Source organism: Prionailurus bengalensis, chromosome B2, assembly GCF_016509475.1.
Source record: "Prionailurus bengalensis isolate Pbe53 chromosome B2, Fcat_Pben_1.1_paternal_pri, whole genome shotgun sequence".
Classification (NCBI taxonomy): Eukaryota; Metazoa; Chordata; class Mammalia; order Carnivora; family Felidae; genus Prionailurus; species Prionailurus bengalensis.
This window is the reverse complement of record NC_057349.1, coordinates 49,579,672-49,868,029: the sequence shown is the minus strand read 5'-3', so window position 1 is coordinate 49,868,029 and position 288,358 is coordinate 49,579,672. Positions and strand designations below refer to the sequence as shown.

Genomic DNA, 288,358 nt, shown 5'->3' with positions numbered 1-288,358 from the left:
CATGGAAGGGACTTAACAGATGTTCATTGAATAAACACAATGGATGGATGAATGAATGAATGAATGAATGCATGAGTGAACAAATCAAAGTCATATGATTTACTTAAAAATAGCACAGAAATCCTCATGTTTCCAATGACAAATCTCTGATATCTACGCCATGGTCAGTTTTCCTTTATTCTCTTCCTGGAAGAGTATGCAATCCTGTGCAGAGAGGATCTAAACTAAATAATAAAAAAAATGTTTTCTTGTTTAATCTTTAAATCAATTAACTATTTCAAAAACCTAAAGTTTCTATGTCTCTGGAAAGGCTTTGGATTGTATAAGTTGAATGTACTTTCTTAAACCTTGTTCCTCCCTTGCCTGTTCTAGGATTAAAGTGAAATAAGACAAAACTGGGAAAGCACTTCCTTCAGTGGCACATATTTACAGTCTAGCTACCACCCAAACAGGCCGAACTGTATGTTTAAAAAGAACAGTGCAGAGCTCTGTTGTTCATTCATCTCCTTCTAAATAGTCCGCATGTAAATTATGGGATCCATTTACAATCAGAATGCTAGAAACCTCCAAGTATTTGAATAGCAGGCTCTTTAATCTTAAGCTGCTGTGACCCTTGCCTGTGACAGAACTCAGCTGATGAGTCCAACATGAAATCAACTCCAGCTCATCTTTTCCATTCTTGAATTTGGCTTTGACAGGGACCACAGGAGTCAATGGGACCTCTGTGTGTGGATGGGATTCCCAGGAGAGTCAGGAAGGGACTGATGATTCATGATATAAAACATCCCAAAGGGACTCTGCCTCCCTTTTAATTTTGTGTCAGTGTGAGGAATTTTGAAAACTGATGCTGACAGGGACAAAATTCCCATCGTGAGCTAAACAGGATCCCTGACAGAAAAGAAATACAAGCTTCTGAGAACCAGGATCCAATTCTCTTAACAGAGGCCACACCATGGAGAAGGGCAGCTAGCCAAGCGGGATGCATGCTCTTTTAAATGTATCAGGGACTTGGCCCCCTTCTGCAGAACGTTTTTTTCACTGATTCCGTAAAAACGAATCAGTTACCTGCTCTGAGTTATTGAATGCCATTTCTCTCTGCATCTGCTTTTTCTCTGCTTCCTTTTTGTTCCCTCTGGGTGCTTTGACTTTTTGAATGCTTTTTTTCTGTCCTGGTTTATCACTGGTATGAATTGCATCCATATCAGGAGGTCTCTCTTATGGCAGATTTGGCATCGAATGGACAAGTTAAAACCTTCCAAATAAAATCTTTAAAAAAAAAAAAAGTGGTGGGGGCGGGAATTCCTGGCTGGCTCAGTCAGTAGACCTGAGACTCTTGATCTTGGGGTTGTGAGTTTGAGTCCTACATTAGGAGTAGAGACTACTTAAAAATAATACCTTAAAAAAAACTTTCATAAGTCAAATCCAGTTCCAAGGGCCTCCAGGGAATTATTCATATTCTTTTGACAGTGTTGGTTTTGGTTTTGTATGAGCTTTGTATTATTTACTGCAACCTGGAACATCTTTGGTTGTACAAGAATTTTTGTTGACATGGGACTAGTTTAGCCACAGAATCCATTCCTTGCCCCCACCAGCACAGTCCCAGAGGACCAGTAACCTGCTGTGGTATATCCTCCAAGTCAGCTATGATTCTTAGGTAGCTCCTTGAGAAGGACTCCTATCTATGGGTGTACTTTTGTCCTCTAAAGACCTGGCCTCCTGTGGGGGACCTCCTTGCCTCCACTCCTTTATGGTTTTTATGTATGGATTTAGCTAATAGAAAGGAGAATAAAACTATCCATTTGGGTTTTTTTTTCTTCCTTTATTCCTCCTCTCCTCCCAAATGCAGAGAAATGCAGATTAGAATCATAAATGCATCTTTCCCACAAGTATTGTGAGTCTCCAAATTTTGTTTCATTTTAGAGGATTCCCCACTTGTAAAACTGCTCAAGTAAATCGTGTTTGTCAGAGAAAAACTAGAAGAGATCAGTTTAAAAAAAAGAAACATCCAAAAATACCTTCGCAATAAAGAAATCAGGCTTCTCAATTACTTTGCTCTTTTCAGTCTTTCTGAGACTCAGTTCCTGCTAATTTTCATCAAGTATTGTTCTTCCCTTGCACCCAGACAGTGCCACTAGCCACCAGCATTCCCTCCACCCCACCACTTTAACTAAGTTGCTTTGAAGAAAGTGTTCTCTCAAAGTGCATGAGGAACATGTGTCCATAAGAGAACAAAATATTTCAATGGGCAATTTAAACAGCTCTCTTACAAGGAAGCTTTGCCTTGATACCGCTTTTTAGGTGGGCTTCCTCTGACCAGCCTCAGTCCTTATGCTTCTTGACCCTGGACAATTTGGCTGTTGTAGGCGACTTTCAGAGTTCTCTTCTTAGAGTCTCTGAATGGCAGTTTCTTGCCAGGCCTGACCAGTCTGTCCCAGCTCTCAGCCTTGTAAGGGACTTATTTCCTTGCATGGTCTTAACTCCATGCCTCTGCAAATTCCTTTTCCCATTTTGGGGGCAAGTATAGTATATATAAACATCAATCTGCAAATTCAGGAATGCAAAATACTTAATTTTTTTTTTTTTGTAAGCCACTTATTTTCTACTTCAAACCTCCATCTCATCTGATCCCACTTGTCAGTGTGGGATTTATACACACACGCAACACGCACCCCTAGTCTAGGTCACTATCTATCCTTGCTGGCATCCCCTGAACTTCACCTGCTCCTGCTTGTCTTTTGGACTATGTGGGTCACTGCTAAGTCATCCTTGACCCAAGTCCTCCAGCTCCAGCTTGCTCTCAGCTCAATTCTTTACTACTTTGAGGTACAAAGGATGGGTCTTCTCTTCCCACACAATGCTAGGGGAAGTAAGTGAAAACCTCCATGGGGCTATCGATGGCCTTCATCACATCTCAAATATTCTGGGGTCCAAAGATGTCTGGGGCCTATTTCAAAGCCCATGCGCTGGCTGCCTACATCATTTGCTGGACCCAATGCAAGATAAAAACATAAAGCTGGGTGGGCGTGGGGAAAGTAAACCTCCCCCTCCCATGGGCCCACAGCACTAACCCACAGCAGACAGATGATCCCAAAGGAATTGCAATCCTTATGCCACACATACGTGCCATACACACATACATACATATGCCCCCATGCCTGGTCTGGGGGTGGACCAGAAACCACACTGAATTGCCCACCCAGTGGCTGTGGAACCCACCACTTGAGACCAAATGCATCTGCCTTGATTCTCACTTTCAGATGCCATGAGATGTGTGCACCAGGGCCTGATACTCTCTCCTCCTCTCTGCACCTGTACTCAGGCCCATGCCAGGTATGGAAGGAAACCAAGCAGGGCCAGCTATGGTACCAGGGGACCAGGGAGTGAGTGGTGGGGAACTCAACCTAGGAGACAGCTGGAAGCAGGATTACAGGTGAGCCAAGGCTCCAAACCCCAGGTGCATGCTCCATTGCCCTGTAGCACCCATCTTTATGAATCATTCATCCAAAGTTAAAGCTGTTAAGAATTACAAAACAGCCACTGCAGAGCATTAAACCCAAGTGCCAGGCCATTCTGAGCACCGTGTCCTGTGCACCTGCACTGGCTTGCTTATGTACCTAGATACACAAAAGCCAGGAAACAGACTTCTTCTTTCTTGTATTACATCATTCCTTGGGGGCAATGAGAGTAGAACACTTCTAACTTGTTGCCTAGAACAGGGGGGTGGGAGTGGGGTGAGAAGACTAGGGAGGGGAAGTTCCTGGGAGTAATAGAAATTATCAGAACAGGAAAACAAAACACCCAAATTCATATTTCAAAACTGTTTTCCTGCTACATAAGCATTTGCTGATCCTAGCTCTCATGAACTTGTGGCTGTAGTCCTGTACCTGATTCACCAGTGCACTCACCTGTGGGACAGCAGGGGCCTCCCCCTCCTACCATTGCCCAGGTTGCACTTCAAACTGTAGCCTGTATCTCTGCTGTGGTGGGAAGGGGACTTAATTTCTAGGACTAGGGCAGAGTGCTACCAAGGTTTTATGTCACCTGGCCAAGCTCTCTCGGAGCTGTATTTTAAAATCTAAATATGTTCTTCAAAGTATGATGCCTCCCAGACCTGCAGCATCAGCTTCACTTGGGAACTTGTTAGAAAATGCAAATCGTCAGGCCTGCCCCACACCCTCTGAAACTGGAATTCTAGGGGTGGGGCTCACAGAATGTTTTAACAAGTCTCCAGGGACTTAATGCACAGTGAAGTTTGAGAACCACTGCTCTAAACATGTTACATGGGGAGATGTTTTTCAGAGTTCTTTAGTAAGTTTTCATTTACAATCCTATAAAATAAATATTGGACCTACTGCTCAGAGCTGACAGTTCAGAAAATTGTAAGATGGTTCAGCAACTCCAAAATATGTCCTGTAACCACATACTATGATATTTGGAATTCCTGCATTAGAAATGTATTCCTCTGAGTTCTTTTTACTGTTCTCTTTAAAAGGTAAAGGTTCTGTCTGGTAAGTTCACATAAAAGTATCAGTGATATCTGTCTTATTCTGCTTACCATCACTAGGAAGGGAGAGAAAGAACATTATAGACAGGGGAATTCACTGAACAAAGGGAAGCATTACTTAGGGGTGGCTTATTGCATAGGGCTGATGTTTTTAGAGCTTATGAAATCACATGAGTAAAGACATTTATTGGAAATGGTCCCTATAGCTTAATTTTAAAATAAAATAAGGGGGAGAGAATGAACGAGTGTGTTCATTGGGGTACATGATGAATAAAACCTCATTTCATATGTTGCCACTAATTAGCTAAATTCATAGATAAGTTAAACTCAGTTTTTGTAGAATGTGATGATACATGGTCTCCGAGACATTATATCACTAGGATGTGGATGCAAGTGACAGAAAATCTAACTCAAATGGTTTTAAACTTTTAAAGAAAAAGGTAATCTATTAGCTTTTGAAAAAAAAAAAAAAAAAGCTCTAGAAATAGTTCTGACTCTAGAACAGCTTGATCAGTGTCCAAAACAGGCCACAAGAACCCAGTTGTTCTTCATTTTACTCTCTGCTGCTGTGTGTGTTGGCTTCATTTTCAGACTGTATAAGTTGGCAAGATGGCAGCCGCAGCTCCAGCCAACATGGCTCCATGGTTCAAGTCTGGATCTGAAGGCAAACCCAGGAGCCCAGAGAAAAACCCCAAATGAGACCGATTGGCTCTGATTTACCTCCCTGGAATGATGTGCCTGTCCTTGAACCAATCACTGACCACAGAAGAAACTGATGCTCTGGACCATATGCCAAGCCTGGGTCATACACTGTCCCTGGCGTGGTGAGGAGGTACTGTCACTGCCACAAAAACCACGAGGACTGAAAGTGGGAAAGGGTGGCTCCCCCACAAATATTGGAGGCTTTTACTGGAAAAGGGTAAATGGATAGGGGTTGGCCAGGAAACCACACACGTCCACTATGGGGATCTCAGTTCCAACATTCTGTAATTCTGTGAGGTCCTCCTGTGGCCCACAGTGCTGGCATAGAAATCGTATTCACCCCCTGCCCTCCCGGTGGAGCAGAACTAAGCTTGGGAGGAAGGAATCCTGTTTCTATTTAGCATGACTAAACTCATACCCTCCAACAGCCCTGACTGGGAAGGCTGTCCCTCCTGGCAAATCAGTCGGCTTCTCATTTCTCCACAAGAATGTGCCTGGCTGTGTCCCTCTGCTCACCGCCCTCTTCTTGTTCACCTCCATCTGTCTTCTGTGCTCCTCTCTCTCAGGATGCCTGTCTCTTTCTTCCTTTATCTCTGCACCTCTCACCATCTCTGTCTCCTGTCTGGTTTTCTCTGTTGCCTCTCTCTGTTTCTCTCTTTCCATTACTGACTGCCCGTCTGTCTCTCTCTCTGTTTCTGTCTAACTCTCCCCGAATTTCCATCTTGGCTTCTTTGTGTTCTCTCTTTCTGAGGTTTCCCTGTCTCTGTCTCATTCACCCTCTGTCTCATATTGTCTGTTCTTTTCTATCTCTGACTATTTAAGTAAGTACCTGCCTGTCATGTCCTCTACCTGCCAATTTAATTCTTTGTGTCTACTTTCCTTTCCTGTGTGCCTTTGTCTTTATTTTTCTTTGTTCTGAAATAGACCGTTTTCACTGCTTCAGACAGGACTCTAAAATGTTCACAAAATACTGCTTATTCCGTATGTTTTTCAGCCAGTAGACAGTTTAGAGGGATGGAGGGGAGACCTTGAAGGGAGGGAAATTTAGAAAGAAAAAGGAAGCATTGATGAGACACCTGAGGTCTGTCACTGTGAATAAGGGATTGTTCAAACCAAAAGATACGTAAGTAGCACACGTGTGTGTGTGTGTGTGTGTGTGTGTGTGTGTGTGTGTGTGTATGCTCTCACACATACACACATAGTAAAGTCACACACTACCTTCAAGCAGGCACTCAGCTTCTCCATCATAATTACAGTTGGGTTTGGTTGAAGTTTTGTTTTTCTTAGTTTAACCAAATAGCTGTTCCCTGGATTTCTAAGCAGTTTGGATATCTGTAACTAAGACACAATCTCAGCACTTTAGCCAGCTACTTTATAACAGAGACAGTGAAAGGCACTGTCATAGTGTGCCTTTGTGAGTCCTACTCTGTGCACGGCTCAGCCCCTGTTTTCTTCCTTGTAGCCACACAGGTCCTCCTTCTCAATGACTGAATAGTCTCTAATACCCAAATCAGTAAGGACTAACATCAGACCCTTACCATCAGTCTGCAATTTCCAACTCAATAGGAAACATTGCCGGGTTTTGAACAATAGACTGTGGAATTATAAGGAAATATCTATCCAACAGGTTATGCACCCAGATTTTATTTCACATAGCTTAAAAACTTGCTTCACATAGCATCCCAAGGACTGTCCTTTTCATCTTCAACAGAGTTAGTCTTCACTTAATCATGCCTTCATTTCAAAGGTCAATACATTGGCTTCTGTAGACACTAGCATATTCTTTATTACAATGTAAATGGCAAAAAAAGTATGAGGTCATAGGACCTTTTTTCGTTCCAACTTTAACACTTAACTTCTCTATGATGCCAAGCACATAATCTCTCTGAATCCTAATTTCCATATTAGTAAAATAAAGGATAACAGGTGCCTAGCACTTAGTAGGTGCTGATTAAGTGTGTTCATTCGTTTAGGACAATGATGCTCAGCTTTTGCTGTGTGTTAGAACTTCCTAGGAAGCTTTTAAAAACTCTGAAGCACAGGCTATAGATTACCAATTACATTTCTGAGTCTGGCAGCAATATTTTAAAAAATCTTACCACACATTCCACCCCACATGCTTTCAGTGTGCAGCCAAGCCTCATATCATCGATTTAAGAAGAGGTTTACATTAGCTATGTGATTGCTTTGTACTTAAGAAAGGGTCGAAGGCCCTGATTTTTAAAGTGTGCTTAAGGACCCAGAATTTAAACTTGGACCACAGTTCTCATGAATTAATTTCCCAATTTCCAAAGATTACCTATTCCTATAACCTCATCCAAAATGAAAAGTGACCCATAAAATATTCTTTATTTGGCTAAGGGGAAGTACATGTTAAACATTCAGTTCAATAGCATGTACTGAATATTTTCCAGTTTCTAAGAACTAAGCTAAACCAAAAGTCTCTATCTTCAGAAAATAATCCATAACTTCAGATGGCACACCACAAGTAAAAAGCAGTTCTGTATAAAACAAAACAAAACAAAAACTTCCTCCCCTTCCAAGTTGAGCACACACTCCGCCAGATTAATTTTCTGCTGAACATCAGCTCTCCTACTGCTTGTAATGATGGACCTAAGAAGAGGAACAGGAAGTTTGCAATGATGTGGGAGGTTTACTGGAAAATTCTCTTCTAAGAAAATAATTTCAGTGGTCAACATTGCTAACAAAAATACATGGGACTGACCAAAAAAAAAAAAAAAAAAAAAAAGTAAAACAAGCTTTGTTCATGATGGGATACAGTGGTTTTAATCTAACAAAAGTATGTAGTGTCCTATGTGTACATTCATCAATATCTTTCTCATTTGGATGATACTCTTGACACACTCTGGAAATGATACGGGTTTCTATTGTCCTTTGTTCTTCCCTCTGCATTGGTTGTTCCCAATCTGGAGCAAAGATGTAATCTCAGAAAGGGGATGTATGGGGCACCTGGGTGGTTCAGTTGGTTAAGTGCCTGACGCTTGATCTCAGCTTAGGTCGTGATCTCATGGTTTGTGAGTTTGAGCCCCACGTTGGGCTCTGCACTGACAGTGTGGAGCATGCTTGAGATTCTCTCTCTCTTCCTCTCTCTCTGCACCCCCATGAGCATGTGTGTGTGTGTGCGTGTGCATGCATGTGTGCTCTCTCCCTCTCACTCTCAAAAATAAATAAATAAACCTAAAAAAAAAAAGAAAGGGTATGTGTGGAAGGGGATCCCACTCAAGAGAGTCTATCAGGGGCACCTCTTTTTTTCTTTTTTTTTTTTTTTTTTTTAATTTTTTTTTTCAACGTTTATTTATTTTTGGAACAGAGAGAGACAGAGCATGAACGGGGGAGGGGCAGAGAGAGAGGGAGACACAGAATCGGAAACAGGCTCCAGGCTCTGAGCCATCAGCCCAGAGCCTGACGCGGGGCTCGAACTCACGGACCGCGAGATCGTGACCTGGCTGAAGTCGGACGCTTAACCGACTGCGCCACCCAGGCGCCCCGATCAGGGGCACCTCTTAACTCAGCCCTGCAAGCGATTGCTGTGATGATGGTCATCTGCCATATCTCATGTTCACCTCCTACACCTCCAGTCTCCCTCCTCGTTCTCTGGATCTCCACTGTCACAGTCTGTGCTTCAGAAGACATTGCCCCAAAGTTTTGTTTTCTGCTGGCCACATCAACTTTTAATACTACTTTCAGAAGACTTGAAACTAGTATCCAGCCTGGACAGCCCATCTAATGGGAAAGACTTGGAACTAGAAGGCCAGGATTCAGGACCCAGTTTTATTCCTTACCATCTATATGTTCATATCAAGCAAGCATATAACCTCTTTAAGCCTTTCTTTCCTCATTTATAAAATGAAGAATACTAATATTACCTATCTGGTAAAGATTTGTCAACTTACAGGCACATCTTAGAGATATTGCAGGTTCAATTCCAGACCACTGAAATAAGGTGAATATTGCCATAGAATCCATTGACTTTTTTGGTTTCCCAGTGCATATAAAAGTTATGTTTACACTATATGGCAACCTACTAAGTATGTGGCAGTATTATGTCTAAAAAAGCAATGTACATACCTTAGTTAAAAATACTTTCTTGCTAAAAAATGCTAACCATCATCTAAGCTTTCACTGAGTCATAATCTTTTTGCTGTGGGGGGGGGTGGGTCTTGCCTCAATGCCGATGGCTGCTGACGGGTAGTTGCTAAAGTTCGGGCAACTGCAGCAATTTCTTTTTTTTTTTTTTTTAATTTTTTTTTTTTTGCAACATTTATTTATTTTTGGGACAGAGAGAGACAGAGCATGAATGGGGGAGGGGCAGAGAGAGAGGGAGACACAGAATCGGAAACAGGCTCCAGGCTCCGAGCCATCAACCCAGAGCCTGACGCGGGGCTCGAACTCATGGACCGCGAGATCGTGACCTGGCTGAAGTCAGACGCTTACCCGACTGCGCCACCCAGGCGCCCCAAGCAATTTCTTTTTTTTTTTTTTTTTTTTTTTTTTTCTGAAATTTATTGACAAATTGGTTTCCATACAACACCCAGTGCTCATCCCAAAAGGTGCCCTCCTCAATACCCATCACCCACCCTCTCCTCCCTCCCACCCCCCATCAACCCTCAGTTTGTTCTCAGTTTTTAACAGTCTCTTATGCTTTGGCTCTCTCCCATTCTAACCTCTTTTTTTTTTTTTTCCTTCCCCTCCCCCATGGGTTCCTGTTAAGTTTCTCAGGATCCACATAAGAGTGAGACCATATGGTATGTGTCTTTCTCTGTATGGCTTATTTCACTTAGCATCACACTCTCCAGTTCCATCCACGTTGCTACAAAAGGCCATATTTCATTTTTTCTCATTGCCATGTAATATTCCATTGTGTATATAAACCACAATTTCTTTATCCATTCATCAGTTGATGGACATTTAGGCTCTTTCCATAATTTGGCTATTGTTGAGAGTGCTGCTATGAACATTGGGGTACAAGTGGCCCTATGCATCAGTGCTCCTGTATCCCTTGGATAAATTCCTAGCAGTGCTATTGCTGGGTCATAGGGTAGGTCTATTTTTAATTTTCTATGGAACCTCCACACTGCTTTCCAGAGCGGCTGCACCAATTTGCATTCCCACCAACAGTGCAAGAGGGTTCCCGTTTCTCCACATCCTCTCCAGCATCTATAGTCTCCTGATTTGTTCATTTTGGCCACTCTGACTGGCGTGAGGTGATACCTGAGTGTGGTTTTGATTTGTATTTCCCTGATAAGGAGCGATGCTGAACATCTTTTCATGTGCCTGTTGGCCATCCGGATGTCTTCTTTAGAGAAGTGTCTATTCATGTTTTCTGCCCATTTCTTCACTGGGTTATTTGTTTTTTGGGTGTGGAGTTTGGTGAGCTCTTTATAGATTTTGGATACTAGCCCTTTGTCCGATATGTCATTTGCAAATATCTTTTCCCATTCCGTTGGTTGCCTTTTAGTTTTGTTGGTTGTTTCCTTTGCTGTGCAGAAGCTTTTTATCTTCATAAGGTCCCAGTAATTCACTTTTGCTTTTAATTCCCTTGCCTTTGGGGATGTGTCGAGTAAGAGATTGCTACGGCTGAGGTCAGAGAGGTCTTTTCCTGCTTTCTCCTCTAAGGTTTTGATGGTTTCCTGTCTCACATTTAGGTCCTTTATCCATTTTGAGTTTATTTTTGTGAATGGTGTGAGAAAGTGGTCTAGTTTCAACCTTCTGCATGTTGCTGTCCAGTTCTCCCAGCACCATTTGTGAAAGAGGCTGTCTTTTTTCCATTGGATGTTCTTTCCTGCTTTGTCAAAGATGAGTTGGCCATACGTTTGTGGGTCTAGTTCTGGGGTTTCTATTCTATTCCATTGGTCTATGTGTCTGTTTTGGTGCCAATACCATGCTGTCTTGATGATGACAGCTTTGTAGTAGAGGCTAAAGTCTGGGATTGTGATGCCTCCTGCTTTGGTCTTCTTCTTCAAAATTCCTTTGGCTATTCGGGGCCTTTTGTGGTTCCATATGAATTTTAGGATGGCTTGTTCTAGTTTCGAGAAGAATGCTGGTGCAATTTTGATTGGGATTGCATTGAATGTGTAGATAGCTTTGGGTAGTATTGACATTTTGACAATATTTATTTTTCCAATCCATGAGCAGGGAATGTCTTTCCATTTCTTTAAATCTTCTTCAATTTCCTTCATAAGCTTTCTATAGTTTTCAGCATACAGATCCTTTACATCTTTGGTTAGATTTATTCCTAGGTATTTTATGCTTCTTGGTGCAATTGTGAATGGGATCAGTTTCTTTATTTGTCTTTCTGTTGCTTCATTGTTAGTGTATAAGAATGCAACTGATTTCTGTACATTGATTTTGTATCCTGCAACTTTGCTGAATTCCTGTATCAGTTCTAGCAGACTTTTGGTGGAGTCTATCGGATTTTCCATGTATAATATCATGTCATCTGCAAAAAGCGAAAGCTTGACTTCATCTTTGCCAATTTTGATGCCTTTGATTTCCTTTTGTTGTCTGATTGCTGATGCTAGAACTTCCAGCACTATGTTAAACAGCAGCGGTGAGAGTGGGCATCCTTGTCGTGTTCCTGATCTCAGGGAAAAAGCTTTCAGTTTTTCCCCGTTGAGGATGATGTTAGCTGTGGGCTTTTCATAAATGGCTTTTATGATCTTTAAGTATGTTCCTTCTATCCCGACTTTCTCAAGGGTTTTTATTAAGAAAGGGTGCTGGATTTTGTCGAAGGCCTTTTCTGCATCGATTGACAGGATCATATGGTTCTTCTCTCTTTTTTTGTTAATGTGATGTATCACGTTGATTGATTTGCGAATGTTGAACCAGCCCTGCATCCCAGGAATGAATCCCACTTGATCATGGTGAATAATTCTTTTTATATGCCGTTGAATTCGATTTGCTAGTATCTTATTGAGAATTTTTGCATCCATATTCATCAGGGATATTGGCCTGTAGTTCTCTTTTTTTACTGGGTCTCTGTCTGGTTTAGGAATCAAAGTAATACTGGCTTCATAGAATGAGTCTGGAAGTTTTCCTTCCCTTTCTATTTCTTGGAATAGCTTGAGAAGGATAGGTATTATGTCTGCTTTAAACGTCTGGTAGAACTCCCCTGGGAAGCCATCTGGTCCTGGACTCTTATTTGTTGGGAGATTTTTGATAACCGATTCAATTTCTTCGCTGGTTATGGGTCTGTTCAAGCTTTCTATTTCCTCCTGATTGAGTTTTGGAAGCGTGTGGGTGTTCAGGAATTCGTCCATTTCTTCCAGGTTGTCCAATTTGTTGGCATATAAGTTTTCATAGTATTCCCTGATAATTGTTTGTATCTCTGAGGGATTGGTTGTAATAATTCCATTTTCATTCATGATTTTATCTATTTGGGTCATCTCCCTTTTCTTTTTGAGAAGCCTGGCTAGAGGTTTGTCAATTTTGTTTATTTTTTCAAAAAACCAACTCTTGGTTTCGTTGATCTGCTCTACAGTTTTTTTAGTTTCTATATTGTTTATTTCTGCTCTGATCTTTATTATTTCTCTTCTTCTGCTGGGCTTAGGCTGCCTTTGCTGTTCTGCTTCTAGTTCCTTTAGGTGTGCTGTTAGATTTTGTATTTGGGATTTTTCTTGTTTCTTGAGATAGGCCTGGATTGCAATGTATTTTCCTCTCAGGACTGCCTTTGCTGCGTCCCAAAGCGTTTGGATTGTTGTATTTTCATTTTCGTTTGTTTCCATATATTTTTTAATTTCTTCTCTAATTGCCTGGTTGACCCACTCATTCGTTAGTAGGGTGTTCTTTAACCTCCATGCTTTTGGAGGTTTTCCAGACTTTTTCCTGTGGTTGATTTCAAGCTTCATGGCATTGTGGTCTGAAAGTAAGCATGGTATAATTTCAATTCTTGTAAACTTATGAAGGGCTGTTTTGTGACCCAGTATATGATCTATCTTGGAGAATGTTCCATGTGCACTCGAGAAGAAAGTATATTCTGTTGCTTTGGGATGCAGAGTTCTAAATATATCTGTCAAGTCCATCTCATCCAATGTCTCATTCAGGGCCCTTGTTTCTTTATTGACCGTGTGTCTAGATGATCTATCCATTTCTGTAAGTGGTGTATTAAAGTCCCCTGCAATTACCACATTCTTATCAATAAGGTTGCTTATGTTTATGAGTAATTGTTTTATATATTTGGGGGCTCCGGTATTCGGTGCATAGACATTGATAATTGTTAGCTCTTCCTGATGGATAGACCCTGTAACTATTATATAATGTCCTTCTTCATCTCTTGTTACAGCCTTTAATTTAAAGTCTAGTTTGTCTGCTATAAGTATGGCTACTCCAGCTTTCTTTTGGCTTCCAGTCGCATGATAAATAGTTCTCCATCCCCTCACTCTCAATCTAAAGGTGTCCTCAGGTCTAAAATGAGTCTCTTGTAGACAGCAAATAGATGGGTCTTGTTTTTTTATCCATTCTGATACCCTATGTCTTTTGGTTGGCGCATTTAATCCATTTACATTCAGTGTTATTATAGAAAGATACGGGTTTAGAGTCATTGTGATGTCTGTATGTTTTATGCTTATAGTGATGTCTCTGGGACTTTGTCTCACAGGGTCCCCCTTAGGATCTCTTGTAGGGCTGGTTTAGTGGTGACAAATTCCTTCAGTTTTTGTTTGTTTGGGAAGACCTTTATCTCTCCTTCTATTCTAAATGACAGACTTGCTGGATAAAGGATTCTTGGCTGCATATTTTTTCTGTCTAGCACCCTGAAAATCTCGTGCCAATTCTTTCTGGCCTGCCAAGTTTCAAAAGAGAGATCAGTCACGAGTCTTATAGGTCTCCCTTTATATGTGAGGGCACGTTTACCCCTTGCTGCTTTCAGAATTTTCTCTTTATCCTTGTATTTTGCCAGTTTCACTATGATATGTCGTGCAGAAGATCGATTCAAGTTACGTCTGAAGGGAGTTCTCTGTGCCTCTTGGATTTCAATGCCTTTTTCCTTCCCCAGTTCAGGGAAGTTCTCAGCTATGATTTCTTCAAGTACCCCTTCAGCACCTTTCCCTCTCTCTTCCTCCTCTGGGATACCAATTATGCGTATATTATTTCTTTTTAGTGTATCACTTAGTTCTCTAATTTTCCCCTCATACTCCTGGATTTTTTTATCTCTCTTTTTCTCAGCTTCCTCTTTTTCCATAACTTTATCTTCTAGTTCACCTATTCTCTCCTCTGCCTCTTCAAGCCGAGCTGTGGTGGTTTCCATTTTGTTATGCATTTCATTTAAAGCGTTTTTCAGCTCCTCGTGACTGTTCCTTAGTCCCTTGATCTCTGTAGCAAGAGATTCTCTGCTGTCCTGTATACTGTTTTCAAGCCCAGCGATTAATTTTATGACTATTATTCTAAATTCACTTTCTGTTATATTATTTAAATCCTTTTTGATCAGCTCATTAGCTGTTGTTATTTCCTGGAGATTCTTCTGAGGGGAGTTCTTCCGCTTGGTCATTTTGGATAGTCCCTGGCGTGGTGAGGACCTGCAGGGCACTTCCCCTGTGCTGTGGTGTATACCTGGAGTTGGTGGGCGGGGCCGCAGTCAGACCTGATGTCTGCCCCCAGCCCACCGCTGGGGCCACAGTCAGACTGGTGTGTGCCTTCTCTTCCCCTCTCCTAGGGGCGGGATTCACTGTGGGGTGGTGTGGCTCGTCTGGGCTACTTGCACCCTGCCAGGCTTGTGATGCTGGGGATCTGGCGTATTAGCTGGGGTGGGTAGGCAAGGTGCTCGGGGGCAGGAGGGGCAGGCTTAGATCGCTTCTCCTTAGGTGATCCACTTCAGGAGGGGCCCTGTGGCAGCGGGAGGGAGTCAGATCCGCTGCCGGAGGTTTGGCTCCGCAGAAGCGCAGAGTTGGGTGTTTGCACGGAGCGAGCAAGTTCCCTGGCAGGAACCGGTTCCCTTTGGGATTTCGGCTGGGGGATGGGCGGGGGAAATGGCGCTGGCGAGCGCCTTTGTTCCCCACCAAACTGAGCTCTGTTGTCAGGGGGCTCAGCAGCTCTCCCTCCCTTTGTCCTCCAGCCTTCCCGCTTTCCGAGCAGAGCTGTTAATTTCTGACCTCCCAGACGCTAAGTCGCGCTTGCTGTCGGAACACAGTCCGCCCGGCCCCTCCGCTTTTGCAAGCCCGACTCGGGGGCTCTGCTTGGCCGGCGAGCCGCCCCTCCGCCCCTGCTCCCTCCCGCCAGTCCGTGGAGCGCGCACCGCCTCGCCGCCCTTCCTACCCTCTTCCGTGGGCCTCTCGTCTGCGTTTGGCTCCGGCGACTCTGTTCTGCTAATCCTCTGGCGGTTTTCTGGGTTATTTAGGCAGGTGTAGATGGAATCTAAGTGATCAGCAGGACGTGCAGTGAGCCCAGCGTCCTCCTAAGCCGCCATCTTGCCGCAACTCCTAGACATCTCCCAAGCAATTTCTTAAAATAAGACAACAATGAAGTTTGCCTCATCAATTGGCTCTTCCTTTCATGAATGATTCTCTGTAGCATGCAAGGTGCTTTGATAGCATTTTACCCAGAATAGAACTTCTTTCAAAATTGGAGTCCATCCTCTCAAATACTGTTGCTACTTTATCAACAAAGTTTATATAATATTCTAAATCCTTTGCCGTCATTTCAACAGTCTTCCCAGCATCTTCACCTGGAGTATATTCCATATCGTAAAACCACTTTCTGTGCTCATTCATAAGAAGCAGCTCCTCATTCATCCAAGTTTGATCACGAGATTGCAGCAATTCAGTCACATCTTCAGGCTCCACTTCTAATCCTCGTTCTCTCACTGTTTGCACCACATCTGCACTTGCTTCCTCCACGGAAGTCTTGAACCCCTCAATGTCTTCACTGAGGGTTGAAATCCACTTCTCCCAAAGTCCTATTAATGTTGGTATTTTGACCTCTGCCCATGAATGTTCTTAATGACATCTAGAGTCATGAATTCTTTCCAGGAGGTTTTCAGTTTACTTTGCCTAGAGCCATCAGAGGAATCATTGTCTATGGCAGCTATAGCCTTATGAAATGTGAATTAAGTAACATTTGATTTAATTTATATTATAATATTTTTAAGTTTATTTATTTATTTTGAGAAAGGGACAGAAAGAGAAAGAGCGTGAACAGGGAAGGGGCAGAGAGAAAGGGAGAGAGAGAATCCCAGGCAGGCTCTGTGTCAGCGTGGAGCACGATATGAGGCTTGATCTCACAAACCATGGGATCCGGACCTGAGCTGAAACCAAGAGTTGGATGCTTAACCAGCTGGGCCACCCAGGTGCCCTGATTTAATTTATATTATACATCCTATAATTTATGGAATTTAAATATGAATTAAATAATAAGACTTGAGAGTTGAAATTACTGCTTGATCCATGGGCTGCAGAAAGGATGTTGGGTTAGCAGGCACGAGAACAACATTAACCTTATTGTACATCTCCATCAGAGCTCCCAGCTGACCAGGTGCGTTGTCAGTGAGCAATAATATTTTGAAAAGAATCTTTTTTCCTGAAAAGTAGGTCTCAACATTGGGCTTAAAATATTTAGTAATCATGTTATAAATAGATGTGCTGTCATCCAGGCTTTGTGTTCCATGTGTAGAGCACAGGGAAAGTAGCTTGAGAGTATTTCTTTATATATATATATATATATATATATATATATATATATATATATATATATTAATGTTTATATTTGAGAAAGAGAGAGAGAGAGAGAGAGAGAGAGAGGAAGCAGGGGAGGGGCAGAGAGAGAGGGAGACAGAATCCAAAGCAGGCTTAAGACTCTGAGCTGTTAGCACAGAGCCCAACATGGGGCTCGAACTCACAAATCACGAGATCATGACCTGAGCCAAAGTCGGATGCTTAACCAACTGAGCCACCCAGGTGCCCCAAGAGTAATTCTTAAGAGCCCTAGGATTTTCAGAAAGTCAATGAGCACTGGCTTCAATTTAAGTCACCAGCTGCATTAGCCCCTTACAGGAGAGTCAGCCTGTCCTTGGAAGCTTTGAAGCCAGGCAGTGACTTCTCTGTAGCTATACATCCTAGATGGCTTTTCCTTCCAATAGAAGGCTGTTTTCATCTACAATGAAAATTTGTTATTTAGTGTAGCCACCTCCATGAATTCTCTTAGCTAGATCCCTCTGCACTTTTATGTTACAGAGATGACTTCTTGCCTTAAACGTTATGAACCAACCTCTGTTTGCTAGCTTCAAAATTTTTCTTCTGCAACTTCCTCACCTCTCTCAGCCTTCATAGAATTGAGGAAAATTAGGGCCTTGCTCTGGATTAGACTTTGGCTTAAGGGAGTGTTGTGGCTGGTTTGATCTTCAATCCGGACTGTTAAAACTGTCTTCATATCAGCAATAAGGCCATTTCGCTTTCTTATCATTCATGTGTTCACTGGGGTAGCACTTTTGATTTCCTTCAAGAACTTTTCCTTTGCGTTTATAACTTAGCTAATTGGTGCAAGAGGCCTAGCTTTTGGCCTGTCTGGGGTTTTGCCATGCCTTCCTCACTAAGCTTAATCATTTCTAGTGTTTGATTTAAAATGAGAGACAGTAGCTCTTCCTTTCACTTGAACACTTAGAGGCCATTGTAGGGTTATCAACTGGCCTAATTTCAATATTGTGTCTGAGGGAATAGGGAGGCCTAAGGAGAGGGAAGGAGATGGAGGAAACTCTGATCACTGGAGCAGTCAGCCACCTATAACATTTATCTGTTAAGCTCACTGTCTTATACAGGCATGGTTCACGGTGCCCCAAAACAATCATGATAGTAACATCAAAGATCACTGATCACAGACCACCATAACATATATGAATAATAATGAAAAAGTTTGAAATATTGTGAGAATTCACAAAAATGTGCTCACAGAGACACAAGTGAGCAAATGTGGGGGTAATGGTGCCTATAGATTGGTGGATGCAGGGTGGCCACAGGCCTTCAATTTGTAACAAATGCAGTATCTGCAAAGTGTAATACAGTGAGGTACATAAAATGAGGCTCGCCTGTATAGGCTGACATCATGGTATATAACTATTTTATATGCGCTATTTTGTAATACTCTGAATCTATTTTCTTTTATTTAAGTTTGGAAACATTTCACCCTTAATATGGAAAACTTGTAATAATGACTTGAATGAACCAATCAAACTTTTTCTACAAACTTTAGCCTGCAAACCACCTAGCACACACCTTAGTGCAATCCTGTTCCTTCTGAATAGATAATCCTGAATACTCCAGGAAGAAAGTCAGATTTCAGAACACTTCACCTTGTTCTTTTCTCTTTTTTCAGCTGTGGCTTCCCAGGTAATTTATTACAGAGATCTGGCTGAGCTTCACAGTGGAGTCTGGAGGCCTTGTGGGGGGATGACAAAGGAGGAAACGGATCTTGTCTTTAAACAAAGCTGAAGGAAGGGCAGAGAGCCGGTGTTTGGCTATGTGAGAGGCCTCCATATGCTGGCCCTCCCTGCCCACACACTGGGGACCATTGTTCAGAGTTTGAGAATCATCACTGCAGCCTGCACTGATCAGTGAAGGAAAAAAAAACCAACAACAACCCCCACCACACAACAAGAAATTGCCTTCCAAATACTCTTTCATAGAGAGAAATAGAAACTGCAAACAATAAGCAGTATTTCATCACTAGTTATTATAAAATGTTGAGGGGCGCCTGGGTGGCGCAGTCGGTTAAGCGTCAGACTTCAGCCAGGTCACGATCTCGCGGTCCGTGAGTTCGAGCCCCGCGTCAGGCTCTGGGCTGATGGCTCAGAGCCTGGAGCCTGTTTCCGATTCTGTGTCTCCCTCTCTCTCTGCCCCTCCCCCGTTCATGCTCTGTCTCTCTGTCCCAAAAATAAAATAAACGTTGAAAAAAAAAATTAAAAAAAAAAAATGTTGCCTATGTTCTTAGAGATAAAAGGCGAAGATCTCTCAGCCTTCCCACCCCTGCCCACCTCGATCCACCCATCCCCACCTCACTTGAAAAATACTTCAAATTAGACTTGTGTAAGTTACCCAAAGAATGTCCAGATACCTGTAAAATATGAAGGAAAAAATGCTCTTCTATCTTGTCTTCCATTAAGGAGTTCAGGGAAGGCAGTAATATTTAGTGAGCTCCTGGCATATGTCAAGACATTTCACAGATGGTATTTAATTTCCATTATGATACTTTGAGATAGAGATTCTCATGCATGTTGATGTGGAAACTGAGGGTCAGAACAATTAAGAGATGTATTCAAGATCACATAGCAAATAATTAGTAAGCACAGCATTGTAATGTAAATTTACCTCCTTCCTTCCTTCCATTGATTCCCCTTCCAAAACATGAATGGAGAGAAGTATAGCCCAAACTATCACTATAGTTCCTTAGCTGGCAAAATGGAAAAAATATTGAGCTTATTTTAAAATCAATCAATCAATCATGGTTGTTTTCCTCCTAAGAGGCAACACAGACTGGTAAAAAGTCCTTAAAAAATGAAGCCTTCCTGGTATTTGAAAATGACCACATGTTTTCAGTAGGTCTCTGTGGATCAAATTTTGGTTTTCCATCAAAATCCCTGGGAAGGTAGAAGATACTACCATCTCTCAAACCATGAGATCTGTCAAACAAACAAACAAACAAACAAACAAACAAAACCTCCCTTTCATTAGAAAGTAAACACAATTATTCTTGGCTCACAAGCGTATAGGGATCAGTTGTGATATGCATCTTAAGCAATTTTTTGCCAGTACTTGAAGTTAACAAATGACTGCTCAAATACGATGGAGTGTACATTCTACTTTTCTTGTGTGTTTAAAATTTTACATTAACGGAAAGATTTATTTTAAATTTTTCTCATTTTTGTTGAAGTATAATTTATATACAGTGAAATGACAGATCTTAAGTATATAGCTTGACGAGCTTCAACAGTTGCATTCATCTGTGTAAACCATACCCTTTAACAGTACAGAATATTGCATGACCTGCAAAATATCCCTTAAGCCCCACCACGGTCGGTCCTCACATGCTCCCACCTCCACAGACACTGTGGTCCGTCCCCACGTGCTCCCACCTCAGACACCACTGTCCTGATTTCTTTTCCCATAGATTGGTCTTGCCTGTTTCAGAAACGCATACTAATGGAATCATACACTGTGCACCCTTTTGTCTCTGTCTTCTCTTACTCAGTATAATGATATCGAGGCCCACTCACGTATTGTATCAGAAGCGTTTTAATTTTTGTTTTTTATTGCTGAGCAGTATTCCATTGTATGGATACACCGATTTTATTTATTCATTCTTCTACTGATGGACATTTGGGTTGTTTCTGGTTTGTTCCTAGTCTAGTTGTTAAGGCCAAGGCTGGGAAAAGAGAAAACAAGGTAAAATACTTTGAAATCTGATTTTCTTCCTGAAATGTTCAGGATTAAGAGGAAAACTACTATGATCATCCATGCATGAGTCTGTTCTGTGTTCAGTGTTTTTTTTTTCCTTCTAGAAGTGTATTAGCTGAGTCATAGAGTAGATGTGTGTTTAACTTAGAAGAAACTGCCAAACCAATTTTCAAAGCGGCTGTACACTTTTACATTCCCATTAGTAAAGTGTGAGAATTCTGTTGCTCTACATTCTTGACAACATTTGGTGCTATCAGTAGCGGTATCTCATTGCAGCTTTCATTTTCATTTCCTTGATGACTAAGGATGTTGAGCAGTTTTTTCATGTTTTTTGGCATATCTGTTTTCGTGAAGTGCCTGTTCCAGTCTTTTGCCCACTGAATTTGATTTTTAACTTAAAAATCATGTAGTCTCAACACCTAGATATAACAACCATCATTAACATTTGGGACTTTTTTGTATGCATTTACTTATTTGCACACATATATTCTTTACAAAAAATGGGTTCATGTTTATAAACTGTTCTGTAAACAATTTTTTTTTTCATTTAGCGTTTGTCCATAAACATCTTTCCCTATCAGTAAATATACTTCTATGCCATCATTATTTACCCAGGAATGTTCACTGTAGCTTCGTGCGCAATAGCCCAAACAGGAAACAACCTTTCATCTGGTGAGTATGTAAACAAAGTGTGGTGTTTATCTATGCAATGGAATACTACTCAGCAATAAAAAGGAACAGACTACAGATAAATGCAACCTACATGCAAAACTATTATGCTGAATGAAAGAAGCCAGATGTAAAAAGTGTGAATATAAATTGGGGTGCCTGGGTGACTCAGTGGGTTGAGTGTCCAACTTTGGTTCAAGTCATGATCTCGCAGTCTGTGAGTTCAAGCCCTTGTCCGGCTCTGTGCTGACAGCTCAGAGCCTGGAGCCTGTTTCAGATTCTGTGTCTCCCTCTCTCTCTGTACCTCCCCTGCTCATGCTCTCTCTCTGTCTCAAAAGTAAATGAACGTCAAAAAAAAAAAAAAACCAAACAAACAAAACCCGCGTGAGCGGGGGAGGAACAGAGAGAGAGAGGGAGACACAGAATCTGAAACAGGCTTCAGGCTCTGAGCTGTCAGCCCGACTTGAGGCTTGAACTCACGAGCTGTGAGACCATGACCTGAACTGTGAAGTTGGCCGCTTAACCAACTGAGCCACCTAGATGCCTCATGTTAAAAAAATTTTTAAGTGTAAATATAAACTATAGTGAAAATGCAAGTATAGTGACTCCACAAACTTGGGGCTGAGGAATGGACTGCCAAGAGGCAATATGAAAGTTTTGAGAATGGTAAAAATCTTCTCAATATTGATTGTAGCTGTACTTTCACTGGTATGTGGATGCATCAGAAGTCACCTAAGAGTACATTTTAGGTGAACGCCTATTGCAGGCAAATTATAGCTCAATAAAATTGATTTCAACAAAAAGCATTCTTGAGGAGATGCATTATAGGATACAGGCTGGGCACTGAAGGAAGTAGGACAAACATGGCCAACACAATGAAAGAAAAGAAATTAAGTAGTAAGAAGCCTGAAATGTTAGGAAGTTGAGGTAAGAGATTATATAGCAGAGGTTAGGTTGCAGAAAAAATAGTTTTAAGTTGAATTAGGTTTCTTATTTAAACTGTTCAGCTTAAGCCGAAAAAATAATTCATTGTCTCATAGCATACAAAAAAAATAAATAAATAAGCAAAACTGGAATCAGAGACTCAGTCAAAGCCAGGACTTAATGTTCAGCTCCATGATCTCTGACACTACCTTACTGGGAGGGTAGGGGAGAGATTTGGGGTACTTCTTTATGACCTCACAAGGATGGAGGTCTAGGCTCCCTGCTTGGCCTCACTGGTGAGGATGGGGGTTGGGTTGCAATTTTATCTCGGGTATTTGGCTGGAGTAGAGTAGTTATTGTCCAACAGATTTCTGTCTTCTAGGCTGCCCCTTTTTGGTCCTTCGACTAGAGCCAGCAGGATTTTCTGGGGTGGAGGGTGAACACGTGCACTCATTGGCATTTTCAGGTTGCTGGCTTCTCTACCATCTAGTGTGGGTATGAGACAAAAAGAAAACCCAGGAACTCACTACCTTGTTCCTCATTTCTGAGGTCTACTGCTGATCTGCCTTCTCTCCACCTTTCAGCCCTTTGTTTTATGTAGAATGCCCAGAGTTTTTAGCTGTACTTAGGAGAAGTAAGGGAAAAATGTGTTTACTCCATCTTTCTGAAGGAGAAGTCTTCCTGACTACTTTTTAAAAATGGAGTTGTTCGTCTTCTTATTATTGAGTCATAGGAGTTGTTCATATATTCTAAATACAGGCCCTTTGTCAGATATAGGTCTTTTTTCCTATATGTAGCTTGCTAATTCAATGTATTAACAAAGACTTTTGATGAACAGAAGTTTAAAAGTTTGATTAAGTCCATTATGTTCCTTTTATGATTAGTGTTTTGTGGGTCCTTAATAAAGAAGTATTTACCTATCTGTAATTGCAAAAATAACCCCCATTTGTTAGCTTTATGATTTCAGCTTTTACATTAAGAGCCATGATCCATCTCAAATTAATTTTTGTCTTTTAGTGTATCAGTTGCAACTGATTTTTTTCTGCATACATAGCCAGTTGTTTCAGCACTATTTGATGCAAGTACTTTGCCCATTTAGTTTCTTTGGTACCTTGGTGAAATAAATATATGTGGGTCTACTTTTGTGCTATATTCTAATCCAGTGACCTATTTGTCTGCCTTTATGCCAATAGCCCATTGTCTTGATTACCATAGCATTATAACAATCTTGAAATCAGAGAGTATACATCCTCCAACTTTTTTTTTTCTTCAGAATTGCTCTATCTCTGTTAGGCTCTTCATATTTCTATGAAAATTTCATAGTCCACTTGTCAATTTTTTCAAAAAAGTCTTCTGGGATCCTGATTGGGTTTGTGTTGAATCTTTAGATCAATTCTTGAGGAATTGACACCTTAACAAGAAATAATATGTCTTTCCATTTGTCTACTTTGATTCTCTTAGCAATATTAAAGGTTTTCAGGGTATAATCCATATATTTTATTATGTGCATACCTAAGCTTTTTGGGTTTTTAATATTATTCTAAATGGTATTCTAAGTTTATACTTTTTCAAATGTTCACTTGCTAATATATAGAAATACAGCTGAGTTTTGTATATTGGCCTTGTATCCTGAAATTGCTCTAAATTCACTTAATAGCCCTAGTAGCTTTTGTTAAGTTGTTTAAGATTTTCTATGTACGTGACCATGTCATCTGCAAATAAGGACAATGTTACTCATTCCTTTACAGTTTTGTGCCTTTTAATTCTTTTTCTTGTCTCATCACACTGTTGAAGACCTCTGATAAAAGTGTCTCAGACCACTACCAACAGTGGTGGGAGTGGACATACTTGCCCTGATCTTCATCTTAGGGTGAAAATGTTTTGATTTTTCTCCATTAAGTAGTTAATAGCTGTGGATTTTTTAATAGAAGTCCTTTATGAGGCTGATGAAGTTTCCTTTTATTCTGTGTTTGCTTAGAGGTTTTATTAGGAATGAGTGTTGAATTTTGTTGAATGCTTTTCCTGCATCTATGGAGATGATTGTGTGATTTTTCTTCTTTATTCTTTGAATTGCATCTGTTTATATTCAAATATTAGACGAACATTGCATTCTTGTAATAAATCCCATTCTGTCATGATGATTATTCTTTGTCTATGTTTCTGGGCTCCATTTGCTAAAATTTCATTAAGGACTTCATATCTATGACAGCATTGGTCAGTTGTTTTCCTTTTTGTAATGTCTTTGTCTAGCTTTGACATCGGAGTAACTCTGGTCTCAAAAACAGGTTTGTAAGTGTTCCCGTCCTCTATTTTCTAAAAAGAGTTGTATAGGATTAGTACTGTTTCTTCCTTAGATGTTTGAGATAATTCATCAGTGAAGTCTCTTTTGTGTGTATGTAAATTGTTTTCTTTCTTTCAGCAGACATGATGGCTGTCCAGTATCTGAAAATAGCTATTTTATGTATTTTATCTACTTTTGTGTGGTTTATAGTGGAAGGGCTTTGTGGTACCAGTTACTTAATCATGGCTAGAATAAGAGTATCTAGTAAGAAGTTTGTTTTATTTGATGATATTATTAAGATAATTCAAAATTTGGGGTGCCTGGGTGGCTCAGGAAGTTGAGCATCTGACTTTGGCTTAAGTCATGATCTCGCAGTTTGTGAATTCGAGCCCTGTGTCGGGCTGTGTGTTGACAGCTCAGAGCCTGGAGCCTGCTTCGGATTCTGTGTCTCCATCTCTCTCTCTGCCCCACCCCCTCACTTATGTTCTGTCTCTCTGTCTCAAAAATAAACATTAAAAAAAATTTTTTTAAAAAGATCATTCTAAATTCAATAGACTTAATGTTACCCCAATATTGAAGCTACCTCAATAGATTGTATTAATCTCATTTCTGTTGAATTTACCCCAAAATTAAGTATTAGTATAATTCAATATTAGCAAAGACTAGTACATTGAACAACAGACTTACCACGTAGATTCAATAATTAACATTATTTTTGCTTACTTCAATTTTAATATGCTTCCTTGTATGGAATAAAAAGTAGTAAAGTTACAGGTAGAGTTATTTTGCATTACTCTAATATGCTCCATGAGTGTGTTTTGCATTTCATCCATTATGCTTAGTAATATGAGATTAAAAGTTTGAAACTCATTATTTAGAGACTTACATGTTTTGGAAATGTTACTGCTTAAATGTGCAAACCTTTTCTTTTTTTTTTAAATTATTTATTTGTTTGTTTATTTTGAGGGAGAGAGAGAGAGAGAGAGAGACAAAGACAGAGACAGAGCAAGCAGTGAAGGCAGAAAGAGAGGGAGATAGAATCCCAGGCAGGCTCTGTGCTATCAGCAACAGAGCCTGATGCAGGAGTTGAACTCACCAACTGTGAGATCATGACCTGAACTAAAACCAAGAGTTAGACACTTAACTGACTGAGCCACCCAGGTGCCCCTGTGCAAACCTTTTCTAATAAAATAAACGTGTATATGATTCTGGTATCTCAGCAGAAATGAGGTGTTTCCCAGTAGAATGTACAAGAACTTTGCCGTTAAATCTGCATCTTCTGCATGGCTTTGTCTCTGCTGCTTCTCACCCTACAATTAGACTATGAGGAAAGCAGTCATTTTCCAAAATTATACATAATATCCAGGTTAATACCCATAAAGAATCATGCTAGAAACCTAATCCTTTGCTTATCAGGCCTGCTCCACCTAAATCTACTTTCTTAGACAATCGAATTACTTCAATTTCCTTTTGGAAATTAAGTGGGAATAGTAAACAAATGATAAAATTAAAAACCACTGGGCAGTTGTGATTCTAGCCTTCACTCAGGGTAGGTGAAATTGTTTAGCCTATCCTGACTTAAAGCACTCACACCCAACCCTTTGGACTACCCAAGATCTGAAGGCTATATCCCACTCCTGGGTCCAAAGGGAAAAATCCTCAGAGCTAGGGCTTACCATGGCTATTATTACACCGTGAACTTTAAAGCAGGAGTTGATTAAACACAAAAACAACCAGGAGTGGCTGAGTCAGTTGAGCCGTTGACTTCAGCTCAGGTCATGATCTGGTGGTTTGTGAGTTTGAGCCCTGCATCGGGCTCTGTGCTGACAGCTCGGTGCCTGGAGCCTGCGTTGGTTTCTATGTCTCCCTCTCTCTCTCTGCACCTCCCCTGCTCTCTCTCTCTCTCACTCTCAAAAATAAATAAACATTGAAAAAAAGCAACCAACAACCCTCCAGCATTACAGATTATTATATTGACACTGTAATAAGGGTAATGCTACATCCTGTGAAAAATCTTAAATGATATTACAATGCAGAGAATATGAATAGTATGCAGATTAGCAATGGGGAAAACTTTTTTAAAAAGCATATTATAATGTAATGAAACAATATGTTTCTTTGTTGATAGCACTGGTGAATAATTCTAGCACTGGTGAATTTTAGCAATCATTACTCTAGACCTTGTCCCACCAGTGTTCTCCTCAAAATTAACCATTAGAACAACGATGAGGGTGGAAGGCAGCATCAAAAAAAAATCTTAATTTCTGCCAACAAATTTATAATAAAAATTTTGATGGTTTATTTAATGTAGTGGATTAGATCACAAGCCCCAGGTGCTTCAAAATCACCAGGAGCCTTAATTCAAAGGTCAGGCTGCATCCCCAGATATTTCTGTCTCTATGACTTACCTATTCTGGGCCATTTTATAAAAGTGGAATCACAATTTTGTGGCTGACTTCTTTCACTTAGCATAATGTTTTCAAGGTCATATACTATAGCATGAATCAGTACATCGTTCCTTTTTATGACTGCATAATACTCCTTCCATGATATAGATATACCATATTTTGTTTATCCATTCATCAGTTGGTGGACATTTGGATTGTTTCCATTTTGGCTATTATAAATACCACTCTATTTATCTATCAGCAGGGTGCCTGGCTGGTTCAGCCAGAGGAGTGTGCAGCTTTTGATCTCAGGGTCATGAATTTGAGCCCCACGTTGAGTGTAGAAATTACTAAATAAATAAGTAAATACTGCTATGAACATCTATGTTCAAGTCTTTGTGTGGGTATATATTTTAAGTTCTTTTGGGCATATATTTAGGGGTCAAATTATTGGGTCATATGGTAATTTTATGTTTAACTTTTTGAGGAACTGCATCATTTTATATTTCCACCAACAATGTATGAGGGTTCCAATTTTCCCCACTTTCCCCAATAACACTTGATCTCTCTCTCTCTCTCTCTCTCTCTCTCTCTCTTTAGAGAGCAGGGGAGAGCGGCAAAGGGAGAGAGAAAGAATCTTAAGCAGGCTCCATGCTCAGCATGAAGCCTGATGTGGGGCTCGATCCCACAGCCCTGGGATCATGACCTGAGCTGAAATCAGGAGTCACATGCTCAACTGAATGAGCCACCCAGGCACCCCTATCTGTCTTTTTGATTATAACTATCCTAGTGGTTATGAAGAAGCAATATCTTATAGTTTTTTTTAATTTTAATTATTATTTTAAAATTTTAATTCTAGTATAGTTAACATACAATGTTATATTAGTTTCAGGTGTACAAAATAGTGATTCAACAATTCCATACATTACTCAGTGCTCATGAAGGTAAGTGTGCTCTTAACCTGTTTCATCCAATTCCCCACCGCCACCTCTCCTCTGATAACCATTAGTTTATTTTCTACAGTTAAGAGTCAGTTTTTTTGGTTTGTCTCTTTTTTGTTTGTTTATTATGAGTGAAATCATATGGTATTTGTCTTTCTCTGACTGACTTATTTCACTTTGCATTATACTCTCTAGCTCTATCCATGTTGTTGCAAATGACATGACTTTATTTTTTATGGCTGAATAATATTACATTGTATATATACCATTTCTTCTTTATCCATTTATCAGTGGACACTTGGGCTGCCTCCATAATTTGGCTATTCTAAATAATGCTGCAATAAACATAGGGGTGCACTTATTCCCTCGAATTAATGTTTTCATATTCTTTGGGTAAATATCCAGTAGTGCAATTACTGGATCACAGGACAGTTGTATTTTTAATTTTTTGAGGAACCTCCATACTGTCTTCCACACTGGCTACCCCAGTTTGCATTCCTACCAACAATGCGTGAGAGTTACTTTTTCTCCACATCTTAATCAACACTTGTTGTTTCCTGACATTTTGTTTTTAGCTATTCTGACAGGTGTGAGGTGATATCTCATTGTGATTTTTATTTGCATTTCTCTGATGATGAATGATACTGAGCATCTTTTCATGTGTCTATTGTCCATGTGTATGTCTTCTTTGGAGAAATGTCTGTTCTTGTCTTCTCCCCATTTTTAATTGGATTATTTGGTTTTTTGATTTTGAGTTGTATGAGTTCTTTATATATTTTAGATACAAGCCCTTTATCAGATACATCATTTACAAATATCTTTTCCCATTCGGTAGGGTGTCTTTTAGTTTTGTTGGTTGTTTCCTTTGCTACGTAGAAGTTTTTTTTTATTTTGATGTAGTCCCAATAGTTTATTTTTGCTTTTGTTTGCCTTGCCACAGGAGACATATCTAGAAAAATACTGCTATGACCATTGTCAGAGAAATTACTGCCTAAACTCTCTTCTAGGATTTTTATGGTTTCTGGTCTCACATTTAGGTTCTTAATTCGTTTTGAGTTGATTTTTGTTTTTGGTGCAACAAAGTGGTTCAGTTTCATTCTTTTGCATTTAGCTTTCCAGTTTTCCCAAAATCATTTGTTGCATATTCTTTCCTCCTTTGTTGAAGATTAATTTACCAAATGATTATGGGTTTATTTCTGGGATTTCTATTCTGTTCTACTGATCTGTGTGTCTGTTTTTGTGCCAGTATCATACTATTTTGATTACTACAGCTTTGTGATATAACTTGAAGTCTGGGATTGTGGTGCCTCCAGTTTTGTTTTTCTTTTCCAAGATTGCTTTGGCTATTTGAGGTCTTTTGTGGTTCTATTAGCAATAATCGCGCCTCGGATAAACCTCATTGGCTACGATACTGCCACTGCGCAAAGCTCTTTTGTGGTTCTATACAAATTTTAGGATTTTGTTCTAGTTCTGTGAAAAATACTGTTGGTATTTTTATAGGGATTGCATTAAATCTGTAGATTGGTTTGACATTTTAACAATATTTATTCTTCCAATCCATGGAATGTCTTTCCATTTGTTTGTGTTGTCAGTATCTTTTATTATGTTTTACAGTTTTCAGAGTCCAGCTCTTTCGCCTCTTTGGTTAAGTTTATTCCTAGGTATTTTATTATTTTTGATACAATTTTAAATGGGATTGTTCTCTTAATTTCTCTTTCTGCTGACTCATTATTAGTGTATAGAAATGCAACAGATTACTGTACATTGATTTTGTATCCTGAGACTTTACCGAATTCATTTATCAGTTCTATCAGTATGTTTTGGTGGAATCTTTAGGGTCTTCTATAAATAGTATCATGTCATCCCAAATAGTGATAGTTTTACTTCTTCCTTACTAATTTGGATGCCTTTTTATTTCATTTTCTTCTCTGATTGATGTGGCTAGGATTTCCAGTACTACGTTGAGTAAGAGTGAGACGTTGTCTTGTTCCTTACCTTAAGGGAAAAGCTCTCAGTTCTTCCCCATTAAGTATGATGTTAGCTGTGGGTTTTTCATATGTAGCCTTTCTTATGTTGAGGTAAATCTCCTAAATCTCCTTTGTTAAAGGTTTTTATCATAAATGGATGTTGCACTTTGTCAGATGCTTTTACTGCATCTATTGAAATGATCATACGGTTTTTATCCTTTCTCTTGTTGATATGATATATCCTGTTGATTGATTTGTAAATATGGAATGACACTTGCATTCTGGGAATAAATCCCACTTGATCATAGTAAATGATTTTTTTCAGTGTATTGTTGTATTGGGTTTGCTGGTCTTTTGTTGAGGATTTTGCATCTATGCTCATCAGAGATGTTGGCCTCTAGTCCTTTTTGTGTGTGTGGTGTCTTTATCTGGCTTTGGTTTTGGGATAATCCTGGCCTCATACAATGAATTTGGAAAGTTTTCCATCCTCTTTTAATTTTTGGAAAAGTTTGAAAAGAATAGGTATTAACTCTTCTTTAAATGTTTGGTAGAATTCATCTATGAAGCCATCTGGTCCTGGACTTTTGTTTTTTGGGAGTTAATTGATTATTGATTCAATTTCATGGCTGGTAATCAGTCTGTTCAGATTTTCTATTTCTTCTTGCTTCATTTTTGGCAGTTTACATGTTTTTAGGAATATTATATTTTGGTTTGCATTTCCCTCATGACTAATAATGTTGACAGTCCTTTCATGTATTTATCACTCATTTATATATCTCCTTTGAAGAATGTTTATTTAAGTTCTTTTAAATTGGGTTATTTGTCTTTTTATTGTTGAGTTGTAAAAGTCTTTATATATTTTGGATGCTGGAGTATAGATAGATATCAATAGACATGTTGATATATAATATCTAATATATGATTTGCAGATATACGACTTACAAATAATTTTTTTTATTTCATGGGTTGCTTTTTACTTCCTTCTAATACTTTTTGATACACAAACATTTTTCATTTTGGTAAACTCCAGTTTTATTTCTTTCTTATTACGTGTGCTTTTGGTATCAAATCCAAGAAACCATTGCCTACTCCAATGTCATGAAGATTTACATCTATGTTTGCTTCTATGGTTTTATAATTTTACCTCTAAAACTTATGTTTTGCTGCATTTTAGGTTAATTCTTGCATATAGAATGAAGTAGGAATCCAACTTGTTCTTTTGCATGTGGATATCCAGTCATTCCAACGTTTAAAAACGTTGTTCTTTCCCCACCAAATGTCTTGACACTCTTGCCAAAAACAGTTAACTATAGACACATGGGTTTATTTCTGGACTCTCAATTCTGTTTTATTGATCTATACATCTATCCTTATGCCAGTACCAAGCAATCTTGAAGGGTGAGTCTTACAACTTTGTTTTGGTTTTGTTGTGGTATTTTTGGAGATTGTTTTGGCTATTCTGAGTCCCTTACATTTCCATATGAATGTTAGGATCAGCTTGTCAATTTCTACCAAAAAGAGAGCCTGGATTTTGATAGGAATTACACTGAATCTATATATCAGTATGAAGAATATTGTATGTTAACAATATTGAGCCTTCCAATCTATTGACCTGAGATATTTTCATTAACTTACATCTTTTTAAATTGCTTTCAGTGATGTTTTACAAAAAATTTTCAGGGTACAGTATTGCAGCATTGATATTTTTTAAGGTTTTTCAGATAATTATAATGTGCAGCCAGTGTTGAGAATGGTTGCTTAATGTCCATAAGATTGTCCCCCAAATCACAAATCTTAGGTTCTCTGCCCATGTGTGGCCCTGCTAGGGACAGGGAGGTGAAATTTACCTTGATTAAGATGTCCCACTTCGGAGGGATGTCCATTTCATGACATGTCATAGGAAAATCTAGTAATAAAATGTAATTGTACCCTACACATAATCCTAGAGTTTCAAAATCTTGAGAATCCTGAGAATTAATTTGTGTTGGCCCAGAGGGGTGAGAGTCTATCTGATTTTAATGTCTACTAAGAGTGAATGTATGTTGAACAACCTTCATCAATAACCCAACCCCCTATTAACTCTCCCCTCTGAAAAGATCCTCACCCACTACCTCTGCTTTCCTATTTATAACTAGATTTTTAAACCCCTGGGCTCTCTGTCCCAGTACATGTACATGTCCCATGTCCCATGTACATGTCCCATGTCCCCAAATTTTGATGTGTCTAAATTCTGATTATTTTAACTTAAGGCCATATCTGTGGATTTGAGGAACATCTGTTCACCATTTCTAGTACAAAGACTAGAAAGCCTTTGTTGTTTGTTTTTGTTTTTTGGTTGGCTTCTTTTGGGTTCATTTGTTTTTTTTTTCCTTTTGGCTCTTGATTTTTATCCTTCTCATAGGCAACGCCTTCAAGGCTTGACAAAATCACTGTGAGATCTAAAGAGAATGAGGGGCTCCCGGCTGGCTCAGTTGGAAGAGCGTGCAACTCTTGATCTTTGGGTCATGAGTTTGAGCCGCGTGTTGGGTGTAGAGATTACTTAAATAAATAAAAAACTTTAAACAAAAATAAAGGGAATGAAATGACCTCTCACATTAATATTACATTTTGTGACCATGGCTAAGTGAAGCTGTGGGTAGCTGGAGGCGTTGACTTAGGATGCTATCCTGACAAGTGGTCAGATTATCTCTGAGGAAACTTTGGAATAAATAACACATTGATCCACTTGTGGCAGTAATCAGTCCCTGATTGCTCATCTTCCCCTTCCTATTGCTAGACCTCAGGGCGTCTCTAGGTCCTGATACCATCTACACCTCTGCAATTCTAGTTCACATGAACTACCTGAAGTTTGAGGAGCATTATGGATTTTCTGGAATACCAATGAAGAAGTGATCTCTTCAGATGGGACTGAAATATAGGCCCAAGGCCCTCATCTTTTTCCCACTTCAACATGAATGATAGATGATGCTCACTACCATGCCTTTCCTTCCTGCTCTATCCAGACATTGAAAAAAATCTGGAAATACTTTATAGCAAAGATAAGAAAATAGTAGTAAGACCTCTTTCTTTCTGGGTTTGATATCAATACATCATTTTATCCATCTAATAAACCAGTCATTAAGAATTTCAAAAATTATAATAAAACATGGAAAAGCACAGTCTTAATTTTTAAATTTTATTTAAAATGCAAGACAAGTTGTTTTTCAGCACATTTTTCCACAGGTATATTAACAGATCAAATAAGTATTACAAATGAAGAGTAAGCTTAGATAAAACTTGCTTGATCATTTTAATGTTCCATCTGTTGAATTTCTTAAAAGTTTGCATTAATATCAATAACATTAATGCAAACATTCACATCATTGCTTTGGTTTGGTAATAATATTTTATCATGTCATTATAATAGAAATGTTCATAATACCATTCTTGTTTATAAACTATATATATACACTGTGTCTATCCTTTGTATTCTACTATGTATCTATCCATGCTTCTCATTTAAAAGAAAGTGAGGGGGTGCCTAGGTGACTCAGTTGGTTAAGTGTCCAGTTCTTGATTTCCGCTCAGGTCATGATCTCATGGTTTGTTGGATCAAGCTCCACATCGGGCTCTGCACTGACTGGTGCAGAGCCTGCTTGGGATTCTCTCTCTGCTTCTCTCTCTGCCCTTCCTCTGCTTACTCACATGTGCATGTGCATGCTCTCTCTCTTTCAAAACAAGTAAATAAGCATTAAGAAAAAAGTGAGAAATTTTCTCATGAAAAAATGAGAAAACAATCCATTACAATGATTTTCAATTTTCCTAATTATTAATAGTATGTCATTAGTAAAGACTGATTTGGGCCTTCGGAGAAAATGAGTCAAGCTGTATGACTATCTTTTCCCCTGGAAAAAAAGCACACCCAACATTGAAGGCACAATCCATGAGACAAATAATTGGTAAGACGGACTTCATTAAAATTAAAAAATATCTACTTTGCAAAAGACAATGTAAGAGAATGAGAAGGCCAGCCACAGACTGGGAGAAAATATTTGCAAAAGTACCGTTATTCAAAATATACATAGCCCTCTTAAAACTCAACACTTAGCAATCAGACAACCTGATTAAACAGTGGGCCAAAGATCTTAACAGGCACCTAACCAAAAAAGATGTGCAGATGGTAAATGAGCATATGAAAAGCTTTCCACATTATATGTCATTATGGAAATGCAAATTAAAACAACACTGAAATGCCACTACATATCTATCAGAATGGCCAGATGCAGAACACAGACAACAAATCCTGGTGAAGATGTAGGAACCCTCATTCATTTCTGGCAGAAATGCAAAATGGTACACCTACTTCCAGACATTGGAAGACAGTTTGGCAGCTTCTTAGAAAAGTAAACATACTCTTACCACATGATCTAGCAATCAAGTTCCTTGGTACTTACCCAAAGGAATTGAAAACTTACAACCAACACCAAACCTGCACACATATTTTTAGCAGCTCTATTCATAATTGCCAAAATGCGGAAGCAACCAAGATGTTCTTCAGGAGGTGAATGAATTAATAAACTGTAGTACATCCAGACATTTCTTTTCAGTGCTCACTGGAATATTACTCAGCATTAAAAAGAAATGAGCAGGGCGCCTGGGTGGCACAGTCAGTTGAGTGTCTGACTCTTGATCTTGGCTCATGTCCTAATCTCATGGTTAGTGGGTTGTGCTCTGTGTTGATGGTGTGGAGCCTGCTTGGGGTTCTGTCTCTCCTCTCTGTCCCCCCTCACTTGTATGTGTGTGCTCTCTCTCTCTCTCTCAAATAAATAAAACTTAAAAAATTTTTTTAAAATGAGCTATCAAGCTATGAGGAGACATAGGGGAAACTTAAATGCTTGTTAATAAGTAAAGCAAATCTGAAAAGGCTACATACTATTTGATTTCAACCATATGACATCCTGGGAAAGGCAAAATTATAGACAGTAAAGATCAGTGGTTGCAGGGGCTGGAAGGTGGAAGGACAGATGAACAGGCAGACCACAGAGGATTATTAGGGTAGTGAAAATATTCTGTATGATACTGTAGTAATGGATACATGTCATTATACAAACCCATAGAACATAAAACACCAAGGGTGGACCCTAATGTAAACTATAGACTTTGGTTGATTATCATGTGTCAACGTAGGTAACAAACGTACCTCTCTGGTGGGTCAGTGTTGACAATAAGGGAGGCTATGTATAAGTGGGGCAGGAAGTGTATGGCAAATCTCTGCCCCTTCCTCTTAATTTTGCTGTGAACCTACACCTGCTGTAAAATATAAACTGTTTAAAATTTTTAAAAAAATTTAAATCATACTACCTATGAAAAAACTGAGAGTGGTAATTTTGAATCTGCTCTGACTTTTTTAAAATCCCAAACTATTATAGTATTTCAATGTTATCAGTAAACATTAATTGCAACATGCTTCACAGTTAACTGAGGCTAAGTTCCTCTGGTCTGGACTAATGGTCTCCAGTTTTTTTGTTTTTGTTTTTTTGTTTTTGTTTTTGTTTTTTGCATGTACACCTGCCACTAAAAAATGTAAGTGTGAACATTCCAATATATGTATGCATATTTATTTAAAAATTATGTGCATGTAGCACTATGCTTATATACTCTGTACCCAGAGAGAATAGGAAATTTCAGTGTTTTATTTATTTATGTATTTATGTATTTATGTATTTATGTATTTATTTAGAGAGAATCCCAAGCAGGTTCCACCCTGTCAGCACAGAGCCTGATGTGGGGCTCAATCTCACAAACCATGAAATCATAAACTGAGCCAAAATCAAGAGTTGACTGCTTAACTGACTGAGCTACCTAGGCACCTCAAGAATAGGAAGTTTTAAAAGGTGACATGAAAATAACTATAAATTAAAACTCTAATATCTTTTTCCTCCATCCATATGGATTGTGTTGCACAGAACTTGGCAAGTTTATTTTTCCCTCCAACTTCTAGAAAAAATAAAGCAGGGAGCTATTTGAGGATCCACCAAGAAATACAATTTCTGGCCTTAAATTTTTCTCTTTGGTACAGAACCATAAACCTACTAAAGAGTAGGTCAGATGTTTGCTTATGCATGTCATCTGTGTTATGTGGGTATTAGGGCTTTGGGTTCCCTCCAGAAGCTTCCAGATTGGATTGATTTTGACCTGTCTTATGAACTCTGGAAAGGAGATGAAAATGAGTCATTATAGAGGCTTGAGCTTTTTCTGTTATTTCCCCCTTTCCTCCCATTGAAGGAATAGCACAGAATTGTATGCAGCTTTCGCAGCCTCTTCCTTTTGACAAAACATTGAAATGATGAACCTTTATCAATTGTCTTAACACAAGGTATGTCATGAGATTCTTCATAGAAGTGTCCATTTTGACTTTTGATCCATTCTGTGTTTTGTGTTTTCATTATTTAAGTCTCCAGTATAAGTTGTATGGAAATCACAGTCAACCATGGGAAGGCTTTTATTTTACCCCAAAGAAACTGAACCAATGGTGGTTTATTTACTTTCTTTGGTTGCTTTTCAAAATAAGGTTTTCTTCTAATTACAAAATAAATACACGTGATTATAAAAAGTTTGGAAAATACAAAAAGCAAAAGAACAGAATTAAAATTTCCTATATTCATATTAACTAATGATTTTTAAAATTAAGATCATATTGAATTTCTCATTTTATTTCATCCATATAAATCAATACCTGATCATAGTATTTTTTCACGTCAAAAATTTTTCAAAAACCTAATTCTTAATGACTGTAAACTATTTTATTAAGTGGATATGTTATCTAACCATTCTTACTATGGATATTTAGGCTATTTCTAATGTTTTTATGTGTCCTTTATTTCTTCCCCAAACCTTATTGAGCAATCATTGACAAATATAACTATAGATTTAAAGCATACAAGGTGATAATTTGACATACATATACATTTTGGCATGATTACCATTATCGAGATAATAAGCACATCCATCCCCTCACATATTTAGCTTTATTTATTTATTTTTTTTGTAGTGAAAATGCTTAAGATTGCTTCCAACAACCTCCAAGGATACAATACTGTATTATTTACCATAGTCACCATGCTGTATATTGGGTCCTCTGAACTTCTTTAATTGAAAGTTTGTATCCTTTGACCTACATCTCCCCAATTTCTAATTTTTTGATATCATTTTTGCAGTGACGAGCATCCTTATATGTATATGATTAGTTACGTTTCATGTTATTTGCTTAGGATAGATTCCAAGAAGCTCAATTCCTTCCTTAGAAATAATTTAAGCATTAATAATACTTTTGGTAATATTACAAAATTGCTTTATATAAAGCATCCACTAATTACACTCCTATTAATGATGTATGGAAGTGGAGGTCACACAATGTAATCTAATTACCTCCAAAACATTCTCTAGAGGGTTTGACTGGGAAGGGCATGAGAGAGTCTTCTGTAGTTTTGGAAGTGTTCTGTGTCTTGATTTGTGCAGTTTCACAAAGTGAAGGGTGTGTGTGTGTGTGCGCGCACATTCCTGTGCATCAGAAGTCATTGAATATTACCTTTAAAATTTTTGTCCTTTACGTACGTATGTTATTTCTCAATATGTTTTTTTACATTGTATTTATGTTTTATATTTGCCAACTTAACAGATGGGAATGGTATATATTTTTTTCATCTTTCCAAGTGCATCATTATACCTGAGCGAGGGATCACCAAATTCCTTTGTTCAACCATCAATACACTTTTAACAATGGAATTTTCCACTGTGGTCAATGAGTGAAAGCCTTATTTGCATTGTATCTGTAAATCAACATTAAATCTCCTCCATGGATGTTCCTTTGGAAAGTTGTAATTCATCTCTTTTCAGTTTATTCATTGCTTTGTTCAAATGTTGTTTTAGTATATTTTCCAAACAACGTCTATAAAATATCTTTTAAGAATATTAAAGCTTTAAAAGTCTAGATACAATACCAGGGTTTTTAGTATCTAGAATAGCGCATCTCAGACTTAAATCCACCTGGGATCTACCTGGGATTCTTTGTGTGTGTGTTTTTAAACACATAGCATAAAATTTACCGTCTTACCATTCTAAGTGTGCAGTTCAGTAATGTCAGGTATGTGCACATTGCTGTATAGCAGATCCCAAGAATTTTTCAATCTTGTACAACTGTAACTACTGAACAACAACTCCCCGTGTCCCCCCCCCACCCCCCCAGCATCTGACAACCAGCATTCTTTCTGATTCTGTGAGTTTGACTATTCTAGATACCTCATGTAAGCGGAGTATATGTATTTGTGTATTTGTCTTTTTAGAGTACCTTATTTCATCTAGCATCATGTCAAGATTCACCCATGTCATAGAATGTGACAGGACTTCTTTTTTAAAAGCTGAATAATATTCCATTATATGTATATAGCACATCTTTTTTTTAATATGAAATTTATTGTCAAATTGGTTTCCATACAACACCCAATGCTCATCCCAAAAGGTGCCCTCCTCAATACCCATCACCCACCCTCCTCTCCCTCCCACCCCCCATCAACCCTCAGTTTGTTCTCAGTTTTTAACAGTCTCTTATGCTTTGGCTCTTTCCCACTCTAACCTCTTTTTTTTTTTTTCCTTCCCCTCCCCCATGGGTTCCCGTTAAGTTTCTCAGGATCCACATAAGAGTGAAACCATATGGTATCTGTCTTTCTCTGTATGGCTTATTTCACTTAGCATCACACTCTCCAGTTCCATCCACGTTGCTACAAAAGGCCATATTTCATTTTTTCTCATTGCCACGTAGTATTCCACTGTGTATATAAACCACAATTTCTTTATCCATTCATCAGTTGATGGACATTTAGGCTCTTTCCATAATTTGGCTATTGTTGAGAGTGCTGCTATGAACATTGGGGTACAAGTGCCCCTATGCATCAGTACTCCTGTATCCCTTGGATAAATTCCTAGCAGTGCTATTGCTGGTCATAGGGTAGGTCTATTTTTAATTTTCTGAAGAACCTCCACACTGCTTTCCAGAGCGGCTGCACCAATTTGCATTCCCACCAACAGTGCAAGAGGGTTCCCGTTTCTCCACATCCTCGCCAGCATCTATAGTCTCCTGATTTGTTCATTTTGGCCACTCTGACTGGCGTGAGGTGATACCTGAGTGTGGTTTTGATTTGTATTTCCCTGATAAGGAGCGACGCTGAACATCTTTTCATGTGCCTGTTGGCCATCCGGATGTCTTCTTTAGAGAAGTGTCTATTCATGTTTTCTGCCCATTTCTTCACTGGGTTATTTGTTTTTCGGGTGTGGAGTTTGGTGAGCTCTTTATAGATTTTGGATACTAGCCCTTTGTCCGATACGTTATTTGCAAATATCTTTTCCCATTCCGTTGGTTGCCTTTTAGTTTTGTTGGTTGTTTCCTTTGCTGTGCAGAAGCTTTTTATCTTCATAAGGTCCCAGTAATTCACTTTTGCTTTTAATTCCCTTGCCTTTGGGGATGTGTCGAGTAAGAGATTGCTACGGCTGAGGTCAGAGAGGTCTTTTCCTGCTTTCTCCTCTAAGGTTTTGATGGTTTCCTGTCTCACATTCAGGTTCTTTATCCATTTTGAGTTTATTTTTGTGAATGGTGTGAGAAAGTGGTCTAGTTTCAACCTTCTGCATGTTGCTGTCCAGTTCTCCCAGCACCATTTGTTAAAGAGGCTGTCTTTTTTCCATTGGATGTTCTTTCCTGCTTTGTCAAAGATGAGTTGGCCATACGTTTGTGGGTCTAGTTCTGGGGTTTCCATTCTATTCCATTGGTCTATGTGTCTGTTTTTGTGCTATATAGCACATCTTTTGATGATCAGTTGGGTTGCTTCCACCTCTAATGGAATAATTCACAATATTCTATTGTGAATAATGCTGTAATAAACATGGGTGTGCAAATATCTCTCTTAGATCCTGCCTTTATTTTTATTTTTAGATATATACTCAGAAATGGGATTGCTGGATCGTATGGTAATTCTATTTTAATTTTTTGAGTAAACTCTATACTATTTTCCAAAACAACTGCACCATTTCATATTCCCACCAACAGTGGGCAAAGATTCCAATATCTCCACATCCTCACCAACACTTGCTATTTTCTGTTTTTTGATAGTCACCATCCTAATGGGTGTGAGGTGGGGTTTTGACTGGCATTTCTCTAATGATTAGTGATATTAAGCATCTTTTAAATATACTTCTTGGCCATTTGTCTTTGGAGAAATGTCTATTCAACTGTTTTACATATTTTTTTAAGTTTATTTATTTTTAGAGAGACAGAGAAAGTGTGAGTGGGGGAGGGGCAGAGAGAGAGGGAGAGAAGGAGAATCCCAAGCAGGCTCTTCACAGTCAGTGCAGAGCCCAATGTGGGGCTCGAACTCATGAACCATGAGGCCATGACCTGAGCCGAAGTCAGATTTTTAACCAACTGAGCCGCCCAAGCACCCCTACCTATTTTTTAATTGGGTTATTTATTTGTTGTTCAGTTGTAGAAGTTCTTTATATGTACTGGATATCAACTCCATCAGATCTATGATTTGCAAATATTTTCTCCCATTCCATAAGTTGCTTTTTCATTACATGGATTGCATATTTTGTTGTTGTTTGATGTGCAGAAGTTTTTAACTTTGATGTTGTCTTGTTTGTCTATTTTTGCTTTTGTTGCCTGTGCTTTTGGAGTCATATATAAGAAATCATTGCTAATTCCAATATCATGAAGTTTTCCCCTGTGTTTTCTTCTCAGAGTCTTATAATTGTAGGTCTTCAATTTATGTCTTTGATCCATTGGAGTTGATTTTTGTATATGGCTTAAGGTAAGGATATAACTTTATTACTTCGAATATGGATATCTGGTTTCCCCAACCTTTGTTGAACATCCTTTCCTCATTGAATGATCTTGGCACCCTTGTTGAAAAATTCTTTGACTTGTATTCTTTGACCCATGTATGTCAGGGTTTATTTTCAGGCTCTCTATTCTATTTCGTTGATCTACATTTATGTCTTTATGCCAGTACCACATTGTTTTAATTAACATAGCTTTGTAGTAAGTTGTAAAATCATGAAATATGAGGGGCGTCTGGGTGGCTGGGTCAGTTAAGCATCCAACTTTGGCTCAGATCATGATCTCACAGCTTGTGAGTTCCAGCCTGTGTTGGGCTCTGTGCTGACAGCTCAGAGCCTAGAGCCTGCTTCGGGTTCTGTGTCTCCCTCTCTCTCTGCCCCTCCCTCACTTGTGCGCTGTCTCTCTCAAAGATAAACATTAAAAATTAAAAAAAAAATAATTAAAACCATAAAATCATAAAATATAAGACTTCCAACTTTGTTTTTTTATCAATATTTTTTTACTATTCCAGATCTCTTGAGATTCTATATGAATTTTAGGATGGGTTTTTTTTTTTTTTAATTTCTGCAAAATACACCATTGAGATCTTGATAGTAATTACACTAAATCTGTATATTACTTTGGACAGTACTGACATGTTAACAATTTTAAGTCTTCCAATCCATGAACACAGATGTCTTTCTAAGCTTTCTCTCTATTAGGAATAATTTTACATATCTTTTACCATTCCTAGGTCATATTAATATCTTTAATTTTTGTGTTTATTAACTCCTTATATATTAAGGATATTAATGTTTTGTCATTATTGTGGCAAGTATTTCCCCAGCAATATACCATCATTTTATAGAGTATTTTTGGATTATAAATGAAGTCAAACCCTTTTTAAAATGTATTGGACAATTGTATCCCCTTTTTTGAAAATTATCTATTCATACCTTTTCCATTAAGTGTTTTTAATGTTTATTTATTTTTGAGAGAGAGAGAGCACGAGGGGGAGAGGGAGAGAGAGAGAGGGAGATACAGAATCCAAAGCAGACTCCAGGCTCTGAGCTGTCAGCACCGAACCCGACCTTTTCCATTTTAAATCAGGGATTGGCATTTTTTATAATTTATCTGAGAGTTAATTTTATGTTATAGTAGATACCTATTGGTTCAACTGCTTGACACCCTTGTTAGGAATTGTCCTTTCCTCTATCCATATGGTTGCAATAGGGTAGCATTATTTCACAGTGAACTTCTGACCCTCACCTCCACCCTGGCCACAGTCACTTGGTCCCTGGATAGACATCAGTCCAGACCAAGTTATTCACAGCCGTCCCCAGGAATTTGGAATAGAACCCACCAAGTCAGGTCATACTGTTTCCAAGTAGCTAAACAACCTACAGTAAAACTTGGGTGCTCCTGGGGACCATTTGATCACCATGTGCTCTGGGAAACAGAGATGGGGATCTGTGAGGAAAGATAAGTATGAAGTAGAGTAGCTGGGGAATGGGGGACAATATTAGATCCTAATGATGTTCTGGTGCTGATTCTAGTAACTGAGGGCCAGCTGCCTCCCCACACTTAATCAGTTGTAATTCAAGTTAGCTTCAATGGTTCTCTGGCAATTATATTAAAAAGTACCAATTAATAAATATATTTATTCAGTTATTTAACAAATAAATATTGAGTACTACCTGCAAGCACTGTTTTACATGCTAGAAATATACGAGTGGTCAAAGCAGACATAATCCTTGCCCTCCCTGAGCTTATATTCGAGAGGCAGGGAGACAGAAAACAGAGAAACAAGTAAATGTATAGAATGTTGGTGGGGATTGGTAGCATGGAGGAAAAAAAGCAACCCTTTGGGAAGGGGAAACCCTAATGAAAAAAATTGATAATAGAGAGCTGAAGAAAGTGAGGGAAAGAGCCTTGAGGCAGAGGGAAGAGCAAGAGTAAAAGCCTGGGAATGGAGGTGTGCCTCATGGGCTCAAGGTTCGAAGTGGCCAGTGTGGCTGGAGTAGAGTCACAGAAGGGAAGACCAGAAGGAGGCATGTCAGAGAGATGGCCAGAGGGCCTTGAGGCCACCGCAAAGACTTTGGCTTCGACTTGGAATGAGATGGAAGCCATTGCAAGGATTGAAAAGAAGAGAGAGGTGATCTGCCATGTTGCAAAAGGATCACTGTGTCTGAACTTCTTTGTCATATATGATGAAGTGCTTTTTAATTCCACCTTTATATAATGTGGATGATGGTGTTTTTTTTGATATACAGAAGCAAGACTCTGTGGGGCTGTGCAGGCTTCAGGAGTCACCATTCTTCTTCTGTAATTGTGTGACCCAGAAGCCCTGTAAGAGTTTTATTTTTTCTATATGCTCAAAGCATCATCTTTCCTTTTATGATCTCTTTCTTTATTTATGTTTAGAATGTCCTTCTCTTACAAATACCACTTATCTCTTAATCTGTGTTTTCAAGTAAAATCATATATTTTACGGTTATATGGAAATTTTGAACCCCAAACATTGGAATTAGCTGTGTTCTGTTTTTTTCATATAACCATTTTTTTTAAATATCATCTGTTGAACAATCCTTCCTTTCATCATTGGATTGTGATATTTATCACAAATACATATACTGATAGATCTCTTTCAGAACTATGTTCTATTCTGCTGTATTAGTTTTTCTTTTGATTCTTTTTAAACTTTTTTTAATGTTTATTTATTTTTGAGAGAGACAGAGACAGAGACAGAGACAGAGACAGAGCAGGAGTGGGGGAAGGCAGAGAGAGTGTGAGACACAGAATCTGAAGCAGGCTCCAGGCTCCAAGCTGTCAGCACAGAACCTGCTGTGGGGCTTGAACTCATGAACCATGAGATCATGACCTGAGCCAAAGTTGGATGCTTAACTGACTGAGCCACTGAGGCACCTCTTTTTGGATTTTTGTACCCATACCAGAACATCTTAAAAATTGAAGTTCTGTTATATTTTAATTTTTGTGGAACAAAAAAAATGTTGATTTTTCTCATCAGTCCATTCTTTTGTGTCCTCAAAGTCCAACAAGAAAACAAAATTCTGCTGGGATTTTTCAATGGGATTGCCTTAATCTTGTAAATTAATTTGATAAGGATTTGAAAAGCAGCCAGTTTTTTTTTTCACCCAGGAATGTAATCTACCTCTCCGCTTATTTTAATTTACTTATGTATATTTCCTAAAAAGTTTTGGTCATATAGTTCCTGTATATTCTAGGATATTCTATGCATTTCTGCTATTGTCAACATAATTTTTTCATTAGTGTCTTCCAATCAATAATTGCTCAAATATTGGAAAACTACATATAATTCTAAATACTTTATCCAATTTCACTTTATTGGGGGGATTTCCTTATAAACCTCCTAGGTTACTCCTTAAGTACATCTTGGTAATAAAGCTTTTCAGTAAGAAAGTCTTCACAGTTTCCTTTGGTTGTCTGTTTCATAGTCTCAAAATGCCAACTAATGGAAATTTCGGCTTCGTCATCTCAATATACTAACATGAAATTCTTGCTTAACAAGTCTCCATTTCTTTAAAAAATTTTTTTTGTTTTTCCTACATGAATTTGGTAGATATCTAAGTGGGATCCTCATATTAACAGTGCTAAAGCTTGTTTTTTTTCTTTTTTTTCTTTTTTTTTTTTAATTTTTTTTTTTCAACATTTATTTTATTTTTTGGGACAGAGAGAGACAGAGCATGAACGGGGGAGGGGCAGAGAGAGAGGGAGACACAGAATCGGAAACAGGCTCCAGGCTCCGAGCCATCAGCCCAGAGCCTGACGTGGGGCTCGAACTCACGGACCGCGAGATCGTGACCTGGCTGAAGTCGGACGCTTAACCGACTGCGCCACCCAGGCGCCCCGTTTTTTTTCTTTTAAAAAAAAAATACTTACTTTTAAGAGAGAGTGTGTGTGTGTGCATGTGCACGCAAGCAGGGGAGGGAGAGAGAGAGAGAGACGGAGACAGAAAATCAGAAGCAGGCTCTGCACTGACAGCAGAGAGCCCGATGGGGCTTCGAACTCATAAACCATAAAAGATCATGACCTGAGCCAAAGTCAGACACTCAGCCCACTGAGCCAACCAGGCGACCAAGCCTGTTCTTTTTCAAGCACTATACTATGATTTATTTGATAACTATTTCTAGTTTATAGTTATACAAAAAATGCAGAAATATACCTACTTACAAAAAATTAAATATTATAAATAGAACTGTGGTCCCTACTTTGTGCTTACCTTCTATCCTGTCTTCTCCAGAAGTAACCACTCTTACCAATTTGCTATGAATTTTTCTAGAACTTTTGTTAATACATTTACTGTTAGAAAAGATAGGGCTGCTCAAATTTAGTTTTGCTTTCTATTTTTTAATACATGAATATTGTCAAACTGTACATATTACTCAACTGGATGACAAGGAGAACCAGCCAGCTGAGTATTTATTAGTAACCGTTAGTGTATCCTTCTTCTGTGTTGAATGGTATTCCACAACATGGGTACACTGGTATGTTAGCCATCTCCAATTAATGAATATTTTCGTTGTTTTCTGTGGTTTTGCAATCATAAGAAACCTTATGATGAACATCTTGCTTGCTAGTAAGTGGTGGAATATCAGCTGAAATATTCTTATTTCTCATTGAGTTCATAACGTATTTTCAAGGTCTTAGATCATTTTCCATTATTAAATAATAAAACATGTTTGAGACCCAGAGTTATCCTCTCAGCCTTGAACTGGTTAACAAGCAGTTTGGGGCTGTTGTTTTCTTAATTGGTCAGGGTGATTCCTGGCAACCTCATGCAAGCAAGCTGCTGCTGTTTGTTTTTTACCCACTGCCGTTTGGCTTGGAACATTTCTGCATTCGTTCAGTTCCCGCACATCTAAATGAGTGACTGTTTCTGGGTACAGGTTGTTTGGTGGTTTTTAAAACCTGGACGTGGGCCTCTGTTTCTGGAGGACTCAGTTCTGTGTACTTGTGTTCGTCCTTACAAGGGAGCCTTATGTGAGGAACCATTCATTACACCGCTCAAATGGGCCATAGGAGAGAAGCAATTTCACTCCAACCCGCTAGTTATTACTACAAGGCATACGCCTGAATTGAAGTCTGTGAGGGGAACATTAATCCTACTCATTTTGCATAGTTTAAATTCTGTCCTCCCATATCTCATCAGTACAAATCACCCAAAAATACCCCTCATCCTGTTCCTTGGTGGATCTCTCTTTACTCCTCATTTCTCCATCCAATGCCATGTGTTTTTGTTATATTCCTACCGCTCTAGGCAAAACATAGAGTAGGCCTATACGCCTGGATTTATCAGAAGGATGATGGAAAGGAAATATTGTAACTATCTTTGATTAATACAGAGTAACTTTAAACTAAATGAATCTAAATTACTTGTAGTTTGGAGTTCTATTGTTTTGGGTTCAAATTCCAGGCTTATTTGTTCATATCTTAATAAGTAAATATTTACCATGAACCTAAGACCTTAAGCTAGATACTTAAACTGTTCGAGCCTCAGTTTTTGCATCTCTAAAATGGGTATAATATGTACCTCACACAAAGTGATGTGAGTATATGAGCTCGTAGTGAGTGCTCAACCAGTGGTAGCCATTACTTTATTGGCAAGAATTTGATTTGAAACACCACCAGGTGGTATACTTGTCTCTGTATTGATTTAGGCAGATCTCCCCTGCCATTCTTCTAATGCCCAGCAACAGCTCTTATTCTCTCAAAGAATGCTTCCGTTGGATTTCTCCTACTTTCAGGACTGATGCAGGGAAATGAATCAAACATCTTAATAAGATCATTAACAAGACTCCTGGAAAGCAAGGCCTTCCTTAATGCTCTCAAACACTTCATTCCTGATTTATGAGACCGGGGCATGGCATTCTCATGATAGCCAAATCTGGTCATGGCCTTTGCTGCTTCAAAGCCTGTCCAGCCTAAACCTGTTAGCCAGGTTTATGAGATCTCTGATCATCTGGACTTGCTTCCATCTTCAGCCTCTTGCCATGTGTAGTCCACATTCCAGTCTGATTCACATTCTCTCAGTTGCTCACACCATATATTCTTATCACCAGGCCACTGCTGTTTTCTGTCTGCTACACAGTTTCTTCAACTTCTTGCCTTTTACTCATTCTTTGTGTGTCACTGTAGGTGTCATTTTCTCTGAGTAATATGCTTTGACTTCTCCAAGGCTGGATACTGTGCGATTCTGTGCATTCCCATCACATTCAGTGCTTCATTATGTCCTGTGCTCTTCCTATCATGGCCGCAGCCAACTCATTGTCTGTATCCTTGAGCAAACAATGAGCTCTTTGAGCGTGGAAACTGTGCACCATCTCTTATCACAGACTGCCACACAGAAGGCACCCAATCCCTTCTTGAATATATGAATACATAGTGTTAAAGAACAAAAATTCAACTGAGTGAATTTGAAGATCTAATTGGCTTTATTAAGCAGCTCTTGAATGGGCAGCATCCCTTCTAGCGAGTAGCATGGAGGGTATAAAATGGAGGGTTTTTATGGGAAGGAGGGTGGAGCAAAGAAGTTATTAGGAAAAGAAAAGGATTGTTTCAGGCAAGGTCACTTTCCCTTAGGGGAAGAGAAAGAGGTCTTATCATGCAAATTACCTCATCTTCCTTTGAGGGTTAGAGACAGCCCTGTAACAGATTACCTCAATGATGCTTATCAGAAAATTCCTGAGTGATGAAGACTACATTTCTGGGGAAGGTTGAAACTACAATTAGGTTAGGTATTAAGCCCTAGTTTAGTGACTTAGCCTAAGTGACACCATTTTGGGTCTGTGGTTTTCTTTTTAGCAATAGATTGGAGTGGGGAAAGGATATATATACTTTTAGTATAATAATCTGACCAATTTGTCCAAGCAGAAAATTTATAATGGGTAGTTGTAGGAAGTGAGATCAGGAAATAAGTTCGTTCCAGATTTTAGAGGCTCTAACACTTAAAAGTTAAGAGTTTGATCTGGGGCACCTGGGTGGCTCAATCAGTTAGTTAAGCATCCGACTTCAGCTCAGGTCATGATCTCGTGTTTGTGGGTTTGAGCCCCGGGTCAGGCTCTGTGCTGGCCGCTCAGAGCCTGGAGCCTGCTTTGGATTCTGTGTCTCCTCTCTCTGCCCCTCCCCATCTCGTACTCTGTCTCTCTCTTTCTCTCTCAAAAATAAATGTTAAAAAATTTTTTTAAGAAACAGTTTTATCTTTATCCTGTGAGCAGTGAAGAGCTATTAAAAATTTTACCTCCAAGGGGTGCCTGGGTGGCTCATACAGTTGGGTGTCCGACTCTTGATCTCAGCTCAGGTCATGATCTCACTCACAATTCGTGGATTTGAGCCCCACATCAGGCTCTGAGCTGACAGAGAATCCCTGCTTAGGATTCTCAGTCTCTCTCTGCCCCTCCCATTCTCTCTCTCTCTCTCTCAAAAAAATATTTTTTTATCTCCATGAAATGACATGATTATAATGTTTATTTAGAAATAATAATTTGTCATTGAAGTGCTTTATAGAGAAAATAAGTAAGAGATTGCAGATGGGAGATTAGACTTGGAACTTCAACTTCTCACATATAAGTAAAAAACACAGAAACAGTTGGTAACTGTGACCCTTAAAAAGCTTTGTAGGCTTCTTAATGGTGAGAACCAAGTCTTATTTCTTATTTCTATCCATTTCTTAGTCTTATACTTGTTTCTATCAATTGCAACTAATACAATGGCATGCATTTCACTGATGGTCAGTAATAGTCACTAAGTGAATGAATGAGGTATACAAAAAGGACAGATGCATAGGTTTTGGCAAGGAAGACTTGCTAAAACTTAACTGGTTGCCTCTGGAAAGGTGTTAAGTAGTTAATAGTCCTCTTGCTAGAAATAGGGGAAATAGGAACAGGATCCAATTTATGGAAAAGGTGAGTCCAGAAGTTCACACTTTTTGTGTATCTTTTTCCTAGAAGGGATGGACAAAAAGCGATTCATTCTCATAATACCCTTAAACCTAAGAAGTAATTCATAATATCCCTACTCTGTTTCTCACCTTTTTAGTGGCAGGAAGAAAGTTGCCAGAAGGTTGAGTGAGTCACCCACAGTCATAAAGCCAGGAGGGCCTGTCCAAAGAATGGAAGACTAACCCCCTTCTGACATGGTTATCCATGGCTCAGAACATGAAGTCTCATACAAAGCGAATCCTGATTTGAATAAGAGCTTCACGACACTCTGGTTATATTACCTCCTCTTCAACGTTTCACATTAAGTTGAAGGAGATGAAATTCGAATTGCCTGTAGTCTAACTAAACAGCAAAAGTTAAAAGGAAATAAAAACCATGCTGCTTTTAGTAGAATCCTCTGGTTGGTTGTTTTCAGGGAATGTGCTCTTGTGTAAAGTGAAATGTTGCAAAAATGGTTAAATTACAACTAAGGTAAGGGTGCAAGTGAAGCCTGGTGATATGTAGTCCAGGTTGGGGTTAAGTAAATGATAATCACCCTCCATGCAGGTTTAATCAGTGACCTTTTCCCCCAAGGCATAAAGATGTTGACTTTCACACATACTTGGCCAGGGGTCTGTGAATGTTGCCTGCCAGCTGTGAACCATATGCTGCCCACCCAGACTGCCTCCAGAACTTGTGTCCCTCACAAATGCCCCAGCTAGGTCACCTTCAAGTCAATGAGACTAGCTGTATAATACATGGGGTGGCCCATGGTTATTCATTCACATACAAATATTTATAGAGTGCCTATTTGTATGACACAGTGCTAAGTCGACTGGAGGCGGGAAAGGACCATAAATACCAACATGACTAAAGCATTCCCTGAGCCTGGAAGGAGTTTAAGATTTACTCAGGTAAACCACATCACTTGAGAAGAAAAATTTTAATAAAAATTTTAATAAAACATTTTAAGAAGTGTAGGTATCCCAAAATACTGTTCCAGTATTCTGCAATAGGTCAGAAAATCAAGAGGTGATCTCAGTTTGTAGGACAGAGATAGAGCTTACTTTTTGTTTGGAGGGAAGATCTTCTGGAGGAAGAGAAAGTTGAGCTGGATCCTTCTGCTGTTTTTATTAAAACCTGGCCTGAGTCTAAACTAAAACATGCCAAATGAGTCACGCAGAGATAAAACAATTAAACAACAGACTGCTTGGCTTGCACAACCCAACATCCGGGCTTGTTGTTCTGATGTTGCATAGCCTTGGCCTACCATTGCACCTTTTACTGTTTTAAGACTTTGAATTTTTTGAATTTACTGTTTCAGGACTGGTATGAGCTTTTAGTTGTTAATTATGAAGGATTAGTCAAATCCCTGGTAATCAACCAGCAAATGGAAACCATCTCACCCTAGAATTCTGGATTGTTGAGGCATATTGGGCAGGATCCCAGAGACCAACAGAACATGCTAGACCTGATGGCTGACTCAAGTCTAAGACTCTGAAATCAGATCGGAGGTCAAAGGCTGCTGCCGCATTTTCTGTGCAGAGCCTTGGTAGGGAGGAAACACGCTGAGATAGGATACAAAGAGTGTTCTCTGCTCAGATCCTCCTTCTATAAGTGGGGACAGACAATTTGAGGTATAGAGGGAAGAGATGTCTTAATCACCTTCTGTTCTACGTGCCTACTACATGTCTAACATGTTGCAAGGATTCCAATAAAAATTTATTGACAGAAAGGGTCCTTGGGAATAATAGTTGACAAAGTTGGGGCCCTGGTGCATGTTTCCCAAACTGGAGTCCTGTAACTCCAGACAGGTGTCTTGGGGACCCCCATGGAGATGTGAGGGAGAGCATTCCCAAGTGCCCTTCCTCCTCCTATAACTGTCTTTGATCCGAGTGGTTCTGCTTTTGTCTGTTTTATATAATAAGAGTTTACCATGGTTTTGTTTGAAAACAGTTTGAAAATTGCCAGAAAAATCCTGGAGGTGGAAAGAAGAAGAGCCTTTGGGACTATATGATACAATCTTAGCAGGATATTGTTACAGGATAAAGGGGAGTCAGGCCACTTAGTAGTGTCACGGAGCATGGTCGTAGCCACAAGACTGACCCTAGGCCAGTAGAGAGAAGACCTGCAGAAGAAGGAGAAAGGTGGGCAAAGAGATCTTATGAATCACTTCTCAAGGGCTTCCCTTTGGTCATTGACTATGAACCAACCTCCTGAATATAGCAGACAAGACCCTACTTCGTCCTCTTACTCTTCCCACTGTCTCTGTCTCTATATTCCAGCTACTCTTCCTCAAATCTTGCCTGAAGATCTTTGCAAAGGCCGTTCCCTCTGCCTGGGAAATGTCCTTCCTCCTTTTCTGGGTGAGTCCTTCTTTGAGTTTCCATTGAAATGTTTCTTTCTGACATCCTATCTCCCTCAACCTAGACCAGGATGGCTCCTTTGTTTCCTGTATTTCTAATTTAGTGGGCTTATCACAATTGCAATAATCTATTCAAGGACTGCTCCTTTTCCCCCAGATAGATTGTGAGTTCTAATTTTTTTTTAATGTGTATTTATTTTTGAGAGAAAAGGTGTGCCAGAGGAGGAGGGACACAGAGAGGGGAAGACAGAGAATCCAAAACAATCAGTGCAAAGCCTGACATGGGGCTTGAACCCAGGAACCATGAGTCATGACCTGAGCAGAAGTCAGATGCTCAACCAACTGAGCCACCCAGTGCCCTTGATAGGTTATGAGTTCTGATGAGAGAAGGAAGTTCTCCACTGTATTCTCTGCACCTAGCACAGTGTCAGGCACCTAAGAAGTGCTCAAAAAATTCTTCATAAATGTGATTGGCAACTTTTAAAATGTCCCCAATTTTCCCCACCTGCTAGTATTCACAGCCTACATTACCTGGAGTAACTTGCTTCTAACCAATAGAATTCAGCCACGTTGAGGGTATGTCATTTCCATTATTAGGTTACATAAGACTGCAACTTCCATCTTGCTGATCACCTTCTCACCTTATATGCTTTGACGAAGCAAGCTCACATGTTGGAAAAGCTCAAGGAATTGAATCCTGGCAACAACCACATGAGTCTGGGAGTGGATGCTTCACCCAGTCAACCTTCAGATGAGATCCCTGCCCTGGCCAACACCTTGATTACAGCCTTGTGAGAGACCCTGAAGCTGAGTACTTAGCTAAGCATGCCTCAACTCCTAACCCTCAGAAACTAAGAGATAATAAATGTGTGTAGTGTTAAGCCACTAAGTCTTGGGGATAATTTCTTACATAGCAATAGGTAGCTAATAAGACAAATAAGTGAATAAGTCAGTAAGTGAATGGATTTGAAGTGAAGTGAAGTGAAGTGAAGTGAATGAAACTGAAGACCTCACTAAAGGAAGGGGAAACTAAGACCTGGTGGAGGTGAGGGGGTAGTGTAGAGAGAGTGGACTGATATGCTCAAAGACAATTGTCCATGCTTCCTGTTTGATTTTGTTTCTCTCAACCATAGAATCTAAAGGAGGCATTTTGGGGAAAACTCTTCCAAAGTTTTTAGAATCAGAAATTCAACACGTGAGTGGACATTTTATATGCCCAGGCACTATCTGATATCATTCATAAGTATTTGTGTTTGTAGATGAATAGCAAAGATACATCCTCAGTGATACCAATTCAGATGCAGTTTATATCAAAACATACAGTCTAGCTTGGGAAGCCTTTATTTTAAGTAGCTGTATTTTAAATCTTGATCCAAGTGACCCATTCAGATCATCTTTGTCTCATGTGTAGTTGACACTGAACATGGAAACAGCATTAGTAAGTTGGAATAGATTAGTGGGCTTTGATTGAGTCTGCAATCCAGATGTAAACAATATAAAATCCTCGATAGAGCTATAAATACCAGCTTTATCAATAGCTCTCATAATTTACAATTTTCCAATGCATTTCAAAATGCTGACTCTCACCTTTTTCCTAGATTGGTTTCTTCACTTCAGAGTGATAAAAGAGTGCAAAAAATAATGATATACTTTGGAGTGCATTCGTGTTCCAACATCCAGTTTTAATGGAGGCCTACAAATAAGTTCCTTTTCTGCCTTCTTAAATGTCGTATTTTCCTGCCCAGTTACACATGGGAAATATAATTGGTTATGGAATTTCCCTTGGATTATGCTTGTTTCAATAGGAACTACTATCACTGTGGCATTGTAATCTGCCCTAACATTTAAAGTTTATTTGCTCTCAAATAAAGGGCATTTGGTCTTCCTATTTATAATCATTTTCGTAATTTTCTCCTAGAAGCCAAATCCCATTACAGTTGCTCATTATAAGAAGCTCATGTTTGCTCTGTGGAAATGCATAAATGCATCTAATGGCACCATGTACCTTCAAGTGTATCCAAAAGAAAGGGAGAAATTTGAAGAAATCTGAATGATAAAATCTTGAACTTAAAGATGAGCTGTGGAGTGCTTATCTGAGTTACAAACTTTTAAAAATTTATTTATGTTGAGAGAGAGAAAGAGAGAGTGTGAGCACATGCATGCACATGTGAGTGGGAGAAGGGCAGAGAGAGGGGGAGGGAGAGAATCCCAAGCAAGCTGATAGTGCAGAGCCTGACTCAGGGCTCCATCTCATGAACCATGAAATCATAACCTGAGCCGAAATCAAAAGTCTGATGCTCCGCCAACTGAGTCACTCAGGCATCCCCCTGAGTTACAAACTTAAAAAAAAAAATCATTATTTACAGAGGGATGCATTTCACTATTCCTTAAAATGTCCAGCTTATGTAGAACTTGTAAGACCAAGATTCTATTTTTAAACATTTTTGAAAGTCCAGTATTATATTTTGAAAGACTTATATTTTGAAAGTCCAGTGTTATATTAGTTTCAGGTGTGCAATAATAGTGATTCAGTAATTTTGTACATTATTCAGTGCTCATTACCATAAATATACTTTTAATCCCCATTACCTATTTCACCCATCCCTTCACTCACCTCCCCTCTAGAAACCATCATGTTGTTCTCTATAGTTAAGAGTCTTCTTCTTTTTTTTTTAATATTTATTTATTTTGGAGAGAGAGCAAGTGCATGAGCAGGGAAGGGGCAGAGAGAGAGGGAGACAGAGGATCTAAAGCAGGTTCTGTGCACAGAGTCCAACATGGGGCTCAAATTCATGAACCGCAAGATTATGACCTGAACTGAAGTTGGATGCTTAATCAACTGAGCCACCCAGGTGACCCAAGAGTCTACATTTTGACTTATCTCTTTTTTCCTTTGTTCATTTGTTCATTTGTTTCTTTTTTTTTTTTTAATTTTTTTTTCAACGTTTATTTATTTTTGGGACAGAGAGAGACAGAGCATGAACGGGGGAGGGGCAGAGAGAGAGGGAGACACAGAATCGGAAACAGGCTCCAGGCTCTGAGCCATCAGCCCAGAGCCCGATGCGGGGCTCGAACTCACGGACCGCGAGATCGTGACCTGGCTGAAGTCGGACGCTTAACCGACTGCGCCACCCAGGCGCCCCTGTTCATTTGTTTCTTAAATTCCATGTATGAGTGAAATCATATAGTATTTGCCTTTCTCTGACTGACTTATTTCACTTAGCATTATACTTTTTTTGTTGCAAATAGCAAGATTTCATTGTTTTTTTTTAATGGTTGACTAACATTCCAAGACCAAGATTCTTTTTTTTTAAGTTTATTTATTTATTTTGAGAGAAAGAGAGAGAGTGCACGTGCTTGAGTGTGCAAGTGGGGGTGTGGCAGAGAGAGAGAGAGAGAGAGAGAGAGAGAGAGAGAGAATCCCAAGCAGAGTCCATGCTGTCAGCATGGAGCCTGACTTGGGCTATATCCCATGAAGCATGAGATTATGACCTGAGCCAAAATCAAGAGTTGGATGCTTAACCAACTGAGCCACCCAGGCACCCCACAAGACCAAGATTCTTAAAGCTGCAGTCTCAGGGGCCACTTCCAAGAGGTAATAGATGAGAAATGAGGATAAAGTAGCTGTGAAAGTGTGATGGGAGTGTACTGGGGCTGGAGAGTCACACGCCTTACACTCAAGTGGGCTGGGACAACAGGTTGTGACTTTCTCACAAGCCCTGGCCCACTGGGTCACCTTAGTCTGCTACAACAGTTCAAACAGTACTTGAGGAGAAAGGCATGGTCTTGTCAGTGTCCTTGCCCTCTCCTGTGCTTCCATAAGATGGGATTGCGGCGAGGGGTGTATTACCTGAATTATCATGGGACTAGAACAGAGAGGTTTAGAATCCAAGAAGTGTCCCTGAATGCTCAGATCCCCACCATTGCCTACTGCCTTCCCTCCTGACTTTGCCTACAGCTAAATTGACTATAGGCGTGCTTCAACATCTGGCTTCTTGGCCAGGGTGTAGGGGTAATTCCTGGATACTTTGGTTTGCCAGGCTCTTGTTAGTGAGCCCCTCCAAAACTGTCCTGTATCTAGTTCTTGGTCTAGGTGATTAGCCCATGTTGTCTGCTGTAGGGTCATTTCCCTCTGTCACAGTGGGCCATTCTCCAGTTAGCTACTTTCTTTCCTCTCACTTCGTGGGGGAGCTTCAGGAGCCCCTCCATACCATCTGGGAACCAAGATGGTCATTATGCCACCAAGTTTACTTAGGAGTGGCCAACTCCTAGGCTTTGTGCAGGACAGGTTGCAAGGCAAACTCATTCCAGAGTCCAAGTCATAGATTGAAAAAACAAGCAAACAAACAAACAAACAAACAAACAAAATGCCCCTGTCCTTGGCATTACTCTCTACAACTCCCCAGACTTCCCCTAAAATGGAGAGATGGAGAACCATATAATTCACTTCCTGCCTCAAGTGACTCTATCTCCGTTTTATTTTGCTTTTCTGAATACCTGAGATCTCCTTTATGTCATATCCTGCTCCTTGCCAACTCCAGCCTCAAGGTTGAGATGTAATGACTGATGAGATAGCATATGAGAAAGATCCACTTACCCATAAAGGAACTAATTCAGGAGGCATTGAAAAATAATATACCTCTTCTATAAGTCAACAGGAAATATATCATCTGATTTGGAATGAAAATTGTAACTTGATTCTTTAATATACTTAGAAATTCATTGGATGTCACATATGTCAGCCTTTAAAAATGATGAGTTTTCTGCTATTTATTGTATGACATTCAGGAAAAGGTAAAACTATAGGGACAGAAAACAGATCAGTAGTTGTCTAAGGCTAGGGTTGAGGAGAGGGGTCGATGAAAAAGGGGCACCAAGGAACTTTTTGGGGTGATGTATCTTGATTGTGGTGGTGGTTACATGATTGTATAAGTTTATTAAAACTTACAGAAATGTACACCAAAAGGAGTGAATTTCATTATACATAAATTACATCTAAGTAAACCTGACTTTTACTGAAAAATGATGACCTTTCATATTCCCAAGATGATAGCTGAGCACTTACTAATAATGCACTGTTGTACCACTTAGATTACATGAGCTCATTCAGTCTTAATAGTAGCTCTATTTGGAAGGTACTGTTTCATTATCATCACCTCGATCTTACTATCAGGGAGGTGAGGCCTAGAAAAATTAAGTAACTTGCCCAAGACCACACAGTGAGTATAGCTGGAATTCAAACCCAGATCCATTAGGTGCCAAAGACTGTGGGTTTCACCACTGTGTTATATGGCCTCTCAAGATAAGTAACTTTAGGCTGATAAATATTTAAGAGGTAAACTGGTAACATTTATGTGTGCCTGTAACTTACACATCTGAGACCCTTTTTTGGTTCAGTCATATTTACTCTCAGATCAGAAAGTAAATGGTATCTCCCACCCCAAACAGACACACATCCCAGTTGCCCCGATCAAGCATCCTCGGGAAGAGTGAGAGACCCATTCTTGTCAGTAGCCTTCAGTAAGCTAAGGATGAGTCAGATCTTGGTGACTATTTGTTAGGAGGATCCCCTGGAAAGTTCTAGAGGTTATGTGGCCTGCCATAACTCAAACTGCTGACCAGCCCCCAACCTATACTCTCAACTGGGGGCCTTGCAGTGCCAGCCCAGACACCACTGCAGCCTGGTATGACAAAGATGGAAGACTTCTCTCCTGCTTGCAGAGAGTTACCTTCTCAAGGTCATTATCTTTGTGACCTGGGTCTGAGAACTCCACCTCATGCTGCCTCCAACAGCAAATGAATAAAACACTGTTTTCATTAGCTGCTGGTGCTAACACACCCCAGAAGTCAGGGTGTCTGAGAATCTTCCCAGCCGCTTTTCTCTACAATAGACTGCTTTCCATAATTAATTACAGAGGTTGGTGTAGGATAGTGGTAAGATATGGCAAACTTGTGGGGACTTAGGTTTGGCTTTTGCCCAGGAAAAGGGGTGCTGAGCCCCGCATCTAGTCTCTTGGTTCTTCCAACGTGATATGTATGTTTCAAGGCCCACTTACCATTAGCAAGGCAGTCAGGGAGTACGCTTCAGTACAGCAGAAGCACTGGACATCTGCTGAATCCCCTGCAGTGGAAATTTAATTGGTCTTGTATCAATTTGCTCAGCCAGGGACCTTTGATCAAAAGTAGACAATGCAAACACACTGAATGGGCAAAGATCCACCCCAGCAAATACCACTCTGTGTTTTCATCTTATCTGCTTTACTTAGGGAGCAATTTGGTCCTCCCAGACTGCTGGTGAGTCACTGATGCCCATAGGGCCAGAGGATGGTGTTTTGGAATTGAGACCGGACCACCTAGGCCACAGCTTAACTCATCAAGCTTTACTGGGCCCCTGGACCAAAGAGCAGAGCATCTCAAAAATGCACTTGTCCCCAGTTCTCACTATTAAGGGGACCTACTGGTATATTTGGTCAATGTATGATGAAGACAAGGAAGGCTGAGATAGGTTGGGTAAGTTTTGGTGGGATGGTGAGAAGGAGAGAAGTATAGGAGTCAGGCACGGTTGAAGATAGGGAGCCTTTCCTGAGCTGATAGAGAGCCTCAGAAAGACGTTCTTGAAGCCAGGGTCATCTTCACACTGAAAACAGAGGATCAAAAATAAGCAAGCAGATCCTTAGGAACAAATTTTGTCTGTTCTTGATTTGGCCTGGAAAAGAACCTATCTGTGCTGCTCTAAATTGTTATCAGTTGTTTGTACCTCTGTATAAAAGAGTTTTCCCTTTTTTCTAGAGAAGCCATGAAAATACTGGACACCTGATGGAAAGGGTCATGGTCAAGGGAATAAAGGACCTAGAGGAATAAGGACTGAAGACAAAAGAGCAAAATGTTGCATATGATTACCTTTGCAGCCCAAGCATGAAGAGTAAAGAATATTCAAAACTGAATGAGACTAGCAAAAAGCACCCAAGAGATCAGCTGAGATGCTAACAGAAGGTCAGTCTTCGTTCCCAAACAGTGGATGGAGAGACCGAGGCATGGGCCCTCCTGGAATTTTATTTCCTCAAACATTAGAAATCACATACTTGAAACCTATAAAGCCATCCTATATGTTTAAATAGAAAAGAAGGGGCGCCTGGGAGGCTCAGTCAGTTAAGCGTCTGACTTCGGCTCAGATCATGATCCAACAGTTTGTGGGTGCAAGTCCCGTGTTGAGCTCTGTGCTGACAGCTCAGAACTTTGAGCCTGCTTCAGATTCTGTGTCTCCTTCTCTCTCTGCCTCTACCCTGCTCATGCTATGTCTCTCTCTCTCAAAAATAAATGAACATTAAAAAAAAAAAGAATATTGCTACATTTATTGCTGTCCCTTTTCCCATATCTTAGTACCCTGTTTTGGTATTTCAGTCCTCTTAAATAATAAAAACACGTCCTCTTGTGCTTCAATAATCTTTTATTCCATTTAACAGATAGGTTTGGGGTGACTGCCTGTGTAAACCTCTTTGCAAAGCTTATTGCTACCAGTGGGAAAAGATGACCATTTCCTAAAATTGCTCTGTGCTCTATGCTCAGACCATTATGAAAGAAACATTGGTGTATTTAAAACCCGAGTACCCATGGTATACAAAGCACTGTGCTGATTAAGGAGGACTGTGTTATCTAAAGTTATGCTGCCCTAGCAATTGTGAAGATTGGGAATCCTGATTTAAAGGAAATGCCATGGGATGGGAAACTGAGTTATGAAGGTTCCATTTCCATGATTACTTCTATCCTCTGCAACCTTCATCTGCCCAACTTGCTTCTTCTCATCTTATAAAATGTACCAGATCACAGTTCATTGATTTAGGTAGTCTGTTCATTGATTTGTAAACATGGATCAAGAGGCAGACCATCATTTATGCAAATTGTCCTTGCTTAAAGCTATAGAAACTAAAATAAATCAGACCTTGGGCCAGCAAGCGGTCGGCGTGACCTCAGGAGGCAGAGACTGGGTGCTCCTCATAAGCCTTCTCTGTGGTTCTTTCCATGCTGCGTAGTGGTTCAGTGACGACCTGACCTGGTCGCGTGGTCTCCTAAACACCAGAAGATTCTTCTCCTCACCCATCCCAAAGTTTTAGTTATCTGCAGAGTGTACCTGTATATACAATATCAGATTCCATTCTAGTTCCTAGCGCCAGGGAAAAGGCCTATAAACTTTGACAGTACAGGATGTTTCAAGTTTAGCCTTCAAAAAAGAAGCAACATGGGGGCACCTGAGTGTCGAACTTCAGCTCAGGTTATGATCTTGCAGTTTGTGAGTTCGAGCCCTGCATCGGGCTCTCTGCTGTCAACACAGAGCCTGATTTGGATCTTCTGTCTCTCTTGCTCTCTGCCCTTCCCCCTCTCACACTCTGTCTCTCAAAAATGAATAAACATTTATAAAATGTATTAGAAAAAAGAAGCAATATAAGTTGGTTTGTAGAAAATTTGGGAAATATAGAAAAATACAAAGCACAAATAAAATTTGCCTTTGATTATGTTTTCTAGTATTTTTAGTATATATATATTATAGTATATATATACTAGTATTTCTAGTATTTTTGTGTGTATCAGTCAAAGCCACCTTTAAGAATGTATTTTAGAGCAAAAACAATAGTTATAATACTGTTGTTTCTTCTTGTTCTCTGAGACTGCTCAATATTTTACGGAACCTTCTTCATCCTTTGCTCGACCATCTGACCTGATCAAGAATAAACCCATTCTTGGGGCACCTGGGTGGCTCAGTCGGTTAAGTGGCTGACTTCAGCTCAGGTCATGATCTCACGGTTTGTGGGTTTGCACCCCATATCAGGCTTCATGCTAACAGCTCAGAGCCTGGAGCCTGCTTTGGATTCTGTGTCTCCCTCTCTCTCTGCCCCTCCCCAGCTTGCAGTCTGTCTCTCTCTCAAAGCAATAAACATTAAAAAATTAAAAAAAAAAAAAAAAGAATAAACCCATTCTTGTCCAGAGAGGGAGCAGATTGAAATTCTAAATATCATATGGCAGTCCCTTCCCAAATATTTGGGATTATGTAAGACACTTCTAGGCCATGCTGTTTCCCTGTTTGTTTTGTTTTGTTTTGTTTTTGATTAGGGGAGGTGTGTGTGAAGGAGAATGCCAAGAAAAGTGCTGGAATTATTTCTTAGCCAGTGATCCTCTGACCAACAACAGCATGTCAGACTCTCAGGCCCCAGCCCAGACCTACTGATTGAAAATCTGCATTTTCACACGATCCCCAGGCACTTCTGAGCTGTGCACCTTACATTTGAGCACTGACCTGTGGGCCCCTTTCTGGCCTTCCTCAGGTGGTATTGATTGTCAGGATTTGTACATAACTTTCACACCTCCTTGATGTTGAAACTAGCAATAAAAATCCCACCTCCATGGGAGTAAACACCTTTTCCTCAGGCCACAATTCACATTCCTTTGGGAAAACGCTAAGTGTGTTACTTTCTAAATTCCCTGAGAGTTGTGGGGTGCTCCAAATGGAAGTTGAGGGAAGAGGCCAGTTCTCTACTTTGCTTCCCCTTCAAAGTCCATTCCAGGGTCAGAGCTGTTGTGTTTGTGGCTCCTTAAGTCGCAGCAAATCATTCATCCAGTGGAGGACAAGAAAGAGAGTCACAACAGAGTTCTTTAAATTCTGTTGGGGAAAAATCCACAATGATTTTTTTTTCCTCCTCTTCTCTCCCCTTTCTCCACAACCACACCTGTCTTATTTTATGACTCAAATGATTCATTTAACCTTTGCTCCTCCACCAGGGGGCCCCAGGAGGCACAGACTGGGTGCTCGGTCCGAGGACCCTAATCAGGCGAGCTGGGATCAAGGACTCTGAGTACAGTGCTGCCGATAGAGGGAAAAAAAAAAGAAATGACAGAAGCCAAAACAGTTGTGTCTGGCTGGCTGGCCAGCCACAACCATGTGTGGGCATCGAGATGGATGTGGGACCAGCCTGAGCAGAGCCCTCCAAAGAACTGCCTTGATTAGGCCTTTGCTTGAAATCCCAAAGCAGGCAGGTGTTCCTACATGGCCATCTGAAGCCATCCGTGAAGAGCAGTACTCCCCCTTCTAGGATGAGATGCAGCCGTGTGAAGTCATTCCCCTCTCTCTTCACAGATTTGAGAGGTGTCACAAAATCTTTGTGCCTGGGCACCACGGCTCCCTCTGGGTTCTGGCACTGGGATCTCCTCTGTTTCTTTGGCAGCGTCTGACAATCCCTCCGGCCTGGCTAATCGAGCACTTATCTGGTGCCTCTCCACTCCCAGGCCTGGTTCCCCAAGCTCCTGGGGACCCATCTGCAAACTTTTCCATGGGAGCATCTGGGACACTTACTGGGGTATAGTGCCTGAAGCAGCAGGGAGAAGGGGGAAGGATGGTTAAGAATGGCTCTTTATTCTGCTTTTTTAAAGTTTATTTTTATTTATTTTGAGAAAGATACAGAGAGCTAGCAGAGGAAGGGCAGAGAGAGAAGGAGACAGAATCTCAAGCAGGCTCCAAGTGGTCAGTGCAGAGCCTGATGCGGGGCTTGAACTCTCGAACCATGAGGTCATGACCTGAGCTGAAATCAAGAGTCGGATGCTGAACCAACTGAGCCACCCTGGCGCCCCTAGATTGGCTTCTTCTTGACCCTTCGGGAACTTACAAACATCACCCCATCCATCCTGGCAGCCCTTAGTTGTGTGTAAAGTAACTATGCTGGTTTTCTTTCCAGAGGTTTTGGAGTGTAAGTGGTTGAAAACTCAGGCCCTGGCATTGCAGAGACTGGCCTCCAAATCCCGGCTCTTCATCACCAGCTGGGTGATCCAACTTGGCCTCCTGAAATTTCAGGCCTTAATTTACACCTTTCTAAAACAGGGACAATATCTGCCTCATAGGTTATTATGAGGAATAAACGAGATGCTATATGTAAAGCACTTAGGACCGTGCCTGGTGCTTAGTAAGTGCCCAGTAAAAGGTAGCTGTGATTGTTGTTACTCTTACCTAAAAATGGACGACAGCAAGTCATGCTGGATAACCTAACAAGTCAGTGCTAAATCCCAGAGGCCCGAGTTTCAGTTCTGGATCTGCTTTGAATTAGCCTTGTGTGCCCCAGTTTCTTCCTCTGTAAGATGTAGGCGATGCTACCTGGCTTTTCGTTCTGGCAGCTAACATTTATCAGTGCTATCTGTGCACCTGGCGTGCTTGAAGGGCTTATGTTAATTCACTTGATTCTTGCCACATCCCTATTTGACAGATGAGAAAACTGAGGCACAGAGGCAATGTGGCCAGGGTCAAGCAGCTAATAGCAAATGGAGCTGAGGTTCCAACCCAAGCAGTCTAGCCCCAGAGCCTGCATTTCTGCCTTTCTAACTGTGAAAAATCAAAGGTTTAATCATGAAAGGGCTTTGGGAGTGGGAGGCACTATACAAACTGGAGATTATCACAATTTATCCAAGTCTCTTGGTGTTTGGTCTTCAGTTGGGATCCTTAACCTTTCCTGGTGGGATGTGGAGTCAGGGGGCTCCCTTAGGGTTTCCTGAAGCCTTTTAATCACTGGCTTTTATGAGTTGAATAATTCCCCCCCCCAAAAAAAAAAAACAGATGTTGAAGTCCTAGCCCCCAATACCTCAGAAAGCGACTTTATTTGGAAATAGGTCATCTTTACAGAGGTCATCAGGTTAAAATGAGGTCATTTAGGTGGGCCCTAACCCAATACGACTGGTGTCACACACGCAGACACAGACAAGCACAGAGGGAAGATCTCATGAGGGAAGTCACAGGAGAACGCCACCTGAACACAGTGGCTCCACACTACATTTGTGAGGTTTGTCTGTGTTTTGCATTCTCCAAGCCAAAGAACGCCTGAGGCTGTCAGAAGCCAGGAGAGAGACATGGAAAAGATCCTTCCGAGGCAGCATGGCGCTGCTAACACCTTGAATGCTGAGAGGGGCTGAATACCGCCAGGGGGGCAGATGTGTGTGTGCACATTTTGACAGTGTAAGAATCGGTCTGTGAGCCTGAAGACTGTTCCTTCATAAGATCACATGAGAGGCAAAGTGAACATTAAATCATATTCCAGCTCCATTGGAACAGGTAAGGAAGAGGAATCTTGTCTCTGACATTATGTAACTGATTCCATCCCATTTGTTCTGCAGCAGAGAGTGTGAGACACAGGGGAGCTAGGTTTCTTAGAGCTTTCCAGCAGCAGATAACAGTGCAACTGGAGATCAAGTTTTCTGTCACACGGACCCTCAGAGGCTTATTTCTGGGTCGGCGCGCAGAAGTTTACTCTCCTGTCACCACTTCTTTCAAAGATTACATTCTGGTTCCTTTTTTTGTTTGTTTGTTTGAGGAAACTTGATTGAAATGTAGCCTACATTCAGAAATATGTCCATAAGTGGACAGCTCAGTGCGTCTATATCCATGTAAACAGCATCCAGACAAAGAATTAGTACATCACTAGCACCCCTGAAGCCCTCCTGCCCCTCCCAGTTGCTAAGGCCAACAAAGGAACCACTATCCTGACTTCTAACATCACAGATTGGTTTTGCCTGTTTCTGAGCTTGATATAAATGGGATTTCACAGTACGCTTTTGTGTCTGCCTTCTTTCACTCCACTCTATGTTTGTGAGATTTGTCTGCGTTTTGCATATGGAGTAGTGCATTCTCACAGCGATAGAGTATTTCATGGTGCTGGTCTTTTTGAACAAAATCAGGGGGTACACAGAAAGAGAAGTGCCATGAAATAATTCAGGCTGGTCCTTAAAAAAAAAGTTACAGCAAAGAGACTAAGGAAACAACAACAAAAAAGTTGGTTACTCTTTACAAATTGGATGCAATTTATTGGCCATTCATTAAAAGCCACTTTCCCAGATCACTTCCCAACCTCCCTCTCCTCTCCTGTGTCCCTGGATTCCCACAGCCTTGCTGTGTCACACTGGGCTGACCCAGTCTGGATGGGTGGGATGGGAGCTGGAAGTTAATAAGCTGTGTTCTACCTGGGTGAACCCATTCTGACTTCAGAATTTCTCAGAGCCTAGACTGTCACTTGACCAGCAGGGTTCCTGTACATTCAGCAGCATCGGGGCCACCTTCACCCCCCACAGGGAAGCCATCTCTCACATCTGGAATTTTGGAATTATTTCCCTGTCTGAATCGGCCTCAGGATAAAGCTCCTGCAGCCCTGGGCCAGCCAGAGGCCGGAATGAAGGGAGTCTGCAGGAGTGGGCTGGTCCTCTGCCCAATCCTTCCCCTTGCAACCATGTCTAAGAGTCACTCCCACTGCTTTCTCAGGCTCTGGTCTTCATTCCCAAGAGCTGTGTGGCTGGATGGGGCTGCCCCTCTTCTCATCTTTCTCTTGGCAGACCACAATTGGCTCCGGTTTCTTCATGCTGACCAACCTTTCTGGGGTCTCCCTTTTGCTGGTAACAGTGACCTAATCCCAAAATGCAATTTAAAGGGAGCCCTAATGCAAATCAGTGGGACTGCCTTCTCGAGCCAGAGTCCTTATATGGTACAGTCCCTGAGCCAGGACAGGGAGAGTGGGGAGTGTAAGGCAGCACAGCTGATTCACCAGCTGTCTCTCTCCCTCCCTAAGCTGAGCCTGCCCACTCCAGTTTCCAGTGACGTCAGCACTGCACCCTAGACAAAAGGTTAAGATGGAGAAATGCAAAACTTCTTGGGAGGCTGCAATGTAGTTTTTACTTCTTTCCAGACTCCCTAGTTCCTGGGAGCCTGTCCTCTCTCCAGTGTAACCAAATGTTAATTTGACTAGTGAGTTTTCTTCAGCACTTCTCCTGTGGTGGACATGGGCAGGGGGAGGTGAAGACAGGAGACAGTTCTAGCTCAGAGGCTTGCTTGAGCCCGATCAACAAAGCAGACCCTTTGGAACTGGAAGCAGTCATGGGGCCCCACCCTGACACTAGGTGTCCACAGCCCTTAGTTCGAGCCTTGGCTATTCTTTGGTCTCTACTCTCAGCTAGTTTTTATTTGTTTGGCTTTCGGTGAAGTCTGAGCAATGGAACTAAGGAATTCTCAAACATAGGAAAGAATATTGAGTCTGGGTTACTAGACTCTATTTAAAACTCATTAACCGATAATCATGTTCTTTTTATTAGCATCCTCACCTGCCATTCCAGTGCCTGTTAAAAGCAAATCCTTGTGCTAGAGACTCTGGCAGTGGTATGCCGGAGCCAGCCCAAACCAGTCGTGAACCTAATTGTTAAGTTTTCAGGAAACTTGCAAGCCGATCATGAAACACAATGATTGAAGGTTAAGTCACATAGATCAAAATAAAAATAGGATAGAATAAATCAAAATTTAAATAGCTTTAAAACAAAGGTAATAACAAGCAAAACCCATTCACTTCCTAATTATTTTACTACATTTCACTATGATCTGGGCTCTTGAGGTAATTCACATCTATGGAATCTGTGTGGTGGAAATATCATATAAAGGTGTGCTTCTACATCTCTCTTAACTCGTTGTTCAGTAATGTCACATCGGGAGCTTGAAATCAGCTGTGATGGGAGAATTCACCTCATGGAAAACAGTACAAATCAGGTGGCTTCCCCCAACCGCTTCCCAGTGCCAGCTGGTAACATTGACCAACATGCCACTGACTCTGGGGTCACTAAAGAATGATTCACTCCCTGGCACTCAAGACGCTTGTGATGTAGTGAGGGAGACAAGTCCTTCAAGACTTCAGTTGGGCAGTGTCTCCTCTAAAATGCCAAAAGACGAAGTGAGCAAAAGGACCTGGGCTTTGAAGTCAGAGAGACCTACTGTAGCATCCCAGTTCTGCCATTTACTGGCAAGGTCATCTTAAATAAGTTACCTGATGTTTTTGAATCATTTGCCACCTGGGAATCATAGCATCTCATAAGACACAAGGATTTATGGTAAAGGTATAAGGAGATTGAAAGGGGATTTCTGATTGAGGGAATAGCATGAGGAATAATAGCACAGAGGCATAAAGGTGAAAGCACTTGCCAGGGAATGGCCAGAAGCCTAGTTTGTCTGGATATTAAGATACACCAGAAACACCAAGAGATGCAGAGTGTAGGTGTGGTGTGACCCTGGAAATGGAGGGTTACCAGGGAGGGAAAAGCCAAGCCTGGGTGGTATAGACTGGGAGACGGAGCCAGCATGAGGGCAGCCAGCAAGCCTAGACATCAAGTTTGGAGGGCACCACAAGTTCAGGCAAATTAAGACAATAATCTCAACCCGGAGGTACCACCTGGAAGGCAGCGTTATGGACTATGGGAGATCTATTCATCCAAGACTAATCCCCAGCCATAATCAGAAATATAGGAGCCTTGCCCAGCCCCCAAAGAGGGATCAGCAGGAGCAAGGCAGGAGATCTAGGTTGTTTCGGTGGCTCAACATCATCATCGAAAGGCCAAGCTTTTTCTTTTCACTCTGAAATTCTCATTGCTACTCTCAGTGTTTCAGCTTTTATCCTAGGTGTGGATGCCTCATGCTGGCAAGATAGCAGCCACAGCTCATATCACCTCAAACATAGTAGGTAGGAGCAGGGCAAGCCTCCTCAAAGTCTGTCTTTTTGTCAGGGAGCAAAATATTTTCCCCAAAGCCCAGCAGATACTCCCTTTATAGCTCATCAGCCAGAGTGGGTCACATGCTGTAGCAGGCAGAACAGTGGCCTGCAAAGATGCCCACACGCTTGTCCCCTGGACCCTGTGACTCCGTTATCTTACCTGGCAACAGGGACTTTGCAGATGTGATTAAGGGCAGAAGCTGGAGATGAGGAGGCTCTCTTGGATTATGTGGGATGCCCAATCTAATCACATAAGCCCAGTGAGGTGACAGAGATGGCAGTGTGAAGAGGATGTGTCACTGGTCCTGAGGTGGAGGAGACTATGTGTAAGAACTGGAAAGAGGGCTCTCGATGCTAATAGAGGAACCCAGCTGGCAGTCAGGGACCTGAGTCACAGAGCTTCAGGGAACTAAATTCTGCCAATACCTGAAAGAGCAAGGAAACCAATTTTCCCTGAGAGTCTGCAGAAGAGAACTCAACCCTGCAGACACCTTGATTGTTAGTCCAGGGAGACCTGTGCCCAACCTGTTTTAAGCTAGAGTTGTAGTCGTTTGCTATGGCAACAATAGTACATTAATACACATGCCCTCTCCTGTAGACAATGAAAGTAAAGGAGACAGGGACAACCATGCCCGACTTAGTCCAGTTAGGGATTGTCCCCTGGGATTGGGTGACAGGCCAAGTTCCCTGAGTGTGCTGGCAAGTATCCAAAACATTAGGAAGGAAGGAACATGGCTGTGGGTTTGGAGCCAACAATGCAGGGTACTAGAGCCAGGGAGGGGATCTGGTAAGCTCCGGGTCAGACATGCCAGTTGTTTCCAGCTGTCTTCTGGCTGACTGCACTGGCCATGAAACGGTTTACATATCACCCATGGCTACAACCAGAGGGCCCTATCAGCCCTAAGAGATCACCTCCATTTTACCAGACCCAGTCCTGATCTGGAGGAAAAGATTCAGAGAACAGGCACACAGCCTGCCAGCCTCTCTGACTGAGCTTCTAGAGCTCAGATCTGGAAACTGCTGTTTACCATACTTCATCAAAGCTAAGTGGCCCTCACTTGTAAGGTACACCATTATTTCATGAGCCTCCGTGAAAGAAAAAGTGCTACCAAATAAGCGATACTGTGCCATCGATTTTAAGATCAATGGTAAATGAATAAGATGCTAAAATGAGGAAAAGGGTGCATCTTCAAATCGAATATGGTGCTGCGAATCTTCCGCCAGTGGTAAGGATGAGCTCTTACCATGCTGTCAGCTCAGTCAAACCCGGCAGGAGAGGTGCTCCTGAGCCTCCAGGGAAGACAAGAAGCCAAGGTGGGAAGGTGAGAGTGTGCCCGTGCAGTTCCCAGAAGCCAGGCTGACGAGTGCAGGCTTCGCCCTTGGCCACGAAGGGCAGTGGCCAAGGGGATCCTGGGTGGGGTGCAGGACAGCTCCGATCCTATGGCCCCTGCTCTCTGAAACAGTATTTATGACTCCATCTCGTATCGAAGCATGAAGGATCATCCCCTCTTGCCCAAGAGAGTTGGAGTGGGACTAGACTAGCTACCTACCACTGGTCAGTGCGTTTGTCGTGTTACAGATGGCAACGCATTCAATGGCTACTTTGTCCCTTTATCTGGGGCTGGCCTTGAGTCCAGGAAATTTGGGGATCTTTCTGAGTGGCTTTATAATGAGGGGGAAAAATCAGCGTCACCTTATGGAAGTACCCCCAGGAAATCACCTCATTCCCATAATTTTTCTCATCAGGTAAAGGAGACTTGGAAAATGAGTGTCGCTGACCCGAAGTGACCCACCTAAGGAGTGGCAGAAGGAAGCTGGGATCCAAGTCTGCTGCTACCCCCCCCCCTCACCCAGGGCATGAGCACAGAAACACCATCCCCCAGGCACACCCAGGGTCTGCCTCTTGCTAGCCTCACGTCCCATCTCTTTCCTCCTCTGTAAAGCAGGGCTAGTAACAGTACCTGCTGCAGAGGGTTGTTGAGAAGATTAAATTAAGAAGTCCGTGAGAGGTGTAGACAATTGCCTGCCAGCTAGTCATTGCCCCACGAAGAGTGACTGTTACCGTTGTTAGCGCTCAGTCTTGGGCTGCCTGCATCACCTCACTCCTGCTATCAAGCCGTAGGTCTGAACTTTGAGACTTAGGGACAGAGGCATCTGTGGAATTTGCTCCCTTTGCTAATCTGGTAAAGTCAACAAATCATTTCTGTCCAACCCTACAGGAGCCTCTGGAGAGGATAGGACGTGGCATGGCACAGTTTCGTGTGAAGGCGCAGTGTTGGATGGACGAAGACCGGGCAGCCCAGCCGGGGAACGGAGGAGGCTGTGCAAAGGCTGGGAAAGCCAGCTGAGCGTGGAGGGGCACAGGAGCCAGGAGGCGCCGGGGCGGGGGCACTTGGCATGTGGATGGAGCGTCGAAGGCCAGGAAGGGGGATGTGATGTGGGCCTTTACGCTAGAAAGGAAGGGGACTCAGTCTATGAAAAGAACCATTTTCTCTGGCGCTCAGGAAGGGCCTCTCACTGGGGATTTCCTACCCAGGGCTCCAGGCCTTGGCTGCCTTCCCAGGGAAAGGTGGTGTTTGTCGCGGGGAACTTGCACACTGCGAGGCTTTAGTTCAGTGACGAATGGTGCCCACTCCCGTCTCTGGCACTGCCGGTCTCCCCGAGCCTTGTTCAGCTGGGAACAAAATACTCTTTGCTTGAAACACCCACTTCAGATGTCTTAAGGCAAGACAGGGACACGGAGGTCAAGGCAGAAGTGGGGTAGACGAAAGGAGAAGTTGTGAATAATGCTGGACTAAGGGGAGGTGAGCGCCATGAAGGGTGCGCCCTGCAGACTGTACGGAGGGGGCTATTTCAAAGGAATGGGCCCTTGGCACAGGGCTTTAGTGTGGCCAGCCCCAGACCACTGGTCATGCTGGCGTGGCTAGCCAAAGGAACTCAGTGTGGTCTAAGGAAAAGCCTCCCTGGAGAGAAGAATTTCAAAATTAAAAAAAAAAAAAAAAAAAGGTCCAACCAACTCCCTTTTCCTCTCTTCTCCAACCTCAATCAAAAAGTACAGTATGCGCTATTGAAAAATCACATCTCAGAAGCAGTGTGCACTTTCTGACAGCATCTGCCAAGATTTCCGATGAGGCCGATAGAAACAAACGTGTTCCATTTTCATGTTGTATAATGAGATGGACTCCTTGCACATCTGTTTAGGCAAGACAATGATGGTGTTATTACTGGAGGCATTGTGCTGCAAATACCATTTTCTCTCTGTCCTACTCCAGCCCGTAGCCCACCTCACTCGGAGCTTTCCCCCCTCCTCTCTTCACTGTCCTGTGTCTCCCTTCCTCTCATGTCTCCTTCCTTGCTCTCACTTTCCTCTTCTCTCATCTCTGTCCTCAGCACCCTGCCCACCTTGCACAAACCTGTGGGACACAGTGAGGAATTCCTATCTTATCAAGAGGAGGGGCTACCTGCCAGGAATCAGGAGAGAGGAGAGACTTTGGGTCACTCATCACAGCCCTGGGACTTCCAACTGTAAAGGGGCCACTCGCACTTGTCAGTAAGAATCATTGAGCCCAGTCAGAGAAACCTCTGGACCTGCCCCACACCCAATCTTATCAGCAAAGAATCAAGAGGGACAGCAGTGTGACCAGCTAATTCCTGCCAAGGAGACAGCAAGTGGAAAGAGCTTGTTTCTCAAACCATTCATTCATTCATTCATTCATTCTTGGCAACAAATATTCATGTAGTACCTACTGTGTGGCAGGAAATGAACTGGTTTTTAAGGCATATAGATGGAAAGCTATAATTCCTGCCTCTCAGGGCCTAAAAATCTATACCAAGGCTAAATTCTACCCAATCAAAACCTAGCTTTGGTCTCAAACGTATCTCCTATGTGGAAGAATTCCCTTGGGGCCCCTTCAATATGGAATTGCCTTGGGTGCCAATATAAAAATAGAATGGTATGGATTCCTATATATTGATCAATTCATCCATCCATCCATCCACTCTTCCACATATCCAACCATTCACCTTTCCAGTCTTCCATTCACCCATCTATCCATCTACCTACCCGTAAATCTACCTATCCATCTATTCATCTGTCTACCTACCTCTACACCCATCTACCCTTCCGCTCATCCATCCATCCATCCATCCACCCAACCATCATCTCCCCAAGCATGCGGTAGGAAGTCCATTATTAGCTCAGTGGGTATCAGTGAACACCTAAACAATTATTGTGGTAGGAAGCTGTGCAAAGACAGATCCCAATTGTTGTATGTAGCATCCGTGCCTGACAAGTCACAAGTGAATGATTACTGAACCCTGGGCTGTGATCTGGGAGGGAGAGAGGAGATGAATTTCAAAGACTGGCGGCAAAGGTTCACAGGGAGGTGCTTAGGTTTAATCAGGATAGTGTCTACCTTTCTAGCAGTCTAGAAAAGTGTAGGAAAGAGTGGCTCAGGGAAGGCAGTGATTCATGTACACCTTTCCATGGAGTTCTTGCTATTGAGCTTTTCCTCAATGTGATGACCTCCTACATCACAATGGTCACTCTAGTAATTATTGCTTTCTCCCTAAACATGAAAAAACCAAGGATAAGAATTTCTGTGCATCATTTAAGTTCCCAATATACTTTCCAATGAACAATACCCGCCCCCCAAGTTGGAGAATTGAGTGGAAATAAAGTTCTGAAATCATTCCCTTACTTCCCAAACTGTTTTTCTGCTTGCGGGAATTCTGACTGAAATCTACTCTTTTCTAATGTCAATCTGAGTTGTGACTCTTTAAAAAAAAAAATGCTCCCCTCTTCCCATACATCAGGTGGCACATTCTTCAGTCGTCTGGAATTAATCTGTCTGTCGCTGAATGAGAGCTGGAAAGAGGAAATAGGGGGCAGTGGTTAGAGCCCTGAATGGTCAGGAGTCCTGGTTTCCATGTCTTGCTCTGCCACTGAGTCACTAGCTGACACTGGACTAGTGACTCGGTTTTTCTAAGTTATGCCTGTCTGCAAAGGAAGAGCGGGTATGGACTACAGAGACCGTGCTGGGGATGCTGGCCAGGAGGGGAGAGGCCCTTGTCCTTGCCCCAACTCACCAAATCCTTATTAACCTCAGCATCTTTCTGGGCCTTCAAACTTTCATGGTCTCTAAACGGAAGGGAGTGGCAATATGATTTTTAAGGTAGTTTCTAACACCTAGGATCTTAATTCCACTCACTTTCATATTTAGCATATTTTTAAAAAATGTTTATTTATTTCTGAGAGAGAGAGAGAGAGAGAGAGAGAGAGCGCTAGTGGGGGAGGGGCAGAGAGAGTGGGAGACACAGAATCCAAAGCAGGCTCCAGGCTCTGAGCTGTCAGCACAGAGCCTGATACGGGTCTCGAACTCACAAACTGTGAGATCATGCCCTGAGCTGAAGTCAGGAGCTTAACCCCGACTGAGCCACCCAGGTGCCCTGTTATATTTAGCATATTTAATACCTGATCATTTTTAAATATCTGCTCCTCGACATGAAAAAATTTTTCAGAAATAATCATGACACATGACACGAAACAAATAATAATAATGGTATTTTGCATTCTGTTTTAAATTTTAAACACACATAAAAGCTGCTAGTGGCCACACAGAGTGACAGAATGGAAGCAACACATTGCTTTTCATCTCTAAAAGCACTGCGCTATAATTGTTTCCGATTTGTGGTTCAAACACAAGCTTCTGAGGTACCATCGGGCTCGAAACAAGCTCAGATGATTCCAGTTGGATATGTACCTGAACCACATGTGTGCATCTGAGACTCCATACTAGGCATGGGCTGTATGTATGAGAGCTACTAGGATTAACCTGCATGTAGAATGGAGTGCTTACTAAAAGATAAGTAATAAAAATGGGTTAAGTTGGAACTTACATATGTATTATTAAGACTCAACAACAATGACAACAGTAGCCTACAACTTAGACCAAAAGACTTGGTTGAGGGGGAAGTATTTTTACCACTAACATTGTTTAGAGTTGCTATGGTGATAATAAAACAAGCATACCTGATTTTGAGGTACTTTTGTCATTTAGATTTTTTTAATTTTAAAACAATTTTAGATTTACGGGAGAGTTGCAAAGACAGTATAGAGAGTTCTCACAACTCTTTCACCCAGCTTATATAACCATGGTACATTTATCAAAACACAGAAATTAACACTGGTACAATGTTATTTTATTTTAAGTTTATTTTTTTTTGAGAGAACAAGAGAGACCAGGGGAGGGGGGGGGGGCAGAGAGAGAAGGGGAGACAATGTAGGGCTTGAACCATAAGATAATGACCTGAGCCAAAATCAGATACTTAACTGCCTGAGCCACCCAGGCACACCAACACTGGTACAATGCTATTAGCAAAGTACAGACTATTTGGATATCAGCAGTTTTTACTAATGTCCTTTTTCTGTTTCAGGGTTCAATCTAGTATATCACATTGCATTTAGAGGCTTATCATTGTTTTAAAATTCTTCATAGATCATGCAACTCCTTAGTGCTTGCCACCAGGGATGACCCCATCGAATGTCACAGATTCCAATAAACTGCTATGATCTTGGTGGCAAGAAGATCTGATGGCTGAGACGCCCCATTCTTTGGTGAAAGGTGGTATTGAGTCTGACATCTCATGCTGGACTACCAGAACACAGACAGTCCACTTTGTGAAGCTGGAGATCCTTCAGCTGAACACTTCCACAGTGACTGTTAAGCGTATGACATTTGCAAGGTTCATGTTCCTACTGTAAGAAACCAGAAAGCAAGGGTTGTTTAGGGCAAAAGTGCTGTGTGTCCTATGAGGCAAAGATGTAAAAATATATAGAGTAAAAAACCCTGAAAAAAGATCACTGTGCGGATCTTTCTGGATGACTGCTCCATACCAATTCTCCCCTTTTTCCTTGCAATCAGAATTTTAATTTTATTTAGGTGAGGGGGTAGCCAGAATCTTCAAAGGAGTTGAGAAATCTCTTCAAGCCCTCTGAGGATGCTTCCCTGGTGAGGTGAATCCAATTATGTTAGTTCTATTCGCCTTGCCCATGACTTGGTTTAGGAATGGGCATGTGATGTAATTCTAGCCAGTGAGGCAGTAGGAAAAAGTCTGGGGTTTCTGGGAAAGTTTTCTTTACTCTTCAAAATGCCCTCTCCTTCTTGTCTGATTTTTAGGTCTTATTGTATGAAGGATAGAAGGCCTGGAGCTGTTGCAGCTACTCTGTAGCCATGAGGGACAAGTTCAAGTCAAAAGCAAACACAGAGTGGCAAAGTGGAAAAATAGTGAGATCCTAGTTTTCGATGAATCGTTTACCCCTGGGAATGAACGAACTTAAGACTTCTTATTATGTGGGAAAATACATTTTCCATTTTTGGGGGATAATGATTGTATATATACCAGCCAAGGTAACAACATCTCTCATTCAATCATTCATTCAACCAACACTTGATGAAAATATACCATGTGGGATTCCTATGCTTGGTGCTGTTGAAATATGAGAGCAAATGATTAGTTTCCTGCCCTCAACGGTGACACAATCTAAAAGGGGGCAAAATTTACAGAAAAATACACTGACTCCAGAAGAATGCGCTGCTACCTGAGAGGTATGCACAAGGTACAGTATGCATGCCTCCAGCCTAGTACCCCGAAGACAGCTTTGTGAAGGAAGAGATACATGCTCTTTATCTTGAAGGATGGTTACTTCTTTGGCAAAGGGACATGGAACAAAGGTCTTGTGAGGGGAGCAAAGACATTGGGAACCACAGGGTCTGTTCTGGAAAGAGGGGCTATTCCAGTTTAGTTAAGAGTTGGTGTGGCAGAATTATCAGCAGCCATAACAGGACAGGTGGAGAGAGGCAGGTGGTATCCACCTGATCAGTGCCACGCTTTATGAAGCCTGAAATGCTACAGGAGGGTCCAGCAAAGGGAACTCTGTGCTGACCAGCTGCTCTGAGTCCTGGTTAGCCACCCACTAGTTATGTGGCCCTTGGTCATTTATGTGTCTCAAAACAGCTATAACGGGTTGGTAATAACTGTCTTGCCTCCCTCACAAGGCTACTGTCAAGTGCAATAGAAACACAAGAGGTTATTATTTCCTCCACCTCCAGATGTAACTATATATTCACCCATTCTTCATCTTTGCTCCAGCAAAGACAACCACTAGAGGAGTTCTCCCTCTTCCTCCTATGGTTGGGGCTGTTTTCTAAGTCTCCTCCTTTGTTTCATCAATGATCTCTAGTATTAATAGTTTGAGTATTTTCAGTATTTCCTTCTCTCTCTCCTGTTTCTTCTCTTGCTCCAATCTCAAAAAATATATACAATTTAAAGATCCATCCTTCAATTCTCTATATCCGCCAAGACACCATCCATTTCCCTTTTTCTCACCAAACTTCTCAAAAGAATAGACTACTTTCTCACCTCCTTTTCTCATCTTCTATCCACCAGTAAGCCCTCTCCAATGTTAAAAATGGGCTCTCAAAAGCCAGAATGGCTGCATGAAGGGCCTTCCTTTTATTCTCATCCTGCCTCCCCTAGCCTCTCCTTGTGAAATGCCTAGGCTGTGGCTTCCTCCATCCCTACACTTTCCTTTTCCTCCTCCTCCTCCCTCAGTGTTTGGGGTTCCCTAGGATTCTGCCGACCTCAGGCTTTTCCTCACTCAGCACACTCTCCTTGGACCGCTTACTTAACCCCATGATTTCAACAGCCCCATTGCAGATGAGCCACAAACACCTTTAATTCTGATTTTCCTTCCCTAACTCCAGTCTAACAGCTTCCATCTGAGCTGTCAAAGTGGCAACTGGGATGTCTCGTGACTCCTCAAGCCCAGCTTGTCCAAAGGTGAGGCCATCTTCAGCTCTCTTATGCCCACTCCTTCCTTCTCTGTTGTTCCACATAGAGTTTTTAATGGTCCCCCTATCACTATGTCATCCCAGCCTAGATTTTTGACTCCTTTAACTCCTGCACATCTTATATTAAAGCAGTCACCAAACCCAGTCAAGAGGTCAGCGGGGGCTGTGGTCATCATCTGAAGGCTTCACTGGGACTAAAGGATCTGCTTCCAAGGTGGCAAGCCAGGCAAACTAGTGCTGGCTGTTGGCAGGAGGCCTCGGTTCCTTGCCATGTGGGCCTCTCCATAAAGCTGCTTGCGTATGTTTACAACATGGCAGCCAGCTTCCCCCAGAACTAGTGACCTAAGACAAGACAGAAAGGGGAAAGGCAAAATGTGTTTTATGACCTACTCTTGGGAGCCTTACACCATCACTTATGCCATAGCCATTTGTTAGAAGTGAGCCACTAAGTCCAGCCCACACTCCAGAGAGGGTATGGATTGAGAGAGACACAGAATCCGAAGTAGGCTCCAGGTTCTGAGGTGTCAGCACAGAGCCTGATGCGGTCCTCAAACTCACCGACCACAAGATCACGACCTGAGTCGAAGTGGAACACTTAACACTGAGCCACCCAGGAGCCCCTTGAGGACATATTTGAAAACCACCACACATGGATTATCTTATCTTTCTGTCTCTGGTAACAAGCAGTGTTTGCCACTCAGTACGTGCTCAGTAGATGTTTCTAATGGAATGATGTATTAAAGGGGGAGATACTGGAGGCAGGGTATCCAAGGTAACTAGTGTGGGCCAGGTGAAGAATGGTGGAAGTGGGGGCTGTTGGGAGAGATCCTGAGGTTCTGAGATTCATAGGGTCTATGAGTGACTGGATAGGAGGGGCTGAGAAGGGGTCCATTTGGGGTTGAAGATGGTTTTGAAACTAGGACTTTGGGATGGCTGACACAGGCATCTAGTACTTCCCCTGGGGGGTTGCAAGGTAATAAAATGCTAAAACATGTGTAGAAGAACCCTTTGTCAGGGTTCCTGGATGGCTCAGTCAGTTAAGCATCTGACTCTTGAAATCAGCTCAGGTCTTGATCCCAGGGTCGTGAGTTTGAGTCCTGAATTGCGCTCTATGCTCAGCGTGGAGCCTGCCTCAGATTCTCTCTCTCTCTGCTTTCTCCCCCACTCATGCTCTCTCTCTCTCTTTAAAATAATTTTTTTTTTTTAAAGAACACTTTGATTACATTTGAAAGGACTCAGGGCTCATCAGTATGAGCACTAAGCCATCCCCTTTACTTCAGGTTTCTCATTTATAAACGTAGAGGTTATAATACCTATACCCAGGACTTTCAGCCTGAACACAGTGTTAAGAGGTTAGTAATATCCCACCTTTTGCAAGAAATTCCCACCACGATATCCTCTACAAATGGTCATAGGGAACCAGGAGGAAAGAATTAGGTTGAACCGTGTGAAATGCTGGTATTTCAGTTTTGACCTAGAAAGAAACCGACTGGATGGAGGTTGACCTAATAGTTGTGGCAGCAGTTTGAAAATTTGAACACCTTTTCACAGGTGTGATGCTCTGGAGTTCTTAATCTTTTTATTCCTTACATGTGTCAGGTCCAACTTTAAGAAAGTTCAGCCTTGGAGCACATGGGTGGCTCAGTCAGTGGAGGAACTGGCTCTTGATTTCAGCTCCTGAGTTCCAGCCCCACAGTGTGCTTGGCAACGACAGCGTGGAGCCTGCTTGGGAATCTCTTTCCCTCTCCCCCACTCCCTGCTCGTTCTCTTTCTCACAAAAATTAACATTAAAAAATAAAAAGGTCAGCCTTGAAGTTAGATGAAGTTTAGTCCTATATAGCCATTACTTTCCCATTTCCTGAAGTCAGATAAAGAAACTAAAGACCAAAGACTGTGTGCTAAATACTGAGTGAAGAAACTACAGATGTAAAATTTATCTAGGAAGTCAAGACAAGCCTAGTCTCAATCACATTTCATACATTGTGCCATATTTAAGAAACCCTATTTACTTAGTGAAATAACTGTGGACCTCATGAAAAAGAGAATGGGAATTAAATAGTTCTTTGCTCATTTTATATTTTTGCACATCTAGAAAGTGATTAGTTGACTCCTTCATCACTGGCAGGAATAAATCCAATATTTGCCTATATAAATTAACTTATTAAAAATACCTTTTGTCCTTTCCAGGAGTACTTTTTAATATTAAATAAAAATTTTCCATGAAAAGGTGACTTCTTTCTTTCTTCTTCAGTGTTTATTCTTCAGGTCAATTAATATTGAAGGTAGACTTTGGGTAAGACGTGTAAAACTAATTTATAATAGCACAAACGTCTCAGAGAAGTTAGCAAAACTGCACCCATCCATCCACTCCCCTCATTGGAATCCAAGCTTCCCAGGGCCAGGTCTTTTTTTGTTTGCTGCATATTCCCAGCGATCTGAAACGTGCTTAAGCCACTGCGAGCTCTCAATAAATACTTGGTTGACCGTCCATTCATTGATCATCCGTGCAGGCGCTGCGGCCAGCAAGAAGGCCGGCCTGCAGTTCCCCTCCCTCCACCGGACCTGAGCCGCTCTCAGCCCTGCAACCCCGGGAGTATCCGGCAGCCTGGCCCACCCCTCGGCCCGGCCGCGGCCTCCCTGGCCCTTCCCCTCCCGCGGAGGAAGGAGCGGGCGCCGAGAAGTGGGAAACCCGGGCCCACTTCCTGTCCCGGCAAGGCCGGGCGTCAGCGCCCCCCGCGGCCTGCTCCCTGGGCGCGGGAGGCGGCCGGGCGGCAGCAGAGAGCATGCACTGGGGCGCCGCAGCGGCGGGCCGGGACGAGGGCGCGGGGCCAGGGGGACCTGGCCGAGCTGGTCGCCCCGCGCGCCGGGCCGGCCCCACCCCGCCCCGCGCGTCCCGGCGGCGAGAGGGTTAAGCGCGCGGGGGGCGGGGCCGCAGCGAGCCCTGAGCGCCGAGTGCGGGCCGCGGGTGGGGAGGGGGCTGCGGCCGGGGGCGGTTCCGGGCGGAGGGGGCGGGGGCGGGGGCGGGCGGAGGAAGGGGGCGGGCCCCAGAAGTTGTTCGGCGCTAGGCCGGCGGGCGGGAGGGCGAGCGGGCAGCGGGCCGGCGGGCGGACCGGGCCGGGGCTGGAGAAGTTTGCGCGGCGGCTCGAGAGCGCAGGGTGCGGGCCCCGCCGGCCGCTGCGCGCCCGCTGCCATGGCTTTCCGCAGGAGGACGAAAAGTTACCCGCTCTTCAGCCAGGAGTTCGTCATCCACAACCATGCGGACATCGGCTTCTGCCTGGTGCTCTGCGTCCTCATCGGGCTTATGTTCGAGGTGAGCGAGACTGGGGAGGGGGTGCCCCCTCTCGTGCGTCGGCCGGCGTAGCCCTGCAGGTTCCGCGGGTACTCGTCTGAGCTGGGGAACCTGGCTGCCATGTATGCTCTCTGCGCCCCGGCTTTGTGCACTCTACGCCCCTTGGCCTCCGGGTCAGCCCGGACGCCACCCTCAGCAATGCGCCGTGGCAGCCGTGCCCTGCTCTGCCGCCCCCTGGAGCACCCACCCTATCTTGCAGCGCTCTCTGCAGCCCTGGATCCTAAGCCTGGCTTCGAACCAACCGCAGCGCTGCCACCCTGGCCCGACCAGTGGGGTTTCCTTTCTGGTGTCCGGGAGCCAAGCCCGGAGACTCCCAGACCCGCAGTCATTGCACAACTCTCCCCCTCCCGAGCGGTGGCTGCCAGCTTCTCTGGGCTTTTCCAGTGGGAGGGACCCTGACTCTTTTCCACCCTCCCATCTGATTTTCCGGGTCTTTTGCATCTTCACCTCTGAAACGTGCTCAGGGTGTTCACGTGTGGCCCTGGCCCCATCCCAGCAGTGCCCTTCTGCCATCCTCCCCCCCCCCACCCCCCGCCTTCTTTTGCCCTTGCCTAAAAGGCCAGGTTCCATATACCCTTTATGACCCTGTGGACTGTTCCTTTAGAGCCATCTGTAGTGGACCCAGAGCTTCTCACCCGTTACAGGGGCAGGGAGAGAGATGGAAATACTCTCTGCTTTAGGGGAAAGGTGCTTCTCTCAGAGCTGTGGGGGTGGGGGACGAGGATGGGGTCCTACCAGGGACAGCAGTGCACTGGTGCAGGCCTCACCAAGCAGAGAGTGTTAGTGTGTTAGGGAGCCTCCTGGGGGTCAGAATCCAAGGGGGTCCAGGGAACGACTGACTGTGCTCCGGAGAGGGAGACAAATGTTATATTCAAAGTGGGAGGAACTGGAGGAAAGTGAGTCTAGGGCTTGCTGTGGTGTATCTTGTCTCAGGAGTGAGATTATGTGTGAGTGACACTCCCCTCACTCTCACCGGGTCCTTCCTGCTGGGTAGGATTGCTTATCTGCGTTCTCAGGGATGGGATAGGAAGCTGTAATCATTTATGAACTGCTTCGGAGATGAAGGGTTCCTAGTGTGGCTGATTTCTCCCTCTGTGTCCCTCTGTCTCCTCTCTAAGGATGGCAAGGGTTCTCCTTGGCCGGTGAAGCTGCCCTCAGGCTGGGGACATTCTTGTGGTGGTGAGTCAGGGTTGGATGTGTGAATGTGTCCTTGGCTGGGCTTCAGGGTCTGTAGAAGATAAACCTGGGATCAGGATTGGGGTCTGTACTCCAGCTTTTGGTAGTGCTTCTCCATTTCAGCTCCTCCCTCCCTCCCTCCCTCCCTCCCTTCTTCCTCTCCTACCCCCTACCCCCCACCCCCCAGCTCTCATGGTATATTGACCCTGACTTTGTCAAGCCAGGGTCATCCCCGGGTCCCAGTCTCTGCTCTGTCACTAGTCAGACTGAAAAATTGACTGCAGCCTCAGTTTCCTCATCATTAAAGAGGTTAGTAAAACCTGTCTTCCTCACAAGGTTAGTTATTGTAACGTTTAACTGAGATCATATAAACGATAAAAGCCAGAAGAGATTCTACAAATGTGACAAATCGCTTGTTCCTGAAGGCCTGTTGTTATTGATCATACTACTAGCTTAATGAAATAAGAGAGAATTTTGTTTTGTCCAGCCAATACCCTCAGTATCTATTTGCTGTCCTCCATTCTAAGAGGCCTCCGAGTGTGCAGTGTCACCAGTCTTGGAGGGTGTGGTTGGAAAGACACATGTGACAGCTGGAGACCTCAGAGCCACATGCTATACAGCCAGCAGAGCCTCTTGCATAGCCTTATGGCCCTCTTTGCTGTGTTTCAGGCATTTGCTAAGGTTTGTGGCTCTGTGGGTTTTATCTTTGCTTGAAAGAGCTGCTTAGGGTTTGAGTTTGGTATCTCCTTCCCTCTCCTGCCTTTAGTCTTCTGGAAAGTCCTACGCATTAAACCTGGAGTTTTGTGGGAGTTGAAAAGTGCGAGGAGCCCTTAATCCCACTACCTGACAGAAGAGAAAGGTCCAGGGTAGAGGAAATAACAACAAAAATGCCTTCCCTGATTTCCCCTCTTGGGACTGGACTGGGGAGCATGGAGAAGGCCCTGGCTGTGAAATGCCTGCGGACTCCCTCTTGCCACCACCCTCTCCCTACAGAAGCTTAGACCTACAGCGGTTGGGCTTATAGGGCATCGGAGGTACCTTGTGATATTGGTGATGTATGCTGGTATGTGAGAGGGTCATGCCCAAACTTCCCTTGTGAAGGACATATGTTCTGCTGTGTTAGGCACAAAGGTTCTTGTTGTCTATACCTAACAACTGACTCCACAGAGATAGGAGAGACAGTCAGATTTTTGGAGCTCTGCTCTCCCTACTGAATGAGAGCAGAAAGAGCTCAGTTACTCCCAAAGGACCTCAGAGGAACACCTGTGGGCATCTTCACATTTGGAGTAAAGCCATAACCCAGCATAGGACTTACTAGATATTACTTAGGATTCTGGGTTCTCCCCTGGAGGACTGGTGTATATGTAGGGTACATATGAGCGGGGCAGTCCAGCACTTAACACGCTTTTTCGTAGAAGTGAGGACAGAAGGAGGGGGAAGGGAAAGGGGGACACAGGGAGAGAGGATGTCAGGCTCTTGGGTTTCTGACTTGGGGCAGGGCTAGGATTCCTTCATTCAGAAGCTGAGTCAGGAAAACGCAGTTATGATTCTTCCCACAAAGAGTGACTCTCCTGGCCACTCCTCCCTCTGGGGTCCCCTGCCCAGCTTCTGCCAATGAGCTGGACCCCACTGCCCCCACCCCAGGCAGCCACAGCCCCTCGCATCCCAACAGGCCTCCATCTCACCTTGCCCCTTCCCCAACTCACCCTCAGCTCGCCAGCATTTAGAGGGGCTTTCATTTCCCCCTCAGGGATCCTAGGACTTGAGTTCTGTTTCCTGGGAGATGATGACTCCAAATTTCCTCCCTCGGGGGATCCCTTCCTTTGGGAACACACATGAAGAGGTGCCCCTCCCTCCTCCTTTTGGTTTAGTTTTGGGCCGTCCTAAAATTCCTTCTCCCATTTCCAAGGCAGGGGTGGATTCTTTGCCCTGAACCCAGGTTTCCTTTCCATTCTGCAATGCTGTTTGGAATAGAGCTGTTCTGTGCAGCCACAGCACTTGGCTAAAAAATGTCAGGAATGTGGAGCTTTATTTTCCCCCTCCTTCCCTTCCAGCTCTCTCTTTCTTAACTCTGGCTTTTGGGGGAGTTGGTGCAAGTGGGAGTTTTCTACCCCACGGTTTGGTCCTGCAGTCCTGTCTTTGGTGGAGTCCAGTCTGACTCCCCTTCAGGGTGTGGGCGGCCAGTGGGGGGTGTGTGTGTGTGCGTCAGATTTGAAAGCTGCCTGCCCCTCCCCTTTCCCTTTGCTTTCCAGTGTCCCGTTCAGTGCCACGTTTCAAACTGAAACAGGCAGGGGAAGAGGAAAAGTCTCTCATTAGTGAATGGAGAATGAGAAAAAGTGGAGGGTGGGGGGGGAGCATCGAACAGAGAGGAAGCAATTATACATTACCTCTAAAATGTCATTTTGAAACAGAAACTTTTTTGTTGGTTTTAAAGCTCATTCGCAGGCCCTGCGGGCTCTGTAGCATGGAAATGTTTCTAGAACTCTAGGCCTGTCATTTGTAGGTTCGGTTCCTGTTTGGTCTGTGATGACTTGAGGGTTTAGGACCCAGAGAACTTTTCTGGTAGCGGCTGGTTTTGCTTCTTTTGGAGGTAGATGTGGAAGAGCTGCCTTCTTCCCTGTTCCGGACACCGTGATTGACTTGTCAGAATGATGTGCCGCCTGCAGCACGTACAATGGCAGTCCTGTTAACACACGGGTTCCATGGCTCCAGCTCACACCCTCCCAGACGCACCTGTAGGCATTATGACCTGCGTGAGGCTGCTGGTCCTGTCTGATTATTAGCCTTGTGAAACAGTTTTGCTTCTGTCGTATTTCTGTGAAGAGGTATGTAAATGGCACAGGCATGCGTCTGTGGACAGATGTTGTTTCTTGGACTACCTTCAGGGTGCTTTTGAAGATGTCTCTTTGCCAGCTTTTATAGCTTTTGACTTTATACATCATCCTCACTGGCCTCTGACTTAGTCGTTTAGTGGTGTTCTAGAGAAATTAGTCAAGGGAAACTGAGAAGGGTCACTTATTCTCTTGGGTGCTCTCATTCTGTGGTTGGATTTCCACACACATTGCTCAGTGATCTGAGCAACAGAGCAGAAATTTGGAGCTAGTTTCTCTCCTGGTCAAGCCTCAAGTGTAACTGTATCCTATGGGACTTAATGGTGAATCAGCTATCCCTGTTTCTTCCCTTGGCAAAAATGTGCTCTCTGGAAAGGGGGTGTTGATCAGTGAGTTTTTAACCCTTATCTCAGGATGAAGACTGATACCTGTAAAAATGCCCGGCACTCTGCCTGGCACATGGGCACTTAGTCGATGGTCTCAACAAACACACCCATCACTGCTGCTCTTGGCTTCATTGTTCGGTCTGTGAGTACATCTTCCACCATCAGACTGGCTTGTTGGGCACGGGGGCTGCATTTCATTTTAGATCTGACATGTTTTGCGATGAGACCTTGCCCCCAAGTTTTCCAGTGCTGGTCATTTGCTCACCAAAGGGGATGATTGCTCTACCCTGGGTCCCTCGTTTTCCCCAGGGAGCCTGTGGTACGGCGTTCTTTGGAGAACATCTGTTTTCTCTCTGACATCTGTCTCGTTAGAACACGGGCTGTGGGGTCTCTGTGCGGCCACTGTCAGCCGGTGGAGGAGTAAAAACCATGAGGAGACTGCCCCGTGAGCTAAATAGGTGCCCCTTTCCTCTTGCTCACTCCGTTTTCTGAGCCCTCAGTTGCTCGTTTCTCGGGGGCACTGTCCAGACCAGTCACAACAGAGCGCCTCAGTCCTGACTGTTTGTAGAGCACACGTGTTGCTATGGTGAAAACTTCACTCTGGCAGGCATGAGCTCCCTTTTGATCTGCTTTGTCGTGGGTAGGGGCCCCAGAAATCACTCTGTGGCATAGCTGATGTACCTCCCGTTCCCACCCTGATAAATGACGAAGCCAGAGGGTTGATAAGACCGGATTAGAGTTCCCAAACTCCAGAAGTGCTTTCTAATCAGCGAGAGCACTATTAGCAGGCTTTGGTGGGAAATTGCACTGATACTATCTCTTAACCTTTTCATCCAACACTGTGTATCTGGTATCCATTGGTACCTAATGGTTAAAGAAAGGGGGAAAAAAAAGAGGAAAAGAAAACAGTAAAACTACTAACATGGCTCCTGACACAGCCCTTCTTATTTCACGAGCAGACCTTTATCTTTTACACAGTCTATTGCTTTGCCTTGATTTACCTCCGCTGTCTCAAATGGCCCACGGTAGAGGAGAACCCAACTCAACCTAGTCACAGCTGGTTGACGGTGCAAGTTCACTGTGTGGTTTAAAGAGCTTTGCAGGCAGCTCTTCTGGCCAGTGCAGGTTCACACAGCTTTCTTTGCTTTTCAACAGAGGAAGTGGAGCCAGATTGGAGGCGGGTGGGGGAGGGTGCTCTGAGGCCTCTGGAGCCCACTGGTGAGTTTGTGGGTGCTTAGGGTTAGGTGAGGCGCTGCTCTGTGGCTCTCCGCCTGAGCCACGTTGCCTCTTGATGGCTTCCCTCATTTGTCTGGATGGGTTGGCAACACTTGACATCTGCAAAATGCTTTACTAGCCTCACCCTGTAATCTGGATGGTTTATGGGGGTTGTCATACCCATCCAGAGCCTGGCTTCCAGAGGAGAGACTTGGCCAAGGACCATTCCCTCCTAGTCAGAGTTGGAGCCAAAATAAGAATTCAGCAACGTCTGGCTCACATTTAGAGCTCAGCCCTAATGCTTCCATGAACGAGGAGTCTATGGAATGTAGCCACAGGCTGCTTTATTTTTCTTTGTCTGAGTGGAATCTGTTTATTACCTGGAAGTAATGTCTGCAGGTCATTGTTCCACTTGGAGGCTTTTCTGCCTGGAACAGTCATTGAGATTTGCATCTCCCTGAAAGAGATGACAGAGGATGACCCAAATGTGTGTATCACATGGGAACATAGGTGAATGGGCAGGGGCTTTACCTACTGTGAAAGTTCCTGCCTGTTATTAGCCAGCATCTGTGGAAGAATAGTTTCCTCTGGCTGTTGTATTTTCATTGCCCTTATGGTCAAGTTAATATTGTGGCCATAGCTCAAGGGCATATCTTTTCTTCGCATTTCCCAAGATTAAGGATTAGAGGGAAACCTAGAAGTCATCTACTATGTCTATAGAAGAGGATAATAGACTCCCAGAGGTTGGGAGATTTGCCCAGGATAGTAGAGGGAAGTTTTGGCAAATGTGGGGCTTGAGCATACATCTTCTGACTCAAGTCTAGGGAATTTTCTATGTGTTTATTTGCCCCCTGGAATTCTCGATGCTGCCTTTGAGTGCCATGGTATGTGTAGAAGCCTTGCAATTGATACATCTTTCTTAAGTGTGCTATGTTCATTAGTTTGGCAACTGTTTATTGAGTTCCTGCTGTGTTCCTGTGTTGAGTTCTGGGAACGCAGATGAATAAGGTGGGGTCCTTGTCCTCAGAGAGGTCACTGTGTGGTAGCTTAAAGCTGGTAAGCTATTTGTGGAGGGGAGTCAGGCCTTGAACTTGATGTAAATGGCAGGTGCAGCTTATAGGCAGACTGTTGGGCCTCAACCTTAAGCCACTGCTGTTGGTGGAAGGGGGTGGTTTCTTAAATGTAGACTCGACACCCTGAGTGTGGAGTTGTCAGTAGTTAGGGGACAAGAGTGGTGGTCATTTCTAGATACCTTGTGAGGCACAGCTGGTGCTCTTAAATTTTACAGCTTTGTGAATAAGTGAACTGACCAAAGGCTTTGTGTGTGTGTGTGTGTGTGTGTGCGTGCGTGCGCGCGTGTATGCACATGTCCATGTGCACGTGCCACAGATGTGATTTCTAACACCAGGAGGTCTTTATTGATTGAGATTAGGAGAGCTCTTCCATATGATTTAAGATTTTTACCATAAAACTCCAACATGATCTGAAATGTACCTTTTGGGTTAGTGGAGGTGATGATCACACCTGGGGTGAAAAGGACTTATGACTCTGAGCCTCAGTTGCCCTGTCTTTGCAGTAGGGAGAAGATTTCTTAATAAAGCTCCTGAATTTTATAAGAGCAGAGTATTTCCTTTTTTACTTTATTTATTCATTTTATTTTTTTAAGTAGGTTCTATGCCCAACATGGGGCTTAAACTCATGACCTGGAGATCAGGAGTTGCGTTCTCCACTGACTGAGCCAGCCGGGCGCCCCAGGGCCGAGTATTATTATCAGTTTGTTGCTTCATTTTTATCATAAAGATGTAGAGAATCTCTGCAGAGAGTTTTTAAAAGAGACTTTGTAGTGACCCACCAGTATTCTGAAGATTTCTGTGGCTTTTGGGGAGACAGAAGGGTGTGTCCTACTTCAAGACGAAGGATAGAGAGGTGATTTTTACAGCCTACCTCTCCCCCAGCTGCTTGCTTTGAGGAATGCCCAGGATCACACTGGTTTGTCAACAAGTGTGTTTGTGCCTGGTATAGGGTGGGATCTGCCAAAAGGTAGTGTTGCGAGTCTGTGAGAATGTGGCTTTAGGTTTAAAGGTACCAGGGATGTATTATGGGCTCCTTTCCTGAACGTTAAAAGCAGGCTGGGGGTTCCTGACCTGAAGGAGCAATTCCAGGGTAAGCAGGACTCCCCTCCAGCAATGCCTGGAGCCCTGCAGGAAATCACCAGGCCCGCTTCACAATGCCTGGCTTCCTGCTGAGAATTCCTTGGAACTTGGAGCAGAATTGCACTTTTTAGACCCAACACTTCTGGAGTTGAGAGTGTGTTTAGTGTGTAGCATGACTTTGTACTGGATCAACTTTTGACCTCGTTGGGCAAGGACACACTTGTTTGTATGGATTTTGTGACTGTTGGCCTGGAAGGTGGAAAGGGATGGTTGATAGCTGCTTTCTTTTCCTTTTTTTTTTTTTTTTTTTTAATTGCAGTTTGCTCTCTGGTTTGGCATGAAGTGTGAACACATGTTCCTCTTCCAGAGTCCTCGAGGCTTGAGTTGTCCTCAGGCCTGGATTCTCCCTTGGGTCCTGCCACTAAATAGCTGCATGGCCCATGCAAGCTGCTCAGCTCTCTGGGCCCCATTGCTTCCCAGGCTGTCTCTTGTTCTGTGGCTCAGTCATGCCTGTTTAACGTGGTGATGTACAACAGGGCTGGGGATGTGTAGACAACTTAAGTTGTCAGTCAGAAATTGGGAGGGGAGGAAAGGGGGCACCTTCCTTCCCCCTCTTCTCCCCCAGCCATATAGATTTTGGGGTTAGTCAGAATAAAGTTGTGCCTCCATCGGGTTAAGTGGTCTCAACTTCTCATCTTAGTTTCATTTCTTCTTTGCGTCGAAATCAGGTTCTAGCCTAAATTTGGGTTTGATGCAGAGTCCAGCTTAGTGGAACCAGCTTTGGAAAAGGAGAAAATCCTTATATTAGAAAGGAACTAATATAGGAGTCAGGGGAGAGGCTAGGCTTCGTTTGTGACTTTCAAGCCAAAGGCCCTGTGGCCTCTCTAAGGCCGATCAGGGGGTTGAGGCAGAGCAAGAAGAATGGCCCGTGTCTTCTGCTCTGCTGTGCGCGTTTTATCATCTTGGTCTTCTGAGTGTGATCTGGGGCCCTGGGCTTGAGCAGATTTTCATATTCAGTGATGTGCTTGTCGTGTACACATTACACTCATCTGTGGCTTTTTTCTTTTCTTTTTTCAGATCAGTAGTGTCTGACCCATGATCTACCATTCATATCCCCTCTGCCCCCAAGAGTGTTCTCAGGGCTTTGCCTGACTGACTACAACCACTTCTTCTTCTTCTTTTTTTTTTAATGTTAATTTGCTTTTGAGAGAGAGAGAGAGAGAGAGAGAGAGAGAGAGACAGAGACAGAACACGAGCAGGGGAGGGGCAGAGGACAGGGAGACACAGAATCCCAAGCAGGCTCCAGGCTCTGAGCTGTCAGCACAGAGCCTGACGCGGGGCCTGAACTCCTGAACCGTGAGATCATGACCTGAGCCAAAGTTGGATGCTCAACCGACTGAGCCACCCAGGTGCCCCAACAACCACTACTTGTGAAGCATCTTCCATCACTCTGACCAAATAGCAGGCTTTCTTCCTCAAAATTATAAGAGTGAGGAAGAGGTAGAGAGGGACGAGGCAGTGCTTAATGACCTTGTTCTGACGCCTAGCTTCAAGTAGGAGTTACCCATCACATCTCATATTTGAAGTATCACAGTGTTTGGCTCACCAAAAGTAGTCCACACCTGTGGCATCCAGCAGGTGGCCACTAGCCACATTTGGCTTTTCTAGTGCAGTAGAAGAAGTGAAATTAAAAATTCGGTTCCTCAGGGCAATGAGAAAGAACGAAATATGGCCCTTTGTAGCAATGTGGATAGAACTGGAGAGTGTTATGCTAAGTGAAATAAGCCATACAGAGAAAGACAGATACCATATGTTTTCACTCTTATGTGGATCCTGAGAAACTCAACAGAAACCCATGGGGGAGAGGAAGGGGAAAAAAAAAAAGGTTAGAGTGGGAGACAGCCAAAGCATAAGAGACTCTTAAAAACTGAGAACAAACTGAGGGTTGATGGGGGGTGGGAGGGAGGGGAGGGGGGGTGATGGGTATTGAGGAGGGTACCTTTTGGGATGAGCACTGGGTGTTGTATGGAAACCAATTTGACAATAAATTTCATATATTGAAAAAAAAGAAAATTCGGTTCCTCAGTCACACTAGGCACGTTCGACGTCTCAGGAGCACAGCTATAGATAGAGTGTTGCCACCACCACAGAGAGTTCTGTTGGACCACGTAGGTGCACATGTTCCTTTCTGAGGGCTTTCATAGTAGTAAGCAGTGGTTCATGCTGTGGTTCTGTGGGGGAACCATTAGAGACCCTGGATCACGGTGGCTAAGGTCAGGGCCCTACTACCAGTCCACCTGACTTTGAACTCTGGTTCACCTTGTCATCTTGGTAAAGGATCTAACCTCTCTGTGCTGCCGTTTCCTCATCAGTAAAAGTATGCCGTAAAGTTGTTGGGAGGATTAGAAGCATTGATATAAAATATGTCCGAAAGGTTGACATAAATAGAGCACCTAGAAGAAGGTGTGGTACAGGAGCTCAATACCTGCTGCCTGTTGTCCTTCCTACACTTGAACAGCGCTGGAGTGACACCTTAACTCTGCAGAAACCCCCTTTGCAGCTGCCTCATCTGTTTGGAGCATAGCTGAGAAACAGGATGCAGAAACAGGATGAGAAACAGGGGAGGTCCCGGAGCAGCCCAGTGATGGCCCCAGACCTGTGTCCTGACACCACACCTAGGCTAGTTGCTCGGGCTTTGACCTCTACTCAAAGCCCACCAGCGCTTACTTTTCATACAGCTCTATGAAGCTTGGTTATCTCATTCCCAAGATTACAGAAGGAAGATTAAGTTAGAACGGGAGAAGTGTCTGGGGTAGCTGACGTTTGGGAGGACTACCCCATTCCTAAACACTTAAGAGTCATAAGAAATGGGGTGCCTGGATGGCTCAGCCAGTTAAGCGCCCAACTCTTGATTTCGACTCAGGTCATGATCTCACAGTTCGTGAGTTCAAGCCCCACATCGGGCTCTGCTGACAGTGTGGAGCCTGCTTCCGAGTCTCCGAGTCTCTCTCTTCCCCTCTCTCTGTCCCTCCCCTGCTTGCTTCTCTCTCTCTCTGTCTCAGAAAAAAAAAAACCCAAAACAACAACAACAACAAAACAAACTTAAAGTCGTAAGAAATGAAAAAAAAAAAAAGCCAACATGCGTACTTGGTGTCCCTTAGTATATGCACAGATGCACAGACAACTTGTATAGATTTTGAGGTTACCATGATAGACTAGCACCAGATGGTACTCGATCATAATTATCTGCAGGGAAAGTGAAAGGTATGTAGGATGCTCACGTGTTTAGGAACATTTCTGTCCACAGTGATTAATGTTGCAGTTTCAGTACCTAAATCTTCAGCAATATGGAAGCTTTGGATATCCAGAATGATTCAGCCCCAGACATTTCTGGCCAGTCACAGATTTTTTTGTAGCCCTGAAATAAAAGGCAAAGTCGGTCCATTGTACAGTGTACTTTCTTACCCAAGAAATGTGGAAGAAACTTTGCTGACATTCTTATCGTCTAGTCTGGGAAATCCCTTCATTCAACACTATTCAACCACCTGCCGTTCAATTTTCTTCTTTTTCTAATCATTCAGTAAATACATCTCTGCGCAAAATTCTGAAATGTGTAACGGAAGCCAGCTGACATAGTTGCTGGCATGACTTGCTCTACTGTGGTCCGTTTTGCAGCTTCCAAACGAAGAAAATGAGATGCTGCTCAGCCACTGTTCCTGGAGTCTCGTGGATCCAGCATATTCTAGGCCTGACAACTGTGCCTTGTCAGATTATCGGTGGCCACTTACACCACCTTTAGCGTATAGCTGTGGCCAGGTGTAACTTGACCAATGTTGCTGGCTTCTCAGTCTCACCATTTGGGTTGTTTGCTCACATGGCCCGATAGATGTGTGTCCAGACTGAGCTGATTCCGATCTCTTGCCTCCTCTTTCTACAAACCTTGATTAAAGAGCTTTTTTTGTCAGGCATTGTTCTAGATGCTGGCAATACAGGGGAAAGACATGCTGCCCAATTACAAGGAAGAACCTTACCATCTAATAAGGGAGACAGATGAAGGGAAACAAGTACAGTCTCTTGATGATGAGTATTCCAGTTGAGCCGCCATATTTGTCTTCTGTGTTTGGCACACAGTGGTGTTCACTAGGTAGTGGTCTGCTGGAGGGGATACTTTGGGAACATGGAGGAGGGGCTCCTTGCCCAGAATAGGGGTAAGTGCATGCTGGGTAAGGCCAGGGAGAGAAGAGGATGTGAGAGGACACTAGGCAAGGGGATCCGCTTGTCCCTGTGAATGCACAGCTGGGGCTGGCATGAAGCACTGGGGTACTCAGCAGGCTAGTGTGATAGGATGCTCTGGGTGAGACTGGAAATGAAGAGTCTGGTCAGGAGGCTGTGGCACTGATCCATGTGAGAACTGCTCCCTCCCCAAAACTTCAGTCTCCTTCCAACCTGGAGGAGGGACCAGGACCCCCACGCTGATGTCAATTCAGAGGCTGCTGGAACTGCAGGGTCTCTCCTCTCCCAGTTCTCTTTCCCCAGGCATGTTTTGTGACACAGGCAAGCTACAAGGCAGTTGTGGGGGGCAGGCAAGGACAGCTAAAGCTAGGAGAGAGGAACAGCTTTTCTTTAGACCTTATTGTAACCCTGAGGCATGCATTGATGTGATGTTGCTCTTGAATATGAATATCATTGTTTGTCTTGTGTTGCCTTTGCATTATCACTGACATGTCCTTTGAACTTATTTAAAAGGTATTTTTTTTGCATCTAATGTGATTTCCAATTTTTTAAAAAGTAGGGAGGGCCTCAGCTAGATGGAACATCTTTTTCTCCACCTTTTTTTCTTTCTTTTTTTTTTTTTTTTAGTTAAATAAGCCACAAAGAAGTTTGCACTCAAGTACTGTGGCCTTATCTAAGGAAGCTGGTGCTGTTCCTGTGTTCAGAGGAGATGGAGGGAGGGGGAGCATTTTTTTTTTTGTAGAGGCTTTTCTAGGGATAGGTGAGGTGGGGATGGACATGTAGGGGTTCACTGGTGGACAGAGGAAGGTAGGCATGGCTTGTAGGTAGCATTTCATTTGCTCTAAGTTATCGAGCACTCACTGTATACTAGAGTATACCCATATCGTGTCAAGGAGTACCCCACAGGGGTGTCAGTAAATAATTCTTTGAAATGTGCTTGGGAGAATGAGGAGTAGCTGATCTGTCACATGCCTTCCATCTCTAAACTTTTGCAGACCCTTAGAAACAGATGCATTGAGATTTGCCTTTGTGTGATTTCTAGCACGTTATTTGAACACCTGGGGGTTGTCTTCCCAAGACCTGTTGGTGATCATCCACTATTTTACGAAACACCCCGGACTCCCATGATTGGTTTACATTGTCTCCGGAGGAGAGAGAGAAAACAAGCATGTGTGTCGGGACAGAAACCCACAGGGGCCACTTCTCCCTTGCCTTTTCCCCATATCGAAGTCCCAGCAGTTTTACCCCTGCGTTTGCTCCCAAGTCCCCTCTCACACTTCACTGCTCTTTGGCCTTAGCTCAGACTCCTGAGTGGTTATACGGGTCCTAGCTTGGACCTCAGCCTCTTGTCTGGTCTCCTGTCCGCTCCCTTTCCTCAGAGCTACCACCGATTGTCATCTTCAGACACAGAGCTGACCATGGGCTCCCTTACTTAAAATCCTTCCATGGTGCCCACCTCAAGTCTAGGCTGCCTAGCATGGCATGCTGGGATCCCCCAAAGCCTGACCAGCCTTTGTCCTGGACCCCCTCTGTTCCTCGCTTGGGCCCTGCCCTGCCTACCCCCAACGCAAACCACCTACCTGAGGTTCCAGAACATCCTCTCTCTGTGCCTGCCTGCTTCCGTTCATGCTCCCGCCCACCTCCAGGTCTTCTCCTTCTCCCGTCTTGAACCCCTGCCTCGCATATCACACAGCCGCCACCTGCTCCAAACGTTGTCCTCAGCCCTTCTTCCTGCCTCCTTTCTGTCTACCTCTCTATTTCTCTTGTTTATTCATTCAACCAGACTCAGACCGAGCATTTGCTCCCTGCCAAGCACTGTTCTTGGAGATAGGTAGGATAAAAGATGAAAAGGTGAAGATTCTGCCATCGTGGAGCCAAGAGTCCTTAGGGAGGTGACAGTGTCACTGCCACTCCTGTGTGTAGGAGGTACACTTCGAGAGTCAGGGAGGGGAGCATAATTCTCCTGGGAGTATTAGGGACAGTTTATTTGAAAATGGAGAAGTTTGGGCTGGGCTCTGAGGTCTGAGGGGCATTGGCCAGGCAGAGAGGACATGTGTAAAGGACAGAGATGTGCAGGTGGGTGATGTGATAAGTGGCTCCATGTTACCAAAGTGGGGTGGGGGTGGGGAGTAAGGAAGGAAGTGAGGGAAGATGAGTCTGGACTGGCAGGCAGGGTTCGGCCCATTGGTGGCCCTTGTTCAAAAGGGATTTACTCCTCAGCTCAGGTAATAGGGAGCCATTGAAGTTTTCCCGAGTACAGGAGTTACTTCATCACATTTGTACTTGGAAGGTCACAGGCAGCAGGGCTGAAGCGTGTTCCTTGCACTTGCTGTGAGCTCCCTGAAAGGAACAGGTTGCTTTACATTTTCTCAGTATCCCCAGCACCTCTGTGCCTAATGTGTAGTTGGTGTGAATTGATTGAGGATGGGCTTGTGCACACACAGGATAGTGTGCATCTTGAGTTGCCTTTCTGCTGCTGGTGGTCATGTGCACCTTTTTCTATTCATGCTGTCTCTTCTGGGTTCTCAGGTACCCAGTAAGAGGTGCTCGTGAGCATATTCGGAATGCCTGCTACTTTAGCATGTGCACACAGGGAGGGAACCTATAATCCTAGCCATTTAAAGCTTTTAAACATTTTTTTTTGAATAGACAATATTTGGCAGTGCAGTCACATTATTCAAAAATCAAAAACATTTAAAAAAAAAGAATACATTGAAAGTGTCCCTCCCTGACCTCTTCTTATCTAGCTCCCCTCCCCTGCCCCTAGGTAGCACTTTCATTTATTTTTGTGTATCCTTGAGTTTATTTATGTAAATACAAGCAGCTATAAATTATATGATAGATTTTGGATATATAGAGAGTACATATACACATGTGATATGCACACACATATATATAACATATACATATGTACATATGTGTATATATGTATGTGTGTGTATTTCCTGTCCCCCTCTCTTGCACAGAACAAAGTGTATTATCTACACTGTTCTGCTCCTTGCTGTTTTTGGTTCACAAAATATCCTAGAGCTCTTTCCATGTCAGTATGCAGAGAATTTCCTCATCAGTGTGTAAGCTTGCATAGTCTCCCATCATGCAGGTACACTGGACTTCATTTAATCAGTCCCCTTTTGGTGGATACCTGGGTTGTTTCTAATCGTTTGCTCTTATAAACAATGCTGCAGTGAATATCTTGGTACATAGGTCATTTCATGTCTATACAGTCATATATCTCATAACATATTTTCCCAGAAGCAGGATGACTGGGTCCAAGCATAAGTGCATTTGCGTTTTTGACAGATATTGACAAATTGTCCTTGTCCTTTATTTTTTTAATGTTTTTATTTTATTTTTGAGAGAGAGAGAGACAGAGACAGAGACAGAGACAGAGCATGAACAGGGGAGGGGCAGAGAGAGAGGGAGACACAGAATCCAAAGCAGGCTCCAGGCTCTGAGCTGTCAGCACAGAACCTGATGCAGGGCTCGAACTCACGGACCGTGAGATCATGACCTGAGCTGAAGTCTGACGCTTAAGCAACTGAGCCACCCAGGCGCCCCTCCTTGTCCTTTTTAAATACCACATTGAAACCAAGAAATCAACCATAGACTCTTTATTTTGTGTCGTTGAAAATCTAATACCACTGCCTGCATTGATCTTGTTCATTGCTGTATTCTTAGCAACTAACATGGTGCCCGGCATGTAACGGGAGTCAAATACTTGGATTTCTAAATGACGTTGTTTGGCATGTTCGGATAATGGGGTTTTTCCCTATTGATTATCTTTCAGCTCTTCTGTGATGTTTCTTTTCTGTCCGGCCCTTTATACAAATTTTTCCCTCAGGACACCATCCTGCTTTCACTTGGCTATGGTTCCTCATTCCTGAGGCCACAACCCCCTTTTTTTGGAATGCCCTGCTTTGCCCTACTGGGCAGGGTGCTTCCTTCTGCCTCAGCAGTTCCCTGGGCCCTCCTAACACAGTTCTCATCATTGCCCCGCCTCCATGGTGTGTGGCCTTGTCTGTCTCCAGGGCTTAACTGGGAGCTCCGCCAGGACGGGAGAGGGTCTCGCTCACCATTGTGTCTCTAGGCCCCAGCATGATACTTGGCATTCTGGTGGTTCTCCTGTAATATTCTTGCAGCAGATAAGTGGTAACTTGGAATTATCAATTGATAACCAGTTTTCAAAGGATTTTTGCATATTTAATTGAGATATAATTCATATACTGTAAAATTCACCCATTAAAAGTGTACAGTTCAGTGTTTTTTTTGTATATTCACCATGTTTTGCAACTATCACAATTTTCTCATTCTAGAATATTTCCATCATTCCCCAAAGAGACCGGTTAGCAGTCATTTCCCATTGCTCCCCCACCCCCAACCACTAATCTGCTTTCTGTCCGGATTTGCCTGTTCTGGACACATCGTGTAAATGGGATCATAGAACATGTGGCCTTCTGTGACCGTGTTCTTTCACTTAGCATAATGTTGTCAAGGTTCGTCCATGTTGTAATGTGTGTCATTCCTCTTTATGACTAATATTCCACTGTATGCAAATACCACATTTCGTTTGTTCACTCGGCCGTTGATCGACATTTGGGTTGTTTCCACCATATTACATGAATGATGCTGCTGTGAACATTCATGTATGAGTTTTTGTGTGGACATAATATTTTCCGTTCTCTTGGGCATATACATAGGGGTAGAATTGCTGGGTCACCAGATAATTTTAATACAGGAAAGGAGCCAGGACTGAAACTATAATGTGAACAGTTTGTCTTTTGGATCTGAGAGTTGTATCTCAAGGGCCAGCGTTGCAAATATTGCTCATTCTTATCCAGGCTTCTCACAACAGTGCTGGCTTATTGAGAGTTGTATTTAATAGACTGTGGCTCAATAATCATCTGTGATTCTGAGGCAAATATTGTCAGAGTTTACACAACACAATTTACTGAATTCTTACCATGTGCACCATGCTAACTATATGGAGCTGCCAAAATACACAGGACACAGCTCTTGCCCTAAAGTCGTCATTCATTTGAAGCAACCTAAATATCCATCTGTAGTGAACCTATTAAGTAAATTACGGTAGAGTCATGCAGTGGAATCCTTTACAGCTGTTTAAAAGAGGATAAGGTCAATCCTTAGGTACTGACACGGACTGATGTGTGAGGGAAAAAATAGGTTAGAGATTAGTATGTCCAGGGTGAGCCCATTTTAATAAAAAACTTATGTTTATGTATACACAGTCAAAATCTGGAAGGATCACAGGAGACTGTCCACATTTATTATGTCACTAGGAGGTAGATTATGGAAGATGTTGGCTTTCAGTGTTCTGTGTTTCCCTTTAGAAATTTTTTTTTTAATGTTTGTTTACTTTTTGAGAGAGAGTGAGAGAGACAGAGAGCGAGCAGGGGAAGGGCAGAGAGAGAGAGGGAGACACAGAATCTGAAGCAGGCTCCAGGCTCTGCACTGTCATCACAGAGCCTGATGTGGGGCTTGAACCCACGAACCATGAGATCATGTCCTGAGCTGAAGTCAGAAGCTTAACCGACAGAGCCACCCATGCGTCCCTCCCTTTAGAAATTTTTTTACACTAGGTAGATAGAGCTTTTAAATTCAAACTTAATTAAACTCATTAAGTTCATGAAAAGAATTTCCCTGATTCTATTTTAGAAAAAGCTTGAGGTAAAAATTCTGTCAGAAAACACTAGATATCAATGTAGGATCTAATATGACATATCAGCACATGACTAAATGCTGACTAAATTAGTAGTAAATAGTCTTATAAGCAGTGTACCCAGGGATAGGAGGGCGTTGAGACTCTGGAAGTTAGGGAAGCTTCATGAAAGAAGGGTAGGACTTTGCTTGGTCCTTAAAGAATGGTGACATTTATATAGCACTTCCCAGTTTATTGAGCCAAAGAATAAATGCATACCAAGTGCTAACCTTGTGCTGAATACTGTAATAAGTCAGCACTTTAACTATCTTCTCATGAGCAGTCTGCACACTCACCCTGTGAGGGAGATACTATGATTACTCCCATTTTACAGATGAGAAAACTGAGGTTTAGAAAGACTGAGTAACCTGACCAGGTCCCCGTCAGTCATAATGTCAGAATCAAAATTCAAAGCCCCTTTGCTAACTTCAGAGCCTGTGTTCCATACTTCATTTAAAGGGCAGGAGACACTGAGGCCTAGAAAGTTTAAATAATTTTCCTGAGATCACACAGTTAGGAAACTGGGGAGCCAGGATCTGAACTCAGAAAATTCCATTGAGATCTCTGGGGGTGGTAATAGGAGGCTGGAAGGTTCTGGGTCGGAGCCGTGTGTGAAACTTCTGCGTATCATGCCCCCTTTGGAGATTCATGTATCATATAAACCTATTAAAGTAGCGTCCTACATTTCTGACCCACCTGACCATCTCTCTCAAGTACTGTTCAGTAACATCACATAGACCTCGCTTTGTGAAACGCCGCCCTCCTGTCCTGTGAGGCCGCACGCGGGAAGGGTGGTTCATGAGCAGCCTTCTCTCTCCTTTAATAAAGAGAAATGCCAGCTTTAGCGTCGAGGTTGGAAGCATATGAGGAAGAGTGTATTTGTCAGAACGAGTGGAGCAGAACTCCCTGGCTGGACGTGAGGCCACATCTCTACCCACCTATACAATTTATCGACTCCTCCTGCTTTAGAACACCTGGAAGAACCTACCGAGTGTCATATTTGCCATCTCTTTGTGACTTTTTGTTTCTTACAGAAACATGATCCACTGTCGATAACAGTTACCTCACTAAACCTTCCCCCATACTTCTTAAATTATTCAGCCCACACTCTCTCAGCTTTCATAAAGTATTAGAATTAATGCATGCTACCTCGTCCCCCACCCTGTACCATGTGTTACTGTTTTTTTTTTCCTAAAAATCATGGTCAAATACTCTCAAAATAAATACTCAAAATTAAATTTACTGGGGCGCCTGGGTGGCGCAGTCGGTTAAGCGTCCGACTTCAGCCAGGTCACGATCTCGCGGTCTGTGAGTTCGAGCCCCGCGTCAGGCTCTGGGCTGATGGCTCAGAGCCTGGAGCCTGTTTCCGATTCTGTGTCTCCCTCTCTCTCTGCCCCTCCCCCATTCATGCTCTGTCTCTCTCTGTCCCAAAAATAAATAAACATTGAAAAAAAAATTAAAAAAAAAAAAATTAAATTTACTCTCCTAACCATTTTTTAAGTGCACAGTTCAGTAGTGTTAAGTACACTCACATTGTTGTACAATCTCCAGAACTTTTAATTCATTCCACAAGTATTTATGGAGCTCCTTGAACTCCGGAGTGCCTGGGCCACCGGGATGGTTAAGACACACTTTCTGTTCCGTTTGATGAGGAAGACGGATGAGAAAACCAGTGCTTTCAGTTCAGTATGGCCAGAGTTGCGAGGTGCTCCTTATGGGATTGGATCCTTAGGGGGCTTCTGTGCTTTGGGCTGTGACCTCATTATCACCCAGTGGTTCAGGGCACCCCCTCTTCTGGCTTCTTGGTGGCTACTTGCTGGCTGCTTCTTGCCCCATCGCTCCCTGGAGCAATTTGCCACCTCTGCTCTCGGAGCCCGGGGAAGAGTTGTTACATGGTGCCTGTGTGAGGGCCAAGCTCTGTAGCTGAGCCCACGTGGCCCGGGGCGGGGGCAGGGTGGGAGAAGGGTGCTGTTGCCAAACCCAGAACTCAAATCAAATCAAACCTCAAATCAATGGTTTGCCCAAATATAGTAACCTAGACCTTCCACCCATTGGGTTTAACCTAAATGTGCTGTCCTTCAGCCTGGAAGCTCAGCATCCTCCAAGAATGACTTACATGATTCTTCTTAAGTGCTGTTAGTCCGTTTTCCTTCTGAAAACCAACCACAGTGACGTGGCTGAAATCCCAGACTAGGGGCATGTGAGAAACTAAACAGATTGGAGAGGACTGGCTCCAGGTCATGTTTGGTTTTGTGCATTTTCACGGAGACGTCTTGGAAGTGAAGGACAGTCATGGCATTCTTGTATAGTACATAGAGCTCCTTGTAGAGAAAGTTTATTATGATGATGAGCTCACAGGCTCCCCTCCTTCCCCTGAAAAATAGACTGCAGGTTTAAGGCTCATTTGCCTTAGCCATCTGGATATGTACCCTGATTCTCCATTGCATGGTGCCAGACTGTACTGGGTTTATAAATACCATGAAGTGTGCACAGGTTTGGAATGCAGGCTTTGAATTCACATTGCCTCATTTCTTACCAGCTCCCTCACTTCACTGGATAACTTGATTAACTTACTTAACCGTGCCCTAGTGTTTTTGCCAGTAAAATGGGAATGCAGATAATTGTGCTTACCTCATGAAGTTTTTGGAAGAATCAAGTAAGCTAATAATGCCTATATGACACTTTTACATAGCTTGATACCACGTAAGGACTCCATCGGTGTTAGTTACTCATGAATATTAATTAATCAATTCCATGACAATTACAGCTGTCATTCTGCAGCCATTTTTCTGTGCCTCTCGTTTTCTCATTCTGTATTAGTTATGTATAGTCTATACATTCTGGTGCATCCATTCTGCACCAGATACACCTTTCACACTCAAACACTGTTGTCTGGGCCACCACGACCGTTAAGAAGCGTGCAGGATGAGTCCATGTGAAGGCTTCTCCTTGATGGGCTCTGAGCCTGAGCCCCCAGTCCGCGGTTCTCCCTGTGAATGTCTTTCCTTTCCAGAATTACTTCTCCCCTTTTCCCTTTCTCAGAAATCATATAGCTTCAGTACTGCTGTCTTCCTTTCCCACTGGAAAGGTTATGAGGTTAAATAAGTGGAAATCAGCTGCTTGAAATATTTTACATTGAGGCATGACCTGTCATAGCATCTTTTTCAGTAATAGGGATTTTGCATTTTATGAATTACTTTGTTGAAGGGCTTTTTTTTTTTGCTGTTTGAACACCACCTTTATAAACAGATTTCCTCGAGCTCTTTCACTTAGCACAGTTGATTTAATTTCTATTTGTTCTTATGCCCAGACGCTATGGTTTTCATGCTTGTAATAAAAATCCACAGACCAAATCCTGATTTTTTTCCCACTTAATATTATGTCCAAATATTTTGAGATGTTAGCATTTTTAAAAGATGAGGTTGTTCCTAAATGCCTACCAGTAAGGAATTGGTTAAATTTCAAATGGTGACGTACATCAATATACAATGTCATTGAATAATGTCCAAGACATATGGCTGTGTTTTTTAAAAAGCAGATTACAGAATGCCATATTGTTGTAGGACTTTTTCTGTAAACATTTGGTTTTTTTATTTTTATAAAAAAATGTCTCTAAGAATAATCAGAGTGTAATCAGTGGTTTTCTCTGTGTAGTGAAATTTCATGTAATTTTTATTTTTTCTCTGTATATTTCAATAAAATCAGAAAAGTCACATTAAAGCTGTTCCATTTTAGAAAGAGAAAGATGGCAAGGTTGGATCAGTGACAGCCTGTTGCTTGGAGAGCAGGAAAGGTGAATGGAGCATAGAGGGAGAGAAGCTGGAGCCTGGATGGCAGGCTGGTGTGTGTGGGTGGGATAGGGCAAGCAGGGGGAGGGGCTTCAGCAAAGCAGTTAGGAGATGCCCCACAGAGAAGCCCTTGCCCTTGATCTTAGAGAGGTCATTCTCACCTACTATAAATAAAATCTTTACTTTTCAGAAGCCTTTTGAAGAATGGCTCAGAGGGTGAAATATGGATATTTTAAACCATTCCGAGAAGCCTATACAAAAGCACCAAGAAAAATGCAAGTCAGGATTGACTAGAAGTGGAAATGAAACTTCTCAGTTCCAGATATTAGCTAGAAAAGTCACATGAATGAAATAGCCTGTGTTGAAAATTTAAGCTTTTAAAAACAGCAATTGAAAATTTAAAGTTTCAATGCCAGCCCAGCAGCCCACTGTTGCCCAGTAGTGGGGCTGTGGCCACCCAGGCCACTTTTGGGTGAGACCTACTCACTTTGGTTTACAGAGCACCCCCCTCCTCCCCCCACCCCAGCCCTTCCAAGGGCATAATAAACAGGTGCTGAGGGCAGGGCAGGACAGTATGGTCCAGGAGATTTTGTGAAGTTAGAGGACTCAACTGCCTTGAAGAATCTCCAGACCGACAGCCTCTTGCTCAGTGCTGGTAGTCTAGGACTGGGGGCTCTATTTCCCTGCCCAGGGTCTACATTTACCTGCTGTCTGGGGGTGGGTGGTGGTGGTTGCCTTATCAGCACATATTTGTTAAACCCAATTTATATGTAGAGGGAAGGGTAGGGGATGGGACAGCACTTAGCCCTGAACTTCCAGTGACTTGCCATCTGATAGAAATGGTAAGTGACAGAAAATGGTAAGTGACAAAACCACGATAAAAAATGAGAAAAATGACTAGTTGTTACTTAAACTGAATACCATGATGTGCCAGGCCTTGTGCTAGACTTGACCTTCTCATCCCACTCATCCCCTCAACAGTTTCTTTAATAGATTCTATTATCTCTGTCTACACCAAACAAGCTAAACAACTCCATCTCAGAGTTAGTGAGGGCAGATTTGGGATTTTAACACTGGTCTTTCTGAATCCAAAACCCAGGCTCTTAACCATCGTGCACCCCTGCCTCTCAGCAAGGAGGTATAGAAAGTAGGTGCTTCAGATGGAAGGGAAGGAAGTAGCATGGGTGCTGGTGGTATGATGGGGGAGAAGGCTCCAGGGAGGTGAGCTCAGAGCTGGCCCTGAAAGGAAGTCAAAGCAGAGGCATAAATGGAAGGCAGAACAGAGGGCTGGTATTTCAGGCAAGAAAAAGGGTTCAGAGAAATGAAGAAAGCAGTTAATAGGTATAATGCTACAAAAAGTTCTTGGGCCACATAGGCTTGGGAAATGCTAGGCTAAACAGGTTTATTTACTGCAAGACTTGTCAGAGCCTTTAATGTAGTAATAATGAATATTGTATATCTGCACCAAACATATTTGTTGACCTTGGAGAGTATTTCATGGAATAATAATCTAGAATATCCTTTGGCACAGCCAGGGCTGTTGTACTGAGTTTGTTGGGGGAGTTGCAGTAATCAAAGGAGGAGAGGGAAGGAGGTTCAAGAATGTCAGATTAAAGAGATATATCCTCTAAGCAGTGGGGAGCCATGAAGGGGGTACCCATTGTTTATGTTATGTATAGCCTGGTTGTTCTGTTCAGGATGGTGGGGGTGGGTTGGGGTTGAGTACTGAGGCAGACCATCCAGTTAGAAGGCTCTTCTACAGGCTAGTATGAGAGGAGGGTGTGAGGCATTTTAGTAGCAGTGTGAGTGGAAATAATGGATTTAATAAAATAGTAAAGAGCCAGCAGGTGGCTGGCTGTAAGGGATGGTGGGCAGCCTAGGATATGGGCAAGTATAGGGATGTTTCCTGGGCACCAGCTTGTGGAATAAAGACATGAGGTTTGACTTGGGGTGTGCCCAGTGAGAGCTGGTGATGTGCTCTTTAGGTAGAGATGCAGGGATATCCTCCAGGAGAAAGATCTGAGTGGGGAAGGTAGATTTGAGAGTCACTGGAATCAAGGCAACCGCTGTGGCAGGGATTTCCAAGGGAACAAGAAGGGCTGGGCTTGAACTCTATATCTGGAGGTGAATCCCTGTCCTGGCAGCATGTGGGGAAAGATCAGTGGAAGTAGAGGAACTTCTGTGAACACGCTTTAAAAAATAAGAACCCTGAGGCCTAGCGAGGGGATGGGAGCAGCCTGAGGCCCTACATCTGGTTTGTGTCTGAGCTTCCCCAGCACCTCCCAGTGCTTTTTCTCATTTGCTCTTCAGGGCTGCTGACTTCCTCTCCTCAGTAACATATATAGCCATCTGGGGTTAGACATTTGCAGGTGCTCCAGGAAGGCTACAGGTGGCCTTCTGACCAGGTGTGGCCACAAAATGCCCACCAGGACTTTTGGCTTGTCTGTTCTTGTCCCCTAAGCCTTTCTGCAGGGTGGCAGAAGGGCCTGTGTGGCCTGGGGGTCTTGTTTGCTGGACTGTCTCCTATGAATCTTTCCCCCGCACCCACCCCCCCACCCCCTCCCACCCCCCCGGACTGGGGTAGGGGAGCCTGAAGTGTCTGTCTTTGAGGCTGGGGACCAGGATGTCTGCGTGGGACTGCTGGCTCTCTGTGCCCTCCACCTTGCCTGGCCTCCTCCGTCTGGGGCTGAATATGGCCCAGAGCCTGCTTGTCAGCACGTGGCTTGGGTTTCCGTGTTAGCGTTCCCAAATTGGGATCGAGGAGGATTGAGTGTCCGTGCTGTCTGATCATGCTGAGCCTTCTCCAGCAGGCAGCTGCGAACCTTTCAAAGGGCTGTGTGTAATTGGTTTGGGAGATGTTGGCGGGGGAGGGTGGGGACTGAGACGGGGACAAAGAAGTCAGTTTTTAAAAGAAAAAAAAAAAATAAATGAACTTAACAGCCTTGGGACATTTGGGTGGGGTGTGGCATTTGGGTACATTGAAACCCCTTTCCTCTTTACCTTCGTATTTTTTCCACTTCCAGAGCCCCATTTGGCCGGTGCCTTACTGACCCCTGCAGACCCCTTCCGTGTAAATACAGCCTCTGTCTCCCACCCCCTCGCTCATTATGCATTCCTTTAATCTGACCCGTCTCCAGGTCGCCAGCTGGCAGAGACTCAGCAGATTCCGAACCCCAGCTGGTGCCAGAGTGTTTACACGGGCGGGGAAGCTTGGCAGACAACTTGCCCCTGGGCTACTCAGCTGTAGGAAAAGGTAGAAAGACATCCTGGAGATGAGTGGCCCCGTTCATTCTCGTTCGTTCTCGTTCGTTCGTTCGCAGACTCACCCTCCTCCCTCATTCACCTTCCCCCTCCTGCCTCCCCTCACTCCAGTTCTTGCTCTATCCTGAAAAAATAGGAGGGAAAAGAATTTCTTTGTGTCAGAAGAGGTGCTGGGTTAGGGCTCCCTGGCTTATCCCTTCCATCTAATGTAGCACTTGGGGCACATAAGGCAAAGAACCTTTCACTTCCTGACAGGAGTTGGTCAGAGATGATTTAGAAGCCATTCTTTGTCAGTATAAAGTCAGTCCCCATTCATAGTGGGTGTGATCTTGCAGAATCAATACTAAAAGCTATGTCATTGAGTGTTCCTGATGCCAGACCTGGGATTTGTTAATGCAGCCTGAGGTCAGTGGTGTCCTCAGGGGCCTATGTTCTCCTGTGTCCTCGGTAAAGGACCCCTGGGACACTCAGACGGGTGATCACTGATCCCCGGTGAGGGTTGTTTTGATCAGATTTTGTGAGAAGTCAGTTCCAGGGTGTCCCGTACAACAAAAGCTAGTCATCGTCAGCACCACTGGGCATTCGGAACTCAGCTGGCCCAGAGAGAGGGATATTTCCAGCATGTATGTATGGGAGAGAGTTTTCCTGACGGGAAGTGCCCCATTGCCAGGGGTTGTATTGAGGTTAATTATCATCATGCGGTGTTAGTATTAAGTCTTTTATTTGAGGAGCAGAATTGCATCAGTCAGGGTCCCACAGGAAACAGATGGGGTGTTTAGAGCAAGGTATTGAAGGCACCATTAACAAGGGTACAGACAGGATCAGGGGAAACAGATAAGGGATGGTAAAGCACCCTGGAGTTTACAAAAGTGTGAGATAGCCCTAAGTCTGAGGGGACCAGGGATGGAGCACATACAGAACTTCTTCAGACATAAGGAGGAAAGGGAAGATGTGGGGGAGGTAATGCCGGGAGCTGTGGCTGAAGGAGGGGGGCTGGACCTTTGATGTAAATCCGGGTCACTGCCACATCTGCCCAGCAGGGAGGGAGCCAGGTGACAAGCTCCCTCCTTGAGCTCTCTCATCTCCTGCGGATTCATCTGAAGCCAGCGGTCCTGGAAGCCCACTGATGCCTGCTCCATAAAGGTCACCTGCTCTCTGCTCTGGGGCATAGGGACAGAGTGGAGAATGGACCCGGAGGGCCAAGTGGGGAATTGTCCAGCCCAGTAGCACTCACACAGTCTATTTCCTATTTGAATCCTGCCTCACTTACACCTACAGGCAATCGGAAAAGGTGGCAGGGCAAGACTGACACTCTTGAAATACTGCAGACTCTAACACAGGCTTTCTGGACAGATGTTTCCTGACTGCAATAAAGCCAAAGAGCGTAACGCATCCACCTTCAGCTACTTACTGCCTTGGTCTCTGGTGAGACCAGGATGGCCCTCGCTTCTTAAAAGTGGCACTACATCACATGCGTCCATTTCCATCTTTTGCGGCTAGCTCAGATGATACTCAAGTACCACTTAAACCCATTTCCTTCTCTTACCCTTACTCTACTCTTTGCACGCTCAGCCCTCAGGGACCAAGAGGAGTTTCCAGTGTAGCATTAATGGGATTCTAATCACCGTGTCCAGTTACTACCAGTCTTTGAATATTGGTATCCATCAGGAAATTACTTTTGTAACAGCTTCACGTGGAGGCGCTCGGGCTCACTTGTCCATTAAGTAACTGATAAAATTTAATTGGTAAATTATGAAATATGGGACCGCTTTTAGAGTTTTGTGGCTGGAAATAGAGCTTGAATCTTCATGTTACAGTGTTGTTTGCCTTGCTTTGAGGGAAGCAACTGTTTCTTTATCTGGGCTTGGATGGTTTGGGGAAGCAAGGTTTTGAAATGCACGTTGTGCTGGAATTGGCACGTCTCTATTGATGAACTAACTCAGAGGATGGAGACAGTTGACTTTGGGGCCCAGTAGCTCTTAGAATAAACGAGTGGATGGATGAATGGATAAAAGCTTTAAGGACTCTGAGGGCCAGATCTCCTTTCCTCTTTCCATTTTAGACTTGTTTGAAACAGATGAGGACACCTGAGATCGAAAGTTGGCCCGCACAGAGGATAGTCCCCCAAAGCCACCATGATGATATTAAGCTAGAAGGTGCTAATCTGGGTCCCCTTCGTGTGCTTTCTCAGCACAGTAATGACTCTTTTCTAACCCTGAGCCCCTTCCCCTCTTCTTATCCCCAATCTAGGTCTTTCTAGCTTAGCTCAGTGTCTCCCAGAAGCCTTCCCAGAGGAGATCCATAAATCTCCAAACCCAGAGAACTTAACTGATATTTACTGAGTCCCTCCTTAGTACCAAGGCCCCTGGGCATGCAAATATGAATATAGCCATGGTCTCTGCCTTGAGAAAGGAAAAGAGCCTTCATTTCTCCTTTGCCTAATTGTGTCCAGATCCATGACATCTTTTCCTGTCTTAAAACTAGCTCTTCACAGATCAAAGTCTTGCTTTGATCATTCGTTTTTAGATACATTACTCGGGTAGCATGGTGGTGAAGAATCCAGACGTCCTAGTCTGATGAATCTCGAGATCCAGTTCTCTCTTGGGACTTATTAGCCGTGTGCCTCTGAGCAAGTGTCTCAAGCTTTCTGAGCCTCACTTGTTCTGTACAGTATGGCCTCTGGGAGTATGAAAGGAGATAATTTCTGTCCTGGCACATGGTAGGAGCTCAGTAAATAATAGTAGTGCCAGTAGCAGAGGCAGCCGAAGTTTTTCTAGAGTTGGAGGTTAAATGAGGTAATCCTGTTTGGTGTTGAGCACAAGGCCTGGCATTTACTCAGATCTTACACGTTAGTTGTTGTTCTTTACAGGGTTCTTGAGGGTTACGTGAGGTAATCATAGAAAGTGCCTCAACCTTGCCTGGCTCGCAGTAAATGGTCAATAAAAGGCAGTTGGTTTTATCACTTCTGAAATAAGGGAGTTGGACTAGATTGATAACCTAGCTCCCGATTTTGGTCTCTGAGGGAAGAAAATGAGTCTTACAAGTTTTCAGATCTACTGTAGCCTTGGGCCTTGCCTGGATGATGCACTCAAATATTTTGTGATTGATTATATGTTTCTAACTCTGTTTTTCTAGAGGTGTTTCTAAGCAAATGCATGTTTCTGAAGTGTGAAAAAAATGTCTTACCAGCTAGCTTTGCTCATGTGTGCGCCGGTACATGTGCGTGCGTGCACGCGCGCGCGCACACACACACACACACACACACACACACACTGCTGTCCTTGACACATCTGTTTAGAAAACCTGGTGTGGCCATTGTGAGATGTGGGAAAAAAGCCCCAGAATCACCCCTGTGGCCATGGCGGCAGTCACAACAGGTCTCAGAACAGGGACCTTGGCCCATGGCCAGACACTTATCTGCGTGTCTGCGGGTTCTGATTCCGAACCCCGTCAGTCTGGCCAGAGACAGCACAGGCTGATGGAATGATAGGAAGCCAGAGCCTCCTCGTGGCCCTCTGACCAGCACCCCACCCCAGGAACCCAGAGAACAGCTATCCTTTTGCAAATCCATCCAGGTGACCCTGTCTCTCCCTCTTGGGAAATGAATGAAAGTAGAGTCATGGCCACCCAGAGTGATAGTGTAGCACTGGTTCAAAGGAATTGACTAAATAGAGGGCATAAACGTTTCCTAGTCTTGCTGTGAATATAGTTGGGGGGGGTGTTAATTTTGGTTTTGCGTCTCTCCCCAAACCCCCAAGTCCTTGGTAATCTTCTTTCACTTGTCTTTTCCTCCTCTGATTTATATCGATTCAAGGCACATTGATCGAGCTGCTTCTCTGTATCTGGTATTTGTATCTAGACACCGTCAGAGCTTCGGAGAGAGGGATCTTGGGGAACCAGGAGGTATGGGGCCTGACCAGGAAGCTGCCCAGGACTGGTGTTCTCCTAGGGCATCCCTCTCCTGCGGTTCTAGGTGCCGTTAAGAAAGAAGTTTCCTTTAGATGGATGTATTCCTCTCCAGCTCCCCCTACCCCTGTGCATATCCAACCACTCTTCTCTCATTGTCTTTCTCTCACGAATCGACTCGTAGGTTCAAGCTTCCCCCATCCCCTCCCTGACCCCCCTCCCCCCATCTAGCTCCCAGCCACCTGAACAAGCTTTATGGACCTTTGTCTCCACTCTTCCACTTCACATTCACCCACGTACACTGACTTCCCTCCTTCCTAGAACGTTTACCCTGCGAGGACCCAGGAACCTTCTGGTCCCCAAATCTAATGGAGTCTTTATGCATTCATTTATTCCTCAAATATTTTTGGAAATCTCACTGTGTGCTGAGCACCATTGGGACCCATCAGAGAGGAAAAAAATAAAATAAAATAAAATAAAATAAAATAAAATAAAATAAAATAAAATAAAATAAATAAATAAATAAGACTGATGCCCCTGTGCAGTCTGCATCTCAGTCCCCAGTTGACCTGTTCTCCCTGAAGGTCTCCTCGTGCTGAGCACGGGCTCCTCACTGCTCACCTCCCTTGGCTGCTGGGGCCCTTTGGCTTTCCTCTGGCCTCTGACTGGCCCTTCTCAAGTCTCCCCCTCCCAGCCCTGGACTTCCCTTGTGTCTCTGTTGATGTCGTCACCGTCTACAATGTTTTGAGTTAACTGTCATAACACCTAGCATATCTTATTTGAATTATATGTTTGTGCATCTGCTTCCTGAGCAAGCCCCGGGCACCCCTCTTGACTACTTTTCCACCTTAATTTATCGTGCCATTGAATCTTCTGAAAATCACCCATCACTGTCGTGCGTCTGTGCCGTTACCTGAATCCAGGCCTGCGTCATCCCTTGTTGCGGCAACCTCCTTCCTAACCTTTCCACGCTGCCCGGCTCACCTCCCCTTCCCCGGCCCACCCTCCACACACTGAGCAGAGTGCACTTTCTGCAGTGGAAATCTCACTGTATCTTCCCGTTAAAAATCGTAGGTGGCTACCTCCCACATGTAGGATAAAGTCCGCTTTTTACACCTGCCATAAAGGACCCTTCATAGACCTGCTTTCTGCCAGCCCTCCAGCCTCATCCCCATCTACATTCATTTTTCCTGGGAATTACATTTCTTCTACTTCTCGACCCTTAGTGCAGGCAGCCCCTTTCTGGCCTTCTTTTGGCTCATCCGTCCCTTAGAATACGGATGAGGCAGAACCTCATTGGTGATGTTCCCCATGGGACGGGGTGGTTAGGGGGCTCAGTGCCCATTTCAGTCAGGGGACCCCCACTGGTCTCTTGAATTGCTTGCGTGTGCTGTAGTCCCCCTCATCGGCGGTTTCCCTTTTCGCGGTTCCCGTTACCTGCGGTCAACTATGGTGCGGAAGCAGATGATCTTCAGATGGTCAGTAGCCTGATGCTACGTCACGAGGCCACGCCATTCACCTCACTTCGTCTCATTATGTAGGCCTTTTATCATCTCACGTTGTCACAAGAAGAAGGGCAAGTAGGGAACGGTGAGATATTTTGAGAGAGAGACCTCATTCACATAACTCTTATTGCATATTGTTATAATTATTCTGTTTTATTATTAGTTATTGTTGTTAATTCCTCACTGTGCCTAATTTACAAATTAAACTTGATCGTAGGTATGTGTGTTTGTATAGGAAAAAACATAGTATACGTAGGTTTCGGTACTGTCCACACTTGCTGGCATCCAGTTGGGGTCTCAGAACGTATCACTCACGGATAAGGGGGGACTACTGTACCTGCTAATAACGATGGTTTTGTTGTGTTATAAGTAAGCTTTTACAGACTGGTTTGTCTAACTGGGCTCTACATTTGGGTATTGCCTTTCCTGTCTGGGATGGTGTTTGGATTAGGAGGGGTAGGGGGGCATTCTTGTGTCTCGGATTTGAGGGGCCAAAGCTCGGAAATGTGAGGTGGGGTACCTGTGGAATCCTGTGATTCCAGCTGAGGATCTTGATTCTCTCCTAGGCACTAGGGAGTTATGGGGGACTGTAGAACAGGGCCTGTAGTGTTTTAGCAAGATGGATCTGTCATCTTTCTTGGTGTAGTTGGGAAATGGCAGAAAGAACAGCCAAGGATAGTCCTTCAATCTGCCCTCTGCAGGCCGTGGCCTTGGTTCCTGCCTCAGGGGGACAGAGCAGTGGCTAAAGAGTGAAAGGAGCAGACCCACATTCCCACACCCAAGGCCTTGGCAGGGGAGAGTCTTTTCTCTTTCCCTCCCACTCGGTGTGTGTCTGTGTGTGGCTCTGTCCTCCCCTCTGTCAGCTCTCACTGTGTGATTGTCTTGCATGGAGATTATCTGTGTTTCTTGGCCAAAGTTTAAGGTCACAGTTAAGTTAAGGCAGTTCCTGTTTCTTTTTGTATCCCCCTGAAATATAGTTACCCAGTGGGCCCAGGCGAAGGGACACCTGGCCTCCTGCCTCTTGCTCTAAGGCCGGGATTTATTATAAGCAGGTGGGGTGTTGCACATCAAGCCTGGGATGAGGGTGCCTGCAGCCTCCTGTCAGCCTCTAAGGACCAGCTGTGAGTTCAGATTGAGGTCCAGCCTCTCCCTCTGATGGTTGGTTTACTCCTCAGGCTGTCTTTACCCTGTGTGAGGTCACAGTCAGTCGCCTGGGGTGCTGAGAGGCTGGGCAGAGAAAAAGCACACCAATGTTTAGATGTTATTTAAAATACCACTTTCTGGGGTGCCTGGGTGGCTCAATCAGTTAAGTGTCTGACTTCGGCTCAGGCCATGATCTCGCAGTTCATGGGTTTGAGCCACACACCGGGCTGTGTGCTGACAGCTCAGAGCCTGGAGCCTGCTTCAAATTTTGTATCTCCCGCTCTCTCTGTCCCTCCCCTGCTTGAGTGTGCTGCCCCCACCCCCAACAATAAATAAAATAAAATAAATTACTACTTTCTATTAGTAAAATGAGTTCTGTGGTAACGTATATTGCCAGATCTGTGGGGTACGGGGAGAGGGAGATACCTTGGAATATGGCATTCTACCTAAATATTGACATTTGCCCAGACTTTGCTTATTAGATTTAGGGGTATGGAGAGATTGGTTTGTGGCACATTGTGGGTAGTGTTTACCTGCAGCCATGCCTTTGGGGTTAGATTTGTATTTTCTGTTTATCTGTAGCACATTTTGGGGGGATCTTTTGTCTTTTAAGTTGTTGTTTTTCTTCTCCACTTTGAAGATGATTCAGAATATCCCCTGTGAATATTATTTGCTGACAAATAAGGATATTTGAGTGCTAGATGTTTTTCATTAACCTTCTTGGCCTTGATTTAATTCACTTGAATCAAATCATCATCATTAAGTTCTGTTTATCAGGTGCCCCCATTCAGGTGGTCCTTGACGGGTCTTTGTAGACTCAGGTGTAACAGGCTGGATGCCAGCCCGGAATGGGGTTATAATGCATGTCCCGTAGGAGCGGGAGGCATTGTAACACAGAGAGTGGTAGGAAGTAAAGGTGATGCGGAATCAAGATGCACGTTTAAGAGCTCCCTTGCCTGACCTCAACTCCTTGCCCTGTGTGGAAGAGAATGGCTCTTACTGGTATTAGGATGGTACCATGGTGGCCCATTCACCGGGACTGTTCCTTAATCCCTTTCACCCCTCAGTGGAGTAGGGGTGTGAGAAACTGGGACAGCAGAGATCACACATCTCAAATTCCTACAGAGTGGCTTATTTGCAAAACTCACTTATTTGCCTTCTAGCCCTGGTTCTCAGTTTAAATATGGACAGAGGTGGACCCTCTGAGTCAGGATCTCTCTTTAGGTGCCCTGACACAGATAACTAGAGGAATCTGAAAGCTCCCTGTGTGAGTCAGCCATCAGCCCCCTGATGGGCCTGGTGTATGGCCCTTGGAGATGGCTTCACTTCACTCCATCCCTGTGAACTCACAGTTCATTTTTCTAGTAAGCTCTAATCCACGTGGCTGGCTCTTCAGACAAAACATGGGGATCAACATACTGCTGTTTTGAGTTGGATGCTTTCCAGATGGTAGAGACTAATTAAAGATGGTTGCAGGAGAGGGATCACTTTCTGCCTTCTCTTTCTTTCCTGAGTGTAAACAGATGAAGGCCAATACACCTGGGCCCCGCCTGGTCCAGCTACCCTGGGTTTTTGGAGCCCCTGAGTAATCCTTTCATTTCCTCAAGTACCAGGAAACGCCATAAGTTCCTCGAGGATGATTCTCTCTGGCACCCACTTATGATGATTGACGACGGTTAGCAACTTGCTGTCGCAGACAAATCTGTAACGATTCGAATTACCCCCTTTGTGCTTCCTGCTTTATGGAGCTAAAGCTTCTTTAAAAACCACAGCTGATCGACACTGTGGCACTGTGCAGTGGTCTTCTTCTGCAGTCTAGTCTAAAATGTTACCCAGTCTTTATTTATTTATTTTTTAATGCTTCTTTATTTTTGAGAGAGAGTGAGTGGGGTAGGGGCAGAGAGAGAGGAAGAGATAGAGAATTGAGAGTAGGCTCTGCACTGTCATCATAGAGCCCAACATGGGGCTCGATCTCACAAACCGTGAGATCATGACCTGAACTGAAATCAAGAGTTGCACGCTTAACCAACTGAGCCACCCAGGGGCCCCTAAAATGTTACCCAGTCTTAACTTGCAACCTGAAATGCCACACTCCAAGACTTTTTCATTTTCCTATTTCGATTTTTAATTTATTTTTAATTATATATTTACTGTTTATATTCTGTCTGAATAGGTGGCTTTTGGTCACATTGAGAAATATTTTGTTCAGACCAACAAAACATGTGTTTTGGGACTATCCACAGTGCAACCAGCCATCTGAACTCCACCATGCCGTGCAAGAGAGATACATCCGAAGAGTATTGACATTCTAAATTATCTTATGTGAATACTTCTTTATTTTTCTTTAGTTTTTAGCTCCCACAAGGAATGGTTTATGAGTATGCTGTGCTGTCCAAATGGCGGGATAGCTATTGGGATGTGCAGTTGGGAGAGTGCAGTATATAATCAACTAGAATGCTAGAAATATTGGTTAAGGGGTCTTTTTTTTGAGGGGGCAGATGGGGCCTTGAGAGAAGAAATACATTCATATGTTACCTAAGGCTATTTGTAGGGCACCAGTAGATCAAGTTCAATCTATGTAAACCGATTGCGTAAATATGTAGTCTTCCTGAAGTTGTCATTCAGTTGTGGATATAAAGGCAGTGGAGGGGAGCTGGCTTTAGGCTACCTCCTGTCTTTCAGTACATAATTAACTTCCCAAATTGGGGATGGATCACATGACAAATTCAATCTTCAGATGCATTTTTTTTTAAGCTCATCTTCAAAGATTTTTAAAACTCTGGAAGTGACCCTTTCTAAATTCCTGTTTATCCCAATATAAAATTGAGACCTTGGAACCGATGAGTATAACAAAGTAGGTAATAACACTTTGATCATGGCCGTTCTGATTATGGACTTTTCTCATAAATATGTATTGTCATTTTTAAGTCCAAAATAGAAAAGTGTGATCGTCGCTGTTCATGGTGAGTCCGTTCAACGTTGTGAACATGGGCTCGTGGCGAGTCCGTTGTGTGTGTGCTTGTATAGCTTTGCTAAATTCTTATATCAAGGCAGTTTTTCAAGTGAGAAAACCAGGATATCTAGGCGTTGCTGAAAAAATCACACAGAAAGGTACTGTCAGAACTCTGCCTCCTGGTTTCAGGCGCTCGGCCCTCCCAGCCAGCTTCTGGTCATCCAAAACGTAGAATTTCAGAACGCAGGAGTGAAAAGCATCTTTGTTTCAGCTGTATCTGCCTTTCATTGAGTGACAGAGGGGCTGCAAACCTGGTCCATTGAGTCCTGCTCATGTACTTGCAGGTGACCAGCCCGCCGCCCAGGGTTCTCCTGAAGCAGGAGCCCCGGGGAGCAAATGCTTGGGGCTAAAAGACTCTTTATTAAAAAAAAAAAAATCTTCCCCACCAATTGGGCGTAACTTTCAAATGTTTTCCTGTCTGACTGAAATTTTCCTATGCACTGCCTCAGCAGAAAGATGCAAAATCAATTTTGGGAAATTCTGAGCTGAGACTGTTTGGCTTCCAGAGAGCAGAGGCTGAGCTGGGGGACAAGGACGTTTCACTTGGCCGCCCCCTGTGCTTGTTGGGAGGAGGGGTGCCATGCTGGCTGTCCCTCATGGGGTCAGGGTCCCCCATGTGCTTCTCTTTGTGTCCTGGGCCCTAGGAGGGGGTGGTGGTCGTGCGCAGGACAATGGCGGCTGGAGCAGAGCTGTTTCTGTGAAACAGGCCACATACCCTCTCCTGTCCTCGGTGGCTGGTCCTCCACCCCAGCCCCCTTCCAAGGGCCCACGCGTGCTTGTGACTGCCAAGAAATAAAGAGAACTGGCCAGATCTGAGGGTGAAATACTACCGAAAAAGAAAGAGATGAGGCTGCTTTCATTGCATTTCTTCTCTCTTATCTTTGGTGCCCAGATATCAGCTTGCATTGAAAAGACAACAGTTTGGGGCATTTGGGAACCCTGGTGTGGCCGGAGGCTGTGGCTGGCAGGCTGGTCTATGGTGGGTTGGCTCAAGAGGCCTTGCTTTTCCTCGCCCTGTCAGATACAGGTGATACCCAGGCCCTGTCTCCACAAGGTGGAGAAACAGTAATATGGTTCAGACTTGGGATGACCTCCCAGCGAGCTGTCAGCATGAGGCTGTGCTTTTGGGGGTTGATGACAAATGGAATCCTGAAATGATAGCCTTTTGGAGCGGAGGGTGGAGAGGATCTTTAAGGACATCCCTTCTGACCACCTTAGTTGGCTTTATCCTTTCCACCTTATCTGTAAAATGGGGATATTATTAGTACCTACCCTTAGGGTTGTTGTGAGCATTACATGAAATAATTTATGTCAAGCACTTGGAACTGTGCAAGGTGAAGACTAAGCACTTGATAACACTAACTGTCCTTTTTGTTGTTGTTGTTAATGGATGAGAAACCTGGGATCCAGAGAGGTAAAATACCTTGCCTGTGGTCACCCAGCTGCCCAGGAGCAGAACTGGGACTGGAATCCAAGCCCAGTGTGCTTTGCCAAAAGCAGCTATTTCACCGGCATCTTTGGTCTCATTGCAGCCAAGAGCTCAGATTCATGTGCCCCTAATAGAACACGGCATGCGGAATGATTTTAGTTTTGTTATGGCTACACAAGCATGCTCAACATCACTGTGTTTGTGCTTGATGCCCTGTTTTAGTTAAAAGTTCAGTGAAGCTGTGTGTGTGTGTGTGTGTGTGTGTGTGTGTGTGTGTGTATGTTTGAGAGACAGAGAGAGAGGGAGAAAGGAGGGAACGAGGGAGATGTGGCTCCCCCTCCATAATTTAGTGTACCCCTTTAGTGTATTAGCACATTTTCACTTTTAACCTTTCACCCACTGACCCTGGCATTTAAAATGCTATTAAACTCAATAATGTTTCCTATAAACAGCCTTAAAGGGATGGGAGATAATTGGAATGACATTTTTAATAGGCTCCTGTTTCTCAGCCCTGTGTGCTCTGCAAACCCAGTGAGAACTTGCAGAGAGCAGCTTGTTAGCTGTTTTGTCCTTGCTCTGAGGTTGGCAGAGGGTTATGGGGTGAGGTTTTGGGGTGCCTTTTAAAGAACAAAGTGGCTTTTATGCTGGAGAAGTAGAATTGCTTTTTTCGAGTAGTCTTTTTTTTTTTTTTTTTTTTAATTAATGAACATGGTGAATGCAGGAGCCAGTCACTCCTTCCTCCTTCAGATGCCTTCAAGAAAGCACGGAGCAAATTTCTGGCCACCTTAGCTTATGAGAAGGACTTCCTGGACTGCATTTTTGTGGATCAGTCTCATTCCTCACTCTTCCTCTTTGCTTCCAGTAGATAATTTTTGTTCCTTTCCTGCTTCTGTTTTATGTCACCATTCTATTTTATGTGCCATATTGTGAATATCCTAAATGTTTTTGGGGAACACATTTTTAAAAAATCACATTGAAGGGCACCTGCGTGGTTCAGTTAGTTGAGTGTCTGACTCTTGGTTTTAGCTCAGGCCATGATCTCGTGATTTGTGGGTTTGAGCCCCACATCAGGCTCTGTGCCGACAGTGCAGAGCCTGCTTAGGATTTGCTTTCTCTCCCTCTCTTTACTCCCCTCCCCCACCACCTCTTTCTCTCAAAATTATAAATAAATAAACTTACAAAAATAAAAATCAGATTGAATGTGCCTTTTCTGCTTATACAATTGTGAGGTCTCAGGAGACCATTGTACCCCTCTGGGCCTCACGTTTATCTTCTTCATCTGTGAAACAGAGGTACTGATGTCACCTTACTGAGACAGACTAAAATGGGGGTGGGGGGGGGTAAGCATGGCCGCCTATAGAGAAAGATGCAGGGCCTCGAATGGTTTCTGCTGCTATGACCCAGCGGTTAGGGATGGAAAAACACTGGAATTTGGTGTTTTTGCCTTAATCAGAGTCCCAGATCCTATTCTCTCAGAATCATGTCCAGAAAACCTCTGTTAAGCAACCATCTGTGGTTAGTAACTATGGCTGCTTGCACCATTAGTTCATCAACTAGGTATGTATGAGATACCTACTACGTGCCTCGCACTGGGCTGGACCCCAGGGAGAGGGAGAGGACATGCAGATGATGGGCCGAGGGGCAGCCAGCTGAGCACAGCACTGGCTCCCCTACCTCATCGCTGTATTCATTTAACAAGAGCTCCCTGAGTGCTAGCTGTGTCCTCGGCAGCATTGGAGGTGATGGTTTGGAGATAATCGAGACGAGTAAGATCCACACTTTCCTGGAACTTGTATTCCAGTGAATGGAGAGTGTAAAAACAAGTAAAGATAAACCCTATAAAGCTATATACTTACAGTAGGTAAACTTTATAGTGTGTAAATTATACCTCAAAGAGGTGTTACAAAAAATCTTGGCCCTCATGGAGTTGGCAGTCAGGTTTGTCCCAACAGTTGATCCTTGTCCTTCACACATTTTGTGCGTGCCGATGCTCCTCCTCGCTAAAATTTATTTGTGACTCTGAACATCAACACTGGGCAATTGTGTGGTCATTTGTGAACATACACACAGCAATGGAAAATTTGAGTCACCCAATGAGCACATTCCCAGCTGACATCAAACAAGACCATGCTTTGCCTTCTAGTTTCAGCTCTCCTGTTGTAAGCAAATGTCTATCAGTGGTCTATCCAGTGCCACATTTTTTTTTTCATTTTTGTGCTTTTTGTTGGTGATTTTGCTGTTTAAAATGGCCCTCACCCCTGGTGCTGAAGTGCCATCTGTCGTTCCTAAGCATGAGAAGGCCCTGATATGCCTCGCAGAGGATGCACGTGTGTTAGATAAGCTTCTTCAGGCATGAATTATAATGCTGCTGGCCATGAGTTTGGTGTTCATGCTTTAGCAATATATTATAAATACAGCATCCTTACACAAAAACACACATAGTGATTGGTTGATGGAAATGTTGTGACCAGAGTGTTGGTACCTAACTCTATTTCTCCTGGGAGCAGTGGTCCAGTGTTTGCTAACTCAGTGTCCACAGTGACTTCATTGAACAGAACTACCATGAATAACAAGAATTGACTGTATATTCAGGACCAGGGAAAGAATATATATATGTACAGCCCATATAGCAAATGTCTGTCTTCTTCAAAGAAAAAAAAAAGTGAGATGATTCTTCAGTAGGTGGAGTAGTGGACTCTATACATTTATATCTCCTGTCAGAGCTCATTTTATTCTGCTAAGCTTTTTGGTGTCGAATATCATTTGACCTTGTGGGAAATATTAGTGAAAAACACTAGAATGTATAAGGAAATTTTTATTAAATAGCCAGTTATTTATATGTTGACATTAGTAAAGAAAAGTTGACCTGCACATTCTCCATGTAACTAACCATACTTCAGATACTTTGATGTACATTGAATAGATTTGTATCTTGGCCCATATGATACTGAGCTTAAGATGTGATTTAAGCATTATTTATAGGCTGTAGCTTTTTAAATTTTTTCATTCTTTCATCCCTTGCGTCAAGTTATATAAACACAATTCAAGTTGTAATGTCAAAATAAAAGGTAATAAATTCCAAATAAGATACATGCAGAGGAAAAGCTCTCACAGAATTGGCATCGAACATACAGAGGGAGACATGAATATGGGCTGCAGAAGGTAGGAAAGCAAAGAACACAGAGAGGGTGGTAGGTTTTTACTTTACATATTTCTGAATTGTTCCTTTTTTTTTTTTTTTTAAAGTTTATTTGTTTTGAGAGAGATAGAGGTCAGGGGAGGGGCAGAAAGAGAGGGAGAGAGAATCCCAAGCAGGCCCCATACTGCCAGCGTGGAGCCCCACGCAGGGCTCGAGCCCACAAATCGTGAGATTGTGACCTGAGCTGAAATCAAGAGTCGGATGCTTAACTGACTGTGCTACCTAGGTGCCCCTGAATTGTTCAGCTTTTTAAAGTATGTATGTTTCTTTAGAAGTTAAAATAAAAATGTACTTAAGACATAAATTAATTAAATTCTGTGAAGGGCACAGGAAAAGTTCCTAGATAGAGAACCTGACAGCCTTGCTTAGACAAGGTGGTGAAGGCGAGTCTCTGTGTGAGTGGCCTTGCAGACTTGGCTGCATGTGGGAGCGCTCTGGGGAGCTTAGCGACATGCTGATGCCACGAAGGATGAGGTTTAATGGATTGGGGGCGGCCCAGGCATAGACATTTTAAAAACTTACCTAGGAATTCAAATGTGTGAGCTAGAGTTGAACACCAGTACTCGATACATGGAACTATAATGTGTCTTAGGAATGGACTCTGGCCAACTTAAGGAGGCTCTCTGGGGGTTCATGCAGTTGATGAGGGTCTGGGGCACTCCAGGGCAGGGCGGTGGGAGCTGCAGAGGAAGAATCTGGTTAGGCACCCGGCACTGACCAGCAATTCCTACATTCCTGCCCAAGTTTCTGAGTCCAGGAGAAGGTATCTGATTGGCTGGTCTTCTGTCCAGGGGAGAGGGCCTGGCCTTGTCATCCCTCCAGGAGGAAGGTGGTCATCAGGGTAATCTCCAAACATGCATGTGTGCGTGTACACACATAAAACACACACAGCTGGGGACAGGTGATGCCCTCAGGGAGCAGGGAGTGGATCCTGGTCAGCCAAAACCTCATGGAGGTCCACTCCACTCCATGAAGTTAAAAGATGGGTGTGTTTCCTGGATGAAACTGAATGGAGGTTTGTGCCTAGAACATATGTAGTTTGGTAAATATACATATTTACCTAGAACATATGTAGCGTGTGCCTAGAACATATGTAGTTTGGTTTTGTGCCTGTCTGCCTGCCTTTCTCCTCTGTCTTCCCTTCTGCTTCCTCTGGCTTCCTCATCTTCCCTTGGGGGGATTTCAGCCTGAGAAGACAAAGCTTACTCGCAAAAGAAGTCATGGCGGACAGTATAGAGTCAGGCAGTTGGGTCACGGATGACCAGTGTGAGTAGAGTCAGGTACACGACCAACACATCATACACCGATGCCTGAGCCCTACTAATAACTCTCATTGCCACATCCCTAACAGCTGCCTGCAGTGAGACACCACCGTGGCTGGAGTGGTGTGGGGCTTCATGACATCATGTGTTCAGCTGGTGTAGCAGCCAGATGGTGTCAAGGAAAAGCTGTGGGCGACAGAGAGGTGACAGAGGACCACCAATGTGACAGCACTGGGGCAGCTCCTGCTAAAGAGTGGGAACAGAACAGTTGAGTGAAGCAGGCCAGCGCAGACTCAGCTTTTGATTTTCCATCTTGTCCAGTGAGCAGTTACTGAGGCCTTCCTTGTGCATCTGGGTTAGTCCCTGTGTGCAGGGAGTGGCACCTCACAGGTAAAGGCATAGACAGAAAAGGTGGTGTGGTGGGGGGCACAGCGGAAGAAAGCATTCCACTCTGAGCAGCTGGGGGGGGGGCTTGGTGGAGAGCTATAGTTGAGCTGGACAATGATGGATAAATGAGATTCTGATCAATAGAATTTGGGGAGGGGGGATGTAACAGAAGTAGGATACAAAATGAGAGGGGCTAAAACCCCCAAAAGGAAAAGTAATGGGTACCACATTTTGGCTAAACCAGTGTCCCTCTGTTCTAAAGAAATACAGGCAATTGGGGGCACCTGGGTGGCTCAGTCTCTTGAGCTTCTGATTTAGGCTCAGGTCACAATCTCACAGTTTGTGAGTTTGAGCCCCGTGTCTAGCTCTGGGCTGTCAGCCAGCAGCCTGCTTCGGGTCCTCAGTCCTCTCCTCTCTCTGCCCCTCCCCTCCTCATGCTGTCTCTCTCTCAAAAATAAATAATGAAAACATTTTTTACAAAAAGAAATATAGGCCATTGGACTAGAAGGGACGTTGGGAACATCCTGAAAAAGGTTTTGTGGACCACAGTAATAAGATAGATTTGGGGATGGAGGTGGGCAAAGACCTGCGGATTTGGATAGGGCTTTGTGTTTTCCAGAGCGCCTTCTTATCCCTAGTCTCATTTGACTTTTTCCCTGTGAGCATGACAGAACATGTCCAAGACAACAGCACAAATACATGAGAAGGCTTGTGCATTGCTGTGTGCAAAGAGCAAATGACACCCCGCTGCAGAGGAGTGGGTCTCGGTGATGGGGAGAGTGGCCACGGACAGTCACCTCCCTCTGGGTGTGTTGGGAGTCCACCTGGGGAGGGTCTTGGTTCCACGGTACTTTCTGCCACGCCCAGTGTGTTTCCCCCACACCCATGGTGCAGCCTTCAAACCTTTCTATTTAGAGGAGAACCAGCAAGTCTTTATTGCTGAGGCGTATCCAGGGCCCCCCTCCTCACCCGGCCTCCTCCCCTGCTCCACAACAGTGTGGATGGTACTTCTGAGCCCCAGCTGCACATCAGAAACATCTGGGGAGCCTTCAACCACACCCACAGTTGGGCCAGCGCTACCCAGATATTACAAGCTGGGATATTACAAATGTCCCTGATTTTTGTGGACAGGGAAACTGAGGCTCGGGTGTATGGTTACACCTAGCAAATGGCCGAGGCAGCATTTGAACCCAGGTTGTTGATCCTTAAAGTCCAAGCTTTGAATCCCCACATTTTGTCATCTCTTCCCTGCAGGCTGAATTGCCAGGGTACTGATTTGGTTATTAATAACCAGGTGACAACCATAGATTTTTCACAACACAAGATTTTATTTAAAGGCAGCTTTCGAAATAAACAAGCCAGCAGTGGGGGGCATTATGTCTTGTCCCGTGTCCCGCAACACACTGGATGTGAAATTAGCAGCTGGAGTTCTCTGTTTCTGAAGCTCAGGTGTAGACTTTTGGGGCTGCTGTCCAGTGTGCCGTTAGCCTGTGCGCTGGGGGGAACCCCAGCTAGGTCTGAAGCTTCTTGAAGTCCGTGTCCTCATTTCCTGTTAGTTTCTGCAATCCAAAACGCCGGGTACCTAGAATGAACTTAATACATACTTGAATGAATGGCAGGCAGATTTGTACAGCCCTCGGCTGCCAAGCACAGCTTGTTTCGTTTCCACCCTCAGTGGGTCCAAGTCTAGATACTGTGCAGGGCCCCACGCTGTTTTGTTGGGTTTTAGTGCAGGTATTGGGAGGCTTGTCATTAAAGGTAAACGGGGAAACAAACAGTGCAAACTCCTCCTTCATTGGACAGGTCTGTGGGTCCGAGATGCAAAAGGGGTGGGCCCTGGGGGCTGGTAGCAGGATCCACTTGTTTCTTTTGATGTGACCAAGAAACTAAATTGGAACATTTTCCCTTTATTTTACAGGTCACCGCCAAGACTGCCTTCCTATTTATTTTACCTCAGTATAACATTAGCGTGCCTACAGCAGGTAAGGAAAGCACTAGTCTCTGTCTCTCCCTGGCCCTGTTAACTCTGAAGGACTTGGACTTTTCAGATATTGAAGCTCAGCATCCACCACTGTAGGACCGTTAAGATGCAGCTGCAGGCCATGCACAGCCCTTGGCCTGTGGCTCTGCAATCTTGGGGTTCTCAGGTCCCCCACCACCAGGAAGCAGGCATTGCACCTCCCTTTCAGTTGCAAAGCCCTGGGTGTCCTCTCGGTGAAGAAAGGGGAAATTTTTGTTTGCTGAACCTACTTCTTTCTTCAGTAATACAGAGGTGAATTGACTTGACTTTAAGGTGAGATTCTCTTCTTTGCCTAGCTGAAGGACTCTGGGGGCAAATCCCTTAACCCGTGGCATACAGAGGATATAGTTTCTGTAGCCAGACTCTGGGGAAATCACGCTTCGGGGGCAGCCAAATCAATTCCTTCACCTGAGGATCAAAGTGAGAGACACTAGCAGGAGAGCAGGAAAACCCAATGCTGGTGAAAGAAGAGATAGGAAACACCGTGGCCAGCAGACATGGCAAACGCTCGCTGGTCCCAAAGCACACCCCAGCCCTGGTGGGCACACTGGATTGTCTTGCTCAGTGCCACGTGGTCCAAGGTCAGGTTCCGCCTTCTCTACTCCTGTCCCTCACGCTTTTTTTTTTTTTTAATTGAAGTATAGTTGAGACACCATGTTACACTACCTACTCCTGTCTCTTGAAAATCCTAATAACTAACACACCGCTAGATCCAGTGGTACTTACCATTTACTAATTTAAAATTTTTTAGCTTTTTTTCTGTTTTTAAAAACGTTGTGCTAAATTTAACATAACATACAATTTACCATCTTAACCCTGTTTAAGTGTACAGTTCAGGGGCACTAAGCACATTCATACTGTTGTGCAACCATCACCACCACCCATCTTGCAAAACTGAAACTCTGTACCCATTAAACAGTAACTCCACACTCCACCCCCCACCCCTTCCCTCCAACCCCTGGCAACTCCCATGCTACTTCCTGTCTCTGTGAAGTTGACTATCCTAGGTACCTTATGTAGGTGGAATCATATAGTTTTTGTCTTTTTGTGACTGGTTAAAATTCCTTGTATGGAAACATATTTTCAAAATGACTCCCAGAGGAAATTTATAAAATGCGGATAAACACAGGAAGGTAAAAATCACCTTGGAAAGCAGCACAGGGCTTGATCCCATGACCCTGGGATCATGACCTGAGCCAAAATCAAAAGTCGGACGCTCAATCAACTGAGCCCCACCTAGGCGCCCTCGCAGATTATTCTTAGTAGGGATTACCACAAATTATCCATTCAACCCCGTATGATTGAATATTTAAGCTTCCAGTTTCTGTTGTAAACAGAGCTACAGTAAACATTCTTGGGACTAAATTTTTACATGCATTTGTGATTATTTTCTCAGGATGAATTCCTATTACTGGAATTTCTGGGTCAAGTGCTATGTACATTTTAAAGGTTGTAGGTTGTGTATTTGCATTGCCAAAATGCCCTCGGTCATCTAATTCTAATGACCCATAAGTCCTATTTTTTGGTTTTTTTTTTTCCAAATATAAAATGGACAGCCTTTTTCTTTTTTGTTAATGTCAGAATGCCAATTTATTAATTTATAAAGAGAGATCCAGCTATCAAATGTTATGTTGGTATTTTCACCACATTTCTCCCTGAAGTCCATTTATATGGGCTGCCAGATCACAACCCAACACTGCTTTATTAATTTACCATGAGAAAGTATTGTCCTGGGGACTACAACAGCTGATGTGCATGTGACCAGGGTATGCTTTTATTATAGAAAAGACCTCGGAGATATTGCGGGTTCAGTTCCAGACCACTGTCATAAAAAGAGTATCACAGTAAAGCAAATCAGATGAATTTTTTGGTTTCCTGGTGCATATAATCGTTGTGTTTCCACTATACTGTAGCCTGTTAAGTGTGCAGTAGCATTATGTCTAAAAAGCAGCGTACCTACTTTAAGTAAAAAATAGTGTATTGCTGCAAAATGCTAACCATCATCTGAGCTTTCAGCGACTTACAATCACTGATCATGGGTGACAGTAGCAAACATAATAATGAAAACCTTTGAAGTATTTTGAGAATTGCCAAAATGTGATACACAAACCAGTGAACAAATGCTGTTGGAAAAATGGAGCCAGTTCACTTGCTGGACCCAGGACTTCCATAAGCCTTCAATTTGTAAAAAATGCAGTGTCTGCAAAGTGCAATAAAATGAGATATGCCTGTGTTTATAAAGCTAGAGCATGATCAGAGGGTTGATTTTTGAGTTTGAAACTTTCCCAGAGAAATTAGCAGACAAGTGATATCCTAAAAGAATCCATCTCCAGCTGGGATGAGAAAGTAGACTGCATGCTCCAGGGCTGAACTTGGAGCCTCTGAGCATACAGAACTTCCTGGCAGGATTTGGAAGTATGCCGCTATTGATCATAGCATGCTTTCATTCATTTGTTTTAAATAATTAATTAATTGATCAATCCCCACAAATGTTTGTGTGCCTCCTGAGCTCCAAGCCCTGGGTGTTAAGTAGTTTCTAAAACATGTCTGATTTCTTTCTTTCTTTTAAGAAATGGCTATTTTAAATTTTTATTAAGAAACAGTCTGGGAGGGGTACGACTTCTTTATAGATGAACATAGAGGTAAGAATTACATCTGAGTTCTCAGAAACAATGAACAAGCAAGAAGACAGTGAAGTAAAGGTTGTAGTTTTTACTTTTATTTTTAATTTTTCAATTTTTTAATTTGAGTATAGTTGACACACAATGTTACGTTAGTTTCAGGTGTACAACTTTGTGATTCCACAAGTTTATATATTATGCTATGCCCATCACAAGTGTAGCTATCATCTGTCACCGTACAACGTTATTACAGTACCATTGACTGACTGTATTTTCTGTGCTGTACCTTTTACTCCTGTGACTTATTCATTAAATAACTGGAAGCCTTTATCTCCCACTTCCCTTCACCCATTCTGCCCATACTCTTCCCTTCTCCACTCTGGTGACCATCATATGAAATTTGTCTCTCTCTGACTTATTTCACTTTGCATAGTACCCTCTAGGTCTGTCCTTATTGTCATAAATGGCAAGATCTCATCCTTTTAAAAAAAAAAAGTTTATTTTGAGAGAGAGTGAGTGAGCACAGGCAGGGGAGGGGCAGAGAGAGAGGAAGAGAGAGAATCCCAAGCAGCCTCCATGCTCAGTGCGGAGCCTGATGCGAGGCTTGATCCCACAACTGTGAGATCATGACCCGAGCCAACATCAAGAGTTGGACACTCGACTGACTTAGCCACCCAGGCACCCCTGAGATCTCATCCTTTTTTTTTTTTTTATGGCTGTGTAATATTCTGTTCTCTCTGTATATTGGTTATATACATATACGTATGTTTATATATGACATCTTCCTTGTCTGTTCATCTATTGATGACCACTTTGGTTGCTCCCATGTTTTGGCTATTGTACATAATGCTGTAATAAACATAGGGATGCATATATCTTTTTGAATGAGTGTTTTCACTTTCTTTGGGCAAATATCGAGTAGAATTACTGGACCATATAGTATTTCTATTTTTAATTTTTTGAGGAACCTCCATGCTGTTTTCCACAGTGGTTGCATCAATTTACATTCCCACCAATAAGGCACAAGTGTTCCCTTATTCACCATATTCTCACCAACACTTGGTATTGTTTTATCTGATTCTAGCCATTCTGACAAGTGTGAGGTATTCTCTCATTGTTTTGATTTGCATTTCTCTGATAATTAGTGATGTTGACCTACTTTTTACATGTCTGGTGTGCATCTGTCTATATTCTTTGAAAACATGTCTATTCAGGTTCTCTACCGATTTTTAATTGGATTATTTGGTTTTTTGGCATGGAGGTGTAGGAGTTCTTTATACATTTTGGATATTAATCCCTTACAAGATTTATTACTCGCAAATACCTTTCCCCATTCTGTAGGTTGCCTTTTCATTTTGTTGACTGTTTCCTTTGGTGTGCAGAAGCTTTTTATTTTGGTATAGTCCCAATAGTTTGCTTTTGCTTTTGTTTGCCTTGCCTTAGGAGACATATCTAGAAAAATACTGCTATAGCTGATGGCGGAGAAATTACTGCCTGTGTTCTCTTCTAGGATTTTTATGGCTTTGGGTGTCACCTTTAAGTCTTTAATCCATTTTAAGTTTATTTTTGTGTGTGGTGTAAGAAAGTGGTCCAATTTCATTCTTTTGCATGTAGCTGTCCAGTTTTCCCAACACCATTTATTGAAGAGACTGTCTTTCCCCCAATTGTATATTCTTGCCTCCTTTGTCATAGATGAATTGGCCATGTAAGTGTGGGTTTATTTCTGGGTTCTCTATTCTGTTCCATTGATCTTTGTGTCTATTTTTGTGCACAAAACATGTCTGATTTCTGACTCATGGAGCTCACCATTTATTAGGGAGGGATAGATAATAAACAAGTAAACAATAAAAAATTATGGTTGTGGTAGGGGTGGTGAAGGGAATAGACAGGCTTATGTGATAAAGAAAAATGAAAAGGTAAGGACAGAAGATGCTGCTGAGAAGCTGATGTTAGAGCCGAGTATGTGTGGCCAGTTGTGTTGGGACACAGGGAGAGGGTCCAGGCAGAAGAAAGAACATTCCAGGCATAGGGATTAGCATGTGCAGAGGCCTCAAGTGAGAAACAAGTATCTTGGCCCATTCTGGTGACTGAGCGAAGGCCAGAGTGGCAGGAGCCAGCTGGGTTTGGCATTTTTCTTGGGTGCGGTTATTGAATTCTGCTCCTGGCCTGCCCCTCCGGGCCACAACGAGGCCTGGGTAAAGGTGAAGGTCCATTAGAATCCATTCTGAATTGAGGAGGTTTCAGTTACTTTGGAAAGAGAGGATAAAGTATTGTTAAATAGCGTATCTTTTGTTTAAATCTTGCCATTTGGGGTTATACGAAATATGACAAGCAAATAATCAAGAGAGGCAATGAAATCAGAATAGCCTGCTTAATTTTGCATTGGCCTCCTTAGTCACCAGCTCGGTGTGGTCATGTTTGGTTTGTAAGTACAGGAGGAAAGCAGACTTCTCATGGGAAAACAGCGGTTCACAATAACGGGTCTGTTGAGGTTGCAAGTTTTAGAACCCTCCTCCCAAATGTCTTTAAGACTGAGGGTGCTTGGGAGCGTATCCTTTTTGTGTAACCTGGGTAAGGGTTTCTTATTTCTAAGGTTTCTTCTTTAAATCGTGTGTAACTTGCTCAATTCGACATTTAAGTTTGAATTTTAGTAGGGCAGTGGCTGTGTTCACACAAAGCAGCCTACTATTTCTGAATCCCAGTGTCTTCCCTCAGCTGAAGTTTTCAAGTTTGACAGAAAATAGCTAATGGTAATGTTGATGGGTTTCTCGTCTCTGTCCTCTCTTCCCTTCCTCCCAGCTGCCAGCATCTGCTCATGGGGCCGAGGTCACAAAAGTGCCACAAATTGAGTGGCTTAACAACAGAAATTTATTGTCTCACAGTTCTGGAGGCAAGAAGTCGAAGATCAAGGCATCAGGAGGGCCACGCTCCCTCTGCAGGCTCTGGGGCAAGGTCTGCTCCAGCCCTCGGTCCTGAAGCTCGTGGCATCAGAACGCCAGTCTTCATATGGCATCTGCTCTGCGTGCATGTCAGTCTCTGCATCCGCATTTCCCCCTTTTATAAGGACATCAGTCATATTAGATTAAGGGCATTCTACTCCACTATGACCTCATCTTAACTAATTGCAGCTGCTACTGATTCTATTTCCAAATAAGGTCACATTCTGAAGTGCTGGGGTTAGGACTTCCAACATAGGAGTTTGCGGGGATGCAATTCAACTAATAATACCAGCCCTCCATGTATGATTTTGTCACATTGTAATGAGCTGGTTGAGAAGATTAAGCCGTGTTCAGAGAGATGAACTAAAGAGGAGATGGGCATTCTTGTTGCCGTAGTAAGTTGTGCATCCTGGTGAAACGCCTGCCATGCTGGCTTCCTTGTGTTTTTCTTTAACGTCGACAGCAGTGAAGCAGAGCAGCATGCCCCTTGTTACCAAATCCCTACTGTCCTTATTCCCATTTTGCTACCCTGTTAGGGTTGCCAGACTTAGCAAACAAAAATCCAGGACCGCCAGTTAAATTTGAGTTTCAGATAAACAGTGAATACTTTCTTTTTCAGTATGAGTATATCCCAGATTGTGTATGGGACATAATTATACTAGAAAATTATTCTTTATCTGTCTGAAATTTAAGTTGAACTGGTCGTCTTGTATTTTATCTGGCAACTACGTGCCGGTGCCACGTGGCAAGGAAGAAGATGTCTGGTTTCTGGTCGTACCATTAGACACTGAGTCTTCTTTCTCATTAAAATACCACAGAGCGTAACATTATGGCCAGAAATATACAGAACATAAAGGCTCAGGAAAAGATGTTTGATTCTTTACGCAGACCCAAGGCCTGCTGGCTTTCCGTCTGATCTAGAACAGGTGACCCCAAACAGGCTGAGCATTTACAAGGTTGTTTTGGGCTGTGCCACTGATTTGCTGAATGACCCAAGGCCTGCTGGCTTTCCGTCTGATCTAGAACAGGTGACCCCAAATGGGCTGAGCATTTATAAGGTTGTCTTGGGTTGTGCCACTGAACTGCTGAATTATCTTGGGTGGATCATGTAACATTTGTTGTCTCCATCCTTGATCTGCAAAATTGAGAGCTATGGTCATGCTCTCAATCTCAAGTGTTTCCTGAATACAGGAAGCCCTGAGAGTCCTCTTAAGTGCTTGCCACTCAAATGATCCACGGACCCACACCGTTCACATCACTTGAGAACTTGTTAGACATGCAGGCTCCCCGGGCCCTGCCACACACCTGCATCAGATCTTGCTTTTTAAGGAGATCCACAGGTGATTCCTGTGAAGACTAAAAGCGCTGTTCTAAGTGCCCTGCGTAAAAAGCACCAGGCAGACTTTCACACGACCCTTTGCTTCCATCCTTGAAGGTAAGACAGGGAAACTTGCTAAATCCTGTGAATCATTTGCATTTTTCTGTTCTCTTCCAATTTTGGTTTTTCTAGAACTCTTTGGTCTGAGGAGTGGAGGGGGGTGAACAGTATCATGGGCTGGATTTGGTTTCAAGTTGGGCTGTAGCTCCCTGAGAAGTCATGGCCATGTTTGGGGTGCCCCCTGCGTGGGCAGGGGTCGCGGTAGCTCTGACGTTCCTGAGGCTGTTGCTGTGCCCCTAGGACTAAATCGCCGAGGGTGAGGGCTTCTTTGAGAGAAAGGTTTGTTTTGTGGTCCTCAAAGGTGATAAGGACACATCCCTGGCTTTCTTGTCCTAGCTGCTTTATTGCCACCAGTTGCTGTGCAGCTTTTTGCAGGGAGAGATGCAAAGGCCAGGGACCTCCCATAAGATAGCCTGGCCGTGTTCTCCTAACCCCTGGTAGGATGAGACACTCTGCCCCATCAAAACAACCTCAGACAGATGGTTTGCAAGCTTCATTCAGCTGAAGGCCTTTGTCCAGGGCTCGGAGTGGGGTTTGTTCCCTGGGCTGCCTGGCAGGAATTAGTCTTGTCTTCTGCTTGTTCCATGGACTTGAAACTGGCATCACATATCAGACTGAGTGCCTCTTTGTAAGATAATCTTGTGGGAGACAAAAGGGAAGAGATGGGTGGAAGCAGTGGCTCTGGGCAAAGAAAGCTGCCCAACGTAGCTGGAGGGTACTGGAGGCTCGCCTGGCCTGGCCCCATCCTTTTCCTACTGAGGGAGCTGAGACACACAGACATTCCCAAGGGCACACCAAGGCTGGGCTGCTCACACCCCATGCAGCACTGGGGCCCAGACAAGCCAGAGGAAGGCTGGGTTTACCAAATGGGGCAGCTGAGAGAGGGCAAACCCAACCAGGGAGGCAGAGACCTAGCTCTGTCCTGGCCCCATGGTCCAAGCAGCTGCCAAGGTTCCCTTTGGCCCTGAGGTCTTGTCTGTATGAATAAGAGAAAATAAACCACAGCGCCCAGTGTCCCTGGCCTTATTGGTCAGCCATCTGAAAGACAGTGAGGGGCCTCTGACCCAGGACTGATAGCCAGCCCCAAACCTGTTTTTTGTTTTTTGTTTTTGTTTTTTTTTTCCCCAGTGAACAGAAACATGTTAAACTTGCTGCCTCACTCTGTTTGGTCTGTTCAAACAGAATAGCATAGAAGGTGGCCTCTAAACAAGAGAAACTTATTTCTCCCAGGTCTGGAGCCTAGAAGCCTGAGATCTGAGTGCCAGCATGTTCGGGTGAGGGCCCTCTTCCAGTCACAAACGTCTTGTTGTGTCCTGATAGGGGGTGGGGGGCAGGGAGCTATGTGAGTTCCCTTCTAAGGCCCCAGTCCCATACATGAAGGCTTCGCCTCATTCCCTAATAATAAGCGACTCCCAAAGGCCCCCACCTGTAACACCTTCACCTTGGCGTTAGGACCCCAACGTGTGAATTTGGGGCTGATCCATTCAGAACAGGACAGGTATTATCTCAGCATAACAGTTGTGTAGAAAAGTGGACACACCGTAAGTGGTCAGCTCAGTGAATTTTCACAAAGTGGAAACAGCATCTCAGAGGTGACCCCCTTCCAGCCTAGACTTGATTTTCTCCAATTCCCTGCCACAGCCCAGAGGATTCCTCCCCTTCCGGGTACGGTTCCAGAGGTTTAAGTAAGTGGAGCCCGAGTTGCTGTGGCTAATTGTTCACCAGCCAGAAGCCTGGCAATGGCGTCTTTGACCTGCAGCCTCCCACTGTCTTTTCTCCCATCCTCCTAGTTTCTTCTCCTCGTAAGTTGTCTTGTTCTTTCGCTTCCCTCCAACACACCCTCTGATCCAGACCCTGCCCCGCGTTTTCACTTCTGCACATTCCTGGCCTTCCCAATCAAATCCCTCCTTCTGTCTAGCTAGGATAATTGTTTTCTTATTCAGTTCTTACTGAAATAATTTTTGTTCCTAATTTAACAAAGAACTTGTTGACATGTTATTTTTTACCCAGAGGGAGAAAAAAGCAGTGATTTTAGATTTTTCTTTTTTCTTTTTCTTTTTCTTTTTTTTTTGCATGGGATCCTTGTGGAGTTATTTTTCCTTTATGGCTGTCAATGAAGTTTTCTCTTGAAGTTCATGCTTTCCCTCCCTGTAGGCATTCTCCACGTGCCGCATTGTTGTCTGCCCAGGTGAGTTGTGTATAGAAGCCTCATGTGTGTAAACTGCAGTGTGTAAACTGCTGAGTGTGTGCTTGGCACCTAGGACTTACTATTTTATTTCTTTCCTGAAGGCCCGGGGAGGGTTATAGCTTTATAAAAAAAAAAAAAAAAAAAAATGATACATCAAGAAAACGAGTCACAAGTTAGGCCCTTTATTTCCAAATTCTCTTTAATGCTTCTCTCATTTTTGCTGCATCTTTTTACATCATGAAAGTATCCTTTCCTTATCTTTCTATCTTACTAGAAAATTGTTGAAAATCTATCTCAAGCCATACAAGATGGGGATAAAATGGTAACCTTGAAGATCCTCAGGCAGATCTTTAATTTTGTGGGCAGGGGCGGGGTTGGGGTCTATGTGAGGAAGGATTGTATAAGGGTATGTATTTCTCTAGTGCTGCCATGGCAAAATACTACAGACCAAGTGGCTTAAGGAACAGAAATTAATTGTCTCACAGCTCCGGAGGCTAGAAGTTGCAAAATCAAAGTGTCGGCAGGTTGGCTTGCTTGAGGGCTCTGAGCCACGATCTGTTCCAGGCCTCTGTCCTTGGCGTGTAGATGGCCATCCTCTTTGTGTGTGTCTCTGTGTCCAGATCCCCCCTGGCCCTTTTTTTTAAGATTTTTTTTTTAACGTTTATTTATTTTTGAGAGTGAGACAAAGTGCACAAGCAGGGGAGGGGCGGAGAGAGAGGGAGATAAAGGACAAAAGTAGGGTTTGTGCTGATGGCAGAGAGCCCAGTGCAGGGCTCAAACTTGTGAATTGCGAGATCATGACCTGAGCCGAAGTTGGATGCTTAACCAACTGAGCCACCCAGGTGCCTCCGGATTTCCCCTTTTTGTAAGGACACCAGTCACATTGGATTAGGGTACACTCTAACGTTCTCATTTTAACTTGATGGCCTCTGTAAAGACCCCGTGTCCCAATGAGGCCACATTGTGAGGTGGTAAGGGTTAGGACTTCAACATAATCATTTTTGGCAGGAGGGTGAGGGGAGCCACATTTCGGCCCATACCAGCTGAGTCCGTGTGAGAACCATGGTGATGCTTATAGTTTGGGAGGTCAGCGGCGGTGTGGCCTGGCGGCCTGGCCACACAGGGTGAGAGTGGAGATCAGAATGTTGCCCTGTGAGGCATGGGCCCCATGCCTGTCCTCAACCCCACTCTTCCCCTGGCACCTCAGCTTGCCATTGTTTATATTAGCATGGCCTTCCGGGAGTCAGAAAGCAAGGAGGCCTCGGAATAAACGATGGGCCTCAGCCCCTGTTATTGGCAGCATGTTTGGGGTCTTAGACCACTCCTAACTAACTCCCACCTCTTAACCTCAGCTGCCCTGTCTGTAAAGTGGGTATAATACTCAGGATTCCTGGGAGAGGTGAATGATGCCGCTTACAAGATGTGTTCACTACAGTGCCAGGCGCAGAGCACATGCTCAATAAGTGGCTTATGGTTGTTGTTTGTATTCCTTATCCTAAATAAGCACCCTGATGGGAGTACTTTGTATGTGGTACACGGTGACAGTTATGTTCTTTTAGCTTCTGGTTCTGATAGAAGTGGTCAGCATGATCTCCTCTTTTGGTGTAGCACTTTATAAGTCAGTTATCTACTTGATCCTTAGAGCTTTGTGAGAAGAGGTAGATGGCATTATCCTCATTGTCCCAAAGGAGTAACTGAGGGCAGAGAGACCCTGGATCACGCCCACCCTGGTGGGCGAGTGACAGCATTAGAAATGAGCTTCAGGTCTTTTCATGCTTTGTCTGGGTCCCTGTGGTAAAAAAAAAAAAAAAAAAAAAAAAAAAAAAAAAAAAGGTGGGGGGAGAGACAGTGAGGTGGGAAAAATGGATACTTTTTAATTTTATTTGTACAAAGTGGAAGAATTATTTTTTGAGTAGGAAATATGCTCACATGTCCAAAAATTCAGTCTTGTTCTCACCCTGAACTCTCTTCCTTTGACACTCGCATCCCCTGTGGATAATCCCTATTGTTTCCTGTGTGCCCTTCCTGGATTTATCCCCCGCCTTCCACTGTTGCTTTATGCAGACACAAATACGCATATTTCTTTTCTTCTCTTTCTTATGTAATTGGTAGAATACTGTACTGTTCTGGGCCTAACTTTTTTCCCCACTAAGTAGTGTATGCTGGATATCCTTTTATGTCAACGGGTAGAGAGCTTCATCATTTTCGTCACAAACTTTATTGAGGTATAGCACCTGCAGTGACACATACGTGTTCTTGAGGGTACGGCACGGTGAATTTGTACATAGATGTGCACCCACGCCACCATCACCTACAGCAGGATACAGCACTCCCAGCCATTACCCCCTCCCAAAGCAACCATGGGTCTGCTTTCTAAATCTCCTGATTGGTTTTCCCTGTTTTTGATCTTTGTTTCTCTCTGATTTTTTTTTTTTCTTTTTTAAATTTTATTTCTTTTTGAGAGCACGCACGAGCTGGAGAGGGGCAGGGAGAAAGGAGTACAGAGGATCCGAAGTGTGCTCTGCACTGACAGCGAAGAGCCCGAAGCGGGGCTTGAACTCCGTGCACAATGAGATAATGACCTAAACTGGAGTCGGACGCTTAACCGATGGAGTCACTCAGGCATCCCCTCTCTGATTTTAAAAAACAGACCCATTGTTTATATCAGCACTTCTTTTTTTTTTTTAATGTTTTATTTTTTGAGACAGAGCATGGGCAGGGGAGGGACAGAGAGAGAGGGAGACACAGAATCCGAAGCAGGCTCCAGGCTCTGAGCTGTCAGCACAGAGCCTGACGTGGGACTTGAACTCACGAACCGTGAGATCATGACCTGAACCGAAGTCAGACGGTTAACCCACTGAGCCACCCAGGTGCCCCATATCAGCACTTCTTAAATGTTAGCATGCATCAGAATCACATGGAGGTGTCATTAAGCATGGAGTCCTGGGCCATCCCGAGTTTCTGATCTAGCAGGCCTGGGGTAGTTCCACAACAGCCCGTGTTTCCAAGCCCGTAAGTGATGCCAGTGCTGTTGGTCCACAGCCACACTTTGCATAGCCCCAGTGTATTAGAACTATGGGCTATGTAACCTGCCCCTGATAGATGAAAACAACTTGGATTGCTTCCATTAGTTTATTGTTCAAAACAGTGCTGCCGTGCATAACCTCATCACATGTCATTGTGAACGTGGCAGGTATTACCACAAGATAAATTCCCAGAAGTGGAGTTGCCACATCAAAGGGTTGATGCGCTTGTAATCTCAATAGAAATTGCCAAATTGCCCTTCCAAAGGGGTGGTCCATTTTGCACCCCCATCAGTGGTGTGTGAAGGAGAGGTTGTTTCTCCACAGCCTCAGCGAGAGTATGTTGTCAAGCTGTGGATCTTTGCCAATGTGATGGGTATGAAATGGCAGCTCATTGTAGTTTTCATCTGCATTTCCTTTCTGCGTAAGGTGGAGCATCTTTTAAATTTTTTCTGTAAATTGTTTGTATCCTTTGCCCATTTTTCTTTTGGATTTTTGATCTTTTTATTATCAAGTGTTTTACATATTAGCAAGGTTAGTCCTTTGTTTATGATCTGAATTATAAATATTTCCCCCTTAAATGATCATTTCCCTTTTGATTTTGCTTGTGGTGGTTTTTTTTTTTTTTTCATATCTGAGTTCTTTTAGAACATCACACTAACATGGAAACAGAGTTGGCCATAAGCACAGAAGCTAACAGAAAGTGCATCTTATAAACCCAGATGTGCAGGCATTAGGAAAGGAACCAGGAGCAAAAACGCAGCCAGGATGGGCAGTGATGCTCTTTGAGCAACCAGTTTTTCACACAAAGGCTAGAAGTCTCATTGGCAGGTGCCCAGACTCCAAGGATCTAAGAGGTGGATGGGATGGCTACAGACAGCCACCAACCAGCTCAAGTCATGGGAGGAGGGCCGAGACCGCACAGTAGTACCCGGACGGGATGGGAACATGTGAGGCAGACCAGAGAAACTGCTTACAGGTGACACCAGAGGAAACAGGAATGTATCTCTTAGTCATAGGAAGCAAAGCAGGATGTCCATAAGAATGTTACTCCCGTAAAGGGGCAGCTGCTGACTGAGGCTGTTGGTCAAAACAGCCAAGGCTGTTATTGATTACTCTAGCTTTCTTTTTACTTTTTTTTTTTTAACTTTTTTTTAATGTTTATTTATTTTTGAGACAGAGAGACAGAGCACAAATGGGGGAGGGGCAGAGAGAGAGGGAGACACAGAATCGGAAGCAGGCTCCAGGCTCTGAGCCATCAGCCCAGAGCCTGATGCAGGGCTCGAACTCAGGAACCGTGAGATCGTGACCTGAGCTGAAGTTGGACGCTCAACCGACTGAGCCACCCAGGCGCCCCTCTAGCTTTCTTTTTAAAAAATTTTTTTCAACATTTATTTATTTTGGGGACAGAGAGAGACAGAGCATGAACGGGGGAGGGGCAGAGAGAGAGGGAGACACAGAATCGGAAACAGGCTCCAGGCTCTGAGCCATCAGCCCAGAGCCTGACGCGGGGCTCGAACTCACGGAGCGCGAGATCGTGACCTGGCTGAAGTCGGACGCTTAACCGACTGCGCCACCCAGGCGCCCCTCTAGCTTTCTTTTTAAACTGTGATCAGAGATCAGCCAAGCAGATGCCACTTTTGATGAGGGCTGAGTAACTCGTCTACAGTTGGAAGATCGTTACTGAAGGTACTTTCTTCCAAAGCTAGAGTAATACCTACAGAAGGGCATATCGACATACTCCATGGGGGTGTGTAGGAAGGGGACTCCCAGAATGTTGTTATTGGAAGGTTGTCAGGGGTCATGTTGCCGGGGGTTACACACTGGTGGCCCATGGTCACCATGGCCCAGCAGGTCCGTTGTTTCTGGTCAGTTTGGTGTTGGCCCATAAAGTGTTTTTTAAAATTTTGAATTTGTGTGCAGTATCTTTTTTTTTTTTAATTTTTTTTTCAACGTTTATTTATTTTTGGGACAGAGAGAGACAGAGCATGAACGGGGGAGGGGCAGAGAGAGAGGGCGACACAGAATCGGAAACAGGCTCCAGGCTCTGAGCCATCAGCCCTGAGCCTGATGCGGGGCTCGAACTCACGGAGCGCGAGATCGTGACCTGGCTGAAGTCGGACGCCTAACCGACTGCGCCACCCAGGCGCCCCCATAAAGTGTTTTTTAAAATTTTGAATTTGTGTGCAGTATCTTTTTTTTTTTAATTTTTTTTTCAACGTTTATTTATTTTTGGGACAGAGAGAGACAGAGCATGAACGGGGGAGGGGCAGAGAGAGAGGGAGACACAGAATCGGAAACAGGCTCCAGGCTCTGAGCCATCAGCCCTGAGCCTGATGCGGGGCTCGAACTCACGGAGCGCGAGATCGTGACCTGGCTGAAGTCGGACGCTTAACCGACTGCGCCACCCAGGCGCCCCTCTAGCTTTCTTTTTAAACTGTGATCAGAGATCAGCCAAGCAGATGCCACTTTTGATGAGGGCTGAGTAACTCGTCTACAGTTGGAAGATCGTTACTGAAGGTACTTTCTTCCAAAGCTAGAGTAATACCTACAGAAGGGCATATCGACATACTCCATGGGAGTGTGTAGGAAGGGGACTCCCAGAATGTTGTTATTGGAAGGTTGTCAGGGGTCATGTTGCCGGGGGTTACACACTGGTGGCCCATGGTCACCATGGCCCAGCAGGTCCGTTGTTTCTGGTCAGTTTGGTGTTGGCCCATAAAGTGTTTTTTAAAATTTTGAATTTGTGTGCAGTATCTTTTTTTTTTTTAATTTTTTTTTCAACGTTTATTTATTTTTGGGACAGAGAGAGACAGAGCATGAACGGGGGAGGGGCAGAGAGAGAGGGCGACACAGAATCGGAAACAGGCTCCAGGCTCTGAGCCATCAGCCCTGAGCCTGATGCGGGGCTCGAACTCACGGAGCGCGAGATCGTGACCTGGCTGAAGTCGGACGCCTAACCGACTGCGCCACCCAGGCGCCCCCATAAAGTGTTTTTTAAAATTTTGAATTTGTGTGCAGTATCTTTTTTTTTTTTAATTTTTTTTTCAACGTTTATTTATTTTTGGGACAGAGAGAGACAGAGCATGAACGGGGGAGGGGCAGAGAGAGAGGGAGACACAGAATCGGAAACAGGCTCCAGGCTCTGAGCCATCAGCCCAGAGCCCGACGCGGGGCTCGAACTCACAGACCACGAGATCGTGACCTGGCTGAAGTCCGACGCTTAACCGACTGCGCCACCCAGGATTCCCAATGTGCGCAGTATCTTTAAGTCAAGTGATTTCACGTAAAGATGTCTTTCTTTGCTTCTGGAATATCGAGAATCTGGACACACTGGGCTGTATCCCCCTCCCACGGCCTCCGTATCTGAGGAGCGACTTCCCCACTCCTTCATCTCCCCCGGGGGACACAGGCTGTGCAGTTTCCCACAGTTACCGACTCCCCTCCAGCGTGTCCCTGACAGTGAGACTACCTGTCAGTCACTGTGTGTTCCACTTCTAACTGTTCTTTTAGTAAGGTGGAGAAAGAAGAACGTGTCCCTCTCTCAAAGCAGAAATGTGAATGATAGACCAAGAAGGTGCGATGGTTGAAGGGAGTCAGTGGGAAGCATACTGTGGATGTGCAGATATCCCCTGGGTAACCAGCAGACCTCTGTGCCGAAAGGTTTTAGCTTACCACACCCAGACTGCTTTGCTCGTTTGGGTTACCCACCTGGTACCTGTCGGCATTTTGCTGCAACTCACAACCAGGGTGGCCTCCCTGGTCTAATAGCTCAGAGACGTGTTGCAAGTTACTTTTCAGAAAAAATTACACTAGGTTTCTGCCAAACCATTGCCAGCCTTTTTGAGAGCTCGTGCAAGACAGGGGCAGTGCTTGAAGAACAAGAACCCCAGCCTGGGTCCCGAGAGGGTTTGTATTAGAATTAGTGAGCAACCAAAAAAAAAAGAAAAATCTGCCGGAAACAGGGATTTGTTTATAGCCTCCTGGAAGAATACTTTGTGTTCACAAAGTATCCACCCAGCCTCCATAGCTCTGTGGAGAGCAGAAAGGGCCAAACCAGATCACTTGCCTGCTTTGATCAAAAGTAGGAAAGTAGCAGATAAGGGGAAAGCACCAGAGATCATGTGTATGAACCAGAGCATGTCTTCTCCGTATTTGTGGATGCTGCTACCCGTTATGATTGTAGGAGAAAGACCTCAAAGGAGCAGATTATCACCAGTAAGGATGTGGGGCAAGGGGAGGGTGTGAGTGGCTTGTGTTGACCCTGAGGTGGCATTGGGGGGCTGGGCTGGGGTGCGGAAGCCCCTGGGAGACCTGAGGATGGCCGGTATCCCTTAGCTCTCTCAACCCCGTGTTGTCAGCTGCTCTCCTTGTCCATTGAGACCCACTCCCTATGGCTGGCCCATCCCCCACCTCTATGTGGATGTGTCCTCTCCCCATCGCTGTGCCACCATCCGAGTGCAGGGCACCGACTGCACTGGGCGCTGTGCTCAGGTCCCTCAGAGCGAGGCTTCTGCTCCCTCTTATTCCCCCTCAGACTTCGGTCCACTTCTCACACGTGACCACTGGTGGGTTTGTTTTTTTTTTAATTTAAATATATAGAAGATGAAATTTGTGATCTTTACCATTTCTAAGTGTTCAGTAGCCGTTAAATGCATTCACATTGTCCTGCAAGGGATCTCCAGAATCCTGTTCATCTTGCAAAACCGCAACTTTGTAGCTATTATACAGCAACACCCCATTCCCTCCACAGCCCCCACCTAGCATTCTGGTTTGTGCCTATGATTTTGACTACTTCTACCTTATAGGATGGAATCATCCAGTATGTCTTTTGTGATTGGCCTATTTCACTTAGTATGATATCCTGTAGGTTGATCTGTGCTGTAGCATGTGACAGGATTTCCTTCCTTTTTAAGGCTGAATAGTGTTCTGTTGTATGTGTATACCACATTTTGTTTATCCATCCGTCAATAGACATTGGGGTCGTTTCCACCTTTGGCTATTGCGAAAAATGCTGCTGTGAACATGGGTGTACAAATATTTCTTTGAGATCCTGCTTTCAGTTGTTTTGAGTATATACTCAAAAGTGGAATTGCAGAATCACGTGACTCCATTTTTAATTTTTTTAAAGGGAATATAGTTGACATACAATGTTGTAATAGTTTCTGGTGTGCAACAAACATAGCGACTTGACATTACACTGTGCTCGTCACCAAAAGTGTAATCACCGTCTGTCACCATATGACATTATTACAGAATCATTGACTAGACTCCCTATACTGGACTTGTCATCTCCATGAGTTACTTTTAACTAGTAGTGTAGGCTTCTTAATCCCCTTCACTTATTTCACTCATCACCTACCCCCACTGTCTGGCAACCAGCCATCTGTTCTCTCTATATAGGAGTCTGTTTCTGTTTTGTTTTTTACATGCCACATAGAAGTGAAATCATAAGGTATTTATATTTCTCGGACTTCCTTTACTTAGCATAATACCCTGTAGGTCCATCCATATTGTCTCGAATGGCAAGATCTCCTTCGTTTTTATGGCTGAGTAATATCCCACTATATACCACATCTTCTTTATCAGTGGACACTTAGGTTGCTTCCATAATGTGGCTATTGTTAATAATGCTGCAGTAAACATAGGGGTGCATACATCTTTTCGAATGAGTGTTTTCATTTTATTTGGGTAAATACCCAGTAGTAGAATTGCTGGATTGTATGGTATTTCTATTTTTAATTTTTGGGGGGGAAACTCCATACTGTTTTCCACAGTGGTTGGACCAATTTACATCCCCACCAACAGTGCACAGGGGTTCCCTATTCTCCACATTCTCACCAACGATTGTTATTTTTGTCTGATTCTAGCCATTCTGACAGGTGTGAGGTATTCTCTCATTGTAGTTTTGATTTGCATTTCCCAGATGATTAGTGATGTTGAACATGTTTTCATGTGTGTTGGCCATCTGTATGTCTTCTTTGGAAACCTGTCTATTCAGGTCTTGTGCTCATTTTTAATCAGATTATTATTGTGTGTGTGTTGACTTGTATAAATTCTTTATATATTTTGCATATTAACCCTTTATTAGATCACTTGCAAATAATCTCCTTCCAGTTTGTAGGTTGCCTTTTTGTGTTGTTGATGGTTTCCTTTGCTATGCAAAACCTTTTTATTTTGGAGTAGGCCCAATAGTTTATTTTTGCTTTTGTTTCCCTTGCCTTAGGGGATATATCCAGAAAAATGTTGCTAAGGCTGATGTCCAAGAGATTACTGCCTATGTTTTTGTTTGTTTAGGAGTTTTTATGGCTTCAGATCTTACAGTTAGGTCTTTAATCCATTTTGAGTTTACTATTTTTAATTTTTTAGGAACTACCATACTGTTTTCCATAGTGACTACCATTTTACAGTGCATAAAAGTTCAAATTTATCTACGTCCTAACCAACGCTTGTTCTTTTTCATTTTTTTTTTAATTGTAGCCATTCTGATGGATGTGGGGTGGTTTCAATTTGTACTTCCCTAACAGTAATGATGGTGAGCACTTTGTCACACACATGTTGACCATTTGTACATCTCTTTTTTTTTAAGTTTATTTATTTTTGAGAGGAGGGGGGAGGGGCAGAGAGAGAGGGGGACAGAGAATCAGAAGTAGGCTCTGTGCTGACAGCAGCAAGCCTGATGTGGGGCTCAAACTCACGAATCGTGAAATCGTGACCTGAGCCGAAATTGGACGCTTAATCAAGTGCCTCCAGTTGTATGTTTTTTTTAGATAAATGTCTGTTCACATCCTTTGCCCATTTTTAATCTGGTTGTTTCAGTTTTTTGGTTGTTGCTGTGTTGTAGTTTTAGCCTCTGTAGTTTTTAAGTATGAGAATTTGGTGCACATCCACTAACCTCCAAGAGGGCAGGTCTGTGCCCATCCTTCATGGTCTTCTCCCAGCACCCAGAATGGAGCTCTGCACATGGTTTATTTGTTGATGGAAAACATGCTTGTGGCTCTCAACAGTGAAGGAACAAAAGAATGTATTAACTCATGCACTGATTCTTGTTTCAAGAGGGGTCTAAGGCTATGGTCACATCTCTTTGGAACCATGGTATTTGGGGGTGAAGAATAACAGGTGACCCTGAATAGGCCTTAAAGAAGATAACCCAAAGTCTTGACAGGTGTTATTTCACTACTGTTAGACTATACTTGAGTTTAAATCCCATTTTGCCTAGGGATGCTAGTCTTTTTTAAAAAAAATTTTTAATGTTTATTTTTGAGAGAGACAGGGTGCAAGCAGGGGAGGGACAGAGAGAGGGAGACAGAGAATCCAAAGCAGGCTCCAGGCTCTGAGTGGTCAGCACAGAGCCTGACGCGGGGCTTGAACTCCTGGACCGTGAGACCATGACCTGAGCTGAAGTCGGACACTTAACCGACTGAGCCACCCAGGTGCCCATTACTCGTGATGCTGGTCTTGATGGAACTCTGCATGTGTTCAGTTATTTTATAGTTTCAAAATATACTACAATTGAACTTGTCTCCTCTGGTCCTCCATTCTGAAGGAGGCTAGGAAAGTGTCATCGCAGCCATCCTCTTGCCTCTAGTGCCTTCTCCGCCGGCCAGTGCCTGACTCCCCTCCCAGCCCTCAGCCCCTGGGTGGGCCAGTCCCCCTGTGTTGCCCGTTGTCTCACTGACAGCCCTCTCCGTCTCTCATCCTGCTTTAATTCCGGCCTCCATGCTTCCTTATTGTGGATCCAGAGGCAGTTCCCTGACTGGTGTCCTCACCTCCAGGCACGGCGCTGTTCACTGCTGCCAGAGTAAACTTTCCAAAACCCGTATTTCGTCATTTGCCTGTTGGATTTGAATTCTTCCATGTGTCCCATGTTGCCCCCAGGACAAAGCCCACCCCCTTTCACGAGGCGCCCAGGCACTCAACAGGCGCTGCGGTCTCATTCCCTGCAGCCTGTGCAGACACTACCTCCTCAGCCTAGATGCCTCCCTCCCCACCCCCCCCCCCCCCCCCGTGCTTCTCCCCAAGTTCCGGTGTCCTCCTGTTCACCTTGACCTGCTGCCCACTGCGCCCACCCAGACAGGGTTGGGCCCTGGCCTGCCGGGGCCCGCTGGGGCGCTCTCTTTGCCTCTTGGCCCCACGTGCCTGTCTGTAGGGTAATTGTACGTTTACTTATCCGTCTCCTCACCGGTCTGTGTGCTCTGAAGTCCGGCCAGTATCCCTTATCTCCACACTCCGGCAGTTAGCCCAGTGCCCCTTACAGAGTAGGTTTTTGTGGAAAGGAGGAGGGAGAGGAAAAAGGCAAGTCTGTCTGATTCCAGAGTTCATGTGCTCGCTGCCCTCTCCCCCCTCAGCGCCGTGGACCATCCCGTTCTCTCCGTCCCGGGAGACAGAGGGGATGGTTTGACTCCCAGCGTGACCCAGTCAGCTCTGCTTCGCTCCGTGGCCACCCCGAAACTCACCGGCCCTGGTCCACCTTCTGGTAAACGCATCCTGGCAGAGACAGATGACTCATGTGTGTGTGACTCGGCGTGAGCACAGCACAGCTGGAAAGGCAGCCAGAGAGTCTGCTTGGTGGAGCCAGGGGGGCGTTTACAGAGCAGCAGACACCCAGCGCGGGTTCATGAGCCCTTGCAACCCTAACCTGCTAACTGGAACAAAAGTATAAATCCTCCTCTGTCTGTGGAGAACGAGGCCGCCACAGCATGGCTATACAAGGCTTATTACATGTCTGGGATGCTGTCTAATTTATTACTATTAAATAATATTTTAATAGACTGCCATTTATGGCATGTTTGCCATGGGTGTAGGCACGGTGATAATCATCTTGATACAAATTATTTCATTTAATCCTCACACTAGCCCAACAACAGAAATAATAACAAATATACATATGGCACTTGCTATGTACTAGATATTGTTCTCTGCAGTTTGCTTTGAAGCCGTCTGATTCTGAGGGAAACCTTACGATACAGGAACTGCTGTTACTCTCGTTTTACAGATGAGGAAACTGAGGCACAGAAAAGTCACATATAGAGGTGCCCCAAAGTCACATAGGTAATGAGTGAGCTGTGATATAAACTCGGGCTTCTGGGTCCACACTCCTAACCCCTACTCCATGCTTCCGTGCTGAAGACGACAGTTCCATCTTCCAGGGATGGAAATTGTGGTTCAGAGAGGTTGGTCACTTCTGTATAGTTGCACAGCCAGGGAGCGATCGAGATGGCTTGTCTCTTACCCTGGCTCCTAACCACTGCGCTCTCCTGCCCAGATGCAGGAGATGTAGTCATCACCGTTTGTGCTTGGTTCTCCTTAATCCTCCCCATTGGCACTTACCAAGGGTGACGCCCACGGGGTGGGTAGGATTCTAGGGAAAAAGGTTTCTTCCAAGTCTAGGGGTACGGCATGGCGCCTTCTGCTTCAGAGATCTCTTCAGTTTGGGGTCCCAGAGCATTTCCTCAGCCTGGGGATGCTGACATGGCTTTTCTTACCTCCACAGATAGTGAGACTGTGCACTACCACTATGGGCCGAAGGATCTGGTCACCATCTTGTTCTACGTCTTCATCACCATCATCTTGCACGCTGTGGTTCAGGAGTACATTTTAGATGTGAGTGACGCTGTCTGGATTCTGAGAGCACAAGCTGGGGAGATGCAGTGGGCAGAAGGGCCTCGCCTTAGAGGACACTGCAGCTCTGTGCCCCTTTCCCTCCTAATCTGCATGCCCTGATTGGTCCTATTGACTGGACATCCATTGTGACACACTGTGGTTTCTGTCCCCTCTCACAGCCTTCTTAGTGCATGGGATGCAGCGTTTACTGCATGAGGGGACAGCTGCCCGAAATGGCAAGACACAGTGCTTATGGGTCTGTCATATGTGGCCTGATTGTGGGGTGTTTTCTTTACATCTAGGCTGAGGACCTCAATCTGGCCGCTTTCTCAACATGCTTGCCTTGAACTGAGCGCTCCATGCACACAGCAGGCTTACACTGAATGGCCTGAGCCATGGCCGCTTCAGACTGCTATCCTTTCAAGGGTAGAAAATGGGAGTTTGAAGCCACCCATTACGAATGCACCTGCATATATTAATATGCAGGATTCTCTTTATTCTTTAGAAAATCAGCAAACGGCTTCACCTCTCCAAGGTGAAACACAGCAAGTTCAACGAATCTGGACAGCTGGTCGTCTTTCATCTCAGCTCTGTGGTATGGTGCTTCTACGTGGTGGTGACGGTGAGTGGCCCCGGGGACCGCTGAAGCACAGGGCCTGGGCTTCCAGCAACACATCTCTTCTCAGATGGCTGATAAAATGACCATGAAGGGCTAAGCAGGGAAGGAAAAGAGTCAGGAGCAGTTTGTAAAAGCTTTGAGCAGTTTCTTGGAACTACTACTATTTTTGTATCCTCATGGTAGGAGAGAGGGGCCAGATGGTGTAGATGCTCTTTTAAAGCTGCAGAGAGCCCTCTTGTCCAAAAATAAACCCTTGTTATAGTTATTCTGTGATGCTATGATAATGGTACCATACCTCTACACAGCGCTGTATCATTTGACAGTGTCCTCCTACCAGTGCTATCCCACGAGATGAGTTGTTTGTTTATTCTGGTCCCCATGTTGATAGATTGATGGCATCCAAGATCAAATTTTGCAGTGTCCCCATGGTCATGTGGTTCTGAGGTGGCAAGGACCAGACTGGGACTTAGGAGTCTGGTTCCAAGTTCAGCACACTTTCTGTTTTACCACACTGGCCTCCTGCAAGCATCCCCTTGTCCGCACATCAAATCCTGTGAGAGTCAGTGCCATTCCCACAAATGCCTGGGGGACCAGACAATTTATCTACCTCTCCTTTCTACACAATAGGACTCTGATTTCAAGCAGCCTTTGATACACCAGAATTCCTTACTAGCAAGGAATGCGGACAGTCCTTTGGGGTTCGCTGTAACAAGACCTGGCCTGTGATGCATGAAAGTGTTTAATTAGAAGCCCCCCACCCCCACGTGAAATAACTCCTGTCTGTAACTTGGTCCCTTTTTCTAGAGCTAGAGTAGTCCTGTGAGAAACACAGGCCTAGGGCTTGGAAAATTCAGCAACCCTGTGATCTCTAAGTTCCCTTCCCTGCCTTCCGCTGACCTCTCATTCCCTGCCTTCCGCTGACCTCTCACCCCCTTCCTCTTCCTTCAGTGACAGTGATGAACTTTCACATCCTAAGGAACTCTCTGCTTCCAGAGCTCAACGCTGAAATCACGTTCTGAGAGCAGGAGTCTGCATGTCCTTGTGTATATTGCTTGTATGTCTCTTATCCTTTAATCATGGAACCGTTTCCTAAACAGAACATTAGGAATTTTAAATGTAGGACCTGAGGCTTCTGTCCTCTTGAGCAGGACTGCCATGTTATACTGTCCCCAGAGGGAAAGATGTGCAGTGTGGCCCATATGAGGAGCGCCCCTTAATGTTGCACAGTGTGTGTCCAGGCCCCTTCAGGTCTAGGTAATGCTGCCTTTCAGACTTCTCCCAACCTCTCAGTGTTTGCCCGTGGAGTCCCTCTGCTGCTTTGAGGCTGAATGGCCTCAGGGTCTTTCAGAAGAAACATTGCCTCGTCTCTGAATCACTTCTACCCCTCCTACTTCAGCCCCAGATATTCTCCTGGAGCTGTGACACATTTAGACCAGATTCTGGAGGCCAAAAGCCATGTTATGTGACGTCTCTTCCAGTGCGTTAAATGCTCAACTGCTCTTGGTTTCTCTCAGGCCTTCAGGGGCTTAAAAATGATGCTCATTAGTCTGACAGCATGTAGCACTTTACTTGGGGAAGCTCATGACAGGCCTTTATTATGGTGACAGCCAGTTCCCCACTCAACATCTTCAGTAGAAAGTGGGGGCCATGGGGACCCTGGAAAGCTCCAGTGACCCCCAACTCCTAAGAGCACCATGCAGCTCCTGGCCCTCCTCTACTCCCACTGCACCATCCTGCAGGGAATAAAGATGATTGAAGAAGAAGGGAGGGTAGTTTTGTAAAAGGAGTGAGAAATAGCTAAGTGTTTCTTAAATCCTATTTTTCTGTTAGGATGAAATCTTCCTTGATTCTTGTCTTCCACCGTCTGCAGTCAGTTCATCAGCAGGTCCTGCGAACCCCACCTGCAGAGCTCATTGAGGTTCTATCCATGCTGTAGCCTGGCCCACCAGTTTCCACAGGGGAGATTTTGGCCCCTGGGGACATGGGGCTGGAGGGTGGAGCCCAGGAGCGCTGCTGAATGTCCTGCACCGCACGGGACAGCCCCCACCACCGAGAATTACCCAGCCCCAGATGTTGGTAGTGCCAAGGTTGGGAAGTCCTACTCCACAGTCCAAACCACCATTATCTCTTGCCTGGACCACTGACCATTGTCCTTCTAGATGGAGACGTTTCCTCTCTCGTAGCCTCCCTCCACAATCCGTTTTCTTCTGCTTAGCCAGACAGGTCTTTTTAGAACATAAATGAAGTCCTGCACCCTTGTGTAAAAGCCCCTTGTCCCTCTTGCAGCCAGTTAAGCCATTATCTTCCTCGCTTCTGTGATCTGGGTCCCACTATTACCCCTGCTCCTCTACCTCTCCTGGCTGTTCCTGATTCTTGCGCTTTGCGGGGGCGGTTCCTCTCCTCACATGCTCCACCCCCTGAATCCCATGGCCGACTCCTTCCCATCTGAGTCTCCACATAAATGCCATCTCCTCAGAGAACCCCCTCCCCCAGTTTGTACTGCATGCACTACACCCATTGCTGTGGCATTTTTCTCATTCATGCATATATTCTGTGCTGTCTGTCTGTCCCACTAGACCTCGAGCTGCTTGTGAACAGCCTGCATGCTCACAGCGTCTCTAGTGCAGAGCCCGGCAGGTACTAAGTGCTCACTAAACAGTGGTTGTGAGACTGAGGGGGTAAGCAGCAGTTACGTCTTCTTGCTCTGGCCCTTGACTGCTTTTAAAATAACAAGTCAATTGTTTTTGTAAACTTCTAGATGACCGTCTATTACATAAGAAATACATAAAAGGTTTTTTTTGTTTAAGTAAAAAAATTTGCCCCAGATCCCTCCCCCTAGAAGTAACTGGTTTTGGGTGGTGGGGTTCGGACATTTCTCTCTGCATTTATACAAGCAGAGTGATGAGAGTGTGACTGGACCGACCAATAATTTATGAAAAGATCAACCTCCTACTGTTAACCTACTATGGACTACTTCCTATTGACTGTTTCGAAAACACAACAAAACACGAGCACTCTATAGGGGAAAGCAGGGCGGGCCATGTTTGGTCTCCGTGCCGGCTTCCTGGGGATGTTTCCCTTCATGTTTTAAATCCTGAAGTCTGGTGCTCCTTGAGAGCCTGGTATGGGGAATGCTCTTCACCCTGGACTGATTTCCTGTTAACAGACTGGCTACTCAGAGCAGAACTTTAGTACATGATTGTTTCTGAAGGACAAACGCTATTGGTATGTCTGAATCTAGGTAGCAACTGTGGCTGTGTTATGACTGGATTCTGCTGTTTCTGTGGTTCTGTTTGTCCATTCACCAAAAAGGAAGGCTGCAGGGCAGGGGTGGGGGAGGAAGAGATTGCTCCAGTTTGCTCAGGCCTCACTTAGCTCGTAGGTTAAGGAGATAACAAAGGATTTCAAAAGTACCCAGGCCCCTCTCCCAGTGCCTGATGGGGCCTGGGATTCAGAGGGGGGTGGGGTGCAGGTGCTGGCTCTAGCCCTCTTGGCCCCCCATGATCTCAGGTACATGGCCTGCCAGACCTCTGAGGGCACCCCGGCCCCAGGCCGCCCTCAGGCAGCTGCCTGGCCCGAGGTCTGGAAAAGGCTGTTCTCAGAGCGGTGAGTCATTTTCCTCCGACTCCCCCACCCTCCCCCCTGCATACCCTCCCTGAACTCCCTGTGGACTGGACATTCACAAGCAGGCAGCATTTTTCTGGGGAGTTTTCTTGGCTTGTTGGCCTAAAAGTTCTGACCTCCTTGTCTCCTAAGAAAAGGCGCCAGGCCAAGGAGGTTCATGTTTAAAATCACAAGATCATCTGGGCTTTTAGGTTTTTCTCCATGCTGCTTCTCTTGGGCGGCCTCTTTTTGGGCAGAAGTTTTCCTCCCACCTCAGTCCCAGATGTACCATTTTCCTCCTTAAATACATTGCTGCTTCTTCCATCATGGTGCGTTCTTACCTCTGATTTCCCTGGACTGAGGTAGAGAGTGGAAGACCATATATATGGCTGTGTGCCTGGGTCCTCGTGAGCAGCAGAGAGGGAAGGCAGAGCCCGATAGCAGCAGTGTGGCAAAGTGCTCCTGTCACCCTCCAGAGGTCCCGGAACTTTCCATCTGTGTGTGACTGAGGGAGGAGGCAGTGGTAGGAAGAAAGGACTGGGAGTGAGGCTGTGAGGGGTTGGGGAGAGACCTTTTCCTTCAGAAATGTTACCATGACCACACTGGTGCATGTGCCTGACTGGACCTGTCACTTTGGTCACTGTGCTAATGGGGCCCCAGCTTGGGGGCTGGGGGCTGGGGACTATACCTGAGATGTCCAAGGTAATGTAGTGACTTGAGGGTGGGTAGGTCAGGCCTCACGTGGAAACACAGCTGTGGATCCACGAGGCAGTAAGTCAAGTGTTTGTCCCTGAACCACGTTGGCTTTGAGCACTGCTAACGCCCTGATCTTAGTCCCAGTGTGACATCTGAGTCTCGATCTCCTCATCAAAGCCGCCAGCTCAGTTTATTTTCTGACTTACTGAGGAACTGGGCTTGAGGTTATTGGGCCAGGACATTGGTGGCCCAGCTCAGATTTCACCTATGCTGCTGAAAAACCATCTCATTTCAGGAGCTACTTCCTGTCTTTTCCTTTATTAGCCTGTTTGTGGAATGGGGTCATATTGATCTAACCATCTCTGAGTGACAAATAAGAGCCTTGTTTTTTCCCTCAGAAGGGAGAAATCGCCTAAAGCGTTCATCATTGATTCATTCATTCAACCAACAAGTTTTTATTGGATTCCTGTAACGTCAGCTGACTCTTGCTTATGGTGGATTGTTTCCTCTTATGTTTTGTAATTTTGGATTGTAATCTCCTCTTTAGCAAGATTTTAATGCATAAGAATCCTGTACATCCTTGGATGAGAGCATGTCCCAATGGTGTCACAGTAGCATTAACACTAATTTCTTAGCTTGGTGGTTCCTGGACCATACAAGTGGTTATAAATTTGAACTCCAAACCCATCTGAAAGTGAACCCAAGGTTACAGATTTTCAAGGGCTAATATATTTTAGTTTTCATCCTGAGCACAGGGTGAGCAAACAGCTTCTTTATCTCCTTTTATTGTTGCCAGACTATAGTCGACCCTTTCTCTAGTCTAATCCAAACTAATGCAGACTCTAGTCTAACCTTCTCTTGAAGTTTGTAGCCATTGAGGGGTCCTGATATTTTTAAAAATCTTTTTCAATGTTTGTTTATTTTTGAGAGGGAAGGAGAGAGAATGAGAACGAGCGGGGGACGGGCAGAGAGAGAGGGAGACACACAATCTGAAGCAGGCTCCAGGCTCTGAGCTGTCAGCACAGAGCCCGACACGGGGCTCAAACTCACTGACCGTGAGATCGTGACCTGAGCCGAAGTTGGACACTTAACTGACTGAGCCACCCAGGTGCCCCAGGGATCCTGATTTTATACAAGGGTCTTGGGCTCCAACTCGCGAGGCATCATCTTCTGTTCCCACATGGGCATGACCACCCTGGCCCAAGACTAGGGCCTTGTGGGCTGCCTCAGCCTCCCCTTACTGCTTAGGCTTTTAGCCTTCTAGCCCTTTTGAATTCCAAAGGTTTTCCCTTTCTGGTAAAAACTTTTTGAATACAAAAGAATTAGTTGCTAGGTTTCACTCAGCATTTCTAGATGTTTTGTGATGGGAGGGTTTTCAGGTTACCTTGCCCACTCTGTAATAGGCCCTGGGGTAGGTGCTGGAGGTGTAAAGAAGGGCATGATGAGACCCATGAGCTTGCAGAGTAATGGAGATCTCTCGCAATGATGACCCAGTGTGGTATGTATCACACTTACACGGCCTCTGGGGTGAGGCCTCCTAGGGTGGCCTGTGCGGTCCTGCATTCTTTTTACTGCCAGAGTTGTGAAAAGCCAAAGCAGGCTTTTCATTTTTCCAGTGGATGGTGATTCTAGAGGTCACGTGCTTACTCATTCTACAAGCATTTCCTGAGTGCGTTCATGCCAGGCATCATGCTAGACACATAAACATGAGCTATCACATTTATTTCTAACAATAACTCTGGGAGGGTATTTTTGTCCTCATTTAAAGATGACCCAACTGAAGCTTAGGGAGACGAGCTTGCTCAGAGGCTAGAGCCAGTAAGTCCCAGATCCATGTCCAGACACAGGTCTTCAAACCCCAGAGTAGAGCATTTTCACAATAAAGAAGCCAGTTGAGGGCCAGGTGGCTCCCATTCAGAGAAGGCCTTCGTTTTCACGTTTCCTGTACCTTCCTCTTCCTGGCAGCTGGGGATTGGATGTGCCCCTGACCCCTAGGCCTGCCCAGGGCCCCAGCGGGTCTCATATCCACATCTCTAAACACTACCTCTTCTTGCCCACTACAGGAAGGATATTTAACAAACCCAAGAAGCCTCTGGGAAGACTACCCACACGTGTACCTCCCGTGAGTATTCTCATGACTTGGTCTCCAGGGAGGAGCAAGCTGGTCCACTGGCTTCCCCACCCCAGAGAACTCCAGGCCAGCTGGCAGGAGGAGCAGGTCGCACCCCAAGTCTGTGGGGGCCCAGTGTTGTAGATGGCAGTCTCATCCGGGAGCTGCTTCCTCCTAGGGCGCTTGACTGGACAACCCCCAAATGAAATGTCTTCTGCGGTAGCCCCCGTCACGGAGCGGGTGTCCTAGCTCAGGCTGCTGTGCCAGGACCCCGTAGGCTGCATGGCTTATAAACAACAGAAACTTCTCACAGTTCTGGAGGCCAAAAAGCCCAAGATGAGGACGCCAGCAGTTTTGGTGTCTGGTTCATAGATGGCTGTCTTCTGGCCGTATCCTCATGTGGAGGAGCAGAGAAGGAGCCCTCTGGGGTCTGTTTGACGAGGGCACAAATCCCATTACTGAGGTCCCCGTCCTCACTGCTAGATCTCCTCCCAAAGGCCCCCACCTCCTAGCACCGTCACATTGGGATTCGGGTTCCAACATAGGAATTTTGAGGGGACGCACACATTTAGTCCACAGCAGGCACCTAAACGGTCGGAAGACGGATACGCAAGCGGAGCATCTCCGTAACGCTCTCTGGGCTTTGTACGTCCTTGGTGACCTGCGTTCATGCACCACACACTGTCCACCCAGCCTCGCGTGGTGGGTGCCCCTCCAGAGGCAGCACCCCCTTCTCCTCCTGCTCTGTGCTGCCAAGACCCCAGAAAGGCAGCACCAGGTCTGCCTCCCACAGGACACCCTCCCTGCCGTTCCTGACCACCCTTCGGAACCACAACAGCACAGGGCTAACAGCTGCACGAGGACCCTCCTTTGCTTAAATCTGTTCACTCTTCAGTATATTGGTGCCCTGTCTTCCTTGTCCTTGCTCAGCCTTCCCTTCTCCAAGCTGAAGAACCTTCCTCCTCTGTACTCTTTTCACCATTTTTGTTTCTTTCTGTGGACTCCGTGTCCCATTAAGTGGTCCCGTCTGTGGAGCAGGGTCCCCGGGTGTGGGGCCTCCCTCCCGCAGTCCTGGCCCAGCTCGTCCCACGGTCCTGGGCCTCACCTTTTTGTCCTGTGTTTTGCGAGCACCTGCAGGGATAGTCTTCTCCCTCCCGTGTGACTCGTTTCCTTGTCTCCAGCTTCCAGGTGAAGTTTTTCTACCTGTGCCAGCTGGCCTACTGGCTGCATGCACTGCCTGAGCTGTACTTCCAGAAGGTACGGAAGGTGAGTACTCGTTTCCCCCTTGGAAGGTGCGTGCCCTTCACTCCCCTCCTGCTCTTCCCAGCCTCCTTCCCCTGAGCCTTCCAACAGAAGCGCAGAGCTGGGTGGGGACGGGGGACGTGTTGGCGGGTTGAGGAAAATGCTGAGCCAGCGAAGTCTCCGCAAAGATCTCCCTGAGAGCAGGCCACCAGCGGGTCTCCTGCCGCCCACACTAGACATGTGGCTTTGGGGGAGGCCTACCTCTTGTCTTCCGGGTAGTGGATCAGAGGTTTTTGCCTTTCCCAGTCTTTTTTTTTTTTTTTTTTTAAATAACCTTCCTCTGAATTATTTCCAGAAGCCCTGTTCCCCAGTCCCTGTCTCTTCTTTCTCAACCCAGCCCTGCCACATGGACCTGAAGCCAGCACCTTGTCCTCTGACTTCCCAGCAGCCTGGTGCATGGGCCTCTGGTGTGACCTGGGACTGTCTATGTCAGAGCAACCCGGCCTGCTGCCCTCTCGCCGCCCCTCTGTACCTCCCCTCTGCGGAGAGGAGGTGGGGATGAGCACATTTACTGCCTGCTTCTCTTGTTTGCAGGAGGAAATTCCCCGCCAGCTCCAGTACATCTGTCTGTACCTGGTCCACATAGCTGGAGCATACCTCTTAAAGTGAGTGAGATCCCGGAGCCTGTCACATTTCTGTGCCCTTTTATGTCCATGCATCTCTCCACACATTCAGTTAGGAGGCGGTTACTGCGCACCTTCTGTTTGCCAAGCACCGTGCTAAGACCTGGGGATACAAAGGTGGCGATTCCCTTGTCTTTAGTGGTTCATGCTCAGCCTAGTAGGAGTGACAGCAGAGGCACAGGTCAGGACAGCTTAATGAGATGATGGCTGTGCTACAATATGGGTCATCTGCCGTGGGAACCCAGAAGAGGGACTAACGCATCCCGAGACAGAGCCAGGGAAGGCTTCGAGGGATGCTAGCACTTGAATCGTGCCTTTGAAGTCGGAGGAATGGCCATGGCGTTTGGCCTTGAGTGTCTTTTACAAAAAGAATCCTACTGATGAGTAGATATGTTGTTGCTAATTTGGAATTTTCCTGAGCTTTATCCGAGCAGGATAGGAGAACACCCTGTACTTTCTCTGGGCTGACGTTTTAAGGGTTTGTGATGCATAACTTTCTGCTAAGCTGCTTGGAGGTCCTTGGGCCTGTCGTCTCCTAGGCCCTCACAGCAGGCTTCCTGTGAGGATGACTGACCTGGGGTAATGGAATTAGGAGGATGGCAGCTCTCAAATATGCTCTTATCCCTGGAGGCGTGAAATAGCATCGACACCTGGATGGGTCCTTGGAGGCCAAAGCCTCTATGGTGGGACCAGCCTTGCTCTTGTGCTGCACCCAGCAGTGTGTGGCGAGGACCAGGGTGAGAACCTTCAGGCAGGACCATGTGGAAAGAGCTTCTTGCTACTTGTCGGGTCCCTGCTGTATCGTCAGTGTTCCTCCCAAAGAAAGGAGATGCTCTAAGATCCGCTTTTCCCACAGCTGATGTGTCCCACGGAAGGAGAAGGGCAGGTGTCAGACCCTGTTTGGGCGAGTCCTGTGATTCTTGTTTTGGGATGAGGATAGAAGCGAGAGGGCAGGGAGCAGCAGGCCCTCCAAAACGAGGCCCATTCCCTTTCCAGCGATGCTGGTGCAGCCGCCTCTCTGCTCCTGTAAGGACCGTGGCCTGGCCTTCCTTTGCTTCCATCCTTGCTGTGGTTTTCAGAAGTGAGTGTGGGGACAGGAGAGACCCCTGACTACAGGATTTCCCAAGGGAGGCAGACCTCTGAAATGCTGAATGATTGCAGAGTCTTGTTTTGGTGAAGAGCTTGACTTTTAGAGGCCTTCACTTGCTTGACACGTACCTGAGCTCCTCCTCTGGGCCAGGCACTGCTCTTGGAGCCGAAGTTACCCCTGGGTGAAGTCAGACCAAGGCCTTGTTCTCTTGGGGTGTCCAATCTAGAGGGAGTCAGACAATTAACAAGAAAATAGCTTCCTATGTTGGTAAATGCGATGAAGAAAATACTGGGGGCGGCTGGGTGGCTTAGTTGGTTGAACGTCTGACTCTTGATTTCTGTTCAGGTCATGGTCCCAGGGTCATGAGATCAAGCCCTACATTGGGCTCCTCATTGGGTATGGAGCCTGCTTGAGATATTTTCTCTCTCTCCCTCTGTCCCTCTCCCCCTCTCCCCCTCTCCCTCTCTCCCTCTCTCTCTCCCTCTCCCTGCCTCCCTTCCCTCTCCCCTGAGATATTCATTCATTCATTCATTTTGTCTCTTTCTCTCCCTGCCCCCCTCCTCCTCTCCCCTGCTCACTAGTGCACTCTCTAAAACAATAAAGTAGGGTAATGTAACAGTGACCTGTCTACGTGGCACCTTTGTCGTGGGGAGGGAGGTGACTCAGGTTGAGGCAGGTATGACGAGAGTCAGGCATGTGAAGATCTGGGGGGAGAGCTGTGTGGGCAGAGAAACAGCAGGTGCAGAGGCCCTGAGGTGTTCGTAAAGCCCACCGTGGCTGGAATGCAGAAAATGAGTTGTTTTTTTTGTTTTTTTTTTAATTTTTTTTTTCAACGTTTATTTATTTTTGGGACAGAGAGAGACAGAGCATGAACGGGGGAGGGGCAGAGAGAGAGGGAGACACAGAATCGGAAACAGGCTCCAGGCTCTGAGCCATCAGCCCAGAGCCCGACGCAGGGCTCGAACTCCCGGACCGCGAGATCGTGACCTGGCTGAAGTCGGACGCTTAACCGACTGCGCCACCCAGGCGCCCCAGAAAATGAGTTTTGACATGAGGTCACTGGGCACGGTCATACTGGACTTTCTAGGTCACGTGAAGACCTTGGATAGTGCTCCCATCATTCTCTTGACCATCCTCAGGACCCAGTGACCACCCCACTGGATTCTGCACTGCTTTGGTTTTGTTGGGTGGAATTGGCCGGGCCCTTCATTAGCACAGCCTTGGGGCTGCTCCCACATTTTCTTATTGACTGCCTGAAGCCCTGCATGTTCAGCAGGGTCTGCGGTTTCCCTTCGCAGTCTTTCTCCATTTGAGCTACAGTTGACATCTGTAGCAAACCGCCTAAGAAAGCCGGTAACGCCACCACACCTGGAATTGAGGGGAGGGGGTGTCTGAGTGGGCACAGATTTTTTAAGAGGTGGGTTCAGTAGCACATCTCTTTGCATTATGTTGAGTTTTGCTTCTTCTTGTACCTCTTAGCTGTGAAGACTTGGATAATGAAAAACCAGACGGGAATCCTTTGTATTTCTGTGTACAAAGCTCAGTCACTTGTTCTGAGCACCTTTTATGCACTGGGTCCTGGGCCCGGTAAAGAATGCATGGTGACTGGTGCCGTGGAGCCTAAGCTAGGTTCACTGTGGGAGCGGTGAGGGGCCCCTGGCCCAGACAGGACAGGTGAAGGCCTGGGGAATTCAGTATTATGTTAAAGGTGTGACGGCAGAACTGAATCCTGTAGGGTGAGGAGGGCCAGCCAGGGAAAGCTGGCGAGGAGAGCAGAGCCCAGGGTGCGGGGTGCCTCACGCTCTGTGGCATCCCAGGGGGGAACTGTGAGGCTTGTCCGTTTCTCCCAGCCTCAGCCGCCTGGGCCTGATCTTGCTGCTGCTGCAGTACTCAACTGAGTTCCTCTTCCACATGGCTCGACTCTTCTACTTTGCCGATGAGAACAACGAGAAGCTGTAAGTAGTGTAAGAAGGCTGGCCTGCTCACAGTGCTGTGGGCAGGAGCCTCCCATGAGGCCTGGCTGATAGTGCCCCTTCCTGCAGATGGAACCCCAGGGTTGTTTTTTTTGGAGTATCTTACTCCAGAGATCTCCTCCCTCAAACACCCCGATGCGCTACCTTCACACTCTCTTTCCACTTGGCGTTGCTTCTGGAGAAGTGGGTGAAAGCTCCCTCACCGGCCCTAAAGGCTGACGTCCCTTTGCCACCTCCACGAGCAGGTTTAATGCCTGGGCTGCTGTGTTTGGGGTCACCCGCCTCTTCATCCTCACACTCGCTGTGCTGGCCATCGGCTTTGGACTCGCTCGCATAGAAAACCAGGCCTTTGATCCTGAGAAAGGAAACTTCAACACCTTACTCTGCAGGTGAGTTGGGAAAAAGCCCCCGGAGATAAATCAAGGCTCCCTGAGTGCTGCCAGGAGCCTCCTGAACTTGGCACAACTTCAGAAGATCAGGGGGCAATAGACCCCCGGGGTCTCCCGCACATTGATGTTTAGCTGGAGATCTGTAGACATCAGGCCTGAGGGGAGAAGGAGTGCCAGCCTTCTGCCTCCAGCAAAACCATCTCCACCACCTGCTGGGACTCTAGTCGAGGTCCCCAAGCTGGAATCCCCTCCCCCTTGTCCAGTGCTTCAAGTGCATGATAGGTGACCTCTCTAGCCCCTCAGCTGATCATTACGGCCACGTGTGCTCAGTAGCACGGCCTGTGGCCTCCCATAGTAGCAGGGAAAGTGGGGAGGAAGCTGTTGTGTTCCCATGTGACCCTTGGGCCTGGGAAGGTGTGTGATTGATCCATTGTTGCTCAGCTTTTAAGTGGCATTCTAAATGAGAAGCTACTCTTCTAGAATTATTCTGCTGTATTGTAATTCAATTCAGTTGAATTCTTTCAGTATATGTACATGGAGCTTAGTCATGCTGTTTGTTGTGGGTACAGAAAAGACAGGCCATGGAGGCAGTGACTCTGGAGCTAGACATGCAGATGTCCCCTCCTCCTCCCTGGTGTCCCTAGACCCCATCTCTTTGTCACCAGCCCTGAAGCGCACTAGAGCGGAGACCGGCACCGAACCACATGCCCTCCCTCGTGCGGGTGGCAGGATGGGGGCGTGCTGGCGCCCAGGGTGATGGCCAGGGGAGCTGTGGGGTTCCTGCCCTGGTCTCCCGCTCTGCCCTGAGGCGACTCCCGAGCCCACCACCCTGTCCCTCCGCAGGCTCTGTGTGCTGCTGCTGGTGTGCGCTGCCCAGGCCTGGCTCATGTGGCGCTTCATCCACTCCCAGCTGCGACACTGGCGGGAATACTGGAATGAGCAGAGTGCCAAGCGGAGAGTCCCAGCTGCTCCCAGACTGCCGGCCAGGCTCGTCAAGAGGGAATCTGGTGAGTGCTGGGCCCGTGGGCAGGTAGACACAGAAGTGGGTCTGGGATGGGCGGGGAGGGGCCCGGGCTCGGCTCCTCCACCTCCACCCAGACCAGCCCTGCCGCTCCCCTGTCCTTCCCTGGGGCCCTGGGTCCTCAGCCCCTGCCGGGGCCTAACTGGCACGTGGCTGGGCGTGGGCCAGGGACACTTTGTGGGTGAGGCCGGCCGCGGTGGGGCAGGGCAGCAACTGGCTGGGGAGCTGTGGCCGGAAGCATGTCCTCGAAGTGGCTTCTGAACCCCAGCCAAGATCTGCCGCCTGTTCCCTGTGCAGCCCAGCAGCCCTGTCCTCACCTGCCCTCTTGCTCCGCATCTCGGCATCGCCCGCCTCCCAGGCCGCTGGCTCCTCTCCTGTCTTCAAGAATGACTAGGGGCGATACAGTGCTGGGTGGGCGGAAAGGGTGGGATGCCCGCTTTGCCTCTGGCCCTGGCCACGCTCCAGTAACTGCCCGCCCCTGCCAGGTCCCAGGCCCACTGGCAGCCCTGCACGTTCTGTGCAGCCCGGGGGCCTGTCTGCACCGGGCTCTGTTCCCTGACTCACCTGCCTTGCTCCAGGTGTGGCCTGCTTGGCAAGGGCTCCCGTGTGTTTGAACCAGACACGTGCGGGGCTGGGTGTGACGAGTCAGGCCTGGCTGGGAGGGGATGTGGGGCGTGAGGCTGCAGCCAGATTGACTTTGAGCAAGCACATGGAGGTGTTTTCCACAACAGTAAAAAGCACAGTTTTTTTCTGCCAGAGGAGTATCAGGCCTCTGAGTAATGCCTGTCCCTATAGCCTCTCTACCTCCTCTCCACTCTCCCTTCCCAGGGAGTGGTCGCGGAAGTGGGCTGGTGCCCTGTGGGGGAGAGAAACTGAGGCCCCTGGCAGCGTCTGTGCGATTCCACCTAGGATCTGGTTCCAGCCTGAGGCCTGGGCGAGCAGGCGGGCGGGCCCTGGCCTGTTCCTGGGTTACTATATGTCATCCCAGCCGCCTCCTGCTAAAGGACAGTCAGAGACCAACCACCTTCAGCAGAGTCACATTGAGGGGAGCAAGGGCCTCCTGGGAGCGTCTACTGGTTTCCCGTCTTGGCAGGAAGCTGCAGCCAGGCATCCCCTTGGCTGGTCCCCATGTGCAAGCTCGGCCCTCACGGGCCCCTCTCCTGTTCCAGTCCAGGCAGGAACACCATGTGTGTCTGTCTCCCTTCACTTCCTAGGTTACCATGAAAACGGAGTAGTGAAAGCGGAGAATGGGACCTCCCCACGGACTAAGAAACTCAAGTCTCCTTGAGGCCAAAGTGCTGGAACAGGGATCCTCTCATGGGGGCACGGCAGGGAGGTTGGGGAGCCCGGCCCCCGCCACTGCCTTCCCCCTCCTGCTCCTGATGCTCCATCTCAAGCAGCAGGAACCTGTCTTCAAATGGGGCTTTTCCTTTCTTACTTCTTGGCTTTCTTTTCTTACTCCTCCATAAACCATTCTCAATAAAACCAAAACTCTTCCTTCTTTCTCTCCCTTAAGCCACCTCACGTCCTTGCCTCTGTCCTGTGTTGGGTTTTCTAGAAGCCCAGGCCCTCATGGTTATCTTTTTGCTTGCCTCCTCTTTCTCTTCCTTCACGGCTGCTGCTTTTTACTTCTCTCACCGTATTGTGCAATTTTTCCGTGTCTGATTTTTACAATGAGAGGGAGCTCAAGTTGCAGTGAGTCCTGGCCATCCACCACCCAGCTTCAGTCCCCAGGACTTGTCAAAGCCAGAAGCCTCATGCCAAGGAGCCTCTGCCTGGGGCCACTAGCAGGCCCACCCGCGGGCCCCATGTTCGCGCGAGGAGAGGAGAGACCAGCCCTCTTGGATCATAATCTCCTAGGTGCTGATTAACTGAGATGTATGATTCCAGTTCCACACGCACCAGCTGGAGGCCCGGCATAGCCACTGCTCCTTGGAATTGCCAAGGCATTTGGCTGTGGGGCATGGAGACCTGGTCCAGAAAGATGGTGTTAACCGTGTTGGGTCCCATGACTTGAGACGGCTTACCGGTGGCTGGTCCTGGACGGGGGCCGGCCTGCCCTCGCTCTGCCGGGGAGGTGCTGAAGGAGGACAAGTCTCCCCACCCTCTAAAGCAAGAACAAAGCGTACTGAGCAGCAGGCTCCTCTGGAAAGGTAACGGTGGCAGAGGCGATGGAGCTGTTGTCCTCAGCCTTTCTTCAGCCCCAGCTACAGCTGCTTTTTCAACCGTTCACCAGCATCCAAAACCAAATCCAAACCACAGTGAACAGACCAGTCTGACCGACGCTGGTCCTCAACCCCAGACCCAGGCAGCCCTGTCAGGGCTGGCCTCGCTACCTGACTTCATCTCTCTTGCTGCAGGAACATCCGAGTCCCCCACTCGTCCCCTGGTGCCCCAGAGAGGGTCACTGGTCCATATCCCCTCTGGCCCCGTCTGTCGTGTGTTCTTCGGCAAGGTCGTTGTCATCCTCCGATGTCTGTCCAGCGCACCTCCAGCATTTGAGACTGAGAGCAGGACCGATTTGGAATCGGTCTGCAGGGTAGATGAGCAAATGCCACTCTACCACTGTGCCACTGGGGGGCCTCTGCCCTGTCCCTCACAGATCCTTTCCCTGTGCTCCACCCAAAGACAAGGCCTCCAAGCCCATGTGGGGCCTGGTTTGGACTTCGGGAACGGGTTAGGCTTTCAGAGGTCCTAATTAAGAACTCTTGAATTCTGCATTAAGGTGCTGGGGAGTGATTCTTGGGGGGCATAGAAATGTTAGTATCCTTTGATGTGCTGGTCCTCTTTCTGATGCCACAGTAGAAGCCAAACCTTGGGTTATTATCCTAAAAGGGGGGAGATGGGTTTTTTCATCAGGGCAATTCTTCCTCCATGTCCCTTTTATCAGCAACAGATTGGATTTTCCAGTGACTGAGGGAGTTGTACCCTCCTCTGTCCAGGATAAGGTAGAAATGGGAAAAGCTACCCTTGGCTTCTGATTACCCTTAGGAAGTGGGACGGCGCTTTTGGAGATCTGCATCTCTCCCATCCTCGTCTGACACTTCCTGGGCTGCAGAGCAGAATGTTGCTAAAAGGGTACTTGGAATCAACCCTGCAGACCCGAGCCAGGACCCTTTAGCCATTCGGCCAAATACCCTGCTGAGGCTGCGTTCGGGCTCCTTACCTTGCCTGGAGATGGAGGGGCATTCAGCCAGCAGCCTCCAACCTGCCCATCAGCCTCACAGCCCTTCCTGGTCCTCTCCTGGCTGTGTCTCGGGCAGCAACCTGCCTCCTGTGAGGGGCCACTCCCTCAGGTGAGCCCCAGTTAATTTTCGGTGGGTATGCAGTAGGCTGCAGGCCTGGGAGGTGGGGAGAGCGGTCCCAGGCATGCCATCAGGCAGCCCCCTTCTCATGTAGGTGTGCTAGGTGTTTGTGGTCAGAGACTACGTGGCTTCGTGCTCACTCAGCCTCCTGCAAACTTCTGGCTCTGTGGTAGGTATGATTCACAGCTGGTACCACCACTTCAGGGGTCTAGGTCAACCTAGGCTCCCTGAGACCATGACTGAGGCTAGCATGTCGCTAGCAGGGCCTCTGGGATGATTTGAGAGGAGATGGGATGAGAGTAAATGTAGGGTGCTTTGTCACCCCACTGGCATCCCCGCCACATGTATTTCAGAGCAGAGCCAGGGCTTTGGCAGGCTGGCTCAAAGCATGTTGCCGAAATAACTCCATCCTGTGAGCTTGTTGTGCTGGCTTGTCCTGATTTGGCCACTTTGGCTGTCGTCTTCCGTCTTCTACACGCTCTCCTGTTCCCAAAGTGCCAAGCCATCTGGGAAGGCCCTGCCAGACAGCTCTGAGTTTGAGAGGCTGGCTCAGCAAGAGCAGGAGAACAGATGCTCATCTACCTCAGCCAAAGCCGCCTCTCTCTCTAAACATCCCTGGCCAGCACAGGTGTGGCAGGTGGCAGTGGGCAAGAGAGGCAGGCTGTGTGGTGGACAGGAGGGCCCTGTGCTCCTCGGGTTCAGTGGTGGGAAAGTTATTTTTACCATCTAGGCTCTGATAGCTGCACTATTAAGTGACATGTGTTCCTTTTGAAGGTAGGGGAAGGTTCTAGAGGAAAGGGAAGCAGGCTGAGCCAGGAGGGGAGCTGCTTCTCCCCCATTCTAGTCCATTCTAACCGCGCGTGTGTCTGGGCCAACAGATATAAATGGTTGCCGAGAACCGTTTCTGTTTCTGTCCCCAGGCAGAACTTACATTTCAGAAACCAAAATTGACATCTGTACTCTGGCCACCTTTGCAGATGCTTCTCTTGACTAGAATCCCTGGGACCCTAGAAACCCCTAAAGCTTGGGTGGGGGATTCTCCCAGGGGGTGTGCATCTCGGTTTTCTTTAGGAATCTTCTTTCTTAGCGGCCTTTGATTTTTTTTTTTTTTTTTTTTTTCCTAAGTGGTGAATAAGAGGTAGGGGCAGAGAGTACACCCTCCCAAGATTCCACAATAGAAAATTCTACTCCCTGGATGCCTCTTTAAATTTGAAGTGGCTTGCCAGGCCACATGTGGCTAGGGAAGGCTCAGCTTTTGGATTTACATCACAGGTTTCAGCCTTCCCTGTCCATTTTCCCTGGGCCTGGACAGCACTCACTCCCCTTGCTGAGTGCCTGGGAGACCCAAGTGAGCAGAGTTGTTCCATAATGGAAGGTGTGCTGTGGTCTTGGGAGGTGGGAAGATAGAGTGGTCTTCCTTCCCTCCCACTGCCTCCCAGCCCACAACCCTGCTCCTCAGAAGGGCGCAGGGTCATTGTCAGATGGTGAGACACTTAAATAGAATCCCTCTTCAGCCGGAGGCTGGCCCAATGAGCAAGCCTTCATCGGCTTCACTGTCTTTACCCCGGGTCTCTCCTCTCCTGCCTCCCCCCCTACTCGTTTTTATAGATGTCTCAACAGCATTGAGACTTCCATGTTCCGTTCTCTGTGTTCAGCAACCCCCGAGAGTTTGTCCTGAGCAGACCCTCCTCCTTGCTGTAGAAGTGCCTTACTTGCCACGTGGTCTTCTGGCCTTGGCTTGTACTGCCAGCTGCCAGGCCTCTAGGGTGGTCTGTCCTGTGCAGCCAAGGACACCAGACCCTGGGATATCACGTGTAAAAGGGACATGGATTGTGACAGTTTGGCCTCACTCGTCTCAGTCCCCTCCCCCCATCGTGTTGGGGTATGTGGTCAGTTCTAGGTTGTTTCTGGTTTCTCCTTTGTGTCGGTTTTCTGGCCCACAGGGGTGGCTGCAGTCACCTGTGCCTCCTACCCATGGAAGGAAGCCTGGTAGCCTCCAGGGACACTGAGTGCCCTGTGAACCCTGCTCTGCCAGCACCGCCCACCCCTAGTTTAAAAAGAAAGGGGCCCTGGCTGTAACCTCTTCCACTCTGTTTTGTCTCCCATTCAACCCACAGTTTGTATGGTAAAGGTGTTAGTCACAAGTGTCAGCCCGCAGACGCCCATTTGACAGTGGGTCTAGTGTGGCTGTTGCAGTCTCCTTGTGCTCCAAACTCAGTGTTACCTATGTTCACAGCGGCTGCCTGCCGTCCCCTTGCTCTTCCGGGCTGTGCAATAACTCTCCCAGCCGGTGGTCTTTCCACAGGCCTTGCTGTCCCTAAACACCCTGCAGTTGGGAAGGGAAGGGACCCGTGGGAGGGCGGTCGACATCCCTTACAGAAGAAATGTGCGCCACTTCCCGTGTTGCTGCCCTTGTCTTCACCCTGGGTGGGTTTCTGTGGCACTCGAATAGAGCATCGTAGCATCACCTTAGAAGTTCGTGTATTTTTTTTTTTTTAATCTGTTGAAAAGGAAAAAAAAAAAACCATCCTCATGATGGGGCATTAAATAAGTCCATGTCTGGGAAGTAGATCTGCTGTGACCCCTGAGATGTCACCATCACTCTGTCTAAAGGCGTTCTAGAGTTTCTTGTTTGCGTGGAGAGGAAGCAGCTTGTGCGGAGATGCGGCCATGCGGGGACAGCCCTGCTCACCCGGTAGGAGCGGGCTGGCATCGTAAGTGCCACTGTTGCCTTGGGGGCGGATTCCCGTGTTTCTGTGATGAGACCATACACCTCACGTGTCTGTCCCTCTGGTTTAACAAACAGCTGAAGGACAAGCTGAGGCCGCTGGTGCCGCCTGAGCAACTCCTAATGCAAATATGGACAAAGTGTCTTTTTGTTTTCTACTTTAGCCTGTTCACGTTATGGACCAAATTTCAACAAGGAACTCAAGGAAAATTTGTACCTGCCGTATTTATGCTTTCATGTAAAAGGGTTTTTTTTTTTTTTTTGGGGGGGGGGTCTTTTTATTTTCAGTGAACTTTTTTCAAAATCCTTTTCCACCGTTTCTGTCTGGTTTTAAAACAAATTGCAGTTTTGTATGGATTTTTTTTTAATGTACATTTCGAAACAAATCAAATATTTTTGAAATAACTGAATAAAAGGCATAGAATTATCAGTCTAATTGTCTCTGGGATAATTACTTCTATTCCTTTTTAATCTGGATGCTTACATTTGCTTTCACTTGGAAAATAATTTCGTGTCAATTTTAGCCTCATATTTTTCACTGTATGAGTTCTTTCTCATATATCTTTTTGAACTGTGTTCATCTTGGTCATGTGAATGAGGGAACTGTAAGGATGGAGAAAGTTACATGCACTGTGCATAGTAACGAGCATTTTTGAGTCTGTATCAGACTATAAAAACGGAAAGGAGTTTTCTTGACCTTGAGTTTGTAGCTCTCACAAGGAAGTGCCGTGGACTTGATGCCTACTACGGTGTGAGGTCACTGGCTCGGAGAAGACGGAAGAAGGTGTGTGTGGAATCTTGGTGCCGGTGCTGAGCAGTAGTGGTGACAATGGAGGGCAGTGGGGGCTGCCGGTGCCAGTTCTAAGGCCTGCTCTTGGCTGCAGTGGTCTGTGTTTTCCAGAACCATCTTCTGAGAGCTCAGGAGAGGAGTGGTTACAGCTGGCAGTCAGCCATGGACACCACAGGGTGTGAGGATTACCCAGGAAGCGTTCACCTGAGGTCAAGGTGAGTGGCACTCACAGAGGTCAGGCTTTGGCTCAGACTTGGGTTTCAGTCTGGCTCTGCCAGAAGCAGCTAGGTGGCCCCAGGCGGTTAACCTTTCTGAGCCCATTTGCTTACATGTGGGGTTTGTGTGCTTGTTGCTTGTTTTTGCAGGCAGCAGTGCTGGCAAGATTTAGGGATAGTGAGTGCTGTTCATGCTACAAGTAAAGCACTCAATTTTTTTTTTTTTTTTAAGAGGCACACTTCTGTGCCAGCAGGACATTAAGGAGTCCCTCATCCAAGTGACCCTTGATTCTCTGGAAACTGTTTCGAGAGGGCTTCTCCACCTGGTGGTCCCAAATACCCTCAGTGCCTATAGATATGGGCTTGATACACGTTAATTCGATGGTATTTTCAAGGCCCCCTAGTAGTGCAGACAGAGTCCAGGCCCAGAGCCTGGGTAGTGGCTTCTTTTAGCTGGCCACCAGGGAGGGGACAAAGGAGGTCGTTTCTCCCTATAGTACTGCTTGCTGCAGGCTAACGCTCAACTCTTCCATCATCTAGGCCAGGACGCCAGATGCGTGTCGGGTGTGACCACAGTGTAAGTGATCTCAAATGGCCGCACCGCCATTCAGGATTTCAGTAGGAAAAGCGATTTGCTCGGACTTGCATGGCGCCTGTACTTGGCCATCTCATTTAAACTAGCAGGGCTGAGCACAGCCCTGCTGTGTGTGGATGACAGAAGTGACCTGCTAGCTCTGGTCATCTGCACCTGGTGATGGTGCTGGCAGATCGCACCTTCCCATCTTGGGGAGACTTGGAAAGTGAGTGGTGAGTGGATCGTGAGCCCAAGTCATACATGTGAATGCTGCCTACTGTGCTCAGCATGGCTGTGAGGCACTTCTGACGGCTGCAGCGGGCTAACGTTTTCATCCTGCTCCCCATGACAGTGGGGAGGGTGCCAGGAGTCCAAGAAGAAGAAATGTCAGATCGGACAGAAGGGCTATGAGCACTTGGATCTCAAAGGGTGGGTAAGAGGATTTTTTCCTAATGTCTCCATTTAAGCCAAAGACAGAAGTCGGCAAGGATCTCTCCTGCAGCTGGTGCAGAGCCACCAGAGACTTGAAGCAGGCCCAGAGTCTGGTGAACCTCCCGCCTGCGGGGGTGGGAGAGAAATTGATGGAGTGTGGATTTCTTGAGAGGGGCCATCAGTGCTGTAGGTCCACAAGCTCCGTGACGGAGGTGCTTTAACAGACTCAGGGCTTGACACGTATCCCCTGGAGTTTAGAGAGCGTGAGGTTTAGGGTGTCTGCTTCTCCCCTAAAGTGAGTCTGCAGGAGAGGGACTGTCTGAGCTGCTTAACTGCGGAGCCCTGAGAGCAATCTAAATGGATACAGAGGGAAAGAGTGGATCTGGAAGGGTTAGCCCGAGGAGGCCCCACGTGTAGGGCCTCCTGAGAGGATAAGAGGGAGCCTGGAGGGAATGTACTACTTACTGGAACCGGGCACGTTGGAGACTGGGCCATCTGTATCCGAGAATGGCACTCTGGGAGGTTTTCTGGGGGAAAGTGTCCTGAGAACTCACAAAAGCTGCCTTGGGAGAGAGAAAGAGCCAGCTTTTCGGCACATGACACACAGAAGGTCCTGGTCCAGTTAGGACTTTACTGGCCACAGAAATAAGACTTTGCCCCTTTCCTCTGGTGTCTATTCCCTAACCCTTCCCAGACATTACAAAGGCCAGAAACAGTGGTATGGCAGGTGGGAAGGGGAAGGAGCAGAAAGGAAGGAAGGAGAAACCTACCATAGCTGCCCCAGCACCTACCCATCCTTCCTCCCTCTTTCCTCTCTCTCTCTCTCTCTCTCACACACACACACACACACACACACACACACACACACACACACTAGACTATGTGTATCTAAGCTTGACCAGGCCTGATCTGGGCATGCAGGATAGAGCTTAGTATTTTCACTTTAGACTGAAATGGACTTCTGAACACTTGAAAATAATACTTTCAATAGTAATGAGTGACTGGGGGTAAAAAATTTTAAATTGGGTGGTTCTTGAAATCTTGACCTGGAGCAGAAAAACTCAACATGTAGTATCTTACAGAACTTTTAGCAAGCTAGTTCGAGGTGGCTTGGTTCAGCAACAGAGGAAGAACTGTGGGAAGTTACCCAGCACTTCCGAGGCCAGGTATCCCGGATCTTGTATCGACAACTCCCACTCATTCACACCACTGGCTGGGCAGCAGGGAGGAGCCGGAGCTGGTGGCTGACCTCAACTCTGGAGCAGCCATGGTTCTAAAAACTGAGTCAGAGCTCACAGATAACCAGTAACTGTTTTTCCTCCCGTCTCAAGGCCAGGTTCTCTAAAAGCAGGGATTTTATATATATTCTCTAAAAGCAGCATGTGTGTAGATATGTGTGTGTGTGTGTGTGTGTGTGTGTGTATAAAATTATTAACTATAGTTCAAATCAAGAAATACATTTTCTATTATGACCCAGTAAATACATCCTCAGCTGAAACAAAAGTTTCATGAAACAGTATACACCTACTATTTGTATTACACTTTCATATTTTCTGTTCTATTCCATTTTTGTTTAAATGCAGGTCTAATGGGCCTATAGCCACAGTTTGCCAATGTCTATTTCCCTGGAATGCCGGGGTAAGTAGGCACATGGCGGGGGGCATCAGCTTGCAGCAACAGCAGTCTGTGTGCTGTCTATACCCCAAGTGATGCTTCCCCTGGCAAAATCTAGTTTTTCTCCTGCTCTTAATCATTCCACACCTGTATGAGGATTATCCAGAGAAACAGAACCAATGGAATGTATATAGAGAGAAAGATGATTATTATAAGAATTGGCTCACATGATTACAGCAAGCAAATCCCAAGATTTGCAGCAAGCAGGCTAGAGACCCAGGAGAGCTGATGGTGTAGTTCTGGTCTGAAGGCCAGGCCAGCAGGCTTGAGACCCAGGATGAGCCAGTGTTTTAGTTTGAGTCCAAAGGCAGGAAAAGATTGTCCTAGTTCAAAGGCAAGCAGGAGGCATTCTTTCTTTCTTCAGGAAAGCACAGCCTATTCAGGCTTTCAGGGGAGTGGGTGAGGCCCACCCACACCAGGGAGGGCAATCTGCTTTACTCATTCTATAAACCCAAATGTTAATCTCATCCAGAAACAGTCACATCCAGAAAAATGACCCCAAGGCCCAGACAAGTTGACACATAAAATTAACCATCACAATATGCCTACCCCTACCTCACTAAATAAGGTACCATCTTAGCTCTTTAAAGATCCAATTTAATTTAGACTTTAGTATTAAAATATAGGAACCAAAAAAACATAACTTTAAGAGTTCTGTAAATGCCTCTCTGAAAAGTAGAAGGTGTTTCAAAATGTAGGTCCAACCTCCAAACGATACCGCATTCTCTCATCAGCCAGGTCCGTTTGAAAAAGCACGAACAAAGTTAGAGTAGTTAATCTTGTCTTCTCCGTGAGAGCACACCCTGATCAACTGCAGGAGAGAGCAGAGAGCAAGTGAGGCAGAGCTGCGGGGTACGCTTGTTAATAACAATCCCCAGCCTTTGTAAACCAGGTCAGAGTTTATATCAGAGGATTCCAAAATGGTCCTGTGAACCTGCCAGGTAGCTCAGATGTTATCCCCATCTTAAACTTTATGAAATTGAAGCTCAGATGGAATAAAAGGCCTGCCTGGGATTTCAGGACTAACATTTGTAAGCACATTGCCATTTCCAAAGCACTTTTAATTATTTTTATATTCAAATACGAGCTTTGTCCACCCAGCCTGCACAGAGTAAAACTCTTAAAATAGCAAGCTGCTATTATCATCGCCTAACAAAAGAATCCAGTTACGTCACTGCTCAAACCAGGTCCCCCCGAAATGCAGCTGTGGGTGATGGTAGATTTCTAGATTTGCTGTGGTCACCTTTACAAAATGTGCAAACCCATGCCGCCCACACCTTCCCCCCCTCGCCCCCCGCCACTTCCCACTGACTGCAGTTCCTCTCTCGCTAGATCAAGGATGGCACACATGACTTAAAAGCTGGGCACACTATCACTCTGAGATTTGGGAGGCCAAAGGGGCATTTGCCCAGGTGAACACCTTCTCTCCTGTCTCCTGTACTCCCTGCTAATGTCCTGATTTATGAAAAATCCTCATCTCTGATCTAGCCCCTCCAGCACCATGCAGACAGCCTTCCCTAAGTGAGTCTTCAGTTCTGAACATCACTTTGCTAAAAGATCTTTAAGAAGGTCTACAGCACTTCAGTGTTTTTCATCAGTGAGAAGTCTCCATGAAAAGTCACAGTCCTTGGCAATTGTGGGAGAAATTTTGTTCTGAGTTCCAGGGAAACCCAAGCTTCCTGGGAATTTATAATGAAAAAAGGCACAAAACACCTTCTTTTACTCACTTATGAAAATTCTAGAAGGAGACTGGCCATGTCCTTCCTCCATTTGCATCTGGCCATGCGTGACCCCTTACCAATAGATGTCACTGCCCCTGGCAGTGATCATGCCCTCTTCCATGATGGCTAGACTGCTGGGCTAATGTAAGCATCACCATGAAGGGTGTCACAGGCTGCCCACCATTCTGCTCAACCCAGTTACTTTTGAGTCTCCCCTCGGGGCTGCCTCTCTAGGATCACCTCTGTGGAGTCTCCTTCAGCCCAGAAATGACTCATCAGCCACCCTGCGCTGTCTAGCCCCTATCCACTTAAACAGAGTCCCTGCTGCAGCCATTAGGAAAGAACATCAATGCAAAAATCCAGGGGAAACACCATAACCAGAACTGAATAGGAGATCTGATTTGAACACCTTTAAGTTTCCCATTAAAACAAAATATGCATGCAATTGCATTTGGGAGAGAACAAACGGTGTTCGGCCTCTGCAGTCACCCAGAAGAGCAATTCATACTGACCTCCTTAATCAAAGAATCATCAACTGGGAGGTGGAGAGAGTCACAGATTTTAAAGAACATTTCTTTGTCCACATATCCTGAAGCTTCCTTGTCATAAATTTGAAATGCTTCACGAATGTTGTCTTTGCATGGATGATGTTTCAGTTGCTTCTGGATTGTGTCTATTAATGCTTCCAGTTCTTGCTCACCCAGATCCTCTTTAGTTTGCTTGCTGTAGACAAAGGAAGAAAATGCCTGGCATCTTATTTATACTTGACCAGTCTCATCGCAGTGACCAAAGTTCTCATTTGGTGAAGTGGGGGAAGCTTCTAATGGCAAGCGGCTTGGACACTGAGCTGGCCAATAACGGAATGCTTGGCTGCAGGGGCTGGCTGATGACTGACCCCCACAGGAAGGCCTGATTAGGGGGTTTCTGAACTGAAGCCCAGCCTCCCTGGCTGCCACCTGTTAAATCACTGCACCACAAAGAGCCAAATCTCCCACTGTGGCAGCCTCCCCAAGTTCGGTGTTTGTGCGAATCATCTGCTGCTGCTTAATGCTGATGCAGGTCTACATGGTCTGTTATCTCATCTAAAACTAAGGGAGTTTAAAAAAAATTACAGTCAGCAATCTGTTGTACTTTTAACATTCCCTCTCCAGTTCATTCTGAATTTTGTGACAGTGGATTGAGAAGTTTAGGCTTAGCATTTACTGAAATGAGAGATGAGTAACACAGAGCATTAGAAAGAAGGCGGTCTATCCTTTCAAACCACAACCAGGATAAGCAGAAGCCCAATTCATTTCCTTTGAACACAAAGGTACCATTACACAAATAAAGACTTTTAGAGCTGGAAAAGACATTTCATCTTTATAAAGGCATTTTGGGATAAAATGAGACCGCAATAAACTCAGAAACCCTTTCTCAATGATGAAAAAACAGACTTGAAGACCCAGATGTCACGTCAGAGGCAGAACCAGAACAGACATCTCACTCGGGTTCTGACATGTTCTTTCAAGGATGCCCACCACCTCTCACCTACCCTCCCCCTCCACACCATCACAGCACCAGTCTACCATGGCTTTCCTGTTCCTATTTCCTTCTGCATAGGATAGTCAAAAGGTTTACTGTTCCAAATGGCCTCTTTTAACTTCATTCCCTTTTGAACCACTGGCGACCCTTGCTGGGGAAGGCATAAAGTGCTACAGCCTTTCAGGGACAATTTAGAAAACATGAAGCAAAAGCCCAGCAAAGAATTTCAAATAATTTATCCTAAGGAAATAATCATGAGTTGTATACAAGGATACATCTAATAAAGCAGTTTTGAGACAGCCTAAATGTCTAAAAAGATTGTCCAAAAATCAGAATTTGGTTAAACAATATCCCCCAATCAGGCAATATAAAAATCATGTGGCATGGACAATGTTGCAGAAAGAATAGACAGATGGGTGAGAAAATCAATGTGTAAAAGTGTATACAGAAGGCTACATTTTGCATCAAAGTTGTGAGGGGAATAAGAACATGCAATTAAATCCACTTGCATTGTGCAAAGAAACTCTGGGAAGAGATTTTAAAACCAATGAAGTAGGTAGTTAGCTATGGAGAATGGAGGGTAACAAGCAGGTGGATGGAAGATGGGGCAGGAATAAAACTTTTCATTTGTCCTTCAAATATATATATTATAACATATAACTCATGTCAATTATATATTACATTATATATCTCATATTATATATATCATATGATATATAACTCATGTGAATACCTACTCTAAAAATTGTCAATGCTCCATAAAATATTTCATATCAGAAATGTTCATGATATGCAAAAAGCTAATTAAATATTACAGGTTTACTCCACTTTATATGCATATTAAAGCAATATTGGAAGTAATCATCTCTGGGTTATGGGATTTTAAGGAATATTTTTATTTCTATTTCCTAAATTTTTACTCCATGAATGTTATTTATTATGGGCATGTGTTACCTTTATAGTAAGACAAAAACAATATAAATTGCAATAATGAAAATCTCTAGTATCTAAATGCTGCCTGGCATTATTGAAGCAGAATATATTTACCTGATGGGTACACCTCCAGTCATATATACTAAATTATGAATGATTGCCTGGGCGCTATTTTAGTGGCAGAAAGCAATGAAACCTCAATCTTCCATATCTTCCCAGGAGTTAGAGCCATAGAGCATATATATTTGAAATGTGATCATCCATTCACTTTGGGAAAGAGAAGATAACCCTCCCTTCCCTGAAGGGGCCAGATGTTTAATACTGCTTCATACAATAGGGAAAATGTCGATGGCATCTGCTGCCTTTGAGTATGCTGGAGTAAATTCAAACAGAGCTTGCCACAGGTGGTGCTGTTTACGACAGAGCTAGTGAGAGTTCTAGCCCCGACGTTATTGAGGGGCCCAAAACAGGGCCCCTTCTCTAGGACAGCTGCAACATTGTTCCACATGTTAACAAGGGAACACAGGGGCCAAATGGTCATCCTTAATGGGGACCGCCGACTGAGAGAAGTGGCTGGGTTCCCAGCACACGAGGTGCAGACTCTGTGCCAACCCCTCCGATGCCCTTCTTTTTCTTTCCACAAAAGCAAACATGAGTTTTATGGGGCGATTAATCTCCCATAGGTAAAAAAAAGACGTCATGGTTTTCATTCCACTCTTAGACTATTTTCCTAGGGGCAACCTGGCAAAGCCCTCTACTTAGCAAGAAAGAACTAAATGGAATTCACATATTTTCTCCAACAGCAAAGAGACTACAGTTTTGTTCTTTCTTATATTTGGGGGCAGGGTGGAGAGCAGTGGGCAACTCTGATTTGTCATAACTTTAAAGTGTGGCCATTTTGACTGCAAAGGTTCAGCGTCAACCCCTTAGCCTGACTTTAGCTCTTGATCCATGATCGAATGTCTCCCCTTGGCCCCAGTGGTAAACTCACTTCCAGGGCAGGCAGCCCCTTGCCTAGAGACCTTAGAGTGGTCAGGGAGCTGAGTAACAACCTCCTCGATTTTTTGGTGCTTTTCTCTGGTGAGAGAGAAGAAATTGTAGTAAGAGCATGAGCTCTAGAATCTGACTGGTTCAAGAGCTGTTTTACCACTTAAAGCCTACATGATCTTAAGTAGATTACCTAACTGCTCTATGCCTCAGTTTCATTATCTGTCATAGGGGAGTTTGAAAGGAAGCCACCTCATAAAGATTGCTTTGAGAATTAAATGAACTATTACATATAAAGCACTTAGTACCTAACATAGCAAGTGCACACAAATGTCAGCTTTGAACAAAATTCTTTTCACAGTCCTAGTAGAAATAGTCACTCATCTAACAACTATTTATTGAACATGTTTGGCTGAGTACGACAAGGAACCAGTTTCTAGTAAGGATCCCTGCTCTCCAGAAGGGAATTAAGACATGGACTTTAAAGTCGCTCACAGGGGCGCCTGGGTGGCTCAGTCAGTTGGGCGTCTGACTTCGGCTCAGGTCATGATCTCACGGTCCGTGGATTCGAGCCCCGCATTGGGCTCTGGGCTGACAGCTCAGAGCCTGGAGCCTGTTTCGGATTCTGTGTCTCCCTCTCTCTCTGACCCTCCCCTGCTCATGCTCTGTCTCTCTCTGTCTCAAAAAAATAAATAAAACGTAAAAATAAATAAATAAATAAAGTCGCTCACAGAAGGGAGAAAATGACCATTAGGGTCATGTAGGGGAGGTACAAAGCCTGAGAGGATCACCAAGGGCTGAACTGGGAGATGGTCTTGAAGGATGTGAGGGCTTGGACCTGCTGAACGAAATAAAGGAACTTCAGACAATGGGAACAGCCTGAGAAAAGGCATGAAGAAAGGAATGCTGGAGGTTGGTATAATAAACCTGTTTGTCTGGAGTGCAGTGTGTGTGGAAAGGTAAGCTGGAACTCGAAGTTCAATGGTCATTTGGAGACACACTATGAAGGTTCTTGGTGGAACCGGGAAAGTTCAGACTAAGAACTTTAGAACTTTGTTTTTAAGTATATATATACATATATACATATATATACATATATGGAGTATACAACGGAGTATTACTTGGCAATCAAAAAGAATGAAATCTTGCCATTTGCAACTACGTGGGTGGAACTAGAGGGTATTATGCTAAGCGAAACTAGTTGGAGAAAGATAAATATCATCTGACTTCACTCATATGAGGACTTTAAGATAGAAAACAGATGAACATAAGGGAAGGGAAGCAAAAATAATATAAAAACAGGGAGGGGGGCCAAAACATACGAGACTCTTAAATATGGAGAACAAACTGAGGGTTATAGGAGGGGTTGTGGGAGGGGGGATGAGCTAAATGGGTAAGGGGCATTAAGGAATCTACTCCTGAAATCATTGTTGCACTATATGCTAACTAGGATGTAAATTAAAAAAATTAAAGGAAAATTAAAGGAAAGAAAAATTAATACCAGTCCTTCTCAAACTCTCCAAAAAAAAATATATATATGTATGTATGTATGTATGTATATATATATATATATATGTGTGTGTGTGTGTGTGTGTGTATATATATATATATATATATATATATATATATGGAGAAGGAAACACTTCCAAACTTATTTTATGAGGCCATTATTACCCTGATACCAAAGCCAGTCAAAGGTCCCTTAAAGAAAATTACACACCAATATCTTTGGTGAACATGGATGCAAAAATCTTCAACAAAACACTAGCAAACCAAATTCAACAGCACATTAAAAGGATCATACACCATGATCAAATGGTAATTATCCTTTTCATGCAATGATGGTGCAACATACACAAGTCAGTAAATGTGATATACCACATTAACAGAATGAAGAATAAAAATCACACATACATGGTCAACTAATCTTTGACAAGGGTGCCAAGAATACACAATGGAGAAAGGACAGTCTCTTTAATAAATGGTGCTGGCAAAACTGAGTATCCACAGGCAAAAGAATGAAAATGGATCTCTATTTAAGATAACAAAAATTAATTCAAAATGGATTGAAGACTTAAACATAAGACCTGGAACTGTAAAACTCTTAGAAGTAAACAAAGGAAAGCTCTTTGACATTGGTTTTGGCAATGATTTTTTGGATAGGACACCAAAAGCACAGTCAACAAAAGTAAAAACAAATAGCACTATTTCAAACTAAAAAGCTTTTGCACAGCAAAAGGAATAATCAACAAAATGACAAGGTAATCTATGAAATGGGAGAAAATATGTACAAGCTGTCTTAGTCTGTTCAGGGTACTATAACAAAATACCAGAGACTAGGTAGCTTATAAACAACCAAAATTTATTTCTCACAATTATGGAGGCTAAAAGCCCAAGATCATGGCACCACAGATTCCACATGGTGGCTAGGGAAGGCTCTCTCTTTGGTTCAGAGACAGTATCTTCTCATTGTGTCCTCATGGTATAAGGGGGCTAGCAAGTTCTCTGGGGCCTCTTTTATACAAGCACTAATCCCATCCATAGGACTCTCATGACCTAATCGCCTTCCAGAGGCAATTAAGAGTTCCAGATGAACTCTTAATATGGATCAAGATATCAATACATAGGGCTGCCTGGGTGGCTCAGTTGGTTAAACCTCCAGATTTGGCTCAGGTCATGATCTCCCAGTCTGTGGATTCGAGCCCCACATCAGGCTCTGTACTGACAGCTCAGAGTCTGGAGCTTGCTTCGGATTCTGTCTCTGTCTCTGTCTCTCTCTCTCTTTCTCTCTCTCTGCCCCTTCCCCACTCACACTCTGTCTCTTTCTGTCTCAAAAATAAATAAACATTAAAAAAAATTTTTTTTAGTATCAACATATAAATTCTGAGAGGACACAAACATTCAGACCATGGCACAAACCATATATCTGATAAGGGATTAATAGCTAAAGTATATAAGAAACTCATACAACTCAATAGCAAAAATGAATGAATGAATAAATAAATAAATAAATAAACAATCCAGTTAAAACATGGGCAAAAGACCTGGATAGACATTTTCCCAAAAAGGATATACAAATGCTAAGAGGCACGTGAGAAAGTGCTCAACCTCACTAATTATGAGAGAAATGTAAATCAAAACCACAATAAGATATAACACCTGTTAAGATGGTTATCATCAAAAAGACAAGAGATAACAACTTGGAGAGGATGTGGAGAAAAGGGAACTCTTGTACATTCCCATTGGGAATGTAAATTAGTACAGCCATTATGGAAAAGTTATGGAATTGCCTCAAAAAATTAAAAATAGAACTATCACAGGATCTAGCAATCCCATTTCTGGATATGTACCTGATATCCAGATACATCTGGATGTATCTGTATCCATGATACATCTGGATATGTATCTCCAGGACCTCAAGGAGACATCTGCAGTGCCATATTTACTGCAGCATTATTCACAATAGCCAAGATATGAAAATAACCTAAGTGTCCAACAATGGATGAATAGATTTTAAAAATGTGACACATATATAAAAAACATGGCCCAATAGAATATTATTCAGACATAAAAAGAAGGAAATCCTGCCCTTTGTGACAACACGGATGAATTGGAAGGATATTGTGCTTAGTGAAATAACCCAGAGAAAGACAAATACTGTATAATATCATTTATATGTGGAATCTAAAAAAAGTTGCACTCATAGAAACCGAGTAGAAGGTGGTTACCAGGGGCTGGGGGAAAGGTGATGTTGGTCAAAGGGTTAAAAAAAAAAAATCAATAACAAGACGAATAAGTTCTGGAGGTCTAATTGTGACTATTATCAATAATACTGTACCATATACTTGCTGTTTGCTACGAGATCTTCAACATTCCCACCACACACACACACACACACACACACACACACACACACACAAATAAATGGTAGCCAGGTAAGGTGATGGATATGTTAATTAACTTGATTGTGGTAGTCATTCACAATGTATATCAAATCACCATGTTGTAGACTTTAAATACATACACTTATACCTCAATAAAATTGGGGGAGGGGGGAAGTAGTATGATGAATTTGGAGCCAAGTTCCAGGAAGACTGGTCTGGTAATAGTATGTGAAGTGGATTAAGGGAAAAAGAGAATGGACGTGGGAAGATAAGTTGGGAGGTACTGTGGAGGCCTAGGTAAGCAGTGATAGGAGTATGGCAGACATCAGTGGTCCCCTGTTCAATATTCACCCTCTCCCTTTCCTAACAGAGCCTTTATTTTGTTTGGAGCAGCAGTAAAAAGTGACTCTGTGATGCAGCCCAGACAATGAGATGTCAGCAGAACTTGCTAGGTGGGGCTCCTGGATAAGCCCTTTAAAAACAGGAAAGACGTGGTGAGATTGGCTGTTCAGTCTTTTACCCTTTGTCCTTCCCCTTCTTCCTGCCTGGACTATAATGCAGTGCTAGAGATGGAACGTTCATTTTGTGGCCACAGGGTGAAAAGCAGGAGGACTAAAGCTACTACTTGCTAAGGGTGTCTGAGAAGAGAGAAAAAAACATCGAGTCTCTGTTGGCATTGCAAAGCCACCACACAGGCTCTGGAGTGCTTCCCTCCAGATGTCCTGTTACAGGTTAAGCTAATGTAAATTTGTTTTTGTTGTTGTTGTTATGTGTGGACAAATGCAGCTCCTAACTGACTGAGTGCTTTAGATTAGGAAATGGTGGGGAGAATGAAAAGGAGAAGTCAGAGGCAAGACATATCATAGAATAAAAGAATTTAGCTTATTGAATATAGTGCAAAACAAAAGAGGTCAAAAGAATCTCAAAGATTTCAAACAAAGATAAATGGAACACTGATGTGATTAAGAGAAAGCAGGCAATTAACATTTATGGCTTGCCTCCTGTGTGTGCAGACACTATGCTGGCACTTGACATATGTTATTACAACACACTGTTATCACAACTTTATGAGACACACACAGAAAGAAGGAAGAGCAGTTGTGCTAGAAAATTGGAAACAACAATGGCGTTTTTTCTTGTTGTACAACTTGTGAGGTGCTGTGGTTCACCTGGATGAAGACACACTGAACAGGCCAACAGGAATCTAGAACTAGCGTCAGGAGAGTGGTTGGGATGGAGAGCAACTTGTTTAGACACTGTGCAACGAGGTGAGAGGAGACTGTCAGGCTTTAGAAAAAGCAAACAAGAGGACCAAGAATAGGACCTTGAGAAATACCAACCTAGTAGACAAAAAGTAGCAAAAAGATACAAAGAATAGAATTCCAGAAGTAGCAGGGGTATCAGAGACTCTGACTTTCTAGAACTCATAAGAGGGTTTCAAAAAGGGGGCTCACCTCATCCTATGGATATACCTAGAAAACACCCACATCAGTGTAAACCCAAAAAAAGACCCAAAGGGTGGCAGTATAGATCTCCACAGCTAAATGTAGAGAAGAGGCCACATTAAAGAGGGTAGGAAGGTTAGAGACATGGTCAGCAGCCAAACAGACCCACAAGACTGTCCATGGGAGGGAGGGACTCCAGCAGTGTGGAGAGAAGAGAGAAGCAGACCCTACATGAGGTACCCCAGGCAAAGGGGACTCACATGGGGAAGATGAATCCCCACAACATTTGGTTTTCAACACTAGAGAGGCTTAACAATCAATAAGGCTTAACACCCGGAACTTTAAAAAATCAGCAGCTTGGCTCTGGGAGAGCCAGGAGGGCAATAGGAAACTGAGTCTACACCCCTAAAGAGACAGCACAACAAACAGCCCCACCAAGATACAGCATAGAAGCACGTTTGGGGAAGAAAAAAAAAAAAAGCCTGGGGGTATAGAGGAGAGAGATTTGTTTACTAATCTCAGAGTGTGTGCTGGAGGGGCAGGGATCTTTGGCAGACTTCTTTAAGAACAAAAGAGTAGGTACCATCCCCCTCCTACCCCCACACCTAGACAACAAGGACACCTGGGGGAACCAGGGCAGTATGAAGACTCTCCACCTAGCTTGCTACCAGTGCACTCTGTTTGCAGCTTCTCCTGTGGACATGACATACCCCTTCTCCATCCAGGACCAGGTGAGAGTTCTCCCCCTGCTGGGTGCAGGTCCCCTTATACAGAAGACCAGCATGGACTTTGCTGGCACTGCACAACCTGCCCCCATGGTCTTCTGGGGACCCGCTCCCTACAGCCTGACCTGGGCAGGAGTCCATCCAAAGTGGTGCCACCAGCCTGCCAGTGCACAAGAAGCCCTGAGAGAGTCCAGCACCACTCCAAAGTGACTCTGCCCCAGGGAGAGGGGAAGATAACTGCACACACTATCTGAGTGCACTGGGGGCAGACACGTGATCTGACTGCAGACCCTGCCCACCAACAAAAGCTTCTCAGTGGAAAACACAGAAAGAGTGCCCTACAGTTCAGTGCTATTGCATCCTTGGCAAATGCCTGGTCTGACTCAACTCAAGTCCCAGGTGGCCCCAGACTTTCACTAACACCACAGGGACCAAACACTGCCATTGCCCACAATGGGAAAAAAGAGCCACTGCGGACAACTGGACTGAAGGCAAATGCGGCTTAGCCATAACAGGAGAGCCCGTGCAACCCACGTAGGAGACAGCCCTGAAGCGTCAGGTTCTGGTGAACAGGGGACACAGCACTGCAGGACACTCCACGACCTCTTCTTCATAAAGCCACTACTTTCAAGAGCAGGAGTTGTAGCTGACTTTTCTAACACATAGAAACAGACACAGAGAGAAAAAATGAGACAGAACAATATGTTCCAAATGAAACAACAGGACAAAATCACAGCAAGAGAGCTAAACAAAACAGAGATAAGTAATATGCCTGAGAGAGAACCTGAAGTCATGCTCATAAAGATACTCACTGAACTTGAGTGGATGACTTCAGTAAGACCCTCGACTAAGAGACAGACAACATAAAAAGTAATCACAGATGAAGAACTCACTAACTGAAATTAAAAATATACTAGAGGGAATAAATACTAGGCCTGAGGAAACAGAAGAATGGATCAGTGACCTGAAGGACAAAGTAATGGAGAGCAATCAAGCTGAACAGGAGAGAGAAAAAAGAATAACAAAAAATAAAAACAGATTAAGGGAATGCAACAACGCCATCAAACAATAATAACATTCACATTATAGGGATTCCAGAAGGGGAAGAGAGAGAAAACGTGGTAGAAAATGTACCTGAAGAAGAGCTGAAAACTTCCTGAATCTGGGGAAGGAAACAGAAATCCAGACCCAGGAGGCACAGAGAGCCCCAACAAAATCAACCTAAACAGGTCCACACCTAGGCACATAGTAATTTAAATAGCAGAAAGTAATGTTTATAAAGAGAGAATCTCAAAAGCAGCATGAGAAAAGAAACTAGTTACATACAAAGGAACCCCTATAAAGCTATCAGCTAATATTTTTAGCAGAAATTTTGCAGGCCAGAGTGCTGAAAGAAAAAAGCCTGCAGTCAAGAATACTCTATGCAGCAAGGTTATCATTCATAATAGAAAGAGTGATAGTTTTTCAGACAAACAAAAGTGAAAAGAATTCATCGCAGCTAAACCAGACCTGCAAGAAATGAAATGTTAAACGGGATGCTTTGAATGGAAGTGAAAGCCCATAAGAAGGATTAAGAAAAGTAGGGAGCACTGAAGAAGTAAAATTAAGCATAGCTATAAAATCAGTCAAGGGATTAAAAAAAGATAAAAGGATGTAAATTATGACACCATATATCTAGTCATGAAGGGAAGAGGAGCAAAAATTTAGTGCTTTTAGGATGGGTTTCAAATTTAAGTGAACATCAACTTAATATAGACTGCTATAGGCAGAAGATGTTACAATCTTAATAGTAGCCACAAATCAAAAACTGGTAATAGATATTCAAACAATGAAGAGAAATGAATCCAACTACATCACTAAAGAAAGCCAGCAAACTATGAGAGAAGAGAGATGGACTATGTTCCAATCAAAAGACATAGGGTTATGGAATGGATAAAAAAGCAAGACCGTCTACATGTTGCCTATATGACTCATTTCAGATCTAAAGACACCTGCAGATTGAAAGTGAAGGGACGGAAAAGCATTAATCATGCAAATGGCAGTGAAAAGAAAGCCAGGGTCACAATACTTAGACAAAATACACTTTGAAACAAAGGGAACAATCCAACAAGAAGACATAACAATTGTAAATATGTGCACTTAATATGGGAGTACCCAAATACATAAAGCAGTTAATAACAAACATAGAGGAAGTGAATGATAGTAATGCAGTAATAGTAAGGGACTTTAATACCCCACTTACGTCAATGGATAAATCATCCAAACAGAAAATCAACAAAGAAACAGTGGCTTTGAATAACACACTGGACCAGATGATTTAAGAGTACTCAGAACATTCCATCCTAAAACAGCAGATTACACATTCTTTTCAAGTGCACATGGAATGTTCTCCAGAATAGACCATATATTAGGCCACAAAACTAGTGTCAACAAATTAAAAAAGACTGAAGTCATACCATGAATCTTTTGTGACCACAACACTATGAAGCTAGAAATCAACTGCGCATGTGTGTGCGCGCGCGCACGCGCACACACACAAGTCTGGAAAGAACACAAATACATGAAGGCTAAATAGCATGCTACTATGAATGGGTCAACCAAGAAATCAAAGAGGAAATCAAAAATACATGAGATGAATGAAAACAATGGTCCAGTATCTTTAGGATGCAGCATAAGTGGTTCTAAGAGGAAAGATTATAGCAATATAGGCCTACCTCAAGAAGTAAGAGAAACCTCAAATAATCAAACTAACCTAGAAATACCTAGGAAAAGAAGAACAAACAAAACCCCAAACCAGTAAAAGTAAATAATAAATATTAGAGCAGAAATAAACAAAATAGAAACTAAAAAAAACCCCAAAAAACAAAAAAACAAAACAAACCCAAAACAATAGAACAGTACAATGATACCAGGAGCTGGTTCTTTGAAAAGACCAACAAAATTGACAAGCCTGTAGCCAGACTCATAAAAAAATTTAAAAAATAAAAAAAGAACTCGAAACCATAAATGAGAAATAATTGACACCACACAAATTCAAAGGACTGTAAAGGTATATAGTTTTTTTATAATATTCTGACAAACTAGACAGCCTAGAAGAAAAAGACAAATTCCTAGAAACATAACCTCCCAAAACTGAATCAGGAAGAAACTGAAAATTTGAACAGACTGATATCCAGCAATAAAATAGAATCAGTAATCAAAAAACTCCTAACGGATGCCTGGGTGATTCAGTCCCTTAAGGTTCTGACTGCAGCTCAGCTCATGATCGCATGGTCTGTGAGTTCAAACCCTGCATTGGGCTCTGTGCTGACAGCTCAGAGCCTGGAGCCTGCTTCCGAGTCTGTGTCTCCTTCTCCTTTCTGCCCCAGCCCCACTCATGCTCTGTCTCTCCTCTGTCTCTCAAAAATGAATAAATGTTAAAAAAAAATATTTTAATTACAAAAAAACCTCCCAACAAATAAAAGTCGAGGACCAGATGGCTTTACAGGTAAATTCTACCAAATATTTAAAGACTTAATACCTATTGTTCTCAAACTATTCCAAGAAATAAAACAGGAAGGAAAGCTGTCAAATTCATTCTATGAGGCCAGCATTACCCTGATACCAAAACCAGATAAAGACATTACAAAAAAAGAGCAGGTCAGTTTCTCTGATGAGCATAGATGCAAAATTCCTCAACAAAGTATTAGGAAACCAAATCCAACAATACATTAAAAAAATAATTCACCACAATCAAGCGGGCCCCAGGATGCAAGGCTGATTCAATATACACAAATCGACAAGATACATTACATCTGTAAGAGAAAGGATAAAAACTATGTGATCATTTCAATAGATGCAGTAAAAACATATGATAAAATACAACATCAACTCATGACAAAAACCCTCAACAAAGTAGAGATAGAGGGAACATACTTTAACATAATAAAGGCCATATAGGAAAAGCACACAACTAACATCATACTCAATGGTGAAGAACTGAGAGCTTTTCCCCTAAGATCAAGGATGTTCACTGTCACCACTTTTATTCAACATAGTACTGAAAGTCCTAACCACAGCAATAAGAGAAAAGAATAAATGGCAACCAAATTGGTAAGGAAGAAGTAAAACTGTCACTATGTGCAGATGACATGATATAGAAAACCCCAAAGACTCCACCAAAAAACCCCTAGAACTGATAAATGAATTTGGTAAGGTCACAGGATACAAAATCAATAGACAGAAATCCATTGCATTTCTATACACTAATAATGAAGTAGCTGAAAGAGAAATTAAGAAAATAGTTCCATTTACAATTGTACCAAAAATAATAAAATACCTAGGAATAAACTTAACCAAGGAGGTGAACCTGTACTCTAAAAACTATAAAACACTGATGAAAGAAATTGAAGATGACACAAACAAATGGAAAGCTATTCCATGTTTGTGGACAGGGAGAACAAACACTGTTAAAAATGTCCATACTACGCAAAGCAATTTATACATTTAAATCCCTATCCCTAAATTTATACATTGCAATCCCTATCAAAATACCAAGAGTATTTTTCACAGAAGTAGAATATTCCTAAAATCTGTGTGGAACCACAAAGGACCCCAATAGCCAAAGAAATCTTAAAAAAGAAAAACAAAACTGGAGGTATCACAATCCCAGATTTCAAGACATACTACAAAGCTGTAATAATCAAAGCAGTATGGTACTGGCACAAAAATAGACACATAGATCAATGGAACAGAACAGAGAGCCCAGAAATAAACCCACAATAATATGGTCAATTAATCTTTGACAAAGGAGACAAGAATATACAATACGAGGGCAACTGGGTGGTTCAGTCAGTTAAGTATCCAACTCTTGATTTTGGCTCAGGTCATGATCTCACAGTTTGTGAGATCAAGCACTGCATCAGGCTCTGCACTGACAGCATGGAGCCTGCTTGAGATTCTCTTTCTCTCCCTCTCTCTTCCCTCCTGTGCTCACTCTCTCTCTCAAAATAAATAACTTAAAAAAAAAGAATACGCAGGGGGTGCCTAGGTGGGTCAGTTGGTTAAGGGCCGGACTTCAGCTCAGGTCATGATCTCATGGTTCATGGGTTCGAGCCCTGTAACAGGCTCTGTGCTGACAGCTCAGAGCCTGGAGCCTGCTTCAGAATTCTGTGTCTCCCTCTCTTTCTGCCCCTCCCCCACTCATACTCTATGTCTCTCTCTCAAAATTAAATAAACATTACAAAAAAAGAATATGCAATGTGAAAAAGATAATCTCTTCAATAAATGGTGCTGGGAAAACTGGATAGCTACATGAAAAATAAAAAAAAATAAAAAACTCAAAATGTGTTAAAGATCTAAATGTGAGACCTGAAACCATAAAAATCCTAGAAGAGAGCATAGGCAGTCATTTCTTTGACATCAGCCATAGCAACATTTTTCTAGATAAGTCTCCTGAGGGAAGGGAAACAAAAGCAAAAATTAACTATTGAGACTATATATCAAAGTAAAAAAGCTTCTGCACAGCACACAATTGGCAAAACTAAAAGACAACCTACCAAATGGGAGAAGAGATTTGTAAATGCCACACCCAATAAAGGGTTAGCATCTAAAGAACTTATACAAGTCAACACCAAAAAAGTAAATAATCTAATTAAAAATAGGTAGGAGAGGGGCACCCAGGCAGCTCAGTTGGTTAAGTGTCCAACTTCAGCTCAGGTAATGATCTCACAGTTTGTGAGTTCAAGTCCCGCATCGGGATCTGTGCTGACAGCTCAGAGCCTGGAGCCTGCTTCCGATTCTGCGTCTCTTTCTCTCTCTGCCCCTCCCCTACATGTGCTCTGTCTCTCTCAAAAATAAACAAAAATGTAAAAAAAAAAAAAAAAGTTAAAAAAAAATAGGTAGAAGATATGAACAAACATTTGTCCGAAGAAGATATCCATGTGTCCAAGAAACACATGAAAAGATACTCATTATCTTTTTTGAGAGAAATGCAAATCAGAACCATGAGATATCACCTCACACCTATCAATATGGCTAAGATAAAAAACCCAAGAAACAACAAGCATTGGCAAGGATGTATAGAAAAGGGAACACTCATGCACTGTTGGTGGGACTGCAAACTGGTGCAGCCATGTGGACAACATACAGTATGAAGTTTTCTCAAAAAATTAAAAAAAAGAATTACCATATGATGTAGTAACTCCCGTTCTGGGTATTTACCCAAAGAATATGAAAACAGGAATTTGAAAAGATTTATGCACTCCTATGTTTATTACATAATTATTTATAGCAGCCAAATCATGGAAATTGTGTCCATTGATAGATGAATGGATAAAGAAAGTGTGGTATACACACACATATACACACACACAATGGAATGTTACTCAGCCATAAAAAATAATAAAATTTTGCCATTTGCAACAACATGGATGGAGCTAGGGAGTATAATGCTAAGTGAAATAAGAGACAAACACCATATGATTTCATTCATATGTGGAATTTAACAAAACAAATGAACAAAGAAAAAAAGACACCAAAAAATGACTTTTAAATTTAGAGAACTGGTTACCAGAGGGGAGGTGGAGGGCATGGGTGAAATAGGTAAAGGGGATTAAAAGTACACTTATTGTGATAAACACTGAGTAATGTATAGAATAGGTGAATATATTATTATACACTTGAAACTAATACAACACTATGTTAAAAAATTTTAAAGATAGTCTCTTTGGCAAATGGTGCTGGAAAAACTGCACAGCAACATGCAGTAAAATGAACCTGGACCACTTTCTTACATCATACACAAAAATAAACTCAAAATAGATGAAAGACCTAAATAAATGTAAGACAGGAAGCCATAAAAATCCTCAAGGAGAAAGCAGGCAAAAACCTCTTTGACCTTGGCCGCAGCAATTTCTTACTCAAAACATCTCAGGAGGCAAGGGAAACAAAAGCAAACAATTGGGACCTCATCAAAATAAAAAGCAAAGGAAATAATCAGCAAAACTAAAAGGCAACTGACACTATGGGAGAAGATATTTGCAAATGACCTATCAGATAAAGGGTTAGTATCCAAAATCTATAAAGAACTTCTCGAGCTCAACACCCAAACAACAAATAATCCAGAGAAGAAATGGGCAAAAGACATGAATAGACACTTCTCCAAAGAAGACATCCAGATGGCCAACCGACAAATGAAAAAATGCTCAACATCACTCATCATCGGAGAAATACAAATCAAAACCACAATGAATGAGATACCACCTCACACCTGTCAGAAGGGCTACAATTAACAACTCAGACAACAACAGATGTTGGCGAGGATGCAGAGAAAGAGGATCTCTTTTGCATTGCTGGTGGGAATGCAAACTGGTGCAGCCACTCTGGAAAACAGTATAGAGGTTCCTCAAAAAATCAAAAATAGTACTCTACGACCCAGGAATTGCACTACTATGTATTTATCCAAGGGACACAGGTGCTGTTTCGAAGAAACACATGCACCACATGCAATGTTTATAGCAGCACTATCAACAACAGCCAAAGAATGGAAAAAGCCCAAATGTCCATCAATGGATGAATGGATAAAAAAGATGTGGTGTGTATACACACACACACACACACACACACACACACACAATGGAGTATTACTCGGCAATCAAAAAGAAGGAAATCTTGACATTTGCAAGTACATGGATGGAACTAGAGGGTAATATGCTAAATGAAATCAGTCAGAGAAAGACAAATATCATCTGACTTCACTTATATGAGGACTTTAAGATAGAAAACAGATGAACATAAGGGAAGGGACATAATAATAATATAAAAACAGGGAGGGGGATAAAACAGAAGAGACTCATAAATATGGAGAACAAACTGAGGGTTACTGGAGGAGTTGTGGGAGGGAGGATGGGCTAAATGGGTAAGGGGCATTAAAGAATCTACTCCTAAAAAAAAAAAAAAAAAAGAATCGACTCCTGATATCATTGTTGCACTATATGCTAACTTGGATATAAATTAAAAAAATGAAATGGTAAAAAAAAAATTTTAAGTAAATAAAACAAGGTAATGGAATTAAAAAAGGAAGGGGTGATGGCAAAGAGTAACTTACATGTAGATCAAACAAGGCTTACCACTAGACCAGGGACTTGGCAAACTACAACAGTTCAACACCAACCTGCTGCCTGTTCTTCTAAATAAAGTCTAATTGGTGTACAGCCACACCTTAATTTACACATTGTCTATAACAGCTTTCACTCTGTAAGGGCAGAGTTGAGTGGTTCCAACAGAGATGGTATGGCCCACAAAGCCTAATCTATTTACTACCTACTCTCTCATATATTTTCCTGAGCATTTATGAAGGTCTGGCACAGCACGCAAGCTCAAATATCTGTTGAGTTGATGAATAAATGAGAAAAAACCATTAGATATGGAAATAATTGATGACCTTCAAGAAAGCAACTTATGAAGCATGGATTCTGAAGCAGTCAGAAAGGAGGTGGTTACATACCCAAAACAAAAGAAATAAACTTGGAGAAATGGGAGCTACTTATCTTTGACAAGAAGGTAAAGAGAAGATGAATGACAGCTTGGAAACTTTCTAAGGTGAAGAATGGGAAAATTGAACTTACCTTGCATCATTTGGTCTCATATTTGAGACCAACTACAAAGTGAATATGGAAGAGCTTGGGGTACAAAGAAAACAGAAAGAAAAAAAAAGAGAGAGAGAATATTTGATCATGTCTGTATAGGAAACGTGGCTGGAAGTGAAAAAGGATGAAAAAGATCACAGTGAGCAGGGGAGGAGTGTCCTCTTGAAAATGAAGAGCACAAATGGGGATGTTAATTAATATATAAATGCATGGAGATTTCCTGTAGAGGGGTGGATTTATGAGCATTTGTTTTTTCAACAAGGATCCAAAACCCAAAAAAAGCTTCAGATAAAGTCAATAATTCTCTGTGCACTTTTTAATTTTCTGGCTCTGAGAAAGCAAATGGCTAACCAAGGGCGCCTGGGTGGCTCAGACTGTTGAGTGTCCAGCCCTTGATACCAACTCAGGTCATGATCTCACAGTTTGAGATCAAGCCACACAGAGAGCCTGCTTGGGATCTCTCTCTCCCTTTCTCTCTGCCTCTACCCGGGTCACGCTCTCTCAAAATAAACTTTAAAAAAAAAAAAAAAGGCTAACTCCTAATTTTATCATGCTATGATTGACACTTGACATAAGAAGTACTCAGGTCTGACAAGTACTCGAGATCCCCTTTCATTATTCTTGGTGATTAGTCAAATAAAGGATTTGTATCCCCTTAGAGTGGGTTCTTTCCCAGATGGGAGGAGTTAGGAGCCAAAGACAGAACGGATAGAAGACAGGGAAGATGCGATGCCTGGCTTCATATCACCTTCAAGCATTTTCTGGCCCATTACAATAGAAGAGAGGGAAGATGAGGGTCAAAACAGGGATAGCAATGGAACTCTAACCCAGAACTTGAATTTGAATTTCTTTTTATTTTCATTGGTATCTTACCCGAAGGGCCACACATTATCTTTTTCTCAGAAAAAAAAAAAAAAAAAAAAAGATTCTCCTGATAGTATGCCTAAGCAAGAAGCCTTCCAGTGTTGCTGGTATTTGCACAGATAAAGGGAAATTACAGAAAAAACTTCTGAGAAGTACTTGAATTAGATAGATGACCACGAATCTCCCCTCAGCCCTTAACGCTGCCCAGTCACCAAACAGTGCTTGTCAAGTCCATGCGCCCTCCTGCTTTCCTAGACAGCTGTTGTCTTTCATTAGGCCTGTTACGTTTGTTTCACATTTTTTACAACTCCGGAACTAAGATGCATTTTTTTGATTGATGGTGAATAACAATTATAATTGCCAGTTCATTTCTTAGATCAAATAAAGCTATGCATTTATTTTCATTTTATTTTTATATTTATTTTATCAATATAGTCAATAGAATGGTGCATTTCACAGCTTCTCCTCTCTCCCGAAACCTCCAACATGTCCCCATCCTTACTCTTCCTGTGACATGACTGCTCTGAAAATGGCACACTGAGAAGGGCCCCTCAACCATGTTCACCCACCTTCCAGATGCTGCACCCACACTGTCCGTCTTCCTACCTACTGCCATAGATCAAGGTTTCAAAGAGTAATCCCAGGACTCCTGGAAGCTCTATTCTCATAATACTACTAAACCAGTATTATTTGCTTTTTAACTTTTGTTTTCTCACAAATGCACAATGGAGTTTTCCAAAGATTACATGACCAATGGTAACACAGCAGTCTGAATACAGAAGCAGATGAAAACCCAGCTGTCGTCTATTAATAAAGTCACACATTAAAGAGATTTGCAGAAATGTAAAACAATGCTGCTCTTCTATTTTTCTGTTTGGAAAATATAGTCATTAAAAAAATTATTTACTTTGAGAGAAAAGGGGGGAGGGGAAAGAGAGAGAGAGAGAGAGAGGGAGAGATCATGCACAGGGGAGAGGCAAAGAGAGAGAATCCCAAGGAGGTTCCGTGCTATCAGCACACAGCCCAATGCAGGGGTTGATCCCACAAACCATGGGATCATGACCTGAAACCAAGAGTCAAACACTTAATTGACTGAGCCACCCAGGTGCCTCTGGAAAATGTAGTTACTTTTAATAAAACATTGTTGTCTGTGTTAACATGAAATGGGTTTATTATTTTTTTAAAAAACTAATAAACATTTAAAAATTTCTCGGATATAATTTTCAATATGGTGAATATCAATAGATGAAAACCACACGAACAAAAACTCTTTGTGGTCCTCACTAATTTTTAGCAGCATACAGGTGCTCTGAGACCAGAAAGTTTGAGAACAAGTGCCAGAGATGAATGCTTGGTGCTTCTGTCTCCACCAGGTACCGAGTCCCATCCTCTGGCCCATTCTCCACAAAGCTCCCCACTCACACATTTGTCAGTTTCCCTTTCTGCAAACTCATTCCCATTTATGTACAAATAGGCTGTTATTTATTTTATCTTAAAAATAAACAAAAACCTTCCCTGTTGACGCTAGTTCCTCTGACTGCCCAGGTTTCCTCCTCTTTACAGCAAACTTCCTCAAAAGAGTTGTCTATAATTCCAGGGTCTCAAATTCCTCTCCTCCCATTCTCTCTTATATCCCCTCCCATCAGGTTCTCCTGCCCTTCCCATTCTACTGAAACTCCCACTTGGATCCCCCTACATTGCTACATCCCCATTTGACACAATGAATCATTCTGTCTTCCTTGATATATAGTAGGCTCTCCCTTTGCAAGGTTCAGATATGCATGAATTTCAGTTGCTACTGTTGAGTTAAATGACCCAGTCCCTTAACAACATGGTTCAAATTTCAGTGACCACAGTGTATTGACTGTGAGGAACTGCACAAAGCACAAACTCACTGTCAGGCTGGTCAATGTACTAATCACCACACAAACAACACATGCACATCGATCAGTGACCATCATTGCACTTTTTTCAAAGTCTGTCAGTGACTGGCCACTGGGTATCTATTTTTCTGCTCACAGATAGATGGCAAAATGTATATTTGAAATGTATCATTGAAAAGGAAATGGGCCAAGAAAAGTGGAAGTGAAGCAAAGACACAGAAAATTCTAACACTGGAAGTAAACCTGGAATCTAACATAATGGAGGTACAGAAGTAGCTGACCAGGAAAATGGCCACCACCACCATTGGTGACTCTCAACGAGTGCACAGACGGGACAGGCAGCCCAAGGCCCAAATGTGGAGACTGGGTGCTCAGGAAGGATAAGGATCTCCCAGATGCAGTGAGAAACTTCCCATTAAAAGAACTCTCAGAGGTACTTCATGGTCATTAAAAGAATAGGAGGAGATACTTTACCACATTGAAAGTGAAAATAATGTAATGTTGAAAGCTGATCCAAAATTAGAAAGGACTATGACAATCTGCCAGGGCATAGAAAAGACACTCATTCGCTCTGAACAAGGCAAGCACTGTTCAACCTAGTCTTGGCAAGTTTCAAGAGAGACCATCCCAAGCAGGTTCGGAGCCGCCAATGCAGACAGCCTGATGCGGGGCTTGATCCCACAACCCTGGGATCATGACCTGAGCCAAAATCAAGAGTTGGACTCTCAACTGACTGAGTCACCCAGGCACCCTGGCAAGTGTTTTACAAAGAGGTAAAACACTTTAATTCTTAATGTTGCTAATGTTTTAAATCACAGTGTACCAAATAAAAACTGGTTTTACTATTTTTTTCATGTCCCTATACATTCATAACCATTCAGTGTCCCTATACATTCATGTTTTTTTCATGTTTTGACCGAAATTTTTACAGGTCACAGAACAACAGTAAATTTTCCCATTAATTATTAAGATTATTTTTGCATGGCTGTTTTTAGGGTCCCATGCTCTGTGGAAAGGGAGGGCGGCCTGCACTTCCTTCACCTGACTTCCAGGGCACCACACCCACTTCGTTTTCTTCCTGCCTCACTAGCTGTCCTTCCCAGTCTCCTCCCTCGATGCTTACTTTTGAAGGACCCAGAGCCTAGTCCTTGGAGCTATTTTCTTCATTTAAATGGACTCCCTTAGAGATTTCACCCCGTGCTGTGGCCTAAAACATCATCTATATGCCAACAGCTTCCACATTTACATCTCCAGCCCAGACCTGAAACCCAAATTTATATATCCAAAGGCCTGTTTGATATTTCTACCTGGATATCCAATAGTTACCTTAAACCTAGGGTATCTGTTAGAAGGTGGAGGAGGGTCAGTAAAGTATCCCCTGGAACAGAAAGGCACTTTAAGGCTGAAAAACAAAGTAAGCCACTCCATACCATTTATATAGTTTCTTTCGGGGTAAGTTACTGACAGGGGGATCGGGTAGATGGATCCAGGTAGTACCCAGCTATTCTCTGCCCCCATTCTCCATCCAGTTGGGAGCTCAATCCCCAGCTTTCATGGAGCGAGGGGTATGGTGGTGAGGTCACAGGGTAGCTATCTAAAGTGCTACCATTTGTGCACCAAAGGATCTTTACTGGTTACCTAAAGCAGACCTTCTGTGCCCCAGCCATCTCTACCGGCTACCTATAGTGGGGCCTTCCGTGTGCCAGCCAGCTCTACCAGTTACTGAAAGCAGGCCTTCTATGCACCACTTTAGGGAAGATCAGAACAAGCCTTCCTGCCGTCCAGTCAGGGCAGACGTTAACCAACACTGGGCCAGGAACACACCAGCCCCCAGCAGGGACTTTGTATGGGCACGAACAAGATGGTGGGCCAAAGATGGAGTCAGTGTTGTCAGAACTCCTACAATAACCAAAGCTGAAATCCTCCACCAACAACAACAAAAAAACAACAACAACAACAACAAAAAAAACCCTCCTTTACTCATAATGCACATCTTTCCCATCTCAGTTGATGGCAACTCCTTGCTTCCAGTTGCTCAGGACAAAAACCTTGCAGTCATTTTTAACCACTGTCTTAAATCCTTTATACAATCTGTCTGAAGTCCCATTGGCTCTACCTTCAAAATACATCCTGAATAAAAGCACTTTTCCCCACGTTCACTGACGCACCTGGTCACACATCGTCCCCTCTTGCCTGGATTGCTACCATATCATCCTAACTCATCTCCCTCCTGATCTAGTCTCAGCATAAGAGCCAGGGGGGTTCTTTTAAAACACATGTCAAATCTTGTTATTCCTTGACACAGAACCCCCCACAGTGGCTCTCCATGTCACTCAGAGAAAAGTCAACATTTTCCCAAAGACCCAGGGGGCCTACCTGATCTAGTCCCCTGTTAGGTTCTAACCCCCCACCCCCTCCTCTCACTCCCCGGCTCCCATCTGCTTGCTTCTTGCCAGTACCTGAGGCAGGCTGGGCCTTCACACTTGCCATTCCCTCTTCCCAGATAGCTCCTCCCCCACATATCCACATACCTAACTCCTTTTCCTTCAAGTGTTTGCTCGCTGTCACCTTCTCTAGGTGTGCCAGGCTCCCCACATCAACTGCAACCTACCACCACCCTCCAGAATCCTTATCCTCCTATTGTCCTCCACTTTTCCATACCACCCATCACCTACTGTGTTGTTTATTGGCTGTCTCCCTCCTACTGCTTATAAGGTCAACTCCATGAGAAGAGCAACTTCTCATCTATTCTGCTGACTGATAAAAAGCCCAAGGGCTGGGGCGCCTGGGTGGCGCAGTCGGTTAAGCGTCCGACTTCAGCCAGGTCACGATCTCGCCGTCCGTGAGTTCAAGCCCCGCGTCGGGCTCTGGGCTGATGGCTCAGAGCCTGGAGCCTGTTTCCGATTCTGTGTCTCCCTCTCTCTCTCTGCCCCTCCCCCGTTCATGCTCTGTCTCTCTCTGTCCCAAAAATAAATAAACGTTGAAAAAAAAAATTAAAAAAAAAAAAAAAAAAAAAAGCCCAAGGGCTTAGTGAGAGTATCTGATACCTACTAGGCATTCAATAATTATTTGCTAAGTAAATGAAGTTGAAAAAGTTCTAAGTTTCTAGTTATGATAATGGACTCAGGAAGCCTTTTGTGTATGTCTAATAACTCCCATTTGGTGAGGGAAATCTGAAAATCTAAAATGTGATTACCCATCTATTTTACCAAGACGTATTTCCTAAATATCTTATATGTGCCAAAGCCAAAGTGGACCCTAGACAGGCAAACATACTTTTCCAATTCCGGTGCAGGAGCTTCTCGCTTTTGAACACGGTTCTGAATGGACAAGAGTGCTTCTGGCGAATACTGGGCAGCATTGCTCTCCATGTACTTCAAAACATAGTCATCCGTATCAAGGATGATGAACCGGTGGCCAAACACTGGGGAGAGGGTAGAAATAGGCTTAGGTTGGTTATGCCTTTAATCATCCAATTAGGGGTAAAATAACACTGATCCTCCAACGAAAAATTCAGATAGGCATTTGTGAACTAGATGACTGAATTTTCAATAGTTCTCTAAACTAATATGCAGTAGTTTGCTCAGTTTGCTCAGGAAGTCAGGGCCTATATCCATAGCCTACAAATGCAACCAACTTCTAGTTAATTGATAAGGAAACAGATTAAGACACTGTATCACGATATATAAGCATACAAGCTTTATTTCAGCTGGAATATAGCCTACCTGCCTCTTACAAGAGTTAAATGAATTAAATTCCAACTAAGAAGAATCCATTCGCTTGGTGGGTAGGAAAGCTAAACCATGTTTAGACCTACCCTCAATCACAGCACCAATGAAGAAGTCAGTAGGGCCATAGTAGATGGGGTTTTCCACTGACGAGGACGGCTTAACAACTTTAGTTCTGCCAAGGTACTTGCCACCAATGATGCCAGAATTGCGAACAGGTGGCTCAAAGATACTGATCATGTCACTGGCTAAAAAATAAGAGAAGACAAATCGGCGGTCTTTGTCTTCTGGGATGGGAGAGTCCTAGAAAGGAGAAGAAAGGAAGTTATTATGAAGATACATGATCTATCCAGATGCTCTAAACTTAAATATCTATAGGACTAGGTATAAAATATAAACCAAATATACAAAGTATAATATAAATGAACAGAGATGGGGGCCAAGGGGAGACTCTGGTAGCCTGGAATAGACATGACTCATTTAAAGGAGGCTGCTCCAGCTCAACTCTGGTTGCTGCCTTGTGGTAAAGGGGGCCCAATGTTGCTAGATTCTCCCAGTTTTCATGAGAAGACAGAAATCTGGGTGCTGTATGTAAGTGATGAATCACTAAATTCTACACCTGAAACTAATGTTACACTATATGTTAACTAACTAGAATTTAAATAAAAACTTGGAAAGAAAATAAAACTCCAGATTTTAAAAATGTTGACCTTAACTCTTTTAAAGCACCATGTGGGCCAAACAAAACATATGTGGGCTATATTCTGTCACAGGCTGCCCACAGTTTGAGACCTCTTGGCTGACATTATGTTCAACTTCATGGACACTAAGATGATTATGCAAAGTTCAGTTCTTTAAACCAATCCATTTATATACATATTTTTAAAAATAAAACTGAAGAAAGGGAGAATCAGTAATAAAATGTCATAGAGCTGAAACTGATTCTGAGAAACTATCTTGTAGACAAGACTGTTCCTAAATCAAATCACTGAGAGTGATCACAGAACCCTAAGAAACAGATTCCAGATTGAACAGCCCTAAATGCAGACATGCTTATTCTTGACTGAAATCCTCTCCAATTTTAACTCCAGCACATACCTTCTCATTCACAACATGGAATTTCTTGTATATCAATTTCTCCTTTATCAAAGAAAGTCACTGGGTTTCTTCTTAGTAAAATAATTTCCTCCTACCATTCCCTAATCTAACAGTCTCCAAACCTTTTTGATACTCCTACAATGAAAAAATTTTTCAATATCCACAATATAGTTAATAAAAATCAAATCACATCACTCCTCTGCTCTCAAACCTCCAGAGGATTCCCATCACATTGAATAAAATATGAAGTTCTGAGCACCGCTACAGACAGGGCTATACTCAGGGGGTTACAGGAAGAACACCAATGGTTCACTCTGGCAGGACTATTTTAAAACTTAAAAAAATATATTTTTTAATTTTTATTTTGAACTAAGATTAGACTTAAAGTTGTATCAACAAAAGGGAATTTTCATATACCCCTCACCAAGCTTCCCCTAATATTAGCATCTTACATAATCACAGTACAATGGTCAAAGCCACAGTAATGGTAAACAGTAATGTACAATACTGTTAAATAAATTACTGTCCTTATTCAAATTTCTCCTGTTTTTCACTTATGTTCTTTTTCTGTTTCAGAATCCTATACAGGATCTCACATTGCATTTAGCTGTTGTTTCTCTTCAGTCTCCTCCAAACTGTGACGGTTCCTCATTCTGTCTTTGTCTTTCATGACCTTGACACTTTTGAACCATAATCGTCAATTATTTTGGTGAATATCCCTTGTGCATCTCATTTTTGCACACTTGGCAAAAATACCACAGAAAAAAATGTCATGTCTTTCTCAGCATACCAAGTTCATGATATTGCCTTATCTTATTATTAGTGATGTTGACCGTGGTCACTTGGTTAAGAAGATACCTGCTGGGTTTCTCCCTTCTAAAGTTACATTTCCCTTTGCACTTGATAAATATCTTGAGGAACACACACTATGAAAATCCTGTTTCTCCTCAAAGGTTTTCCCTTTGATTTGAATTTAATTTTAGCATCCACTGAAGGATCTTATCTATGACAGTTATTGCTGTGATGGTGTGTGCTTAGTGGTAATTTCTTATTGCCCTCTTCTCTCTGCATTTATTAACTGAAATTGTACTGTACAGAGGTGCTGTCTCTTTGAGGATGAGTATTGTATTGCTGATGTTTAGAATTACAGGTATGTGATGACAGTAAGAAGATCAACTTTTGGTTTTATTTTTTAATTGTCTGCAGGCTTGTTACCTACATCCCTTGTTGCCTGCACCACGGGGGACTACTCCCACCACTCTAGCCCTTTGATCTTGTTAGGCCACTGGTTGCACAGCTCTGAGCTTGTGCCTGACCCCATCTTCATGGCAATCTCTCTACCTTGCATTCCCTGTACACCACCTCTGCATCAGATGCAGTTCCCTCAGATATGCCACTGGTAGCTCCCTCGGTCATTCTTTCTGGTCATTCTCCTGTACTCTGTGGTCCCCCACCTCCCCCAGCATTTCCCTTATCTTCCAGTATAAATGAGCCCTTCCCCCATCACTCTGTCTCCGGCTTTACTTTTTACAGAATGTTTGTCTTGTTTTCCGCTGTACCCTCAATGCCCAGAACTATGCCAAGCCCAAAGTAGTTCTCTAATATTTGTTGAATGAATGAGTGAATGAATAATGCAACATATGTTCTTCTATATAAACATGTTCTGTGCACTACAAAGTACATGTAAAAATATCAGAGGCTATAAAATACATGCACTCATAATAAATTATAAACAGAGGTTGTAGTATTTTCTTCACACCCCCATGGATTATATGCTGTCCCCAGGCTCGTTGGAAGGGCAAGCCTGCTGCCGTGGAGACCACTGCTCAAGTTACGTCCTTATGCTCTTTTCAAGCTTCCCCAAGTTTGTCAGTTAGCACTCCACTCTGAGCCCTGGATATTTCCCTAGCATATTTTTACTTAGGCACCAACTGCCTACCTACCTGGGTTTATAGCATACTTGATTTCCTCAGAACATGTGCAGTATCTGTATGAAATCAAGAGAACTTAATTGTATTTGTCTCTGATCACTGTGCCAACATACTTCCTTCTTGTGAATTTCTGTCTTTTCTTCTGGAGTCCCCATATTCTGAGGCCCCTCTTACTGTCAGGCACACTTCTTTCATCCTCCAGAGCTTTTGTGATGAACTAAATGAATACACCCTCTACTTCACTAACTAGGTCAGGGAAAAACCTTTGAAAATTACCATGACCAGAATACCACCTCTTTCTTCTTGCCCATGAGAAGATAACCACTACACCACTACTTCTTTACTAATAGTTCTGCTGGTGTTCTTTTAAATCTGTATACACACACACACACACACACACACACACACACACACACTTTACTGTGAAATACAATACAGAGCAACACTACAAAAAAGCCAAAAATGTACAGTTCAAAGAATTTTCATAAAGTATGAACAATGTGTAACCACCACCCAGATGGTAACCACCACCCAAACAGAACATTGATGGAATCTGGAAAACCTCTCCAATCAACATCCTATCCCTCCCTAAATTTTTCTTTGCTTTGTTTTACTAGAAAGCTGGCATCCCTAAACGGTTCTGTTTTGCCTTTTTTTTTAAATCTTCATAAAAATGAAATTTTATAATATGCACGTATTCTTTTGTCTCTGGATTATTTTAAATACTTTTTTTTTTAAGTTTATTTTTTGAGAGAGAGAGTGCAAGAATATGAGCATGAGCAGGGGAGGAGCAGAGAGAGGGGGACAGAGGATCCAAAGTGGGCTCCATCCTGACAGCAGACAGCCTGACATGGGACTCAAACCATGAACTGCGAGCACGACCTGAACTGAAGTTAGATGCTTAACCAACTGAGCCACCCAGGTGCCCCTTGTGTCTGGATTCTTACATTCCAAGTTATGTTTGTGTGATTTATCCTTGTTATTTGTAGCTATAGTTGATTCATTTTCATTGCTGAGCAGAATTCAAATTATTGTATAATATGCCATAATTTGTTTATCCAGTTTCCTATAGATGGACATTTAGGTCTATTTTTGGCTATCATGAATTATGCTGCTAAGGACATTCTTATTTTTTGGTGTGCGTGTAGTGTTCCATTTTGGCACAATCTAGTATACTTGATTATGCCAAACTGTTTTCCTAACTAAGTCACTAAAAGTAAGAGAATTTGTATGGTTTCATGTTCTCACCAATGTAATAATCCTGGTAGGTGAGTAGAGGCAATTCACTGCAGTTAGAATTTGTACTTCACTGATCACTAAAGAGGCTGTGTACCTTTCCTTAGGTTTGTTGGCTTTCTGGATATCCTGTTTCACAAAATAGTGGTTTCTGGCTCATTTAAAAAAATGATTTTAGACTCTTTATTATATGTTCTGGATATAAGTTCTTTGTTGATTTCTCTTTTTTTAAGTTTATTTATGTATTTTGAGAGAGAGAGATGAGAGAGAACGAACCCCAAGCAGCCACCCCTCTGTTAGCCCAGAGCCCAATGTGAGGCTCGATCTCACCAACTGATCATGACCTGAGCTGAAACCAAGAGTTGGACACTTAACTGACTGAGCCCCCAGGTGCCCCGTTGATTTCTATAGTAACATCTTCTCCCACTCTGACCTTGCTCTTTTTACTCTCTTAATGGTGTTTTTTGAGGAACAGAAACTTTCCATCTTACTGGGTCAAATTTACCCATTTTTAAAACAATTACTGCTCTTTGTGTCCTGCTAAAAAAAATCTTTCCTTACTACAAAGATTATATTATCATCAGGATGTTTGACTCCTTTGCCTTTTACATTTAAGTCTTCAATCCACCCAGAATTGATTCCTATTTTTGGTGTGAGGTAAGACCAAATTTTCTTCTTACTCCCCATATGGATATGGATATCTGATTGTTCTGATACCATTTATTGGAGACCTGACCTTTCTAGCGCCTTCTGAAGGACCATATTTGTCATTTTTCTTAAGTGGGTGGGGGTCTGTTTCTCAGTTAATTTATTTGATTCCATGCTATAAATACCTATCGTTGTACCAATACCATATTGTCTTAATTACTTTATGTGACTTTTTAATATACTGTGGTATTTTGGAGAACAAATTCCACAGATCTTGTTCTCCAGTGTCTTGGCTATTCTTGGTGCCTTGCATCTCCACACAAATTATAGAATCAATTTGCCAAGTTCTGCAAAAATAAAAACACTTTGGGATTTTGACTGCAATTGTTTTGAAACCATAGACCAACTTGTGGCAAATTATCTTTATAATACTGAATCTTTTAACTGGTGAACATGGTATGTCCCTTCATTTATTTAGGTCTTCTTTAATTTTCTCTCAATAATCTTTTTGGTATTAAACATGTTTTGTTTTATTCCTAGAAATATTTTTGAAGCTATGGTAAATGGCATTTTTCCAACTTTATTTTTTGTTGCCATTTACACATGGATTCTACTAATGTAGATCCTTTGTGATTTTCCACATATATAATCCTTTATTTTAGATAATGATAATTATCTTCCTTTTTAATCCTCATACCTTTTATTTCTCTTATTGTTTTACTGCTCTTGCTAGGACCTCTAGTACAATGTTGAATAGAAGGGGTGATAGCAGTCTTACCTTGTTCCTAGTCTCAGAGAATACACACTCAACATTTCATCACTAAGTCTGCTGTTTGAATGAATACTTAGTAGATTTTTGAAAAATACTCTTCATCAGACTAAGGAAATCCCCTTTTATACCCTACTTACTAAGAGTTTTGTTTTGAAGTCATAATAGGTGAATTTTATCAAATACTTTCCTGCGTTTAGTTTTATCCCTTTATTCCTGCAATAATTTTTCAAAACTGAAATACTCTGTTTCTTGTTCTCTGCTGAAGTCCTCAATCTTATCCTCTTTCTCCTTAAACACAGTAAATATTGTTTGTTTTTTAAGTTTGAGTTTGGTAACACCAGCATTTGAAACTCCTGTGGATCTATTTCTATTGTCTATCGTTTGTGTTCATTTTTCTTCACGTCATCTTGCCTTGTGTCTGGACACCGTGTTATTAATATTGCTTTTTTGAATAAATGCCATATATTATATTTTTCACATTGTTTGTAGAAATAGTTCGAAGCTTATGATGATGCTATCTTCAAAGAATTTAATTTGCTTCTGCCAGACACCTGGGTCATTAGGTGTCTAGGATCACATTAATCTGATTTCTGGAACTGAGACACTTCAGGGACTGAGACAATTCAAAGCCAGACAATAGTCCCTTCAAGGATTATGCACTTATGGATAAAGTACAGAGGGTTTACCAGCTAGTTCTGCATTTGATGGGCCCTACATTCCAATATTTGCCCTCGTAGGTGCTTCCACCGCAACCAGCACAATTCCCAGAGGAAAAATGGCTGCACCTCCCAGGCTCACCTCTTTGGTTTTCAATATTTCCGTGGTTTTTGCTCAATGATTCTTAACATCTTATTGTCCAGCACCTTCACATAGTAGTAAAGACACACACACACACATACACAGGCACACACACCAATTCTTCTAGTTACTTTCAACAAGAGGGAAGTCCAAATTATCTAGTCTATCATTGCTAGAAATAGAAGTCTTCTACTGACTCTTCAAACTTTTGTGATATATCACATTTACCCAGGTTATTTGTGAATGTGGAACACTGCAGTCAATATAAATGTATTTTTTTCTTCTCATTTAGCAATATCTAACATTATTCATAGGCATTTTTGTAATCAATTATAGAATATAATAATTTTTCCATGATTTGCAGGCATGGGAGGTAAACTACAATTATGTAATTTACAAACTCACATGAGCCCTTTTCCCTTCTCACAGACTAAGTGTTATACTGGTTCTTAATCAAAAGAATACCGGGCTGCTGAGGGTTCTCAGAGCTGCAGGGATAAGATTTGTTTTCTAGCTTCCTTCCTCATGATGGCTTTTCATGTCACTTTCTTCAGGGCTGTGGTATTTCTCTGTAGTAAAAACACCCATGATACTCTTTTCTACTGCCTTGCTCACATATAAGATGGCAGCACTAAAATTGCTTATACTGGAGGTACTGTCATATTCCCCAAATTATTTACACTGTAAAATAGAAATGTACTAGGGGCGCCTGGGTGGCTCAGTCAGTTAAGTGTCCAACTTCGGCTCAGGTCATGATCTTGCAGTCTGTGAGTTCGAGCCCCACGTCCAGCTCAGTGCTGACATCTCAGAGCCTGGAGCCTGCTTTGGATTCTGTGTTTCCCTCTCTCTCTGCCCCTCGCCTGTTCACGCTCTGTCTCTCTCTCTCCCAAAAATAAACATTAAAAAAATTAAAAAATAATAAAATAGAAATGTACTCTTTAAAAAAAAAAAAAGAATGCTGAGCTGGACTCAGAAGGCTGAGGTCTAGTGCTGCCTCTGCCTAAGCAGCCTTAACCCCTGGGACAAACCAACTAGCCTCTCTGATTCTTATGTTTTGAAACATAAAATATGCATAATATTATATTGCCTAACTCATGGGTAGTGTATGTGTAAAAAAACTTACCCATTCAACCAACAGTTACCAAATACCTACAAAGTCTAGAGAGACATGATCCTGGTCCTCACGGAGCTTACGGTTACTACATCATAATTCAAGAAGCATCCTGAACTTTAACAGTAACTCAGAGAACTTGGTAAAAATATAAAACATTCACCAATCAGAATTTTTATGGTGTGGAATGTGCTAGTTGGCCTAGAGTTTGCTAGGACTCTTTGTACTTAAAGCTTTGTTCAACCTTTTTCTAAAATATATTAGCCAACTATATTTTAGAAAAATATTTGATTAAATTTTTATTCTTTCAAATATATGCATACAATTTGAAAAGTCACCTGGCCCACCTCTCCACACTCCCAATTCCTATTTCCAGAAGTAACTTATTTCAATTTCTATTTATGTCCATATTTCTAAATAAAATGCTTACATTCCTATTTCTACATATTTTCCATTTTAAAAGGCATTATCCTTTGAATTCCCATCCGGAATTTGCCTCAGGTAATTCAGCCAATGAGTAGAATATTAGGGATTTAAATTTATGCCTGTTTCCAAACCCATGCTCTTGACCACTAGCCATATGACCTCTCAAAAGCAATATCTATTGAACTGGTATGATTCCATTTATTACACTTAATGAATATAAAATGCATCAACCTAGATGTCAAAGGTAATGATAAAAATTAGTGGGATATGGTCCCTATCCTCAAGGAAAACACAGTACCCTCGACTGCACACAGGTATACAAATAACTTGACTGTGTCAGACATTCATAATTACTTAATAAAAAAGGCAAACACGTCAGTCAAAAGTTAAGGGATAGGGAGAGATTAATGATCTACTAAAGATGGTTATAGGAAATAGAACTAGAGCTAGGTGTGGGTTCAGGGCACCACCCCTAATACTATCCAACCTGCCCAAAGGTTGGGGATTGGATCTCATGCCTTGTTCAAGTAACACACAACTCTGAGAGCTGATATTCCACAGCTTACAGACAAAATGGACAACCGGGCACCAAGACAGAACAGAATCTCAGCACATGAAAGTCCTCCTCACCAGTGCAGCCAAATAACGAAGCACCTTGTTATCGTCCATCAGCATTTTCATAACATCTTTTTTTGGAGCTTTTGGAATGAGAACAAAGCAATTCTGAGCAGAGTCTTCAACTAGTCCATAGCCGTTATAAGGAGGTAATTCCTGAAGAAATACAAGAAGTAAAGCAGATGATATTTGCGTTAAAATTACATTAAAGGTAACTAAGTTTATTTTTTTTTAATCTAGAAAATACTTATTCAAAAGCAATTTCTATATATAAGAATGTACTGTATTCAGAAAATGTAACATTGCTTTTTCCATTCCTTTTTATATATGGACTTTACACCATGATCGCTGCCCATAGGAGTGGCTGATGATGCTACAGAGTAACCGTCAGGGCTAGATTGAAAGTACAGTCGTCCCCTTTACCCATGGGGGGGGGGTATGTCCCAAGACCCCCGGTAGATGCCTTGACCCTATATATACTATTCTCTTTCTCATATATACCCATGAAGAAAGTATACAGTAGGCACAGGAAGAGAATAACAACAATAACTAATTATAAAATAGAACAATTATAACAACATACTATAATAGAAGTTATGTGAATGTGGGCTCTTTCTCTCAAAATATCTTGTTGTACTGCACCCACACTTCATCTTCATCTTGTGAGGACACGAGATGATAAAATGCCTACATAATGAGATGACATGAGGTGAGTGACATAGGTGTTGTGACAGTGTTTGGCTACTATTGACCTTCTGATGATACATCAAGAGGAGGATCATGTGCTTCCAGACTGCAGTTGACCACCAGTAACTGAAACCATGAAGAGTGAAACCACGGACAAGGAAAGGGTGTGACTCTTGTGTTGCTGATGTCCACTGACCCCTTACTGCCAAAGCAGCAGCTGGCCCTACTCCCAATCCTGGCCCTTGTGATCATCCTACCATGGAGAAGCCCAAGGCTCCGTGACTTCTTTGCTCTAGGGTATGGGCCTCAGCCTAACGATCTGGAAACTGTTTTCTCAGTTCACCCAAAGGGTGTGTGTGTGTGTGTGTGTGTGTGTGTGTGTGTGTGTGTGGTGTATGTGTGTTGGAGTCGGGGGAGGCCAAGGCTTGGTTTGTGCTTTTTTCCTATTTATCTCCATATTTCTAATATTTTTATTTCTTGATTGTGGCATGACAGCCAGGAGTCTGTGTTCTCAGTAGAAACAGAACACATCCAACAGATTCATATTTATTTCTTCCTCAGCTAACAGATCAGCCTGACCTAAGTGTCATGAATATGTCCACTTCATACCCACTTCTATCCCTGACCATAGGCTTGGCTCTAGCTTTATCCCTCTAGACCCAGCTATGGCTTCCCATCCCTGCTTTCCAACTACATTGTTCAGTGTTTAAATGACTGAAATGTAATGACTAAGGAGAGCTGAAAGGTGTTTGCTGTTTGGTAAGTAGCTCTCTCCTACTCATTTCCAACAAATACTTTCATAGACAGGCAGATAGAGCTTACTATGACTAACGTGCCATATGTGTGGATGCAGAATTAGTTTTATTATATAGGGTGACCGAGATAGGGCAAAACAAACCAAAATCTACAGTGTTTCTTTAGGTCTCTCTGCTCTTTATCGAAGCCTTCCTTCCCTTTCCTTTCTTTAGAAGAGAGGTTAGGAGAAAAAGATGACAGTAAAAGGATGGGAAGCAGATGTATTCTGGACTCAAAGGCTTTGATCAGTCAAAAGATGGATCATAGCCTTTTCATGAGTGCTCCATTTTATTACAATCCCTCTCCACCATACCTCTTGGTTAGGTCAGGTTCCTTCTTGTAAAGATGTCTGACATTTAACAGAGTCACACTTGTACTTTGCGGTGTGACCTTGGACCGACTTTGGCTCACGTCATGATCTCACAGTTTGTGAGTTCAAGCCCCACATCAGGCTCACTGCTGTCAAGAGCAGATCCTCTGTCCCCCATTCTCTCTGCCCCTCCCCTGTTCATACACTCTCTCTCAAAAGTAAATAAACATTTAAAAAATCTAAATCTCTCCTACGGTACTTTTTCCTGTATATTGCATCAAATGCTACCCTAAAATTTGGGGGTAGGCAAAAGGGCCTTATTGTAAATCTTAATCAATGAGTCCATTCATTGATAAGGAGTTCTATCAGAGCAAAAGCTGACAGAGAAAGGTACTATCATCATCCATACTTCCTTCTAGAAGTTTTATTGCCCCTAGGAACTCATAGCATACCAAAATCCAAATCCTTCTTTGTAACTGTTTGTATGAAATGTTGGTTCTAAAAGGCTTGCCTAAGATATCACTTGCCTCTTTGGGGAACAAATACATACTTTATAGGTAGTCTTCTTGTCCAGTTCAAGAAACATACCAAATGTCTCCTATTTGCTAGGCACCGTGTTAGGTGCTCTCTGCCCTCAAAGAACTTACAGTCTAGTAGAAAAGATTCATAGACAGATATTCTAATATAATAGACCAGTGCTGGCAGAGGGAGGTACAGGACCCCAGGAACACACAGGAGAGGTGATTAGCCCTGCCAGGAGCTTTAGAGAAGCCCGTTTGTCTGGGAGGAGAAGGAAGAGCCATGTAAAGAAATAATGGAAAAGTGAAAAGTGGTTCAAGCAAGTGGAAGAGCATCAGCAAAAGTCCAGGAGAGCAAAACAGAAGGCTGTACTGGCAGAACCATACATAATTCAGTATAATTGGAGGCTCAGTGCGAGCAGCAGGGCAGCTGATCAGGGGAAGGCAGAGGCCTGGGCTGCAGGAATTCAATAATTCCATCCTTCCATTCACATCTTTCTTTTGAAAAGAAAGAGCCATGACATTATCTTACACACAGAGTGGCAATATAAAGGTGGATCACAGGTATTAATACCCTATTTTATACCTATTTTAGACCAAAGAAGTTGTATGCGTTACTCTGGACCCAAACGTGTGTGACAGGCACCAGCATTTTGCAGCCTATGAAACTGTGCTGCCTTAATACAACAGATATTTCTTGAACTTGCTGTATAATGTGTAATTTTTAACAAAGGAAATTCTTATTTGAATTTCTAAAATATGTGACTGAACCACTCTGAAGGCTGAAGTCTGTCAGATTACTATTTTGGTGCACATAAAAGTACCATGACCTTACTCTCAGATCAGAGTGGACGCTGGTACACAGAACTAAATTTCAGGGTTAGGAAAGCTATGTTGCAACAAAAGAAAGCCATCTTCCAGTATCTCCATTAATCAGCTTCAGTTTTGCTCCCAATCAGTTTTTAAGTAAAAGGGTTTGACAAATAGGCAAGGATCAATGAAATACCCTAGCAGTATGGAATTTTAAAAGATGTCTTTTTTAAATAAAAATGAAAACAAAATTATGAAAGTAATACAAGGCTTGCTATAGAAAGATAAACTAAAAGCACACAGAATATAAAAAGAAAGGTCCCTGATCATCTCACACTTCCCTCCCTACCTCTCCATTCCCACATGTTGAACTAACCACTGTGAACAGTGGTTTTTATACACATAGTGCTGTATCACGTAAACACATTCACTTACAAATGTGATGGACATTCTTCCATGTTAATCTGCAGAAACTACTTCTTTTCTTTTTAACCAGTCTTACAGTCTTATAGTCTTCTCATTATATTATATTCTGCCAATCTCCTTACACTTTATTATAAATAATGCTACAGTACACATCCTAACACATATCTTTTTATAGTCCCCAAACAAGATTTTCTAGTTCAAGGATATTTTATTTTGAAAAAATTAAAATGATGACACTGCCCTTCAGAAAGGTTTTTCCTACTGGCTCTCCTATTAACACTACATGAAAATGTCCATTTCAGGGCACCCGGCAGGCTTAGTCAGTGGAGTGACTCTTGGTCTTGGAGTTGTGGATTTGAGCCCCACAGTGGGCATAGAGATTACTTAAAAAAATAAAATTTAAAAAAAAAAGAAAGAAAGAAAATGTCCATTTCTTCACACCAGGGCAAACACTGGATATCTTGAGTCTTTTAAATCAAATTGACCCAAAATCTCATTATTTTCATTTCTATTTTTCTTTTATTATCAGTTAAGTTGAGGGTCTTTTTGTATGTTCACTAACCATTTGTATTTCTTCTTCTGTGAACCAACTTTATTTCTCATGTTTTGCCCGTTTTTTATTCAGTATTCACACGAGTCTTTTTTTTTTTTCTTAAACCTCTGTATCAAAAGATTTAATTCTCTTCCTATACTCAGAACTAGTGTTCCATTACCTGTTTCACAGGAGGTGGTTCCTTCTTGCTCACGTCAATTCGTGGTAAATCAGAGATTCCAAACTTTTCTTTGTAATACTGCCGAGTAAAAGGATCACAGTCATAAATGAAGAAGGTTCTCCCAAGGATAGTGATCGGTTTTCCCACGATGAAGTCTTTGGCAGTATACCATTCCAGCACCTCTTGATCGGAGATTTCCAGCACACACTGAGGAAAGTTCTCTAACGTAAGATAATAGGGAGAGAGGAAAGAAAAGGGATGAGGATGGGAATGACTGAGATTTTTGGGAAGTTGAGAGAGCGTGGTCTCTAGTTCTGGTCAAGGATCAGGGACTCCTCTACTTTCCCAGCAGAACAGTAAGCTGTGTATTTCCATCTGTTGATAGGATACAGAAATAACATCCTAGATGGTTTCCGTGAAGTCTCTCTCTCATATTCAGCTTGAACTATCAGTACAGGTCACTAATCTTAGCAGAATTCATGCTTAGAGGAAATCTTTACAGGAGGAAAGAATAAATGTCCTTCTATGGAGTACCAGATCTAGAGGGAGGGATCCAAGTCATTTAGTACAACGTTCCATCTATTTACTCGCTTACCCAATATATTAGCAATGACTGCATATATCATGTACCAGGTTCACTGCTAAACACTGAGGTTATAACAATTAACAATGTAGGTGAATTTTCTACCTTGATGGAGAGAGCATTCTGTTTGGGACAACAGATACTAAATAATTATACAAATAATGATTTCATTTCTATTGTGATCACTGCTGCAATGACAGCCTGATCTAGTCCTCTGGCAGGAGGCAGGGTCAGTCAGTGAGATGATCATACTAAGCTGTTCATCTAGGCACTCAACAGCTTTTCAAATGTAGAATCAACCTTGCCTTTTTTTTTTTTTAATGTTTATTTATTTTTGAGACAAAGCGAGAGACAGAGTACAAGTGGGGGAGGGGCAGACAGAGGGAGACACAGAATCTGAAGCAGGCTCCAGGCTCTGAGCTGTCAGCACAAAGCCCGACACAGGGCTTGAATTCACGAACCATGAGATCGTGACCTGAGCCAAAGTTGTACGCTTAACTGACTGAGCCACCCACGCGCCCCTCAACCTTGCATTTTTAAGGGAATAAATCTAATTCCCATCATGCTGTTTTATGAGAACTAAGGATTGACTTGTTTAAGATTGATTCCCTGCAGTCTGGCCATCATGGAAACCATAAGATAGCCCATTCTGGTAAAATGCTACACTGTATAGCTGTAATCCACAAAGCGTGACCCTAGAACTCTGACACAGAGGGCCTGAGAGGCAGGCTGCTATTCTCCTGATAATTGCTAAGATGGAAAAATAGGGAAGGAGACTAAGGGTCTATTACATCTGACAGAAAGGCTTGAGCTCCAACCCTTGATCATGCCAAAAGATCATGATTTTCCTAATCATTCATCTTAAAAGCTCTAGAGACCAAGCGTTCTTTCTCCCAGTGCCTAGTGCCTAACCTGACTAAGACCCCTTTGAATTACCCCAGGAAGTGATGGGCAGTGGGGAAAAAACAGCCTGTGTGACTCCATGAGTTTCCTTCAGTTGACAATGTTCCAGGAGATCTGGAGTGTGTGTGTGTGTGTGTGTGTGTGTGTGTGTGTGTGCGCGCTATACAATAACCATTTGTCTTTGTTTGCTCAACAATTATCTTTTTCATATACAGCTGAATTTCATTTACTGAGATTTTATATATATATATATATATATATACACGTATATGTATACACATATGTATTATATATATATTCATGAGTAAGATTGTAGTTCTTTCTCATGGTGTCTTTGGTTATTGGTCTTTTTCAATCAATGAATTAAAGTTCTTTTCTGTGAGTTTGTATTAAACTTAGAATTAGCTGTTCTTTAAATATTTGACAAAACTGAAAAATTATCTAGACCTGGTGTTTTCTTTGTGGAGAATTTTTTAAATGATTCTATTTCCTTAATGGTTAATTACATTTGGTTTCTATTTCTTCTTGGACAAATTACATTTTTCTAAAAATTTGCTCATTTCACAAAGAAGAGACAAACCAAAAAGCAGACTTTTTATAGAGCACACAGAGGAGAGATAGGTGGAGGATGGGTAAAATGGGTGATGGGAATTAAGGAATGCACTTATCCTGATGAGCACTAGATGTTGTATGGAAGTGTGGAATGACTGTATTGTATGCCTGAAACTAATGTAACACTGTATGTTAAGTATAACTGGAATTAAAATTAAAGTAGAGTTAAATTTAAATTTAAATTTGCAGGGCACCCAGGTGGCTCAGTCGGTTAAGTGTCTGATTCTTGATTTCAGCTCAGGTCATGATCCCAGCATTACGGGATTGAGGTCCATGTTGGGCTCCACACTGAGTGTGGAGCTTTTTAAGATTCTCTCTCCCTCTCCCTCTCCCCCCTCACACCCTCCCTCCCTCTGCCCCTCTCCCCCTCTTATACTCTCTCTCTCTCAAAAAATTTTTTTTTAATTTGTTCATTTCACCTAAGTTTCCTAATTTGTTGGTATGAAGTTGTTGGTATTCCCTATTTTCTGTTTAACCCCTAATACATTAAGTATGCCTCTTCTTTCATTTTTAATATTGTGTTTATGTGCCTTTTCTTTTCTCCCTTGACAAATCTGTCAATGGTTTGCCAACTGCATTAGTCCTTTCAAAAAAAAAAAACAACTTTTGACTTGACAATCTTATTACTTTTGTTTTCAATTTCATTATTTCAAAGTTATTATTTCCTTCCTTTTAATTTCTTTATTTACACTGTCATTCCTTTTCTAACTTTTTAAAAAGGCGGCCTAGCTTATTTTTTCAGTCTTTCTACTTTCTTAAATAAGCACTTACAACTATAAATCTTTCTCCAAGTACCACTTTAAATGCATTTAAAAGTTTTAAGGAATTTTTGGAATCATTCAGTTTTAAGTATTTTGATAGTTTTTTTTTTTATTCATAGGTTGTTTCAAAATGTGTTTTTTTAATTTCCAAATACATGAGTTTTTTGAGGTATATTTCCAAAATTGAATTCTAACTAAATTGTGTTAAAATCAGAATTTTTGTAAGTGTTCTATTTGTGCTTCAAACAAATGGGGGATTTTCCAGGTGTTGATGCATATACATATTCATTATATCAATACTGATAATTCTATTGTTTAAATCTTATATACGTGTCCTTATTGACTTATCTCTTTTGAACTCATAATTACAAAAAGAAATGTTTTAATGACTCCCACTATTTTGATGAATTTGTCCATTCTCTTTGCATAATAATGCTACACATTTTTGTGTTTTACATGTTTTGAAGCCATGTTACTAACTGCATTCAAGTTTGGAATTAGTACATTTTCCTGGTAAATACAACTCTTGCAATATATAACGATTTTTATCCCTAGCAATGCTTTCTGCGCTGATCTCTACTGGTATTTTAGTAATACAGCCTCATCATTTTTTTTTTGCGATTGCTTAGATATCTTTTTTAACCTTTCCATGCCTCTATTATCTTAAGTAGGTTCTTAAAAATAACATTTTTCAAAATTTGTTTTTTAATTGTATCAACTCTTCCCAAGCCATTATTTTAATATACTTCAATTCTACCTTGATATTTTTTAACTCCTACAAATTCAACATTGTTTCTTTAGTTTGTATAGTCAATGTTTAGATTTACCCACACTTTGCTGCTGCCTCCTTCTCCTTCTCCTTATTCTTCTTCTTTAAATCCCTCCTTGTATCTCAGATCTTACTTCTGGAATAATTTTCTTTCTACCAGAAAAACACTCTAGAATTTCCCTAGGAAGAGTTTTTTGTTAGTAAAATCTGTTTTGTTTGCCTGGAAATGTATTTCACTTTGTTCTTCAAAGATAGTTTCTCTAGGTATTAAATTCTATTTTCTTCTCAGCATTTTGAGGATATTATTACACTGTCTTCTGGTAACTAGCGTTGCTAATGAGCAGTCAGCTATCATTGTAACTGTCATTCTGTATGGATAACCTTGTTATTTGGGGCTGTTTTTATGACCTTTTTGACTTTGGTGTTAAGTTTGACTATAACATATCTAGGTGTGGATTTTTATATATTTTTTTATTTATATATATTTATATATTTTTTTACAGTGTTACTTGAAGTATAATCAACTACAATAAGTTGTACGTAGAGTGTACAATTTTGATGTTAACATTTCTATTTAACAATAGAAAGGCAAGATCAAAGTATGAAAGCCAGTCTAAAGGATAATTTTACAGACTTTCAGAACCTAGTACCTTGGGTTCAACAGCTGAATAAAAGGCTTTTGGTTATCCTTCTTTTGACATTACCCACCACATACTGGTAACCAGCAATTATGTTTGACAAAGAAAGAACCTTTTTAATTCCTGAAACTTTAACTCCATCCATCATAAAAATATAATTTTTATTCATTTTAACTACTTAAATGAAGGCCATGGCAGAGAGAACTTCTGAAAGATACTCCCATAATTGCCTATTACTGTCCAACACAAACTTTGCCTGGCCACTGTCTCTTGGATGCCCCCAAACATAACATACTTGTTCCTAATTCCCAACCCTTGTTCTCTAAAGCATTCATTCCCTTAGTTCTCTGCCATTCTAAATCTAGGTTCAATCTCAGCTCTCCCACAAAGCCTTCCTTAGTCTTTCTAGTTTATATCTCTTCTTCTGAACTCTGTCTACATGACATAACTAATTACATCATCAGATAATCTGGTACACTTGTGTTACTGTTAAACAGCTTTGTGTATTTGTGTGACTTGTCTCCCCAGTCACTAGAAGTGACTGAAGGACAGAGATTCTAAGTCTGGGAGTTACATTTTCATTTTATCCTCCACAGCACTTAGCACATGAAATACTTCCCTTAGCAGATACTTAACTCTAGTTTAATTGAATTTAATTAAAACCATCCATTGCATAAAAGCCTTTGAAATCCAATTAGATGCTATCTCTTAACACCACAGTTCTAGTTAAAGGAATTATTCAATTGATGGAAACTTAGCCTTTTCTGTTCTGCATGACTAACAATAACTTTCACAAAAAGCTATGTTTCTTATCTCTTAAAAGGACCCTACGTGTTACTAGGATGCCTCTCCATATAACACAGATTAAAATTTGTTAAAATTTAGAAAGTTATAGGGGTGCCTGGCTGGCTCAGCTTGGTAGAATGTGTGACTCTTGATCTTGAGGTCATGACTTCGAGTCCCATGTTGGGTGCAGAGATTACTTAAAAAAAAAAAAAAAAAAAAGCTGGGGAAGTTTTAGAAAAGGATGATTACATATTTAAAAATTTAAAACTAGGCCACATGGATAAGGCAGAGACAAACACAGAACTTGAGATTTCGAGGGTTTTTTTTTTTTTTCAGTGATATTTTTTTCATGCCTGAATAAATTCCCATTCTTTCTCTGAATCCACTGTAAATCTAACATTTGTTAGCTCTAGATGGCAGGAATTTTAGGCTCATTTAAGCATTATGGAAGGCCAAGATCAGTATATCAGTCCCAGCGTCCTAGAACTCTAAGAGGGTTCTACAAGAGGCTAAGTATAGAAATAGGGTTGACAGCAACCAGACTATGTTGAACTCAAATCCAGTTGCTTCTATCTGAGAATGGGAGCTATGTTAGGAATTATTCTCATTTCTCTAAAAGTAATTTTTACCATTAATTCTCTTAGTTTTAAAATGATGACAATTTTTACTACCCTTTATCCTTTTACCCAATCTCATTCTCCTCTACCTCACATGCAACCATTCTAATGTGCAACTTTTTATGTGTGTACTATGTATACTGTCTTGTGTTTCACTTTATATTAAAGTGCTGTTGCATTGTACATCTCATTTTTTTTCTACACAGCACTATGCTTTTAAGATGCATCAATTTGCTTTCTTTATATTTAACTATTGTTTCTAGCTACTACTATTAAGATATACCTTCACTACATTTTGTTTATCCACTCTCCCAGTGATAGAAATCTCCAACTCCTTGCCCCCAAATAACACTGCATTTTTAAAAAAAACACTGTATAGGCAAAACAATACATGTAGGTAGGTTGCATTTAGCCTTCAGACTGCCAGTTTATTTATAACCTCTAACCTCAATTTGCTTATAACCTCCAAGACAAATCTCTTGCACAACACCTGAAATTTCTTATCTCCCAGTTCCAAGAAAATAGAGTAAAAAGAAAAACAATACCAACAAAAGTATTTAAAGTTCTGTCAGCCATTCAAGCATGAGAGAGGTCATCATGTGTGACCAAGCTGACATTATAAGAGAAAATTCTGAAACCACTACGTCAATGACCAAAGTACGTGCACTTATCCTAGAAAAATACTGATGGCTGGCGGATGTCAGCCGCATCTTCTTGCATCTTCACTCTCCAATCCACTGGGTTATTTGAACCAGAAAAGAGAGCATGGCTGACACAATGGGGCCCCACCTCTGTGAGTCACAGACATGCCTTCTCTAATCTTAAGTTATCCTGCATACAGACTTCCTGTTTAGGAAGTATTGAGGTGAGAAGCAAAGTCAGGAAAGAACATAAGGGTATGGTAAGCTATATGCAAACAAGCTTGTTTGAATAAAAACCAGTTTGTTTTAAAAATATATTAAAAATCTGAACTGCTTTAGTTCACAAGGCTTGCTCTTTTGCACTTTAAATGAGGGGTACCTGGGTGGCTCAGTTGGTTAATTGTCCGACTTCAGCTCAGGTCATGGTGTCGCAATTCATGGGTTCGAACTCTAAGTTGGGCTCTATGCTGACAGCTCAGAGCCTGGAGCCTGCTTCGGATTCTGTGTCTCCCTCTCTCTCTGCCCCTCCCCTGCTCACAATCTCTTTTTCTCAAAAATGAATAAACATCAAAAAAAATTTTTTTTAATGAATCTCCCATTGCTATTATGGGTGTTTCCTTGATTTAGGTATCAGTCATCTCCACCAGACCATTTTGGAGGCAAGCCTAGACTGTGGGGCAAGCATTGAGGGGAGTTACAAGAAAGCTGTTTTTGAGTACCTACGAAAACGTAGCAAGAGCCTCCCAACCATAAAGGGAATGACCATACTGATTAAGTAACTCCTCTGAGATTCAAAAAATGTCCCAATTACGGAGAATAAACTGAATCAAACATACTTGCGTTCTCCACCAAAACTTTTGGCATGCGCTGGCGGTTCATCAGGAGTGGGAAAGGATCTCGCCCGTCATTCCGTTCATGGACTTCTCGAATTTCAACTGTGTCATCCATAAGATAGTAATGAATGATATAGTTCCGACATTCACCAAACATGCTGTCTGTATCATCCCAGATTGCATAGAATCGAAGAACCTTTGAGACATACAAAGTAGTGACTTAAGTAAGAATTCTACAAGAGGAGAGGTTAACTTAGCTACTCTGGCATTTATATATCAGACAATGATGAAAAGGTTAGCTGCAAAGACTATGAAGTGATCTCAGTTGGTAAAAAAAAAAAAAAAAAAAAATTCACCAAAGATACAAAAACATCTGAAATTATATACCAGATGTCAACAGCTGGAAAGTATTAAATAACAGACTTATAAGTTTGCACTGAGAAAGCAGAATTCACATTGATCTAAAATATTAGTGAAAGAGAAGCCAAATTAAAACAGCAATGGAAACTATAAGATACTGATGAAAGAAATTAAAGACACAAGTAAATGGAGAGAGATTTCGTGCTCACAGATTAAAATAATTAATACTGTTATAATGTCCACACTACCCAAAGCAATCTACAGATATAATCCAATCCCTATCAAAATTCCAATGGCGTTTTTGCAAAACTAGAATAATTCTAAAATTTGTAAGGAACCACAAAAGACCCAGGATAGCCAAAAAACTCTTGAGAAAGAACAAAGGTGAAGATATCATGCTCCGTGATTTCAAACTATGCTACGAACCTATAGTAATCAAAATAGTACAAAAACAGACACATAGATCAACAGAACAGAGAGTCCAGAAACAAATTCACACTTATATGGTCAACTAATTTATGACAAATGAGGCAAGAATATACAATGGGGAAAGAGTCTTTTCAAGAAATGGTGCTGGGGAAACTGGATGGCTGCATGCAAAAGAATGAAACTGGGCGACTTTCTCAAACCATACACAAAAATAAACTCGAAATGGATTAAAGACCTACATGTGAGACCTGAAATCATAAAACCCCTAGGAGAAAACATAGACAATAAGCTTATTGACATCAGTCTGAGCCATGTTGCTTTGGATGAGACTCCACAGGCAAGAGAAACAAAGGCAAAAACAAATGAGATCACATCAAACTAAAAAGCTTCTATACAATGAAGAAAGCTATCAACAAAATGAAAAGGCAACCTACTGAATGAGAGAAGATATTTGCAAATCATATCTGATAAGGAAGGGATTAACATCCAAAATATATAAAGAACTCCTACAATTCAATAACAAAAAATCCAACATTCTGATTTTTAAAAATAGGCAGAGGATCAGAATAGGTATTTTTCGGGGCGCCTGGGTGGCGCAGTCGGTTAAGCGTCCGACTTCAACCAGGTCACGATCTCGCGGTCCGTGAGTTCGAGCCCCACGTCAGGCTCTGGGCTGATGGCTCAGAGCCTGGAGCCTGTTTCCGATTCTGTGTCTGCCTCTCTCTCTGCCCCTCCCCCGTTCATGCTCTGTCTCTCTCTGTCCCAAAAATAAATAAACGTTGAAAAAAAAAAATTAAAAAAAAAAAAAAAAAAAAAGAATAGGTATTTTTCCAAAGAAGACATACAAATGGCCAACAGGCACATGAAAAGATGCTCAAAATCACTAATCATCAGAGAAATGCAAATCAAAACATCAATGAGATATCACCTTACACCTGTCAAATGACTATTATCTAAAAGACAAGAAATAACAAGCATTGGTTAGAGAAAAACGAACCCCCATGCACTGTTGGTGGGAATGTAAACAGGTGTAGCCACTATGGAAAACAGTATAGAAGTGCCTCAAAAAATTAAAAACAGGGGTGTCTGGGTGGCTCAGTCAGTTAAGCATCTGACTCCAGCTTAGGTCATGATCTCATGGTATGTGAGTTTGAGCCCTGCCTCGGGCTTTGTGCTGACAGCTCAGAGCCTAGAGCCCGCTTTGGATTCTGTGTCTCCCCCTCTCTCTATCCCTCCCTGCTTGTGCTCTGTCTCTCTCTCTCTCTCAAAGATAAATAAATGTTAAAAAACATTTAAAAAAATTAAAAATAGAACTACCACATGATCCAGCAATTCCACTACTGGGTAGTACCGAAAGAAAATGAAATGCTAATTCTAAAAGATATAAGCACCCCTATGTTCACTGTAGCATTATTTAAAATAGCCAAAATTTGGAAATAACCTATCCACCAATGGATGAATGAATAAAGAAGATGTGGTTTATATATACAATGGAATACTACTCAGTCATATAAAAGAATGAAATCTTGCCATTTGCAACAACATGGATGGACTCTGTGGGCATTATGCTAAGTGAAACAAGTCAGACACAGAAACACAAATACTGCATAATTATCACTTACATGTGGAATCTGAAAAACAAAACATGTTTTGTGAACTCATGTTTGTGAGTTCAAGCCCCATGTCGGGCTCCATGTTGACAGTGCAGAGTCTGCTTGGGATTCTCTCTCTCTCCCTCTCTCTCCCTCCCCTGCTCACATGCATGTGCACACACATACTCTCTCTCAAAATAAATAAATAAACTTTAAAAAACTAAAAAACAAAACAAAACCCAGTTCATAGATACAGAGAACAGATTAGTGATTGCCAGAGGGTAGGGAGCTTGGTGGCAGGGTGGAAGGGTAGGGGGAATGGGTGAAATAGGTGAAGGAGTTTAAGAAGTACAGACTCTCAGTTATAAAATAAGTCATGGGGATGTAATGAACAGGATGGGGAATATAGTCAATAATATTATAAAAACTTTGTAATGTAACAAATGGTAAGCAGACTTATTATGGTGACCATTTTGCAAAATATTCAATTGTCAAATCACTGTGTTGTATACCTAAAGCTATTATAATATTGTATGTCAATTATACATCAATAAACAAAAACAAAAGAAAAAAAGAGCAATGTGTTTTATACAGGGGTCCATATGTAGTAATAGAGGTATACGTGAATGGTTTATATGTAATTAGTATGGAAAGAATTTTCATTCATTAATCAGTATTTTTTTAGTTACATCAACATACATCTTCCAGTAACAGTATCAACAATACAATCTATAAAGACAAAATAATAACAGATACATGATTGATATAAAGAATGTCCTTAAAAGACCATGCTAGTGCTAGGCAAAATTTTCTGAACTAAAAGCAATTACATTTCTGAGAGGGAAACAGCAGCAAAGAAGCACTGAGGATGACCTCTTCATTTTCTCTTTCCCTTTGTACAGAAAGGAGATGGCCCAAAACTGCCTCTATACACTAACCCACAACAGGGAGGATAGGGTGGGTGGAAGAGAGCTGGAAGATACCCAGAACATTCTGTACTCATACATTCATATAAAATTTAAAAAGAGGAGGCGCCTGGGTGGTTCAGTTAGTTGAGCATCTGACTCTTGATTTCAGCTCAGGTCATGATCCCAGGGTCATGGAATCAAGCCCTGCATCAGCCTCCACACTGAATGCGGAGCCTGCTTCAGATATTCTCCCTCCCTCCCTCTCTCTCTCTCTCCCCGCCCCTCCATGCTTGTAAGCACTCTCTAAAAAAACAAAAAACAAAAAACAAAGAAAAGAAAATTAACAAGGAAGCATCTGCAATGAGATTCCTGTGAATTAACTATTTTAACATTAGAAACCTACCTATATGCAATAGCTTTGAAATTTCCCAATAATTCTCTACTTAGGATTTCCCAAAGGAGGCTATGAAATGAACTCATATTTTGGAAAAGAAGTAGTTGGTTGGAAATGTAAAGTGGGAAGCAGACATAACTCAGGAATTGCTTTAAGATTGAAAAGTTTGGTGGAACTCGTAAGACTTAACTCCACAACCTCCTTTGGGTCTCTAATACAAAACTTAGGCATTCCTGTACTGCTAATGCTAGACGAAACGAAAGATAGCACTGTATCCAAATGGATAAACTACAGATGTAATGTTTTAAAACACACAGCTACCTGAATAGCTTGCTAATAAACATACACCACATTTGGAAACAAGTAAACCTACATAGGTGCCTACATCACTTACTTGTTTGTCAAAGGTGAGAAACTGCTTCAGTTGGTCAAAGTCTGACGGGGTGACATACTTACGAAGAGGCTGTTTGCGGAGTTCAGTGTAAGGATCAAGAGCCATCTTCTCTGGTGGATTTAATTCAATTCCTTGACTTTCCAAAAATACCTAAATCATTCAAAAGTAATAATGATCATCTCTCTTGAAGCTTCCTGAAGTATTAGATGGTATAAAGGTAAGTGTAATTTCTATGCCATTTTCCAAATTAACCATAAGTTTGCAGTTTGAGGCACATCTTAACAGCACTAAACCTCCAACTGACCCAACACCAAAATGCAGATAAAAACTGATAATCACCTTAAGTATTCTATATTATAAAACTGCTAGGCAATATGCCAAGCTTATTGGAAGACATGATAGTAAGGTAACTGCCTCCAAATACAAATTTAGAACAATGAAATTTAGTTAGGTGCCCAAAAACAGAGTAAGTCCTAGGGATTGCTTACATACATACATCTGAAACCCAACCACAGTTTCAAACAATATGTAATTCATGTTTCAGGGCTGGGGGCAAGCTACAAAATGGCAAAGTTAAGCTAAAATCAAATTCCCAGCTTTCCAATTCACCAAAAACAAGTGTGTGATTAAGCCCCCATGCCCATCCCTCTCCAAAAAAGGAAAAGAAAAAGCACACTCAGGGGTTATTTTAGACCAGAAAATATTTCAGCAAAATAGAAAAGACAAACCAAGTACTCAAATCTCACCAGAAAAAGGAAGGTATCTAAACTTGATATGATCTTGTTTAATTTGTTAATTATGAATAAGTATAATATTTTCGGTACCTATATCTTTTAATACAACTTGACATTTCTTTTTAAAAGCACAATAAACTGTACTTTTTTTGATAATCAGAAAAGAAAAGAATAATCTCAGGGGATCTGTTTACATTCTGGAATTAGAAATTAATCTGAAATCTGGGTTTCTTCTGGGAATTATGTGATTTGCTTTTGGACAATTCAACAGAAAATATACAGGACTCAGGTCCAAGATATTTGGTTCTAATATTAGCTCTGCTGCTAACTAGCTTATAATTTTAGTCTTCAAAGCTTCACTAAACAGTTTCCAATATCTTTTCAATATTAAAATATTGTGATCTTAATGTCTATTAAAACTGCTGAGATGGAGATAATGACTAACAATATTCTCCTCTCTCTTGAGATGGTGTATTAGTGAAGCAGGATTATTGATTGAGGTATTTAATGGGGGATGGGGAGGTGGTTACTCCTTTCTGTTGTTTTCAACAGAAAACCAGGCCCTTTGTTAACCTTACCTTCGGAATTCTGGCAGGAATGCAGAAGCTTCCTGAAGTTGACTATTCTTCCTGTCTCTTAGAAAAAGCCTAAACTCTTTGAAGAGATTATTCTAAAGTGTCCCAGAAGGAGGGGAGAGAAGGGCATGTCTTTGAAGGCAAGGAGAGAGAAGGGGGAAATTCTCCCAGCCTGGAGAACAGACACAAGTGGGTGGGTCTCAGAAGAGCAAGCCTCCACATGTGCTCCTAGGGTGCTCGGAGCACATGTGCAGCCAGTCAGGCACACCAGCCTCAGGCATTCGGGGTCTCAGTATCCTACCTAGCACCAAAGCATCAAGGAGGCACCCTTGGTCATTGACGGCCTATGGACCCTGCCTGTATGACCCCATTAGGCCTGGGTGTGCCTTCCTTGTTGTTCTTAGGGCTCCGAATTTTTGGCAAAGCTAAGGGTTAATAGAAACACCAGCCCGGTTGGATTGGGACTCAAGTAGGTTTTAAGTTATTTGTAAAACACAAAACAATATTTCCGGCACACTTGCATTTGTGGAACAGGATTCACATCTGCTATACTACTGGCAATACTCTAACAAAGATGATAAATTCTAGATCTCTGATTTCTAGAGTTTTTTAAATTTTTTTATTTTATTTATTTTTTTTAATGTATTCAGTTCATTCTGTCTATAGGACCAACATTTATTTGGAACAGTGAAGAGGAGGTGAGAAGGGAAGGTGATGGTGTTATATTTGATTCGAGGTTGTTCCTTGTTCAAACCACACCATAAAGACAACTACCTTCTTTATCCAGTCATGGGTCTCGCCCTAATGAAAACCATCAAATTAGATGTGTATAAATTTTAAACTGTTATAGGATCCAACTTCTAACAGATCAATTATTGAAAACATAAGTCAATCTAATCACTCGTACCTAAAATATACAGCTCTAGTCAATTATCAGGCTAAGTGCAAGGAGGCTGTGATAAGTACTTAATGTCACTAAACTGTACATTGAAAAGTGGTTCAGGTGGTAAAGTTTATATTATGTACATTTATCTCTCTCTCTCTCTCTCTCTCTCTCTCTCTCTCTCACACACACACACACACACACACACACACACACACACACACACACACACAAGGTGGCTGTGATGTGCCTTAAGAAGAAAATACATGTGTTAGATAAGCTTCCTTCAGGCATGAGTTCCAGTGCTGCCAGCGGTGAGTTTGATGTTCATGAGTCAACAAGATATTTTAAATATGGCATCTTTAAACAGAAACACACATAAAATAAGGTTATAGAAACCTACCCCAGTATTTCTCGTAGGAGCAATGGATCCGTATTTGCTAGTTAAGGGTTTATGGTGACTTTATAGAACAGAATTACTGTGAAAAATGAGAACTGACTGTAACTGGCTTAGATTACTGCTCAGAAATGAACTGCCAACATTCAGATTGTCCATAAAGAGACAATTATAAAAATAACTGCAATACCTGAAATTTACATGAGATTTTATAATTCTTCATTATTGATACAATTCTGAAGCTGCCTATGATAAAAAAGGACCTTAAAAACCTAAAACATGAGAGACCAAAACATGCTTAAAGGGGACAATATTTCAGAGATGGTCTAGCACCTCTACCTTCTACACTGTTTTTCTCTGTTGCTCCGGAATGGCACGGATGCCAGGCTCCTCTCTTCACTTCCCTGAGGTCTCTGTTCATGTGTCATCTTACCAGCGAGGCCTTCCCTGACCAGCCTCTATACATAGCACTCCCCTCACACTCCACTCCCCTTTACTCAGCTCTAGTTTCTTCCACAGCTCTCAGCAACATCTGACATGTTATATATTTGTTTGCTTATTGTTTGTCTCCTCTAGCCAAAATGTAATAGCCTTCCTAAGGGCAAGTCTATATCCTCGGCCCGCCCCTAGGACCATGTTTGGTACAGAGCAGGTGATCAATCAGTATTTGCTAAATAAATTACTAAATGCAAAAAATAAATAAATTCATAGGAGCTCAGTGAGGTAAAGATTAATCACATGTGGCATTAGGTAACATGAAATGAAAGGCATAAAATAATTCAGAAACTATACCTTTGATTCTAGAAATTTTATTTTTTTATTTTTATTTTTTTTAGAAATTTTAAGTAAGACAAATTGAGAATTGACTTCCTAACACCTACATTTTGTGGTAAAGAAACGATAACTTTAAGTTGTCAAAAATCCATATTTATGAAATAGAGGAAATGGAGGCTTCTTCTTGATATAAACAAGTATTTCAGGAATTCTTTAGATAGCAAGTTTCTCCAGAATATAGCAAGTATGATTTACAGGAAAAATATGAACTGCACAAAAAATGTTAGGCTCATATCTTCTAATAAAGGTAATACTATTTTTGTATTCCATCAAGGGTACTACCTCCTCTGTCTTCCATTTGTACTGGCATGGAACTGGTTCCTTATCAAATGATTCAGCTCTGATGAGAGTTTAATTTTACTTGAATGGATATGTGAAAAAAGTGATGTCACTACACAGTGTTGACACATATCAGCAACACACAAACACCAACTCAACCTATATAATAATCCAAACGGGACAGACGAACAGAATCTTCCTCCTACCCTAATAAACAAAACATATCCTTACGTAAATTAGGATAATGCTTCAGACATCACAATTTCTAGAAACATATACTATACCTGTGTGAATCGGTCACAGTCAACAAGGCGGAAGGTTCTGCCATAAATTGTAATGTTTATTCCTCGATTGAGGTCTTTCCAATGGTAATGATCTCCCTGGTCATTCTTGGCGAGCCGCTGGCGTTTGATTAACTTGCCTTGAAGGATTCCAGAGTTTTCCACAACAGGCTCCATGACAGACATGCTGTCATCTTCCAGGTAGTAGTAAATGTTCACTTGACGAATCCTATAATGTTCCTCAGTTGACATAGGAACATCTTCTTGAAAATAAGCATCAAATTTCAGCACCTATAACACATGAAACAGGGAGAAATAGCATTGTATTCGTCTCTCATCCAAAAAATATCAGTACTCCCCTATAAAGAGAACCGCTCAGGGAGAACTGAATACTCATCACTCCTATTTTCTAAATCAAGGGTTGCTGAATTACGGTCCGTGGGACACATCTATCCCTGCCACCTGATTTTGTATGATCTGCAAGTTGTTTTTTTTTTAACATATTTAAGTGGTTAAAAAAAAATTTAACAACACATGGAAATGGTATGAAATTCAAATTTCAGTATCCACAAATAATTATGTAAATAATTAACATGTAATTGCTAATGGCTGTTTTCCCATTACAAGGGCAGAATTGAATAGTTGTGATAAGGACCATATGGGCTGCTGCTGTGTCTCCCTGCAAAAAAATTCATATGTAGAAGCCCTATGACTGCATTTGGAGACAGAGTCTTTAGGAAGCTTAAAGAAGGTCTCTAATCCAATTGAATTGATGGCTTTGTAAGGAGAGACGATCTCTCTCTCAGCATACCCACACTGAGGAAAGGCCATGTGAGGACATAGCAAGAAGGCAGCCATCTAAAGCCAAGAAAAGAGCCCTCCCCAGAAACCAAATCAGCAGGACCCTTGATCTTTGACTTCCAGTCTCCAGAATCATGAGAAAATTAATTTCTATTATGTAAGGTACCAGTAAATGGTATTTTATTATGTCAGCTCAAGTAGACTAAGACAGCTGCAAAGCCCAAAATATTTACCATTTGGTCCTTTACAGAAAAAGTTTGTTGACCTCTGCTTGAGATATTTAAACTACATATAGACAATTTAGCCATGGTTCCTTGATGAGATGGCTTAAAGACCTTAAACTCTCCTAGCTTCACTTCTATATCAAAAATCTCTCTCAGAATTTCTGGAAAGAGTAAGAAATTTGGGCACAACTATGACTTCTAGTTTCAAAATGAAAATGAAGGCTCAAGTCCGTTTCTTTAAACGAGAGTCCCCTGTAAATGCATATTAATGACATATTCATTCTTAGAGAATTTATATGAATAAGAGTCAAATCATCCATCTACCACAGCATCTTTGGATGGCATATAAATACCCTCATTGTACTCAGAAACATATGGATAGATAGAGCAAAACCTCCAGGAAGCATCAGTGGGAAGTCAAAATGGCACACCGATTGCACATTTAAAAAACATTAAAAGCCTGGGGCACCTAGGTGGCTCAGTCAGTTAAGCGTCTGACTTCTGTTCAGGTCATGATCTCGCAGTTCGTGAGTTCAAGCCCCGCGTCGGGCTCTGTGCTGACAGCTTGGAGCCTGGAGCCTGCTTTGGATTCTGTGTTTCCCTCTCTCTGCCCCTCCCCCACTCACACACACTCTCTCTCTCAAGAAATAAACAAACATTAAAAAAAAATGTTTTAAACATTAAAAGCTTGTGTTGACAAGCTTTGGGATTAATTTTAAAATTTCTTTTATTCTGTTTGTATTTTTAATCTTTCTTCTCAGGGAGAGAAAATATTAGAATGGTGTTATAGGTAGGCAAGAGTGTTAACTTAACCCTCTACGGGAATTAGAGGAACAAACCAAGGAGACCCTTTGGTGAAAACACAAATATGGTTTGATGAATGGGAAGATGAATAATTTTATATACAATGCTGTTGCTAAAAAGGTATAGTGTCTACCATGGAAAAACAAGATTAAAAACCAAAAGATAATGGGCAATTGCAGAGGTGAAATATGCATACAATGGAGTTAAAGCCCTAAAACTCATAATAAAAAGACAAAATGGCTGAATGGAATGGAACATTTGAAGGAGAAAGATAATATGGTAAAAGCAAAAGACAAAAGATAATTTTCAAGGAACATTTTAGACCAACTCTAAAGAACCGAAATGGAGACATGATCACTACTAGTGGGGACATGATCAATAATCCATGCGTGAAATGGTCTGCATTTGAGCCACCGATATATAAATACACAAAATGTGAAAGCCAGAAGTGATCAGCAAATTGAATCTCCCTCATTTTACAAAGGAGGAAACAGACTCAGGGTGGTTGAGTGGCTTGCCTGAGGCCAAACTTGGGGTTAGGGTCACGGCTGGGGCTGAAACTATCATAGACTCACAGAGAAACAAGAAAAAAGTAAAGAAATACCCAGTCACATAATTGATACTGTTTACTGGATGTTTATGTTCAGCCTGTGAATGGATACGTGAACGTGTTATCAGCTGAGTTCACTGAGATGGGGAAAAGGGGATTTTAAGGATTCTGGCTGATACGTCAAAAAGATTTTTTAAATTAAATAATTATGAATGTAAATGATATAGTTTCACCACCAGGTTACTTTGTATCTTCCAGCCTCTAGTTTCAATAGCTACTCAATAAAAGTTAACTATCTAGATGAACATAGTATAGACATGTAACGAAAATAATAAAGCGAAAAGAAAAATTAAAAAAAGAGAAAGAAATTAGGCTAGGATAGCTAACATAAAAACTGGTCAGTAGTTCTCTTACTCGGTTATACATAAACATCACCTGGAAATTAGACTCAATGAGGGTTAGGGAGATATTTCCGTTTCTTAAGTCCCAGTAGGGATTCTGTGGCATGGCCAAGGTTAGGACTATCTCACTTTAGTTGAACGAAGAGGCTCACTGACAAGGAAAATCAAGGATATGGAATCGTCAACAGATGGAAATAAAACAGCCTACATTACAAAAGCATATGGGTAAATGAGAAAGAAACAAAAATGTTACACTACCCTTTGGTTATGTTGTGCCAAATCTGAAACATTCCCTGAAAAATAAAAATTTACAGATACAGCCTGGACAAAACTGCAAAAGATGGAGTTGTTGTCATGATGACATTTTGCAATTCATAGAGACTAAGGTTTTGTCACATTACGGGTAAGACTTTCAAAAAGTAGACCGCACAGAGCTGGTAAACATGGAGCAATATGAACTCAAGAATTCAGAATTTATCCAACTTTTCTTCAACTGTATTTGGAAAATATTTCAGTGAAGGCTACAGGGAATTATTTTCTGTAATAGGCTTCCTGACTAAAGAAAGCCTCTTTCAATCCTTAAGCTCAGCTGTCTATGACTAAAGGTTGAGGCATTTGAACAATTTTCTCCTCAGTGCACTCTGGAAAACCTGTGGTTAGCTGTTGACTTTCCTGCAAACAGTTGGCACTCAGAAATCTGAATTCAAGGGGTACCCTGAAGTCCCAGATGATACCTTTTTGTCAAAAGCCACATGTGCAGGAATAAATTCTGCAGGTGGGGCCTGCTTAGGTTGGCCATAAGTTAGAACTGGTGCCTTGTTGGCCAACTCATCCAGCTCAGCCTGGGACAGCTGGTTGACTGGAAGCCGGTCCCCGCCTATCCCAACTGTTGGACGTCGAACAACTGCATAGCCATTCCTGTAGCCCAGTGTCTGGCTTCTATGAAATGCTGTTTTCTGAGGAAGAAAAGAAGTGGTTCATTAGTAATATTTTATAAATACGTGTTAGGCAAAAGAGCTAACTTTCAAAAACATCATAACTTAAACCTTTGCTTACAAACATCACAAACCTTATATCAAAAAGTTTACCTAGACTAGAAGGTTCTTATGTTTTAAGCTAAAACACCTGGTCAGGAACAGGGAGAAAAGCAGCAGCCTGAGCTTAAAATAAACTTAAAGTCCTGCTCCAGAATGCCCAATTTAGCTACCAGTTCACTTTTCATGAGAAACTAAAATATTATCTATACTCTTTTTTTTTTAATTTTTTTTAATGTTTATTTATTTTTGAGAGAGAGAAAGAGACAGAGTGTGAGCAGGGTAGGGGCAGAGAGACAGAGAGAGAGGGAGACACAGAATCCGAAGCAGGCTCTGAGCTGTCAGCACAGAGCCCGATGCGGAGCTTGAACTCATGAACTGTGAGATCATGACCTGAGCCGAAGTCGGACGCCCAACTGACTGAGCCACCCAGGTGCCTCTATCTCATCTATACTCTTAATCCTTCACTTAATTCTTCTTGTGTTTTTAATCTTATCAAGTGCTCATAAACCATGGAACCTAGAAGATCCGACTCTGACATGAATTCTTACCTGAAATAAAAGGCTCTTCTTGTTATAGTAACACTGATGCATTCAGACAACTCTTTGAAATGAAAATGGGTATTATATATTCGAAGTCTTGAACTCAATAATTCCACCCTTAATCCTTCATTTTAAATATATAATCCAAAATTATGGGAAAGAACAATATGACTGAAGCTGACCATTATAATGTTAATTGCAATAGTAAAACATTGGAAATAAAAGACAAACATATGAGTTAATGATGGAAAAGTCACTTAATGGACTATGATGAAGCCATTAAAATATTGGTTTTAAAGACCACATGGCAATCTGGGAAAAATGTTTATGATTCAATAAGCCCAAAAAAGCAGCATATAAAATTACATGTATACTATAATTAGAAGCATGCAAACATGTGCAAAGAAAGAAACTGGATTTGGATGTTCTCTGTATTCTTTCTGAATAATGTTGAGATATATATATATAAATATATAAATATACATTCATATATATATATTACAACGAACACTTTTTTTTTTTTTGGTAATTAAAAGATTAAATAAAAAAGAAAAAAGTAGAAAGGAAATATTTTCAAGGGCAGAGGAGAGATGAAAATGGTAACATAGGACACCACAGGCTCCCTATCCCTCCATAAAGATCAACAATTGAACAGTTAGTTATCCATGGACAAAAACAGCTCTGGAGGAGCTCCGGAGTCCAGTTAGGAGGTCACAGCAACGCAGTGAAACAAAAAAACCTGAGGATAACTACACAAGGAGAGAAGGAAAACAGCTTCATTTTGCCTGCGTCATCTGATCCCCCAAACCAGCACTATTCAGTGCCAAAAGGAACTCCCCAGGCAGAAAGAGGTTCCCTGGCCAGGAAGGAGAAGCAGGGTGAGCAAGAGCAACCAGCCTCTCCAGTCTTTTGAGGCAGTACACAAAGGTCCCACTTCAGTTTCATCCCACCCAGACTGGCAAAGCTGAAGAGTATAAAGCCAGTTAGGAACACGGAAGAAAAGGAGGGGTGACTGGCAGCAGCTACTCAGAGGGTGTGACTGTGGTGTGCAGACACCTGCTCTGCAGACAAACCCAGCAGATCTGACCACTGACCCAAAGCCAAGGGCCAGTATTGCTGCAGCCACTGGGTACCCCCTCCAGATGTCACCAGCTTTTACCCCACAGGTATTCACGATGCCAGCCATCCGATCACCCTCCTCACTCCCTCCCCTCCCCAAGTTTTCTCCAGAGCCTGGGAACCACATCAGCAGCCAGCTCTGGCCTCTGCAGCTGCTTGAGTGCAAGATGCCAACACAGACACCTCCTGGCTGATTCCTCCCCAATTCACGCACTTCAAACTAGCCCCTCCGGCTGTGCTGCACATGACCCAAGCATCATCAGTCATCACAGGCTTCTACAGCAGTGTGCATACCAGAGAGGAGAGTGTGTAGCCACAGGAGGACACGCCAACAACCAGGGCCTCTACAGCGGCCAGTGAGCCCATAGTTGGCCCTGGCCCTTGCCTGCTCTGGCTCCCACTGCTATGTGTGTGTCTGCAGATGGCCCCTGCCCCGACAGAGGCTCCCACAGCTGGCACCCTGCAGACAAGTATGTGTACACTACCTGTTCCAGCCACCACTGCTGCTTGCCCTGGTCCCTAGCTGCTGGACCCAGAAGTACTACTAAAGACCCCAATAGTCCTTGCAGCCACTATGGACCCCCTGCACTACCTGCAAAGGACTAACAGTTGTCAGTGCTGCATACCCCAGTGGCCTGGGCCAAAGAGACATCATGTCCCCCAACCTGAACCCAGTGCTGCCACACACCCCTGCACTTGGTGCCCTACATACACCACTAGGCCCAGGATCACAGCAAGCTTCAGCACGCCTCCACCCACTCCCTTACCACAGTCAGTCCATAAAGTCTGGAAGAGGTGACTGCTTCTTCATGTGAAGGCACTTATGCAAGATACAAGGATCATGAAGAATCAGGGAAACATGACTCCACCATCTATAGTAAATAGCCTCAAAGAAATGGAGAACCAGGAATTGCCTAATAAAAAAAAATTCAAAATTGTCCTAAAGATGCTCAGAGACCTACAAAGAATACAGATAAGCAATTAATGATGTCAGGAAAACAACAAAGGAACAAAATGAGAAGTTCAACATAAAAAAGAACCAAACAGGAATTTGGGGGCTGAAGAACACGACTCAACTGAAGAATCCAACTATAGCTTCAACAGAAGAGCTGAACAAGCAGAAGAATCTGTATGCTAGAAGACAAATGAATTGAAGTTATCCAATCAGAGGAAAAAAAAAAAAAAAAGAATGAAAAGGCATGAAAAAAGCCCATGGGGCTTATGGGGACACAAACAAGAAAAATCATGGTTGCACCACTGCATCCTTCTCTAGGAGAAGACAGAAAGGGGTAGAAAGATTATTTAAAAAAATAATGGCTGCAAACTTCTCAAACCTGGGGAGAGATGTGGACATTCAAGTTCATGAAGCTATAGGTGTCTCAAAATTTCACTCCAAAATAATCTTCTCCAGGACACATAATAATAAAACTGTCTAAAATCAAACACAGAATTTTAAAACCTGTAAAAGAAAAAAAACTCTCTCATACATACAAGGGAACCTCTGGATTTCTCGGCAGAGACTTTGTAGGGCAGGAGAGAATGTGATGATCTATTCAAAGTGCTAAAAGAAAGAAACTGCAGGGCACCTGGATGGCTCAGTTGGTTGAGCATCTGACTTGGGCTCAGGTCATGATCTCACAGTTTGTGGGTTCGAGTCCCACATCAAACTCTCTGCTGTCAGCACAGAACCCACTTCAGATCTTCTGTCCCCATCTCTCTGCCCCTCTCCTACTCGTGACTGCTCTCTCTCAAAAATAAACATTAAAAAAAATAAAGAAATAAAAGAAACTGGCAACTCAGGATACTTTTCTGGAAAAGATGTGCTTCAGAAATAAAGGCAAGATGAAGACTTTCCCTAATAAATGAAAGATGAGAGGATTCATTGCCACTAAACATGCCTTAGGGGAAGGCTGAAAGAAGTTCTTCAAGCTACAACAAAAAGGCATTAATTAGTAACATGAAAATAAAACACCTGGGTAAAGGTAAGCATATAGTTGGATTCAGAATACCCTAATAACTGTAACATGGTGATATGTTCACTTCTTAACTCTAGTATAAAGATTAGAGAACAAAAGTATTGAAAACCTTTCTAGCTCCAACAATTTGTTAATGGATAAAAAACATAAAAAGATGTAAATGGTAACATGAAAAACATAAAGGGAAGAAGAGGAAGAGGGTAGAGTTTTTGTATGTGATCAAAGTTGAATTGCTGTCAGTGTAAAATAGACATATATATACATATATAACATATTTACGTTATATGTTAAGACTCATGGTAACCACAAAGCAAAAATCTACAGTAGATTCACAAAAAGTAGAGAAGAAAGCAAAGATACTGCTATGATAAATCATTACTTCACAAAGGAAGACGCAAGACAGGAGGAAAGGAACAAAGGAACCACAAAACAGCCAGAAAACAATAAAATGGCATTAGTAAGTCCGTACCTAACAATAGTTACTCTAAATGTAAATTAATTGAATTCTCCAATCAAAAGGCAAGGTGGATGACTAAAAAAAACCCCACGAGATCCAACTGTATGCTGTCTATACTATAAGAGACTCGCTTTGGCTTGAAGCACACACATAGGCTGAAAGTGAAGGTATGGAGAAAGATAATCTATGCAAGTGGAAACCAAAAGAGAGCATGGGTAGCTATATTTCTATCAGACAAAATAGACTTGAAGCCAAAAATGGTAACAAGAGACACAGGTGGTCATTATATAATGGTAAGGGGATCAATTAATCAAGAAGACATAACAATCACCTGAAACTAATACAACACTGTGTTACCTATACTGGAATTAAAAGAGTGGGAAAAAAAGATATAACGATCATAAATATATATTTATGGTGTATATATACACCAAAGCACCTAACTATATTAAGGAAATACTAACAGATCTGAGGGAGAAATAGGCAAAACAATAATAGTAAGGGATTTCAAAGGATAACTCACAGATAGGAAATGAACAAGGAAACATTGGATTTGAACAATACTTTAGACCAAATGGACCTAACAGACATATAAAGAATAAGCCATCCAACAATAGCAGAACATGCATTCTTCTAAAGTACACAAACATTTTCCAGGGTGGGTGACATGACAGGTGACAAAAAAATCTCAACAGACTGAAATCATACCGAGTATCTTTTCCCAACACAACGGTATGAAAATAGAAATCAATAACATGAAGAAAGCTAGAAAACTCACAAATATGTAGAAATTAAACCACACACTCCTGCACAACAGCGGGTCAAAGAAGAAATCAAAAGGGAAATTAAAGGGGCGCCTGGGTGGCGCAGTCGGTTAAGCGTCCGACTTCAGCCAGGTCATGATCTCGCGGTCCGTGAGTTCGAGCCCCGCGTCGGGCTCTGGGCTGATGGCTCAGAGCCTGGAGCCTGTTTCCGATTCTGTGTCTCCCTCTCTCTCTGCCCCTCCCCCGTTCATGCTCTGTCTCTCTCTGTCCCAAAAATAAATAAACGTTGAAAAAATTAAAAAATAAATAAAAAATAAAAAAACAAAAAAAAAAGGGAAATTAAAAAATATCTTGAAACAAATGAAAATAGAAGCATAACATATGAGAGCATCTGGGAACCAGCAAAAGCAGTTTAATAGGGAATTTTATAGTGATAAATGCATGCATTAAGGAAACAAGAGGGGTGCCTGGGTGGCTCAGTTGGTTGAGCATCTGACTTCAGCTCAGGTCATGATCTCGCGGTCGGTGAGTTCGAGCGCCGCGTCGGGCTCTGTGCTGACAGCTCAGAGCCTGGAGCCTGTTTCAGATTCTGTATCTCCCTCTCTCTCTGACCCTCCCCTGTTCATGCTCTGTCTCTCTCTGTCTCAAAAATAAATAAACGTTAAAAGAAAAAAAATTTATAAAAAAGAAACAAGAAAGATCTCCCTGATACCAAAACCAGATAAGGCTACTATATAAAAAAAAGTTACAGACCAATATCCTTGATAAATATAGATGCACAAGTAAAAAAATTTAGCAAACTGTATTCAACAGCTCATTAAAAGGATCATACATCATGATCAAGTGGGATTTATGCTTGAGATGCAAGGATGGTTCAACTTACACAGATGAATACATGTTATATACCACATTAATAGAATGAAAGATAAAAATCATATGATCATCTCAATAGAGGGAGAAAAACTGTTTGACCAAATACAACATCCATTCCTATAAAAATTTGACAGACTGGGTAAAGAAGAAACATATCTCAATGTAGTAAAGGCCATAATGTGACAAGCCCATACCTAACATCCTACTCAATGGTGACACATTGAAACCTTTTCTTCTGAGACCAGGAACAAGATAAGGGCACCCACTTTTACCACTCTTATTCACCATAGTACTAGAAGTCCTAGCCAGAGCAATCAGGCACAAAAGGAAATAAGAGGAATCCAAATAGGAAAGGAAGAAGTAAAACTATTTGTATGCAGATGACATGATCTTACATTCAGAAAACCCTAAAGACTCCACCAAAAAACTGTTAGAACTAATCAATGAATTCAGTAAAGTTGCAGGATACAAAATTAACATGTAGAGATCAATTGTGTTTCTATAGACTAACAATGAACTATCTGAAAGTGAAATTAAGAAAACAATTCTATTTATAATAGCATCAAAAACAATAAAATACTTAGGAATAAATTGAACAAAGGACATGAAAAACCTATACACTGAAAACTGTAAGACACTGATGAAAGAAATTAAAGAAGACAGAAACAAATGGAAAGATATCTTATGTTCTTGAATTGGAAGAATTAATATTGTTTAAAGGTCCACACCATCCAAAGTGATCTACAGATTCAATCCAATCCTTCTCAAAATTCCAATGGCATTTTTCACAGAAACTGAAAAAAAAATCCTAAAATTCACATAGAACCACAAAAGACCCCAAAAAGCCAAAGCAATCTTGAGAAAGAACAACAAACCTGGAGGTATCATACTTCCTGATTTCAAACTATCATTACAAAGCTACAGTAATCAGGGGCACCTGAGTGTCTCAGTCAGTTGAGCATCCAACTTTGACTACAGTTTAGGTCATGATATCACAGTTTATGAGTTCAAACTCCACATTGGGATCGCTGCTCTCAGCACAGAGCCCGCTGAGGATCCTCTGTCCCCCTGTCCCTTCCTCCCCCACTTGCACTCCCTCAAAAATAAACATTTAAAAAATTTTAAAAACGAAAAACAAAAAATAAAGCTACAGTAATCAAAACTGTGTGGTACTGGCATAAAAAGGAAACACGTAAGCCAATGGAACAGAATAGAGCCCAGAAATAAACTCATGCATATATGGCCAACTATCTTTGACAAGCATGCCAAGAATACACAATGGGGAAAGGACAGTCTCTTCAATAATTGGTGCTGGGAAAACTGGGTATCCCCATGCAAAAGAATGAAACTGGATCCCTATTTTAGGGAAGTCACAAAAATTGACTCAAAGTATACTACTGAAGTCTTAAACATAAGACCTGGAATTGTAAAATGCCTAAAAGAAAACGAAGGAAAAAGCTCCTTGACACTAGTATTGACTTTTGGATATAATACCAAAAGCACAGTCAGCAGAAGCAAAAATAAACAAATGGAACTAGATCAAATTAAAAAGCTCTGTATGGCAAAGGAAATAAAATGACAAGACAACCTCAGGAATGGGAGAAAATATTTACAAACTATCTTAGTTCAGGCTGCTATAACAAAATACCACACACTAGGTAGCCTCCCACCCCTCTTAGTCATTATGGTTCACCCTCTGAATGCTTTGAGTGTTATATATATATATATATATATATATATATATATATATATAGTTCTTCAGTGCTGAATAAAGACAGTGAACATGTTTCCCAAATTTCAAATAAGGCAAATAGGTTGACGCTTGGCCAGTGTATTTAAAATATAAAATAGGTCCGGGTGCCTGGGTGGTTCAGTCGGACTCTTGATTTCAGCTTAGGTCGTGATTGCAAGGTTCGTGAGATCAAGCCCCACATCCCAATTCCTGCTTGGGCTTCTCTTTCTCTCAAAATAAAAATAAACTTTAAAAAAATAAATAAATTTTGTCCAATGCACAGTTCATCTTACACGAAGAACAACAACGTATATTCTCAGAACCTGGCACCTCCAGTCCACACCTTTGTAAATCCCCCAAATTGACTCAACCCTACCTTGTGGGTAACCCACATTCACCAACACCAGATGCTTAGGCTCCTCCTGCACAGGACGGGAATGTGCCTACAATATTTTTTAACTTATGTAAAATGGAAAACTCCACTGAAGCAAAAACTCTATAATGCTGTGTCTTCATGCAGGAATAATTATCAAGAAGAGACTCAGAATTCAAACTCCTTCACCAAACTTTCAATTTCAATTCAGTCTCCCAAAGAAAATAAGTTGACTACATATTTTATCTTACCTTTATACCCATGGAAAGGAACTTATAACTTAAATTATTAAACTATACAAATTATCATCATCTCATCTATGATAGCTTACTGAATCTCAATATTAATCTTCAAACATATTTCAGTAACCATGTCTGAAGTGAAACAAATAATAAATAATTTTGTCAAGGGCTAAACTATGTCAGAAGGAGAAAAAAACAAAAACAAAAACAAGCTTTCCCCCCGCCCCCCACCCCTGCAATTTTGTCTACAGAACACAACTAAAAACAGTTAAAGTAGGGAAAGAGCAAAACAATCTAGTCAGGAATCTTTTGTATAAATGTTAGAGAGAAAAGAATAGAACTGGGGAAGAAAAAAAATCAACTAATCAACTGTGGTTGAAGGGACGGGATGGAATTATCTTCTACAAAGCGGGGAGGTATGGTTTGGGAGGAAGATAGGCAAGTGTCAAAAGTCTGACTTTTGGAGAAACCCGAAGTTGTGAAAGAAGATAAAACAGGGCTGGAGAGAAGGTGGGACTAAGTTGTAGACAAGGCAGGAGTGCTGAACGGAAAGGGGATGGGGCTAGGTAGAAGCATAAACGAGGAGGGCAGAGACTGCGGAAAAGGACCTGGCGGAAAGAGGAGAATGAGTGGAAATGATATACAGAAGGCAGGAAACCAAGCTGGGAGGGGGCAAGACTGCTGGGTCCAGGATAAGGAAGAGGAAGGAGGCGGGCGGGAATGATGGGCCAGGGAAGATGGGTGAGATGGGGCTGTGGGAAGGAGGACGAAGTTGTAGGGAGGCTGAGTGGGAAAAGGGGCTATGCTGGGGAACTGAGCGCGGTTACGAAGGGAGCTGGGCAGAGAGGGATACGGGGTGGGACAATGAGCTAGGGAGGAAACTGGGGCAAACTGAGATCTGGAGGGAGAAGAGGCAGGGACTAGAGGAACAGGGTAGGAGGAAGAACGCAGCTAGGAGGATGAGAACAAGGAGGCCAATGTCCTGCCCAGGTGGAGTGGAAAAACTAGAGGATGAAGCCGAGGGCAAAGGATGGGAGAGAGAGGAGGAGGACGACGGCATTGTGGAGGCGGGCAGAGAACAGGTGGGGACAGAGGACGGGTTTGAAGGGACACAGGGCAATCTTGGGAGGAGGAGGCTGCAGGTGCGCTAAGCAGCGAGCCCTCGAGGCCGCCTGCGCGTGGGGCCAGGTGGGGGTTGGGCAGAGAAGTCCTCACCGTGGGGTCCCTAAAGGACGAGCCCGGGAGAAAAGGCAGGCCATGCACAGGGTTGGACACCATGGCGGCCGCTTTTGCCGCCTCCAGCCGGGTAGGGTGTTGGGCGCCCCAGTTGCCGGGGCGACGAGCCGCGTCTGTGGGCCTCTGGAAGCTCCACGGTAATGCCAAACTTCCGGAGCGCCGCGCTTGGGGGCGGGGCCTGAGGAGCGGGTGTAAGGAGTGAGCGCATGCGCCGCCCCCAGGATCCGGCGTTCCGTTTGAGAGGTGGCTACGGACTCAGTGGCTGCGACTGGGGCGTTGCGGGGCGGGGTAGAAGGACGTGACCGCAGAGAGGGTGCCATCGTTGCTGTAAGGTCCAGAGCGGGGGGAGCGGTCCCTTAGATGAGTTACGGTGGAGGGGAAGGTGCTTCCTTTCACCGGGTTCTCCACGCTCCCCGCCAGCGCCTTGAGCTCGGGACCTCACCTCTCCCAGCCCTGGGAAAAGGGTTCTTGTCCCAGTTCACACTGAAGTGTAAATGGTTGGTTCCGGTTGAAAGTGGCACCCCGGGCCTGTGCTTGTTGGGAGAGGGGCTGCGGATTATTCACGGTTGTGTCTCTGGCCCACGGATGTCCAAAGAACTAATGCAGCCGTCTTGTCCCTGATCCTCCCACTGCCGCATTATCTTTTTACCATCTTTACCTGTGTGGATCCCTGCCTCTCTACTCCCTCTCGGTTCTCCGAAGACTGGGCCTTGCATGTTCGCCTCAGGAGACTCAATATACGTTAACCTTAGGGCTACAGAGTGCTAATCTCAATTCTGATCTCTACACCTATCTGCAGCTGCAATGCAAAGATCTGAACAAGGGGAAATGCATGTCCTTCAAAGAGAAAACTAAGTCCTAAAGAAAGAAGCAAATGGGTGAAATATTGTCAGGATCGTAGTAGGTATTCTCACCTTTGGTGATTTTTGTAAAACTTGTTTAAATTATTATGCCTTAAATGTAATCCTGTTCCTGAAACATTTTCAGGAAAGAGAAACAACAACAACAACTATCCATCACCACTGGAAAGCTTAAAGATAAAAACAAAAAGCAAACAAAATCCTGACGCCCAGACATGGGATTCTTTAGGTGTGAAATAGAACCCAGGAATCTGATTTTTATAACAGCTGTTTCTGATAATGAGCCACTTCAGGAACATGATAGAATAGCCAAGCCTGACCCAGGAAGCATATCTCCATGTCACGGGTAGTTTACTGCTAATATAGTCAACAGCTTTAGTTTTATTGCTGCTTGTCAGAGCAAATCCCCCTGTTGAGTTTCAGTAATGGGCATGAAGCTCAGGGGGACTATGACATTAATCCACTGGTGGCACCTGAAGCAGTTGTTTTTTTTTTATGTTTTTATTTTATTTTTGAGAGAGAGCGTGAGCAGGAGAGGGGCAGACACACACACATACAGAATCCAAAGCAGGCTCCAGGCTCTGAGCTGTCAGCACAGAGCAGGACGCTGTGCTCAAACCCATGAACTGTGAGATCATGACCTGAGCCAAAGTCAAAGTTGGAGGCTTAACTTACTGAGCTACCCAGGCGCCCCCTGAAGCAGTTACTGGTGGCTAGCTACCACAACCTGCTCAGTTTCTTTTTTGCTAACCCCTCCTCTCTCCTTACTACTTCTGTTTCCTGTTTTTGTCCCTTCCCTTTTTTTTACCTTTAAAATTTTCTTTTATTTTCTATTAGTATATTACCTTAATGCAGGCATTTAGTGCTTTTTTTTTAAAAATCAGTGCATTAGCATTGTTGAACTTTCTGAAAGCTTTAAAAGTATCTGTCCATTGCATTATATCTGAGCCACTGACCTAGGATGGAAGCCAGCTACTGGGAGAATATTTCAAAATGGCAAGTTCAACTTTCAAAGAGAAGATGCTTCTCTCACTTCTTTCCACCTCACTGATGCTGAGTACCCAGAAACACTGGAGCTATAATCCTTGCTGACTCTTGATGATAACCTTAAAGTCTTACCAGTTATATGATCCTGCCCTCCCCTCTATCTTAATAAAAGTAAATCTATGGTCACACTTGAAAGAGCCCTTCTAGACTAACTGTATGGTTACACTTGGGTAGGGAAGGAGTCCATGGGGACTGGAAAGGGTAAGTCATGCCTAAGCCTATTGTCCATTGTGGCATCTGTTTCTATTTGAGGAGTGGCCTCTGCTGAAATGCTTTTCTGTTCCAGAAGAACACACTAGTTAAATGATTAAATGCTTTAACTCCTTTTGGACCCTAGAAATGCATGGCAAGTAAAACCTTCCTTGGCCTCTTAAAAATGCCATCACCTCTGAGGAGAGGAAGCCAGGCAGTGGTTGCATCAGTGCTAAAAAGCACGGGACAAGTCTGTAAAGAAGTGGGGGGAAAATTAAAAAATAATGATAGGGCTTTGGAAAACTGCTTGAACCCTGACATTTTGTGTGATTAAGTTTATATCTCATTTCTCCCAAACATGACTGACAACTCAGCATGTATCACACTTCGATTTGTGCTATTTTCCACTTTTTGCAATATGTAGGAGAGAGCAGGACCCAGACCATCCCCAGCAGCTGAAGTAAAAAGTGCTGTGGTCTGAAGGCTGTGCATCAAGCCCGGACTCAGAAGACCACAGAGACATTGCATGACTTAGCAGGTGTTTCAAAACTTGGGGAAAGGAAAATAGGGAAAGATTAGACTGCCAGCAGGCCAAACTGAAAAGAGGGCCTCATGCTGGCTATCTCTCAGCAGTTCCTGGGAGATATCAGACTGGCAGAGGCTAAAATACAGCAGTTATCTAAAATAAGTCTCCTTTTTTCAGCGTTTTTCCCAGAATTTGTTTTCAATCCTGTGATATTATTCTTCAGTGCCTAAATTTACAGGACATATATCAAGCATGTGTGTGTGTGTGTGTGTCCCTCGGATATTTATGCAATGATTTTGGGTGCTCTACTTCCCTCTGCTGAATAAAAATGGTACAGCATTGTTTCTGGAAAATTCAATTATAAACCTGTAGGTTTGAAAGTGCTGGGGATGTGGCTAATGTATGAACAAAGGGGTAAGACTTTGCAGGGGAGTGTCCCTCAGTCAGAGTGCTATCTAGCATTCATTTCCACCACTCTGTGGTTTCTGGAATCTCTTATCTAAAAAGACTGCCCAGTCGAGCCACCTTGATCTTTGCAAAATATGGTAAAGGGCAAAAGAAACATCCTCAGGGACTTCCAAGCAGTTACAGGAGCAGATTTAGGACCCACAGGAAATCTTCATTTGATGCAAATGCATACAATTTGGGTTCAGATGACTTTGGCCTGATGGTGGGTTCCTGCCAGGGGTTTCAAAAAATTTGTGTTTCAGCTGCTTTTTTCTCCCTTAAGTCAAACCCATTCTATGACTTGAGCTGGTTGAATTGGAATTCCTTTCCCTCTGAAAAAGCCTATGAAACATTACCTCACAGAATCAGATTTCACAGGATATAAGTGTCACAAGGATAGGTTCTTTGTTTTGTTCATTGCCATTTTCCTGGATCCCATCACAGTGCTAACACCTCATAAATACTCAATGAACAGCTGTAAAATGACCAAGTGAATGAGTGAATAACTTGGAGATCACCCAGTATTTTTCAAACATGCCAGTCTCCATTAGCAGCTGTTAAAATCAACTCAATGGATTGTGACAACAGTTTTTTGTTTTGTTTTTTAATTTTTTTTCAACTTTTTTTATTTATTTTTGGGACAGAGAGAGACAGAGCATGAACGGGGGAGGGGCAGAGAGAGAGGGAGACACAGAATCAGAAACAGGCTCCAGGCTCCGAGCCATCAGCCCAGAGCCTGACGCGGGGCTCGAACTCACGGACCGCGAGATCATGACCTGGCTGAAGTCGGATGCTTAACCGACTGTGCCACCCAGGCGCCCCAACAGTTTTTTTTTTTTTAAAGGAACAAATAGAATATTAATTATCAGGATGTATCCAATGTTATATGGATAGGAATAATTTGCTGAAAAAGTCTTCAAGATATATACATATTCATATTCTAGGTATTTTTTACATAGTCTCAATAAAAAACCTGGGAATCGATTGACACAGTCCAGCCTGCTCATTTTACTGATGAGATATCGCCAGACCAAAAAAGGTTGAGAAACCATTAGTTAAAGTCTAATTCCCAGTTGAGTATTTCTTACACTCTGCCTCAATCCTCTCTCAGATGGAAAAGATCTTCCTCCTTCGGCATGTGAGGTTATCACTGACTTTGCCATCCTGCTTGTCAGACATCTCTGACCTAATAAGGGTTTAATAGTATGGAGATAGAGATATGTGAGAGCAATGTGGCAGTAATATCCATTATAGTTGTAGATTCCAAAGGTGAACAGGCAAATTCATTAATTCAGGTAAGTGCCAACCTTGAAACAAGGGGGAAATGCTTGCATTTCTGTTGATACTTCTGTTGCATATCTCAAACACTCTTCCTTTTCCTTTTTCACGTATGTAGCATGGAACAGAAAATGAAACACCAGGTTGGGGTCTTGAGAACCACATTCATGTCCTTATTGTACTATAAATATTTGTTTGAGCTCAGACAACTTACCTACCTGAGATTCTGGTTATTTCATCTCAAAAATGAGAAGCCTGAACCAGAATTAATGGTCACTAATTGCTTTGCGGTCATGTGGTCATTTGAAAACAGTGAAAGCTACGCAGAACATATGCAGCATCCTGGGAAAATAAAACATGTCTTAATCTGTTATGAGTGGAGAGAAATCCCTCCCAAAGGCAGAGAGCTGCCAGTCTGGTGAGATACTTTTATACCCCGTGGAAAAGGTGGACACTTTTGTATAGAACCCCCAGCACCCTGCACTGCATAAAGTGATAGAAATATTAATAATTATTATGACGATGATTGCCACTAGTACTTATTGAAAACAAACTTTGTGCTAAGGTGCTTTTCCCACAGTAAAATTAGTAAGATTCCAAAATGATTTGTTCTTGTAAAAAGAAAAAAACACTGAGTGGAGATGCTTTGCATGTTTCCATAGTTGTCTTTAAGGAAAGGAAATTGCATTAGCTCAGAATAGTGCTCAAATTCACTTTAATGAATAATAGGATATATTTAATAGGTCCTGAAGATGAGGAAGGGTTCACTAGAGAAATGTAGGGAAATAATTGAGGATAGTCAGTGGTTCTTAAAGCTGGTTTGATACCTTGGAATTTTTCTGAATGGTCACAGATGGCCCCTGAGACTGACATTTGTAATGTGACTAGGTCTGCATTGGCTTCTAGCACAGAAGTACATTTAAGAATTTCACCATCAATAACAGCCTAAGGATTATGCTTGGCCAAAGTGTCTAGAAATGAAACAAGAATTGCATCTTCAGGTTTATTTCATTTATCAGGGCAAAACAAAACAAAAACAAAAACAAAAACCCACATTACATTTTCTTCTCAATTCTACAATTCTAGTTCACACAGTCGTCAATGGGGAAGTTAGGCCGGAAAACCTTCTACATTTACTTTGTTTTGGTTAAGAATATGGATTCTGGATTCAAAGGCCTGAGTTTCTGTGAGATTCCATTACTTACTAGCCAAGTAGTCCTGGGCAAACTTACCTAATCTATCAATTTCCACATTTGAGAATGGAGACAATAATATCTATCTCATAGGGTTGTAAGTGAAGGGTTAAGTGAAAGAATCTAAGAAAATAGCTCAGCTAAGGACTTGGCAAGGAGTGAGCACCAGCTAATGTAAACTGTTGATGTTATTATTCCTAGTTTATAGACTCTGCCTTGGATGTTTCATTACATTTTTGCCCAGAGGACTACCCAGAGTACAAACCAATGTCAGTAGAACAAGGAAACATTCAAAGCCTATCTGGGAAGTGGAACTCAGCATTCTGAGCACTTAAAAAAATGCTAAGAAAAATTTGGGAAGAATCCTGTGAGTACCAGAGAGTGTCCATGGGAATACAGAGTCCATGTGACCAGCCCACAGATGGATTACCTTGATGATAACCTGGTTTAGTGTAGATTGCAGGGCACAAGATTTACTGTTTTCTACAGGCAAGGTAATGTGCAACTAGTAATCAGTCCATGTAAGTAAACAATGACCGTGACTTTTCTTGAGCAGAATTCTTTCCCAGCGTACCCTGTCCTGAAGTCATAGTAAAAGCCAAAGTGCTTACAGGGCTCTCACAACTTGTCTGCATTGTCTACTGCTCTCTCTCTCTCTCTCTCTCTCTCACTCTCTCTCTGTTCATGCCAGCCTCCAACTATTCCTAGCATGCTCTGGCCTCAGGGCCCTTACACTTTTTGCATCTGCTTGGGAGAGAAACAGAGCCAACTCCCTCACCTATTTCTGTAGTCTTCCCTGATCCTGTTTAAAATTGCACACCCATCCTGACCCTCTGGCCTATTCTTGTGATTTCTCCTTGGCACTATCACCTTCTAACATACTACATAACTTACTTATTTGGTTCATTGTTTGTCCTACCCATCCTCCAACCCCTGAATGCAAGCTCCCTAAGGGCAAGGATTTGTGTGTTTTGGCCATTGCTGTATTCCTGGTGCCTAGAACAGGGCTTGGCACCTAGTGGTGTTCAGTGTTTGTGGAGTGGCTGTAAGTGAATCACATAATCACCAGTTCAACAGGCTAGGCCTCCCCTCCAGGGAAAGTCTTTCTAGCAGGGTTTTCTTGGAGGGCTTGATTCAGGAGAGGCATTTCAGAGAATTCTTTCAATACAAGATAATGTATCGTTGGCTTTGGTACATGAGCCTGTATCTCAGCCACAGTATCATCAAATTACCTACATAGTGTAATGTCTGAAGGGAGTGTAATATAACTATCTTGGTATTCCTGTACACTGAGCCAGAGACTGTTGATTATGCACAAAAGAATGGAAGTATTAGGTTGCTTAAAATTTCTAGATCCCAATTTCTGTTTTTTCTTGGAGTTTTATGTGACACTGCTAATTTACTTATCATTAACAACATTTTGCCATAGCCTTATTTTTCCCCGGAAGAGATTTATTTTAGTGATGGGTCTATGGATTATCTTTTTTCCCTATTTTTTTTTGCATTTTCTTTAATAAGCACATATTACTTGAAAATGATAAATGGGGGACTTTCTGCTAAATCTGTGTAACTTTTTTTATAACGCAGAGAAGTATTTTTTTTTAAATCCTATATTCAAAGTCATATATATCACTTGTCAAAATCCCTGGGAGATCCAATTGTTTGAGGAACTGAAAATCCTAATGAAAGATGAGAGGGAGGGCTTGCAGAATCTTGGGAAGAGTATCAATACTAGAGGAATTTCTTATCCAAGGAATCAAGGTATTTTCAAGAACCTGTCACTGGAGAGTGAGATTTGATATTATACTCCAGGCCACCAAAGGCCTGTAGCCAATGACCTTTTGGGCTCTGAGAAGACTGTGAGGTGCAAAGAATGCTTTATTTGGCACCCAAGGACAAGTGTAAAGTAAGTCACTTTAACCTACAAAGAAACCATACAACCCTAGCTATTCATGAGGTATTTAGGGTCAAAAGTTAAAATGAGATTAAAGTATGCACAATGGTAAAAGTACTTCACACACTGTAAAGGGCTCTGCAAATATTTGGGTATTGATGTTTCTGATTAGCTGAGCCCTATATTTGTCTGAAGAAGAAATCAATTTGAGTTTAAACATTACAACTAGTTATGTGACTTTGAACCAATCCTTCCACTTTCTTAGCGTGTTTTCTAGTTTAATGGAGATCTTGTTGGCCTTCCTTCAAACAATTATGTACAAGCTCAAATGGATGTGGAAATTTTTTGGAAAGCATAATGCATGATAAGATCTGAGGTGTTATTCTGCAGCCTTTGAGTTGGTCAAGGCCTCCTGGAGTCTAAAATACAGTGCATACCTCTTCCTATGAGATCATGTTAGGTAAGAAAAGCCCTTACCTGAGATAGATAAGCTCTTGAAGTTAATATTTAAATGAATTTCTTTTAAATGCAATGCTTTCCCTTCCATATTATTTTGATAAAAATTCCTTAAAGGATAAGGTGGTTATTCTTTTTTTAAAGGAGGCAGCTAGAGTGCAACATGCTGTTTCCAATTTTCCAAATCAGGGACCTGTACTCAGGACAGTGAAAAGGGCTAGAGAAGCAATGGGAGTAACAAGGTTTGAGGTGGCCACAGGTGACAACCTTGCTGGTGGGGAAGATATTTCTAGCCTCTGGGGTGGGGGGGGGGGAAGGGAGGAAAAGAGCTCATTCCTTTTGAAAATGTTCTGGCACAAAGCAAGTCCCAGCCTCCCCTGGGTTTGGCCTGCCATCTGGCCCTCAGACTGGGATCAAGACCTAGAGGGGTACCCTGTGATGGCCCACCATGGGAAGATGCTGGTTCTCATTTAGCAATCTGAAAACTCTCTGTAGAAGGATCCCTGGTTGTTGTTGTTGTTTTTCTTACTGTGGTATCTCCAGAGCTAACATGGTGCCTGCCACCAGCAGATGCTCATACATACTTGAGCAATTCAATTACTGAATTGAAGAGTGGTTAAACTATTAGCAGTGACAACAGAAGCATTTGCAAACTACCTAGGGCCCCTATTGGTCATGAAAAGGGTTTGGGCAAGAAGGACATCCATAATTCCATCAGCGCCTCAACCCAGGCAAATGGTGTTTTCTTACCGTTGTGATTGTACTATGGCCTAAAGCTGAGTAGCCTGGAGAATGACTTTGTTTTCACAGCTATTTAAATATAAGAGTTGGGCTACAAAATCCTTTGGTTCATAGGTGCCACATTCCACAATACATCCATTATAATAGCTGTTATAGTATAATTATAATTCATAATTTTTAGATTTAAAAATATAGTCCATCAATTCAAAATTTTGAAATCTTTAGCACTATTGTTCATAAAACTAGAAGTATTTATTGAATTAGATGGAAATCCTCAGAGAAATCAACTCCATAGCTTTTGGGGGTGGCAATATGATCTACTCACAGGTGTGTTATATGTATTTTGGGGGTTGGGGTATGAAGATGTTTTAAGCTTTTGTATTTTCCTACTTCTTGGTGAATATAAAATGTCCTGACCTCCTCCTCCTGGCAATGTTTGTCTAGATAAAACCTTTCTTTAAGATGGGCCTTGTCAAAGTAGCCTTTGTCAAGAGCCTTGTCAAAGACGGGTGCCTGGGTAGCTCAGTCGGTTAAGCATCTTGACTCTTGATCTCAGCTCAGGACATCATCTCACCATTGGTGAGTTTGAGCCCTTCCAGGGTCTCTGTGCTGACAGCGTGTAGCCTACTTGGGATTCCGTCTCTCCTCTCTGCCTCTTCCCTGCTTGTACTCTCTCTCTTTCAAAATAAGTAAACTTTTTTTTTTTTAAAGAACCTTGTCAAAGAAACAAGATAATTGTTGACAGTACAACAATCCATATACAAAATCTGTTTAATGGTAATTCGTGTAAGTAGATTTATATAAACAGAAAATAGTTCCATTTTTTCTTTGCGGAGCAATCAAGCAAAACAATAGGACCAACACAATTCATAGCCCAAAGATTTGGATACAATGGCCATGCTAAGACATGAGCGCCATCTGGAGGGCCAGCTTGAAACTACAGTGCAGCATCTGAAGAACACAATATACTTAACATTAAGATAAGGTACCATTTTGTGGACAGGGGGCAACAGAATCAGGAATGAGCTACCTTCATTCCACAGCCTGAGCTCCTACTATTTCAAGATTCCAATTAGAGGACTGAGAATATTGTTAATGAGTGAGGTACTTTTAGCAGAGGTGGGAAATGAAACTTTAACATCTGAAGCGTACTAACATTAGCTCATTGGTAATTACAAGGCAGGAAGTACTAGGCAAGAGGGAAATAGGCAAATGTGTCCCCATCTGCTGTGTCCTGATACCCCATCTCCTTACCTTGAGTACGGCCTCATACAAATCCATCAAAATTTTTATTCACAAGATGTAAATGACTGATCGTTTAGGTTTTCCAGAGGCATTTACATTTTAATAGAGACAGAGAGATAACTGGCAGAATTTCCAGATGTCAACTGTTGGTGAGGCTACAGTGGAGTAAAATAACTTCCTTTATCAAATACTTAATTACTTCTTTTAAATAAACGAAGTCTGTTCCTTGCTGATACACTCATTTTAATGCAAATGTTTCAAAAGGAGTCTTTAATCCTTCAAAAGTCTGAGTAGTTTAAACCATCTGCATTTTCTGTGTTTATATATTTTGAATAAGATACTGGTGTTTTAATGAGATACCTAGTCCCCAGTGCTCCTCAAATATCTCTGGTGAAAAATTTTATACTTTTTTAAAAATTTCCAATCACTTGGAGGACCAATACCTGTGCAAATTAAAGTAATAATTTCATGGCAATACCTTAAGAGGTTAGTCTATCTGAACTGGTCACAGACCATTTACAGTGTGTCAGCTGGCCTTGCTCTGTCACCCGCATTTGAAGATCACTGCTCTCTTTCCGGCTTTCTCTTCTAAAAAGTACCCGCCTTTGGCCTGAAGATCTACATCCAACAGGACCACCACCATATCCAAGAGCTTGATTTAAACCTTCCTCCCAACTTTTAAAATACGGTCTTTGAATCGTAAAAGTGAATATTTCAAACATTTTCTAGTCCCCATTTAAAACTGACCCTCTTGCGATGTGTTTGTACAACCCCCTCATTCCCTTGTTTAGTTCAACTGGCTTCAGTTTTGCCAACTTTGTGATGAATTTGGACTAGACACCAGAAGCTTATGTAAGACACTTGGGTAGCACAAAGTTCAGGTATTTAAGAATTAACAAAGAAATCCATCTAGGAACTCCATGTAGCAGACAAGACATATGCTTTCTTGATATGAAGATTATAGGAAAGCTTCAGTTGAGTGGTTTTTTGTTTGTTTGGTTTTTGCCAAAATGCAGGTTGACAGAGTCTTTTGAATGATAAGTAATTCTGGTGTTCTGACGTTTTTTCATCCACCGGTTGAAAAGCAATGCATTCTTTTTTTCCTTATTCCTATAACCCAAAACTGAAAATTCCACATGGCCATATATTAAGTAAAGTGTTCATACATTTCCATTTATAAGGCACAAAATCCACAAATCTCTCAGAGAAAGGAAGAAAACAAAGACGTGAAGATAACAAAATAACCTAGTAACAGAAAAATTTCATCAAACTGGCCTGAAAACAAAGCAGTTTCCTTTGTAGTAAACAGAGACCTTATCCTGATAGGAAACATGGCCTCTGAGAATACTCCCATGGCTCCTCTGTCAACACAGCCCCCTTCACAGGATTAGTACATAAATCAGTCCTCAGAGAAGGCTGTGCGGCCAGAACACATCAATCGCAAGTACCGCTTATCCCATAGAAGCTACTGGGCAAAAGAAAATTCTAGCTACAGAGTACCTGGTTCACCATTCTTACCCAAAGGAACCTTCAGGCATTAACCCACAGTGAGCACACATGTTCATCTGTCCTGGGGCTTGATTATTTTAAGGATTCAGGTCTAAGTTGAGGTGGTTATCCACCTGCTGGAGGACCTTAAACCAGGGTAGTTATGTGGGTCCTTTATGTGGTGGCATCTAGTTAAGAGGCCAGACCCTGGATTCCTCTTGAAATAATCGAGTCCCTACAGGGACCCTCAGAACTACTTCGCTCTATTAGTTTTTGTTTTGTTTTGTTTTGTTTTGTTTTTTTAACATGTTGGCCCAAATCTGGAGATTCCCTAGCACAAGCCCCAGATTTTCTGGCCTGTAAGGCAGCCCTAATAGATTTCAAGTACTGCAGTCTACAGGTATAAAACAGAAGTGTCCTATGACACAAAACAGTATCCATGCTTACTGGCTGGGTCTCCTGATGGCTCTTGGCACTGCACTTTCTAGTACCATTTACATTATTATTATTATATGAGAATAAGCTTTCTGAATGTCCACATGGATCCAAGCATTTCCTGGAAATATGACTCCTTCATATTCCTCTATATTACCATGCAAGGTACAGATGGGAGTGACAACACTGCAGAGAAAACAGCCAGGCAGACATCATCCTGAGAAAAGAGTCAGTGGCAGAGTAGGGCAAGAGAGAAGGGACCAGAAATCAGATGAACGGAGCAATTCATTATGTCTAAGGGTTTCACTGAGTCATTTTGAAGATTCTGACTTCTCCACCCTGGACAATCTGAAATCCAAATGAAATCGAGTTCTTGGCTCAATTTATTCAATTACCAAAAACCAACACAGTAGGATGGCCATTCCAATACGGTGTGGACCAGCCACACACTTACTTTCCAGTCCCAACTTTTTTATCCCTTCAGCTCCAGGACTTGCCCCTCGAGGCCAAAGTCAGAATTCCCCTACGTTTTCGGGCAGAAAGATCACCCTTAATTTAGTGTCCCATGAATCTTAGCCAAGGTCCCTTCCCTTCCTGTATCTTGTAAGGCTATGACACAGAGGAAAAAGTAATACTCCTTTTATTAGCAACAACTATAACAACAAAATTCTTGAATCCTTTGGCTTTCCAATGCCACGGCATATCCTTGGAAATATGTATTAATTTAAAAGCAACTCTTAAAAGACAAAAAGTCAACTCCTAATGTTGTACTGGGTTTTTCCCCAAATCACGACAGGCTGCCTCCACATCTCACTCCACCTGCCAGCCTCAAGAATCTTTCTTTGTAAGCCTGTCCTTGACTTTGTGCCTCAGGAGGGCTGCGGTGGCAGCGCTGCAGGCCGCCAAGAAGAAGAAAGACAGACAAGCCGTGTAGACAGACAGGGGGCCGTGGCGCTGCTGAAAGATCTCCTGCCGCCCCTGGTAGTCCAGGAGGATGGCCTCCAGCTGGGAGAGCGTACAGATGGCCAGGAAGGCGTGGAAGATCTGATGCCCGTGGCCCACAATGTCACAGGAACCCGGGAAGTACTTCTCAGGAACCGGGCAGGAGAAGAAATAGGCGCTGACCAGGAAGAAGAGGATCTGGAGAGTGTGGTACCAGGCCGCCTGCTCCTGGCAGCCAGCCAGGTGGCACAGGGCCACGCGGTGTGCCACGGGGCTGATGTCTAGGATGAAGGCCAGCCCTGCCGGCACCACTTGACAGATCTTCCTCATGACTGGGTAAGGCCTGCGGTAGCGATACTTGGCATAGCAACAGCCGGCGCAAGATAACCAGCCACAGAAGGCAGCTGCTGGCAAGAAGAAGAGCCAGAACAGCTCGTACCAGGCCTGGTCGGAGCTGTAGAAGAAGTGAGCCAAGGCACTGCCATACTGGTAGACGCTCACGCCCACGTAGTCCACGAAGTAGAAGGTGTAGTGCGAGAGCTCCGACTTGGACTGCAGCAAGTGGGCCAGAAGGCTGCACGTGAGGTAAGTGATGGAGGACAGGATAAAGAGGAGCAGGGGCAGCGAGCGGGTGGAGGCCCACGGCAAGGCCTCGGCCTCAGCGAAGGCCCAGAATCGCAAGAGGACGGCCAGGGCGGCCAGCAGGTGGGTCCAGACGTTGACCACCTCGTTGTGCTTCTGAAAGAGGCTGAAGAAGTAGTAGCGCCACTCGTGGCCCGTAGGGCGGTAGCCGGTGTGGATGTAGGGCTCCCGGAAGAGCTGGGGCACGTCCGTCTCGGGGACGGTGCAGGGCATCTTGGGAAGGCCGTCCTCCAGGAGCTTGGGCAGGCGGCGCAGCTGCTGCCCGCTCACCGACAGGGTGCTCAGGCGCTCCAAAATGGCGGTCGTCATGGCGGCCGGCGGGGCGGCAACCTGCAGAGAACAGAGGAAAGTCGGCAAACCGAGAGACAGGCGGACGGGGCAGAGGCGGCGAGGGCCGTGGGGTTGCTTAGGGCTTCGAGTGCGTTAGGGGAGCCGGGGAGCGGCAGACAGCTTCTTTGAGCCTCATTTTTGTTTCATCGGTACGTAATCGAGTTGGACTAAGACCCCCGCCCCCCTTACCACCCTAAGATTGGGGTTTCGTCTCTACTACCCACTGCGGTGTGAAGGCACATCTTGTAAGATAGGGCTGTTAACCAGCCTGTCTTAATGGTATCAGGAAGGTACGTAAGGGTACCTTTAGAGGTACCCTGAAGTTTCCCAGATGTTATTAAACTGTAGTTACCAGACAGGCTTTAATAGTATGAGACATTATATTGAAATATTAAAAATGATAAATATTGATGTTACTAATGACAGCTTACATTTCTTGACCACCTGATCTTAAAATATCCACTAATTTCACCAGTAACTTGAAAATCTGAGATAAGCAGTAGAAACTTGAACTTCAGAGTAAAGATAGGCAAATGAGTCATCAATTTGGTTGGTGAAGACCAATACATATTCTGGGAAATACTTTAACAGTTAAACAAAATTAACACCTGGCCTAAATTCAACATAAAAATCTAACTGTAAAAGTTGGGGGGGGGGGTGTTTTTTGTTTTGTTTTCTTTTTAAATTAAATTGGAAAGTAAGTCGTTTTGCATTTGCTCTCCTGGGCACCTAAATCTGTACCCAGTGAATTTTAGACCTCAAAAATGTTTAACTTACACTTAGAATTTTTTTTACATGACAGATGAGCCAGAGGAGCATAGCAATTATTTCACAAAATATATCACAAAAGAGCTGCAAAATTTCATGTGAATTTTTTTGGTAAAGAAATGGATTTTCAGCATGTATACAGCTACCTTCTGTACTTCATATTTCCTCACCTCTTTTCCTCAGACCAGTTCAAAATCTGATTGATTTATTGAAATGGCTCCTTTCCTTCAGAGCCCTTCTGCTGGGAGAGATACAGCAAGTGCTTCTCAAAGTATTACTAATTTTAGTGAAGAAAATGTAATCTTCTGACTCACATTTCTTAATCAATATTGAAAAGGAAAAAAATAGATAATGATCTAAAATGTAGGGCATGAAAATTAATAAAATGTAAAAAAAAAAAAAAGCTCAGGGAGACGTGGAGTCAATCCTTGGTTTGGGGCTACTTTCTGGGTAACAGGGCAAGTTATAGAGCTGTCCAGGCTTCAGTGTCTTCATCTGTAAAATGGGAGTAATAATTCTGCATACCATATGGATAGTTGTGATGGTTAAATGAGAAACTCTAAAATATAAAATGCTTACTAAGGATTATGGAGTCAGAAGGACAAAAAGAGGGAGAGTGGGAGAGAGGAAAAAAACAGTCATCAGAATACCTTAATTCATTTAAAAAAAAAAAGAAAGAAAAGGGGCGCCTGGGTGGCTCAGTCGGTTGAGCGTCCGACTTCGGCTCAGGTCATGATCTCGCGGTCCATGAATTCGAGCCCCGTGTCGGGCTCTGTGCTGACCGCTCAGAGCCTGGAGACTGTTTCAGATTCTGTGTCTCCCTCTCTCTCTGACCCTCCCCCGTTCATGCTTGGTCTCTCTCTGTCTCAAAAATAAATAAACATTAAAAAAAAATTGAAAAGAAAAAGAAAGAAAAGAAAAGAAAAGAAAAGAAAGAGAAAACAAAAGAAAAAGCTAAGCAGTGCTTCTGCTGTCAGCCAGCAGGAGGATCCGAGAGCCTGAGTTAAGACTCCTCCAACTAAACTCCAGTGGCAGTTGGTGACAACACAGCAGGGGTAAAGGAGAGGGACAGGGAATGGTGGGAACAGATGGAGTATGCCAGCCCTAGGATCAAGTGGACGCACTGCATGGCTGGGCCTAGGACATGGGGCAATGTTTCAAGTTGTCTGGTAGCTACTGGCTGAGAAGTATGTGGCCTGGGGGAGCTGGGCTTTGTTGAAGCTCTGGGGAATTCAAGAGCTCTATTCTTTAGATACAGGCTTCTTCCATCTCTTGTGAAGTAGAGAGAAAAATCAGAAATATTGGTCTGATTTTGTGGTTGGGAAAAGTAAAGGTGAGTCACTGGGGATATGAGCTGTAGAATTGCTCCACCTTAGCATTGCTGTCTAAGATCAAGGGTGTTTCCATCATCCCTGGGCACCCAAACCAATTGGAGACAATTCCACATCTAAAGTTAAATAACACATGTCTGTACAATTTCTGCCCATCATTGTCTCCTCAAAATAGGATGTCTGGGACAATAGGTTCTTATAAACCAAACAAAGCAAGTGAATTTCTAAAGACTGAAAACTCAGGTTTTGATTGTCTAATGGTTGGAACTCAACACAGTTTATTATTTTTTTTCATTTTTTTTTCAACGTTTTTTATTTATTTTTGGGACAGAGAGAGACAGAGCATGAACAGGGGAGGGGCAGAGAGAGAGGGAGACACAGAATCGGAAACAGGCTCCAGGCTCCGAGCCATCAGCCCAGAGCCCGACGCGGGGCTCGAACCCACGGACCGCGGGATCGTGACCTGGCTGAAGTCGGATGCTTAACCGACTGCGCCACCCAGGCGCCCCTCAACACAGTTTAGACATGGGAACCAACTGGCATCTGTCCATTCTGAGGACATGATCTGACAGATCATGATACTGCTTTATTGTCAGTTTCTAGAAAACCCTGTCTGCAGAGCTCTGACCCCAAGTGTTCCTCCAGTCCTCATATCGCTAACCTAACTTCATGGCTTTATGTTGAGTTCTTTTCAGAAAATTATTTCTAGTTCTCTCTTACAGAAGATAAACTAGGAGAGGTTTTAGAACTAAGAAGTACAAGACCTAACGGTTTTAACTTCAAAGGAAAGGATGCACAGGGGGAAAAAATGGCAAAATCATTATTTCCCTTGCAAATGAGAGCTTCTTTTCCAAGGATCTTTAATTATTTTTAATGTTTATTTTTGAGAGAGAGAGAGAGAGAGAGAGAGAGAGAAAGAGCAAGTGGGTGAGGGGAAGACAGAGAGGGAGACAGAATCTGACGCAGGCTCCAGGCTCTGAGCTGTCAGCACAGAGCCCTATGGGGGGCTCAAACTCATGAACTGTGAGATCATGACCTGAGCCAAAGTTGGATGCTTAACCGACTGAGCCACCCAGGTGCCCCTCCAAGGATCTTTAAAGTGCTGCCACACCAGCCTCAGGGTCTCCTTAATAACCCCATCCTCTGGAGTGTGTAGCCCAACGCCCATGGAGAGAGCCCAACACCCACGGAGTATAGTTGGCAGGGACACTACCACAATGGTCTCCGACTCAAGATATGATGTCTTATCTGTCAGTAATGAGGGTGCTGCAAAGATCTAGGTCATCTATGTGTGGGTGAAGAGGATCTAAATTTTTACACTTTGGAAGTGAAAAATGAAAAATTCTAAACTAACAGTCAGAAAGAGAGCGGATTATTTCTTTGTCCTTTGCTTAGCAACTGCCCCTTCCCCTGCCATAAAATTCTCCCTTCACCAGAGAGCAGCCACAGCAATGGTAACAAAGTATAATTTTTAAAATTAGCATTAACTTCAGAAGCCCTGTCAAGTGGAGTCCCCCATAGTTTACCCCCATAGACAGGATTTACTTTCACTGTTCCAGAGTGTGCAGTACTTCCAGAAATAGTCTTCAAAGGGCCAACTATAAAGTTTGAGAATCTTTCTTGGAGGAAATCACCTGTTGGCATCATGATACTGGTGCAGGCACATACCTCTAGCCTTTCCAGTCCCAGCTCTGACTAAAGCTCAGACTAAGGGTGCCTCCCTCATTCCTGGCCTCGTCCCCATGACTTCTCCCTGAGCTGATATGGCCATCGGCTGACCAACATGCTACCTTAGAATGATCTCTTCTGCACAGGGTATGCTCCAGCTCCTCTGCTGAAACAGCTGAAATGGAATCTTCCTGAAGAATCCTCATAAACTGGCTAAGCTCAAGTCATATTTTGATCATCTAGAGAGCTCTGGAGGAGCTCTGTTGATCACCTGCTCAACAATACTGCAGACTACAAAGGCCACAAAGGAAGAATAAAATAAGACCCCTTTCCCCAAGCAGCCTACAAGAAGATTCAAACTTCATGAATCTATAGCCAACATCACTGGACTGCATATAATTATTAAGTAGACTGAAATACAAACAGGTCTCCAGAGCGGAGCTCACTCGGGGCACACTGGGACTTAGATAAGTAAAGGGGTGAGGAGCGGGGCATTTCAGGAAGGGGGCAAAAGGGAATTCCCAGGAAGGGAATGCTGTGGCTTCTTTGTGGGCCCATAAACAGAGGGGCTGTTGGGGAGTAATCAAGAAGCGAGTGGGGTAGGTGCCACAGCATTACTGAAAGGAGTTTAGATTTGATGTTGCAGAAAGAAGATGGGAGTTCATGTCTCATCCTTGAAGCTTTAAGCTTGTTTGATCCTCATCTCACCTGAGCTGTGGGGATTCATGCTGCTGACCAATGCCCCTCTCTCAGCCTAAGTGATGCTACCCTCTCTGGTCTTGCCTGTTTTCTTCTCCCACCACCCCTGTCAACTCTGGTGTTTCCAGGGGTCTGCCATCTGCCCCTTTTCTACCTCCACGGTCCCTCTGGTGCGGGTACTTCTCCCACAGCCTTGGCTTTAGCTAGCACCTGTACCAGATGATTCCCACACATATACCTGTAGCCAGATCTTTCCTGAAATTTGGATTCAAATATCCAGTGGCTCTGGATTTGTCCAACTGACTATCCCATGGGCACTTCAAACTCAACATCTTCAAACTTGTCCTTCAACCCAGATTTGACCCTTCCCCTACATCTAATCAGTCATCTAGGCCTGTTGGTTTTATCTCACCATTTCTGGAATCCATGCATTCTTTCCATTTCTACTGCTCTCCACTCAAGCCTTCAAAATGAACTGATGCAGAGGATAAAAACAGCAGTGTCATAACTGACCTTCCTTCCTTAAGTGATGGTTCCCCTGCCTCATGTCCGCCACACCCTCTCTTCTCTGAACCACTTCAGGGTGATAGTTTAAAAATGGAAATCTGAATACCACTCCCCTCCCCATGGCCCCCAGTAGCTCACCATTGCTTGTTTACAACACAGACTTTAAGCCCTTACCAGTCCTACTTCTGTTGACCACTTTCCTCTCAATCCACACCTCCAGGCCACTTTAATGGCCTGGATCACAATACTGGGAGTTTTTCAAAAGTGCCACACTCTTTATTTCCACACATGATGACAAGCCTCCAGTCAGTCCAGCAACCCAGCTCATCAACATTCTGCCCAGGAGCCAGCTCCACCAGGAAGCCTCTCCTACCCCCCAGACTGGGTTTTAGGGCTCTTCCCAGCACACTTCTGTCCTGGAGTACTTATCATTGGTTTACTCTGCTCACTCCCCTATTTGTGGCCAGCTCTGTTAGTGTGCAAGTTCCCATGTCTAAAATGGTACTCAGCATATAAAATTATACACCTAATCATTATTTACTGAATAAATAGTTCTTTAGGCCCAGACATATGGCACCAATTTCCTTCTGTTCAGCAAGGTCAAGGGAAAAAAGAAATAATGGTTTGGGATTCAGAGGATCTGGCTGTTCCATATTTGCTCTACTCAATTAGCTGTGTGGTAATGCCTATGACATTAAACTATTCAGTGTAACTTTCTCCATTAAAAAAGGTAGGTGGGAGGTAATTTCCTGTCTTTCCATTTTTCAGGATAAAAAGAGGATAAATAATAATAAAATGGGCAGTAGTTGAATAGTGCTTTGAAGAGACAAAACATGCACATTAAAGTACTAGTAATATTTAAAGAACTCACAAAAGGATTATAACTTGGTAATATATAATTTTTTTTTTTTTTGCCTTATATCAGATGTTAATGCAGTCTTTGAAAACTGAAAAGGCATTTAAAGTTTTTGGTTCATTTATGGGAATCCTTATAACACCTTCCCCAACTGCTTTATAAAGAGTTTTAATTAGACTCAGGTTATAATAGAATTGGAATTTAAAGTTCTATTTTAATATGAACTGTTATTTAACTCTATTTTAATAATAAGAGTATGGTATCTGTGCCATGATTTCAGGTAATGTTTATATAAGAAAGTGTTAAAAATATTACATTACATTTTGGTTTATGTAGGGGTCCAGTCTTAAAGTTCTATTTCAGGTGCTCCTTTAAACTGTTTAGAAAAATTAAAGATAATTACTATAAGGCAGGATAGAATTTTCTAGCAATATGTTGCTATGTTCATAGCAATAAGTTGACATTTTATTTTATTTTATTTTATTTTTTTTTTCAACGTTTATTTTTTATTTTTGGGACAGAGAGAGACAGAGCATGAACGGGGGAGGGGCAGAGAGAGAGGGAGACACAGAATCGGAAACAGGCTCCAGGCTCTGAGCCTTCAGCCCAGAGCCTGACGCGGGGCTCGAACTCACGGACCGCGAGATCGTGACCTGGCTGAAGTCGGACGCTTAACCGACTGCGCCACCCAGGCGCCCCATAAGTTGACATTTTAATCAAGAATTGCATATTTACATTTTCTTTTAAAAAAGAAATCACAAAGTATGCATTTTTTTAAATGTTTATTTTTTTTGAGAGAGAGACACACACACAATGTGAGCAAAGGAAGGACAGAGAGAGAGAGGGAGACACAGAATCTGCACAGGCTCCAGGCTCTGAGCCATCAGCACAGAGCCCAATGAGGGGCTCAAACCCATGAACCGTGAGATGGTGACCAGAGTAGAAGTCAGACGCTTAACTGACTGAGCCATGCAGGTGCCCCTCAAAGTATGCATTTTTAAGGTTTGGTTTTGTTTACCTAGTTTTGATGAATGAAAACTACCCAGAATGCATTTCCTTTTCAGTAATGTAATTTTTTTTATTTTAATTTTTTTTTTTTAGTAACTTAAATTTTTTTAAAGATGTTTTACAGTTGTTGTTGTTGTTTTAAGTTTATTTATTTATTTTGAGGAGAGAGAGAGAGAGTGAGGTAGGAGCAGAATCCCAAGCAGGATGTGTGCTGTTAGCACAGGGTCCAACTCAGGCCTTGATCCCACAAACCATGAGATCATGACCTGAGCCAAAACTAAGAATCAGACGCTCAACCAACTGAGCCACCCAGGCACCCCTCAGTAACTTTAAATAAAACAATGAAATGACCTGTTTCTGTGTTGCAGTCCTCTGGAAACATAGTGCAAGCAATGTCCATAAATAACCATTTAACATAAATAAATAAAGTGTCCATAAATAACTATTTAACTTTCAGATAGAAGCTGTGTGGATGAGTAGTGCAGCGCCTGGACCTGTCTCCAGTCTCCTAGTAACAGATTTAACCACTTATACCAGGTATGCCCACTGCCCTCACTGCTTCTTGTAACCTCTTCCACCTGCTGGGTTCCCTCTCTGGGGGGGCTTAGAAGTGGCATGGCCATTGTCCTACTTTGGGTCCTCATTATCTCCCACAGGCACCTCTTTGGGATATAGAAGGCCTTCCCTCTGGTCCCTACCTGTGTATCTCCATGACTAGTTCCAACCATCCCCTGACCCTGCCACTTTTATTTTGTGTTCCAGTAATTCTGCCATCCTTTCAGGCCTTTGTACACAAGCACAAAGGCATGGAGTGCCCAGAGCACTGATGCCTACGGCCAAGTTCAAATTTCCCCTGTGAAGCCTTCCCTTCACGTGCTCCTTTGCCTCTGCTACCCCTGGACTACCCTCCATTATAAGCCTCTCCTTTCTGTATAAATACAGTGTCCTGGTTTACATTACAAGCATACCTTGTTTTGTTGTGCTTTGCTTTATTGTGCTTTGCAGATATTGCATTTTTTTAAGATTTTATTTTTAAGTAATCCCTACACCCAACTTGGGGGCTCAAATTACAACCCCAAGATTAAGAGTCATATGCTCCACCAACCCAACCAATCGGGCACCCCTGCATTTTTTTTAAAAGTATGCTCTATGGCCAACATGGGGCTTGAACTCATGACCCCAAGATCAAGAGTTACATGCTCTACTGACTGAGCCAGCCAGGTGCCCCCAGTTACTGCATTTTTTATAGACTGAAAGTTTGTGGCAACACTGCATACAGTAAGTCTATCAGAGCCATTTTTCCAACAGCATTTGTTCTCTTCATGTCTCTATCCCATTTTGTTAATTCTTGTAATATTTCAAGTTTTTTTTTTCATTATCATGTTTGTTATGCTGATATGTGATCAGTGATCTTTGTTGTTACTATTGTAATTGTTTGGGAGTGCCATGAACTGTGCCCATTTAACAATGCAGACTTAATCATTGTGTTTGTTGATTGCTCCACTGACCAGCCAATCCCTGGTCTCTCTTCCCTTCCTCGGGCCTCTCTATTCCCTGAGACACAACAATACTGAAATAAGGACAATTAACAACACTACAATGGCCTCTCAGTAGTATTCAAGTGAAAGGAGGAGTCACACCTCTCTCACTTTAAATCAAAAGCTAGAAATGACTGGGGCGCCTGGGTGGCACAGTCGGTGGTTAAGCGTCCGACTTCAGCCAGGTCACGATCTCGTGGTCCGTGAGTTCGAGCCCCGCGTCAGGCTCTGGGCTGATGGCTCGGAGCCTGGAGCCTGTTTCCGATTCTGTGTCTCCCTCTCTCTCTGCCCCTCCCCCGTTCATGCTCTGTCTCTCTCTGTCCCAAAAATAAATAAACGTTGAAAAAAAAAATTAAAAAAAAAAAAAGCTAGAAATGATTAAGCTTAGTGAGGAAGACATGTTGAAAGCCAAGATAGGCCCAAGTTGTGAATGTAAAGGGGAAGTTCTTGAAGGAAATCAAAAGTCCTACTTCAGTGAACACGCGCATTATTAGAAAGTGAAACAGCCTTATTGCTGAGCTGAAGAAAATTTTAGCAGTCTGGATAGAAGATTAAACCAGCCACAATGTTCCCATAAGCCAAAGCCTAATCCAGAGCAAGGTCCTAACTCTCTTCAATTTTGTGAAGGCAGAGAGAGGTGAGGAAGCTGAAGAAGAAAAGTTTGAAGCCAGCTGAGGTTGATTCATGAGGTTTCAGGAAAGAAGGCATCTCCATAACAGGCACAAGGTGAAGCAGGAAGTGATGTAGAAGCTGCAGCAAGTTACCCAGAAGATCGAGCTAAGAGAATTCATGAAGGTGGCTACACTAAATAACAAATTTTCAGTATAGATGAAACAGCCTTCTATTGGAAGGAAATGCCATCTAGGATGTTCACAGCTACAGAGAAGTCACTGCCTGGCTTCAAAGCTTCCAAGGACAGGCTGACTCTCCTATTGCAGAGTAATGCAGCTGGTGATTTTAAGTTGAGGCCAGTGCTCACTGACCACTCCAAAAATCCTAACGCCCTTAAGAATTTTGCTCAATCTACTTGCCCTGTGCTCTACAAATGCAATAACAAAGCCTGGATGATAGCACATGTTTATAATATAGTTTACTGACTATTTTAAGCCCACTGTTGAGAACTACTCTCAAAAAAAAAAAAAAGATTCCTTTCAAAATATTGCTGTTTATTGACAAAGTACCATCACCCAAGAGCTCTGATGGAGATGTACAAGTTAATGTTGTTCTCATGTCTGCTAATACAACATCCATTCTGCAGCCATGGATCAAGGAGTAATTTCAACTCTCAAGTCTTATTATTTAATTCATAATTAAATTCTATAGCTTATAAATTAAATTATAAAATTTATAATATAAATTAAGTCAAATGTTATTCAATTCACATTTCATAAGGCTATAGCTGCCATAGGCAATGATTCCTCTGATGGCTCCGGGCAAAGTAAACTGAAAACCTCCTGGAAAGAATTCATGACTCTAGACGTCATTGAGCACATTCATGGGCAGAGGTCAAAATACCAACATTAACAGAAGTTTGGAAGAAGTGGATTCCAACCCTCAGGGAGGACATTGAGGGGTTCAGTACTTCCATGGAGGAAGTAAGTGCAGAAGTGGTGGAAACAGCAAGAGAATTAGGACTAGAAGTGGAGCCTGAGGATGTGCCCGAATTGCTGCAAGCTCGTGATGAAACTCAAGTGGATGAAGAGCTGCTGCTTCTTATGGATGAGCACTGAAAGTCGTTTCTTGAGATGGATTCTACTCCTGGTGAAGATGCTGGGAAGACTGTTGAAATGACAATAAAGAATTTAGAATATTATATAAACTTAGTTGATAAAGCAGTGGTGGTGTTTGAGAGGAGGATGGAATCCCAATTTTGAAAGAAGTTCTACTGTGGGAAAATACTATCAAACAGTATCACATGCTACAGAGAAATTGTTCATAAAGAAAGAGTCCACTGATGAAGCAAACTTCACTGTCTTATTTTAAGAAATTGCCACAGGCACCCCAACTTCAGCAACTACCACCCTGACCAGCCAGCAGCCATCAACATTGAGGCAAGACCCCTTACAGCAAAAATATTATAACTCAGTGAAAGCTCAGATGATGGTTAGCATTTTTTAGCAATAAAGTATTTTTAAATTAAGGTATATACATTGTTTTTTAAAGACGTAATGCTATTATACGCTTCATAGACTATAGTATAGTATAAACATAACTTTTATATACACTAGGTAACCAAAAAATTCATTTGGCTCGCTTTATTATAATACTTGCTTTACTTTGGTGGTGTGGAACTGAACCTGCAATGTCTTTGAGGTGTGCTTATATATTCTCTGTCCACTAAACTATAAGGTCCTTTGAGGGCTTGAGAATCTGTTGTCACCTCCCACTGTGCCTAGCACATAGGAGATGTTCCTATTAGTTGTTGTTGAATAAATGACTGAATGGAGTGAAAATGTCATAATATAATAACAACAACAACGAAAATAACAAACACATGGTGTTTATCACATGCCCAACAGTGTTCTAGGTACTTTGCAAATATTAGCTCATTTAAACTTCCTAACAGCTATCTGGCATTAGTATTATTATTGTCATCATATCCATTTTACAGCTGATGAAACAGAAACACAGAGAGGTTAAGCAACTTGCCCAAGGCTACACAATAAGTCCCAGAGCCAGCAGGTAACCCGAAGCAGTTGGCCCTAGGCTCTTAACCACTATGCCCTCAAAAACTGTGTTCTAAAACCAAACCCAAATATGATGATATGCAACTTCAGATATGCTGCTGTAAAACTGCTTTGCTCCGTTAACAAAGATAATTTGTAGCTGGCCTTACAAAAGCAATCAGTATCAAAAAACTCAGTTATTTGCCATTGAGTGTATTTGTAAATCATATTCCAATACTGTCCAAGAGAAGAAAATGTGATTTCCATAAAATCTTACTGAAATCGATCAGATGATCCAAGTGGGTCTGTAACCCAGATAAAAGTGATCCTAAACCCAATGGGTTTCTTTCATCTTAGAGACATGTCATTTGTTATGGCTGGCTTTGCAGAACTGGTGTGATGAGACATTCCAATCACAAACCTAACAACTGAAGTCATTTATCAGCCTGTTGGGGGAAAGCATACTAACATTGAGACCAGTCACTGAATTCTGCTACATCTGTAGCATGCTATCTAAAAGGTCTTTTCCATGATTAGCAAATTAGAGAATTAAATGAAAAGTTCCATATTTGGCAAACAGACATAGTTTGCTACTGATGACATTTTATCTGGAGGCCAAATAGAAGTGCTCCAAAGCAGTGATATTCCCTGGTCTGTTACAAGAACCCTAGTTTAATGGACCACAAGCTTAGAATAGCTGATTCCCTGGAAAAGCACCAGATGAGGAATTTAAAATCCCGATTTCTAGTTCCAGCTTATGGGACCTTAGGCAAGTCACTCAACCTCTCTATACTTGGTGTCCTTGTCCATAAAATGGAGTTATAATCTCTACAAGCTGTAAAATTCTGCAATTCATCTGGGCTGTGTTTTACTTTGTATAAAAGATCAAGCAGTGTGCTGAAATCACCAAAGAACAGATCCTGTGACATCACCTCATGTCACTGTTGGGGGGTGGCTCACACAGATGGCAGGAAGGTGGCCTGCTGGTTGTTGGACAGAGAACAAAAGAGCAGCGATTTCCATCAAAGAGAGCAGAAGAAATGCTTCCAGAGTCCATAGAAGCCAAGCATCACACATCACTGCATAACTATAAATGGCTGGGAAGAAACAACAGCCAAAACGCCAACTTGGGGTCAATTAACAAGGACTGGAACCTTCTCTGAGCAGCCTTTGGCCCACCAGACACAGACACGAAATTTCAAACAGCCTCAAACAACCTCAGGATCTCCAGTCATTCATCAAGTGAGAGGCTGCTAGGCCTATATCGATCTTTGTTTTTTGTTGTTGTTGTTTTTTAAGTTTATTTATTTTGAGAGAGGGAGAGTATGCACATGCACGCGCGCGCGCGCACATACACATGTATTGGAGAGGGGCAGAGGGAGAGAGAATCCCAAGCAGGCTTGGCACCATCAGGGCAGAGCCTCCTTTGGGTCTTGATCCCACAACCATGAGAATATGACCCGATCTGAAACCAAGAGTTGGATGCTCAACCGACTGAGCCATCCGAGAGCCCCTCACATTGATCTCTGTAGCCACATCTGACAAATATCGTATCAGTGTTTATAAAGTCATATTTTAAAGAGTGGAACTACCAGAAGAATCCTGCTATTTAGCAGAGATAATTTGGACATGAAGTCAGATTCACCAATGGTCAATGCATATTTTCTCCATATTTAAGAAAACCTAACATATAAATAACATCTCAATATCCAAAAATGGGAGACCTGATTTCATAAATTATGATAAATCTATACAATAGAATACTATGCACCTATTAAAATAATTATGTAGATATTTACATATATTGCTATAGAAAGATGTATGTGTTTTTGTTTGTGTTTTCACTGTAGTCTCCCCTACACTTAGATAGGGTCTGACTAGTACATTATGAATGCTCAACAGGGATTTGCTGAATATTAAAATGAACAGAAGACATTGTTACAAGGGAGAAGCAAATTAAATGAATGTGTCCCATTTTTTTAAACATATGCATGTGGCACAGAATAAGCATGGGATCGTGAATAATCAAAACATTAATACAGACATTGTTACATGGTGGGATTGTGGGGAATTAATTTTTTTCTAGGGTAGATACTATCATTACAATACTTTTTAAAAATAAACATTTACTACTTTTGTAACTGAAAAATGGTTATTGCTACTCTACAAATAGGAATATTTGACATAAATATGTAAAACTTGGTAAAACATGATTAATGAGTACAATGGATTTTAAGACACTCTCCCTCAACTCCCCCCACCAAAAAAGGCCACCCCAGCATTATGAAGAAATACATACTTATTTTCATTATTCTATGGATTTTGAGCTCAACTAGTTAGCATATCATACTAATTATTATTAGAAGCAACCTATCTATACTTGCCATAATGTAAGCCAATGGTCATGGGAGTTGTGAAGGGGAAAAAAAATATGTATCATCTGCCATTAAGGCAACAATCCTGTTCTCTTAGATTGGGAAAGTCAATATATGCAATATTGTCAAAAGACTTTTCTCACAGCACACAAACCCAAATGGCCTTAATAATCCAGTCAATCCCTGACCACCTGGGCTTCTGGCATGGCTGAACCCTGTCTATAAAAAGAGTGAGGTGCTCCTGTGTGCCACAGATACACCAGAAACACATGTCACCTTCTAGGCTCAGTGACCTTTCCAATTCTGAATCTCTTCCTCTGTGGATCCCCCTAATATTGATAGGAGAAAGAAAAGATGACCTTAGTTTGCTGTGGTGCTCTGGGAAAGGATGAGCAGAGGGTATTTCCTCTGAGTGCCTTTCTTTCTCCAGCTGGAACCCTCAGGCTGGGATTCCTGCATTTTCTTTATTGTTACTTCATATGCTTCCCACATCTCAGGTAGTCTCACTTGAACAGGTACTGTTTTCAAAATGCATCATTACAGACACAGAATGTACCTTCCACAGGCAATAAATAGTATCTGCATTTAATTCCACTGGCAGGATTTAGAGGCGCTGGGAACAGTTTAGAACACATTGAGCAGTCCAAAGTCAATCAACAGGTTAGCTGGGCATGATGATTGCTTTTCTTCAGAGACTTCTTGTTTGGGTAAAGGTAAGCTGTGCTGTCTGAAATGCCTGCTAATTAATGCCTAGGGACAGGAGTCCCCCGAGACTTTCCGTAGGAGTGTAACTACAGGCTTCATTAGGTATAGTCTGGCCACAGTAACACAGCCTCTAGCTTGGTCCAGCCTCTTGCCTGCAAGAAGCTTCATCGCCCACCTGCAGTCCTGCTGGGACTGGGGCCAACCCAGGTGAACTCTGAAGAGAGCTGCAGATTCCACTGGCAGGAAATCAATCTGGGAAATGTACTTTCCATAGCAGAAGAATCTGATAACAAATTAAGTCCAGGTTGGAGCCCATGTAAGGTATGCGGTTTCCCTAGCAATGAAAAGTTAACCCTTTTGCAGCTAATGTAGTACACTCTCCTGGTAGTCCCAAGACCTGGACTTTTTATTTGCTCCCAAGAATCAAGCAAACCACTTCATTCTCAGTTTCTCTTCAGATATCCTCAAGCCCTTAATTCAATTCCACATTGGTCATGAAGCCTTCTCCAGGCCACCTTGATTTCTTTTCTCCCTGAACACTTACCTACCTATTCCACACATTTGGTAAGCAGAACATCCAGACTCGAGCACCATATCACTGTGTGTGTAGAAAGGCTTGTCTCTCCTGTGGATTGGGTTGCAAGCTTCTTGAGACAGGAACACTGACTTACTCATCCTTTATCTCTCCTATCAGCAACTATCAGAGTTAAAGGTGCCCCAGAATGCATCAATAGATAATTGTTCAAGGACAAAGTGAAATAAGATTCCCCTCTGGCCATTTGCTTCTAAAGGTAAAACCAGTGAGATCTTCGATAATGAAAATGTGAGCATTTTTCAAAAGGAAACAACATTTGAGTTGGATGTGTTTATCTGTGTGTGGTTCATCTACGTGGTAGGTATCCATAACAGTGTTTAAACTGTTAACTGATTTCCAGTCACCAGCTCACTTTTGGTCTATCTCCTCTTACCATTAGCACTTTTGTGCCCAAGAATGCCTAAGCAAAGATGCAGGAAATAGAGACACCAGGCAGAAAAAAGATAAAGTAAAATAACATTGGAGCAGGAGTTAGCAGATTGGGAGACCTACTTTTTTATTCTTGTTGCAGAGAAGAAGACAGAACAGACTGTCCATCCTGGTTCCCTGAACAAGCTACACACTTTCCCAGTGTTAGCTGTACCCGTCTATGCCTAGCAAAGTCTGCTTCTCTCTCACATTCAGGCTCAGATATAGCCTCTTCTGTGCAATTTAGCAACAGCCTCAAGCAGACTTAATCACATCCTGTCATACCCGCCTTAGCATTATGTTGTAACTGACTGTATACATGTCTTCCTTTACACTAAATTGTGAAATTCACTGAATTGCATGAGGACATTATTCCAGGCATTAAAAAATTTTTTTTTTAGTTTCTGTTACTTGATTGTGAGAATACCTGAGGCACAGATCAGTTATTTAAATGATCTATTCAAAGCCTTAAACCAAATTAGCCCTTAAGGTATGGACAGACCCCACCACTTCTGACTTCTGTGTCCCAAGAGCCAGCCACCTGTGTTTTGGATAAAGAAAGTCCCTCAAACGTAAATGGAAAAAGAAGAGCTGGATGAGAAGTTGGTACCTGTGTGCCTCTGACCTGCTGATGACCAGAAATCCTGGCTCCCTGTAACATCCTAGGTGTGTTAGCCAGAGCCTCCTCTCCTGGGACATTCAGCGAGAGCTCTCTGAAGGGGACCTCTGAAGACCCCTCTCCACTTCTCAGTGTGACCTTTTCTACAATTTGTAGTAGTAATTCATAATCAATAGCTGGTCTGGTTGAAAATCATTAGTCATTCCATACAGGAGCTTCTATTTGAAAAGTTCAGACCAATAACTATAAACTATCTCACATAGCTCCAGCTTTCCTCTCCATTATATGACAACTACCCACCTGCCTGGCCTGCAAGTTCTACCAAGGTCATGATTTTTTATCAGTCAGGACTGCTTTAGCTCCAAGATTTCAGATTTTGAAGTTCCTCCTTCCTGGTCACAACATCCTCACTTCCACCCTCTAACACACTAGGCTCCTCGTGACCTCTGGTGCCCCAACCTTTTTCCTCCCTTAGACCACCCACCTCAGTTGGCCCCACTGCCAGCCATTTCATTTCTACCCTGGCTGCCAGCCCTCCTCACCCTGAACTCTTGCGCTGGGTCGGCCTGCCTAGCCCCACCTTGATTACACCCAATTTCTCTCTTTTCTCACCAGGTACTATGTACTGCTGGAGAAACTCATGAAACATGAGACCATTATGAATCCATGCCTTTTAACCTCAACCAAGACTTCACAACATCCATCTGGGTTGTGTGTTTAAAAATAAACTCCCGATCTAGCTAGTTTTGTGATTGGTCTGACCAATCTCCCAATCAGCTAGCCTTGAAATCCAACTGGGATGTCTCCTTTCCTCCCCCTTCCCTCAAATCAGTCATCAAACCACTTTTTCCTTTTTAAGTTGCTCGTTCCTTCTTTTCATTCCCCCATAAGCTCATATACTGTCCCAGCTGTACGATGGTGATAACTCCCCAACTGAGCTTGCATTCTACAAACTCTATCCTCGTTTCACTTGACTTGACTGAAGTTCAGCTCTGATGATGATATGCCACAAAGCCACTAGTGGCCTTCTCCTCTCTGCCAACAAAAGCTCACATTCCTGAGGCTGGCAGTCAATGCCTTCTGTGCCCTAACCTTAATCTGCATCTTCAAACATCACCCACTGCTTCATTTCATGCAGAACAAAATAGAGTAAATAGAACAAAACACGTCAGGGCGCGCCCCACATATTAAGGATAAGTACTGTCATGCCACTCCCAGTTCCTAAAATAAAATATATTTCTTACCAAGGGTCATGTTAGGTTTGAAAAACACTGACCTACACCATTTGCTATTCTTAAGCATGCCTTGCGACTTGTTCTTTCATTTTGAAATTATGAAATACTTCAAGTATACAGACTAGTTTGGAGGATAATACAACAAAAAACTGTTTGTCAATTCAACATGTCATATGTACTTCAGATTTTAAAATATGTGTATATTTATGTGTGTATGCATGAGTGTTTATGTGTATGTATGTATGCATATGTATATGTATACGTGTCTCTAAAACACATACACCCGAGACTAAGCCTCCTGTGTCCACCCATTCCATCTTTCCCTCCCAGTGGCAGTCACTATACACTGAATTTGGTGGTTTTCATTCCCACTAATGTTTCCAGGTGAAACTATACAATTTATACTGACACTATAAAATTATATAACTACATGCAATAATATAAAAAATCATGAAATTAAATATCCATAAACAATGTATAGTTTTGTACATTATTTTTAACCTTAATATAAATTTTGTATCTAACCTCCTGCAGTCTTCCTTCTTTATTATGTTTTGTGTCGTTCCACACTAATTGTGACATGATTCTCTAGTTGATTCATTTTCTCTGATGAGTATTTTCCAAATTACAATTCTTTGTCCATCCTCCTGTGGATGGACCTGCAGGTGGTTTCCATTTATTTGCTATGACAGATGAGGCTGCAGTGTAGTTCGTACACGTCTTCTTTGGTATATCCCTCTGAAGTGGATTCCTCTTCAGGTCTTTGTCCAGGCTGTTCCCTTTACCTGGAACGGACTCCTCCCTATCTCTACATCAGGAAACTTCATCCATCCCCAAAGGCACCTCTCAAATGCTGACTCTTCCATGCCTTCCTATTACCCAGGCGAAGCAATATCATCCATCCATTCACCTGTAGCTTTCAGTGTGTGTCTCTTTGTCCTGCAGTTGTTTGGATAATTTTCTCATACCCTAGCAGCTCATAAGTTTCTAATGGGCAAGTACTGTGTCACATGGCATTCAATTCCCTCCACCCACTCCACCCCCACTTAGAGCCTAGTGCAGATATTTGCCCAGAGGGGATTCACAGGAAATGCCTGCTGAAGCCACTGAGCTTTCCTTCTTTTGCTGCCAACCACTGCTATGGCCATCTAATGATATATATATATCTCATGACAGCAGTATACACCTAATGGCTGCCACATTCCCATGTGTTACCATTTCACCGTGAGGGTAAAGAAAAGCCTGTCTCTACCATCAACACTCTATGTTGGGAGAAGCGGGAGGTACAAGGGATACCTTGAGCTTCATAACCTCCTGGGGCTAAATGATCATAGGCAGCGCCTATGTATAAAGATGAAAGCAAATATATTTAGATGTCAAAGAAATCAAACACTGAGCAGATAAGCATGTTACAAATCAGTCAACCAATGGTCACTGCCACCAGTGCAGGTAGGACTTAAGAGGGAATCCATTCCTCCTCCTTCTAGCCAGTCCCTACTAGTCCCAATCACTGCACAGCTGTAGCCTGGGGAGAGAGGCACAGACAGCGTATGTGTTTTCAATGGCTGCCAGTGTAGCTTCAGAATCCTTGGTCAGGACAGGTGCCTGTCCATCCATAGATGTTCATTTCCCCTCCAAGTTCAGTGGCGTGGGGATGAGAGCATCATGAGGGACTTCTTTCTGATTCCAAAGCAGAGACACATGCTCATTATACTTCTTTTCTTTTTTTAGACATGGAAAAGGTTAACAGATGAGATGTGGGAAAATCAGTTCAAGAACCCAATGCTGCAGACCTCTTTCCATTTTACTCATGAGTACAAAGTATTGGCTTAATGATGGCAAGTTGATACCTGTTTATACCAGCCTTATAAATTAGTAATAAAACATGTCCAGGTCACGGGATTTTTCTAAGCAGCTCACCATTCCATGCCATATGACCTACCAGAGAGACAGTAACTGAATAAGTACTCTTGAGCTACCCTCCCTAGTTATGGGTTGACACAAAGGTCAGCTGAAGCCCTGAAAATCCTAGTCCTATGCAGGAGCTTAAAACTCATATTGGAAATGGGCTAGACAACAACATGCAAACTTAGGAGGCACTGAAAAATCAAACTCCTGATTGCTGTCTCTAGCTTATGGAGTTTGATTTTAGAAAGTGCCAAGTATGAGAACAACCATTTCTCTTTACTGTAACATGACCTCAAGTCTCAGATGACATCTGATTATAATCTGTGCAAGTGCCACCTGAGTGCCTGGATTGTTTTTCCAATTGAGTTGAAATGCCCACGGCCACAGTTTCTGCGTCAGCTGCCCGCCAACGTAAACTTTACACTTTGCGCCACTCGGGCATTGCCTTGGCATTGCTGCACACCACCTGTGGGCCTGGGAAGATGTAGACTCTGACTGTAACAGCAGCCAAGAAACAAACACTTCCTCCAGTCCTTGTTCAAATCGCTCCTTCTCTAGGAGGCATCCCCACCCCCCAATTGACTTCATACCGTTTGTACCCTCCTGAGCCCTCTAGAGCCCTTTATTCTGCTCTGCTTCTTGTTTTCTGCAGCACTTTTCCCTTTCCCCCTTAATACATTACTTTCTTTCTCATAAGTTTTGTTTTAACTGTGGTCAAATATACCTAATGAAATTTCCCATCTTAACTCTTTCTAATTCTACAGTTCAGTGGTGTTAAGTACATCCACGTTGTTGTATGACCAATATCCAGAACTCTTTTCATCTTGCAAAACTGAAACTCCATAGCCATTAAACAGCAACTCCCCATTCCCCCTTCCTCCAGGCCCTGATGAACACCCTTCTACTTTCTCTCTGTATGAGTTTGACTACTCCATATCTCCTATAAGTGGAATCCTACAGCATTTGTCTTTTTGTGATTGGCTTATTTCACTTAGCATAATGTCATCTGGGTTCATCCATGTGGCAGCGTGTGTCAGGATTTCCTTCCTTTTTAAAACTGGATAATACTTCATCGTGTGTATACACTGTATTTTGGTTATCTGCTCATCTGTCGACGAACATCTGGGTGCTTCCACCTTTTGGCTATCATGAATAATGCTGCTATGGAGATGGGTTTGCAAGTATCTCTCCAAGACTCTGTTTCAGTTCTTATGGGTATACAGTAGTCCCCCCTTATATGGCAGTTTTGTTTTCTGCAGTTGCAGTATCCTGCGGGCAACCGTGGTTCAGAAGCACATGATCCTTCTGACATAACTTCAGAAGGTCAACAGTAGCCTAATGCTACATCACAATGCCCACATGACTCACCTCACTTTATCCCATCATGTGGGCATGTAATCATCTCACATCATCGTCAGAAGAAGGGTGAATACAGTACAAGATATTTTGAGAGAGAGAGATGACACATGCACATAACCTTGATTACAGCATGTTATAATTGTTCTATTTTATTATTAAACTTTATCATAAGTATGTATTTATAGGATATACATAGAGTTCACCACTCTGTGGTTTCAGGCATCCACTCGGGGTCCTGGCTCATATCCCCTACTTATAGATAAGGTGGGGGGAGGCTACTGTATACTCAGAAGTGGAACTGCTCCATCATTGGTAATTCTATTTTAAAAAATTTTTGAGGACCTCCCATACTGTTTTCCATACTGGCTGTGTCATTTTGTAATCCCATCAACAGTGGACAAGAATTCCAATTCTTCTGCATCTTTGGCAACACTTGTTATTATTTGTTTGTTTGTTTGTTTTGTAGCCATTTTAATGGGTATGATGTTAACATTTTATCTTTACTTACGTGTATTGTCTGTCCTTCCTGACCCTGCTGCTAGCCCAGAATATAAATTCAATTAGCAGAGGGATCTTTGTCTATTTTGTTTACTGATGTATGCTTGCATTTAGAATAGGACTTGGCACAGAGTATGTACTCAAAAAATATTCATTCTAAGAGTGAATAAATAGGAGCGCCTGGGGGGGCTCAGTCAGTTAAGCGTCCGACTTTGGCTGGAGTCATGATCTCACGGTCCGTGAGTTCGAGCTCTGTGTTGGGCTCTGTGCTGGCAGCTCAGAGCCTGGAGCCTGCTTCAGATTCTGTGTCTCCCTCTCTCTCTGCCCCTCCCCTACTCATGCTCTGTCTCTCTCTTTCTTTCTCTCTCTCTCTCTAGCTCTCAAAAATAAATATTAAAAAAAAAGTGAATAAATGAACTGGTAAAAGAAAGACACGCTGACAGTATACTCATCTTTAATTTCCTTGTTTTTATGTCAAAATCTCAATGTGGCTATCTTTCTGTCTATCCATCCATCCATTCCCACATTACCTTTGTGCAAGCTACTCAGCACCTTATGAAAGCAATTATTCTTTTAACAAATATTTGCTGAGTGTCTACTATGTGCCATTACTGTGTTCAGTATTGTTCAGATGGAAACTCTGAAGCACATGGAATTCAGTGTTTTTGGAGAGCTCACAAAAAATCCATAAGAAAACCAAGGAGAGAACCTGTACACAGAAAAGTTAGTTCTTATCTGGCATGGAGTATATCTGATATCCATTTGATATCTCTGCTCATTTGTAACACAATACCTCAGAGTGAACGCAAACAGAACAGACTTTCCCCCACTGACCTTGCTTCTGTCCCATGCTCCTTGCTCCTATCTCAGTATATGGCTGCCAGAAACCAGAGATATATTTGTCCCTCATCTTAACCTGGTACTCCTCTTTATCCAGTTGCCAATAATAACTATTATAATGACTCATATATTGAGCAATTACTCAATGCTAGGCACACTTCTAAGTTCTTTGCATGTTATTAACTCATTTATTCCTCACCACCCTGTGAAATGGAGTACAGATGAGACAATAAGTCAAGTCTCTTGTCCAAGAAAAGGGACCACCCAGCCAAAAAGTGGTGGAGCCAGAATCTGTACCCAGGTAGTCTCGTTCCAGAGGCTATGCCCCAAACTTCTACACTACTCAGGAAATGCTGGGTTTTTTGTTTTTGTTTTTTACTTTTTTTTTTTTAATTTTTTTAAATTTTTAATTTTTTTTAGGAAATGCTGTTTTAACCTCATGTATTGAAAAGCATTCCAAAATGTATTAGTTCACTTTCTTAAATTTGTAAGTGAAAATAAATTGTATAATTCAGAACTATACACGTCCTTCAGCTCCTTCTGGAAATCAGTGATCATCAGGCAGCTTGGATAATAGAGGTACCAATGGTCAAGAAGACTGGACAGTATCTATGGTAAGTCTAGGGCCTTACTGGAGAGTTGCTCTTAAATATAAGTTCTAATGGGACTTTATTTTCCTGTGCTTTGATGTGTTTTCTTTGAAGTGGAATGTGTCAGTAACAATTAGCTTCACCGAAGACTTCGATTAGTCAAAGCTGTATTGTAGTAGATACACTGTCATCAATGTAAATAAGGCATATCCATTATATAAACACTATTAAAAAATGGACAACTTTTTCTACTTTGAGGTTGTATTGATCTTGGAGGCGAAGTGAGCCGGAAGGCAGAAGGCCCAAATGCTACTTAAATTAAATGAATCACATACTTAAAAATAAACCACAATCCTTCTGGCACCAATAGTACCATCTGTAAACTGAGAATAATAAAGGCCAGCAACTTGAGATTTCTGAATTAAAGTTGAAAAAAAAAAAAAACAACAAACAAAAAATGTATGTAATTATAAACCTAAGACAAGAGGACTGTAGGTCCAGAAAGCGTCCTTTCCAAGTTTTAAGCTTATTTAGTGTGTAACAGCCAACATGATTTAAGTTCATCATCCATTTAACATTCAAATAAGATGCTTTTAAATAAGATGATTTTAACCAAAGGACGAACTTTAACATCCCAAGAGTCCCTTTTGAAAACAAAAGAAGCAGTACCAGCCAGAAGCTATTCAGGCAAGTTCCACAGGTCATATGGTCTTGGGAAGAGACAAGCACTGATTGTTACCAGAAAACTCAAGGTCAGTACTTGCAGTTCCATTTCCACCACCCCAGTGCTCCCTTCCACAAAGGATGGTAGTATCTACTGAGAAGTTGCAATTATTCCCCAGCTCGCCCTTTCAGCCTCACCAGCCACTCATCCCCGCCAGAGAATTCAACTACTTCAGACAGTCCCAAATAACAGCAGCAAATGATGTTTTTTGGCCTCATTTTATATGATATCCCAAAAGCTGGAGAAACTAAAGAATAATAGCAAACTAGGAATAATTTCAGCTGAAGAATGATTTTTAAATAAGCATTGCTAGATATAAGTAGGAAGGAGGGCTCTAAACCTTACATTAAAAAAAAAAAAAAAACCAACCTTTAAAATACTTGGCCAATCTAATGCTTTGTTGACCTATGTGGTTTTTCCTTTCCCTGCCCTCCCCCCTGCCCCCACCCCCAATATCCAGTTGAGATTTCTGAAATGGAAGAGGGTCTCTGCAGATCCTTGCTAGTAAATCAGAGAATTCCAAAATGAGCCTTTGTTTGACTTTTGCTTGCAAAAGAATGTACTGTCAGTTAAAACAAGAAAAAAACACATTTGAACACACACAGCCTGATCTTGACCACCCAGAGGGCAGTCTGACATCCTTTGTCAATCTTCCTGGAGACAGTCAGTCCCGTAGCAGCCCTCACAGCCTCTGTCTGCACAGTTAGTTTTATTAGATAGTAATTTTTTCTGGTGACTATAGACTGGCCCCGGCATTCCTACAGCCTAGTACATTATCTATAATGTGGCCATGAGTACTTAAAACATCTTCTGTCAAGGAAGTCCTGTTGTTTCACAATCATTAACTTAATAACTTCCAAATTCCTTCAAAAGTAAAAGGAAGCGTCCGACTTCAGCCAGGTCACGATCTCGCGGTCCGTGAGTTCAAGCCCCGCGTCAGGCTCTGGGCTGATGGCTCAGAGCCTGGAGCCTGTTTCCGATTCCGTGTCTCCCTCTCTCTCTGCCCCTCCCCCGTTCATGCTCTGTCTCTCTCTGTCCCAAAAATAAAATTTAAAAAAACGTTGAAAAAAAAATTCAAAAGTAAAAGGAATTGTTAGTTAGCTGACAGTAAGTTAATTATAACTAAGCACTAAGTTTCTTGTTGTCACTTCTCGTTCAACTACACTGAATCTAAATTCAGCTGAAATCAACTACTAGACCAGATTAGGAACTCAAGGATAGGCTCTGGGCTGCCATTTCCTTTATACTCCCCTTGAGCATTAAGCATTTCATTTCTCCCATGAAAAGAATGACTTTAAATTAGTCTTATTGACTGACTGACAATCTACAAATCAAATCTACTATGGGTTTGCACTATGGAAATCTACTCAAACCTACTATGGGTTGAAAAGGGAGAGTCACCACCTCCCAATCCTCCATGAACCATCAACACTGAAAACATTTTCCCCTATCATCTGTTTTCCAGATGTCGGTAACATCTCCCTCCCCCACCTTTGATCTGATTCTGGCTGAAAGAGGAGAGCTGGTCCCTAGCTGTTAAGGACCTAACATGACAACAGACAGAAAGGCTAGAGATTTTACTGCAGGGAGGCCTTTAAAAACCATTTACTTTGGAGACAGCAAGTAGATTTCAACCCTCACACCAACCTCTTTGGTAAGTGCTTCCTAGATTCCTGTACTGAGAGGCATTCTAGGCCTGGGATGAACTCAGAGAGAAAGGTACTATCATTGATTTACTGCCATGGGCTCCTAAGGGACACCAGACTCAGGAGGGAGCCATGGCACAGAGCCATGTATTTGTCATCCCTGAGCTGACTCTACAATAGAGAGCTAAGAGACTTGCAATTCACTGTTTTTCTCACTTGACTGTTTTAAAAAGTAGAAATAAAAGCAAAAATGAACTATTGGGACCTCATCAAGATAAAAAAGCTTCTGCAGAGCAAAAGAAACAATCTACAAAAATAAATGCAACCGATGGTATGGGAGAAGATATTTGAAAATGACATATCAGATAAAGGGTTAGTATCCAAAATCTATAAAGAACTTATCAAACTCAACACCCAAAAACCAAATAATCCAGTGAAGAAATGGACAGAAGAAATGAATAGATACTTTTCCAAAGAAGACATCCAGGTGGTTAACGGACACATGAAAAGATGTTCAACATCACTCATCATTAGGGAAGTACAAATCAAAACCACAATGGGATACCACCTCACACCTGTCAGAGTGGCTAAAATTAACAACTCAGGAAACAACAGATGTTGGTGAGGATGTGGAGAAACAGGAACCCTCTTGCACTGTTGGTGGGAATGCAAACTGGTGCAGCCACTGTGGAAACCAGCATGGAGCTTCCTCAAAAAGTTATAAATAGAACTACCCTATGACCCAGCAATTGCACACTAGGTATTTATCCAAAAGGTACAAAAATGCTTATTATAAACATGCACCCCAATGTTTATAGCAGCACTATGACAATAACCAAATCACTGAAAGAGCCCAAATGTCCATCAACTGATGAATGGATAAAAAAAATGTCACACACACACACACACACACACACACACACACTGGAATATTACTCTGCAATCAAAAAGAATGAGATCTTGCCATTTGCAACAACATGGATGGAACCAAGTGTATTATGCTAAGCAAAACAAGTCGGTCAGAGAAAGATAAATATATGATTTTACTTGTATGTGGAATTAAGAAACAAAACAGATGAACATAGGGGAAGGGAAGGAAAAATAAAATAAGATAAAAAGAGGTGGGTGACAAACCATAAGAGACTCTTGAATATAGAGAACAAACTGAGGGTTACCAAAGTGGAGGTCGGTGGAGGGATGGGTTAAATAGGCGATGGGGGTTAAGGAGGGCACTTGTTGGGATGAGCACTGGGTGTTGTATGTAAGTGATGAATCACTGAATTCTACTCCTGAAACCAGTACTACATGTTAAGTAACCTGAATTTAAACAACAAAAAAGTAAAAGTCTGGGCAATCATAATAACCTATTTTAAAATATTCACAACAATAAGTATTTAAAGAAAATACATGTTCCCTAAAAAGCTTAGTTCCCAGCTAAGGTCCTTGTTGACATGTCCCAGAGAGAACCAAAGGTGGGATTTCTAAGCTCTTCCTCACCCGCACCCTGACAAATGCCACTTTTTAGTGCTCACTGGTGAAAGGGTTAAATAGGAGCTGAGTAGTTCCCCATTGGTTGTGTGGCTTCAGTGATGGGACTGCATGGGGAAGGAGGAAGAAAAAAAAAAAGACTGAGGTTTGAGAATCAAGCAAATGTCAGTGATCCCAAAGACAAAAGAGTGTATTAAGCAGAAAAGTCAATGTGATGCTTGTTTTGATAGGAAAAATGGAGCATCAATTTCTTGAACTTGAACCAGCAAAGCTCTCTTCTTCACTCAATCAATAGTATTTACTTGCTTTCTGCTCTGAACACTGATGGACCAAGTGGGTGCAGACAAGGCAAATGACATAGTCCCTTTCATAGCCAGCTTATATAATCTGTCTCCCTCTCCCCTGAGGTGGGCTTGGATGCCAGAAGCTAAGTCAGCCCTCTGGAGAGACAAAGTCAGCCTCCCAATATCTACTCCGTGTTGTCAGCCAACTGGCTCCCAGGTGAGGAGAACATTTTTGGCAGTTAAGTACAACAAAGCAGTCAAGAGACCTTAAGAAAGGGCAAGGGAGAGTAGGCAGGCATGTGATTCTGGAGACAAATAAACACAATTAGCTGTGCTAGAAACAAACTGAAAAGACTCAGTGGGAAGACTGGTTCCTTCTGCCAAGAGAAAACCAAAGGAAAAATCATTTTAAAAGAAACCTTTTACTTCTCTCGGCAGCCATGGCCCAATGACAGTCATATTTTCTGTCAAGTTCTTCTCCTTGTGGGTTTCTCCAACATCTCAAGAACTATTGCAATAATGCTGCTTTATCAGGTTTGCTGCCCAGATAGAACCCATTAATGTTTCAGGCTGGGTCCTTTCATTCATGGAGATGACAATCCCAAGCCTTTCACAGCCATTTTGTCCCTGTGTGCTTAAAGAGACCCAATTTGCAGCAGTGGTCGGGTGGTTGAATTCACAGAAATCAAGTCACGTCCCTGGATGTCTTTTCCTCTACCCTAGATCCAATTGCGTACTGTAGGATTAGCTATAGCAGACAGGTCTAGTGACAATGACATAGCATAGTGGTTAACAGGACAGTCTCTGGAGTTAGGAAACTTGGGTTTGAATTCTGACTGCCACTTACAAGTTGGGTGACCTTGGGCAAGTAATTTAATCTCCTTGTGTCTCATTGTCTTCATCTATAAAATAAGGATATAACAGTACCTGGCTAATAAATAGGGTTGTTGTGAATTTTAAAGAATTATATTAAAAGAGTCCTGTCTTTTAGAATGCATTCTAAAATGATCACAAATAATAATATGATTTCTGGGGTTTGCTTTAAAATCATCTGGAGGTAAGGTGTGTGTGTGTGTGTATATATATATATATACACACACACACACATATACATATATATATATATATATATGTAAAGAAACTGGCCATGTGTATATATATATATATATACACACACACACACACACATATACATATATATATATATATATATATATATATATATATATATGTAAAGAAACTGGCCATGAGTTGGTAATTGTTGAAGTTGAGGGATGGATACATGGGGGTTTATTATACCATTCTGTGCACCTCTGTCTTTTTGAAATTTTCTGTAAAAGGAAGTTTGAGAGAGAGAGAGAGAGAAGATAATATATATAAAACTGCTAGCACACATGTGCTCAATAAAATGTAATCTGTTATAGATCAGAGAAGATCTTGAAGGCACTGTTGCTAGGTCAAAGAGGCATGTGGATAGCAGCCTGTCTCTCTAGAGACATGGATGGGGTCCTGGGGCCAGCAATGGGGGCGGGGGGAGTCAGACAAGCACTGAACTTCACTGTCACTCTAGGCCATCCATTATTGCCCAACCTTTTCACCATCAAACCTGTTTTAAATTGATTGTTATTCGTTCCCTATGCTTTACTAAGTCAACCACATCTAGTAAATGTTCATTTTCCCATATCTTTTAGTGAGATACATAAGTCAGTGTTTGAGTCAGCTTTAGATAAACTAGTGATTAAACTGAGCTGCCATCACCCCAGCCCAAAGCAAAGCACGTCCAAGTTTTCACTGCCCGAGCAGTACACATATATGCAGTTTTTCAGATCTCATTATATGAGATAATGAAATGCTCAATGCACATCTCCAGCACCATCTTCCACCCCCTGTCACCCGAGTTTATGCCTCCATTAGGTTCAGGAAACCACATATATAAATTCAGAGTCAGTTCCAGAAATTCCCAGCTTCTGGGGTCCCTTAGATAGGGTGATAAGCTGGATGGAAAACCCACCCTGGACCAATTCCAGGCTATGTATGCACACTAAGGGAGTCCTTAATTAACCCCCAACTCACCCACCCCATACCCTCTCACAAACAAGGAATCAGCCACCCCAGCTCTGACACTTAACAAACTATAAGGCCTTGGGCTAGCCATTTCATCTGTTTTCTCATTTGTAAACTGGGGTATCTCCCTTATAAGGCTGTTTTAGGGATTAGAAATAATGTAAATAAAGTGCATTGCACAATGCCTGGCACACGGTAATTGTTCAGTACATAGTAGCTATTTTATGTCTCTATATGCCTGTGGGTATGCATGGGTGTACTGTTATTACCTCCTTTGTAATTTGGTTGATGTTTAGACCCAGTGGTTCTCCAGACCATGAGACACATTGAGGCCACATAATTATACTTTAATATTTTCTTTCTCTTTCATTTGACAAAATTTTGATGCAGCTACTTCAATCTTCTCCACAGAACTGATGTATAAATATGTTACTGTCATCAATACCTACATGTCCTCTCCTATGTGATTCCCTTTTCTCCTTCCGTAAATATCTGTGACAATATCTTTTAAATTAAAAAAAAAATTATAAAAAGTAAGAAGGAGAAAAATGTGGTCCAATTCAAGCCTAGCAAGGCCATTCTTATTACTATTGTGAAATGTTTGCTGAATGTCCACTATATATAGATAGTGGAGAGTCAACGCATGAGATGAATATAAACAATAAAGCCAGAACTCCATTAGCGAAGACTTCAGTAATGATCCAGTGATAATCCAGGCTTCTCTAGGGAAGTTAAGTGCTAATCTAAAATCTTTATCTTATTCTTTTTCTAAAAAAATGTTTTAAGAGTTTCTTTATTTATTTTGAGAGAGAGTGAGCAGGGGAAAGGCAGAGAGAGAGAGAGAGAGAGGAAAAGACAGAGAATCCCAAACAAGCTCCACACCCTCAGTGCCGAGCCCAATGTGGGGCTCTAACTGAAGAACTGTGAGATCACGGCCTGAGCCAAAACCAAGAGTCGTACGCATAACCGACTGAGCCACCAGGCGCTCCTATCTATTCTTAACCTTACCTACAACCATCACTCTGTTTCTCCTCATCCTGAGTTATTTTTCTTCATAAGATTTTTCACATCCTAAAAGTATATATTCCCTGATTTACTTATTATCTGTCTCCCCCCAAGAGAATACATATTACATAAAAGCAGGGATCTTGATCATGTCTGTATCTCTAACAACTAAAACTACTGCCAAGCACAGAAGAGGCCCTTGAGAAATAATTTCAATGATTTCATTTTCTTTTCCTTTCTCCAAACACCCAATTACAAGAAGGAATCTACATCTGAAATCCTGCCCCATGTATTCCTTACATACACGACCACTGTGACCCGTTGTAGACAGAGTGTAAACAACTAAGCACACAATATATGAAGTGGTACCATGAGAGACAAAAAAAAACCTAAGCAGAATGAAGCGATTTCCTCAAGGCCTTACATACACCACATACATGTACCATTCTGATTTCTGCCTCTGTGGTATTGCTTCAGCTGCTTCTACCATCAGAAACACCCACCTCTCTATCTAAATGTTACCCCCTTCCAAGTTCTCACTCAGGTTGTTTTTCCTGAGTTATACTGACTTTAAGAGCTCACAGTGACTCTGCCCTTTTCTAAACCGAGTGGCACACACCCACTAACAGTGCCTCATAGCCCTGCACTTAACTATAAGTGATTTAAAGTTTTCTTCCTCTTTCCTGAGAAAACTTTGATGCTCCAAGTGTATCATAGGTTCCTGAAATACAAAACCATGCTTTATGATTCTCTTGAATCCCTCCAAGTATCTAGCACAGTGTTAGGTACTTACTGCACATTCAAAAAATCCCTGTATGTGAACTGACAGATTCCCAAATTGAATCCCACCTCTGCTGCTCTGGTAGGATTCCATTTACACCCCTCACCCCCCACAAGAAAAATCTGTTTCCTTTTGCTCCCTCATCGTTCCAAGTGCTCCTCTATTAGAATGACTTTCCAGCTGCAAAAAGCCAAAGCATTAGTATCTCAGATAGGACAGGACATTGCCACGGACTGTGACAACAGCAACTCAGAAGGTGGCATTATACCCAGAGACATAAACCAGAAACAAGTCATCATTCAGAGTATCTTAAAGAGAAAACAAAGGGGGGCACAAAACCTAAGAAACACCTAGAGCACCTCATGAATTAATCTGAACCCTTTACCAGGCCAAGATCTGATGAATCAGTCTCTACCTGAAATGCTGCCCAGTTTCAATGACATTGTTGCAGCTTTACCTGAACTTGTCTGGGTGACATTCTAGTACTGCAGCCAATTCCAACTTCAGCGTCAGTGCATGCATCAAACTGACTAATTCCACATTCTGAAGTGCTCTGGGTTCCTGGCAGCTCCAGAGAACAATATCAATGCCTTTATTTTGCTTAAGTGCAGGAATAAAAAAAAAAAAAAAAGCTAAGATGGAACTCTTGGAATGAATTCTTTGGACAGACTTAAAGACATCATGGAGAACATAAATTTTCTAATTCAAGAGCCATAACACTCCAACATTGACTTTACATCATCCTTATCCCTTCCATGTTTTATACTTTACCAGTCCTCTTTAGAGTGAGTCTAAAAGGAAAATGAGAAGATAGTTTTCACCAACATAAGTTTTATTTCTCACAAAACCATGATCGATAAGCCATACTCAGCAAAACATGTGTGTTTTAATTCCATCTTCAATTAGCTGGCGGTAAGTGCAGCTCTCCTCCAGTTTCCCAACTGTAGACTTACCTTTAGCCTCTTGGCTATTCTCTTAGCCTCCAAAGAGCAGGTCAAGGATAAAGCAAATACATAGTTTCAAGCTACTGATGGAAAAGCAAGCAATTCTCTATTGCTTGAGAATAGAAACATTTTTTTCTTCTTTGCTGTTGTTAATCTTGGAGTACATGACCCTGGAAGGATAAATGTCACTGCCCTCAGTGCTAGCTACATCTCAAAATGAACAAAAACTCTTAAAATCTGTAACCTTTGCTTTGAGCTTCAAATCCTAGGAATTAGAGATTGGTGAAAGTCAGAGACCAGCTCAGCCTGGGGAACTGAGTTCTCCTAAAGTGGGAGAGCTAGCCTTGGTACCTCTCTGGATGTACTCATCTCAAAAATGTTGTCTCCAATTACCTCTCTCATATATTAACATTTATCATAATTATTACTAATTCACTCATTTGACAAATAGTATTCTGATAGAGTATTGAATTGTCTTCACATAAGAAAATACTAATAGTGTATTAGCTCCCTAGATGGCTTAGAAGCTTATACCCTGCCGGACATGCAGAGAAAAGTCTTTCTTAAGCCCCAGGCTTAACTCAACCTGATCATCCAACCCAGTTGCCTTACAACAGAGAGCAGTTCCCCACTTTTGCCCAAGGGTGGTTTCTGAATGTCATGTGGGATAATGTGACACTCTAAGTAAGACACTCTCAGTAAGACGCTGAGAGTAAGACACTCTCAGTAAGTAACCAACCAGCCCCCTCCTATTTACACTGGGCCTGAATTTTGCTTTGTCCTGGTCATTTTAGCTCTGTGTACAGGTATTAGAAAGCTATAATAAATACTTCTTCCCTCCATCTTTAAATTGGAGTGTCATCTCTACAACTTACCTGCAAACTGTATCCTCCATAAGGGCAGGAAGTACATCATTCTATCTCCAGTGTTTAGCACAGAACCTGGCCCTTAATATTTGATGAATGAATGAATGAATGAATGTGTGCATGAAAAAAATATCCTTTGGTTCCCAGGCCAGTGAGAAGTCCATCAAGATCTCACTCCACAGAGTTAGTGTTCAGGTTCCTTCTTAGCCAGTACTACCAAAGTCCCATCATAAATTTTCAGCAATTCATGGCACTAAACACCACAAACAGCATGGACAATGATCCATAAAATAGATCAGGCAGCAGAGAGGGCTTTGCTCACTTAATCACTGTGGGGTATAGGGTTCCAGCAACATACACTAGGAAAGCTGAGTGGAAGCTACAAGTACTAGACTGCTTGTGTTCCCTGCCCCCCAAATCCTTATGTTGAAGCCCTAACCTCCAGTGTGATGACTGATATTTGAATGTGGGGTCTTTGGGAAGTAATTAGGTATAGATGAGATCATTAGGACTGTGGGTCTTCATGATGAGATTAGTGCCCTTATAAGTAGAGGAAAAGAGCTTGCTCTCTCTCATGGGAAGACACAGCAAGAAGGTGGCTATCTATAAACCAGGAAGAAGGTCCTCACCAGGAACCGAATCTGCTGGCACCTTGATCTTGGACTTCCTAGTCTCCAGAAATGTGAGAAATAAACTTCTGTTGTTTAAGCCAACCAGTCTATGGTATTTTGTTATAGCACTTTGAGCAGATTAAGACATAGGGCCATTTCCTGGTTATTTAAACTGTCCCTAGAGGCAGGAATCTAGAAGTTAGAGCAATGGCAACAAACTAGTACCGGGGCAATAAGGAGCACTCATAAAGAATTTGGGTTTGCTATCAGGGCCCAGCTCTGCTCCTTGGGCAAGTCACAACCTGTTTCCTCATCTGTACAATGGGGCTAATAATAGTACCTATCTCAGGATTGTTCTGAGATTTAAATGAAGTAACACAAACACATTTCCTGACACTCCTAAGTGCTCAGTCAACAGTATTATTTTTATAATGCTGAAGCCAGACTCATGCTCTAGTTATAACTCCTTCTCATAGGGTCTGCTGATCAGAAGAAGCGGAAAGATGTGGTAGACTGAGCCCTGTAGCAGTAATCATAAGCCCTGGAAGTCTGAGTCCCTGTTTTTGACATTTTCTCATTGTGACTGATAAATGTCTAACCTTCACTAACCCTAAATTCCCTTCATCTGTAAAGAAAAAAAAAAATCCATATGATGATGTCTGTTCTCTAGGCCTCCATAGGATGGCTGCAAAGTTGCATTTGACAAGGAACATAAAAGCACTTTGAAATTTGTCCAGCAGAGGCTCACACAGGAATACTGAAAGAGGTAAATTCGTCAATATTAATTAAATACCTCTAAGACTCTAAAACAATGTTTTTCAAACTTTTTGACTGCAACCTATTAGAAGAAACGTATTTTACATTGCAAACAGGCACACATTCATCACTAAAATAAAAGCCTAACAAATAAATCTTATGTTACTTTGCTACTTTTAATTAGATTCTTTTTTTATCCCTTCCTTCCTTCCTTTTCTTCTTCTGCTCTTTTCTTTTCTTTTTCTTTGCTTTCAATATAGGTCATTAATTTCACAAGGCATGGTCCTAACTGGGCATCAAAATAATTTTAAAAATCTGATGCCCATGCCCTACCCATTGAAATTCTGAATCAATGGTTTGTGGTGGGGCTAAGGCATCTGCATTCTTTTTTTTTTTTTTATGTTTGTTTATTTTTGAGAGAGAGAGAGAGACAAAGTATGAGTGAGGGGGGAAGGGCAGAGAGAGAGAGGGAGGCACAGAATCCAAAGCAGGCTCCAGGCTCTGAGCTGTCAACACAGAGTCCAAGCTGAGCTCGAACTCACTGGAGATCATGACCTGAGCCAAAGCAGGAGTTGGATGCTTAACTCAATGAGCCACCCAGGAGCCCCTGAGGCATCAGCATTCTTAAGAGAGCCCCAGTTGATTTTATTGTGCAACACAACTAATGGTTTCTAGCTCACAGCTGAAAAAACCACTGTGTTATTTACATCCTGGTCTGCTAAACGCTCTCTGCACCCAGAATGGCTGCCCTGCCCCCACTCTGCAGAAGCTCCACTGGTAACAGTGAGTGGATTACTCACTCAAGTGGCTTCAGTGTGCACCAGGAGAACACAGAAAGGCAAGGGGATCAAAGCAGAGCCTGGGCCTTAGGGGAGGCCTCTTATCTCCCCCCAGATGGCTGGTAACCCCATACAGAACAAAAACTGGAGTGGATTTGGACAATTCTTTTAAAAGTAAAGGGACCTCTACAAGAACTTGTTGCTTGAGTAGGAGGGATTAAGGAAAATAAAGGGAACCTGCCAGACTTTGCTCAGAGCCTTCTCATAGAGCAGAGAAAGCTCTGAGCAGGCATACACAGGGGTCTGAGAGGACCCTGAAGATCAACTTGGTTAGAGAGAGCTTCTCAGCCTGGCTCTCTCCTTCCCAGTTTAGCCCCAATAAAACAGAGAGTGCTTCCATCCTCAGCTCACCTTCCCTATACATAAGAAAGGTCTGGGGACTGACTGTCCTGTTTATCTGGCTAGAGTCATATTCAGCTGCCTAGCAGAACCAGGGCAGAACCAGGGCAGAACCTGGGCCAGAATGAAGAAGGAAACACAGGGGCTAGAGGTCATAAGTCTGTGTCTCTGTCCTATTCTTGGACGCACAGGTGGGATCAGGAAACCTGGATTGGTTCTGTGTACAATGAGTTAAATAACCAAAGCCGTCTGTTTGAAGCGTAGCCCCTAGATTTACTAGCCAGACATGATACTAAGAGTTACCATTTATTGGGCACCTTGTGTGTACTAAGCACTTTATATACATTATCTCTTTTAATTCCACAGTATCTCTTCAGACACAAGGTTTAAGGATCTCACCCAGGGTTGTGCTAGGATGCTAGTGCAGGTTGATGCCCACTCCAGATCCCAAGCTCCAGTCCAGAGTTTCTTAGCACTATTGACATTTCAGTTGGTAATTCTTTGTTTTGGGGAGCTGTACTTTGCATTTTATTATGCTTTACAGGATCTTTGGCCTCTACCCATTACATCCAGTAACATCCTTTCCCCCAACAGTTGTGATAATAAAAAATATCTCCAGAAATTACCAAATGTGGGGGAGGGGGTATCATCCCCTTCCCCATTAAGAACCAGGACTCTAACCGCCATGCTGTCTTATTTCTTCGTACTCTATAAGTACATAAACCACTGTGACTCAGAAGAGAGACAGAGCTGGAACCAACACTACTATGGAAGGGATAATCAGAACACTCTAGGAAAGTACTGTACAACAATAATACCATTTTATGCTACATTTATATACCACATACAATACACATGTATTTGTGTAGCCATTATCTCCTTTCATGGCAAATGACTGCATAGCACGATCTAATTCCCAGAGTTAATCCACCTCAAAAATATGAACACCATTAAGAGATCTGTATATTTAGCCTTCTCCAAGAAATTGAGGGAAAAGAACATGTAGTGAAATCCATATTAATCCTTATCCCCATAAGCCATTAGGAGAAAAAAATTTTGCTAATGAATGGTCCTGAGGTAACACGTTATGTGAACTCTTGGAGGACAAGTCTGTTTCCATCTCTTGTCTCCTGCACACACCTGCCTAGAACAGAGAACTCTCACTAAAGGGCAAACATTTCCTGAAACATCTATTTCATAGCAACCTCTATTTGGTTGATTAAAGCTAAGATAAAATTATTTTCCCACATTTTTACATCTTTCTAATTTATGTTTTAACAAAATTCCTAAATCAGAAAAAATTAACATCAATATTTATGAAAGACCCAAGAGCTTAGTGCCAAGTTATTCTTCCTTGCCATTTGACAAAGCAGATCGAAATTCGAGTTTAACTAAAACAAATGTGCACCAGAATCATCCTTTTTTTTAAAAAAAAAAAAAATTTTTTTTAATGTTTATTTATTTTTGAGACACAGAGAGACAGAGCATGAACAGGGGAGGGGCAGAGAGAAGGAGACACAGAATCTGAAACAGGCTCCAGGCTCTGAGCTGTCAGCACAGAGCCCGACGCCGGGCTCGAACTCACAAACCGTAAGATCATGACCTGAGCCGAAGTCGGCCGCTTAACCGACTGCACCACCCAGGCGCCCCAGAATCATCCTTTTTAATAACATGCCAAGAGAATGGTAGCTATTACATTAGAATAGTATTTGATTGATCAAGGAAAGTAATTATAGGAGGAGCTTTTAAAGTTTTTTTCCTTCAGACTTTCACCAAACTGTTATACTTAATACACAATTAAAATAAGAATGTTCATTTATTTTTATTTTAATTTTTTTTAATGTTTTATTTATTTTTGAGACAGAGAGAGAGCGCGGGCAGGGTAGGGGCAGAGAGAGAGCAAGACACAGAAGCCGAAGCAGGCTCCAGGCTCTGACCTGTTACCACAGAGCCCGACACGGGGCTCGAACCCATAAACTGTAAGATCATGACCTGAGCTGAAGTCGGACGCTTTACTGACTGAGCTACCCAGGCGCCCCAAGAATGTTCATTTAAAAAATAAAATCTGATTTCAAAATAAAGCAGCTAGGAGCGGTTGCTTTTTGAGGTCACTTAAAAATTTTCTAAGAAGATAGGAGAGTAAAAACAAAATGTTCTCATTCACATATTCATTTGCACAGCCCAACAAAGGGAATATCAGTACCTGGGAAATGATAAATTTATACATGCTCCAAAGGATTTTTAATATAAAACTATCAATAAACATCAATAATAACAAAAATAGGTAGGATCTATTGAGCACTTATGTGTCGGGCCCTGGACTCAGGGTTTTACATTTATTTCATCTTCATTAGGCACATACTCATTAGCATCTTCATTTTAAGGTTAGAAAACTGAAGCTGAAAGCTATGCCCCAGATCACAGCAAATCAAGGTTCAAACCATGGGGGTATGAAGCATTGTATTATATAACCTAAAAAAATCGGTAATTTAGAAGAAAAATGGAAGAAAAAAAGGATATGTTAATTTTTCACACTGTGTGCCCTGAAGTCCCAAAACTGAAATGGATTTGCAGAACTCACTCTCTTCCCCTTATTTCAATCTAGATCCTCTCACATAAAAACTCAAGTACCAGCCAGGCATTACCTATATATGGGGTAAGTGACTTTCTGGGTACCTTTGTTTTTCAGAGAAAACAAGTCTTTGTTTGTTTTGTTTTCTGTAAAAATGCACAGTAATGGAAACTGCCTGGTAAAGAGTATCTTCAAAGGGAAAAGAAAAGAAAGGCTTATTTTCTCCAGCCCAGTAGACCATTAAGGTATAAAACAGGTGACAGGACCAATTGTTTTTTTACACACATGACAGCATATACACCCCAATAAAGGTTGTACTTCAAAGCAATTACTTTCCAATCCTAAACACATACATACCTTTATTGGATGCCCCCTTTAAAACTGCCAGTCCTTCAAGAGGGACTTTCATTACTTTAATGGGCATACTTCCTATTACTGTCTCGATCCTGACCTCAGAAACCAGATTTGGTCCCACTTGGTTTGGCTCTTTCCCAACTGAGGGAGGTTTGCCATCATGGAGGCAATTCAGTAAATGTGTTACAAACTCTGAAGGCAACTCCAAGCCAGGAGCTCTAAAATTATGCTCAGCAATGACAGCATCACTAGAATTAGTCCACAGCCTGCCAAGATGAGGCTTCTGAAGGGGAGAAATACTCATCTGAATGTATAAATACTGGCATATTTATTTTAACATTTGGATAATGAATTGAAAGAATCAGCTAGATATGTCCAAGTAAATAAATATGCTGTGCAATAATGATACTGCAGATTTTGGTGCAAGGTTCTGAACACCCCCTTGATGAAAAAGAAAGAAAGAAAGAAAGAAAGAAAGAAAGAAAGAAAGAAAGAAAGAAAGAAAGAAAGAAAGAAAGAAAGAAAGAAAAGAAAGAGTTTGTCCTGAAACGATACTTGCAAAATGAATAAATTGCTTTTCCATTAACTTGCACAATTATTGATGAGATTTCCTTTTCATGAAGAAAAAAAAAGAGGCCCAACGTCAGCTAGCTGCCAAAATAGCCCTTGGTCTTCCCAGGAAGCTTAAATCTCAGTGTGTGTCAGAAGATGGATCTATATCTACGGCAGAGAGGAAAAGGAGTGGGGTCATCTCTCTTCCCCTGCTCCTCAAAGTCCAGAAAACTTCCAATGGAGAAATCCACTCAATAGGATTCCTGGGGCCCTGGCTCATCTTGAATTAGCTGTTATACTGAATAATTAAACTAATTACCATACAAAATTAACCACAGGGATATGTTAATACACAACATTATTTAACTAATTGAAGGAAGTTGGATACCCAAAATAAACAACAGGGGAAAAAAATGTACTGGTCATTTGTTTATCTCTAGACACACATTTGGATACCCACCCACTGAGGTCCTAAACAGCCTAGTGCCCAAGCCAGATGACCTGGTGAAGGGTGTAGCAGCTCAGAGGTGAATACAGGCTGTGAACAGCGTAAGAGGGCAGTCAAGGACAGTCCACCTTCCGTGCAGGTATCTTCCTACTGGCGTTAGTAAAGGAAGTCCTCACCAACACAAACAATCCAAAACTGTACAAGACTTCTCGTGTTTACTCGGCCGTGGAATGCAGTGCATTTGTGGGCCGTGTGTCCCTGTGTGTGTGTGCGCGCGCGCGTGCACGTGTCCCCCCCCCCCCCCCACCTCCGGCCCCGTTGCTGATTTTCCTCCAGTTTTTACTCATAAACAGCTAGCTTCTCACAGAGTATAGGAAAGTGGGGAGCAAGTAACACAAGTGGATCTAGAAATTAAATACACCTTTATTATGTGCCTTAAAAGCACACACAGACAGAACTTACGTGCACATTTGAAATCTCACTCCTTAACTACTCTTTTAAGCCCAGACTGTTCTCAATGGGTCCCTGGGCAAAATCACTTCTAACACACTTAGAAACAGGAGAATGCAGCAAAGATTCCTTCCGGGCCCGCGGATCTCCCCCGGGTCGGTCTGTGTTCCAGGGCCCAGAGATGCACTGGAAGCTGCGGTGCCTTGGCTGGCTGCAGGTCCTCGCACCAGGTCATCGATATGCCTCTCCCTCGTCCCTCCCGCCCCCCATCTGGGGTGCACTGGTCTTGCTCCCCGGAGGGAATGCCCTCTGGAGGTTTCCATGACCCCGTTCCACCGAGAAGGTGTGTCCCCTAGGCGGAGACGTTCCGTGAGTCCCTGCCCCCTCCAGCCCCCTCACCTCCAGCCACCCCGATCCTCTGCCGCGGCGTTCCATCTCTCCGACCCCCTGTGCTCCACAACGTAACCCCCGGCTCCCGCCACAATTCTGCTCCCGGCGCCCCCTCTCGGAGAAACCCCTCCATCTTTCCCCCGAGAAACCACGCGCCTCCCCACCCCCCGACCCTTTCCGGGGCTCCCCTCCCGCCCCGCCCGCCTCGGGCTTCCTCCCCTCTGCACTCCCCTCCGGCTTCAGTTCCCCTCCGCCCTGCGGAGGGCGCCCCGAGAATGCCGACAGGACACCCTCGTTCCGGCACCGAAGCTCCCCAACGTCGTGGTCCTGACCCCTCGGTCCTCCAGCCTCGGGCTCCGGGAGTCCCCAGCGTCTGGGTCCTGACCTGCCGCCTCACCCTCAGGGCTCAAGCTCTGAGACTCCGGGGCGCTGAGCCCCGGCCCCAGAGCTCGGCGTCGTCAACCTCTCGATTCTGGAAGCCCCTCGGGGCTCGGGGTGTGGGGCTCCCCAACGTCGCGGTCCTGACATCCCTTCCCCACCCCCCACCCCCTGCGCTCGCGTCCCGGGGACTCCCCAACGTCGCGGTCCAGATCCCCCACCCCCCCGGCTCGGCGCCTGCGACTCACCGGCAGGAGCGGCGACTGAGCCCGCGCGCGAGCCCAGCCCAGCCCGGCCCGCACTCCGGCTCGGGTTCCCGGCTACCAGCTTCCCGCAGGCGGCGGTGACTGCGGCGGGCACGGCACAGGGGAGCGGCCCGGGGGAGGGAACCGCCGGGGGCGGGCACCGCCCGGCTCCGCCCCTTCCCGGCCGGGGGCGGGATGCGCAGACCCGCGCGCCCACCGCGGCCCGGGTGCCGCCTCACCGAGAAGTTGACTGACACCTCTGCCTTCCACCCCGGGGTCAGACCCGCGCAGCCCCCTTTCAGCTAGACACACCCGAGGGCTTGAGAAAGAGACCCGTTAACCGCTGCCCCATCCGTTTCAAGAACCCACTCCAGGAGGCCATTTCCGAGGGTTTTCTGGTTTTTGGTTTTGGGGGGTGTTTTGGGAGAAGGGGGAAGGCAACAACAACAAACTTCTTCTTTAGTCTCAAGACGGATTCAGATTCTGGCCTCTCAGCCACCCGCATCTGCACATTCAGGGTTATTCTGCCTATGAAGTCATGTTATAACGCACCAAGGAGGGCCCTTCTAGACACACATTTTCACACCCCTGAGATACACCCGTGAAGTACTCTCCCGTGATTATGCACCACACAAACTTCTTATGCTGACAAGCTAGGAACCACTTCTATACCCCCACATCCTCAATCCACAGCTCAATAGCCAGACCACGGTATCAATGATCTACACATACAAGGGGGCAGGGCAGGAGAGGAAATTCCACACCTGGTTCCAGACTTGCTCTCCTCACCCACAACGTCGCTATTTTACCATGGCAAAGATACCCTTAAGATGTGGGAGCACTGGGGCTCTTGGGTGGCTCAGTCAGTTGAGTATCAGACTCTTGATTTTGGCTCGGGTCATGATCCCAGGGTCTCAGAAAGGAGCCCT

The 288,358-nt window shown here is 43.0% G+C and overlaps 3 protein-coding genes, 2 long non-coding RNA genes and 1 pseudogene across 7 annotated transcripts; 3 read left to right on the top strand and 3 right to left on the bottom strand.

Annotated features, from left to right (window-relative positions):
* Positions 1 to 29,114: 29,114 nt before the first annotated feature.
* Positions 29,115 to 29,232, bottom strand: LOC122490741 (annotated as a pseudogene).
* Positions 29,233 to 50,014: 20,782 nt separating this feature from the next.
* On the top strand, positions 50,015 to 52,824 carry LOC122488953. The gene is made up of 2 exons (XR_006298791.1): positions 50,015 to 50,937; positions 51,534 to 52,824. It is a non-coding gene; the product is annotated as an uncharacterized LOC122488953 (long non-coding RNA).
* A 25,561-nt stretch (positions 52,825 to 78,385) lies between these two features.
* On the top strand, positions 78,386 to 163,012 carry TRAM2 (translocation associated membrane protein 2). 2 transcript variants are annotated; one of them, XM_043591647.1, is made up of 11 exons: positions 78,386 to 78,643; positions 121,204 to 121,267; positions 143,008 to 143,117; positions 143,623 to 143,739; positions 150,099 to 150,157; positions 151,327 to 151,411; positions 151,982 to 152,052; positions 155,011 to 155,115; positions 155,379 to 155,522; positions 156,366 to 156,529; positions 157,758 to 163,012. In XM_043591647.1, the coding sequence occupies exons 1-11, from the start codon at positions 78,524 to 78,526 to the stop codon at positions 157,829 to 157,831; spliced, it is 1,113 nt and encodes a 370-aa protein (XP_043447582.1). In that variant the 5' UTR covers positions 78,386 to 78,523; the 3' UTR covers positions 157,832 to 163,012. The 2 variants fall into 2 exon arrangements, with proteins under 2 accessions (XP_043447582.1, XP_043447583.1); XM_043591648.1 differs by having other exon boundaries at positions 78,397 to 78,643; positions 156,433 to 156,529.
* A 3,829-nt stretch (positions 163,013 to 166,841) lies between these two features.
* Positions 166,842 to 233,952, bottom strand: EFHC1 (EF-hand domain containing 1). The gene is made up of 11 exons (XM_043591646.1): positions 233,784 to 233,952; positions 224,191 to 224,412; positions 220,680 to 220,967; positions 216,694 to 216,843; positions 212,620 to 212,812; positions 205,474 to 205,694; positions 201,230 to 201,370; positions 192,669 to 192,882; positions 192,128 to 192,275; positions 168,495 to 168,705; positions 166,842 to 167,072 (listed from the first exon to the last, which is right to left on the bottom strand). The coding sequence occupies exons 1-11, from the start codon at positions 233,844 to 233,846 to the stop codon at positions 166,992 to 166,994; spliced, it is 1,932 nt and encodes a 643-aa protein (XP_043447581.1). The 5' UTR covers positions 233,847 to 233,952; the 3' UTR covers positions 166,842 to 166,991.
* Positions 233,953 to 234,022: 70 nt separating this feature from the next.
* On the top strand, positions 234,023 to 235,846 carry LOC122489622. 2 transcript variants are annotated; one of them, XR_006298952.1, is made up of 3 exons: positions 234,023 to 234,131; positions 234,604 to 234,704; positions 235,613 to 235,846. It is a non-coding gene; the product is annotated as an uncharacterized LOC122489622 (long non-coding RNA). The 2 variants fall into 2 exon arrangements; XR_006298951.1 differs by having other exon boundaries at positions 234,604 to 234,708.
* A 7,345-nt stretch (positions 235,847 to 243,191) lies between these two features.
* PAQR8 (progestin and adipoQ receptor family member 8) lies at positions 243,192 to 287,586 on the bottom strand. The gene is made up of 2 exons (XM_043591644.1): positions 287,433 to 287,586; positions 243,192 to 247,520 (listed from the first exon to the last, which is right to left on the bottom strand). Exon 2 carries the CDS (start codon positions 247,497 to 247,499, stop codon positions 246,435 to 246,437), a length of 1,065 nt encoding a protein of 354 aa, XP_043447579.1. The 5' UTR covers positions 247,500 to 247,520; positions 287,433 to 287,586; the 3' UTR covers positions 243,192 to 246,434.
* Positions 287,587 to 288,358: the final 772 nt, after the last annotated feature.

Bases quoted from the DNA above. Each gene is read 5' to 3' on its own strand.
- TRAM2 (XM_043591647.1), top strand. From the start codon at position 78,524: ATGGCTTTCCGCAGGAGGACGAAAAGTTACCCGCTCTTCAGCCAGGAG. The intron at 143,740-150,098 runs GTGAGTGGCCCC...TGCCCACTACAG, and splicing joins GCTTCTACGTGGTGGTGACG to GAAGGATATTTAACAAACCC. The intron at 156,530-157,757 runs GTGAGTGCTGGG...TTCACTTCCTAG, and splicing joins GCTCGTCAAGAGGGAATCTG to GTTACCATGAAAACGGAGTA.
- EFHC1 (XM_043591646.1), bottom strand. From the start codon at position 233,846: ATGGTGTCCAACCCTGTGCATGGCCTGCCTTTTCTCCCGGGCTCGTCC. The intron at 205,695-212,619 runs GTATGTTTGATT...ATCTTACGTTAG, and splicing joins AGTTTTGGTGGAGAACGCAA to AGAACTTTCCTCAGTGTGTG. The intron at 167,073-168,494 runs GTCAGTATGAAT...TCTCTCCTGCAG, and splicing joins ATGATTCTTTGATTAAGGAG to TTGATCAGGGTGTGCTCTCA.
- PAQR8 (XM_043591644.1), bottom strand. From the start codon at position 247,499: ATGACGACCGCCATTTTGGAGCGCCTGAGCACCCTGTCGGTGAGCGGG.